Here is a 255,888-nt window from a genome sequence, read left to right on the forward strand (position 1 = left end):
CTTTCTTGAAATCGTGAAATTCTGAATGATTGGCTATACTTGCATTGAGAGTAAGTAACAACCTTCTTCTCTCCTACTAAAATTTCTGTCAATGGCACAAGAAGACACAAGAAGGTTGAACGATACTCTCACTTGGGGACAGTGTAACAGCTGTAAATATGGATACCGTTGATTTTTGCACCTAACAAAACCAACTCTCAGTAATGTCATTGTTGTTGTGTGTAATTTTGATATATTCACACTAGCGCTACATTTATATTTTATTCTCGACTCGTTTGTGAAAGCAGGTCCTGAGCTATCTTGCAGTGAGATTAGATTTTTGTCTGCTATTTGTAATCTAGCCTAAAATTGATAGACAAGGGGTAGCTTCTTCCAAACTACAGTTTTCTATGTAAATATATATTTCGGGAGCAAGTTACCGTCTTCATCAGTACTGGAAAAGCTGGTTGAACTGATCCTAGTAAAAATATACAAAATAATTTTAAATATTAGTATTTACAAGAAAAGATATTGCATAAGTATACTTCATTAAACAGGGGACATTTTTTTCCAACAATAATCTCTAGACTCTAGAAATAAAAAAAAATTAAATGAAAGACATTAATTTCTGGTTCGTCCTCATTTGTAATTTCTCTTCAATCATCCATTTCATGTTTAACCGTAGACCAACAGTGAAAACGAATGAATAAAAAAACAGAAATTGATAAAGTGTTTTATTCATAATATGTTTATGATTCTGACTTAACATGTTTATGATTGTTGAGCAATCATGTTTGACATGACTAAGATCAGGTAAGTCTCGTCTCAAACAACATATGTTTAAACAAATGTTTGCATCTGCAATATTAGTATATTTTAAACATTTATTAGAAAACTTCCCGCAAGTCAATCCTAGAAGTACAATATTTGGTTAAATAAAGAAAAATCCTATCATCAATTACAAATTAGTAGTATAGTAGTAATTGGTTCCTTGAAAACATGTTTTAATTTGAAAATAACGCTAAAGGCAGTGTTAAAAATAGCATTGTAAGTTAAAGCGAAAACAAATGCATGGGTCACAGTTTGGGTAAATGTATGTCTCAAACAGCAGACAGTTTACTATCTTTGCATGTATTAGACGAATGTCTGTACTAGCTATACAAATATTTAGACCAGAAAAATATCTGCGGCTCTCTTAACAACAGAAAGTCAGACAAGCAATTGTATTGTTATGTTTATCACTAGGGCGATTAGATATTATTGCACGGTTATGATTAGAGTTACAAGATTAGAAAGAGATTACAAGTATCACAACCTACGATTACGATTATAATCGTGTTATCATGCCCATTTTTGTATTAGAATCGTAATTATAATCGTTGATTACGATTTCAATCAACTCTAGCCTACAAAAATCACTTCACCATTGGCAACTACAAAATACTATACACAGTTCGAGAAATACGGAAATTGGACTTCCTCGAAAGTTTACAAATCAATCAAGCAACTTACCTGAAAATAAAGAAATCAATAATCATGTTGGGAATGCTTCTTTATGTATTTCCAACTCAATTAACTGATGACAACAATAATTGAACTATCCACTAATAGTTATCGCAGTCACAAATATAAATAGAGGTAATAGGCTTTTTCTAACACGATGTAAATGTACTGTAGAAGAGGATATCTGACTCCTGAAATATGGAATAGAAACGGGTTGTTTCTCCTTGGATTAAAAAACATTCTTTTAATTCCAAAGTCTGCGAAGAAAAAAGTTGGAAAAACTACCTATCAAAAAATAAGATGGAAACTAAGGAGCCACCGGTATTGGGTAGAATTTTAGAAATTACAAAAGTAAAAACTGTTAAATTGTTCTTGTTTAATTGAAATAGTAAAAACTTGTTGTTTCTTTTTCGTTGGTGTGGGTATTTATTCTTGCAAATACCGATATTTCGGGAACCACTTGTTCCCTTCATCAGTGCAAACAAGTTTCAAGAACTTGAACCGATATTTCGGGAACCACTTGTTCCCTTCATCAGTGCAAACAAGTTCTTGAAACTTGTTTGTACTGATGAAGGGAACAAGTGGTTCCCGAAACTTGTCTGTTCTTGTTTGTTGGTTTGTTCTAGTTTAATCTATTGCCAATGATAATTGTGGTAATACGTTTTACTGTAAATTTTTCCTTTTATATATTTATGCATGTGTATATTCGTTTCCTTTTTCTATCCGGTTTGTTGCCATATATGTGGCCATAGAAGGGGAAGGAATGATTTCCAATGCTTGTAAAGTCTTATTAGAACTTAAACACATAGCTTCTCTTTTACTGTAAATTTGTAATTTCGCAAAAAAAGTGCTAATTTGGAGAGCTACTTGCTCCCTTCTTTAGTGCTAAGCTACTAAGTAGCTAAGCACTGAAGGAGGGCGTAAGTAACTCCCGAAATAAGTACTTATTTGCGAAAACAAAAATTTACTGTAAAAGAGAAGCTATGTGTTTAAGTTCTAAAGAGATAACAATTTTTGAATTCCCAATGTTAAGGAAACCTATCCCATGTATCGAATAAGGACACATTCCTGTATACACCTTAGTATTATTGAATTGCCAAAACTGAAATGTGACGGCGTATTCCTTCAGCAATTAAATAATGGATTCTGTGGGTTAGGGTTTGAGAATACACTCAAAATGCCTTAAAAGACAACTGAAAAGGATGAACATTTTTGGTTTGGCTTTATAAAGTGGGCATTTTGGGTTGAAGTGAGATGGTGAACTTTTGAGAGTACTCTTCCTTCTCTTGCGGCAATGTGCGTGCATATGCAAATTCGACTTCTGATAGGATCTTGACTGTAAGGCGCAGGTGAAAGAGTATCAAAATTGTGCAGTGCTGCGCACTAGTGGAAATTGTCGATATAGTGGAAGAGGATGTTTTCTATAAGAAATTATATATAGTTTAGGAAAGAGTTCCCTAAGGTGACATTGTGAACGTGATGGATAATCTGAATGAGAAGGTGGGCTTTGGCAACACCTTCCTCGGACATGCGATTGGAAGGCATGGTCTTGGTAGCCAAAACAACAACGGTGAAAAGTTTGTAGACTTCTACAACTATCACCACCTCGTCATCGGTGGCGCAATGTTCAAAGACTGGGCCTGCCACAAGGTTAGTTCTGATCATCTGATGGTCACTGACCTTCGCTTATGGGTCGGTATTGCATATGCTTTCAGAGGAACAGTCTCTGCGATCCAGCTGTGGTAGAGCAGTATGAAAACCTGCTGCACAAACTTTAAACAACCAGGCCGAGAATATTGATGAGTATTGATTCAGCAAAAGTGCTTTTGTCTTCTGTGAGGATGAAGTTGCCGGTTACGGCTCAAAAGGACGTTACAAAATCTTAGTGAATGCTAAGAGTGGGGGTGAGCATGATGCTTTGGAGGCGCGTCACCATGAAAAAGTATGAAAAGTTCAGAATAATATGCACCATGATAACAGGAATTTCACAATGTGCTGAAGAGGGAAGCAGAATAGTAATATCGTTGGCACAACAATCCATATTGGATCAGGGCCTTGAAGTCTGTTAAAGCACTTCATTCAAGACTGGAAGGGAACCAAAAGCTGACATAAATAACAACAATTTCTCCACCTTATACTGCATCGGGAAAGAGCTCGTAGGTAGTCGTAGGCCTTTTGAAGGTCCTGTCAGGAACGTAGGATGAAGAGGGATGATATGGCAAACCATCCTAATATACAGTTACGGACTGCTCCTCCAAACATAAGAGATCAAAAGGCGATAGTGGCAGTGAATAAGTCAGACATTATGGAAAGTTCGCCAACACCATTACAGGTTATGTCGTGCAATGAAATCCACTATCCCAGGATGACGGACAAATGAGGCGTCGAACAATGGAGGAAGAGTGCAAGCTTCACGGAAAATCATAGGATGAGTTGAAACCAGAAACCGACAACGATAGCGAGGCGACGTGGTTAGCCTGCTATATCCCATCAATAGGTTTATGGCAATCACAAAAATAATGACACAAAAATCTAAATCGTTGTGGAATTTTTTGTTGTGTTGTATATTTCCAGATGGCTTTGTGGTTGGCGCACTAGACTGCCGCAATGGTAGGTCGCGGTTCAAATCTCAATGGTAGCTGAGAGATTTGTGTGGTGACAGGACTGGATAGGACACTAGGTAAGTTTGGCAATTACAATTACAATTACGAGATCCCTAATATGTAACTGGCTTAGTGCTGCTAGACAACTTGACTAAACGGGAATTAATCGGTTGGATTATGAATAACGTTTTGAATTATGTTCTATTCGATTTATTAGGTATGTAGACTGCAATACAGTATTTCAGAGAAGCAAGCGACTTAGAACATAATACACCCATACCTCGGTGTACGGCCACTCTTTATACGGCATTCAATGGTTTTTCCTATGGCACTTTTTCGGATTACGGATTACGGCCTAAAATGTTTCACTATACCGCCAGTAGCTCGGTTGGATTTTGTCTTTTTGTATTATTCGTAATTGAGCAATACACAAAGCATATTACGAAAGAGGAAATTTTCGTAAATGTTTATAAAGTGGGGAGTCCCGAAATTGCGTTTTGGTGAAAAAAGTAAAAGCAAACAAGACAGCACGCATTTGATGGAAATTCTAATCTAGTGGCGAGCATACATAGTGATTAATTGATGAATTAAAAACGCAGTTGGTACGTTTTATGACTAGTTCAATAATTCTTTTAAATATATTTTTTCCCCTTTTGACCCCGAAACGTTAATTGAATATGGATATTGGTGCTGCAAATGATAAAAAGAGAAAGCGAGAATCTGTCACGCTAGCTACAAAATTAGAAGCTCTACGTCGTATTGAAGCTGATGAGAAAATTGTTTATATTTATAATGCAGCGGGATTAACGAAGTCTGCCATTAAAACTATTCGTAAAAGAAAATAAGAAATTAAAACTTCAACTACAACTTCAAATGTTTCGCCAAAGGAGCGGCGTTATAGAAAAATAGAAAAATTATTAGTTATGTGGATTGAACGATCAATGCCAATAGACCAGATGACTATCCAAAAAAGCTGAAAGTATTTTCGGAAATTCAAAAGGGGATGAATCTGTGAAAGATGAAAAATTCTAGGTTGGTTTGAAAAATAAAAAAAAAAAATTCTCACAATTCGCATAACCTGAAAAAGGAAAATGCAAAAAATAGTTCTGTTGATAACGCAGTAAAAGAATATCCCAAAACTTTGAAAAAAATATATAAAATGAGGGGGATATAAACTAGAACAAGTTTTTAATGTAGATGAAACAGGGCTCTATTAAACAGGAATGCCTGGAAGAACATTTACTTCAAAATCTGCATCTGGATATGAGGTCTTGGTCATGCAATTTTAATGTGGTCTTTCTCTCTCTTGAAGCAGTTTTTCACTATCACTTTTTTTTAAGATATTTTTGAAAAACGGTTTCTTTTTTTGGAAAAATAAAAATTGCTTATTCTTTCGAAACTACGCAGTCTATATCCACCAAATTTTTGGAATAGGGTTAAATACAGTAGATTCTTAAGGGACTCGACTTACTTTCAATTTATATGAGAAAACTAGGTTAATTTTTTATTGATTTTGATATCAAAAATTCAGGTAATTACATTATTTTCATCATAGCTCTGTTATTATTTATCCCACTGACTTCTATCATATCTTATTTCCTTTTCAAAAACTTTAAAAACGCTTCAGATCAATTTCCACGAAAAGTGAACGATTTTGCGTTATTTACCCTTGAAAGCATTAATTTTTTTTAAAGAATTACGACTTTACGTTTGACGAGCTATAATTCTGTGCATATTGTACCTAAACAAAATAATTCTTTTTGTTATTTAATATGCTTTGTTTTTGCTTAATTTCATTTCTAGTTACCACAAAATATTGCAAAAGGATGCAGATAAGAAGACAAAGTAGAAAAAAATGTCGACGATTGTGTACACAATTTGAGTAAATCAACAACAGCGAAAATTGGCGAAAGCTGGATTTTATCCGATTAAAATAGTTTATATCAGTCGGGGATGTACCGGGAAGAGCTGGAAAAATCCTTCCACCTATTGTGAATTTTCCACAACCCGCATGAGCACATCTCGCTTAGTATATGAATCCAGCAACCAACTGACATGAGAAAGAGAAATGGCGTTAAACGTCAAGTGAAGTGAAGTAGTGTTGTATGTTAGCTGCTCTCTTCCAAACAGTTGCAGGCATTTTACTAGTTTTATTTGTGATTCACTACATTTATTATATAATAAGAGCCTTAACAAAAGACAATATGCAAACAGACGACGCCAAGTATATCAAGAAGTAATATCACCTATTTGTCATTCCGTAGTGGGTGCAATAATTTCTGAAAATGTTTGCATTTGCAGGAGGTGGAAGGGTGGAACCATTGAGCCCCATCCGACAGACAAGGCTCTTATTGTTAACTATCAACTAGAAGCTGCAGTATTTGGCGAGCCAGAGAATCCAATGCTCGAAGAAAAAAAGGTATTCATTGTCGAAAAACTCGGAATGGGTCAACTCCTTGGAATCATTTTATCGATTTTTCGCCAGTTGTTTTCTTGTGAGTCATCTGTAGTCAATGACTTTTAAACCACTATTGCAACCTTGATTCCAAGCATATGCCCACAGTTGATTGTCAACTCAAAATTTATGCATAAACAAAGTATGTAAGCAGTTTTAGTCGATTGAACTTGTTTGTAAAGTTCAGGGAAGGGTACCTTTGGATATTTCTGTGTTAGGGGTTTTGCCTAATTATACTGCCAACTGTAAATGGACGAGAGACGTAGTAAGCTATAATAATAATTGAAGTCTTAAATATTTTAATTTTTGAGCTCATTTCATGATTAAGAGGTAATTCGAGATGTCGGTGACGTCGAAGGTTCGTTGAGTATCCACTGTTTGTCGTCATAGGCGACCAAGCGGAAAAATCGTTGGCCAGTGATTTAAAATGTTGCAATGGTATTACGATCGAAGGGGAACCATATTTGGGGTGGATGCCGTTAAAATTTTGATTATTAGATTTCGACAAATCTTGGAATTTTGGATATTTACATTAAGCTGCAAAATGCTTAACTTTCTCATTATGATAAATATTTTTGACGCATACATCTTTATACTTTAGTGCCGAACAAGGCGCTGGTAGTATGTAAGAAGCGAATGGAAGGTGCCACAGATGGAAGTAATTGATATACATCAGGCTTGGAAATTAGGTGGCCCAATTAGGAAAGGAAAGAAATGCTCCATGTCCCCGTTTTTATTAGGTATGATTTTGACATTTTTTTCTTAAAAGAAAACAAAGTTATCTTGAAATGAACGGCTGCGGTGTGCTACAGAAATTGCCCACTTTTCTCCCAAATATTTTATTTCGAAACGTACGAAGTGTTGTGGAAATTCGTACACCATCGATTGGAAATTGTTGCAATTTAAATCTTTTAGCTCTTCTTGACAATATTGGTCTTGTGATGCATTGCCCTTGCGTGAAAGCACTCTCTTCCGCCTTTGGGTTAAGGTTTTTACCGCCGCATAGTATAAATAATTCGTTGATTCGGGGGGTTCACTGTTTCATAATTCCCCATAAAACTCTAGAACAAAATAGGTTTTTATCCATCATCGGTTAAGGATTTTGTGGAATTGGTGCTTGGCATATACGATCATATATATGGCTAATATACAACACTTCCGGGAGAGTCCAATCTGCTATATATACACAATACAAAAGCACTCGACTTCATCTTTCGCTGATTCGTCCGATGCCGTGTGGTACCGGCCTAATTATATAGACACGTCTGCTCCAACAGAGACCACTCTCCCCCCGGCAAAGGTAATGAAAAAAATCATCAACAAAACGATGAAAATAGGGAATGGTTATGATATTCCGGTTGAACAAACTAAGAAATACTTAACATCCACGCTTATATAAGAAACCCTGGCCCTAGACTTGCCCATAAAACTAAGATCATATAACATCATGCAGATGCATCATACCCATAGCAAAAGCCGAGAGAAGCTAACAACAACGAGATAAATAACTGAATGATATAACACCAAGTCGAAAGAAAGCTGATAATAAACTCGCAATCATTTTCCGTAGGTTTTGTTATACCAATGCGTTTAGAAAACTATTACGTTTCAAAAAAGTCAAGCGATGACGGTTTTACGGTTTCTTACCAGGGCAGAGGCAAATCGTCAGACGCTGCCTCACCTCTGCCCTGCGAGCAGCGTGACCGTAGCGGCTCGCAGATGTTGAGTGCTCCTTTATATAATTCGTAGAACATGACATATAAAATATAAAGTACGCATATTTCAGTGCACAGGTGATTTCCTCGGCTCGGAAAAGTCAAGAGAGTTATTTGAAAATCATCAAAGAGCTCAGTCGACATTTTTTGAGAACAAGTATAATTCTAGGAAAGTGAAACAACATAAATTCTGCCAAAGGACGAATTGATATTTTTAGACTATCCGTCAAGGATGCGTAAAATACTCGATGATTATTACTTCTACACAAACTATCATTACGTCGTATATATGCTTGATTTGACTGATTTATTTCAGTCAAATTAACCATGATACAGTCATGTTTTGGGAGTTTAAGTCCATCACACGTGCACACTCGATCCCACTATTCCTACCTATCCACCTACTGATTAAACTCCAATCAGCCACTATTTTAACGTGTACATTGACGACCTAAGCACTTTACTTGCCATTCAGCTCTATGGTTCATGCCGTCTTGTGTCAAAATGAATCTACCGGGGGCGCCGTATCACTTGCAAAAGTTAGGTAACGATTTGATTTAGAGCTGGACAGCATGGCCGCAAGCCGTAGCCAGGTGTTGTTTGCTCCTTTTTGAGATGCTGTGGGAAACAAAGCTACTAAGATTTGTTAATTGTTTGTCTGCTCGTTATACGCGCTTTTCTCAGAAACGGTTACACCTATTGACAATTTTGGTGACAAGGTTGGGAAACTGTGGACCTCCCCCTTCCCATATGCAGTGAATTACTACGTCCTATGTTGAGTTTAACGGAACATTCGTAAAAGAGGGGCATAAATTGTTTTCGGAGATCAAGAGGTCAATGCTGCTGATCTTGGCCAAACTTATGTCTGCTTTTCACTAAGAAATTCAAACTAAACCTATTGGCATATATAAAGAAATGATTCATTTGTTAAAACATTTCAGGAATGTCAACGAATAATTCGCCTTAAATCATTGAACTCGAAAACTGATCCAGCGGAACTAGCGAAGGAAGTTGTCGAAAAATGCGACCTAATACACAGATCTCAATTATCTGAAGTCGAACAGATAATTTACTATCTAAAAAATCGAAAGGACAATTATGGCAGTGGTAATCCAACCTTTGGAAATTCTCCTTTGGTTACTTAAATCAAATAAATATTATTATTTTCTACGTTAGATATTGCAGATAACAATAGTCAAAGATCTGCTTCTCGAACATCAGGAAAGTCAAATGCTAGCACACCAGATGCATCCATTCGTAATATAGATGAATACGTTGAGCTGTTATATGAAGATTTACCGGAACGCATAAGAGGTTCTTCTTTAATTTTGAAAGTAGCAAGAAACCCAGATAATTTAGAGGAACTTGAGAAAAATGGTAATGCATGCTCAAACATAGAAATACTTAACAAAATAACTTTTACTGAATCCGTTCAACAGAGGCTGTTTTGAGTGCTCTCTCTAGGGTTCTGAGAGAAGACTGGAGAAAGAATTTAGATTTGTCTACCAACATTATTTATACATTTTTCTGTTTCTCCACATATACACGATTTCACCCAGTGATTGTACAGTACAAAGTAAGTAAGAAGCTAACTTGTTGAATGTGGCGCTAATGAGATTCATATCGCAGATTGGATCACTTTGTATGGATATAATTGACTTTGAATTGCGGCGCTATGACAACATGAAAAATGAGTTGGAAGTCCGGAAAAACCCGGAAAGTAGCAAAGAAAAACTAAATAAAAGTTCTGATGATTTCCTCGATGCAATAATGAATGAAGAGAAACCGAAAGAGGTAAATTTCGAAGTTTATTTTTAATTACTATGGTGAGCTTGGAATGATATTATGGTTTAGATGGAACCACCACGTCGAAGGATACCCGAGTTAAAACAACGGCCGAAATCTGGCAATTGGACTAACTATCATGGAAGCATGACTTCGTCTCTGATCAAAAGTCAAACGCTCAACAATAGCTACCACGAACAATTGTCGCAAGAGGCATTAGACGGCAAATCGAATAGTTCAGAATCAATCAATCGCGCTGATCCGAAAGTGAAGAAGGAGGAATACGACCGATTAAATAAACAATTAAAAATGTTCGCTAAGAAGCAAGAGCAACTTTTGCGGGTTGCTTTTTATTTACTACTAAACGTGGCAGAAAATGTGAAGCTGGAGGAAAAAATGCGCAAAAAGAATATTGTAAAAATGTTGATAAAGGCCTTGGAACGACAAAATATAGAATTGCTTGTGTTGGTAGTGACTTTCCTAAAGAAACTTTCAATCGTTAGAGATAACAAAGATGAGATGTATGTTCTGAATGTGATCGAGAAGCTGCCGCGCCTCCTGCAGAGCGGCCATCCAGACTTGATACAAGTTACGCTCAAATTTATCTTTAATCTTTCATTTGATGCTGGATTGAGGTCGAAAATGATTCGTTTCGGATTTATGCCGAAGCTAGTAACGTTCTTGAGTGATGAGAAGCATCATGGCATTGTTGTAAAAATTTTGTATCATATGAGTTTGGATGACAAGGTTCGCCCAGAAAATTAATTCCGATCTTTATGAACCTATTAATATTTTTAATCTACAGGTGAAATCAATGTTTACCTATACGGAGTGTATTCCCTTAGTGACAGATTGCTTGATATTGAATTTGAACAAAAAAGTCGATTTAGACCTAATCGCGCTTTGTATAAATTTGGCGTTGAATAAACGCAACGCTCAAATCATGGTTGAACGCAATCGATTGCACAATCTTATGGAACGTGCGTTCAGATATCAAGATGCACATTTAATGAAAATGATTCGAAATATTTCACAGCATGAGAACCTACGAAGTCACTTTATAGATTTTGTGGGCGATTTGTCAAAGATTATCACAATGTGTGACGACGAAGATTTCGTAGTGGAATGCCTTGGAATTTTGGGAAATTTATCATTACCTGATCTCGATTATTCACAAATATTGCAAAAGTTTGATTTGATCCCTTGGATTCGAAACGTTCTGGTACCTGGGAAGCGGCGCGATGATTTAGTGTTGGATGCTGTTGTGTTTCTTGGAACTTGTGCGTGCGACGAGTCATGTGCAATGGTGTTATGCAAAGCAGATGTAATATTATCGTTGATCGAATTGCTAAAGGCTAAACAGGAGGATGATGAAATCGTTCTGCAAATTATATTTGTATTTCAACAAATTTTGAGAAATGAAAGCACACGGAATTATATGATTAGGGAGACAGGTAAAGTTTGCATAATTTACTATTTGAAATGGTTGCAATTTCATGAACTTTATATTTGATATATTTCAGAATCCCCTGCCTATTTAATAGATTTGATGCATGATAAAAATCCAGAGATTCGAAAGGTGTGTGACTATTGCTTGGATATAATTGCAATCACTGATTCGGATTGGGCCTCTCGCATAAAGGTAAGATTCGTTTGCATTCGTAGTTCAACCAGAATTTTTCGTATGGATGGAGGTGGAGATATGTATCAAAATACGCTATTACTCCACCCTCATGTTGTCTATATTTTCCCGGAGGCACGCTGAAGTTTTGCTTTGCATGGAGGGCTTCGTCACCATTGTACCGTTTATGGCAATCCTATTCTTCTCAAACTTCAGCATATTTTCTAGGACTGTATGACACCTAATGCCCACCCCAACACATCTATATTTCTTCTATTATGTTAAAATAATGTGACATAATATTATTTCGGTCCTCGAGTGTAGTCGTGAGTACAGGATGTTTGGAAGACTTATTTTGTCGGAAACAGAATAATATTTTGAATAACCACTGCTTCCCATGAGAAATTATATCAGTTAGTGATTTATTTACTTGCGATCTCACTCAATTGATTTGATAATGGTTTAAGTGCAAGTACGCAACTTGCAGTCTTTTAGGAAAGGTAACTATCTGCGGTTGTTTCTTCACACAAATTAAGGTACCAGTACACATTAGAAGGCCAAAATTCTAATTTATATACTTTTTTTCTCAGCTTTTTTAAACATGCAACTTTTTCTTACCAATGAAGAGAACAAAAAAATATTTTTTTACTTCTCATTGCTTAGCGCCAAAGTCGACACCCTAAAAAGTATCTTATCGCATGGCCAACAATTAACCGCAAAATTGGCAAGCTTGACACAAAAAATGCTTTTCGTGTATAAAGACCTTTTCCTGCAATTCACCACCGTATTAAAATTTGATAAAAACATGGTGGAACTTTGAACGAAAAGTTTGAAAAATTGAGTTTGTTTCAGTCGTTTTTTGCATACTTATTTTTTTTTTGTGAATTGTCATGCAGAATATGTTAACAAATGAAACGCAGTAGGATTTATTAAAATCGGTTGAGTAGCTCCCGAGCTTAACTAGCGGCTAGTTGAGAAGGTGTCATTTCGCATTTAAAGCTTTTTACCTTTTATTTGTTGAATATCTTAGCATCGATTTATATCACTTACAATTAATTAGTCTGCTGTACCTGACCAATGAATAGAAAAAAATCGTATTTGAGAAAGAGGGATACACAGCCGAAAACGTTTTACATAACTTTAACGTACGAATTTCTCCAAAATATTTTAAGAGTAATTTCTGCAGGTGTGAAGTTTGACAAATGCAAATGTGCGCTAGTGCCTTAAATCTACACTGTCCATACCCAAGTAGAAATGCACACGTGAACATATTACGAATTAACAATATGTGATTTTTCATTCCACATCATAACAGATATATTTCTTCAACATTGAAACATTGTTATTTATCTCCTAGCTCGAGAAATTCCGAAATCACAACGCGCAGTGGTTGAATATGGTTGAATCTCAGCAAGATCAAGATGATGGACAAGACTATGGAACATTAGATGATGACGATGGAGAATTGCCACCCTATTTGACTTCAGACTATCTAGATCAATGCGATTTATACAATTGTGCAGAAGAAGCAGAGAACATTACCAGGGGGAGTCCAGCATCATCAACTTATAGTCGTCCTGTGAGCAGGTAACTAAATTCAGACTGATTTTATATGATATATTGAAGGTGATGTACGTTTTACTTATGGTTTCCATCGATATTTTTTATAGCTATCGACATAGTCAGGATCTTGATGATTTGGATGCGATGACTTCGAGTTCCAAATCCCAACAGTCTAGTCAAGGAGAAAATTGTTTATTTAAACTGAACAAATCACTTGACACCGAGAAACTCTCAGATGATTTATTGATCACCTGAAAAAGTTTGCAAATATGCCTGTAATTTTTCTTACTTTGATGACAGACTTGGGTGGTGCTTCCTTCAAAATTGTAGTTGAAAGGTTTTTCATAATTTGAACACATTTTGATATTATATAACTTCGCTAGCCTACACTTTCATAAATATGCAAAAATCTCTAAATAGTTTAACAAATGTGGCGTCTCTTATTGTCCTATACTTTGGATATTATATTAAGTAATGAATTAGCTTAGTCTGCTTTGAAGATAAGTATGTGTGTGTCAAATTAGAATTCAATATAAGAAGCGCCACCCTAATTGATATATTTAATCTTAATAATTCGTTGCTCCGAATAATTCAATTGATTATTTATACATGTTTAGGGGGAAAATAACACAAAGTGCACATGTTGAATGTTTTCGTTCTAGTCTACTTTCTTGTGATATTTTTTTTTTGTAAAGATAATAAAACAGCTTGTTTTGAAGAATATAGTATATCTTTTCCAATATCATTTATATTAGAGTTAAGCGGATTATATTGTGTTGAACATTTTCATAGTTTTCATTTACTTAAAAAATATATAAAACAATTTATATTATAATACGTAATAGACGCTAATAATGATTTATTTGATAGAGCGACTCATTCAGCGACCATATTTACCATATATTATTTTTTTCTTATTTTGGGAATTAAAATATAAAGAAAAATGAATGCAATGAAACACGATTGATTTATTTCATTTTTCTGCTGAATATGTTTTTAATGTAAAATTAGTCTTTTTGGGCCTTGTTTATAGCCCAACAGTGAAATTAAATTGGATAATTTAAAACTAAGGTATTCTAAAATGGCCCCGACAGAGGTAAAGCATAACTACTGGGAGCTACTAGATACAACTCGGTAGACAAGCTGAATGGGCGAGTAAGGGAGGGGTCTGGAATAAAATTTCTGTCTCCATTTCTTAGCAATTTCATTTACGTTTTGGCAAAGTCCTGCTAGAATTGGCAGCAGATATTGTTCTGGTCTTTTATTCACTGAAGGCCACTGTTTCGAAGGTTTCATGCGATCATAAATGATACATTTCTAATCGTCCGTTTGCACCCTGATAAGGTAACATGAAAGTGAAAATTGCTAGACATTCGTCTATATTGAAGTCAAATCATCTTCGAATCGGTGGAACCGCAATTTTGTAGGCAATTTCTTTATGATTAGCTCCGAGAGTAGCAATCGAGAAACAATACATGAAATGAATAGGTTCATGGCATGTCATCATTTACATCAGCAAGTTCTCTAAACCGGTCAGACAAATGCTCTTCATGTATCGAACATTTTCCTCGTGATTTCTGTATGTGTTTAAAGCAACCTTTAACTCCATATATACTCCCTCCGTGGTACAAATTTCGCCATGTAGCCAAAAATAAGTGAATCCATAATATATCTACTCACATTTTTTCCGCTACCTGCTTTACTTACACTTTTATTTTTAAGTAAAATAATAATTCCTATCTTTCTTTTTTAGGAATAGAATAATTGCATAATTTGGAATTTTTCACCAGATTCATAAGGTGTTATTATTTTTCAGCCCGATACGGTCACTCTTTATTGAAATTCACGGTAATATTTCCACTAATTTTCAAAACAGTATTTTTTTGGTTGTCACATCTGTAGGTATTATGAACTAGGATTATTAAAAACTCTCGAATGGTAAAATGTTGATATATTTTTAAAAAATCCAATGTGAATTGTTAAAACTGCATTAAATTGAGTTTTGTTGTAAAGTGAAACCAAATCGGATCTGTATGAGCCATTAGACACACAAATAGTCAAAGACAAGTTATGATACGAACTAAACGGGTTAATGCACAAATATTGCGATTTTTATGAGGCTTAAAAGCTTCTATTTGTTAGAGCTAATATTAGCACTCGTTAATCTAGTAAATTTAATTCATATCCTCCGACTGGGCTTTAACTTCCCCAAGAGTCGTCACGAATCAATGGTCCTCTATTTTCTGTTTCCAGTTGGCCATTCTATTTTTCGTTTGCATTTCAACGTAACCTTTGCATAACTCCATAACGTTCCATAAGCCGCTCTACATCTATTCCTCAGTATTCAGGCGTCCATGTTGTCCAGCTTGTCTACCTTAATTGCTGTGCCTTGATAAACCGAATTGGATCTTCTCCTTTGATAAGCATTGGTAGCTCCTCGATTGATCGATCATCTGTAGCCGTCGTTGATCATTTTTGGTGTCATGGAGTCGTACGGTAATTCTGTCTTAAAGTATTTGATCAGTGTAAAATACTTTTTTTTTACAGCTTATATCCTTCCGTGTATTGCTATTTGTATTGAATTATAGTTACATACCTTTATGACAAGGCATGTCTTCACTTCCCCAAAAACATAACTGTCCCACTGCATTTTGCGAACGTTAGCTTACTGCCAACTCCAAACTCCATGTGCTTGGTTTTACTGTTGTATATCCTTAGGCCTACTTCTAAAATTGCTTTTTCGATAGCGTATAAAACGTCGTTCACAAAACGAAAGAGAATAGTTCCTCTATTTAGCGGTGACCACCTGTGGGCAAGTGGACAATTTGACTTACTCCAGGGTAGAAAGTTAATCTGGAGATCTTATAATTAATCGTTATAATTTTTTCTAACGCCGTCAATATCGCTGCTTTTTGCAAACAATCAAATGCGTAAAGTTATAATAAATAGTATATTAAAATCGATGTTATACTCGAAGCGCGTCTTCTTGATAGTATTAATCTTCAATGGCGAAATCCAGTTTGGGATTCAAAGAGCACACTGCCTTGTTTCCTACTGATTCTCTTGTTTATAGCTTCCCATTGTTAAGCAGTTGCCAAAAATACTCGACCCACTTATTATCTATGCCACGGCCATGCTTAAAAATCCGTCTGCAGGGAGAGGAAGGGCTGAAATTCATTTTATATAAGATGACAATTTTATTCATATTTTTTGTTATTTACGAGGGCCGACTGAGTTAGAGCCAAAGATCCTTAATGAGTGAAAAGTATTGTTTTATATTTTAATCTAATTCCCTTTAAGCGAAATATACTTTTCACATCGTGTATATTGCCTTTATGCCTCTGAAAAAAATATTATTTATTTAAAGAAAAGTCACTGGGAGCCAGATCGGGATTACACGAGGGGTCGATTTCGGTGAATGGCATAGCTTTTAAGGCGTCCTTCGCAAACCAACCAGTGTGGACGTAGGTGTCGTCTTGCAAGAAAAGCATTATATCCACCGAATTTTCACGTTTTTTTCTATACAACTACTTCAGGTGCATGGAGGTATGATGTACGTACGATGGTAGCCATAACATTCTACGCCGACTTTGTCACTATACATTTTTTAGTTACCTTTCTACCCTCTTTATTCAGCAGGTGAATTTTGTTTGGGCTCTGAATCATAGTGAAGAATCCAGCTTTCATCAACGGTTGCAATTTCGTCCAGATTACTCTGACAGAAGACCCAATATGAAATATCTTAACAACTCTTCAGTGGTCGCTGTCCTACTAGTTGTCCTACTATCTGCCACAATGTTTTGTTGAAAAGAAAACTTGTTAGCACTGATGAAGGGAACAAGTGGTTCCCGAAATATCGGAATTTGCAAGAATAAATATCCACACCAACGAAAAAGAAACAACAAGCTTTTATTATTTCAATTAATTAATCGTTGGAAACACCGCATAATTTCACTCAGATAGTCCTACTAGTTGTCCTACTATTTGCCACAATGTTTTGTTGAAAAGAAATCCTTATTAAAATCAATTTAATGTCTGTCCCTCCGTCTGTCTGTCTGTCACGTACTTCCTCACAACCGGTCACTTTTATTCAAAAAAAAATTTGGTGGAAAAGTGGGAACCATGAATCCCCTTGAATGCAATGTTCTCACTCGCTCTACATTGAGTTTAAGGAGGGGAGGGGCTGGTCACCGTACATGCATACGACATCGAATTGAATATCGAGTATATTCCACGTATTTACACTCTGAGCTATATATAAGTGGAACCATCGTGTAGCCAAATATTTTCACATAAATCAACAAAACCTTTCATACCGGAAGCGTCCAGCTTCCGGTCTCCCGACCGATCCTAAATGAATTTTCAAGAGCCTATGGTATTTTATCAAAAATTAGTATGTCTTATTTTCTTTTATAACAAGCAAGTTAATCAAAAGGTAGTGCTCTAAATTAGCCCTACTAGCTAGTTTCGGCTGACATTGTGTTTTTGCTTGTTCCAAGGATAATTGTTAATGAACCAAATAAAAAAGGGGGCGATTATTCCAGCTAATAACTAGTGAGGTAGTTAGTGATTAGGTACCGAGAGGATTAGACTCCGCTGAGAACCTTAGGCTGCGTATTTACTACCCGCCCCTCATAAAATTTTATTGAAATCATCATACAACAGGGCCTAGGAAGTTTGGACCCTAAAATCCTCCACTCCTTTCCTTCAGAAGGTTTGCAATATACTGCCATAATCCGGAATTGCCTTTTCTGAGAGTAACCTCCTTTGTTCAAATGCTACGTATTTCTCATGGTTCAACAATAGTTGCCTGGCTTCGCTTTTATCGTTAAAAGTTCTTCTATATTCCTCATTTTCAGTCCCCTTTTTGCTGCGATGCATTTTCTGCCCTTATTTATGGCATTTTCTCCATATTTTATAATCCATGTTCATTCAAACTCTGTTTTTATCTCGTTGTGGAACTGCACTATTAAGGCTGGATTTCATAAGGCTGTCTTTCGATTTAACTCTCCTAGAGACTCTAACATGTGCTATTTTTACATTGATGTCACCTATTGTTAGTTTTGTATATTATCGAGTGTTGTAAAATTCCTTTTTCGCTGCTGTTATTAAATGTTTTTTTGACTCTTAGCATTAACAACTTACATTAATTAGGACGAACTCAAAAGTTTCGCAGTAGTGAATTGCCAACCCAACTCCAGCTTGGGAGTTCTGAGTATTATTTTTGTTGTTTTGAGAGAAAATATGTTATTGCGTTCAAATGTCAATAGACCACCAGAACAAGTAGGCCACACAAACTTCATGAACATACATAATTACTTCTTGTAGCTTGATTGTTAGTTTACTAATAAATGTACGGTACGGTGGGTCTGGCAATGTGCGCGCCCATATTGCCTAAGAATCCCAAAAATGATCACTTAATCTCATACAAATTTTTCAATTGTATAAACTGAGATTTATAGTTTTTAGCCGGTAGGTGAATTTGTCATAGTGTGTCCTATCCAGAGATTTCAGCTATGTACGCACCCGATTCGAAGAGAGGAACTTATTTCCAAATACCCCAATGCAGTATTAAAGATGGTGCAGGCTTGGTTTGAGGAGCATAAGAATAGTGATATTGGTATTATTAAAAACTTTAATATAAATAAATAAATGTTTTTTTATTAAATTAAATAAGGTTTAAAAACTTACAATCAGTAGAAATTTAAATAAAATAAAACATAATACTTCTAAATATTAAATTACTTTTATACATTTCTTGTAAACAGAAATTCCCGAGTAAAATATCAAGGCAAGTCCATGCGTTTCCGATATAAAAACATACACACCATATGACTTTAACACTATCACTCAATGGCACTTTTTCGTGGTTCGATCTTCCGGCAGAACTTCCATATCCTCCCTGCATCGAGGAACATAAAGCGTCACGCATGTACATTCCCAGTTATGTTGTGGATATCGATCCAGTCGCGTCCATTTCTTATTTTTAATATCGTAACCCTCTACAATTGACGACGCGCGATCTAGCATAGAATCTGAATGTAATCCTCCTGTGATGTAAATGACTCCATTAAGGACGACAATGCCAGCGTGATATCTTGGAGTTGGTATGGTTGTTTCAATCGACCAGGTATTTTTTGTAATATCGTATACATCTATAGTTGAAGCCAGACATCGATTAGCTGTTGCAGGATCCTCATACCAGCCTCCACAGATGTAAATCTTATCATCAGATTGAATCATAACGTGGTCGGTTCGCGGTACGAGCATAGGTGCTAATTCTTCCCAAAATTGATTGTTGGTATCATAACGCCACATAGAGGATAGAACAATATTTTTATCTAGCCCGCCTGGAAACAAAAAAAAATAATAATAATTCACTACTCCAAAAGTTTCGATAACTAAACCTACATAAAAGGATGAAAATTCTTTACCTGAAATATAAATATGGGAACCATGCACAGTGCCAGCATGTTGAGATCGATTTTCTGGTAAGCCGGGAATATACTCCCACAAGTCCGTTTTTACGTTATATCTCTCGCAGTTCGAGAGCGGTACATCTGGATGCCATGAGTCTTCCGTATCGCTGAGTTCACTAGCACCACATATTGCATATAAATAATTGCCAACGGAATTCAACGAAAATCTGCAGCGATCTTGTTGCATTGGTGCGATAGTATTCCATTTATTCTTAGTTGCACAGTAACGAAATCCGAAAGGGTGAATGTACTCGCGTAAGCAAACATCATAACATCCACCTACAATATACAAGTCGTTGCCTAATACTGTTGTTCCATAATTGCACTGCTCCACGTGAGGTATAACGGTCAAATTATACCATTTCTTCCTACTGGGTAAATAGTATGTGATTTTATTTGTAATGCCATTAGCACCAAATCCGCCTATTTTGATTATGGCTTTTTCCATGCCGCGTGAATTTACAAGAATTTTATCGCGAGCAGCTAAAAATGGCCTTTTGTTTATGTCATCTTCTGTGTATCTTTTTTCTACTGGAGCCGCTCGTATCAATGAATGGTAATACTTAGATTGATCTTCATGAGTTTCGTTGATGATTCGCTCCAAATCCTCCGGTGGTATCTCTATAAAGCGAATCTGATCAAATAGTTTTCGAGCTATCTGCAAACTAAGGTTTTGTGTAGAAATCCATTTTAGGACGATTTGCAAGACTTTGCCTTCACTACAGTCTACTGGATAATCACAGTTTAGGATGTATTCAAATTGTTCCCACGTCAGTCGGTTTACTTCACTCGTGCGTGAGAATTCTTCTAAATGTGAACAGATGAACTTATAAGTCTTCTTTTTTAGCGCTTCTAAAGAATATAGTTCCGCTATGGTAGCTATGTCTACACAGTTTTCCAAGTCAATCTGTGTTTCTAGGTAGTTAGCGCAGGCACTTACGATTGATTCAACTTGCACGTAACTTGCCGCCGATAATATGTCCTGCACATTTTCGCGGTTAAGTTCCAATTTACACGTATATGCGTAGATTATAAATAGCTCCAGACCCTGCGCAGTGACACCATTCAAATGAATTTCACTCTGATTGGCCTCTTTCATTGGTTCAGTGAACATTGCTCTAAAATATTCGCTACATGCCGCCAGAACAGCCCGATGTGCCTGCAAATACAGAAAATAACGTTTCATTAGAATGGAAATAAGAGAATCACCAGGAAAATCACTGTCCAAATGAATTTGAGCTCAGTAACTAGAGAGCATTGTTATGGTAATCGTGAACTTTACCACAGAAATATTAATGTAGATAATCAGAGGAATTCTCTTTTTCGGAGACAAGTTTTTTTCGAAATATGTGTATTTTGATATGGCTTAGTTGACTAGGGAGCAGGGACGCCTTTACACGGGCCAGAACTCTTCTGTGGAATCGGAAACGATTTCATGCCTATACTGGGCGGGATTAGCAGGGATGGAGCAGTCCAGGGTGCTTATTGAGGGATACGAACCGAAATAAGCAACCAACTATAAACAACCAATCCATACATAAATACAATAGGAAATTGATAAAGTGTCATTGCAATATTATTCGGATCGCCGCCTTCAACAATTGGTTTTGGCATCAAGCTGGAAAACTTCTATATCAAACTCGGTCAGATGCACTAACACCATCATGCAAATGGGAATCGATGTCAATTATGATGTGCAGAATGCAGCTGCGATCCTGACTGAAAAGCCCCGCCCATTGGGCGCTATATTTTTGTCCCGCAAAACTTGTAAGCTTGTCTAGGCAGTTTCATCTCCTGTGTATAGTCTTCTTAGTCTCAGGATTATTTGAGACGTATATTTTGAGAATCGTATGTCGCAAGTTTTGAAAAATGATACTTAGAATTTAACAGTAAATGTTCTCTGTAATGCGGAGGGGTTAACGCTTCCAGGAAAACAATGAATTCAACAGATGAAGGAACTACTTCTATGGAATTACTAAACAAGTCGGGAAACCGGAAGCTTGACGCTTCAGGTATAAAAGGTTTTGTATTTCCCTATGTGAGGAGCATAACGTAGTTCTCCATTGGCTTATAGCATTGACTCGAGACATTGAAATCGAAGGGCAGGTTACTGCCATTGCCAGAACTCAGCGATTTAAATATCTCGAGTTAATGCTATCTGCCAATGAAGAACTGCGTAATGAAATTGTTTCACGCTTTAATGCAACCTGGATGAAGTGCCATTCCCCAACTGGTGCTCTTTGTGATCGCCGCATCAGCGCACGTCCCAAAGCTAAAATTTACTGCAATGTCGTCCGTCTGCTGCTCTCTATAGTTCTGAGTGTTGGCCGACTATAAAGGACAATGAACGGCGTCTTGCGGTAATGGGGACGAAGATGTTGCATAGCACTGGTGGCGTGACACGTTTTAATTACGTCTGAAATGAGAATATTCGCGATCGATATGGGTTTGCACCTATCGTGGAAAAACTGCAGTAGAGGCGTTTTCGATGGTGTGGTCACGTAATTCACGCTAACGAGAATTCAACAACCAGTATTGGTCAGAACATCGAAAGCAATGGTAAGCAACCAAAAAGCCGGCCAAAACAATGGTGGCTTGATATGCTGGATGGGTATTTAAAGGTCTCGAGATTACATCCCGATCAGGCATTTGATAAAATAAAATGACGAAACCGATCACCACGAGCCGACCGAAAAAGATGTGAGGAGCGACGAGTGCACGACAGCTAAAAATTCCATTGATCATTTGATGGGAAGCCCTGTGTTGATAATGGTCAACCTCATACGCTTCACACACTGAGTTTAATATTATTAGCAAATGCCAACAATTTAACCAACATCAAATATAAACAAGACGGGAAGCCGGAAGCTAGACGCTTCAGATATGAAAGGTTTTGCGTATTTCTTTTATAACAAGATTTGCATGTGCATTTATCCCATTAGTATGTAGCACGTAATATATGCATATATTATGTGAAAATATCCACTTTGTGATATTGACATTCATAGTCTTGAATTTGCAAAGGAGCGGCAGTTTTGACCTAGTATAACTTTGTTAGTAATAGTGCGATTTTTACTAAATTTGGCAGGATCATGCTCTATACTATAGCTTATACTGCTTGTGTGATTCTAGGGTGAACTTAAGGGGGGTTTTCCTTTCAATTACTAAAAATTATAGTAATGTACTATTATTAACTTTATCTGAACAGGTGTCGATATGTAGAGTATTTCGGAGCCTAGGCACCATATAGTGGCAGCCCCCTGATTTTTTTCAGATTTTTCGGTTAGGTAGTTTCAGAGAATGGGTTCGTTGAAAAAATGGTCACTTTCAACCCCCCGCACTCCGCACATTTTCAATAAATGTCAAAACTAAGACCAGCTTCGAAAAGTACTAACCGAGAGCTTTAATTTAATGCCCCACATGACTATATTTGATAAAAAAAAAAATTACACCCCCCTTAAATTCGACGTAAAAGGATGTAACTCACTATATGCGTGAGCGTTCACAGTTCCCACCTTTCTACCAAATTTGGTGTGAAGTGCTACAACCGGAGACGGAGAAAAATGCGTGTGACGGACAGACCGACAGACAGTAAACCGATTTTAATAAAGCCAAAAAACGAAAACCAAAATGTCCCCATGGACCCCACCGTTCACATAAGTTTACTTTATATGATGACGACATCATACATGTCTTAAGGTGGAATAAATTTACCTGAAATCCGAAATTTTGACTTTCTATAACTTTGTTAATAATAATTGGATTGCGTTCAAACTTTGCAGAATTATTTCCTATATCATCGCCTACGCTGATGCCAAATTGTACTTTTGGTATGAACTTAAGGAGGGTTTTCCGGTAAATTTCTAAAACATGGTAATATACTATTATTAACTTTCCTGCCTTTACTAGCCATTACACAACGTGTGATTATCACCATGGAAAATAGTTAAGTTCAGATTTTAATATTAAGAAAATGTATAATTTCTATCTTGAAAATGTAAAAATGAGAAACAACAAACAACAAAAATGAGAGCAACAAATCTTCAAAGTTGATATTAATTTGCAATTTCATCAACGTACAAAATTGTACATGTCAAAAATGCGAGCTTCTTAAATGAAAGATGCAAGCATGTGAGAATGAATGTGCGATTGAAGTTTGAACATGATTTACATTTGAAATTGGTAGAGGACCAGAAAAGGCAGCATAAAATCTAGGCGAATATTTTGCCTTTTCATTTGATTTTCAAAAAGTTTTGCCTCTTTCCAAACATGACTTCTATATCGTATTAAATCGTATTAATGTTGACGTATATCTTTGAGATGAAACCGTTGCATCAAGAGGTTCTCAGGAAGTTTCTTCTTCCATTGTCTTCCCTATCAAATGTTTTATAAACTCACTCTAACTCACGACTAATTTCTGACTTTGGAGTTGGTACTAAAAAAGAGGAAGACTCAGATATTTTTCCCAAATAAAAATTGATTCTTTGATTTTCCTCCTTTCGTCTTTTATACAGAATACATGATGCAAATTACTGTTATTATATCTGTAGTTTACTCATCAATTTTCTTAAATCACTTCTTTCGAAAAATCACCTCAGGGAAATATCTCGGACAAAATTAATGTAATCAGTAATTTTTTTGTTGTTAACTATTTATTTCGAAAGAGGCATAGCCATTTTATGAAATGCAAAGGTGACGAATTTTTAATTACTATACAAAATTGTTTATACTGAGAAATATAAGTCCCCTGGGATAATAAATCCAAGTAAATCTTTTCGAAAGTTGGTGTTAATATTTTTAAATATATAAAAACGCAAACCCCTAAATTTCTCAATTTAAGGGGATCATCCCATGTGAACACCGTTTTTGGCATTTTTGAGAAATTTTTGTGAAGAACTGAATAAAGATACAAATGCGAATTTTTCACCATATATTTATTGGTATGTTGAACATGGGTAATCAGTTTTTAAGCCCGATATCATAGTTCATTATTGAAGTATAGAGCAACTTATACACTCGCCTTCAAAAAAGCGTTTTTTGGGTGTCATGCTTGAGGGCACTGTGCTCATCTTAAAAAAAAATAAACGGCATTTTAACGTAGACTTTGGTTGCCTTGTTAAACTTTTTTTTGTAAATTTTGGTTGTTTTTTGACGACTTCTTTGATGTGTAAAATAACGGCCCAATGAACCGCAATTATCCTAGTTTGCGAACCGTAAAAATATGTTCTGAATAAGTCATGTAAATTTCAACGGATGTTGCGCTATGGTGGCACCCGACTTTCAACATGCAAACACAACTCTTAACTGACCATTAATGTGCTATACCTAGTCCATAACTCTTCGGTTTCTTCAAAAAGCGCATGTAAAGCCTTGGCTACATTCTCGCTCTTTTAGTGAAGTCATTTGAACGTCGTTTGGAACGGCAAATTCGCGCTTAACTACGGCGATTGACATAAAACTGACATATGGCACTTTACCTGTTTAACAGTGTCATTTTCGAACGTCTCGGAATATCGAAAAATCATTTTGCCCAAATATTCTACAGTATATCTAAACACAATTGATGCAAAAAAAATCGATTCCAATCTGGCGCACGGGTTGACCCCCCTTAAAAACAAATAAATAAACGGCTTGTTTTACCTATTATCTTTGTGACGGGTGGAAGTACACATATACCTCTAACCTCTGGGGGAAATTTAAAGGTTGCACTGCCTGGACTATCACCAAAGCCATATCTCCAAAATACCAGCGGTCTATAAGAACACCATGAAAAAACCTGGAGGATAACTGATAACAATAGACTTCTGTTTTAAAAAAATAAGCATTTATTTCATGATATGTTGTATCCGCTCTATTGACGTATTCAGTGAAAAATTTCTTTGAAGCCCTCAATTATTTACTATTAAGTTTGAATTCTGACAAGGCGAGTTGTTCGCCCCGGAGTTTAATTAAAATGAATAATGACGTCGTTAGGCTAACGTTTTTACTCTAAGCTGTGTAATATTATCTCAAGTTAAATACGGGTAAATCTGTATCATATTTGCATATGAATTAGTTTGCAGATCCACTCGTAAAAACTATGGGGATGTTGTAGTAGAAGGAGTGCAATTTATGCAAGTTAGCAGTAAGCCGTCGGTTTGTTGAGGCCTGCCGGTGTAGCATTAAATAACTTTGGCATGCTTTTCAGCACGTTCAAATCTGAATCAAATTTGTAATGCTTAAAATTTTAAAAACAATTATTTATTAAACGCTGTTATTATAAGATTTGTTAGATAGCTCTCCAGAAATGAAGAGTTTACTGCCGGAGTCAAGGCGGAAAGTCTTTTTCGGAGCAACGTCTAGGGGGTCTATGAGAAGTAGAGTTTCATGCTGTGCGATTAACAATCGTGGTGGATTATTTCTTCCACTGCTTCAACTGTTCATAATCGTAGATGAAAAGCCTGCTGTTAATGTAACCCACAGGAGCATCGGATTATTATCACCTGGAAGCTTTTTCGTGATGCGGTATACGGCAACGAAATCGCTATTACTTGCGGTAACTTCTGCTTTCTTCTTCTTCTTACGCTATTCTCACCCACGCCAGAAATAGAGGCATCTTTCATTGCGCTTCGGTGTTCATCAATTTTACCGATGGGATTGTTCAGAGGCTGTATCGTATTGAATTTGGTGGCCAAAATTTCACCATGCAAGTGGAGGTCTTTTTTGAAGCCTCTTTAATTACGCACATTAGGAAGACAACTCCTAAATCTAGATTTTCATTTTCGTTCAGTTAAAATCCAACTGACCTTATGGGGGACCTCATAGACAGCAGTATGTCGCCAATGACGAGGCGGCGAAAGTTACAGAAATCTACAAACCTTTCAGAGTAATCATTAGGATCATCAAGTCCATGCCTTTCCACTTTCGTATTCAGACCACCAACCACGATCATAATCTCACCTTTAGCGAGCTTCTCCTTGCGTGAACTGTTTCATAGAAAACATCATTCTGCTTTGTATTGTAAATCTCCGCTGGAATCTTGCTGTTAAGGTCCTGTCAGAAACCGATTTCCAGGAAAGTACCCCTTGCGATAGCAATCACCAATAGTCCGAAACTGGATTTTTTATGCTACCACTAGGTTTTCAAGAATCCAAGAGCTTGACGTCAAACCGGGGAGAGAATACTCTCACCACTCCCACCATATGAATTCGCTTAGGCCCAGAAAATACATTGGCGGAATTTTGCATAAGATGGAGAAAACGAACAATCTAGGGCCATGATGTCATTGTCGATTAACCGCAAAATTACTCTAATCAGACTATTCTGATGCAACTCAACAACTGTTAACTAACTTCTAATTATCTAATTCGTAATCGATATAACAATAACCGATTTCCACATCAATTTGGTTCTAGGCCTTGAAGCCCACTAGCGTACTTCATTTCAAAATCGTATCGGTACACTAAGAGACAATGTGGTTAGCATTACGCTCTCCCGCGATTATTCACCCGATTCGACTAAGGTACAGCTAAACCCACTGGTATTTGGCAAGCAGCCACAATGCAAATCTCCCTGCCGCCTTCCGTTCCGAGAGGTTATTGCCCTAATAATGAAGCCTTCCAAAGTACTTTTTGGTAACCTTTTCTTCTTGTTACCATCAAGTAGATATCAATGGGTCGTGAACCAAACGGCTTGGGAATAATAAGAAAGGATATGAACAGATCTTACTCTCGCAACTGCCGAATATCAGGAGCATCGAGAAAAAAATGCAATCAAGTGGACAAGTTATGATATAACGGCCTAAACAATTATCGCAGTCATCAGGACAAAGGCCGAAAAAGAAGAAAAAGCTGGGGATGATTGCCTATTATTAAGTGGGAATAGCATTCAATCTCATCTTGGAAGACATCGTGAGGATATTCTCATTCAACAGGTTTCCGCCTAAATTTTGACTAATAATTTCATGCAGCAGTTTATAAACGATTGTATAGGGATGTGGGAATAACACTAAAAAAAACCAATGAGATATTCCTATACATCGTAAGAGTGGTAAACCAATGAAGTATAAACCAGAGCGAAATAATCTGTGTGAAACATCAATTGAATGTTTATAAGATTAGAACTTCATGGACTGGCTTATAAATCATTTGTTTGATAAATGCTTATCAATTATCTGCAATCTCGACGCCTAATTGAAGATAAAGTTTGAGATTCAAATCTCAGATATAAAATCTTATTAATCGCTCATACACAATAGGAATTGCAGAGATTTAAAAGGGTACTGATAAAAACGAACAGTAAAGGTCTGCGAATTCTACATACATTTCGAAATGCAGCTCACGAGTGGCACAATATTGGAATACTAACACGCGTTGCCAAACACTTTGACCTTCCACCGGAATAATAAGTCGATAGCCATTGTAAACCCATATGGGTATAAGAGCAGAGTACCTCCTTACCGCAATCGCTCCCGTTCGATGCATATTTATCACAATCTGCAAGCTGGCTTGGCATTTCTCAGTGCGAATCGCGATCTGTCTTCATTCCATAATCAATTTGGAGGTCACTCGATACATTTCGAAACGTGCATTGAGAAAAAGTGTGAAAAGCATGTGGGCAGCAAGTTATCAGTCCAGCAATTGCTTAGAATCACCTGATATCGTAGTACGTATGGACGGGGGGAAGGGGACCATTAATGACTATCGGCCCGCAAATATCTGCGCTTACTATCTCTTATTGGGGCTGGAAATCTGATTGAAAGTGCTCTGTGCACTTGTCACTTACCTTAAACGACTCGCCCTGCGCCACGAGAGTTATGTCCACTAATTTCTCCTCCTGCCTTAATTCGTTCAGGCCACTGAGTATGGCTTTCGAGTGCGCCAGTGATTCGAAATGAGTGTTCGAGTGGTTCAAAGTTATTGTCCACTCAAGGCTATTGCCCGTCATCGCGGTTTCGCGGTTTTATAAAATGCTAAAATTAAATTTTCTCCGAAATTATCGTCACTTTTAATTATAAACTAACGGTCACTGTTTGGACGCGAACCATTTGGAACTGGCCCAATAAATTCTAATGAAAATTTGATTGCAACCAATTCCACTTTCTACTGGTTTGCTTTGCTTGATTGGTGTCCCAGACAATGTTTCACTTAAATTGCACAAAAATAAGAACACGCGCACCACGCCGACACTAAATCGAACTCATTGTTCATTGCACATACGTCGCGATGTAAATAATTCGGCTACAAGAATCCAATTTGATTATGAATTTCTTTCTCTACGAAATCAAAGAATCGTCCATGTCTCAATCATGTACCTCTTCTACCTGTCTGTCTGCGATCAACTACCCGAGCAAGCCTGAACGGGTTCAGGTGACGTTCGATATGTTAAGTGGAAAAGCCAGGTGAGTACACGGAGTGCAGGGGCACGCAAGTTGTCTTCGCGGATTTCTATTTTTGTTTCTTTTCGGGTGAGCGACTGAGATTTAATCACGGCGGCTCAGTTGAAAACGTAAACAAACCTGCATTACCGTTGTTGTGATATCTTTGCATATTCCGCCTTTAGTGTTTAATTGGAAAAAAATATTTATATTAAATATCTGAAGAGACGTGTGAAACTTCTGAACTGAAAACTGTTGGAAAACATCAAGAGTTTCAATCTGGCTGTTCTCAGAAGCACAAAATCTCCGAACTACGGAACAGCTGATTCTTGAATGGCAGCATTCACATTGTGAATTGATGCGGTGCATAGCTGTCAGAAATTGGTGTCAACTGTAAAGAATCGAATTTGAATTGGCGCCGGAAAATGGAGTCTCCGCGAGGTTGTACTGACTTTCCTACTCCTGAAAGTCCAATAGTTACTGAAAATGGAAGGCTTTGCTCTGTCCCAGTGCGGGAAGTCACGGGAAATGCCTATATAGTAAGTATATGAAATTACATATCGCCAATAGATTCGAAACACATTGCTTTTGAAAATTATCCACTTTGAGACCTCAGTCCTTCATTATTTTATTCGGAAGTAGCGAAAAGTAACCGGAAGATCATTTGCAATTACAGCTGGAGTTCTACCCGGAAATTAACATTAGTCGCGAAATGTTTCATGGTTCATCGTTGAAATCTATGGATGACAGGCGAAGTCTCATGATTCCTGTGAATGAGCCTCTTATCAAGCGCATTACTCGAACTTTTTTCGAAGAAGGATTAATGGAAGCACTCGAAGAGGCAGCTTCCCCCCAAAGCTCCAGTATAAGCCCAGTCACCAGCTCGGTAGCAAAATACGCCTTGCGTTTGCTTGTACTTTTAAGAAAACTAAGGAGGACCGTTCACCCACACTTGAGGGAAGAGGGAATCGAATCTATTGCTAAATATTCGGAAACAAGGTGAGGTAATTTATTTTAGTCCAGTGTTTAGCACTCGTGGAATACTCTACTTTCAGGGATTGGCAGAAAAGTTACATCCGATGCATTAGATGGCATCCCAACTGCTTCAAAATAGCCGTCGCTTCCTGTGATGACAGCATAAGAGTATACACTGATGAGCCGACAGTTGTGCCTATTTTGAAGGTCAGTCAAAACATTTGAAATCTGATTCATCTTGACTGCAATTAATATGATTTTAAAGAGTGGAACTCAGAAATGCATAACATCGATGGCCTGGCGCCCCTACAGCGCCGCCGAGCTAGCGGTAGGCTGTCAAGTTGGAGTTCTGCTGTGGTCAATGGATCCAAATTTACATATAACTCGACCACTTTCTCAAGCGAATCTTCTGAAACAGTAGGTGGCATGAATAGAATATCCTAAACACTAAAACGAACGCTACTTTTATCCCAGTCCGAACTTCAATCCAGTGACAAGTGTGGAATGGAGCCCGGATGGTTGCCTTCTAGCAACATCGAGCATCAACGACACAGACATTTTAATTTGGGATGTAGATCGGTGCAGGAATGTTCCCCTGAAAAGAGTGGGACTACCATGCTCATTTCTGAAATGGTCGCCCGATGGTGTCCGCATGTTCTCATCAACAGTTGGAAACGTTTTTCGCGTTTGGGCAACGGATAAATGGGTTCCGGAACGGTGGACCATAGCAAAAGGCTCAATACAGTCGGCGGCTTGGTCCCCTTGCGGCTCTTTCCTGCTTTTCGTGACAACGGAGGAACCGATCTTGTATCGACTGCAATTTGTTGAAGAGCAAATATTCACATGTAAGTACCCCTGGGCAGAATTGAAGGTTGGAAACGGGGACAGAGCAACTGAATGCACAATGACCAACCTGTTTGTATTAAAGTAAGACTTACGGTATCTCATGTGTGCTAGATCAAATAGAAATTGCGAGGGGCAACTACAGGTGAGACTACCATAAAGTCCTGGTAGATCTTGTATAATGTTGCCTACATTGAGTTATCCGCGAATTTCGTTTCTTCCACTAATCCGACATGATTTTTCAGCTTCTAGTCTTTCAAAGCAGGCGCTGCCAATTGCCGATTTGTCGAAAATAGAAGTTGGCGTACGAACAGTGGGTGGCATGCCGCAATCAATCGCGTGGGATCCGAATGGCCAGTATTTGGCAATAATATTCAAGGATAGTCCCAATGTCGTTGTTTTCGCAACATCTATCCACAAACATCAATTCAGCATTTCGCCTTCATGTTTCATAACGGGCATTGGAGTGGAGTTCCCTTCTTATATATGCTTCCAGAGCAAAAATCGGAAGAATTCAGATAGTGTCCTAACAATCGGCTGGTCAAGTGGACGTGCTCAATATTTTCCGTTTGCTAATATGTGAACACAATATTTCATGATTTTATATTGTTATATGAACGTAATAAATAATTTATATTTTCCACATTGTTTGTTTGATGCTACATGTTGATTTTGTAAGTTTAGCAGGTCGATAAACCGATAGTTGGACGGTTGAAGCATGAAAGTCTTTGTTTTCTTACTTGAGGACTTCGGCAGCACAGCACTTTCTTTTATCATACATTATTTTTCAAGACCCTCTTACACAACTTATTCGTTCTGGAGTGAACTGAAACAATAAACTGCGTTAGTATCTGGCTTCGTAGTGATAGATTATCATTACTCAGCAAGGATGCAGAAGTTCACTTAAAACAGATCCAAAAAAGAATGAGGACAAGCGGCTATTTCATATACGGGTCTTTAGTATTTCTATAGGTCAACAAGAAAATTGATAGTTTTTGACCTACTCTAACTCTGTCAAGGGGCTGCATACTGTTGCAGTGGGTGGAATGGCATTTCGTTCGTTTCGACAGATAGTAAATGTTTATTAAAAAACGTGAGCAACTTCAATTGATGCATATTAAGGGGTACTTTAAATTTTTTTTCGAAGAATATTTAAAAATTGCAGATTATCGCTGTTTCCCGCGCTTTTTTGAGGAATAATTTACCGTGGCTACGATAACGATTAATCTAAATCAGAATTTTAAACAATTTTCGTTAGTATATTGTATTGTCTAGACAATGATCGAAGGGTTTGTCAAGACACTTACTTTTAGAGATATGGCGACAGTTTTAGCGAAATTTTTATTTTTTTTTTCTATTGTACTTAAAAAATAAAAGAATTAGAAATCTTTCTTTTGGTAATCGGCAATTATCATAACAAATGTGTGGTATAAATTTGTAGATGATTGAATTGGTAGTTTTTTAGTCCAGCGGCTCCAGCCAAGCCTTGGTCTGAAATATGGCCGGGTTTACATTCAACATAGTTTGCACTCACATTGTGTTGTCCGAATTGCAGGGCAGAGGTGAAGCAGCGTCTGATGAGGTGCTTCTGCCTGGTAGGATACCATAAGCCGTTTTTGCTTTCTAATTTTTGGCAACTTGCAGTGCATGAAAGTTCGAAAGTCTATACATAATGTAACAGCGCCAGAGTAGCGAAATTGTGGGCTATAAATAGCTATAACTCCGAACCTATTCTTGAGATAATGTACTTAAAGACTATGCAATATTTTTTTTCCGACTATCATAATTATACATAACCCTTTCATAATGGCAGGATTTTAATCATATTATTATGTGATATGCTATTCTTTCTGTTGCTACATATTTTCGTACTTCGATCAATGAAAAGGAATGAGCAGATATACATATTTTTTTTTTAATTTTTGAGTTGATCGTGAGTCCTGCCTGTGTTTAAGTTAAGCTAAGGCGTAAAAATACGTCGTAGCCCCCTATTTTGTAGGGATTTTCAGAAAAGTACTATGCGATTAGCTATGAGGTTTCATACTTCATACTAAAAAATATGGTGAAAAAATGTATGCTCCCCTTTTCCATACATGAAGTCTGTTTATATTGAAAACGAATAAATTTCCATTTTTTTAATTGTTATTTGGACAGTGATAGAATCCTCCATTTAGGGCTGTTTCAAAAAATCGGTTTGTGTGCGTTTATTTGAAGAAGCACCATATCTATTTTGTTCCATAATATACTAAAGCCTTCATAATTGTGACTGGACGCCACGAATTTCATTCATCGTAAGTCAATTAAAATGAAAATATCCAGAAAAAAACATAATTGTATGTTGCAGTATTGCAGATGATCAGCTCTTCCCAGAACACCAAGTCTTTGTCACCACTATAACTTTATTTTAGACTATGCCCTGTGAGTTAGGACTAAAGAATGCACTCAAGGTCTCGACTAAAAGGAAAATTTGTGCTACCGAAACGTCAACAACACCTCGGCTATCGACAGTGGACTATGATTGGTTTAAATCTGCGTATACTTCTCCACAACGGTTCAGAGGGTCCCTAGAATGCTTGTTTGCTTCAACTCGAGCGAGCATTCTAACGATATAAGTTGAAAATTTTGGGCCTAGCGAAGTAAGATAGTGGGGCTCTGGACAGTACTCCTTCCTCTTGACACACTAATGGCAACGCGAATCCCATGTCGTGTTGCATCTGGCGGCCACCACAAAGCGCGTTATCTTGACTTGGGAGTCGGTTTCTGACAGGCTTCTAACTGCAAGATTCCGGTCCAGATTAAGGAGTGTCACAATTGTAAAATGCTACACACCAACGATGGTCCTGTGAAGGACATTAACGATCGACTGCTCACCAAGGTTCTTAACGGGCCATCAATGCGCTTCTTCTTTTTCTTTAGCCTTTATCGGCGGTGTTGTCTCGTCGTGATAGCTTGCGTTACTTTATTTTATTATATCTTAGGCTTGATCTGGATGTAGTCGTTAGGCCTTCAAATCACCATCCAGCGTATCAAACCATCGTTGTTTTGGCCGCTTAGACAATAGCTGAAATTATCTTGGAACGCATTAAAGAAAATCTAGAAAGTTTGATTGATAGAGAGCAGGCTGGTTTCCGCTCTGGATCCCCCAATATCTTGAAGCAGTGCGCGGAGTTTAGGTCTTCGTTTCACCTGCTCTCGATCGATTATGTATCCGGCGTGCTCTATGTAGGAGGGCCATTCTGGAGAAACTAATAGTTATTGCTAGAGGGACATGTGGTTGCGCAAAATATCACGCACTGCGCCAACGTAAAATCTCAGAGGAATTTGAGGTTCAAAGCGGAATACGACAGGGTTGCGTGTTGTTACCAATATTATTTCTTCTTGTTATCGGTGACATTCTTTATGCTGTCTTGTCCGGAGGACGTGGATGAGTTCAATGGACCATTACATCTTCCTTGAAACATCTCGACTTCACTGATGACATCGGTTCGCTCTCCCACTGGCTCACAGACCTAGGGCAAATAGCACTGGATTTGAAAAGATAGGCAAGTAAAGTTATACTAAAGATAAACACTAACAAAACCAAGGTTTTTAGTCTGACGGTTCATCATACTTTCCCTATATGCATTAATGGGCAGAACATCGAAGGTGTCGATCAATTTGTACATCCAGGAAGTGTGAATTCTGTTAGTTGGCAGGCAGGAGTGCCTACGCCCTAGGAGCATTTGCCGCAGAACAGTATAGGAGGAGCACGGATGTATCGGGAAGTCCTGGGGTGAGTTGAAACGCATTTTAGCGGACCGGGTACAATGGTGGGTAGGTGTAATCGACGCGCTATATCCCACTAAGAGGTGAATAGCAAACTGTATGTGGGCATTTTAATTTCATTTAAAAGGTCCTCCTATAACTTGTGTTTATCATCCAAGCAATGTACGGCGTCCTGACCGTACTCATGCTTTTTCATAATATATCTAATTTCTTTCTTTTGTTATAATCCTAATGCTCTGCGGCGTTCAATGTTGCTGAGTTTTAAATCATTCTCATGACTTTGACTTTGAAACTCTATTGTGCCAACAACATTTAATCCTTTTACCAATTCTACTTGAGTATAACTTATCTTCAAATATTTTTCGCCTATTATTGCCTCGCCATAGGTTAAGACCGAGTGTGCTCACCATAAGATGGCATACAGGCGCATTTAAGATCGCATAGCCCAGGTTTTCGTTAGATAGCAGAAGGAACATAACATAAGACGATGTGTAGTAGTGATTTTCGTGTATCATTTACGATTGTTGTAATAGAACGCTGTGCTCGTGCTCAGTTGCAGCGGGAGAACAAGCGCAGTTTGGAATTAATTCCATTCCAATGCATGACACGCAATATAGAAAGATAATTTCAATCTTAGATTAGAACCTTACGATGTTGTTTTTTACAAATAAAACGGTGTAAATGCTCTTATGTGCATTAAAAGCACAGTTATTTGCATTTGAATCAGTTATCAATAGTATGTAGTTCAAAGACCCTTCAAATACATGCATTATCGCATCACATGCAACTTTTATAGTATATCTTAAGATATTTTTGAAATATATCTTTACAGTTTCACGAATGAATATTTGAGGGAAAAACATGTTTGACCTTTGGAAAATATCTTTATCACAATACATTACATTAAGGAATTCACCATAAAAACACATGACATGATAATACAATACAGCAGCCCAAAATTGAGGCATATATAACATAATAACGGGCTAAATATTTATATTTGCAAAAAATCTTTATCTTAAATATCACCAAAGAAGTAACCAATAGCAGTTGCAGCCTTCAATCTTACGATTGTCGATTCGTCTCTCAATAAAAGCGCCAATTTATGACCAACAGCTTCATCACGCTGACTGGCTGATTCAAGGAAATTGTGTAATATTCCTACATAAGACATTATTAGCTACACTTTCAAAGTATAATCTGTTCGTTTCTATTTACCAATAATGATAGCAGCATTGCCTCGAATTTCAGTCCAATGACTTTTAAGAAAAGGTATACAAGATTCAATTAAATCCCCAACATGCTCCTTCAGTTCATTGCCCTAAAAATATATATTTTTTTTCCGTTATCAATATAGCAAGTCGTTTGTGAACTTACGATTAGTTTAACGAAGTCGATAATGAAGAAATCATAATTTAATTGCCCATGGTCGATGAGATGCTTTTGAGCCATTTCATTTACTTTCGGTGCGTTGATTAGGGTACACACTTTCCTAAGTGTAATTTTAGATGCCTATTAAGCAACAAGAATTTATATTTATGAACAAACTAAGTAGATCTCAGAAACCTACCCGAATGATATTACGATCAGATTCGCTCAAATGTAACATCAATGAGATAAGATTAGCGAATAATTGTTCTTTGAGTGCTTCCAGTGAACCTGTTGGCGAAACGTCTCCACTCGTCATATTGGCTACGCGTGACTCGCATAAATCACCAAAAAGTAGAATAGCTGATTCACGGATCTCCAATGATGAATTCTCGAAAAATGGACGTATACGGATCGATAAAGAAATGTGGAATGATTCCACACGATGGATAGGTAACGTCTGTAGAGTGCGGGATAATCCTCTCATACTTTCCAGAGGTATATTGATGAGGCATTCGCTAAAAACAACATATTATGAATAGTTTCAAGGAGTTCGCTCAACACTTCGCCTACCTATTATAGTCGTCGATTCCTTTTAATAAAGATGTAATAGCAAGTTCGGCATATTCATCTATATCTGATTCGGTTAAACTTCCAACAAACGATAATCCTTTGATTGACAATCCTCTAACGATCGGGTTTGGATCGCTTAACGCTGCGCTTAAGTGAAGCATAATAACTGATGATATTTCACCACATGGTTTCAAGGGAACTAACTAAGAGCAAGAATTTATTCCTATTCTGTTTGAAAAAATGTCAAAAAACAACCTGAGAAAAGAAACCAACTGCAGCGATCCGTTGCCCATCGTAAGGACTTGAAACATATTTGGTTAATGATGTGACAATTTGTTTCATTGCACTGGAATTGATTGAAAATTGATCTGATAGACTAATTGCGACCGGCGTCAACATTTCAATGAAGTTAGACAAATCTGAACTGTTTGCTAATTGTGGACATTGAGCTAAAGCTGTTACAACTTGTTCCATTTCGAGATTATTGAGGAAAGCACGGAATGCTTCTAAAACAATTAGGCATGGGTTTAATTTGACAGCATCTTTATTCGGTACGAAACCGAATTTTGACTTTGCACTCCCATTCGTGCCCTTCGCACTATTCATTGCTTTCGCCGAAAGCATTGGTGGGGCAAGGTTCGTATACGTAGCTATCGTAGTCAACATCATGGTAAATATTTCCGGGAATTTATACTTTAATTCCTAAAAGCGAAAATATAACTTTTTTTGCTAATTACGGGCAAAAGCATTACTTACGGTTTGCACTTCTCTGCAAGCAAATATTTCTTTTAAGGCGCAGAATATTGCAAACGGCTGTACTGTTGCAATTCTCTGTGTATCATCTTTAGCCTCATCCGGTTCGTACAGGCATGATGTTGATAACATAGCAAGGAAATTATCAAGAATAGTGCCCACCAATTCAAGGTCACAACAAATCAGTTGCCAATATTCAATCAAATTCCTGAAAATTATGTTTTGATTACTGCTTTGAAATCTACTCGGACACCCAACCTTACTCATCATATGGTAGCGGCTGTGCGAGGATCTCACTGCATACAAGCTTAGGATGATGCTTGGTGAGCGCGACTAATGCTTTCAGAACTCCTGACTTCGCTCGAGCAATTTCACAGTGTCGAATAGCCTTAGGGGAAATTATGGGTTTTTATTGAAAAAAAATATTAAATGACGTACTTACAAATAAGCTTTCCTTGATGAAATCGGCTACAGCATGAAACATTTCCGATCCTTTTTGCTGGACGAAAAATTTCAATACAACAGACGCGCCAATGGCGGAGCTTTGTTCAGGATCATTCAAACAGCTTAAGGTTGTCTTGCTGAGAATTAAATACTTTTTAGATTTTATAGTATGACATAAACGTGTGTGGTTTGGGGGTCTAATTCTTGGGGAAGAAGCAATATCATGTAACTGAATTTGGAAAAATAATCGTTTCAGATTCAAGTCGATTGTCGATTACGATTCGGCCACAAGTTTAGTCGTTTTTTATATGTACGGCGAACAATATAACATGCGGTCTTAATTGAATAAGGTCAAATGGGTAGTAATTTTACATGAATCCTATAAATCGCCTTGTCCACATGGAACCTATCCTCCTAAAGTAAAGGATTTTACTAATGAAACAGCAGTTAGTAAAAATATAAAATGGTTAGATTAGTGTGGTCTTCTTAACAAAGTCAGGGCGAGACCAGATTCAAACTAAAGCTTAAAGAGCTATTAACCTGCCCCGCTTCCCTTTCAAAACTCTTAAATTTTGGTTGAATACTACATGAGAGAAAGGCTGATATCTTACCAATATCTTAGCTTATATAAGAAGGAGAAAGCTTGACGAATTCGAACTTCTACCTCTTTTTGAAATGATGCTGAATATCTGGAGCATAAGAAAGACAGGCAAGCGGACACTCTTTGCCATGAGCAGATAATATGATAACCAAAGGTAGAACAGAGGAAAGCTGCAAAAAACATCTTAAATCTTGATTGCCTCCGCAATATGGGTACTATGAAGAATAAGCCTACCTTTGCCCCGAGACACTGCTGCGATGGTCACCTTTAGAGCCCGCCCACACAAAGCATAGTCAGGCGTTCCCATTTCTGCGATCAGATTTCTACGTTCTTTGCAATATAGACCGCCGCTGTCTGACCGCACTCTGTATACGCCTGGTCTTAGACCTTTCAGCAGAGAAAAATCAATGACTTGAATATAAACTACAACTATATGGCATGGTACCTGTGGCATTCGAACTTAGTAACGTTGTCCGCGAAATTAAATATCTGGTAAATCAGATGTTATGGTAAACAAATGGACACAACGAAGAAGATGAAACAGAAATGGATACATGGAGTGAAATTGAAACACAGCGTATGGGATCTCTTAGGGCAACAAACCACAATTTAAGGCAGAAATGTACGCGATGAAATTAGCAAATCAATAGCTGCAAAAACCATAAGGGACTGGAGACTGAATAACTAGTCCATTGATAGGCAACCCGAAAACAGTTAATAAAATCAGCCAAATTGTGGAATTAAATCAATTCAAAATGACGGGCATTGACTAGTCTAATTATCATCGCATGATATAACCCCTGATGGGAGTTTTCGACCTTTTTGAGTATGTGAATTATCCATCGCTAGTTTCAAGTACACGGATATCGTGGACGAAGTTCTTCATTTGATATTGTCTGAGCTTTAGAGCTTTCGATACAGATAGATATTTTAAGATGTTTTCTACTTCTCCGTGGGATGAACATTTTCTGGACTGATTAAGCAATGGCAATAAGTCTGATTTTTTACCGGTGTTCTATAAATCTATCCCTGACTAGCGTGTATACCAACTATCATGTCGATTGCTTTATTAGTATACATTTGGGAGCTTAGAAGAAGACTCGGTTGTGTACGTGAAGGGAGAAAACAGAGAAACGTGCTACCGTCAAATCCTTATATTTAAAAGACAAACACCACTAAATTTTTGCGAATATTCATGATTGTGGATAACACTTAGGTTGACTGTTGCACTCCTTAAACTAAAAAATGGATTGAAGGGGTGAACCAACGTGAAATAAGTTACAAGGATTTTTTCCCGCTTACATAGGTTATGGCGACTGTCTTTTGGATTGCTAAAGGATTTAACTCCATTGATTACTTTCAAAGGGATAAGACAATAACTGCTAAATACTACGCAAGATTATTGCAACATTTGAAGGATGAAGTGCAAAAAAATGAACGGAACACATTTGCTGAAGAAAAAACCTGATTTCTCGATGACAACGCATCCGTCCATATGTTGATCATTACAAAGGCTAAAATCAACGAGCTGAAGTTCGAGTTGTTCTTCCACCCAGCATATTCACTAAATTTATTTCCCAGCTATTATCATTTGTTTCCTGACCTCAAAAAATGACATGAAAGTACAAAATTTGGGGACAACTAGGAAGTTATCAATAATCAATGCGTGTGAATATGAGCCCATTATAAAAAATAAAATGAAAGAATAATAAAACACAAAAAGTTTTTTTTTAACAGGCCAGATGCTTTTTAGCCCGCCCTCGTAAGGGTTTTATTCTTGCGTCTGGTAATAGATATTCTCCCAGGTGTATTACCCTACTTTGAACAAGTTTTGGACATTATTCCAAAATATGTATGGTTTTATCGGCCTCCCTACTGAATTTGCAGGCCATAGCCGCAGAAGTCATCAGTTTCCTCAGATAGTAGGTCAAGCTGTAGTCAAGCTCGAACACCCACGTACTCGAGGAGGGCGATCAGACCCGAGTCTGCAAGGGACTCATCTGAAGTGGCTCGGCCACGAAGCCTCACCGGAGGTTATCTGGTACCATGGGAACCGGGATGGCCCTCTGAGAGCATATGCTTCAGGAGAATTCCTGGAGGATGTGTTCTCGGCCCGGTTATTTGCGGTTGGCCCCCTAGTGGGAGTTTCATGGTGGTTGTGGTTATGCCTACATCGCGGGCAGAGCTCCTCGGAGCTCGAGTGTGGAGCTGCGCTGTACAACTCGGGTGCCGTACCCCTTAGTTAGATAGGCCTCGCATCCACTGGTATGAATGCTGAGCCTGCACTCAGTATAGACCAGGACCGCTGTGCTTGCATGACGGGGCTCTGATTGTGGTCCCAAAATCAATCCGTGTCCGAAGAGGACCATGGGATTATGCCTTCACGGCAGGTACTCACGTTAAACCCCCAGGACTTTCATGTATGGCTCGAACAATCATGCAGAGCTTAGGTTCATATTTCTCCATGAGAAGCCTTGCATCTTTCTTTCCTGGTGAATTCCTCCAGTATAGTTCCCCCCAACCGTTTTTCTTCATTGCCATGGTCACAAACCCCCTCCCAATTCGGAAAAGGATTCCCTCTCAGACCTGCCCACCCGTTGCTTCATTATCTTCTACCTCAATGTGATTTGGAACTCAGAATATCTAAATCGTATGGAAACAAATTACGGGTATTTAAATCACCAAGGCTTCCCCATGCCAGTCTAGAGTTCACCTGGTTGTACCTGAGTGCCTTGATAACCACCTGGATGTTAGGGTAGCTATGCTCTGCTTCCTACACTTCCTTTGGAGGTTAAAGTAGGCATATTTATCTATGGTCTATATTCCCGCCGTTAGAGGTGTTGGTAAGAAGGGGGAGTGGCAGTGGGTAAAAGTGGAGTACATGATATAGCCAGAATCCATTATCCCACAGTGGCCAATGAGTGGTTTAGCTCAGAAACATGTGGCGCGAAAGACAATGTTTCCTAGTTATACAAATGAATGAACGTCCTCGATATTTAGCTACTTGATTCAAACAAGATGATTGCGATGAAGTGCCAGACTAAGAGCATTGATTTTCTTGGTATACAGCTTCAGTCTGGTTCTGATCCTTAACTTAACTCAGTGAGGGAGCAAGCAAATGTTATCAGCGTGCTCGGAATGTTTGAAGAATAATGATATAGTCCATTGAACTCCTCTACATCTACTAGCTATTCCATTCCTACTTGAGCAATCAGCTCTTTACGTTCGTGATTCGCCTTCATTTTTCCACAAACAACCATATTTTGTGGCGACCTTTTGGGACATGGTCGACAACTTCACTCGTATCAGAGATAAAGACAATTTTGATAAAAACGCAGTGATTGTCAATATTCTCAGGCAGATTGCTCAAAGTTTTCATCGTTCGCGCAGCAGGAGAGTTTTTCAACTGCTGGATGAGTTGGATCGCGCAAGCAACCTGAATTGAATTTGTTAAGCTTTCGCCCTGTCCTTCTGAGAGATACAGCTGTGACACGCGAATGAAGGTAAACGACTAGCATATGATGGTCTCCTGCTAGGCTAATGTCAACACCCCTTTCGGTTACGCACTTTCAGTTTCCACACTTCCTGAATTTACTGTTGTAACCGATGTAGTTGATCTGATCAGATGTCTGTTGCTGGTTAATCGAAACCCAGTGGATCTCCTTAACCGCTCGCAAATAAACAGAACGCGCCTCCCGTTAACATCATCAGTCCGCCACCATATTCGCAACTGTTATCACTAGGTCTACGAGAGCACAACGCCACAAGTAGAAGAGATTTACTCTTCAGAGTCCCATTATCTCACTTCGCTAAGGCCCAGAATTGTCATTATCATCAACGACGCAACAATCGGCCGGTATACGGTCTAGGGTTGTCTTAATAACGAACTCCAGACATCCCGGATTTATGGCGAGGTCCCCCAATTCGATATCCCTAAAAGCTGTCTGTTCCATCTCAGGTAGGGACTGCCTCGTCTTCTTTTTCTACCATAGATATTGCCTTTATAGACTATCCTCTTCCATACGGATTAAGTGACCCGTCCACTGTAATCTATTGAGCTGGATTTTATCCACAACCGTCATCGTATCGCTCATAGATTCCGTCGTTATGTAGGCTACGGAATTGTCCATCTTCATGTAGGGGGTCAACGATTCTTCGGAGGATTCTTTTCTCGAACGCGGCCAAGAGTTCGCAATTTTTCTTGCTAAGAACCCAAATCTCCGAGGCATACATGAGGACTGGCAAGATCATTGTCTTGTACAGCAACATCTTTGACCCTATGATGGAACGTTGCGAGTGGAACAGTTTTTGTAAGCTGAAATAGGCTCTGTTGGCTGACAACAACCGTCCGCGGATTTCATCGTGGTAGCTGTTATCGGTTGTGATTTTCGACCCTAGATAGGAGAAATTATCAACGGTCTCAAAGTTGTAGTCTCCTATCTTTATTCTCCCCGTTTGACCAGTGCGGTTTGATGTTGCTGGTTGGTTGGTTTTCGGTACTGACGTTGCCATCATGTATTTTGTCTTGCCTTCATTGATGAGCAGCCCAAGATCTCGCGCCGCCTGTTCGATCTGAATGAAGGCAGTTTGTACGTCTCGGGTCGTTCTTCCCATGATGTCGATATCGTCAGCATAGGCCAGTAGTTGGCCCAGAATGGCTAGCCCATATCGTCAGAATCAAGTTGGAGAAAGCGACCACTCACCGCCCTCAATACCATTCAAAAATTTGCTGCTTCCTAATTCATAATTTCTATCCCATTAGACGTCTTTAACGACACACAAGGAATGCATCAGAATTGTTTAAAAACAAAAAGGGTGTAACGTAAACGGATAGGCAAGCAGGAAATACTGGAGTATATTTTTAAGCCCCAGCCCAATGGACTAAATATAGTTGTTAGTATTAACAATTATGATTTGTTTGCCTGCCATGCTAAAAATTCGAACAAATTGAGTTGTGTGTCCTATGTGGAGTGAATCAATCAACAAGATAAAGTTCAAAATACAAGATAAATCTCTCTTGAACCTGATTTCAAATGTGAGATATTACACGACGAGCTATTTGCGGCTATTATGCTCTTCTAACAGTTTAAATTCTTCTTATTATAATAATAATAATCGTTGGCACAACAATCCATATTGGATCAGGGCCTTGAAGTGTATTAGAGCACTTCAGTCCGTAACGGTACACAACAGTACACTGTAGGAGGCAATGTGGTCAGCATTGTGCTCGCCCGAGACTATTACCCTGATTTGACTCAGGTACTCATTCACAGCTGAGACGACTGGTATCCGGCGTCAAATCACGATACAAATCCCAATGCCGCCAGCGAGATTTGAACCGTGACCTTCCGTACGACAGCCTTGTGCTCTAACCACTCAGCTATTCGGACAACAATTCTTCTTAGTTTGGCGATAAGTTGACTCTCCTCAAATCTGGTAAACTCCAGATTGTTGAGAATTTGGCAGAAATAATGGTATTGAATATAAATCAATCTTAATCTGTAAAATGTGAACAATTCGAATATATCCTCCTAATTTATAGAGAAATTCATCTCCATCACATCGAAACTGACTTACCAAAATTGTAAATGTTGAAAACTTGAAATGCGAATAGCGATGATTCTTGCAATTTCTCCAGCTAATTGATAGATTTCCTTAGGATCGTCCGTTATGATTTTATCGTAAACCTTATCCAAATCGTTTAACCATGCAGACGAACTATCAGGAATTGTTAAAGTCTCGTATATGTGGGATATTTCGAGAATTTTACGTAAAATATCAACAGACGTTTGTCGGACAGTTGCATTGGAATCAATACATCTATAAAAACGGAAAAAGTGTTATGTAAAAATTGCGTATTCTTTGTCAAATGACTAATGCGTACCTGGGAACAATTTTGCCTAGCATTTGCCCTGTCTGATTGAATTTCGACGGAGCCTCACAGCCAATTTTCATGCTTTTAATGTAAACTTCCAACGAACTATTCATAACATGTCCAGTGCAAATCCGCACTTCACTATTCTTGTCTCGCATCCAATATTCTAGGGCACTTATCACGTCATCCAAACACGCTGGACTTGGATTGCTCTCAATAATTGCTTTAACAAATGTGTTCAGTTCTGGTAACGAAAGATTTAAATATTGTGCTAGAAAACTGTTCAATTCGTCGTCTTCTTGTGAGTCGAATTTCGTTTTTAGATTCTGCGCACAGCTAAAGAAGTTTTTACATGATATTTCCAGGTATGTATTTACATCGATCTTTTCTTCGCTTTCGATCTTTAGAAGTGTCGTGGCCAGTTTTAAAATTATAGGAAATAATGGTAAATTGTCGAATGGACTGTCGATCGAAATACCCAGAATTTGACGTAGAATCTCATTGCGAAGTCTGAGTTCATAACCGAGATCTTTTGCTCGGGCAAATTGATTACAAATACTTAAAAGGGTCTTCAGAATCACCTTCTTCATGGTGTGGTCTTTCGTTTCAGCGAGTTGCTGTAGGAGGAAATTAACCATCGTGTCGTCTACGTCCTTCAGTGATTCCATGGGGCTTGCGTTTTCTATTATGTGCCCATAAGTTTCAAACACCAGTAAATTGTTTTTGTAGTTCTCGCTCTCTTTACTTGTGTCGCGGATGAAGTTCAGTGTGGAAAAGAATCCGGCCGACGACTTCCTACCGCTTGTATTGACTAGTGCTGATAATTTTCGTAGCACCACAGGGAGATGCGTTCTAGAAATATAGCCAAGCGCTTTTGAAGCATCAATCAATTTGTGTTCATAGTCTGAGTTTGGAGCATGTTTATCCAATTTCTCCTGCTTAGCAGAGCCAATAATAAGATCTATTTTTGCTTCAACGCTTTGCACCTCCTGGACGTAACATAGGCAAACCCCTATGCATTTTAACAACATACCGCGTTCGCAAGACAGGGAAGGTATAACATATTCACATTGCGGTTTTTGTATCGGATATATGATTAATTGGTCAGCCATTTTGTTGACAAATTTCTCCGCAAAATTCGTATCCTCTTTCAAATACTCTATAGTTTGGGTGATAAACATCATTAAATGATCATTGAATAGATTTTCTCTACCATTGCACAAAAGCAACTCAGGTATCTTGTGGTCCCAGAGTTCTGATAGATTTGGACTAACATTTGGTGTGTAGGCTTTCAAAAATGTCAGGATATTGCTGATTCTTTGTATTTCCCTGAAGTTACCCATTAATGATAAACATCGCGAGAAAACAGATTCCGGACTAGGTATTTGCACTTTGCTTTTGCCTTCGCCCTCATTGTCGCTTTCCAACTCTAACTCAATTAGTGGATTCTTTGTGAATAAACTGCTTAAACACTTTGCAATATTACTACAAACATCTGTGTAATCAAGGAGAACGAAGTAACTCAACAGCTCGCGCTTTAACAACTCATCCATAGTTCCTACTGTTGACGCCAGCATGTATATTGAATTTTGGCAAGCAACTGCAAACGTTTCATACTCTTCAAGAGATCCATGTTCAGTATTCGGTTTATTATAACGGCAACTATATCTGATCATAAACCAAACAAACTCTTTATCTTTGATGAATGATTTTTGAGCTAAAGCAACGATCGTTTTCAATAGGGTCATTTTCATCTTAATCGAGCGTTCGGATAATATCAGTTGTTTCAGGATGTCGATAAAGGCAGGAATCTTGTTCTCGATAGATTCACTTGATGAATTTGTTAAGTGTGTTAGTACAAGCAATGCTTTGATACGTTCCCTCTCATTGTTACTACGCAACTGTACCAGCAGCATTTCCATGATTTTGGAACCGTAGATAGGAGCCAGCAAATGATAGCAGCGAAGCACTTCGTAGTGTCCCTTCACCGTCTGTGGCTTCTCGTAGTCGGGGTACACGCAAACAAAATCAAAGAGGCTCGATATCAAGACTTCACTCATTGTATCCAAGGAGTGGTAACTACTATTGATGTTCACTTTCAGCACGCAAGCAAGAAACTGCGTCACCGAGTTTCTGTCGATGGAGCGTCGCAACCAGCTCAATAATGTAGAAACAAGTTTTCCAGCATTATCATGCATTTTTTCCTGAGGCAGTAGTGGATACATGCTTGAAAGGGCTTGAAGAATATCTGCACAGACTTTCGGTTCACGATTGTGCATCCACTGATTCATGAACACATCATACGCGACTGAAATTTCAGTCGAGCACATATCTTGAGTTTTTTCTGCTTCGCTCTCACTCGAAACATCACCTGCTGCGGATTTTTCAATTAATGCTTCGCTAAATCTGCCAATAGCTAAAGAATAATAATAATATCAGTTATGAAACACTTCACTTGCTATAGATATATTTACCAAATGCATACGCTTGCTTTACATGATCCAGCTTAATCGAGCCTAGATTAGGTAATGCTATACCTAAAACAGTTTTTATAAATGGAGTTATTCCGTCGACATTGGCGGTTGCCAACGTGCCCATACAGTACATTATCATGAAATGAGCTACATGCCCCTCTTTGGTGTGGTTGATTAGTTCATTCATGACCTGGTTGTATTGATATGTACTTTAAAAATGAGAACTAAAATTATTAAATGAAAACTTACCTTTTCGCAGTGATTGCGACCCACACCTACTAAGATCTCAAGCGCTGGTTTCTGAATCGCTGGGGATTGCTCATTTGATTTAGTTAATTCGTTTATTGTTAGCGTGATGATTTTCGACAAAGTTTCATCTTTATATTTCGCGGTGTTTGACGTGGTGAGGTATTCAATAACTCTACGAAATTGGGACATAGAACAAGGCAACCCAAGAAAAAAAATTAACGATTGCTGAACTATTCATTACCTGAGAATGATGGCAGTTGCTTGGTCACTGAGCTTAGGATGCTTACTTTTATATTCTGTTAGAATTGAAATTGATTCATCAGGATGTTTCTCAACTACTTTGCAGAGGGAAGATTCCACAGATTGTCGCACCGCTTCATCTTTATCCACCAGGCAGTCCAGTAAGCTACTTAATGCGCCTGAAAACAATTAAGGTGATACATTGAATAAACAAGTCGGAATACCGCAAGCTGCTTCGGGTATAAAGGTTTTGTGGTCATCTTATGTGAAAAACTTTCTACGCACATTTTTCCATTCGTATATGTATATATACACCCAAGATATTCCTTCATAACTTCTTCAAACTACAAGATATACATACATACTACAGAGGTAGTTATTATGGTCACCCTAAATAAACAAACAAACATTACCAAATATTATACTTATCCATGCCCAAATATAAATTGATCGTACACTTATTATTTCCGAAACTGTACATATACAGTGCGCTGATTTAATGTACAAATATATCTACCTGAATTAGGCACTACCCGAAAGCTTCATTAGCATATACATATAAATACATATATATATCTGGCTCGAGTAAATGATATTGATATATAAATGATTAAAAAAAACTAACACGAAATGTTTCCCTGCGACCCCCCATTCATATCAGCTCACTTTGTTGTAGCATTGACGAATTGATGTTATAATGACGTCATACACGTTTTAGAATACATAAAATGTAAAAGTTTCACCTTCTATAATGTTATTAATAGTTGGATTTCCTTCCCAAAGTTATGCCTTATGTTATCCTTTATGCTTCTGCCAAATTTCTGGCTAAATTTCTAAAATATGTTAATATATAATTATTAACTTTATTTGTGCGAATTTCGGAACGGGTTGGAGGGCCTAGAATTCGTTTAGATATATCACTGTGATTTTTTTCAGATTTTACGGTTGGATAGGTTCTGAGAACGATACCTTTCACACTTTTTGGGGGTCATATTTTGAGCTCTCACTCCCCCCAGTTTTAAAATGTATTAATTGAGCCCTTTGATCTGACACCCCACCATCATAAACATGACCATACTCTGCGAAAAATATGTTGCACCCCCTTTCGCATCTATGGGGAGCCCCCTCTTAAATTCAACACAAAATGGCGCCAATTGCTATATGTAAAAGCATTCGTAAACCTTAAAAACAATCAATACCCAAAGCAATTTGTGGCATGAATATATCTAAACGCATAGTGAACAGTTTCCGAGAAAGGCAACCACTTGATAGAAGAAATGAAAATAGTAGTTTTTTTCGTCAAAATAGTCGAGAGTATTATAAGGAAGCGAAGGTTCTGAGAAGCAGTGGCATTGCGCTTAGAGGATACCAAGATTTGATAACCACTAACAGGGCGAGAAATGTGGATCTCGCATGTGAATTGCTTCCTTCATCTAGGTGTCGTTCACAGTAGTCGGGAAACTTTCTTATTGCGTAGAATGTTGTGTCATGATAAAAAGGAATTTACTATTTTGCTGGTCAAAGAAACGAAAGCAGCTGCAAATAAGGGTGATTTCATAAACTACGTCACTGCAAAATCACAGTCCTGACATCGACTTTCATGACCTTGTGGAGTATATTATCGACTGCAAAAAAAATTGAGAAATGCTTCGTGCTGTGTCCGAGTGCTCAGCTCTACTAGTGAAGTCCTCATCCTCGTACTTATTCATTATAGTTGGGAGGGCGAATGCAAGTGTTTGGCAGCGCGTCAAATTAAATGTATGGTTAACTTCCGGTCAACTAACTCGTTAAAGAGCCACAATGCGCTGACTGCAGAGGAAGGAATCCGGAAGAAAAAGGATGTGCGCATTTTCTCATGGAAAGTGTATAAGAGCTAGCCGATACTCCGTCCTGTCCATATATACTACTAACATTGCTGCGTTGCACGTAATATGATGGGAAAGGATTGACATTTTGAAGAAGAGCGATATTTATTACAGATGCCATCTGAAACGACAAAAGCTCTTGGAACAGTTGGGTTTTTAGATTGCTCTTTCTCTCGGTTTTAAAATAATAAATTAAGCCGGAGTGAAATTATGCGGTGTTTCCAACGATTAATTAATTGAAATAATAAAACTTGTTGTTTCTTTTTCGTTGGTGTGGGTATTTATTCTTGCAAATACCGATATTTCGGGAACCACTTGTTCCCTTCATCAGTGCAAACAAGTTGTTTGCACTGATGAAGGAAACAAGTGGTTCCCGAAATATCGCAAACAAGTTGTTTGCACTGATGAAGGGAACAAGTGGTTCCCGAAATATCGGTATTTGCAAGAATAAATACCCACACCAACGAAAAAGAAACAACAAGTTTTATTATTTCAATAAATTAAGGTATGGTCACGCAATTCGTGCAAACGAGAATTCACTTGCAAAGATTGGTCTGAACATCGAAGTCGATGGTAAACGACCAAAAGGCAGACCTAAGCAACGGTGGCTTGATACGCTGGACGGGGATTTGAAAGCCTCGAGATTGCACCCAGATCAGGCATTCGATAGAGCCAAATGGCGAAGCCGATCACGACGAGCCGACCCCGCTTGTGAACGGGACAAAGGCTGAAGAAAAAGAAGAAGAATCTGCGAGAGCAAATATCATCATATTAGCCTTATCAAAGTTCATACCGCAATGCCATGTTGATGCCTACAGCCTGCCTAAAATGATCAATGGCAACAGATGCGAAATTATTGCTGAAAAAATAATTGGATATCTCCAAACGGGGTCACTTCCAGTCAGATTGACTATGTGATAATCAGCCAACTTTTCAACTCTTTAAACGTAAGGACGGTAAGGTTTCGATATTAATTTGGATCATCATATTGTGTCCCCATCAAAACTCTCAAGAGGGGAGTACAGTAATGGCGTACTAGGTATCACATTTATAATCTTTCTGGTATGAAATTTTAAGACAAGTTTCGTAGCTTCAAGAAGTTAAGTACCATAATGCGTTAGGATTAAGTTTGCTAAGGATACACGTATAATAACGATAAGAACAAATATGAAAATGCTCACAAATGAAGCAAATTCAACCAGAACTGAAGGTACAATAAACGCAGTCTGCAAACGCCTCAAGAACTCTTATCATTGGTGAAGCTGGGAAAACCTTTTGCACAAGCCAGAAAAGCGATTGGAATGGTTGGTTTGAAACCGAATAAAATAATCTTGTCTATTGAGCCATTAAAAAACGAAGCTCACACTACGGCATTATCGGAACTTCGAAGAGCTGCAAAACGATTTCACAGCCAGAGGAGAGGATACCCTGGATACCGAAAAATGCAGGGAGCAGCCGCACCAGATGTAATATTTTACCATGCCGTATACAGGTGCGGCAGTTTACATTATTCTCCCCGTCTGATCTTGATAAGGAACGAAATCTGATCTTCGGTAATATTAGTATTAGTATGTTACATCGATAGGTAGAATACTTTGATGTTTTTTTAATAATTACACTGCTAACTTGGAAATCCTAGCCATTGGAGACGATTAAATACCAATACTGCCACCAACCATCAAAGAAACCATTCATCTAATGCATAAATTGAGAAGTCGCAAGCTGTCTGAATCCAATGGTGTATCAGGAAAGCTAATAAAATATGGAGCCGGGAATTTCATCAAGCAGTTCATTAACTAGTGTTGAAAAGAAGGCACAGTCTCGTTGACGGACAACCTGAAACCGGTCAGATATGCTCGGTAGAATTGGGAAATATTACTCTGGGAATTGAGGAATGCGCTTCTCAAGTTGATGCTGTAAATTACAACGAAATACTTCTTTTTATTCGAGCAGAGATAGGAATGTGTTAACTTATAGATAAACCCAGCGCGTTCAGACTTGTGTATATTTATTCAAAGAATAAATCTATTGTTTTCCAAGACTTCTTTCTAATTTCGGAATGTTAAATACCACCAGGTCGTGTGATGATGATCCAATATGGATTGTTGCGCCAACGATTATTATTATTATTAAATACCAGGAAATAGAAATCAAATCTGTTTATTCTATTAATTTATACGTATTTTATCGTTTTAAACTGATTTTTAAGTTTTCGACGAGAAATTTTCCTTATAGTGCTATATGCGAAGTGTAAGTAATGCTGATTCTTTGGAGGCACTCTTTTGAGTCGACTTAGCTAAGTGAATTAGACGAAATAAGCCACCACTACCCCTAAGCCGGGAGGGCTAAGTAAGTAAAGCATCAAACGATTTCAGTCAATTTCTCTGATGACGGGAAGGTGTTTACTTGGTAGCCCGACGCTGCGCAGTTACGGGAGTGCAACACATTCACCTACCCTTCCCTACCCTACTCACAAGGAAACCGCCCCGGAGAAAAAGAAAATTCTGTCTTTATTCTGGTTGAAAATGTGCAGTAGAGGTGGTATTTTCGTATCATTAATAAAATGATTGGCAAGGCAAATATATCTAAGTGCAATGCGGTGTTCCTAACGATTAAATTATTTGAAATAAGACTTGCTTTTGGTTTTGGCTAGTATTGTTTATTAACCTTACAAATACCGATATTTCGGAAATCACTTGTTGTCATCATCAGTGCTACAAGCCTCAAGTTAGACACACTGATAAAGGGGACGGGTGGTTCCCGAAATATGAGTAACCAAGTACTCCGAAAAATTCCGCCCTTCAATGAGAAAAATGGGTGAATTTTAATACCCAGTCCACAATTATCTGCCCTTAAACAAACGAATTTTCTGTTCAGAGAAGCGAGGCAACGATCAAGGGACTCAACTAGTGTCTTTGCCGACAAAAAGGCCGTTTTTGGGATTTAAAGAAAAAAAAAAATAATGGATCAAATGTTTTGTAAGTTTAAGGGTATATTTTTGGATAAATAACATGTACATGGTAAAATTTTGGAAACAATATTCGACTCCCCGCGAGCTATCCGCGATCTCTGGAGCTTCCAAAAAAAGTTTCCCCCACTGCTGTAGTAAACGTTTCACAATGTGCGAAATAAAAAAATAAAAAACTTCATTAAACTAGAAGGTACTGTCTATACCATGACGCAAAAAAAAATTAAATTTAAAAAATTAAATTAAACCCGAGCAATAAGTTAGGGAAGATCTCTCAGGTAGAGCACATTTATAACCGAAAAGCGCCTAAAAACGGGACAAATTGCACCAACTGGTACTCCAGGTTGGGGGTTGAGTAGGACTGACAATCCTACATGGAAAGCAACTTGTTACGAAGCCACGAAAAGAGCCTAGGACAATGGATTTTATAACGTCGAATCCGGTAACGAAAACGGGACAACGATTTGTGCATTTTCTCATGGAACATGCGTTCCCTGCACAGACCGAATGCCATCCAATAAACCATGTGCTTCCTAGTCATGAAAACATAAGCGAAAGACTATGTACTCTGCGTTTGCGAGGCAAATTAAGAAATCTAACCTTTCTTAACGTTCACGGCGCTACAGAGGAAACTGCAAAGTCGGAGAAGATTACCTTCTACGAGGCAATTGAGCGGACCATCAAAGTTTGAAGCAGGTATGATATCAAAATCATACTTGGGGATTTTAACAGTCAAGTAGGAACCGAGCCTGTATTCAGGCGAGCTCCCACAGCTGACATAAGGATACCAATGATAACGAACTGCCAATTATTCAGTTAGCAGTATCGCACGAAATGGTTGTTGGAAATACCTGGTTTGCGCGGAAAGCGGTCCACAAACATACGTGGACCTCTCCAGATGGAACTACTTTCAACCAAATTGACCACGTGTTGATTGAACGCCATCAGTTGCACCATCTTTTCATCGACTTAAAGCATAGCCAGGGTAAAACTGTACACGGCCTTTGGAGAATTCGATTTTCGAACGAAATTAATAAGACTGACTGGGCTAACCGTGACCAATGTTCGCGGCTAGGTAAAAGCAGCAGGATCACTCTAAAAACCATTCAACAGCAACAATGGTCTAAGACAAAGGGATACCTTCAAGTTTGCTCCAACTACTGGCCTTCGTTGACGATACTGACAAAATGGGAAAAACCCGAGATGTACAGTTTACTTTCATTCAGATCGAGCAGGCGGTGCGAGATCCCGGGCTGCACATTGAGACAAGACGAAATACATGGTGGCAACGTCTGCGACAAAGAACCAACAATATCGAATCGCACTGGTCAAACGAAAACAATGAAGATATGAGACTACAACTATGAGACCGCTGAAAAGTTCTCCTATCTAAGGTCGAAAATCACAACCGAAAACAGATATGACGATGAAATCAACAGAACCTATTTCACCTTACAAAAATTGTTTCACTTGAAGCTTCTCATCATAGGGTCAAAGCTCTTATTGTACAAGACTATGATCTTGTCAGTCCGTATGTATTCCTCGGAGACCTGGGTTCTTAGCAAGATAAATTGCGAACTCGGTCGCTTTCAAAAGAAAAATCCTCCATGTGGCAAGCAATGGAAAAACTTTTGGAATCTGGACATCAGTTGCACCATCTTTTCATCGACTTTAAGGCCGCCTATGATAGCATAGCCAGGGTAAAACTGTACACAGCCGTGAGAGAATTCGGTATCCCGACGAAATTGATAAGACTGACCAAGTTGACCCTCACCAATATATGAGGCCAGATAAAAGGAATAGGATCATTCTCGAGACCATTCGACATCAACAACGACAAGGGCATGCCCTATCATGCGCCCTCTTTAGCCTGCCCCTGGAAAAAGTAATCCGTGAAGCTGAGCTAAATGCGAGGGGTACGATCCTCTTCAGGTCCACCCAACTACTGGCATATGCTGACGATATCGACATCATGGGAAGAACAACCCGAGACGTACAAACTGCCTTCATCCAGATGAATCAGGCGGGGCGAGATCTTGGGCTGCACATCAATGAAGGCAAGGCAAAATATATGCTGGCAAAGTCAGGACCAAAAACCAACCCACAACATCAAACCGCACTGATCCAACGAGAAGAATAAAGATAGGAGGCTACAAATTTAAGACCGTTGAAAATTTCTCCTATCTAAGGCCTAAAATCACAACCGATAACAGATGTGATGATGAAATCAACAGAACCTATTTCGCCTTACAAAAACTGCTTTGCTTGAAGCGTCTTACCATAGGGTCAATGCTCTTACTGTACAAGACTATGATCTTGCTAGTCCTTATGTATTCCTCGAAGACCTGGGTTCTTAGCAAGAAAAATTGCGAACTATTGGCCGCGTTCGCGAGAAGAATCCTTCGAAGAATTTTCGGCCCCCTACATGAGGATGGACGATTCCGTAGCCTACATAACGACGAAATCTATGAGCGATACGATGACCGTCAGGTTGTGGATAAAATCCAGCTCATTAGCTTACAGTGCGCGGGTCACTTAATCAGTATGGATGAGGAAGATTCAGCCCGGAAAGTCTATAGGGGCCATATCTATGGTAAAAACAAGTCGGGAAACCGGAAGCTCGACGCTTCAGTTATGAAAGGTTTTATGTATTTTTTTTATAAAAACATTTGAGTGTGAATTTGTCCAATTAGTACGTAACACGTAATATACGCATCCATTATGTGAGAATATACACTTTCGAGTGATATTGACATTAAAAATTTGAATTTCCAAAGAAGTGACAACATTGACCTATTATAACTTTGTTAGTAATGGTGTGGTTTCCACCAAACTTGGAAAGACCATTCTCTATATTATAGCCTACATTGCTGCGTGGTGCTAGAATGAACCCAATGGGGGTTTCGCAGCCAATTACTGAAAATTATAGTAATATACTATTGATTAACTTTATTTGAAAGGATATCGGTATGGAAGGTATTTCGGAGCCTAGCCACCTTATAGTGGCATCCTCTTGATTTTTTTTAGATTTTCCTGTTGGGCAGTTTCTGAGAATGGCCCCCTTAAATAAATTATGTCTTTCGACCCCCCAACTTTCTGTTTCTCCAACAAATGTCAAAACTAAAACCAGTTTCGGAAAGTACTAATCGAGACCTTTCATTTGATACTCCACATGACTATATTCGGTGGAAAAAATTACACCCCCCTTTTGCATATATGGGGTCCTCCCCTTAAATTCGACATAACAGGATGTAACTCACTGTATGCGTGAGCGTTCACAGTTTCCACCGAATTTGGTGTCAATCGCTGCTACAGTCTCTCTCAGAAAAAGGCGTGTGATGGACAGACAAGCAGATTTTAATAAGGTCTTGTTTTACACAAAAGCTTAAAGGGACGGCGAAAAAGACGCTGCCTGGAATGGAGAGATAGCGTAGGTAAGGACGCCAGATAGCTTTTAGGGGTATCGAATCGGCGCAAGCAAAACCAGCTGTTTGGAGTTCCTTACCAAGGCAGGCCTAGACCGGATACCGGTTGTTGCGCCGTTGATGATGATGAGCAGCTTCTCTTAGAAAATTTTAGCTCAAAAACTATTTGAGACACAATCTTGAAAATTTTAGGTTAATATTAAAGGTATAAACTATAAAAAAAAATGCAAAAGAAGAAATGGACTTTATGATAATTTCACACTAGTTGTGCTCTTAAGAACTCCGCCTAAATTACCGGCGAAACATTTCTGTGGAAATCGTGTGAAGCATTAAATCCTTTCCATTAACTACATCATGAAATTAATTAATAAGAAACAGTATTGCCCTTAATCATTTCTAATTGTTGATGAACATTGATGGGCAAACTGCTTGCAAAAAGCTAACAACAACAAAAAATCTGATGAATCAAAATATTTCGCAACTACATACGACGACATCGTTCCAAAACCGTCGGAGAATGTTAAAATATTCTCATGGTTCACTCCCGGCGTCGTAATTCGTAATTGAATAAAGGCCGAAAAGTGTATGGGGCAGGACCGGGAAGGGGCTGCATGACAAATTAAGAGCAATTGAGTGGTATGAGCGAATACAATCTGGAATCAAATTGGAAAGTTAGAAAGGGAATTAATGACGCGGAATATCTCTTGTGGGCCCGAAACGTAACCCAAGTCCAGGGGAGGAGAAGGCATTCGTCAACATTGGAAGACTGACTAAAAGTTAAGTGTAATCTCCAGATAAAGATGCCCCGAGAAACTCATAGTACACGTCCACACACTCGTTATCATAAATTCAAATATCTTCTTGGCTGTTTGCAGTTCAGCATAATTTATGGCTGCAGCCCAAGTGAAACATAACACCAGCCTGCCCCGTAAAGAAAAACCAATAATTGACCGCATTTCCCTAGTTTCCTACATATTTGTATGGCGGATGTCTTACTGGTTGGAAAGTCGAACTGTAATTTCATCCATTAGCAGGAATGCAGGGCAGACAGGGATTTCAGGGAAAGCCGAGGGGCGCAGTCCAAAGGAAAACAATACGCCTACCTTCCATTATGGTTTGTTTTTCTCCGCTCGGTTCCATTTTGTCGGTTTTCTGATTCACTGAGCTCTTCGTGTGTACATAGCAGACGACGTAATTCACAGCAGGAGATCCTGATAACTATGCACTCTTGATTAGATTACTTTGATTATATCGAGAAGGCGGCGATTGAAACCGATCGACTCGAAGATAATCCCGTTCACTGCAACAATTCACTCCGTATTACGCGTTGTCACTTGCACTGCTTATGAAAACACAAAGCGATTTGAGTTTAGATTTGCTATTGGAGCCAATCAGCTGTGGCTTGACAACATGTCAAGAACGGTGTACAGTGCCATCTGTTTGTGAGATTTTCGTGACAGTAAGTTAAGACAACTCTCTAAAACAAAATCGGGTTGGCGCGCCAATTCCTAGTAAAGACACTAACTCCGCTGGTAGCTGAAAGAGACTTATCCAAGCCACGAACTACCCTCCAGAAACAAGACAAATCCAATTCAAAGGAATATCAAAACAACTTTATTGAAGACTTATTTTACAGGAAAATATATTCTAATGAAATTTGTTAACATCTAGGCTTGTTTACTTAATGTACTTCTCCATGAATTTCTTGTGAAACTCCGAGCGTAACGAATCATTGATGAAATGTGACTTTTTCTCGGGCTCTGTACGAGCGCAATTCTTGAATACGACATCGTCATCCCAACGTTTTTTTACTTTCAAATCGCCCTTCGAACCGGTGCTATAATTCAGCAAGGGATTTCCGGACAGGATGTTTTCCATTCGGATGCGTTCCTCCTCCTGTTTTCTATCGGCCTCTTTCCTTGCACTTTCTTGAGCACGTTCCTGCTTGATTTTGTTTAATTCGGCGAGGAGAGCTGCGGTGTCATCGTCGTCATCGGAGTCCTCTTCCTCGGATGAATCGTGGGCAATGGGATCATCGGCATCCAAACTGGTAGGAGGCGCCTGCGAAATGAATTTAACTCAATTGAGATACAAGAACACCCTGGCAGCTGTAGTTTTTCAATATTTTCAATTCACTTTTCTGTGCAGTTATCTGATACTCCTCATTTCTGTTTAAATTAAAAAAACAATTACCTGATCTAATTTTGGTCGCTTGTTGCTGCTGCTGTTTGCCTCGATGGCCTTGCGTACAATTGGAGGTAGATTTTTGTTTGGTCGTGATTCGCGTTCACGCTCCTCAAGCTCCTTGCGGAAATCTCTGCTTCGCAGCTCTTCGGAGGTTCCTTGTCCCTGTTCACTGTAAAATAAACTGTTATTATAGCCACCAAATCTATTAATGTCGCTTTGCTTACCGATATTTGAGTTTTGTATGTCCGGGCAAATCCCGACTAGAGTATTGCTTGGAGAGAGCACTCAAATCTTTTTCACCCCGACCACTTCCACCTCGGGCTGGATCAAATGTGGGTCGAGCTGCGGTCGTCATGTTTGTAAAACTACTCTAAATATTGAAATCGTGTGGAAACTACCCCCGTAAACCAGAAATGCGAACAACGTTTGACACTGGCAGAAATTGACAGTGACGTTCGAAGATCTATATTGCCAGATGATGATAAAATACCCTTTAGCGTGAACTCTTCTTCTTTATGTTGAAGAAAACCTAGTTATTACAGACGTTTTTGTTTTGAATAATATTTTCACTGTGTAGAGTGAGCAATGGATTCAAGTTCAGAAATAAAAACTCGCAATTTCACGTAACAGGGGACTTTAGTTCGAGGAAAATAAGAGCGGTTGAATAACAAAAGTTATCAATTATGCTTTATTTTCGTTAAAACCTTTCTACACCACGAAGTCTTTACGTAGGTGCATCCACTCACCCTCTAAACTGAGATTAATTTCAGACCACTTTTAAATGCAACTTTTTATCAATATTCCTCTAAAAGTTGAATCCCAAAAAACTGAGGTAATTAATGTAAAACTGGTTTTGAGATAACACCACTGTTAACGAGTAAAATGGAGCCTGTAATAGTCAACAAAAAAACTACTATTTTTATTCACACGTATGCTATAGAGCCCTTTACTCCCTCTCTCTCTCTCTTACCTGTTTTAGTAGCTATAGTTGTTTCGAGTTTCAAAACATATATAATAAACACTTCTCAGAACAAATATCCGCGCATCAAAGAGTATACAAAGCATCTCGTAAACGATCGCAGAAAATTTAATGGCGGATAGCATCACTCGTTTGAGGAAAATTGTTTCCAGGAATGGCCACTCTATCTTTGACCTTTGTGGAGTTATAATAAAATATAAGTTTTTCGTGAATAGTGTTAATCACAATTCCACTGCCACAATCATTTAATCTCAGATTTGATACCATTTTCGGAAACTAAATAAAATTTCGTATAAATGGATATTTTTTAATTGCAAAAGTCATCGTCGCTTCCAAGATATAACTGTTCAAACTTTAGGGAAATTTCAAAATCGATTTTGAAGGGATTCAAAATTTTTTTCACCGGATATAGTCGTGTAGAGTATCAAATGAAAGGTCTCGATTTGTACTTTCCGAAGCTGACATAAGTTTCGGCGTGAATTGCAAAGTGGGTGAATAAGGAGTCAAAACGTACGCACTTAAAGTGAGAAAGGAATCATTTTCGGAAACTACCCAACCTAAAAATCCGAAAAAAATCAGTGTGCGCTTAGATGAAATCTAGGCCTCAAAGTATGTCCCATTCCGATATCTGCTCAAATTAACTTACGAATAGCATATTACTAACTTTTAGAAATTTACTGAAAACCCCCCTTAAATTCATCCTAGGAGTTCTGAATATTGTACCAGCATAGAGGACAATATTTCGTATATACGTGCTAAATTTCATGGAAATCTGGCTATTTACGCTGAAGTAATAGCAGTTCAAACTTATCAATTTCGCGCGAATTTACTGCATCTGAACCATGCAAATAAGATGCCATTCGAGTCAAATACACAAATACAAATACGCAAACTTCTTTTATTATTATTATTAAAATCGATTCACTGTCTGTCTGTCCGTCTGTCTGTCTGTCACACGCACTTTTCTCAGAAGCGGTTATACCGATTGACATGAAAGTGATAATTTCTTTAACGGACCCATTCTCAGAAACTACCCACCCGAAAAATCTCAAAAAAATTATGAAGCTGCCTCTATATAATGCCCAGGCCTCAAAATACTCTCCATATTGACATCTGTTCAAATTAAGTTAATAATAATATATTACTATATTTTTTGGGGAAATTGAGTAAACCCTCTTAAGTTTATCCCAGAGTTATAAAGGTTGGTAGTAGTATAAAATATAATATGAAGCATATTATCCCCAAGTTTGATCAAAATCATACTTTCAGTAACAAAGTTCCAGTAGCTCAAAGTTGACTTTACCGTGTAAATTTACTGCAACTGAATATCAATATCACACTAAAGTGAGTAGTCTGACATGCTAAACGAATATACATAACGGGCTACGTACAAATGGGATAGTTCTGCACTTAAATATGCTCACAGGAGAAGCAAACAAAACCAAGCGCCCAGCTTCCGGTTCCACGACTTGTTTAACTAAATTTCAAAATGCAATATTGTAGTGGCACTTTAAACTTACAGACCTGCAAAGTTGACATTGTGTTAACTTTCGACTAACATGTTAAAATGGTAGGGTTAATCGTGGGGAATTAATGAATATTAGAGAAAACGTGGTCTTGATGTCGAGCAAATTGATTTAGATATGGGAGTTCTATTTGCGACCAACGAAAAATGCGCCAAAAAACTTAAGACGTTTGATTTCTTTCACATCAATGCCCCGCTTTCTTCCATTCGAGTAATTTTCCATCACTTGTACATGTTATTCGAAAGCTAACATAGCTTAAAGTACAGTTTCAATATTGCATATGGAAATTTAGATATAAAATTGGTTTTAAAATTTCTTCAAAATTGAAACTGATATAAATCTTCGAAGTGATGATGATCTTTACTATTGAAAAATATTCATTTATAAGCAATTTGATGTAGTTTCCGAAAATGGTATCAGATCTAGGATTAAATAAGTGATTTTGTTGGGAAGGTCACAGAGAATTCACTAAAAACGCTATAAATCCGTAACGGTAAAATATAGAGCAGCCATTTCTTGGAACATTTTCCATCAAACGAGTGGTACATAAATCATCAAAATTTCTGCCATCATCAACAAAATACCCTGTATAGTTTGCACTTTAACATAAATAAGATGTTGATTTAAGGGGGTCATCCCGTGTGAAGGCCGCTTTTTCGCTTTTTTCGGAAATTTTTTGTGAAGAACTGGATAAAGATACAAATACGAATGTTTTACCATATATGGTATTTATTAATATCTTGAGCATGCGTAATAAATTTTCTAGCACGATAGCATAGTTCATTATTGAAATACACCCATCTAAGGAAAAGGTATTTTTCTGCTGCCATGCTAGAGGGCGCTCCGATTATCTTAAAGAAAAAAGTAAACGGCATTTTAACGTGCGGATTTAACTACAGTCCGCAATCTAGGATTATTAAAAAATATTAAAAGCTAAATTTTTGGTGCCGTGTTAAACTTTTTTTTGTGTGAATGTTGGTGTTTTTTTATGGCTTCCTAAATGAATAAAAAAAAACTACTAAATGAATGGCAATTATCCTAGTTTGCGGACTATGTTCTGAATAAGTCGTGTAAATTTCAAAGAATTTCGTTGGATAGATTTTGGGCTATGGTGACAGCAGATTTTCAATATGCAGTTTCGAGAAAAACTGTCAGATTTTTCGGTTGGATAGTTTCTGAGAATGGGCCCGTTAAAGAAATGATCAATTTTGACCCCCCGCACTCTCTACCTTTCCAACAAATAACAAAGCTAAGACCGGCTTCGAAAAGTGCTAACCGAGATTGAGAAATTTACACCTCTTTGTGCATGTATTAAATTTGACGTAAAAGGATGTAACTCACTATATGTATGAGCGTTCACAGTTCCCACCTGTCCAGCATATTTGGTGTCAATCGTTTGGTTTTACACAAAACCTTAAAAAAAGATCCCTGCGGGTACTCTCTATATGTATTTTCCACATATCAATGAAGCATATTATAGAAATGATAGTCACACGTAAAAATTAAGTTGGTTGTGTTCTAACATCCACAGGAAAGCGATAGTCGTCCCATTTATCTAAGGGGGCAGGGGGCGAACGATAAGGTTGGGGTGGGCCGCCGCAGGGCCACTACATAATCTGGCTCTCATGAAGAGGAAAGGAAGACGGAGACACTCGTTACTTAGATGTCAGAATCCGCTCAGAGCTGATCCTTCCTGGTGCATCTCGCGCGCCATAGGTTTTTTGATATACTTTCCTCCTTTATTAGGTCGTTTGGCAATTTAGCTCCTTTGGGATTTAGGATCTTCGATGTTATCGATCCACCTCGACACTTCACTTCTCTATTGGGTGGGTTTAGTTTTGTTGACTCCTGAGTCAATGCACGTGACAAAATCTCTGTGTTTTGACAGGGAAAAAATATTGGAGAACCAAGGACTTCGGCCCTTATCTCACCGAACTGCTAACATTCGGGTTAGGTCCGACACGTGCCGTCCGGTTCCATATATTATCTAGTGCATTTGGTGTTCACGACTGGCAAACCTGTTAGGGAAGTTTGGTTGGTTGACAGCCTTAGTGACTGTGTTGGTTTCGTGCTGGACTCTCACCGTATGCTAGTAACATACAAATTTGGGAATTCTGTTGCTACTGTTGACAGAGACAAAGATTTTCAATGGAATGGGAACGGATATTTTTTATTAGCAATTACAGTAGACCACCAAAAAATAAGAATAACCGGAAAATTTCCATGTTTTCAAAAGAGGAATAGCCTAGCCCAGAATGTTCAAGTAAAAAAAAAATTAAAATTGGTTACAGTTATAAAGTTGTTGACACTTATATTTCATAAATGAATATCGAATCGTTTGTTTGAATCTCTCCGGACGCAGCATCTTTCATCTCAACTATTTTTTTCTGCTGAATTTCAAAATTATTATATATCAAATTTCCAACGAAATTTTGTATTTTTTGTGAATGTTTACAATTTTTTTAATAAAATTTGTGTGTGATGTTGGGTAAGTAAAATAATATTAAGATTTTGGAAAATTTTATTTCATATTCTCCTGTTTTCTTCCTTATATTCCCCTGCTTCATGTCTGCCCTGAGAACAGCCGGGCCGAAGTGGTTATTAGATGTTTTTGCTCCCTTTATGTATAATTCATAACACGCCATATCAATTACATCCATGACAAAAATCGCTTAGTAAGTTCTGATCTAAATTTTGCTTAAGGATTTGAGGGGGTCTTGAGTCCACCATTCACTTTATGGCGGACCGAACTAACTGGAAAGAAACATTCTTCTTCTATTTCTGACCCACCGATAGGTCTGGTTTGCCATCAAGTAGATGGTGGACTCAGGACTCCCTCAAACCCTTAAACAAAAAGTGATGAATGCCCCCTGTGTTAATGATATGGAGCTCCATATTTTGTCAATCAAATAATGAAGAGTGACCAATACACGAAAGTTGTGAAAGATGTTTTGCTGTCGAACATATTAAAGCACCCATCATCGTCTTATACATTTATATATGGCGGCGCACCATGCCATGTGTCCAAAAAAAAGCCAGAAATGCCTGCAAGACGATTCCAGATCAATTCTTCCGTAGCTTGGAAATTTCCCGCATATGATCTAATAATATCTAAAACATAAAGCGATTGAACGCTAAAATAATACAAATATTATAAAGAAAAATATTGAGGATATTTGGGAAAATAACAGTAGAATGCAAGAATCCAACCGTCTCAAATCTCTTATTTCAAATAAAGGAAAAATTACAAAATATTCGGTAACCTTGCACCAAGTATTGATTTTATATACAGGGTGCATTATGAAGGTAATGCGCGTTGTTTTATTTGACGCAACTATACATCAAATGCGCCTTGTCTCAGTTTGCTCTGAGCAGTAGGAGCGTTAAGGCGTGTTATTGTGCGAAGTCTGTTTTTCGATTGTGTTACTACGTAATGGAGCGCTCACTGAAACAACGGTATGCGATCAAGTTTTGTGTGCGGCTTGGGAAGAATGCAACGAAGACGTATCAAATGCTTCAAGAGGCCTTTAAGGAGCAATACATTTGGAGGTGGCACAATCCCTCCCAAACCTAAAAAGCACGCATGAGCAAGTCTCGCATCAAAACAACGCCGATTGCCTTCTTCTACGTCAGATGAATCGTCGATTTTGAGTTTATACCAGATGGACAAACTGTCAACGCAGCCCGGAAATTCTGGAGGTGCTCAAGAGACTGAAACAACGGGTCGCCCGCGTCAGGCCTGACATCAAAAACGTTTTCCGGCTCCACCCAGCCACACGCCTTCATCGTTACCAACTTCCTGACTCAGAACAAGACCTCCGTGGTGCTTTTTTGTTCCCCCGACTGAAAAAAGAACTGAAGGGAATGCACAGAAAGTCGGTGGAGAACATTCAAGCGCAAGTTACAAGGTCCCTGGGAAGCACTTCAGTCGAGGAGTTTCAGGGTGCTTTCCAAGCGTGACAGAATCGCCTCCGCAAGGTGTATCAATGGAGGAGGAGACTATTTTGAAGAACTTGAACCGTCTATACCAATCGGATGAATAAATCTATTTTTCCTGGTAAATGCGCATTACTTTTATAATGTACCCTGTACATACTCACTAGCTGAACCCGGCAGACCTTGTTCTGCCTGTGTACTATATAAGTGAACCAATCTGATGATACGTTTTTCTTTTCACTTTGAACGTAGGTGGGAAATAACCATATTTGTTGCTCTGAACGATGCAATTTGAAAGCAAGAATTGTATTTCCGAATATATTGTAAAAAGTGTTTGGATTCTGAGGTAGGTCCAGCAATATGAGTCAGAAGCAGCTCTGACGGCTCAGTCAATACATACCAGGTATTTGTTACTGAAACTTCAAAGCACGACAATGTAAGCACAATATACCCATTACATCAATGAGGACATTTTAATGCATTTTGTAATCGTAATCTTCATTGTTATTGAATGCTGCTTTATTGGGAACGATTTGCAATTTTGTTGGAGCCTGTCGTGAGTGTTCAGCTTGACGTCGTGTATCTTACTCTTAGAGAATTACAGTAGTTATGAAAGTAGACACTTTTGCTCAAAGATTTGTGATTCATACAGCATATTGTTAAGATGTTTCGGCAGCCCTTGAAGTGGAAGCTCAAACTAGAAGATTGGCAAATTGTGCATCTCTCTTTTCTGATGGTTCGGCAGCCTTTGAAATAGAAGTTCTTTTCCGGTCATATTTTTGGCGTCGGTCTTATTCTCTTCTCATATTTCAGTAGCTTTTGAAATAGGAGCTCTGATTCGTTCTGTTTCCAGTTACGAGTCTCGTCCTTCAGATATTTCAGCAGTTCTACTGTTAGTTACCGTGTATGCCTGGTTGATTTTTCAATTTTCGATTTTTTGGGTGGCATTTTCAATAATTTTCAGAATTTAATATCTCATCAATCACAGTCATTATGCATTATGACGACTGGTTGAAAGTTATATATATTGATCCATTGCAGCATCGTCTAATGGATAGTACCAAAATATTTTCCATTAGAAATCACGTATATATACACATTTTCATAAGGATCAGATGAACGGTCTAGAAATCTATCTTTTGCGGCGTCATCTAGGGGCAAAGTGATCTGAATGTCAACGTGGGCCCTAACATCATGTTACTCGGGCATGTGATGGAGAAGCATTGTCCGTAAAAATGACGATAAAAAGTTTGTAGACTTCTGAAACTTTTGCCAATTCATCATCGTCGGCACATTGTTCAAACACAGGACTTTCCGCAAGGTCAATTAGACTTCGATTGGTCGGTCACGAATATCAAATCTGGTTATATCGGAATGAGTAGTAAGTTAAGAAGTAGTCTTCTGAATATGCGTAAAAGGAGTACTGGCATTGGCCTCGAGAAGGAGGATTATCTGATGGTCGGCTTACTTTCACTTGCGGGTTGCTGCTGCATCTGCTCAATTCAATATAAGCCGTCTGCGCGATTCCCCGGTGAAAACTTTCTTGCTGCGCAAATGACGCAAATTTACATAACGCACCCCTGAATATTAACGAACAGTGGTCTGCTATCAAAAGTGCCTTTGTCTCTTGTGTTACAAAACCTGGCTGGCTGAAACTTGCAGAAGAATCCATAGCTGTAAGAAGCTGGGAGTTCTGTTGATGGCTGTGAGCGGGAGTAGGCGGGAAGCTGCCACAAATAACGGCGATTTCGCTACCGTATACCGCACCACTTTTCATCCACGATAATAAGGAGTTGAAAGAGTGGAAGCAGCACTTCGTTACAATTCTAAATAATATAAAATCTGGTGAAGTTCTACCCCTTGTGGATGGAAACTCTGAGGTGGCGCCGAGGAAGAAGAGCAACCCTGTCGAGCAAACCAAAACCAAGTGGCCTAGGAGAACCTCCATAAGGTGACATCCGGGAGACGCTATACGCCTTTATCTAAAGTGGCTTCGACCACGAAACTTTACCAGCGCTATACTGGTATCATGTATCAGGAGAATTCTTGGATCATGTACTTTCAGCTCGGTTGTAATGGTTGGCATCCTAGTGGTTGTGGTTACGTCCAAGTAGACAAAGAGACCTTCGGGTCTCAAACGTGGAGTTGCGTTTCAACTCTTTTTCCATGTTCCTAAGTTTGGTAGAGATTTAGGTATGCCCTGCATTCACCAGTATGAATGCTTCAGTCATGCACTCATTATAGGCGGGTGCCGTTGTTGCTTGTCACAGCGAGGCTCTGATTGTGTTCACAAAATCAATCCGTGTTTTAAGCATACCGTGGGGTTAAGTTTACGCGACAGTAACTCAAGTAAAACCATCAAGGACGCAACCCCTTCTGGATGATATGGCTAGACATCGTAATATGAGCATATGGACTGCTCCTCCAAACGGGGGCAGAAAGTTTGGCAGAGGCAGGTGACCACATTACATCCTTTGGATCATTGTGAAACAGTGTACGGAGTTGACCGCTCCACCTGCTCTTCATCAATTTTGAGAAAGCTTTCGACAGTGTGAACAGGAAGTGTATCTGGAATGTTCAATGCAGAAGGGACATTCTGGGGAAACTAATCGTATCGACATATGGTGGCTCAAAATGTGACATTCTGCATCGAGGTAAATCTCAGAGGAATTGAATTCCAAAGCGGAGTCCAGAGTGCACTGATTATTTTTCTTCTCATTATCAGTGACATGCTGCCTTGGATTGAGGACGTGAAGGGGTTTAATGAATGATGTCATCTTTCCTCAAACATATCGCCGATTGCTGGTCCTTGGCACAAATGACTCTGGATTTGAAAAAAGAGGCAAAACAGCAAAGATGGACTAAAGTAAAACGTTAAAAAAGCAAAGTTCTTAGTCTAAAGGTTCATAAATAGTCAATTTTAAGCAGAAAATTTTGAGTAAACATTTTTCGTACAAGTAGTATTTTGGAGTTATTCATGTTCAAACATGTCGTTTTTCATCGAAAAAATGCATGTTTTTCAACGGCTTTTCGTAAATAACTCGTAAACGGTACATTTCATGTAGAAATGATATTAAGCAGATATAAAGTATATTAAAAAACAAAAAGAATTAATCTTTCTATTTTTTGTAGGTGGTTGTTGCTGGTAATCGCACTAACAGAGTTATAATAGATCACAGTGAAAATTTGTTGCATTCTGCTTTGAATGTCAATATCATACTAAAATGAATGGTCTGACAAGCTCAATGCATAAACATTACGAACTAGGTACAAATGGGACAAATGTCCACTCAAATATGCTTATATAAGCAATACACAAAACCTCATACCTGAAGCGTTTAGCTTCCGGTTTTCCGACTTGTTTTTTTTTTTTAATTAATTAATTTTTAATTTAATTTCGAAAATATGGTCCGATCAGTTCAGATTATTTCGATTGGTGAGTCGGGCCCACTTGAAAAATATATTTTTGAGCTTTTAAAATTTTCCTACGTTTCTGACTAAGAAATCCTTTGAGTATATCATTCGTTAGATGTTAGGGCTCTCAGCAGAAAAAAAGATAGTTTTTAAATTTTTATAGTGGACTAGCTTTTTAATCAGCCGATTATGAGAAAGTAGGGATTAGAAGCGAAAAATAACATAAAATTAAGATACATTATTTTTTGGGGTTGTTTGCCTCTCTGAAGTCATACCTGCTACCACAAGCACTATCGTATCTGATGGGGTTTTAATACTCTCTATAGAAGTCACTATATTTTGATTGCATTATAATAGGTAAAATTATTGTTGCATCAAAGGTTAGTGTGGCTTCCTGCCTTTTTATGTGGCACCATTATAAATATATTTATATAATGAAGGATTAAGAATGAGACTCCAAAGGCTCAGAGCCATAAAACGGTAAACTCACTTGCTTTTATCTCTGGGAGATTACAAGTGCTTACGCCTATACAAATGATTTGTATAATAGTATGGAACACACCACTCCAGCCATATCTGAGCAATCTTTGATCATGCTTCTGCTACTAAATAGTTGAGGGGTTGAATGCCTTAATATCTTAATTTTCGAAAGCTAATGTATAGGACGCGGTCGAAATGGAAAAAGCTGGAATGGGGCTGAGCGCTGGAGTACGACACTTGGGATATATGAGTTTGTGCGTATTTGGTAGCCCGCAGCCATAACAGAATCCAATCACTCAAATAATTTTCATGAGAAAGTCTAATTCTAGCAAACCTCCTCTTCAAACTCAATAGAAAATTGTGTGGCTGATTCCAATGTTTGATTGAGGCGGGTCTGTAGATCTTCGTCCTGTTCCATTAACTTATGGAGCTCGCAAACTATACTTGCCCAAAAGTAGAGAAATTCTCTCTGCACACCGGTTACTACCTTCGAAGCAGTATGATAATTCAACTAACCTTTCTTCAGTTAAGGAGTCCTCTAGTCGACCAGCCAACTGACGCATAGCTTCATGGTAGCTGAGAGAGAGTTAACTGCAGTATGATTTTTACCAGTTTGCCAGTGTTATCATCATCAATAACGGTACAACAGCCGGTGTCTGGCTTAAGTTTGTTTTGCTAATAAATTCGAAACGTCTGGGTTTGCGCTGAACCAGCTCCACCAGGCACCTGGCATCCTGGCTTACTCTATCACTCCATCAGAAGAAGAGTCTACCACACCTCCTACCATAGATATTAAGCCTACAGACTTCCTGGGATCATACTCCTTCTGTTAGAGCTCAAAAATTCTTCGCAGGATTGCTCTTTGGAACGCGTACAAAAGCTCGCAATTTCATTTGCAAAGAGATCAAGGCAGACGCTGTTCCAAATGAGATGGTGGCGCAAGATGACTGTATACAGGTGATTCAACTTCCAGTGCACTGTTGGACATTTTATGATAGGAAAAAATCATTGCACATGTTCGACTATTGACGGTAAATGCGCGAGAAAAATTCAGCACATAAGGTCTGGAGTTAGTACCGTATATGTGATGCAGTGCATTCTTACAGCTTGTTGAATGGGATGGGGGAGCACACACAAGAAAACCATCGACGCGCCATCGACACACCAACACACCAATACATTATCCACATTCCCGAGAGATATAAAATGGCATTCGGTACTCTTTTAGAATTGGATTTGTTTCTCCTGTATACAGTCTTGGGGTGACGCTTCCAATAAAGTAGTTTATTTAAGCCGAAACAAGGTTCACTGGTTGCTGGGCGTGATGTCATCACTATAGTTACTACCGGTTGGAGGATATCGAAGGACCATTCGACAACACATCACACACAGCCATACAAGATATCCTGCGCTGCAAGGGAGTGCTAAACACTCTAATTTTCTGGACGAGCAAAATGCTAGAAAGTAAGCAAATAGAAGTAGCGACAAGTACAAATTTTATTGTCATGAATACTACTCAAGGTTGTCCACATGGCGGGGCACCATCGCTGCTTATGTCGAGTATGGTAGTGGACGAACTCCTGAAAGTGCTAACAAATACTGGATACAGGTCCAAGGTTACCCCGACGACATTGCTTTAATCTGTAGGGGCAAACATGAGGATATCCTAGGTGATAGAATCCAAACTGGACTAAGGGTTGCTAGTGTCTGGTGCAGGAAGGTGGGACTGCGTATCAATCCAGCCAAAACCACCATAGTACCATTCACTAGGAAATGTAAACTTCATCACTTGAGAGCCATAGGGTTACATGACATGGAGGTAAAACGAGAAACGGAGGTCAAATATTTGGGAATTACGCTAGACCAAAAATTACTCTGGAAGACGCATGCCGGAAGCACTTTTCGAAGAGGGCTCTGATGACTTGTAGGTCCATAGCAGGAGAAAATTGGGTTGCAGCCCGAAGATACTATTTTGGATATACAATGTTATAGTCAGGCCAATGATTACCTTTAGGGCAGTAATCTGAGATTAAAATTGATATACCAGTAGCTTATTCCAAACTACAATTTTTATTTTACAGTGTAGATATATATTTCGGGAGCAACTTACCCCCTTCATCAGTATCTCTCTTTTGCATATGCATATCAATTTTAGGCTTGACTCTAAATAGAAGACAATATCTAACCTCTTAGAAATATGAGATTAACCCGTCTCCATCTGTACATACATATACAGGCAAGAAGAGCAATATTGAGGATGGCCGGGAGTATCGGTCAGGCGGGGAACTACCTAAATCGAAGGAGATTGATATTCTTTCTAGGTGGTATCCCAAATTATTGATACCAAGGGATAACATAACACCGAGGTTTCACTTCGATAAGAAGTTTGAAACACGTTGGAGTAACATAACAAACTGGGAGAGCGTGGCTGCGACATACGGCTTAAACCAGCAACTGATTACATGGTACACTGACGGATCCCTCACAGCAGAGGGAGCGGGTGCCGGTGTCATTGGTCCAAGGAAAATGTACTTGAAGCCATTGGGTAAGCACACTAGCATATTCCAGGCGGAAATATACGTCATAGACAGATGTGCCTCCTTTAATCTTCAAAGGAACTGCAGGGTGTAGAATATTGTTATTCTCACCGACAGCCAAGCAGGGATCAAGGCACTTAGGATCAACCAGCTGAACTCTAAACTGGTATGGGAATGCCTTAAGGGGCTGAATATGCTCGGCTCGTTCAACAAGGTCTGGATACTCTGGGTTCCAGCTATGTTGGGCTGGAAGGCAACGAGACAGCGGACGAACTAGCTAAGAAGGGAGCAGAGACGTCTTTAAGTGAACTGAAACCCTTCTGTAGAATCAGGAACAAATTCATAGCTATGACATTGAAAAATGAGGAGAAACGGTTGAGGGAATTATACTGGGTGGAGCTACCAGGAATAGAGGTGCCTTTTAAGGGATAGGAATCCATGCGTACAAAGGATTGCTTAAACCTCACCAAAAAGAACCTCCGAATCATAGTGGGAATTATCACTGGTTACTGTCAGCTAAACTATCACCTAGGGATATCTAGGGAGACTACCTGTAGGTTCTGCGCCGGCTGTGATGAAACCTGTATACACGTTCTCGGACAGTGTCCATAGGTCGTGGCATCTGGGAGAACACTTAATACTAGATGCAAAGTTGAAAGATCCGGAAGTAGGGAATATACTAAAATTCCTAACGGTTATAGACTTTCTTGAGATACTATGATTAATAGGCACACTATAACCAGCAAAAGGGGCACAATAGTTCTTTAAGCACGCGATGCGACTTCCCCTTCACAGAATAGTAATAATAATGTCGGTTGGGATTTTCGATCTTAGAAAAAAATGTTCAACGATTTCATTGTTTTTAATTTGCTTGTGCTGCTGGCTGTTGTTGTTTTTGTCTTTGGTGCTGACGGTACAACCAAGTAGTTCGTTTTGCCGTCATTACTGTGCAGCTCAAGATCTCATGTCGTCTGCTCGATCTTGTTCAAGGGTCACATCAAGAAGGATACATCGTAGATTATCCTCTTGTCTTAGACTTGTTTCTACTACTTATATCTGATTTCGGACTTTGATCAGGGTCAGCGTGATCGTCGTCGGGATGTCGAACTTTCTTGAAGCCGTGTAAAGTTTTATCCTGGCTATGCTAGACAACATTAAGCTCGATGAAATGATGGTGAAATACTATGGATGATCATTTACCAATAGTTATTTTTTCGCTTGTTCCATAGTAAAAATCTGATTCGGGTAGAATGAAGCCTCTTTGGTGTGGGCTGACAATGTTCTGGGCGTTTAATGCTATCTGGCCTAGCAAGATAACGGAGAATATCATTGAAGAGCAAAGTGATATCTCCGTAATTGTTGCATGGAGTGATATTTCTTATCATTTGTATAGAACAGATGGTGCCTTGCTGTCAATCATCAGACATCAGACGCTGTCCCAAATGATGATGGATTTTATAGTGTAGTTTGTAGTTCAGAGAGATACGGAACACCATGCCAATGAGAGAGTCATCTAAGCCTATATTGACCTCCTTATACGGTCTGACACTCATCAGAGCTGATTATTCGATTATTTCGTAGTCAAATTGATTGAATCGGGTCTTGCCTAAAGGATCCACGTTTTTTATCCTTTGCTGATAGTTCTAGGTTTTCCACTAAAGTATCCTGCCCTATATTATTATGTATGTACATCTGCATAATTTTGTTCATTCAGGGTAATCCTTGTCTTTTCTTGTAAAATTCACAAATACGGTAATGTAGTAGCTTTCATTAAGTAGATGTTGGTATGGGATGCCTTTGAAGCCTCATTGGATAATTCTGGGGATGGGATCTGGTACAACTTATAATACGAGCATTTTGAGCCCTGAGTTCCTTATTTTTCGAAGTATATTGAAAATTAGGTCTGCTCCGAGGTCATTTGATGTTTCTTCTGCATGGCCATATTCTGAAAAGAAGATGAAATGGATGTAAAAAAGTTGTTGTGAGAGTTTAAAAAAGTTTCGCATATATTGAATCTTGTCCTTAAACTAAGCCCAAAAGGGTCCCGCTCACTACATGTAAAATGCTGCACGGTTGTCATACTGTTACCAAATTTCATGACAATAGGTTTACTCATTCTTGAATAAATTGGGTGTGGCACAAAAACAGACACTGGACGGATTTTATTGGGGTTTTGTCTCACACAATCGGGTTTTGGTTTCTTTATCAAACAACGAGGTGGCATTCAGCTATTGCAAGGTGCACTTAACTCCTGAGGGAATTACTATTAACAGTTTAAAGTTACACGTATCCAATCCGAAATCTTCGTAAAGAAACATGAAATTCTTTCTGATATCTCTCCTTTGCATATGTGCTTCTGGATCGCAGTTTCACTGCTAAGAGCTGAGCTAACTGTATTTGAGCAACCACATTTTTGCAATGTGGCGCGGAATGACACAAATACCATTCATTTGATACTTCGATGTTTGCTGCGAGGGGAGGCTGTGGAGCTGCTCCTCAGCTTCGTTGCTGTTTCCAGATTTATGGCTTAGTGCAAGCCGCTCCCCATGCGTAGCGCTCGACTCCTTGAAGGTGCTGTAACCACCATTTGCGCAGTAATTGAATCCCATAAACGAGTTATATCTCCTCCCCTTTGGCGCGGTCTGCTTACCATCCACACTGCACAGTTTGTTGTAAAGATCGGAAAAGTGCGGTTTTCGCTGTGCCTAAGCGTTGTGTGGATCTGTTATCTGACTCCTAATAAAACGCGAAAAATATCGCGAATTGTGGTTAGGCATTTTTGTGTTTGAGCCCCAACGACAAACGATTTTATTGGTCGGTTGGGCCGCGGTCCTCTAAAGGCTTTGACATGCGTCTGAATTTAGAGCAGAAACTATTAAAATCCCAGCCTGTCGTTGGGGAGGAATTCAACTCGCTCAACTCAGTTATTTTCAGTCCGGCAGAACTGAGGCATGGATGGATGGATACTCGACGCAGTGACGTAACGACAGATTTACGACACGCTATACTGGCGAAGTGTGTATTTGCAAAGACATGAAGATATCGAGCCCATAAAGCTTTGGGCTCCATTGCAGTTTTCAAACGCGAGCCCACTTGCAATTCACTCTTGTGCGGTTTTGGAGATCGATCTGTGTCTGATGTCGTATATTTTCTTATGATTTTTGCAGTCTTATTTGAATGCGGTAATTAACTTGAATGGGGCACAACGGTCGTAAAACCAGAGCCGAGTTACTGCAAAATACAACAATGTGCACTCAAAGCTGCGAAGGTGAGGAGCGGATTTACCTGCACAGCATAGATGCCTTGAAAACATTCTCAACGAGACGGTGTTTGCATGTGACGATAAATTTTCGTAATAGAAAAACTTCCAATTGTTTGAAATTTTCCCTATATTAACTCCATTACAAAGTGAAGGGCCAGCAGCTTCCGAGCGTAATTCTTTATGGAATTTCCAGGGACTTCTTAATAAAAGCTAGAAAGGATGTCGAGAACAAAGAGATTAAAATGCAACATGCAGAACCATGTTGTTATAACTAGTATTCACTGTAACTTCTAGTGCTGCAGCTACAGAACACTCTGCCTCTCTCAGTTTCTACGGTCATAATGTCGACTGTTTGCTATTAATTAATTTTCGCGTATCCATAGTTCCAACGACTACACTGAGCATTGACACTTTCAACGCGAGACACGCATTTATCTTTGAAAGAACCCGAAATCGATACACTCTCCAATCAATGACTACATGCATTCTACAGCGAAGGAGTCGTGGGTTATGTGATGATATATTTCATCTTTGGTTAGCACTCCATTCGACCAAGGAGGATCCCAATCGTAAAACCAAACCCATTCAATGACCTGACCTCAACCACATTATGAGTTAAGCCGCAGACATATTTGCGGCTACATCAGATACACTACAATATTTTCGCGTTCTCCCAACTGTCTATCGGGTAAGCTTAATCTGTATAGCATCCATGAAAAGATGCTCTATGTATTCCGCTTCCTTGGCCTTAGCATTTGAATTTCTAATTCAGTTGTTAAATTGATTCAATTTGGGGTCGAAAGTTTAGCATCAATATAGTAGGCTTCCAAAAGATATATCGTTTTACATAGAAAAAGTTCTTCAACATGGAGTCCTCTCTCGGGAATGGGACTTTCAGGTGATTAGAAGTTTTGATGTAATATGGCACCGAGGTCGAACTGGTTTGGGGTTTATTTACAGAATTTCTTTCACGCCATGCGAGGCTAAGTGGAAAACATGTTGGATATCTAAAGGACCTTTTGAAATCGGGTTAACTTTCGATACTGATTGAAATGTAGGAGAGTTAAGGCTGAAAATGTACACCCCACAAAATGTAATACGTCTCGTCCTCAGAATGCACAAATGGAACCATTGCGGACCCAAATATTCCTATATACTTACTCTTATAAACGACTTGTTGCTTATCTTTAGTGAACTGAAAAACAGATCCACCATCATCATTAACGGCGCAACCACCGGTATCCGGTCTAGGTCTGCCTTAGTAAGGAACTACAGACATCCCGGCTTTGCACCGAGGTCCATCAATTCGATATCCCTAAAAGCTGCCTAACGTCCTGGCCTAGACCATGGTTCCATATGAGGCAGCGTCTGCCGCATTTTCTTTTTTAAGGTTTTGTGCAAAACGAAACGTGGGGGTGTAAATTTTTTTTTCACCAAATATAGTCATGCGGAGTATCAAATGAAAGGCCTTCGTTAGTACTTTCCAAAGCCGGTCTTAGTTTTGACATTTGTTGAAAAGATGGCGAGTGGGGGGAGTCGAACGAGATCATTTTTTTAGCGACCCATTCTCAGAAACTACCCAACCACAAAATCTGAAGACATCAAGAAGCTGCCACCATATGGTGCCTAAGCTCCAAAGTGCCCTTCATATTGATATTTGTTCAAATAATAGTATATTACTATAATTTTTAGTAACTGACTGAATCATAAACTTGCACCAATATTGGCTATAACATAGAACATGATTCTACCAAGTTTGGTGAAAATCGCACCATTACTAACAAAGTGATAATAGGTCAAAGCTGTCGTTCCATTGCAAATTCTACGACTTAGGATGTCAGTATCACGCGAAATTCTCTATCCTAACCTATTGAACCGGATTTTGCCCGCAACCAGATGGTCGTAGTATCCTTCAGAAATTTCGTCGTTATATATAGGAATCATTCACCTTCTGTAGGGGCCCAAATTCTTTAGAGGATTCCTCTTCCGACCTCGACTATGAGTTCGCGCCCCGCCTCGAAGGAATAGTACATAAAGACCGATAAGATCATTGTTATTTGGTGCGAACATTGGAATTATGAACACCCACGCATGCAATGAATAATATCAGTCTAGTTTGAATTCAAGGGGTTAAGGGGGTCCCCGTAAATGCAAAAGGAGGTTCAATTTTTTTTTCACCTAATATGATCAGGTCAATACCATACCAAGTACTCTATTAGTACTTTCTGAAGCTGGGATACGTTTTGACATTAGTTATAAAGGAGGGAGGGGTCAAGTAGAGGACTGAAGGCCAGACTGATGCAGAATCCTGCCTTCTGCTATGTGACCCTCAAGGAGCCAAACCTCTCGCGTACCAAAACCATTAGTGGATGGCGATAACCACACCCTATACGGATCTAGACTCCCTCCTCAACCCAGGATGTTTTGCGAACTGTGCCCATTCGATAAACCTGCCTTTAGCTATGCTAATATGGTAAAGAGTATTTGACTGGCAACACTGGCGAAAGTATTTCCAGAGCGGGAAATAATTGAGGAGCTCATCGTCATGGAGATGATTGACATAGGACTATAGTCCTGAATTGCCAGGATGGGAGGGAAAGGAACTGTTGACATGTGGCAGGGGCACACTAATTCCTGGAGGCAATTAAATGCCCTAGGAGAGCTGACAAACACTGGAATGCGTTACGCTTATGATATTGTTTTAATATGTAGGGATAAATATGAGGATACTCTATGTGACAGAATCCCAACCGGACTAACTATAACTGGTATAGGAAAGCAGCGCTGTGGTTAAAACCTGCCAAGGCTAATATAATACCATTCACTAGGCAGCGCGAATTTGGTTACCTGAGAGCCATTAGATTACATGACAAGGAGGTGAAATGAGTAACAGACGTCAAACATTAGACCAAAAAAATTATAAGTTGAAAAAGGAAGGTGGGACTGCGTATCATTCCAGCCAAAACCACCATAGTACCATTCACTAGGAAACGTAAGCTTGATCACCTGAGAGCCATGCAGGTGAAACGAGAAACAGAGGTCAAGTATTTGGGAATTACGCTACACCAAAAATTACTCTGGAAGACGCATGTTGAGAACATATGTCGGAAATCCAAAAAGGCTCTGATGACTTGCAGGTTCATAGCAGGGAAAAAGTGGGGATGCACCTCGAAAATGCTGCGCTGGATTTACACTGTAATAGTAACCTCAATACAACAGGGAGTTACACAAACTTCAATCATTGACGCGTATATATCAGTGGGGCAATGTGAATTTCCTCAACAGCTCCTCTAAAGGTTCGTATTTATTTCCGTCTTCTGTTCTGCGAGTGGTTAACCAGTATTCTCGAATCAGGGCTTAATCTCATAAATTGCTTCGTTCGAGAAAATTTCGATCCATTCGAGGGAGCGTGAATCCACTGTTAGCCCAATATTATCCAATATTTGTCACGCCAATAGAAAGGCAGCCCTATCTTGTCTATGCTAGTATACCTTCTGCGTTACTATATGATTGTACTCGACAGCTCCAAACCCTGGTAAATACCTGTCTGTGACGTATCGTGGGAGTACGCTAACCTGATTCTATTTTAAATGAAGAATTTGGTCAGTGCTGCGTTATGCAATGGAACCCGATGGCCGAAGAGTGGGTCCCCTCAAGAACACTTGGCGCAGAACAGTAGAGCAACAGTGCGTCTCGGGAAGTCCTGGGTCAAGTTGAAAAAAAATTTCAGCAAACCGCGAACGATGGCAAATAGGTGCGGTTGACTCACTATACCCCACAAGTGGTGAATAGCAACCATATATATACAGTGACTCACAAAATTGAAAAAATTCGCTGTAAATGGGATCTGTTACTAAAAACTCAAAATTGTTTTGATATTTTCTTAAAATATTGACTCAAACTATAAATTAGAAAGCAACAAGAGCGGGAAAGTAACTTAGATAATTTTTTTCAATACAATAAAATAGCTAATGTGTTGATTCAACGTGATCAATTTTCTGACTTAACATGACTATGTGAAAAAGTAAAGCTAATATTTTGTATACGCTGCTCTGATATCTAGTACGTCCTGGATCCTTATAGTCATATTACAAACTAGGTTTTCATAAATTTGCACGAATTCTGCACATTTGGCCACGATTAGGTTAGTATCCTCAATTCCCATGTGACCGACCATCTTAAAACAGTCCATGGGTGTTGATTAGGGTTAGATGTGAATTTTGGAGAGGCCAGTCTAATTTTTTTCTTCCGCCCGCCTAGAGTCATTTGGTGGTCGATTTTACTGTGGGCTGCGGATAAATGCCCTGTTCAAAGACAATGTCAAAAGCATTAAACCTCAACTTTTCCATGATGCCAAACAAATTATCCTGTAGAACCTCAATATAAGAACCCGTTGTCATTTTTCCTTTCATCTTCTCCAAATTCGCGGCCCCTTTTCTTGACATATAGTTCCAAACCATAATTGAGCCTCAGGCAAAATTCAGTGTTGGCTCTACGTGATATGGTTGTATTTTCCCTCCACAATTCCTCTACACCCATTCCATTTCGGCCGTCCAACCCAAAACACTTTATTTTGGTCTCATCTGATCATATAACGTTCGCCCCGTCATCTTGAGCCCAGGTTTTATATTATTCTTCGAACGTCAATCGCAATTTCTGGTGCTCCTCTTTTAGCAGGGATTCCTTAACTTTCGTGCGCCTTCTAAGATCAGTATTTCGCAGTGTTCGCCGAACAGTTTCTTAGAATATTTCCAGTTTGCCAGGTGATTTTTCTACTGCATTTCGGTATTTATTGACTCTTATGTCCCTTACAAGTTCTTGCTTCAGCCTTATTTTGATAGGCAAATCGGTGTTTTTGCGGATTTGGCCTACTACGCTAACAGGGATTCCAACCTCCATTGAAACCTGCCAATGCGTTTCACCACTACGCAGCATGTCCTCAGTTTCCTTGCGAATGTTGTGAGTTAAGGTTTTATATCTGGGCTTCTGCCTTACGAAATAGCCATGGGATACTACCATGTTCATCCGGGCACCATATTTTCGCCTATTTTCTTCGCAGCTGCAAGGACATTTTCCTCAGTTACCATTGGAATTTCGACGTGGTCTACCTGGACAGTAGGAAGATTAAGGGAGAAGATTCGTGACAATTTGGTGCTCAATTATCGACATCACTGCTTTTTATGTGTTACTTAGAGGTCCGGGTCAGCTTTCTTTCATAGCGACTTAAAATTTCTCTTTCGCTTTTCAGAATAGCTGCATCTATTTTTTCCACGCCTCTTTGTAATGCTTATATAGCAGCTCGTATTCAAATTGGTTTCTGTTTCGCAAGCTGTGTCTTCTAACCTTGAGGCAAGATTTGCGTGCATTCCTCAAATTCAGAGTTTTACTAACAGTTTGTACACACCACTGGGAGCAGTACTGTTTTCTCCCCAGGAGAAGTTAAACAACAATACGTACAATATATTTCGGAGCCTATAGTTTAACTAGGTTCTCGATGATTTTCAGCCATTTTCTAGTGTTAAACGCATTTTTAGGGGTTTGTGTGAAACAACCCCAAAATCTGATCAAATGATCAGATCAAGATCCTGCGGATTGTCAACATTGAGAAAGCTTTTGACAGCATATCTGGAGTGCTCTATGCGGGAGAAGCATTTGGAAAAACTAATAGCTATTAAAAGAACAGCATATGACGGTGTCACGTGATACTTAAAAGTAAAATCTCGAATAAATTTGAAGTTCTTCTCGATATCGGTGAGGTCTTCATGCCGCCTTTGTCAGAGGACGTGGAAGGCTGCAATGAACCTAGTCATTTTTTCTCAACAAATACCTCGGCTAATCTGTGAACATCTGGTTGCATTCGAAGTCAAATAGAATTGGACTAAGGATAAATACCATCATTCTGATCGCATCCTTTATATCTGCATCAATCGACGGATCGTTGAAGACTTCGTTTAATTTGTCTACCTTAGTAGCGTTGCTTCTGCTGATGGTAGGATCGAAATCAATGTTATTCGACGCATCAATAGCGCTAGATCCGCATCCGCTGTTTTGTCTAAAATCTGGAAGTGTAAATAATTCAACACAAACATGAAGTTGAGATTCTTGGTGCCAATGTTTTTTAAGGTTTTTTGTAAAACAAAACCTTATTAAAATCGGTTTACTGTCTGTTTGTCTGTCCGTCACACGGATTTTTCTCGGAGACTGTTGCAGGGATTGATGCCAAATTTGGTGGAAAGGTGGGAACTGTGAACGTCCACGCATACAATAAGTTACATTCTTTTACGTCGAATTTAAGGGGAGGTCCCCATACGTGCAAAAGGGGGGGGGGGTGTACATTTTTTTCCATCAAATATAGTCATGTGGGGAATCAAATGAAAGGTCTCTAGTGCTTTCCGAACGCGGTGTTAGTTTTGACATTTGTTGGAAAAATGGGGAGTGCGGGGAGTCGAAAGAGATCATTTCTTTAACGGACCCATTGGCAGAAACTACCCAACCGAAAAATCTGGAAAAAATCAGGAGGCTGCCACCATATGTTGCTTTCCGAAATACCTTCCATGCCGATATTTTTTCAAATAAAGTTAATAACAGTATATAACTATAATTTTTAGTAATTGATTGCAAAACCCCCCTTAGGTTAATTTTAGAACCACGAAATTTAGCAGTGATGTAGGCGATAACATCATGATTGGTGGAATTCGCACTATTACTAACAAAGTTATGTCAAAGTTGTCAATTCTGCGCAAATTCTAGACTATGAATGTTAATATCCACCGAAAGTGGATGCTCCCACATAATGTATGCATATATTACGTGCTAGGTACTGATGGGACAAATGTACACTCAAATGTCTTTATATAAGAAATACACAAAACCTTTCATACCGGAAGCGTCCAGCTTCCGGCTTCCCAACTTGTTTTGAACTGCTCTAAGATGTGAGAATTAATTCTACCATAACTAGTAGTTCATTGGAAAATACTTTGGTAACACGTCTGTGCGAAAGTGTTTTTGACAGATTTTGAACGGCGGGATTTGACATTGGTCTGATGTGTATAAAAGCATTACTTTTATGTTATAATTTAAAGAAGCTTAGGGTGTACATGCTCCAGACGATAGTACGTGCAGAAGATGGATTAGACAATTCAAAGAAGGTGTTTATGACTTTGAAAACGCAGAACGTTCGGGAGCACCAAAAAAGTATAAAGATAAAGAATTGGAATCATTACTTGGTGAAGATACATGCCAAAATTGGCTTCTGCATTAAATATTATATTAATCCATCAACTGTTGTCAAACATTTAAAAGCAATAGGAATGATTCAGAAAGCCAGTTATTGGATCCCACATGAATTCAAAAATCGAGAGACACCGAACGTCGAAAAACCATTTGTAAAATGCTTTTTCAACGACAACAAAGGAAGGGTTTTCTGTAATGGATCCTAAACGCAAAAGGCATGGGTAGAGCCAGTGGACCCAGGTTCATCGCAGCCAAAGCGAGATATTCATTGGCGTTATGTTGTGTATTTGGTGCGATCACAAGGGTGTGGTGTATTATGAGTTCCCGAAAATGCTATTGGTGACAACTAATACGCTGGCAACTCCTACCCCACCCGCCCTATTCACCAGACGTAGCTCCTTCAGATTACCACTTATTTCGAATGATGTAGTTGGCCTTCGCAGATCAACAGTTCAGTTCCCCTGAAGATATTGAAAATTGGCTTGCTCAATGGATCGTCTTAAAAAAAGTGAACTTCTTCAGACAGAGAATCCGTGAATTGCCTGAAAGATGGGCCTTGTAGCTCTAGATGGAGTATACTTTGCATAATATTCCTATGTAACACGTAATTTTTAAAATAGCATTTGATTTTTATAAAGAAATGGGGAGAGTTAATTTACGCGACCCATATGAGAGCATTAGATGGAGAATAACCGTTAGTGTTACTCGAAAACTCGTCATAGGGCGATTCTAGCCTGAAACAATCTACCTTAGTAGCGTTATTTCTGCTTGTGGGGACACAGAGCCTGATGCAACTGCGATGTATTTCGTGATTTGGGCGCGTATTAGCCTCTTAATTTGAAGTTTTGTTTTTCGTCGTCGATAAATTTACCTTTTTTAGATCTGAAATGATGTTTTGGGAGTGACACTTTGTACTTGTATTCCTCGTTTCTATGTTACATGTTGTTCTTTTTATTGAGCGTGTAGCACATTTTATTTTTATTTGGCTTTGCTGTTGTCTTCAAAAAGTAGTATTCTTCCTAGCTCCTGTATTCTTTTAGCGGAGTTGGTCTATATATTATGACCTTAAATGCCGTCATTTCGAGTGTTTGTCGGCTTCTTGAAGATTGTTCAAATTCTGCGCCGTTCCTTATTACTTTTAGGTGCATGAATGATGTTTTTTCATATCTCAGAATAATTGTACATTTCTGTATGCATATGTTTCGAATACCTTTCCCATTTCTACTTTTTTTCGCGTTCGCCCAAATACGTCTTCTAGAAGCGTGTCCACGAAAACTTCGCTTGTAATTTAGTGTTGGATAAGGGGAATAAGTGGTTCCCAAAATACTATATTTTCATAATAAACAACTTACAAGCGAAAAGAAAAAAATATCTTCTGAGTGACCCATCGGTGATTTCCAATTTACTTTAAACCAGAAATCCAACTCTACAATGAAAACATTTGTTTATACAAATGGCAGAAATAAAATTTATTCCAGTGTTTAACTAAATCATATAAATTACTCATTTTTTCTATATACATTTTAAATTGCATTTAAATCTAAAAATGTACAGCAACTTCCTTATATTCTAAATGTAAAATTTATTACTTAAATATGATATCAGAAAATATGACTAAAAGTCTAGAGGCGGGAAAAAGATCTCGAGTTACATATTTTAGTCTGTTTTACATTTTTAAATCGGTTTTATATCATACATGTGTATGTAGGGAAGTGAAAACGGATTATTTCTCTAGGTATTATAAAACTATAGTAGTAGTAAAGTATCATTGAGGGTGGTAATTACCCGGAGTAAGAAGGCTAAGAAAAGTCATTTGCTATTTTCGGTTAAAATCTGGAGTTGTTTAGGAATTTAACTGTCTATAGCCGATCAGAGTGAAATTATGCGGTGTTTCCAACGATTAATTAATTAAAGTAATAAAAACTTGTTGTTTCTTTTTCGTTGGTGTGGGTATTTATTCTTGCAAAAACCGATATTTCGGGAACCACTTGTTCCCTTCATCAGTGCAAACAAGTTGTTTGCAAGAATAAATACCCACACCAACGAAAAAGAAACAACAAGTTTTTATTACTTTAATTGTCTATAGCCAGTTTGTAACTCCGACAGTTTATATACTTTATAAGTATTAACCATATTATCCGACTATTATGAAATTATCCGTGAGGTGGATTCAAAGTTTGACTTTCGCTTAAAATAACGAATCCCTGCTAAAATAGACCGCATCGTTGTGGAGGACAACGTGAAATAACGAATAAAATCTTTTCTGTTTTCATGGAGGCTACACAGAAGGCTCCTGAAAGGGGATAGAAATGAAGACGAATACCTCGAATCAGTTCTTGAATGGCCGATGAACATAAAAAAATACTATTTTCAAAGGAAACTAGGGTACATACTACCACTGCTGCTCTTTAAGTCTGATTTAAAGCCTCTTTTTGATTTTCCTTCTCGTCCTATTGCTACACACGATGTTTCCTCTATACTAAATCCTTCCAAGATAAAGTATATTAGTTCCACATAGGTCAATAAGGCCGCCACACACTACTCGGGTCGCCGACAACATCACCTTCTCGATGCTCATGGGCCTCCACTTCGTCTGGATGGGTGTTGTGCTCGCTTTCCGCTGCCAAAAGACCAACATCGTGATCTGAAGTTCCGATTCCTATTTCGATTCCTGATCTGCTTCCCGGGATAGAACTAATTGTTAACGAACTTTCTGGACCTAAATACTGTTCTAGTTTATCTGTTCCATGCAAATGCAAATGAATTTGATTCTGGTTCACAGTGGAATAGAGTTGTGGATAAAGGACCATTGTGGGGGCAGTGTGTCCTGGGTACTGAGGCTGTGCAGGACAACTGCCATATTGGTAATTATTGTAGCCATTCGACCAATTGTTGTAGGACGAATAGGCACTAGGTTCAATATCAGTCTTAGTTGTGGCATAGGTTGGACTGCAAACGGGTGGTTGAGGTGAAACAATGGCTGCCGCCGATACTGGAGCACCCGTGGGAGGAAGTCCTGTGTGATGGTAGGGATCTGTTGGCGAGCAGAATGGCTGGATATCGGGCAGAACTGTTGGCAGATGGAAGTTGGAATGATGATCGACAACTGTACTTGGTGTTTCATACGCATACGCTGCATTTGATTGTAACGATGGATAGGATGGATATGATGAAGATGTAGTGCTGGGAGTGTACCCTGTCCATTCAGCAGCACCCATTAAGTTGTTTTCTGTAAATGGATAAATAAGCGAATTATTCAGTGAATTTAGAGAAAATAAGATCAAATATAAGAAATTGAGTAACAATACGAATGTAAATTTTATTTTTGTGTTTGCCACATTTTATATTTTAAAATCTGCCTCATTTTATTGGATAAACAACCAGCCAAGGTGACATAACTGTCCCGAAATGTTTTTCACTTCTTTTCGGAATATAGTTGTGTGGAATATGAATTGAAGGATTACTTTCTGAAACAGGTTTCAATTTTCACATTGATTACAAAATTGTGGAGTAAGGGATCGAAAAGTACAAACTTAAAATGAGACAGCACGCAAGTTATGTATATATTATCAGATGACAACGTAACTATGATAAAATACTTAGCCAGATAAAGTCCCCCTAAATAATAGAAATAATATCTAGAAATTCCAAAACAACAAAATTCATTTGCAAACTAGAAATTGGACACCTGTCTAAAGTCTAGACACAATGTCAGCATTTTCGATTTCATCAAATTTCAAAAATGCAAGTGTACACCTGTAAGTTGCATCAGCATAATTAGAATATATAAAGCACGTAAACGTAACACTCGCCCCATTGAAGTCGTACTCTCATTAGCTGAAACTCTGTCCGAGCATTTTTTTGAATAAAGTATATTTAGTCCAAAAATTGCTTAGTTCTTTTTTTTGTTCAGTGCACCCGCGCGCTACGAAACTCGCATTCTCAGAAACTCCTTTCTCTTCTTCAATGGCTTGACAGACCAACTCCTTGGCCTCTAAATAAACTTGCTTCTAATCTTTTCTGTTTAATGACTATGTCGTAGCCGTAGAAGCTGTCTACTATTCATATTAATTGAGCCTTCCCATCTTTTGCACGATGGTTGGGTTGGTTGAGCGGCTGGTCGTCATGGATGTTTGTTGTCGCCTTTGTGTTCTCATTTATCACGTGCACAGCATTAAACTGAAGAACAGTCTCATTGAAAGCAAAGTGGGAGAAAAAAAGTAATCAGAAAAAAGAGACTGTGTGGATACCCTATTTTCCCCAAAGCAGTGAAACCTTTGCACTCTACTATGTAGGTTGGGAATTCGGCATTGGTCCATGAGTTGCAGGTGCTTAAGGTTCCCAATGTCAATCGCATTTGCGATTTACGTAAGAAGTCGCACAATTATTTTTTATATGCCGATCTTGTACTTTCTGTGTATAGTTCTTCTTTGGAAGACTGAGCCGTATATTTTGTGTCCTTGTCCATTGTCTTCATTACTAAGGTTTGTTCTCGTAGTTGAAGCGATCACACATTTGTTAGGTTATAATTTTCTAGAGTGAAGTTGTCTGAGTGGCCTATCGGCTCGGATTTGGGTTAGGATTTTTGTTTTCTGAAATTTACTGTTAAATCTTGGGGTACAAAATGTTGCGATACAAATCGTAATATAGGACATCAAGGGAAGCCGTGAGGAATTTAGGTACAATACCTGTAGCTGACAATATTCTGGGAACTACAACCACCCGCTCGAGATGCGAAATTTTTATGATTTTCCGAGCCAACGGCTCATAGTTCACCTTCTTCTCCACATATTTATGCTCAATGTTTTTATGGGGACGGATCGCTCCGCGTATATTATTGATGTTGCTATAATAATATACGCGGAGCGATCCGTCTTGTCAACTAACAGTACGTCAGGCTTGTTATGTGCTTATTATTATTTGCAATCGCGAATTAAGATCCCTTTCCACAGTCAGATCTTTTTTTGCACTTTTTTTGTTTGCTAATTCAACAGAATATAGTTTCAAGAATCATCGCAGTAGTGTTTTCTGTGATATGTTTTTTTCTGAATACAAATCAGGTTTTACATTTTGAATGATCAGAAATATCTTCTGAAATTTCGAAAGCTATTATCTTCGAACCGTGTATTCAAATCTTCTCCCCATTTTCTCAGAAACTACTGAGCGGATTGTGATTTTTTTTAAATAATCGTAATAATCCTCATTATCGCCTGAGCTAGGATTTCCGAGGTTCGTTGAAAATCAGTCCCTTTTTTCGATGTTTTAGGTAAAAAAAATGAGGGTGAATTTGAAGGGTACTTTCGAGCCCATCCGATTAAAAAATTCAAAAAAGTGACTTACTGTTTCGTGCCTTGGGAGCTGCATGACCGAAAGTGTGGTACCTTTATGTATAATCGTAAACACGACATTAGTGAGAATTACATATATCCAGGTGAAATCCGCCTTATATATTCAGACTCAAACTAGGCCGAAGCGAGTCTTCTGTTTGAAGATTGAGGGAGTCCTAAGTGCGCATTTAGTTGATGTTGGACCGGACCAATTGGGAAGAAGCTTTCTTCCACATTGATGAGGCAGCGGTTGATGAGTTGCCTCTGCCTTACACCAAACCGTCAGTCATAATTTGGAATTTTTGGGTATTTAGCTAAAAGAGAGGTCACTGAACTGCAAATGTGGAAGAAAGTTTCTACCCAATTGGTCCGGACCGACATTAACTGGATGCGGACTTAGGACTCCCTCAATCCTCAAATAAAAATGAAAATCCCATTAATTCTACATCGAACCATATGTTCTAAGCACTTTTCACACTTTTTCCGGGCTCACCGTTTAGTCAAAAGCGCAAAAGAAGTTTGATCAAATCTCAAAAAAGGGCAATTTCAACATCAAATACAGCCCTGTTGACAACAATAACAACAATCGAATGCATTTTTTATGTTTATTCCATTCTTTATCTTTCAGACAGAAAAACCTGAATTTAATGTTTTTTCCTTCCCGACAAATGACTCCAAAGTCAGCGAAACCCATATTGCTGCTTTGCTGAATAGCTAATTATACATCACCCTCTCTAGCATCTTTGCTATGGTATCTAAAAGGCAGATAGGGTGATATAAGGAAGTTAAACAAGTGGTTTTTGGGCTCGTAGTAAGAACACCAGTTCCTTTTCCACTAGGCGGGGAAAATACCCATATATAAGTCATGGGCATTTTCCCCCCTTGTGAAAACAACTTTGTAAACCGTGCCCAAAAAGCTCGCGTTTGCCCCAAGTTGTAGTTTCACTTACTCTTCCCGATCATGGTCCTTTCGAAAATTAATGTATTCTTGATCCAATTCCTAGTGATTTGGCCTCTTTTGATCTTTGTCAAAGTCTTTTCCTCAGCGGCTGGACGACTTCAAAGTCCCAATTTTTTTTATTTCACCAATAGTGCGGTTTCGTATTGGAGAGCAAAATCCGTTTTCAGAATGTGACCGTTGCACGTCTGGGTTATCTTCAACACCACCGTTTACTCCAGTTTATCCATTGCTCCGAAAACCACTAGAACATTTTAACACGACTTCTAAAATTACCATGTTACCATTACAAGTGATGTGGAAAATGGAGGTATATGTACTCATTTTCATTTGCAAAAAGAAAAAAAAAAAATGTAAATTTCGACGATTACGTATACCAGTTATTAATGATCTATCATTAATAACTACTCTCTATAGACGAATGAGTGTCTGTTCTCAATACTTTCAAAGGTATTTGCAAATTTTTCACTGATAGGATATCGTCATATATGTGCAGCTGAAAAAAAACATCATCCTCACCATCAGTTTGGATTACGTGAAAGAAAATTCCTTCAGAAATAATGCAAATCAATTATTAAAATAGTCTATCCGTAAAAACTACAATACGTATCGTAAAATTCAGATAGTTTTAATCGAAACGCTGTTCAACAGAAAATACTGGTGGAGTAAGATAAATTGTTGCAGAGGAACCGAATTTGTCCGTTTTCCAACGTTCTCAAACACTGAACCCGTCAACAATGTCCACATAGCGAATTTTGCGGAAGGATTTGAATCTAAATCCTTATAACGTACAATTGGTACAGAAATTAGAACCGGCAGATTATTTTCAACGTCGTTGATTTGTTGATCAATGGCCAGGGTACTGATTTTTTAAAAAAAGTTGACATCTTTTCAAAAGAAGCTCATTTGTAAGCTTTTGTGTAAAACAGAACCTTATTAAAATCGCATTTTTCTCGGAAGCGGCTATAGCGATTGACACCAAATTTGGTGAAAAGGTGGAACTTCGATCGTGATTTAGGTCGAACTTAAGGAGGACAGAAACGGGGTGTAGATTTTTTTTTAACAAATATCGTCATGATACCCCACATGACGATATTTGTTAAAAAAATAAATGGTCTCGGTTAATACTATCCGATGCCGTTCTTGGTTTTGACATCTGTTGGCAACGTTGGCGAGTTGGAAAGTGATGATTTCTTTCATTCTCAGAAAAAAATCAGGAGGCTACCACTACATGGTGCCTAGGCTCTGAAATACCCTCCATACCGATATCTGTCCAAATAAAGTTAATAATAGTATATTACTATAATTTTCAGTAATTGATTGTAAACCAAGCCTTAAGTTTATCCTGCAATCATGACATTTTGCAGCAATGTAGGCTATAATATAGATCCTACTAAGTTTGGTGGAAATCGCATTTTTACTAACAAAGTTATAATAAGTCAAAGTTGTCGCTTCTGCGCAAATTCAAGACTTTGAATGTCAGTATCACGCAAAAGTGGGTATTCTCACATCAAATATGCATAGGTTCTAATGGAACCAATGCCCACTCAAATAAACAAACAAAACCTTTCATACCTGAAGCGTCCAGCTTCCGGTTTCCCCTTCTTAAAAGGCTGATGAAAATCCAGCAGCAGCTCCAAGCACCCAGATTTCATGTATTAAGCCCATTGTACTATCCATACAAGGGGCCTATTCAACAAGAGAACCCAATGGTTGAAGGGCAAAGTGCCATCTCTCAATCTCGATGCCCTGAGCGGCAGCGTTTGTTTCCTGACCAACGCAATAGTAAACCTTGTTTTGTTACGGGGCACACTATGAATCCCTTCCTGAAATTTCTCATGGTATCGAAACTCAAGCGCATCCCATACGCCACCATCAGACTATGTATCAAAATGGGTTTTATTATGGATATGCACACTCAAAGAACCTCCTGTTGAGCCAGTCCGCGGGTCTGTAGAGTTTCGGATATTCTTCCCGGATTACCGTGTTAATTTGGAGTCGAAGTGCGCTACTAAATACTTGACTATTTGTACCAGCGAACCTAGCATCTAGTGAATATGACTATAGTCCAGTCTTCTTAGCGCTTACAATGAGTCGATTTCGCCAGCCCTAACTGTGGATTATCTACAGACTAGATCGTTCGAAAATATTTGTGTAAAGGGCGGGTCAACCGAGAAGGAAGGAAGTTCGCGCGCCGGCGTTGTGCTAGGCCGCCAGCCGTGGCGGCGGCAGTACAGTGCGCCGGCTGAGGTGAATTCACCACGGCAATGTAGTCGTAGTTCATGCCTTCGATATGCCGCCACACCTTTCTGCTAGGCATGCTGCCTACACTGAAGCAGCTACCTGAGAATATATATGTATACTGTTTACGAGCCGGTCTAGCATTTTCATTCCTTTTAGTAGAGAAAAAGTTAGAGTAATCAGTCCGAAGGTTTTTGCGTCCGCGACGATGGGTTTCTCTTAGCTATGATTTTGGATACAGTCTGGGAAGTACACTTCAAACAGATGGATTGCCGTTTCCTCAACGTTTTCTATGTACCTCCCCCTATGTAAAATTAGGTTATTCAGCTGTCGCTACAGTCTTTGACAAAGATCGGTTTCAACTTTAAGCGAATTAGTTTCTATGCAAAAGCGTCTCCATGATCATTGCTTAGTCGACTCTATCCTCTTCTTCAACGCTTTCTGCGCCTCTTTCTACCGCTTCCAATTTACAGATGAATCAGACTTGAAAACCCCTTTGAGAGGAGTCTTGCCGTTCTTCTTTGTTTTGTTAATCGCAGTCCATCATGATATTTTACCCTGTAGTGAGTAGAAACTAGTTGTAAACCTGTGAGTTGTTTTTTCAATTCCGGTAGTAGATTTGATATGCCCCACAGGCATCGTGACTCGAGCGCTTAGTATAATAATAGCTTGTATGTCGTCCAGTTTGTCTTCTGAGGATTGCGAGATGGTGCGGCTGAATGATGCGTATTATGAAATAAATGCGTCTGTGAACTAACAACATCATATCTCCAATTTCCGACAAGAACAGTTATTAAAGGAAATCCACGCCATGTGGCTTATGCACACCAAAATACTTTTTAACAGATGACTGCAAGGTCAGTAAGATGTCCCGTGTAAAAGTGGCAAAGTAGTTTTCTAGCAAAGTATTCGCGTATCTTTTTGGAATGCTCCATCAAATGGCCGGAAGCCTTTTTGCGGTAAAAATGGCGAAGTTGCACGAAAGCTGAAAGTAATACCAAGGACGAAAATAAAAGACATCATTTTGGAGCATCACAAAAATGCAGGCGATGAGTACGCGAGCATTGTCAAACCGAGCACCAGTTCTACTGGACTGGACGGCAACGGTCGGTTAGAGGCTGGATAATTTAGTGTAAACAATGTATATCTAAAAGTAGCGAAGATGCAGAAGCATGAGGATGTACTGAAGCGCGATGTTGAAACTCTTTTGGAACAGCATATCATGATTGAAGCACGCCGTCGTCAAAGAACAGCAGGCGGAGATTGTAGCCATTAAGGAATAACAAAAACTCAAAATTTGAATTGGGAATCATTTCTAGTATCTTTCAGCGATTCATAACCGGATAGAGAAAAATTACTGAAACCGCAATCACAATTAGAGCGACGGTGTTGCGAAATCAGGAAATCTAATGATGCCATTAACATGTTATATCTGAGCGGCGTTGAAAGTCTCTCTCAGACGCTGGCAGTATACACCCAGCGAAATAATTATATGTGCAAACAATTATTTTGAAATTGATAACAAAAGTGGTTTTATTTGATTTTGTTTATATTTTTATTGAAACAGGTTTAATATAAGAATACAAAAAATAGATTGCCCTTTTTATTCTGTTGGCTCTTTTAGTCAATATAAAGTGAAAAAATTAAGCTCCGAAGGAAATATTTATATGTGCAAAAGTAAATTAGATTATAAAAAAAATAAGAAAGATAAGCTATAAAAACAAGAATTGATATTTTAGTATTTAGTATGGTCTCCATTATTATAAACCACTTGACTTAATCTAAATGGCATAGAATTAATTAAGGAATGGAGCGTAGAATCGTCGATTTTGGCCCATTCTTCCTTGATAGCTTCTTTGAGGTCCTTGAGGGTGTCAAATTGGCGGCCATTTTTATAGACTTGCTGAGAAAGAATACTCCACAAATTCTCCACTGGATTTAAGTCTGGACTGACAGCAGGCCACTCCAATAAAGGGACATTTTTGGAAGCAAAGAATTGCTTTGTAAACTTAGCAGAATGTATTGAAGCGTTGTCCTGCTGAAAAGTCCAGGACTCACCATAAATATCTTCAGCAAAGTCTAACAATACATCGTTAAGGAGTTCCACGTACATCTGCGCGTTGACTTTATGCGAAATAAAGCAAATTGGTGTCTTTCCATGGTACCCGAAACCTGCCCATACCATCAGAGATCCGCCGCTGAAATTGCGAGAGTAGCGCGTCTGTCGTGGTTGTCTGGAATCTCGCCAATACTTTTGGGAACCATCTGGTCCATCCAGATTAAACTTTTTCTCATCGCTGAAGATGACATTTCCCCACTCTTCTCGCCAAAATTTATATTTTTCAGCGAACTGGAGACGTGCCTTCTTATGGTGAGGGAAGAGTCTGGGTTTGGCACTGCGGTTTTCATATCGAATGTTACTGTTTTCATGTAAAATTTGTTGAATACGACGCCTAGTCACTTCCAGATCCAGTTCTGCTTTAATTTGTCCAGCACTCATGTTTTTGAACACAGCTAGGCGACCGATTTCCCGTTTGGTCCTATCACAAACCATGGGTTTTCTTCCACTTCGCTTTATTTTGGCATAATTTTCAGAGTCGTCCAGAAAGTTTCTAATCGTATTCCGATGGCGATTAACTCTTGCAGCAATTTCCGCAATTTTCATACCACATTCATGAAGACCAATTACGATCCCACGCTCATTTTCCGTCAGAGTGGTTCCACGTGGCATAGTGCTTTAAAAAAAATTTTTCTGTTCGAAAAATAACTATTTTAATCTATAAATATAAATTTACCTTCTTCTTGAATTTCCTTACTGATTAAAATACTCACAAAACGTAATTACTTTCACACTGCGCGCTTCAAAACACTATCGCTATTGAAATGCACATATAAATATTTCCTTCAACAGACAGACGCCGCCGCAGGTTTTTGTTAAATAACGGTACCGCAACAGAGCGAAAATGAAAAAAAACCGATTGTGTTAAGAAACTACACACATACACGAAGTTATCTGCGTACTCAATGAATAATAACAATTATTATAAAAAGAAATCATACCAAATATATTTTTGCACATATAATTCTTTCGCTGGGTGTATGCTACGGCGCATTCCTACGCATTTTGTGGATAAAGAAAGATTGTTTCACAGTAGACATCTGTGTTTTTGCCCTTACGTGGAACGGAGTTCATTTGACTTTTCTTTACTAAAAAAACGTAATCATGTAATAAATATTTGATAATGCATTTACACCAACTTAAAATGAAGCCGTCGAAAAGAAGGTTTACACATCCCCACCCGCAGTCAACGCGTTGAAAAAATAGAACAAAGTGATCGGAAACGAATGAGAAGGAAGTAAGAGCACCTGAAGAAAGGGCACCAATCAGAGCATTGGGTAGATAGCAGCGATCCTTGCTCGAGACAAACAGGTTTAGGCGTTGGCAGTACAACTTTGGTCCGCTCTCCATAAGTTTCGTCCCTCACCGTATCTTTCAATTTTTCGAAAAGTCCAGCAGACTTTTTATCATTGATATTTTGTTTATACCCATGCTCATAGTGATGAACCCAAAGTTAATCTCCAGTAACAATGTGGTCCAAAATGTCTTTTTTGTTTTCGCTTTTCTGGCAAATAACATCTCTTCTTCTCTTCTAGAATGGTTTCAGGAATTGTTCCTGCCTTAGCAAGGTACTTGATTATAGCGCAAAACTCGATTTTCTATATGGTGGTGGGTTGATTTGCACACGAACTGGTATAAATCCTTAATATGTCTATTCCACGAATTTATTGACCCCTCCTTGTAGACGTAGTGTAAACTAGTATGTACTGTTCTATTTTTAAAAACTTTGAATTCAGACTACACGATTATATTATTATTATATTTTCCAAAACTATGCAAGCCGTATCATTCAATAGTATAAAGGGAAATCTGCCCGCTTTCTCCAGTTTCTTTAGTCACTTATTCGAACTCGGGTTCCCAGTAGAAAGTTTTTCTCTACTTCTTGATCAATTTGTACGAGCTATCTTTTTTTGCAGTTAGTGATTCAAATAAGGTTGGATTTATGGAATAAAAACAAGGTGCCTCCCGCAGCAGCATTACAGTAGTAAGTAATAATGTTATTATAATTGCATTTGGTACTTGAATATAAACTAAAGCTTCAAAGTTTTGAAAGAAATCGTTTCCATCTAGAGTTTGTATGTTAGTTATGAACCAGGTGACGACAACCCCCGGAGCTTCCACTCGCAGAGAGCAACTGTGTTAAGCGTTAAACGTATTGGTTGGTGTCATAACATCCGCCGTTTAACACAGCCTTCAAGATACAGATCAGCATAGTCAACAAAAAACAAAGCTTGCTGCTGGCGAGGTGGATGGGGATTCGTTGGGACTCAATTATAAACTCGAAAAATCAAAGCTATGCGGGAACCCGCTTCCTTTAACGCTGAACACCTTGAGTTGTGCGGACGCTATTCCCTATCAAAAGTGTGGAAAGCACTAAGGATTACCTACGTTTCACTATGGAAGAACTGGAAAAGGCAGTCCTCTTTATGAAAAATAAGGAGGAGGTAGTCCTCTCTATGAAAAATAAGGAGGATTCTCACCAAAACCTGACGGTTTCCTGGTAGAGGTATATAAACTGATGTTTCACCTATTTCTTCTGTTATGTATATCGTTTTTTCGGTTTATTTTTATAGTGGAGCGAAAAAAAAAACCAAAAAGAAAAGGACTAAATTTGTTTTGTTTGCCGAATAAAAAGTTTTTATTCCTCATATACCGTTATTTCGAAGACCAGTTGTCCAATGAGTTTTAGTCAGGTTGCCGCCCGGCGCATTCAATGTTTGCCTGAAGACGAGCACTTTTACTTGCCAGTGGAAAGTGACGAGGCTCGTGAAAATATTCGAAAAGATCATGAGGAGTAGACTCGTCGAAACGATACGTAGTGCAGAGAACTTATCCCCAAGTCAATTCGATTTTAGAGCAGAGAGAACCACAATTGATGCTAGAGGTCAGTGGATACTGTTCATCGCGCTTAGGCATTCACTGTTAAGATATGCTAGGTACACTATAAAATTAACACCAAGTACTTGGCTACCTATTGCAGATATTAAGGAATTACCTGAGAGACCGCTTCCGGGTTCTAGGAGACGTTGGAGGGCCAGAGGAAGATTACATCGTCACAGGGCCGGGCTTCTGAAATTTTCGCCTTGCGAACGAAAAAACCGAACGATCCTGTAAACTGTGTCAATCGCCAAGTTGATTATAGAATCAAAACCAACGAGTTTTTTCGAGCAAATCAAAGCCGCAGCTAGAGTATCAGCCTTAAGTCAGCTCATGGCAAACGTTACGGGTCCCACTTCTAGCATAAAACATTTTATCATAAGTGTATCGCAATCTGTTTTGCTCTCTGCCGCTGACATTTGGCTTGATGCTCCTGGCGAAGAAGTATATCATAAGCCCCTCGCGCAGGTACAGAGGTGGGGAGCTGCGCGTAATCTCAGAACCAGCTGTAATAGTTATCGCAGGAGTGATCCCTGTCGTCCTCTTTGCTAAGGAACGCAAGACCATCCAAACGTCCAAGGGAAAGAACTCTCTTGCTCGTAAAGGACATTAAGTGAATGGTAACTCACTTAAGCTATGGGAAAAGGAATCAATTGGCAGATGGACTACCCAGCGCAGTGGTCCCTGGCAGATCTAAAAGTATGGTGGGATTTTTCCCTTACTCATGGTGTTTTTCAATGTTACCTGCACAAGATTTAGAAAACACAACTGCCTGACTGTGTGTTCCGCAATGGAGTCGAACGACGCCGATTACACTTTTTTTTTTGTAGAAGGTGGGATAGAATTCGCCAGTACTTTTTTATAGATACAAATAAATTTTCTCCGAATAACATTGGTAGAGAGATGGGGCACTGGCAAATTGAGCCGTTTTGCACATATTGCTCGGGCTCTTATTCTCGCCAAGGAGATGGACTACAGCCAGCAAAGGGACCGGATGGCAAGGGTTTCTGTGAACTAGCAATTCCCTATCTCCTCTCCCCCTCTTTAATGAACGAAATTGCCTGACTTCATTGGGAAAGCTAATCCTAAGTATTGTGTCAAACAGTTAGTTCTCTAATGAATGGGAGGTGTAAGTTGGTAGTCCGAGGGCTTATGGATACGGGAGTCCAATTTAATGACACATTCTCATATCTTACCCAAAAAAAAAAAAAAAACGCGAATATGACCACATATAAACATGAAGTAAATAAAAGATAAAGAAATACTTTGTAAACAGAAAACAAATTTCTAAGCTACGAAATTAGAATGACTTAATCCAATTTCAGAGCAGCACATGTAAATAAATCGTTTGCTCTAATTTACAAGCTTTTCTAATTCTAATTCTACTGTATTATAATTCGTTCTGTGATTTTGGGGAGATATCTTAAACAATCATATGTACCTGCAAAAAAATTTTCTGTATGTCAAACATGTCTTATTTATTACCTTTGTGTTACTTACTAAAAAAAAATACAATATTCTGAATTTGTCCCAATTACTATGGAAGAGTTCGCTGGTTTGTGAGATTAACATCAAAGCCTTATCAAGATTTTTATTAGGTTGTGTATATGACCCTTCTAATCAAGTGACACAGTTTACCCTTTACCCTATAATAATGAATAATATCTGAAGGCAATCTAACCCCCCTAAATGACTAATTTATGAAAATACTTGAATTCATTAACTCATATCAGTCAATTTGAGTTCTTCTTGTAGCGACATATGTTGTAGACGCTGTTCCTTCAGCTCGCACAATACAATTTCAAATTCACACGAATTTCCTTCAAGCTTCCTACGCATTCTGAGTCTCCAGGAAAATTCATTTTGGATGGGGCAATGGCACACCCGAAGGTAATTAATAACAAAATATGTCAAGTGCAGCTATGAAAGGCATATCAAAGATATGTCCATTATTTTCGTATCTTAAATGAGAATATGTCGAACAATCACAATTTATTAAAATTTATAATGACAAAAGCATGATTTTCGGAGTGTTATGCCTTGGGCGTGTGTGCGTTTGATATAAGGATACTAGCAATTCCGTTACTGCCTTTTCTCTTGGTGTGGAGCTCAGCAAATAGAAAGGATCCCTGAACGATACTTTACGAGGTTCAATTTTGACAAAAAATTGCTTTTGAACTTTCCACGTGTGCGATTTTTCTCTCTAATGAGGATTCACTGGAATAAAGTAAAATGTAGCTTCTAGTTTGGAGCAAAGTTGTTGTAGAGAGCACGGCAAACTAGGGAACTGATGGAAGGGAACCATCATATCCGAAGTATCGTGCACAGTAACAATTACATGGCCCTATCGCAGCTATTCAGTTATAGCATGTCGTGATGTCACCTCCTTCGATTGCTAAAACATTATGAAAGGTAATATTGTTCAGGCTACGCCTCGATTTCCTCACTTGCGCACATACTTACGTTGAATTCTGTTGTCAAAGTTTGTCTCATCATTATTCGCATATTTAGATTAATTATTATTGTAGAGGGAATTCTCTTGTTATCCTAGAAGACTTTATGAAATTTTCATCTTATCCTTTGCAGAGAACTAATTAGGAATAATCGCGGAAATATGATGCTATTCAGGCAAAGTGAAGCGGATAGTAGCAAGGGTCATAAGATATAACTATAGAGTAACTAATGCCCGGCGCTAATTTGTTGCAATTTCGTTTGATGATTCAGGAGAGAATATCAACGTTTCTCCATAGCAAGGTTACTAAATACTTCATGTCAGTTTAAAGTAAGGAACCATTCTGGCTTTGCTGATAAGCTCCTTTGTAAAGGTTTTCTGAGCTGATAATGGGTGAATCTCTGCCGTTATTCAATCATGGAACATTATATCCAGGAAACCATACACAGATAAAAGTTTCGCTTTGTATTCATACAACTGATTAATGAAGTTAATATGAACTGGTCAATGCCAGAAACCGTCTCTATCAGGGTCTGTATCAATTTACAAAGCCTTAGAATAGTCCAAGTGTGAAGTCGATTTAATTAAGAAAGATGTCTGTGAAGCCCAATCCAAGTGTGCTTACCTACCGCATACAGCGCGTGTTGGTAAATTGCAATGTGTTGCTTCAAACTGTCACAGTTTTTAGTTTCATCTTTTACCATTTCTACTGCTCAGGTCAGTAAGAAAGACTATCCGCTAAAGGTAGAAAATGAACTAGACTAGACATCTTGTGTTGCTAGGCAAGGAAAAGATGTATCTACCACACACAGTCAATGATTATTGAATGTCACGGTAACATTATCGCTGCTCCCTGTTCGCAGAATGCATGCATGGCCCAACATAAAGTATTATTAGCGTTTACAGCAGCCCAAGTGCACACTTCATTTTGTAACGAGAGATCTGTTCGCAATGCATCCATTAAATGGATCTGGATGTGCTGAAATGTAACGTTAAAACATCTAGCATTAAGCGAAACCTTATTAGTCAACTGGAAGATACATTTCGAATGGTTATACGATTCTTGATATGTTATGTAATATGTAGGTTTGGTGCTTTCGTACCATTTCACGACAATTGAGAAAAATCTAGTCTTATCTTTTTATGCGCTACATGCTTGCGTTGATTAATGCATACAGGGGGCGACCTCGTTAAACACCTAATTTACTACCCTTTGAATGTTTGAAGTACATTTCATATCTATTCAATGGACGAATTATTCAGACGAAGCGCTTATAAATCGAATTCAAAGTAGTCTTCCATCTAACAAAAAGTTCAAAGCGGCGTCCGTCAGGACTGTATTCTTGCCATAGCGTTCGTCAGGACTGTATTCCTGTTATATTATAGATACTATTTCTTGTATGCTGCCATAACCAGACATGAATAGTGGGGACCATGAGCAAAAATATACTATATCCCCTCAAACACATCAACTACTTGCAGGGGCTCTAGAATCCGTGGAGGAGGTAAAGGGTATTGTAACTATTAGTATTATAACTACCAACGAAACCAAGATTTTCAGGCTGTTGAGTCTCCCACTGTTCTTCTTTCTATGGGAAATGAAAAGTATTTTTACTTAAAAAAAAAGTTTCATCATTAAGTGATAGCCTGTCTTGAAGTGGAAATATCAATAATTGTTGGTAACAGCATAATTTTAAATATATGATATTATTCTTTTCCATTTTGTACTTTTGTGTTTCGTTTTTAAAGTTTTTGTTTGCAAAACAAACCCTTATTAAAATCGGTTCAATGTCTGTCTGTCACAAGCACTTTTCTCAGAAACTGCTATAGCGATTGACACGAAATTTGGTGAGAAGGTGGGAATTGTGGACCCCCATACATCCAGTGAGTGATATCCTTCTAGGTTGAATTTAGGGGATCCCCATACATGTAAAAGGGGGGTGTAAAAATTTTTTCACCGAATGTAGTCATGTGGGGTATCAAATGAAAAGCCTCGATTAGTACTTTTCGAAGCCGGTCTTAGTTTTGAGATTTGTTAGAAAAGCGGGGAGTGGTGGAAATTAATGATTTCTTTAACGGACCCATTCTCAGAAACTACCCAACCGAAAAATCTGAAAAAATCAGGGGGCTGCCTCTATATGGTGCCCAGGCCTCAAAATACTCTCCATATCGATATTTGTTCAAATTAAGTTAATAATAGTGTATTACCGTATTTTTGGGCAAAATTGAATAAAACCCCCCATTAGGTTTATCCCAGAGTTATAGAACTTAGTAATAGTATAAAATATAATATGAAGCATATTATCCCCAATCAAATTCATACTATTAGTAACAAAGTTACAGTAGCTCAAAGTTGTCTTCACCGTGTAAACTTACAACCGGAAGTACTAATTCTGACATGCTAAATGCATATACATAACGGACTACGTACAAATGGATAGATACTCGTATACTCACAGAAGAAGCAAATATAACCTTTCATACCTGAAGCGCCCAGCTTCCGGTTTCCCGACTTGTTTATTTTAAAAACTTAGTATTTCTATTTTTACTCTAATACATGCTTTCCTTCGATGTCTATAACATACTGCCGACCGCCTGGTGAAAACAAAATCCCTTTTTTATAAAATTCAGATGAGTTGCATGAGAAGAAATCTGTAAGTCCAATTTTTAGAGCGTCTTCGCTAAAAATTCCTTTCTTTTAAAATAATTATCCCAGGGCGGAGCAAATAAAAAGGATCAACTTCTGTCATTCTGACTCCACAATTTTCCTCTGAGTGAATCAAGCAAATAGGATGATCTCGCAACAGCCCTTCGTAAAAGGCACATCGGTATTTGGCAAATGCTGCAACAAAGAACGCGAATGCGATAAAAACGGCTATAAACTTCTTTATTTTGATAGCCTACACACTCACTGTTGGCATTTATCAGCTTATCGTTCGATTCACTTTTTCGCCGCATAGGTCGACCTGTTTCCGAGATAATTTTGGCAAATTCTCGACACAATGAGCTACTGGCCTGCTGATGACTATATCGACATTGCGGACGATCTTAATGGTCGTGTGGGTGAAAATACAGACGGCAACACATGCCACAGGGGAAAACGTTTCGAGCACGCAATTAGCGGATACCAGATTTTGTGGATACTCACGACCTCATACTTTCCAACATAGAGTTTGTTAAACGATTGTCTCATCTTCCTACATTTTATAGTGAGAACAGTAAACCGCAAATCAATAATATTCTCATCAGATGAAGGTGGGTTATAACCGTGACTGGTTGCAAATCCATTCTCTATAAAACTATTGCACCTCAATATCGACCGCTAATTCCAGTCTTCTCTCAAGCTACTGATAAAATAGCGTGAGGAACTTCATTGGCCCGGAAATAAATCGTGGAACCAACGATCCACGCGGTCTATGCAACCTTCGAGATCACCAAGCCTGATAAGCGGTTCATCAACAGAGACATTTGGCTTTGGAATGACGATGTCAAAATGAAATTCCGCGAAAAAAAACGCCTCTTCCATAAATTTCTCAACGATAAAATGCTGGCCAATTAGCGATTTTACAAGAATGTTATCCGGGAAGCAAAGAAAGGGATTGCTCTTACTGGAGCAGTTCATTACAAGGATCTTTACGGTAAACCGGACACTCAGGATGGCAAAAAAGATTTGTATCGAATTGTTGAAGCCGGCAGCAACACACACAAGATATTGAATACTTCTGTTGCTTCAATGACAAGAACGCTATTTTGCTTACCGATCAAGGAGCCGCGACGAATCGATGGCAAACATTTTACGAGATTTTCTAATGAAAGAATTTGCTCATTGTCCACTTCCACAATCATTGCCGACATTTGGACCGATTCCACCTGTCAACGCGACTGAAGTTGAGGAAGCAATCTAAAGAGTGAAATATGGGACGATATCGAATCTGAGCTCTGGAAAACGAAGAGGGGGATCCAACACTGATGCTCAGTGATTTCTTTAACCGGGTCTGCGGCAACACCTTGTACCAGAAGAACTGGTGCTACTATGATCCGAAAAGTAAAGTTCGAAGTGTGGCGGGTATATCGAAACCGCTTCGTGTCTTCGTAGATGTTCATCAGCGTTCAAGCGTCCTCTCACCACTCCTGTTGTTACTATTATGGACACTGTCATGCGGGTTATCCAATGTCCAGCGCCCCCTATACACTGCTTTATGCAGATGTTTTCCTAGCGTCTCATAGTAAAGCTGATCTCGAGCAACTTGTTCAAGAATGGAATAATCGCCGATTTCAGACTGAATCGAAATAACACAGAGTTGAATGAAAGTTTAATTACCCCCGCGATACCTGGGAGAGCATAAATAAAACGATTCTGGATTTCTTTCTTCATTCATCCCCAAGCACTGAGGAAGGCGCCGAAATATGCATATTTGCAAAAAAAAAGTAAACGGAAACGGTTTTAATTGTTATTTATAGTTACAAAACTTTAATTAAACCTAGGTTTTTGTTAATGTTTATATCTAATTCTGGATGAATCTACAAAGTAAATTTATCCATAAGATCGCTGCAGAAAAGAAAGATTTTGCAGTCATAGCATATTCCTTCATACTCCTCTCGTTTCCAGGTTTCCATGCCTATTTAAACTAAACTGCTTTCTACTAAAGAAACCGACATTATATAACTAGTTAGTATTGCATTATCGTCAGCAACGTAGAGGCAGCTAACTGTTTATTTGTGTTTAATTTTGTCGAATATAAAAGGCATTCAATAAACTCTCTTGGGGCACGACTGACCTCATGACAACATTGCATTTGGTGTATATTTTGTAATTAGCAACGGACGTTTTACTTGTCAAAAAGGACTCTAGAGAATTATGACTATTTCAGAGAAACGTTATTTAATTCTATGATCAATCATGATCTTCATGATGGCCACTATTCCAACAAACTTTGTCGAATGTCTAGGCATCGTTTAGAAAGACAACAACTGAACAATATTATTGAGTACCTGAGCGACGAGTCAACGAACTTTCTCAACGATTCTAGGTTTCACCTTGACTCGAAATTGTTTTGTTGACGCGGCAGGACGGGTCCCAGTCATGTCGTGAAATGGGCAAGAGTTTTTGACGCATGGACGGCGTCAGGACGTAAGTTAGTGTGAGCAAAACAAATGCGTGTCTGTAAGCTAAAAATTAGCATCCTGACTTGAAAAACCGAGGAATTCGCAAGAACCCATCGGAAAAAGCGTATTGATATCTGCGCTCTACAAGAAAACCCGATGGTATGGGGCCAAAAGCTGATGCCATTAAAGAAGTCGAACGATTTGTTCACCGGCTGATCAAGCTCACCATTATATTAGATGATCGCACTACTCACTTTTTCGCCAAGTATGCACCACAGACTGATGCCGAGAAAGATGCTTTTTGGCAACTTCTCGATGCAAAGGCCTGCAATGTGCCTGCTGATGACTATATCATCATTGCAGGCCACCTTAATGATCATTTGGGTAAAAAGGTAGACGGTAACCGGTGCCATGGCGAAAGGGGTTTGGAGCGCGCAATGAATGTGACGATCGTATAGTCCATTTGGTGCTCAACCATGAGCTTGTATTTATGCATACATGGTTCATCAAATGAATGTCCCATCTTTCTACATTTTATAGTGGGAATAGTAAAACCCAAATCGACTGATTCATAAGTCGCCGACATTTTACCAATAATTACAAAGCCGTTCCCTATGAAACCATCGCATCTCAACATCGGACGTTGCCGTCTTGTGAATCAAACCATCGATAAAACAGCGTGAAGAACGCGCTGGCCCGCCGCGCATTAAATGGTGGCGATTTCGTGAGAAGAAAGACGAAGTGTTGTCACTTCACGAATGTGGAAGAATCGATCGACGATGTTCAAATGAAGACTTGTGAGAAGAAATGTCTCTACCACAAAACTCTCGACAATAAAACGCTCGTCTATTGGTAAATTTATAAGAATCCCAGCGGGAAGCAAAGAAAGCGATCGCTGTCACCCGGGCGGTCTATTATGAAGACCTTTTCGATAAACTGAATACTCGGGATAGCAAGAGAGATCTGTACTTGCCAAAAGTCGACACAAAAGCGAACACTTTGCTTACCGATCGTCGAGCCGCGGCGGACAGATGGCGAGAATACTTCGAGTAGATTTCAACTGAAGAATTTGTTCATTCTCCATTTCTACAAGTATTGCTGACATTTGGAGCAATTCTACCTGTAAGCGCAACTGAAGTCGCGGAGGCAACAAAAGGAATGAAATCGAGAAAAGCAACAGGACCTGACGACAACGCATCTGAGCTCTGGAGAGCGAAGAGCTAGAACGCAAAACAGTGGCTCAGTGAATTTTTCAATCGGGTTATTGAGGAAGTTCGGGCACCATCTGACTGACAAGAAAGTACCACAGTTCCAATATGGAACTGTGCCACACGAACTCATCTGGTATGTTCTGTGCAACACCTAGTACCAGAAGAACTCTTGCACTAGATTAAATTTCTCACGAACCGAAAAGTAAAATATGTAGTGTGACAGGCATATCAAAACTCATTCGCTTCGTGTCTCTGTCGGTGTTCCTCAAGGAAGCGTCTTCTCACCACTCCACTTTGTGCTTGTTATGGGCATTGTCACGCGAGACATCCACTGTCCAGCGCCCTATACATTGCTTTATGGAGATGATGTTTTTCGAGCATCCCAATACAAAGATCTCGAGCAACTTCTTAAAAAATGGCATGACCCCCTCATGCAACACAGTCTCAAATTGAATCTGAATAAAACAGAATTTATGACTTCCGATCCTCATGAAACAGGCACTGGTGACCTGTCTAGAACTGAGCGATTTAAACATCTCCGATCAATACTATCGGTTAATGGTGAATGTTATTATGAAATTTTTTCACGAATTAGCACAACCTGGATAAAATGTCATTTTTTGTGACCGACGTATCAACGAACGTTTCAAATCGAAAGTTTACCGCCGTGTCGGTGGTTCTGAGTGTTAAAAAATAATGAACGACACCTCGCGGTAACGGAGGGAGAGATGTTGCGTTGGACGAGTGTCGTAACACGACATGATCACATCCGAAAAGAGGATATCTACGATCGATATGGGTTTGCGCCCATCGTGGAGTTTGAATGGATGGCAATTTACTTGCCAATATTAGTTGGAACATCGCAGTTGATGGGAAACAAACAAAAGGCCGGAAGAAACAACGATGGCTTAGTAGTAAGCTTCGTGGTGATTTGAAAGCCTTGCGACTCCATCCAGATCAGGCCCCAATGGGGATCTTGCGTGTAGTGATCAATTCCACGCACGGAATGTCATTGCGTATACGAGCGTTAGCTACGAGGTGCTTAACTGGTGCATGTATCGATGACGCCTAGATGATTTCCTTGTGTATGTTTCCCCATCTTATGCGTCACATACACGATACCAACAGCATAAAAAACGCGGAATTCTTCACGCGCAAGTAATTGAAGAACTTCGAATACGTGCAGCGCTTTTCTTCCATCGTACAAATTCAAGTAACGCGTCGGATGATGAATTTCCTGTACGTACTAGTAAGCGGTAATGGGAAATATTTGTTTGTTTAGGATAATCATAGATATGTATCTCTTGGAGTTTGGAAATATATGAAGGAATATTTTGAATTTTGAGCAATATTCGAATGACTAAACGTACATTGAGAATTCCTCATATAACAAAAACACAAAACCTGCTCTAGCTGAAGTGTTCAGCTTCTGGTTTCCCGACTTGTTTCTTCCTACAAAGCTATTTATTTCATGCATGTATTATACTTGCTCTACTAAGCTGCATACTCCTTTTTCAGTGCTTTAGCTACTTAGCTTAAATTTAATGAATATCTGAACTTCAACCAGTTATATAAGTGGAAAAAATAAAACTATCGTGTCAACGTAATTCAAATCGTGACAATTTTCAATGTTGTTTTGCTTTCGTGTTCTCCTCGCATAATTTATGAATGCAGCAAATGCAAGAGAGCAGAAGCGAACCCCTTTTGTAACATAATCATTGATGAAAAACCTGGCGGATTGGAGCCCTGGTGATCGGCGTAAAAAATATGCAATGTGTTCAGCAGATATTAATTTCATCGGCATCACATTATGCATCAGTCAAATCGCTCAAGCGAAAAATAATTTCTTTTTTACTCTTCAATAATTTACTCTGCATTCGCAGCTTGAAGATGAAGTAAACGTGACGCTCGAGTGTATCTAATTTTGCAGGAAAACTCAGGCTAACTGCACCACGAAAGGTACGCACAATAATAAATAAAATGACGGAATTTTTCAGTTTCACAAATTTGTATCCATTGCAAGTGGGTACTTGATGGGGTATTTGATTACAAACTATGATTTGATCTCAACATGAACAGGGACCCTCTCATTGTAGGCAAAAATGTAAAGTGAAACGATAGGAGCTGCGAATTCCCATCGAGTGCACAACAGTTTTGGGAATTTCCACTTTGAACGGATGTTGGTGGTTTCTTTAGAATAGGGATCTGACGTTCAATATCAGATGCTCAGTGAAATTTGAATTATGCATGGATTCAATGTGATTTTGTTAGTCCGGCCGGATATTTCCTTGAATATTCATAAGCTCAAGATCCGTTGTGTGTTGTTCAACGCTGAACACATAGTTGTAACAGATTGATCCACTTGAAAATGTAGATAGATGCACTCACACGTTTAAGTAACAGATAGAAGAGATAGAACCAATTCACATATTTATTGAGAAATTACGCGGGCGTGTTTTACCGCGTAAAGAAAAAAATACAAACAACTTTTCCATATGTTTACTATACAGAAGTCGTAAACTGAAGAAGCTTAGTGGAAGTGATTGGACGGTTTTTCTTTTTCGCTAATACTTTATTTTAATGTGAATTTTTTTATACCGATATTTCGGGAATTTGTTGCTTTTTTCAGTACTATAGGTCTTACGAGACGTATAGGACTGCAGAGGAAATAAGTGGTTCCCGAAATATCGGAATAGAAAAGTGCGCATTGAAATAAAATACTAGCAAAACAAAGAAGAACCGTCCAACCACTGGGGGCTTCAGATATGAAAGGTTTTGTGTTTAATTAAGTGGGGAACCTTGAGTGCACGTCTTTCATTCATTTCATTCAATTGTACCTCTAAGTGTGGAAATGATTGAACGTGTTTTTTTCTTCACTAGTGCGCATATACGGATATTTCCGGAACCAAGTTTTCCCTCGTTGCATTGCCTTTTTGCCTGACGCAAATTTACGCCACTCACTGTATACCTGGAATTTCGTAGTTTCCAAATGTCCAGCACATTTTGAAGAAAAGTTCGTGCAACAGACAGACACGGTCTTCAATGGCAGATGAGCGGGTAATATACGTACAGTGACTATAAAGCTACCATTTTCCAGGTGAAGCTTAGACTGAGAGCAAAACATACCTAGACAAATAAGCAAATATTCGGAGAAAGACTATTGCAGAACACGCTGCTGACGGAAACGCAGAAGAAAAGATGACGCAGGTTGTTAGAAAGATACAGAAAGTATCTGACGCTTTTATGCTACGCCGCATTGTAGTCAAGAAACGAATGCCCAACTACTGGTGGAATTTCGAAATTTAAGAATTTCGCAGTCTACCTTAAAGCCTCAGTCCAAATAGCAGGAACCGATCTTACTCTGAAGAGTTGCACAATCGATATAGAAAGTTGAAAAACGAACTGCAAGCAGCCATCTTGAGAAGGAAAACTGGACACTACACTGGTTACAGAACAAAACGGACATCGACTCATAGGAAGGCGTGTATAAGGGGGTCATGTCATGAATCGAACTTACCCACAGTTGGCTGCCTAAAAAATAAAACTCGAGGCTTAGATGACACCCCGAATAAGGCGCTGTTTGTTGCAGTTAAGACAGTTCCAAAGTGACTTCAACATTACAGCGTGCTTTAAAGAACGGATTTTCCCAGAAATGTGGAAACTAGTGTTAATTCCGAAGCCAAATAAGCTTTTGGGCGATCTTTCATCTTTTAGGCGTATGTGCCTATTACATGGCCTTAGTAAATTTTTCGAACGGGTAATCTACAGCATGCTTATGCCCATCACAGAAAGAGAGGGTGGACTTTCAGATAGGCAATATAGTGATCAGTACAGTGACGAAAATAGCGGAGTCATCAATAGAGGCCAATAAATCTTGCGCGGTAATTATTCTCGTCTTCAATTCTGCAAGTTGGAGCAAAAACATAGAGGCTTCGGGTAAATTAAGCACTCTCCCCTACCTGGTGCGTATAGTCATAGGATTCCTCCGGGAGAAGCAATTGCGTTACGTTTCGGGCGATGTGTCTAGGACACATCAGAAAAACAGCGAGATTCCGCAAGGATCAGTCCCCGACTCTCCCCTGTGGATAACAATGTACGACAAAATTTTTAGGTTACAGCTCCCAAAAGGGGCGCTATCGATTTCGCAGATGAAAGGGTGACTATCGTGGTATAAAATGTTAAGTAGATCGAGATTTTGACAAACGAAGCCATTTGGGAAATTAGATATTGGCTAAAAGGCGCTGGTCTCGCGCACGCAGAGGATAAAAGCAAGCGAATTTTGATCACTAAACGATGTTTGCGATAAACATTAGGATTGGCGAATACAGCATACATTCGCAAGCAGCGCTCAAATACATACGAGTCATTAGTGGTCACATCTTGAAAGTTTAGCGATAAAGACATCCAGAATTACTACATTTTTGGCGAAAATGTTATCGAATATAGGCGACCCAAGGTAAAGCTCCTTATCTAGAGTGTTGCTTTATTCAGTTCGTGTCTGGGCATTGAAACATAAAGATAATAGGAAAAAAATTCAGGCCCATACCGATTAGGAGTATTGCGGACACCGTGCGCCTACCGTACAACATCGGACGAAGCAGCATGAACAATAGCAGGCATGGTTCCCATCGAAATCTTAGAGAAGGATAGACACCTCTATGAGCCAGATCTCTCAAAGTCCATCTTCCAACACCAAAAAAAAAGACAGATTGATAGTAAATCGATTTTAATGGGGCTTTGTTCTACACAAAATTTTAATAAATATTCAAATCTATGCGTGGAAAATGTTTGTTAGGAGACCCTTCCTATTTATTTTTTTTCGAAAGTTATTTGTTAAACTTCTATAAACTCAGATTGGATTGGAAGCACTTCATGCCTCTCATGTATAATCAGAGTAGATCGTGGAATACTTTCAAATGCTCTCTCCAGACCTCATTTCGCGCTTAAACACTCTGAACAAGAATGAGAATCATACGACCTTGTTATTTACATAAGTATATACATACATTCAATCATATCTACATTATCATGAGTATTTATCCATCCGCACATCTAAAGAATATTAAGGTAGTTGATCACACCAATTTGTAGAAGGTAATTTCGCGGGAAGCGCCACTTGTTGGTTATCATCAACCACAACGTTAACTGGCTTGGTCAGCAGCATCTTAATCTCACCATCAATTTGCGTGTGGGAAGATACCGGAGAAGATCACCTGTAATCATGATTAGTTCCGACAATGTTTACCCCCGGCCTCTTAACGAAAGCGAAACTGGTGTGTGGTCACTAACCGGTCCCGCCGAGTCACATCTTCCGCTGTGTTTTTATCACCTGTAAACGAGGTACCAAATCACAGTATCTTCCCAAAGCATTTCCGGAGGCAACCTATCGCTTACAGTATCTCCGCTATACCTGCTGCTAAATAGGCAAAATATTTAGAAAAGATTAGTGACTCCAAGGCGCGGACAAATGGCGCGATGAAAATGTATAATGAGAAACCGGCAATGCTCCAAGTATCTTTACAGCAGGTGAAGAAGTTTAAATTACAATTTGTTATAAAGAAGCTTTTCTAGTGGACCAAATTAGTGGCATTTCTAAGAGTTTACACCAATGAAATGTTAATTTAATACATCCAGTATAAAGGTAATCTACGTAGTACATACATGAAGTTAGTCACCGAAGGATTCTGTGTCGGATTCGAGCTTTTTATCAAACACGATTACTATATCCATAGCTAAGTGAACAACTACTTCAGACGCAAAGTGTATATTGTATACAAATTGTGAGTCATTTTGAAATCAAAATTTGGAGGTTACTTTGCGACCAATTCGCAGAAATTATGACGATCGAAATCTGATGGCCAAATAAAAGATTTGCGCCAATTGTTTGAATTTGGTTGTCAGCATACCAAAGGAATAAAAGATCACTGGAACTATATCTGAAGCTTTTATTGTTTGTTAATTGCATATTTTTATGTTTTGTTCATTTATGTGCAAGCATTGCCCAGTTCTTATACTGACCGGTACACCACTCACCCGGGTATGATCAATGAAAATAACAAGCCATCACTGTTATTCCCTACGAGGTTTGCATTTTAATTAAATGTAGATGAGAGTGTAAAACGTGCAGATGACTGCGTCAAAGCAATTTACTCGATAAAAATACATTGGGAGTAATAAGAAATGATTGTATTTTCTTCCCGGGCCTAACTATCCATATAATGTTACGCACAAGACACCGAGCAACTGTGCATGGGGTTTTCCCAAAATTCGTGTGAATTTCAATTGATTTGAAGGTTTTATAGTGTGGCGGCGACCTTCAGCAGAAATTATTTAGATTGTATGGTTACCAAGAATTGTGGGTATGTGACATTAGCCGATAGTCAGGTTCATGGTCTTTTTGGCATAGGAACATATGAAAGGATACAAATCTATCTCATAGAATAGAATAAAATTATTCTAATTTTAGCCTTTCTTGATTAAAAAGAAACAAAACTTGGAATTGCTTCGCACAGTGGAAAACCTTCAAGGAAGATCAAATAGTCCGAAAAAGTAACTCCACATGGTGGTACCGTGAAACATTAGCCCTTGCCACTGAGGCACTAATAGACTAAATTTTAAAACACGACCCACTATACAAGGTATCCCGTTTATGATGATAAAAATTTTAATAGTGGATAGTACCTTTTGTTTAAGGAAAATTGATCCGTGGAATGGGCACTTTATCTCCATCACTTCAAAGATTGAAGAGTCGACAAAAGCTTGCTATAGCAGCGCAGAGAGGACTTTTGACGCGGAATTACCCTAACTTGATGATGTTGAAGTATTTATATTTCCAGATTTTAGACAAAACAGCGAAAGTGGGACTAACTAGTTCGGTGCCGCCATCAGTAGTAACAATGCTACCAAGCTATTAAATCAATCTCCTCTAGCCATTAATGTTAATTAAAAATGAGAACCCCCTCACAATGCATTAGATTGGAACGAAAGCTTTGCTGAAGAAATGTTATACTGGAACAATCTTTTCTTTCAATAAACTATTTATTTGTAAGCAATGAACGGTCATTACGTACATATATATTATTGTCAGCCGTTTTTAATGGTTTGTTGGAACAAAACCTTATTATGTTAGCCGATCAATTCCGAAGGCTCTATGTGGACCCTTTTATTATTGCTTTTTTGGTATCATCATCATCATCAACGGCGCAACAACCGGTATCCGGTCTAGGCCTGCCTTAATAAGGAACTCAAGACATCCCGGTTTTGCGCGGGGGTCCACCAATTCGATATCCCTAAAAGCTGTCTGGTGTCTACGCCATCGCTCCATCTTAAGCAGGGTCTGCTTCGTCTTCTTTTTCTACCATAGATATTGCCCTTATAGACTTTCCGGGTGGGATCATTCTCATCCATACGGATTAAGTGACCCGCCCACCGTAACCTATTGAGCCGGATTTTATCCACAACCGGACGGTCATTGTATCGCTCATAGACTTCGTCATTGTGCAAGGGGCCAAAAATTCTTCGGAGGATTCTTCTCTCGAACGCGACCAAGAGTTCGCAATTTTCTTGCTAACAACCCAAGTTTCCGAGGAATATATGAGGACTGGCAAGATCATAGTCTTGTACAGTAAGAGCTTTGCCCCTATGGTGAGACGTTTCGACCGGAACAGTTTTTGTAAGCTGAAATAGGTTCTGTTGGCTGACAACAACCGTGTGCGAATTTCATCATCGTAGCTGTTATTGGTTGTGATTTTCGACCCTAGATAGGAGAAATTGTCAACGGTCTCAAAGTTGTATTCTCCTATCCTTATTTTTCTTCGTGTTTGACCAGTGCGGTTTGATGTTGTTGGTTGATTCGTCTTTGGTGCTGACGTTGCCACCATATATTTTGTCTTGCCTTCATTGATGTGCAGCCCAAGATCTCGCGCCGCCTGCTCGATCTGGATGAAGGCAGTTTGTACGTCTCGGGCGGTTCTTCCCATGATGTCGATATCGTCAGCATAGGCCAGTAGTTTAGTGGACTTGAAGAGGATCGTACCTCTTGCATTTACCTCAACATCAGGGATCACTTTCTCGAGGGCCAGGATAAAAAGGACGCGTGATAGGGCATCCCCTTGTCGTAGGCCGTTGTTGATGTCGAAAGGTCTTGAGAGTGATCCTGCTGCTTTTATCTGGCCTCGCACATTGGTCAGGGTCAGCCTAGTCAGTCTTATTAATTTCGTCGGGATACCGAATTCTCTCATGGCCGTGTACAGTTTTACGCTGGCTATGCTATCATAGGCGGCTTTAAAGTCGATGAACAGATGGTTTCCATCGCTGGCCGCAGAGAGAAAAACCGGTTTTTTTTGCTGATTTGCCTGGAGTGAAGCCTCCTTGGTATGGGCCAATGATGTTCTGGGCGTATGGGGCTATCCGGCCTAGCAAGATAGAGGAAAATATCTTAAAGATTGTACTCAGCAAGGCTTCATCCTGCTGACTTGTTGGTAAAATTTCCGCGCCTGGTGCGGTTGCTCCCTGTACTTTTCTAGTTCATAGACTTGTTGGTTCTGCCAGGCTTCCTTTTTCCATCTGTGAAGTCGCTTCTCCGCTCGACGAAGTTCGTGATAAGTCTCTGCGCGTGCCCGCGTTCTTTGAGAATGCAACATTATGCGGCGTTCTTCCATTCCGTTGCTAGCTTACATTCATCGTCAAACCAGTCGTTCCGACTCCTTTTGCGACTGGGGTCAAGTATGTTTGTGGCCGTATCCATGATAACTTTCTTCAGGTGGTTGTGAAGATCATTTGTTGATGCTTCATCTCCACGTCCTCTGTTGACTGCTGTTATTGCGGCGTAGGTGTCGCGGAGGGTTATGTTGTGGATGGCTTCAGTGTTCACTCTCACCTGATTGTCAGAAGGGATTCTAGGTGGTATTGTTATTCGAGCTCGGAGCACCATGCCAACTAGATAGTGATCCAAGTCTATATTGGCCACCCTATATGTTCTGACATTCATCAAGGCTGAGAGGTGGCGGCGTTCGATCAACACGTGGTCAATTTGGTTGAAAGTGGTCTCGTCTGGAGAGGCCCATGTATGTTTGTGGACCGCTTTCCGCGCAAACCAGGTACGTCCAACAACCATTTCGTGTAACCCTGCTAATTGAATAATCCGCAGTTCGTTATCATTTGTTTTTTCGTGTAAGCTATGGGAGCCAACGTATCGCCTGAATAAGGGCTCCTTCCCTACTTGGCTGTTAAAATCCCCAAGTATGATTTTAATATCATATCTGGGACAGGCTTCGAGGGTTCGTTCTACTGCCTTGTAGAAGGTATCCTTCTCCGACTCTGCAGTCTCCTCTGTAGGGGCGTGAACGTTAATGAGGTTTATATTTCTAAACTTGCCTCGCAAGCGCAGAGTGCATAGCCGTTCGCTTATGTTTTCAAAGCCGATAACAGCAGGTTTCATTTTTTGGCTGACTAAGAAACCTACTCCGAGAACATGGTTTACTGAGCATCGAAGGCATCTATCAATTTATTTACCTAGGAGTGTGGTTTCTGCTGACTATGGCAACGAACTGGATGCTGCTCGAGGCATTAACAGCGCTTGATCCGCTTTCGCTGAAGTGTCTAAAATCTAGAAATGCAGTTATCTCAACACTAAGATTAAGTTGAGACTGCTCTGTTCTTTCTGTATTGCTATATGGAAATAGCACATGGAAAGTGACCCCCACTGTCACTCAAAAGTTACAAGCCTTCTTTCAACACCTGTCTGCATCGTATCCTCTGAGTACGCTGGCCTGAGCCCATTTCAAACAAAGAACTCGTTCGGTGCAGGCCTAGCGCACGTATGTACTGCGATCTGATTCCGGAAGTTGAAGCGGATAGGTCAAACATTAAAGAGGAGCGACAAATGCATTGCTGACTACGCCATGCAGTGAAATGCGCTCTCCCAAGATGGCCGACCAGTGAGTCGTCCGAAGGGCACTTGGCGCAGAGCAGAAGAGGAGTACAGGTTTCTCAGGAATCGGTCATGAAAGCTGAAATGTATTTCAGGTAATCGCGGACGATGGTGCATAGGTATGCTGATCTTCATTATATTGCTGTATCGTCACCGAGTCATGGCAGGATCAAAGCCGCTTTATGTTTTCAAGAAAACGGCCTCTCGCCACACCTCTTTGTTCTTGTCAAGGACACTGTTGCACGGCACATTCAACGTCCAACACTCTTTTCCTTGCGTCTCAAAACAAACAAGACTAAAATAAAAGAGAGGTTATAAATATCAACATTATTACATCATCATCATCATTACATGGTATCCCAAAATTTACGCAAATTTTGAATTAAATAGAAAAGCCAGTTTTAAGTATAACATGGGATCGGATGGCTCAAGTGGTTAGAGCGCTGGACTGCCATAGCAGAAGGTCGCGGTTCAAATCTCGCGGGTGGCAGAGGGATTTGTTATTCTGACTGGATGTCGGATACCAGTAGACTCAGCTGCCAATGAGTACCAGAGTCAAATCGGGGTAATAATCCCAGGCATGCACAAAGATGACCACATTGCTTTCGTACTGTAGGGTACCGTTGCGGTCTTGAATCAAGTGCTTTAACACACTTCAACTAATCCAATATGGATTATTATAATGGGAATCCAAAGTAGTGTGTAATTGTTTGCAATTCTTGTCCACGACGCCGAAGTGATGTTCGCGGATTTTCAACAACAACACTGCTTTGATTTTGGCATTTGAACGGCTTTTTTGGACGACCAGTGTATTTAGTGTCTCCAACTAATTCAGTCTTCTTGAATTTTTCAATTAATCTCTTCACGATTGATGAAATCAAAAGACTATCCCGACCATACTTTATTTGAAATTTTCTAACTGGACCCGCCAAACTTTAATTATTTTTGAGATTATATTTACTAATCCTAAACTGTCAATTGCAAACTGTTTCTTTTTAGGATTGATTGCACTTTACTGAACAAATGGAGGTAATTCAAATCTTGCATTAATTCTGGGACACCTCATATATTATTCGGATAACATATCAGGTAAACTCAGAGACATTTTATAATCTCTTAAAAATTTTTTTAAGCTTCAAGGATTTTTCTGTTTTAACATCAAGGGTTAACTTTACGAATATTTTATATTCAACAGCTCGAGAGCAATAAGCATGGATACCATAGGCCACAAATTTATTATAAAGATGAAAAAAATCCCCGCACTCCATCAGATACTCATTTTAAATATGCATCCAATATATGTATGTATTTATGCTCAAATGCATACTTGCACATGCTTCTGTAAAAAAGTGCATATTCACATACTATTAGGCACTGTCCACTCAGGATGCCAGAGAAGGGTAAAACACCATGGTGGAACTCGGATTTGGCAAAAACAGAGGAGAACGACAAGGATGCTCCTTAATCGTGCTCTGAAGGGCGAATCAAGCACTAGCTGGAATCGCTATAAAGAGGCACAGAAGGCTCTAAAGAAGAGCATAAGATCGGCCAAACGGTCATCTTGGAGACGCTTTTGCGAAGAGACTAACTCTCTTGAGGCAACCTCAAAGCTGAAGCGGATTCTGGTCAAAGAACGTAGCCAGAAACTGGGTTACTTACGTTTACAGAATGGGAAGTACACAGAAAGCGATGAAGAAACGGCAAATCATTTGCTTGAAGTACACTTCCTAGGCAGCATCCAAAATCTAATCTCGGGGCCAACAGGTGCATACAGCCCTCAACCGAGAGATTGGAATCTGGCATGCAAAGTAGTATCACTGGAGCGAGTGAAATGGGCATTTAACTCGTTCCACAGATATAAGTCTGCAGGTCCGGATGGCATCATTCCTGCGCTAGTAATAGAAGGAATGGATGCCCTGGGTCGACACATTCGGAATATATATCGGGCATGCCTAGCACACGCCTATATTCCAATTAGATGGCGGGATGTGAAGGTGTTGTTCATTCCCAAACCAGGAAAACCCACCTACACAGACGCAAAAAGCTTTCGACCGATCAGCCTAACGTCCTTTCTGCTAAAAGGACTAGAAAGATTAGTTGATCGGTTCATAAGGGATACATACATTCCTAAATGGCCACTTCACCATAGGCAACACGCCTACCAGAAAGACAAATCAACGGAGACAGCACTCCATGAACTTACGGCAAAAATTGAAAAGGCGATGTCCGATAAAGAATACGCTTTAGGCGCATTCATGGACATCGAAGGTGCCTTCAATTATGCCTCATTTGCGGCAATTTGTGATGCGGCAAGACAGCATGGAATCGAACCGCTGCTAATCAGTTGGATCCTTCACATGCTAGAGTGGAGAAAAATCCACATATCGGTCGGCCAGAAGTCTATTGAAGCAGGATGTCTCAGGGGCTGCCCACAGGGAGGGGTTCTCTCTCCACTGTTATGGCTCTTGGTGATGGATACCCTGCTGTGGCTCCTGGAGGACAAAAAAGTCTTCGCGCAAGCATTTGCGGATGACCTAGCCGTAATAATCACCGGCAAGTTTGCGGACACAGTATGTGACCGCTTGAGTGCAACTCTGCATGTAATCCACAGCTGGTGCCTCCGCAATGGACTCACAGTGAACGCTAGAAAGACTGGACTAGTTATGTTCACTAAGAACGTCAGGTGGGGCAGCTATACGCTACCCACCTTAGCAGGGGCGGAAATCCAGCTGGCACAAACAGTCAAGTACTTAGGAGTACATTTCGACTCCAAGTTAACGTGGAAGCATCATATCCAGGAACAATACCAGAAATCCTGCAGATTGCTCTGGTGCTGTAGGAATGCGATAGGTAAGACCTGGGGACTTTCACCTAAACGGATATATTGGATGTATACATCCATAATAAAACCCATTTTGATGTATGCATGCATCGTCTGGTGGCCAAGACTGAACTTTGCTAACAGCAGGAAGCTGCTAACGCAGATTCAGAGACTTGGTTGCCTAAGTATTATTGGAGCAATGAGTACTACCCCGACTGCGGCACTTGAAGCCATCCTAAATTTACTCCCCATCCACTTGGAGGTGAAACGGAAAGCAGCCAACGACGCATATAGGCTCGATACCATTGGGGCGTGGAAAGGCGGCCAATCCAACGGGCATGCGTCTATATGGAAATTCCTTGAAAAACATCCGGTAGCCCTGATGCCGACCGATCATATGGTTTCCAGATTCGTCTTTGAAAAGACATACACTGTCGTAATCACCGAAAGAGAAGAATGGTCGACAAGTGGCCATGAGTCTTTTCAGATTACAGACCTAATAATCTTCACCGACGGGTCAGTCACGGAGGATGGATCGGGTGCAGGCGTGTTCTCGGAGAATCCGATTATAGAACTGGCCCGACCCCTCGGAAAAATGACGACCATATTCCAGGCGGAGATATATGCCATTTCATTGGCAGCAGAAGAATGTCTGCGACAAAAATGGACGGGTCGCACCATTCGAATCTGTTCCGACAGTCGGGCGGCATTATCGGCACTGGATGGCAACAACATATCAAGCCAGTTGGTGTGGAGTTGTCATCAGGTGCTGCTGAAACTTGGCCGACTGAACGAAACATTCCTAATGTGGGTGCCGGGGCACTCTAACATCGCCGGTAATGAGGGGGCTGATAGACTGGCTCGCCGAGGGTCTGGATCCACAATGGTGGGCCCAGAACCAGCTCTTGGAATCCGACCATCTACTGTCAAGTCTACTCTGAAAGGTAAAATTGCAAGGATTCACGCAACCGAGTGGAGAAATTTGGACTCTTGCCGGCAAGCGAAAATCCTTGTGAAGGAGCCTAGGGCCACTAGAGCGGCATTTTTGTTGTCCCTTAAGAAGTGGGACATGAAAACCCTAGTAGGGCTTTTGACGGGACACTGCCCCTTAAACTACCATATGGAAAAGATTGGGGTAGTGGTTTCGGCTGTGTGCAGCCAATGTGAGGAGGAAACTGCCCTGCACTTTTTATGCAGCTGCCCGGCATCCTCAGATCTCAGACGAAGACACCTTGGCAAGGTTTTCTTCAATGAAGAATCTGCACACTCTCTGCCTCTTGAGAATGTTCTCAGATTCGCTAAAGCCTGCGAACACCGTAGGCGGGAAGCCATTGAATAGGCAACTTACGGGGATAGTACAATGGGCCTAATAATGGCCTGAGTGCTCGGAGCTGCGGCTCCCCCCATTTAACTAAACTAACTAACTAACTACTATTAGGCATGCGTTTAGTCTATTCTTCGGACTGAAAATGACAGTATGTAGGAGTGTGAGTTTTCCTTAATTAACGAAATATTTGAAATGACTGGACGGTCTTTTACTTTCTTTCTTTCTCCATTTTATTTTAATTTTCCAATTTGTTAAAATATTTCGGGAACCACTTGTTTCCTTCTTCAGTGCTATACGTCGTGAAGGAAACAATTCATCAACACTCACCAGCGACGAAACAACCGGAATCCGGCCTAGGCCTGCCTTAGTAAGGAACTCCAGACATCCCCGATGTGCGCGGAGGTACCAAAGGAACAAGTAGTTCTCGAAATATCGGTTTATGTGTATTTAAATAAAATACTAGCGAAATAGAAAAAAAACCATTCAATCATTTTGACTAATTTAATAGCTAGAAACCCCACAAAAACACTCATAATAAAATATGAGCCAAGCAGTGAAATCTAACTATCGTTTTCACTACACCCAAAGATATGAGGGCTTCATACTCTTCGGTGATTAGTTCTTAGCACAGAATTCATTAGAAACTATTGGCAGGTTTATGATATTCAACTCTATGAAATGGAAAGTTATATTAAAGTTTTTTAGTTGGTATTACTGAACATAAGGCCCTGGATATTTAAAATCTAGTACCAAAATGATGCATTTAATGGGAGGGTTCTTAGTGCTAATATTAGAATCTTACAAATTATGTAATTCCGTAATGTAACAAGAGTTGAGACGGATTCGTCACTGTGAAAGCCAGATAGATTGCGAGGAAATAGTGTTCTAGTATTTTCATATAGATACAGTTGTATGATACATGATAGACATGATGTAACATATTCAGATTTAAGGCAAGAACTAGACTGACGCGTATGTAAATTCCAAAAACCTCAAACCCAGCTTGATTGAATTTGCAATGATTAAAGCGATTACAGTGAAAATTGAGAAAAGACCCTTCTCCTACATTTCGCGACAATTGTAGCTTTTCCGGTGAATCATCTTGTTATTACTAACACCAGATACTCACATAGATGATGCCTTGAAAATCTATCGTAACTGTAATTTTATTTCCGGTCAATTTCTGGAATGTTAATTTATAGCTTTATCATTCGCTATCCCATTTAGTGAACGATTTTATGTTGTCTCGTATATTAGTATTATGTAAATTCAGAAACGGCAGTTAATTATAAGATACAAAGCCGAAATCTGATTCATCATAATTCCTGGGAAAGATTGGACGTATCTGCGCTAGAGAGGACTAACCTTGGTTGTAACATGGTAAATTGAATAGCGAGATTTCCACTTTTAGTTTCAATGCGATCAGGGTGAGTTGTTTGATATACGTAGGTATGTGAAAAAAGAGATATTCGAAGTGTGGATTAAAGTATTTCAAAGTCACTGAGCGGAAATTACTGATTTTTCATAAGCATGTCTACGAATAATTTTCAATTTTCATTTATTACAAAAGAAATAAGAGAAAGTGCTGAAAGTTATAAACCTTAAATATTGAATGCCACTCCGGGTCGCCTCTTTGTTGGGTAGTTCGGTAGAAGCTGTTCTCCAAGTAAACTTTATAATTATATGGCTACCACTTCAAACACATTTCCACCGGGGCTGAAGGCAGGAAGATTGGCTGGACGGGTTACAAAGCATAATATTATGTTTCAATTTTCCAATCGAAATGCGAATGGGATACTCACGCATCCTTTATTAGTGGGTTGAAGCGCAAAAACTTCTGCATTGATTTTCCGCCAGCGTTCGTTGGAACTAACTTGCTTGAACTGAACACATACTCGTATCTCACTACACCTTGCGGTTACCACTGCATATAATTATTTACTATTTGACCATAAACGACTAGTTAAACATTCATTAGTCAATTACATTTATTTCAAGCGTTTCTTGACGATGAGGGATTGACTTTCAAATTAAAGTTTCTTCAAAACAAAGGGTTGGTTTTCCGAGGACTGTTTTCTAAAACAATGCATTTGTGAGTGTAGGAAATCTTTTGTAAATTTATACAACTGAAGGAAATGGGGGCTCCTGGAGGAAGTTTTGTTCTAGTTTTGCTGCGTAGATTATTCCTGTCGCAAAAGTGTTGAGTCCAGTAGTAGTTTAGCAGTGCATCGTTCGTTATTGCTTCATTGTACTCATACAGTTTGTATTCACTGTCGAGATGATTGAAAAGGACTTTTAAATTCGTATTTGGACATAGATTCGTTTGTACTCAGCTCGTGTATGTAAATTTTCAGAATTTTGAGAAATATATTTTTCCATCACTTGGAAAAAAATGTCTGAACACGCTTCGCACTTGCTCATACACCACCGAGACTACTTCGGCCGGCGTGGCTTGCAATTGTTGATGCTATAAAGGTTAATGACTTTCTTTCTTTACGGTGGTACTAAGTAACGCCTGTCATTCTTGGAATGACGACAAGCATCAAACTCCGCCATGTTAATTACATAGCATGCTGGTTCCGAGCCCAGGTAAAGGACGACGGTTTGAGGCAGCTTTGTACTATCTTCAGTAAAACAAAAATATTCTTTATTTATCTCTTTCCTTGATCTCAGCATTAGATCAAGGAAAGAGATAAATAAAGAATGGTTGGAGTTATTACACTATGCTAAATCCTACTTGATCTCTATTTGTAACAAGTCCCACGACAGGCCGACTAAGAAAATTCATCCAATGTCATTAAAAACCAAATGCTTGCGTTGAGTTCTAAGCCTCGGTGAAATTCGAGGACGTTCATTTCAGTCGACGCGGCAGGACAGGCAAGGATTCTTAACGCATGGACGGCATCACAACGTAAGTAAGTTATTCTGAGCAAAACAAATACGTGTCTGCATAAAAATTATTGGCACTCTCACTGGAAAGACCAAAAAACTAGCAAGCACTTCTGATAAGGGCCGTTGATATTGATTGTAGAGGGCAACAAGAAACCCAAAAGTCTGGTGCCAAAAGCGACATAGAACACGAACGCGGTGAAAAATGGCTATACACTTCTCTACTTTGGTAGCATATATACTCAATACGGTGTTGGCATTGCCATTTCAGACGGTTTCTGGCAACGTCTCGATGTAACCTGCTGATGCCTATATCATCATTGCAGGCAATCTTAGTCCTCACGTGAGTAAAAAGGCAGACGGCTACAGGTACCATGAGGGAAAAAAGTTTGGAGCAGACCGTGAGGGTGGCACCCATGACCTTTTACTTATGAATACGTGGTTCATCAAATGATTATCTCAATTTCTTACGACTATATTCCCATAAGACGTCCACGTTTTACCACCTTCATTGGCTACCAAACCGTTCCTGCGAATCAAGTCACCGGTAAAACAGAGTGAGAAATCCACTGGTCCGGCGTGTATTAAATGGTGGCAATTTCGTGAGAAAAAAGAAGAAATGATTTCAATTAAGCGATTATCAACCATTACGAATGTCGAGGAATCGTGGAACCAAGTTAAGGACACGATCCACAAAGCATGCAACCCTCGGGGTCACCAAACCAGGTAAACGGTTCATCAACCGAAATACTTCGCTTTGGAAAGCGGATGTCCAAATGAAGGTACGTGAAAAAAACACTAGCCAATTGGCAAAATTACAAGAATGCCAACCGGGGGCAAATAAAGTCATCGCTGTCACCCGAGCGGTCCATTACAAAGATTTTTACGATAAACTGGACACTCGCGGGAGAGATCAATATCGACTTGTCAAAAGCCGACACCAACGTACACAGAACGTTAATGACACTAACGGTACTTTGCTTACAGACCGACGAGCCGCGACAGATAGATGGCGAAAATATTTCGAGCAGATTTCAACAATTTGTTCATCCTCAATTTCCACAAGCATTGCCGACATTTGGAGCAATTCCGCCCGTCGCCACTGAAGTCGAGGAACCAATAAAACGAATGAAATCAAAGAAAGCAGCAGGACCTGACGACATCGCATCTGAGCTCTGGAAAGCGAAGAGCTGGGACCCAACACCATACCTCAATGAATTCCTTAATCGATTTATTGAGGAAGGTAGAACATCTGAATGCCAAGAGAGAAAGAAAGATAGTTCCGCAGAATGTTTAAATTTCTATCCGATCCGACTACTGTCCCATACCATGAAGATTTTGAACGCATTCTTGACAACCGTATTCGCGAAATCGTTCAAATAACCGTCAATCAAGCCGGGTTTGTTAAGAACTGTGGAAGAAATATCATGAGAAGCAACACCCTCTGCTGCATTTCTGGGTCTGAAGAAAGCGTTTGACTGTGTGCCACACCAACTCGTCTGGTATACTCTACGACAACACCTAGTACCAGAAAAATTTGTGCGCTAAGCTAAATTGCTCCACCACGATCCGAAAAGTAAAGCCCGACGTGGGGGAGGTGTATCAAAAACGCTTTGTGTCTCTGTAGATATTCATCCACTACTTTTCTATGATAGTATAGCAGCTCTCGCCTTTTCATTGGTAACAACCGCTCTCACAGTGTCCCAATTCCCCTTGCAACACCCTCATGTTGAAGGGTTTTCAGAGACCGTCAATTCACATCTTTCCACTTCTGAGACCTGCTCTCCCGGGTGATGTACTTGCAGGAAGTGAAAGTACCATCCGGTTTTTTAAAAAGAGTCCAACTTGGCCGACTCATCCGTATTAAGGACTCTGCACAACCTGGATGCCTCCCTTTCACCTTCCAGTTCCTCAAAGTATGATCTAAAAGAGTCGCGTTTCGAACGTTTTACGAGCCTCTTATATTCACGCTCTGAGTTCCGGAAGTTTAGCCAATCTTCATCTTTATTGCTTTTGCATGCACGATTTAGAAGTCGTCTGGTTGATTTCCTGAGTCTCTGCAGTTCTCGGTTCCACCATGGAACCGTTTTACCACGTTGACCTTGGGAAATAGGACAAGCCTCTTCAAAGCACTCTAAAAATGTGCGATTCAGAGTTTTCAATTGATCTTCTATCGCCAGACGAGTCCTAAGTCCCCTAGGGAGCTCAACTTTGTCGCTAAGAAGTTCATTGAATTTCGACCAATCCGTTTTCCTAGGATTTCGTCCTTGTATTACAGGCTGTTCACCTGCAATAGTTAGACTAAATTTTAAGTAACGGTGATCTGAGAATGAGTTTGAAGTACAGATTGGTAGGTGAATTACTTCACTTCTTCTTGGCCCCACGAACGTAGTGGCGCAGGTTACGTTCGCGGTCATCAGACCAGCTGAAGTGATGAAATCAAACAACCTTTCTCTAGGGTTGCATTTGCTACTGCCCCAACAAATATGCTAAGCGTTCGCATCATCACCTATTAAAAGTTCAAGGCCACTTGATTCTGCATGCACTATCAGATCCCTCAGTTCTTGCGTTGCGTTGGAAGGTAAGTAAGCGGAGGCAACTATGGCGTTTCTTCTCTTACCATTAACCTGGTATTGTAAGTTGACCACAACAAGGTCGTGGGAACAGAATTGTCTCAGCATGGTTGCCTTCTAGAATTTTGAAATCAGAACGCAGACTTTTGGGGAAGAAGATCCTAGTCCCTTTGACTGATCCAATATTGCAGATTCTATTAAAACGAACGCATGGCTTTTAAACCAGAAACATATAAGGACAGTCCTGCAACCTTGCCAGCTTTACCGCCAGTAAATAGGAAGAAATTTTGGTACGCTGCAGGTTGATTTGATTAACTCTAATGTTTGTAGCCATAAGTGCAGTCTAATATGAAAACCGCTCCTAACTGAAAAGTCTGCTGCGTTCAGTGTGGATATCACCTTCGTACCACTATGTCTAGGTCATCAGCGAGTGCTATTGCTTAGACTTGAATAGAGAAATGCCACCGGTACTAACATTTCCCAATTAACATGCTCAAATGCTATGTTGAAGAGCATGGGAGTAAGTGCATCCCCTGACCCAACGCGTGAGTTAGTTGAGAAATTACTAGTTACATTGAATAAAATTTTGACCTGCTTTTTGATCCTGTTTTCTTCATAGTCATTTTTGTCATTTGTGTGAATTTTTTGGGAATCTCAAAACTATTAGCATTAGGATTATTTTACATATCAGAAATACAAAAAATTACCGCGGCCATGCGATGTCCCGGTGCTTCAGCGCAGCACATTTCGAAGACGAAATCCTGGTAGAATTCGGAAATTAAGGATTTTTGGAGAAACTTTCTCGAAGCTAGAAGATGCTCTCAGTGCATAAAAAACTTTCCTGAATTCGAGGAGCTACACATGCCATACGAACACGCTAGGAAAAGTTTGTAATTAGCTATCAAGAAGAGCAAATCCGATCATTTCAATCGGATTTGTTCCGAAGCTGACGATCCATGGAGTAGTGCATACAGGTCGGTGATGTCATCAGTAAAAGGCAAACGCTCTCCACCGATTATCTGTCCTAAGTTGTTGCACAATATATTATAATAAACACCCACTTCCCAGAAGATGTGAACTATGCAAGTCTTCCTGCAGTGCATGTAAACCCTGGCGAAGTTGCTGTAGTGGTAAATGAGGGCGTTCTAGATCCAGAACCGGATCATATCCCAAATTTTGTCCTGAAAGTGTCAGCCAGCACAACACCAGGTTTACGGCATGACTTAGAAAAGGAGAATTCCGCGAACAATGAACGCTACAAAAGCTCATACTCATTCCGAAGTCAGGTAAACCATTAGGCGACCTCTCCTCATATAGACACATATGTTTGGTCAATGCTATTGAAAAACTATTTGAACGACTAATATATATAGGAAAAGGAAGAATGCCTTCCTGACATGCAATTCAGATTTCGTAAGGCGAGCCCAGACTCCAATATAAAGTGGCAAATGCTGCGTAATGGTAGCTCTCGACTGAAATAATGCGCTCAACACTACAAAATGACAGAAAATTATTGACGCTAGTCAAACTATAAACACTGAAATTTATTGTACGAATTATTGTTGAATTTTTCTTTGGGAGAAAATCGTAGTGCGTCTTGGACGATGGGCTGAAAATATTCCCGACAACTTGCGGGGTGCCACAGGGTCCTGTTCTAGGTACCTTACTCTGTTTATTTATGTATGATGGAGTGCTATCAGGATAATATCGGGAAAACAATAGTGGCAAAGCGCCTAGACGAAATTTAGATTTAGGCAAATGAAGCCATATGAATTTCCGGCCTATAACTTGCTGAACATAAAACAGAAGTAGTTCTAATCAACAAGAGAAGGAGGAAGGTAGAAAGAAAGGAAGAAAAAGTTAATATTGAAGTTGATGGGCAAACTGGCCGTAGGAGATACCGCATCATTCCGGACATTCGAAGATGGATTAAACAACGAACTAACGCAGTTCTTGAGTGGACATAGAAGTTATGGTGCTTACCTACATCGATTTTGTCACGACGAGTCACCATGCTCAAAATGCGGTAATGTGGCTGCGAATGTGGAATATGTTGTATTTAATTGGAGGCGGTCGCACATAGGTGCTGAAGACCCGAAAATGTTGTGGAGTTCATGTTGGAGTCAAGCTGTAAAGAGTTGAAAACTATCCACCAATAGCTTAGGCAGGAAGAAAATAAGAAAAGGAGAGCCCCGGAACACAATACTTTATAACGGTTCCGTGGGGAGAGTGGAAGGAGGGATTTTTAGGGAGTAATAGTCTCACAAAATGCATGGTAGGTGCCTGTAGTAGGTTTTGAACCATCCAATCATGAAAAAGGAATAATGAACAAAAAAAAAACTTAAAAGCCCTCAAGAGGAGATATCACCGTTTTTCTAAGTATTCAGTGGGGCGACTGGTTTTATAATTCCGGCTGGCTGAATTTTGAAGTTTGCACCACAAAGTACCCAATTGTATCATAATAACATGAATCCCTACTGAAAAATCCGAATAACTCGATCAAATACTTGCAAGTGTTAAACCGCAAAGAACTGCTGGTAGTCAGATAATATAACGAAGTATTTCCAATACATCCCATTCTTTTTCCTCGCTTTTCAATATTCAAAACTAATATAACACTATCCGGAGGGCAGCCGTAGAATATTGAATCTTCTTTGCCTACTTGAAACCAGTTGGAGGTTCCTCGGCTATATCAATGTTCGCATGCCTAAGACATTCAATCATGATTTGCTCAGGTTAATTTGCATCAAGCCAAGAAGTTAATAATGACCGGTAAATTGAAAACGAGATCGGGAAATGTAAATAAATGGGAAGCGATCAGCCGCCATGATAAGTATATTGTGTGCTGACTTCACTGCCCACCTTTCGTCAATGCCTCTTGCTTGCCATGCATGCTCGTCGTTGAGATCTTTGGTCCCAGGATATCTCTGAACCCGCGCGTCTTTATGAAGAACGTGATGGCTCTTTCGGTTGATCTTCGCCGTGCTGATGATCTTTTAAGGCTTCTGAAGAAGATAATCTTCAAGAGACCAAGAGACTGGTGCAAAATTTAATACCAACAACCAATGCATCGTGTGTAAGCATATGTGCCCGTCTCAGGGGGCACGCATAATGTCTTCAGGAGTAATCAATGATTACCATCGTTGCGTTCACGAAGATCATGGTTTTTCACCTTTTTAGTACTTATCATTTGAAATTGGAAGGCTAATTGTTATTAGCGTGGAAAGCAACTGTATTGATTTACGTAGGTTTGAAGCTACAATTGGACTAAGGCCGTCGTTGTTTAACCGGCTCATGGTGTTAGCAAAAAGTAAGAAGGAAATACCCTTTCCGAAGGTTTCTTTTCATCTTTTTTCGTTGTAATTTCAAACCAAAATACCATCACCCAGTCACTGCGAAACCTATTGAAATCTGTTCTATGGATGGTTCTGTGAATAAACATTTTTATGTGCTTTCCTGATGTAACCATTTGAAAGAGGAATTGAAACCAAGCAATAATTACTCAATCTCCTAATGTACAAATAACCAGGCGAGGACCGATTGAAATCAATGAAAATTACAAAATTTCAATTGATGAATTAATCAACCACCAAAACAGGAAACGAGCCACTGACTACCGTGTTCAATTTGTAATCATAACTTCATTATGTGTCAGTCCTTTCTCGTAATTGCCCATTTTATGAAGGCTTCGCCTGGTCGGCCTGTTGCAACTGGCAGCACTACGTAGAGAACAACGTCGGTAGAAACAACAATAGCAACAGCATGAACTTATGATGCACTTGGCCTGCAGTTCATTACACACTCGTTGTGCACGATGATGATGATGATGAAGCCCATGATGGAGTTATTCGGCCCGCAATTAGCTGCCCCAGATTGCATTTTATTAATTAATGTCGCGCATTGATTGATTATTGTCTCCTATATGCCCCTGCTATTGTTTCAAGTTGCAATGGGCAATGTGGATGTAGGAACGTTATGCGGAAGCTTTAATGTCAAGGTAAAGAAAAGTGACCAAGCAAGAAAATGGGCAGAATTCGAAAAAAACACACATATACAGGCCTTCATTCATCGGTAATTGAAAAGTTGGCGTTGAATAGTATATTTCTTTGGGTACTTTTTGCAGCACGCAAGCAACGTCTAATCAAGAGTGCTTAGAAAATGATGAGCATATCAGACGCGGGTAGACATCATACCGCCCGAAGCGTATGTATGTATGCCAACGATCCGATCCAGTGTCGTTTTTTTGGACAAATTAAGAGGAATTTACTTCCCTGTTCAGAAAACTCTAACCAGCTTGCAAACATATAGATGGCGATTTTTGGTCCGCCAAATATATGTAGAGATTTGGAACACAGTATTTCTAATAGGTAATATTCACACTAAATGGTAAGGACTTGTGAATATATTGGGGAAGTTTATCCATACACGGCATAGACCTTAAACACCTAGCAGTATCTATCTGTGGTTTAGAGCGAATCAACCAGCCACAGGGAAACTGATCCCGGGAAAATTATGGCCGAACTCACTTCAAAGCGCCCACTTTTGAAAGTTCGCTTGGTTGTAAATTTTGTGACCAGACAAGATAAGGCCCTCCACGGGGAGAATATCTCGCTCCGTATCAAATCTCAATCTGGTATTCCTATAGCCAACTTTGAGCACTCCTAAGAGCTAATTGAAGTGTTCAAAGTGAAGTACATCCTTCATCAAAAGACTACCTTCGAAAAAGTAAAACCAATAGAGGAAATACAGTATCACAACTGTCAAAAATTTGGGCATATCGACAAAATTGCTCGATTATGTGCACCAGAAACTACCCGCATGGGGAATGCGCAAGACCTACGATCGAATTTTCGCATTGCTACAACTCCGGCCAAACTGAGCATCCTTCAAGCTATTATGGATACCCACCTTATATAGAAATGCTACCCAGAGGGGAAGCTGCCGAAACTTGGAAGGCAACTAAGAAATCTTCGGTCAAGCAAACAGTAACTCATCTTTCACCGAGTTTGAATGTAACTCTAAAACTGATGAACTAGACCATGACTTGGAAGTCTTGGAAAATCTGCAATTAAAGTCAAAATACCCTTCTGCTCGGTGGCATTTTCAACTCGAAGCACACCTCCGGGGGCGACAAGGCAGTTTATATAAGTGAGGAAACCCTGCTAAAATAAATCTAAGACCCTTTTTCATCATCATCATCATCAACGGCGCAACAACCGGTATCCGGTCTAGGCCTGCCTTAATAAGGAACTCCAGACATCCCGGTTTTGCGCCGAGGTCCACCAATTCGATATCCCTAAAAGCTGTCTGGCGTCCTGACCCACGCCATCGCTCCATCTTAGGCAGGGTCTGCCTCGTCTTCTTTTTTCACTCATCAATATTGAGATGGTTTCGCCAGATACACCGACCAAGTAGTCAGTCTATGCTCGACTACTTTCTACTGGCTAATGGAACCAAACAAAGTTTTCAAGTGAAATCCTGTAAAACATCACCAGATTTACATAGCATCCTGATCCCAAGCACAGGTAAAAGAGGAGGATTTGAGGCAACGTATTTTGCACTATCCTCAGTAAAACAAAAATAAAGTGCTGAGATTAGGGAAAGGGATAAATAAAGTATAGTTAGTTATTCCGCTATGCTAAATCGTACCTGATCTCCCTTGGTGCCAGGTCTTGCGACAAGCTGACTAACTTTTTTCGTCTTCTCAACTGCAAAAGCGAGTCTTAACGACTATCAGAACCTTCGCTCACAGACACTGGGTCAAATTCAAGTCAGACTTAGCGCCTAATCTGAACTTTAAAAACTCGTTATAACTCTAAACTTGACAGATAAAGAAATCGACGAAGTAATAATTGTGGCAACCAATGCCATCAACGCGATCAGACCTTAGCTCCGATTGTTGAAGCGACAATTAGAAAATTCCTCTCCGAACATTCCAAGAACTTAGTGACCTTTTCAGCTATGAACACCGCAGTCAGACCAGTGAATTCGCAACATTGTCGGAGTCTTCCACAACTCAGCATCTTCACCCACAATCTAGAAAGTGAAAAATCAGCCGGACCTGACTAAATTACCAATCTCGACAATAAATGTTGTTACCCATCGTCTCCTTAAAAATTTTCTAGCAGTTAACGGCATCAATAAAGGCTATTTTTCATCAACTAGTACTAGCAAAAATCTTGGCAATCCAAAAGAAAGGAATCTCCTCCGAGCCATACAATTGCAGACCTATTTCCCTGCTTTTCAACCTGAGAAAACTTTTTGAGAGAGTTCGGACAACTGAACTTATCCAGCATCGTAATCTCATAAATTTCATTCCCAATCATCAGTTGGAATTCCGCCATAAAGACGGAACCCAACATAAACTACTTTCACGACACTGTCGGCCCTAGACTTAACGCCAATAATAAACCAACCATAGTCTGCGCATTGGATCTAAAAAAGGCCTTTCACTCAGTATGGATAAACAGACTCATATACAAATCAAAAACAACTTCCCTATTCTGATTATCAGGATTGCCAACAGCTTCTTCGAAGATAGGCTGTTCTAGGTCAACGTGGAAAACGAATTTTCCAATCTTTTGACAGTAACATCAGAAATACTGCAAGGATCCAATTCTGGCCCTATTCTATTTAACGTTTTCACGCGACAAAGCAACAGAAAGATACTTGGTACTTTTCCGCAAATACTTACGCTATTGGGGCGTTACACTAAATAAGAGCAAAACGCAATTGTCTACTTCAGGAGACCATCTAGATACGTAGGTTCTAGAAGTATCCATAAAAACGCTAAACGCTTAAAAATTAAAATCGGAAATACAAAAGTGAGCAATTCACAGACGATCAATCAATTGGAAGTTAAGTTTCATGAACTCTTCAAGTTTAATCTGCACCTGAAGCTTACCATCTGTAAGTAGTAAGATCTATTATTTTCTTCGCAAGAAAATAGGTCTTAATAAAAATAACAATAACTATTTTATAGGTCTTAATGCCAATGCCAAACTGATGGATACTGCCATGACTAAATGTGAAACATTTGAATTTCGAATACTAAGATATTGCATCGGCCTATATTAAATTCTAGAAAGGCCAGAAAAAACGCCACAGTATATCGGCGAGCAAAAGTTGAACCACTTCGCGAATATGTTCTCAATATGATCGATGAAAATGTTTTTCAAGAAAACGGAAGACTATCCAAATCCGCTAATTCGGCAGCTCTACCAACAGGGTAACACAACTCCTTAGGCCATCTTTTTTAGGTCCTGCCAAATTGTGAGTAATAACCCAAAACCCTCCATCCTTTCGTTCTTTGACAAGTCACTATAATGTGCGACGGTATACAGGGTGTCTCAAACCCTTGTTGAATGGTCTCTAGAGTGATTCTGTTACTTTTATCTAGTCTCGCATATTGGTCAGAGTCAGCCTAGTCTTATGAATTTAATCGGGATGCTGAATTCTCTCATGACCGCGTACAGTTCTATCCTAGCTATGCTACCAAAAGCAGCCTTGAAATCGATGAAAAGGTGAAGTGAATCCTCTTTAGAATGACCGATGATGTTCTGAGCGTACGGGGCTATCCGATCTAGCAGGAGTTTATAGAATAGCTTATAGATGGTATTCAGTAAAGTGATATCTTTATAATTGCTGCACCGCGTGACATCCTTCTTTTTATGTATAGGACAGACAATTTCAGGTTGCCAGGCACCAGGCATTGATTCGCTGTGGTCCCACCATCAATTGATGAATCGTTTAGTTTATTTGGTCACTTCTATATTTAACTAGCTCAGTCAGCTGTATTTCCATCGGCTCCTGGCAACTTATGATTTTTAGTCCGATGAATTGCACGGATTGTCTTTTTCGTGGTTGGTGGTGGCAGTATTCATCTGTCGTCTTCAGTTGGCGGAGCCTCTAACTCGCCGATATTTTGACTGTTGACTAGTTCCATCAAAGTTCTGAACCCATCGATCTAATATGCCCACACGATCGGAAACCAGATTTCCCTCTTTGTCTCCCCGGGATGAACATCAAGGTATATAAGACTTGATCGTCCTGACTTAAACTTCCCTGTATTTCGCGAGTTCATAGACCTATTGGTTCTACTAGGTTTCTCTTTTCTCTTTGTAAAGTCACTTCTCAACTCAACGGGATGCGTGACCGATCTACACGTGTTCGCGTTCTTAAAGAATGCAACATTCTTCCATTCTTATATTAATCGTATGGGATCAAGTATGTTTGTGGTCGTACCAATCCAGGACCTCTGTTAGCAGCAACTATGCCCATCTATGTTGGTCTTAGAGGTGTTACGGAAAACCCTGTTATGGATGGCTTCAATATTCACTCTCACCTGATTGTCAGAGGGGATTCGAGGTAGTGTTGTTATTCGAGCTCGGAGCGCCATGCTAATGAAGTAATGATCCGAGGTCGCGATCCGAGTCTGATTTGTCCCAGTGTATTTTCTGATATTCATCAAGACTTAGAGGTGGTGCGTTCAATTGTCACGAAGTTTCGTGAGAAAGTGTGGTCTATGAATCCCTTTACATATAGCAAGTGGCGCCATTTTACGCTGATTTTGAAGGTGTGTTCTCCATACATGCGAAAGGGGAGTGTACATTTTTTTACTGAGCATAGGTAATGGGTAAGTATACCAGTATATTCCAGGCGGGAATATACTCTATAGATGCCTCCTTTAACCTCGAAAGGAACTACAAGGGGCAGAACATTGCTATTCTAACCGAGAGCCAGGCGGCTATTAAGACACTTACATCCTACCAAGTAAATGCCAAACTGGTATGGCAACGCTATAACAACTGAACATGTTCGGATCGCTCCAAAAAGGTCTGAATACTCTTGGTTTCGAGTCAGTTTGGTTGAACAGGTAATGAGACAGCGGACGAGCTAGCCAGGAAAGTAGCAGTGACGCCACTATCCGGGCCAGAGTCGGAAATGGGTTCATGGCTACTAAGCTAAAAAACGTATAAGAACAACTGAGGATACTGGACGAACTTGCCAGGAATGCAACAGTCTAAGGTGCTCATGGGAGGATACGAACCCGAGCGCTTGAAAGATTGTTTAAACCTCACCAAGAAGATCCTCCGGATTATAGTGGGAATATTCAATGGTCACTGCCGACTAGACTGACACCCAGAGAAGCTAAGGAAATCTGCGGACAATGTCTGCAGATTCTATGAGGGGAGCGATGAAATTTCCATACATGTTTTGGGACAGGGCTCGGCAGTTGTGCAATTGTGTAAAGTAGGCGCTTAATATCAGATGCCAAGTTGAAACACTTGAAAGTAGCGAATAAATAAAGTTACTGCCGGGGGTAGGTTTAAACGACATATTATTGATTAAAAGTATACAATAATCGGTAAAGGGCTCAATAGTTCCTTTAGGACGCAGTAGGACGTTCGTTGACATGTTATTATTTATTATTGAATATCTTCGATAGTTCCCTTCAATTCCTCTTAGTTTTCTGTAAGACTCAACTGTTTTATGGTCGAGAGATATTGAAGTAGAGTCATCTATATCTAAAGTAAAGAGAGCATTGAATGAGAATGTGATCATTAATGGATCCTTCCTTGTCATTCCCAGCTCCAAACGCGCGATCGAATCTGTTTTTTTAAGGTTTTGTGTGAAACAAAACCTTATTAGAATCGATTCGATGTGTCTGTCCGTCTGTCTGTCACAGCCGATTTATTCGGAAACGCCTGGGCCGATTGTCATGAAAATTAGTAAGTGTGTGTGATCTGTTGTTCCCTTTACATGCAGCATGTGGCGCCACTTTGTGTTAAGTTTAAGGGGAGGCGGGTGGAGGGTGCAACATTTTTTTTCATAAAATGTGGGCATGTGGGGTATCAAATTAAAGGGCTCAATTAGTACTTTTCGAAACTGGTTCCATATTTGATATTAGGTGAAACATAGGGGAGTGAGGGTTCAAAATGTGACCCCAAAGAGTGAAACAGGTGTCGTTCTCAGAACCTATCCAACCAAAAAATCTGAAAAAAATCACAGTGGTGGATCTCTACGTTGTCTAGGCCTCAAAATACATCCCGTTCCGATATCTGCACAAATATAGTTAATAACAGTATATTTCCACATTTTAGAAATTTACTCGGCAACCCCCTTATGTTCATCCCAGAATTATAAAATTTGGCATGGGCATAATGAAGGCCATAATGCACAAGTTGGTCAAGTTTGAAGAAAATCAAAATCAAATCAAAATCAATCAAAAATCAACTATTATTAACAAAGTTGTAGGGTGTGAAACTTTGCCATTTTTTGTGAATTTCGTGCACTCTACAACCTGTATGACATCATCATTACATATCAATTCATCTTATGAATGGGGTCGCAAAGAATTATTTTGTTTTAGTTTTTTAGTCACAATTACTGCAGAGATGTAAGTATATAGGTATATAGTATATGCGTGCTAATGAAGTTTGCGGGTAAACCAGCTGTATTTAATATACGTACTATATATGTACATATGAACGTTTTTGTGCACAAAGTAAATCGGAAATATGGGTACGATCAATTTATATGCGTGCCTATATGTGTACAGTATTCGGAAATAGGCAGTTTGTTTGTTTAGGGTGAGCGTAATACCCACAAGGAAAAGTGGCAAGGAATTACATTGGTAACTAGTGCTAGAATTAATTCCATTGCTAAGCGCTAGTAATTACTTCCATTTTGCATTGAAATTACATTAAATGTAATGCAGTGGGTAATGAGTTCGATGTTAGAATATGCTGCATGCGCTTCCTGCACGCGCATTGTTATGAAATGTGTTATGAAATTATTTTCCGTTAGAAACATTTCTGATGCAATAATTACATTTCACGCGTTATTATTTTTCAGAGCTTTGCAAGTTAACAATCGAACGTCGTCTTTAAAAACATATTTGAAGTTCTGACAAGTGCAGGAAAGAAAGTTTGTTAAGTGAAAGAAAAGTGATTTGAATATAAAATTATTATCTATTGAACGTAAGAAGGTACCAATTTAATACAAAATTAATAATTAGCTAAAATATAGTAAGATAGTAATTAACAGCAATGAATCGATCTGGTCGAAGTAAAAGAACTATGTCCCGTTTGATTAAGGAAGAAAGGGAAAGACTGCAACAAAAATTAGTGAATGAGGAAGCAAGTGATTTTTCACATTTTAGTGAAAATGACATTGAAATTCGGGAAAGAGTAAGGGTTGTAGAGGTTGTAAGGTTGTAGTTCCAAAGGAATTTTCCAGAAAACCAAGAAGTATCCTTTCTGAGCTTAAAAGATTCAAAGCAACAGAGTTCAGACAGTTCGGTTTATACACTGGAATTGTGGTTTTAAAGGACAATGTGCATGTCGATTTATATTATAATTTTTTATTACTTTACTGTTTTTACCGACTTTTACTATGTCCAAAGAATTATCGGCTAAATATCGCAAATATTCAGGAGATGATTAATTATTTCGTACAAAACTTTCCTGTGGTATACGGACAAAACAGTGTTACATACAATGTTCATAGTTTGCTCCATTTACCAGATAGCGTTAGAGAACATGGAATCGTTTCGGATTATTCGGCATACAATTTTGAAAATTATCTGCAGATTTTAAAGAAGTACATCAAAAAATCATCCGGAATATTGCAGCAAATAAACAATAAACAGAGACATGAAATTCCTATTCTACATCCAACAACCTCGAATTTTAAAAGTAAAAATTATAAACTATAGTTGTAGCTTATATTATTTAAGCTTACATGAACCCAACTGCTATTGCGCTATAAATCCTTATATACCCATAAAACTAACGGGTTTCATAAAAGAAAATGGAATGATGATGCTTACTGGAAAACGCTTCAAAAACCTGAGTGATTTTTTTACGGAACCAGTATCATCGAAAAATATCTTGGGTGTCTGTCTTGCAGATAAAGAATTAAGTAATGATGAAGAGAAATTTGAAATAAAAGATATAAATTGCAAGCTAATTATCCTACCATGGCATGAAGAAAATTGGTTAATCATGCCGTTGTTACACAGTTGCGATCAATAACTACACCACTATCTACGTTATTAATTGTTTCAGAAGATGAGTAAAGCAAAGGAAAATTGTCCACCATCTCCAGGTAAAGTCAGAAGATGCAATACAGCTTTTGGAGAAGAACTTTTTTCGCAATGTAGGTGGGAATATCTGTTATGGAATTTTACAAATTAATGGTTTTATGTTTTCAGATAACCAAAATACCTGCGAATGCATTAATTTAAAAATGCAGTTAAAAAAATTAGAAGGTAAGATTTCCCTATATTTGCAGGTCTTTATTGGATAACAAGACCTATCTTGTTTCAGAAAAAATCGTAAAACAAAATCAGGCAATTATGGACGTCTTGGCATCACATTCAGTATTGCTAAATAAAATCTATAAAAATGAAACGATGCCCACCGAAGTGTCAACTGTTTTCCCGATAAAAACGGTGGAAGAATTAGAGAAACTGAATAACGGTATATCTGAGGAGGATATTCCTTTTTATGTAAGAGTATTTTCTAGTTTCTATAGAAATCCTTATAATTATAATCTTATATTACTAGGTTGCAACTGTTGAAAGATAAAAGCTGGCGGTTTAATTAAAAATTTCAGCAAACTGATTTCCGAAGACATTTGTCTGAAGTACAATTATAATGGAACACACGGCAAATTGCCATTTTGCCAGTATTTAAAAATTAACGGCATTTTTGAAGGCATATGATGCGATAAATACAATACTGGATTATTCTATAAAAAGTGTTATTTCCTTTCAGGGGCAGTTGGTGATGAAAATTATACTTCACTGATCAAACAAGCATTTAAAAGGGCAAAAAATAACTTTTTTAAAAAAGAATGCCTAAAAAGAAAATAAATTTCGTTTTATTATATATATTCGTTCAAATTCATATTTCTTTATTTATTTATATATATATATATAATCACGAATTTGTTACTCCGATAACTCCCGAAGGAGGGGGCGGAAAGGGGTGAAATTGAAAACACAGATACCAGTTTACGAGGAATAGAGCTGATTAAAATTTGAGCTCAATCGGTTCACTAGTTCCCGAGATATAGAGGTCCAAAGTTAGCATTTTTTTGCTATATGGCCCCCCTTTTTTTTACACCAAATATAGGGAAAAACACGTTCTATGTAGCATATACTTTTTATGATGCCAATCGATTAGGCTTGATAATATACGAAAAAAATTATACTACGACCCCCCTCTATTCAGCCTCCTTTCCCCTCCAGGGGCGGCCAAAGTTTGCTGCACATGCGTTTAATATGCGAAAAACGCCGTTAAATGTAACATATATATTTTATGAGTGAGAGAGAGTGATGAGATAAGAAAAAAGTTCGACTACAAACATACTCAATTACCCCCCCCCCCCCCCCCCCCCCACCCCCAGTGTCGCAAAAACTTTATCACACTTCAAAAAATACTATCTTCTGACGGACTTTCGCTGCGCCAGAGTTTTTTCAGCTTGCATTTTCGTGGAGTTAAATAGAATTTTCATTTCTTTACCTTTGATGAAGTTTCAAGAGATTTTTTTTCTCATTAAGGATGGTTGAAGATAATAAAAGTTAAAAAACCGATCTAAAATACTCGAATCACAGAAGTCTAGTGCAATTGTATCCAACTGTAATGAATTGAAGAATTAATTTCCGAACTAGTTACATTATTTAATAAGAAATCGATGATAAACTAGATTCGTAGTAACCGATTACGGAATGGCTTCTTGGTAATCGAGGCTGGATCAATTGGTTAACGCCTATGACACGCAATGCTAAATGTAATGCGCAAAACGCATTTAAGTAAGCCAAATTAGAACTGCTTTTTGGTTCCAGAGAATCGATTCCGCAATTGATTATGAACTACTTCCATTTCCTAGTGGGTATCTACGGCTGTAATATGTAAGTATGTCTCGTAGTTTGGAAAAATATGAAGGATTATGTTGGATTTGTAGCTATATACGGATAGAAAAATGTGCGTTGAAATTTCTTACATAAGATGAACACAGAACCTTTATACCCGAAGCGCGAGCTTCCGGTATTCCAATTTGTTTCCATTTTCATTTTAACTCCGGGTCCTTTTCCTTTGCAATGTACACGTATTGGATAATGCTCGTACATACATGTATGGTGATAGTAAAATATATTTCGTCCGCTTGCAATTATTATAATGCAGCAATAATAACAGGACTAAGGACATTTAAAATTACTTCCAAATGAAAAGTGTGAAATCGGAACCAACGCCTAATCGTATTGATGAAGAACATGCAACCTATTATCCTCTCGATAAGCTACTTTCATTCTTAAACAAAAAACTACTGTCAGCAATTTTCTCATTTCCTCAAAAATCGAAACAAGTGGTGGTTTCTTCCTTTTGTTCGGTTGGGTGATTGAAAAATTATGTTGCCACCAATATAAGATTTCCAGGCACACCTTCTTAAGGTACACGCAATTCACCGACACTCTCTAAGTGGAAGGATAGTACTGAGTGCCACGCACATCGAGTGTCGTCCTGTATCTAATTTCTCTTCGCCACTTAACTTCTGCGATCAATTTCACAAAACCTGGGCCAGAAAAGGCAACAGGAAAGCCGATTACCAGGTCGATTTTCCTTTTGGAACCATTAAACTATTGGAAGCAAATTATCAATCGACATCCTTCATGCACAATATCTAATTAAATATGTGGTACAATGCCGTCAAAATATTTTCGGTAGGTAGTCATCGGAACTTTAGTAGTTTATAATAAATTCAGGAGATGCAAGTGTGCAGCACAACAGCAGTTTGTCCATCTGATGGATGGATGGGCAGCTGTCGAACCAGACATGCGAAAGTATGCACTGAAAACGTAAGCACGGAACACATATAAAACTGCAATAGTTGCAACAATGTAACCTGCAGAAGTGGTCTTGTGAGCAAATCATCAAGAATTGTCAGGCACCATTTTCTGGTCGCAGGATCTTTGAGAATATTTTTGAACGATTTAAGGGTTGTGCATTTTCTGTGGTGACCACGAAGAGAATTTGACCTATAGAAAAGTCTTCTTCGATTTTCCCACAAAAAACTCACCGTTTTGCTGCGATACCATAGTACAAACCGTTTAAGCCACGTGGGGAAACCGCAATATCATCTAAATCATAGTAAACAGAATAGCACAACCAGGAAAACCACATATTTATATCCATAAGGTAACTGCTCCGAGCAGCATCCATGCTGAGACGAATACTCTCCTAATGTACTTCATAATTGTGGTCAAAATTGTACGCGGACATGTCACGAATGAAAAACGAAATTACCGCAAATATTTGGTAAAAACTTCATTGGAAGACTACTTTCATATGACGAGCAAAGTCACGCGTATAGACGCGACTGAGGTGAGTACCAATAGCAAATCGGTGTCGGGAAACTGCTTGAATTGGGCACCGCTACGCTGGACATCAATTAGCCATTTTAACGAGGAGCAAGGACAATAGCCTTACAATCGGCTGCGTTCGAAGCAACCAATTAGTGCAGCTAATATAAAGTGTCCTCTATTAGATGCTCGTAGTAGACTTTGTGGCCACCGGTTGAATAATTATTTTCAGATTTTGTGGTTCTGATTAGTGATACTAGATTTCGCGGTGTTGGTGACATCGGTGGCGCAAAAACCGCTAATTAAATTCCAATTGAGATTTGAACTGCATGAAATAGTAGCACATTAGGTAGGTCCGGATTGATTGTATGGGAAATGGGTCAGAACGACTCTTCTAATAATGTTATTGATGATCGAAGTAAATTAAAAGTAAATATCGTTAATCGACTTGCATATACCTTTTTGTTTGCGGAAGGAAAAAATTTATAAAAAAAGCAAATCATGTACTCACCTTGAATTTGAGGTGCATTCGGCTTATAACCCTGACAGTCGGAATTTATTGTACTATTTGATGATGAATGATTACTTCCTAATGGTGCTAATGACGGTACCGGCGCTTTACGTCTAAATGATTCTAATTCACGAAAATGACTTGAGAACGGTGCATCCAAAAAAGGACGTTGTCCTAACCCTAATGCTCGAAATTGATGACCACCCGTAGGACCTGCAATTATGTAGAAAATAATATTTTGTTATCTATTATAAAAATAAATATGTATGCAGTTTGTATTATACACGAAATTATAATAAGTTTCGTGAAGAATAATGGATTTCGAGATCACCGAATTTGTATAGTGGATTCTACATATGTAGGGCAAAAGCTGGACCGTAGAGACAAAATTGCGGGTGCTTTTATTATTTCTTCAACCTTGGCTCTTTCATTGTGTGTTTCTATGCAGGACCACGAGAAAATTCTATATCCGTGAAAAATCTTTCCCTCTCTTCTCCTCAAGCCTCGGTAGCATTAAAAATATACTGCATACCCCCCCCCCCCCCCCCCCCCTTCTCTGCTCGGAATCATCATCGTCTGTTTTGTAGAGGGTATACTGCAGAGTCACTAAAAATTTAAGGTTGACGATGCGGTTCCCAAAACTAACGGAAACATAATTTCTCGCCCAGCGTTTGGCTTTATATGAATACAATCCTCAAGATATCTTGTAACTATAACCAATGCCATCTTTGACGTCCACTACGACGTTTCGCTTAAAGTGGGCTACACTGTTGTGCATAATATTCCACACTAACAGGCAAAGTGCAGACCCTTTTATTGGATATTCGTGGAGAAAATATACTCTTTGGGTCTATCATTAGTGTTTCCTCCGGGTAGTTGTTGACAAAATCAACGACGTGATTGCAAATATCCTCATAGCGCTTAAAATCGACGCTTTAGGCACCAAGATAAGCTTCTACAACTTTGCTAGTGGAAGGGAGCTTCCTCTGCACTCTTTTCTCCGTATAACTTGACAAATGTGTCAAAGCGAAGTTGAAAGCCGTATTACAGTAGCCTTCGGGGGCCGAAGATATGTTTTCCCATTTGATACTTTAAATGCCCAGTAGCTCTTCTCTCTTATGGCAGTTCTACTCATCCCTTGTTGAAAGAATAACCCCTAAATGATGATAGAATGAATGCATATGGTTTTTGAGTGAGCCGATGCCAACCCTCTACAGACTCACCACACACTTATCTACATACTATCGCCTCATTTTTCATAGGCTCGTTGATTCTTAGGCAGTCTTAGCAATCTTCCTTTGGTCAACTGTTCAGTTCTATCGTGACCCGAGCAAGAGTACTTCTTTCAAAATCATAACGGTGTCCTAGAAGACAATGGGGCTGATTTGAATGATGTATCCATTCGCAGTTAAGTCGACTGACATCCGGTATTCCGTCACAATGCAAACCTCTCTGCCACCAGTAGTGAAATTTGTACCGTGACCTTCCCATTCAAAAGCCGTACAACAATTCGAAATAACAAATCACCGGCTGTCAACAGGAAACCAATAAAAATATTTAAATCATTGAAGCTTCATGAAATCTTAAACAAAATGAAGACTGACGAATCTTCGTTAGAAGTTTAGCATAAAAGTCTGATATATTTATAAGAAGGGCGACAGACTAAGCTGTGAAAATTATGAAAGGATATCCTTGCTGCGTACGGGTTACAAGCTGCTTTCAAAAATTATCGAAAAGAGGTTGGAACCTTTCACAAGAAATGTGGTTGACAAATAATAGGGAACATTTCAGCAAGAAGATGAATGATTGACCAAATTTTGTCAATATAGCGAAACTGTATTTCAAAGGTGATGTCACTACAACATTTGCCCGTATTAAATACTTGTCCAGTTCACAGCAACATACGAACCATACCACCTTCAGCTACCTACCCTACCCCCTTCTGAATCATATGTAACAACTGAGACCAGTTTTACAAAATTGACTATATTCGGTGAAAAAAATGCCCACCCCTTTTGCATGTATAGAGACCTCCCCTTAAGTTTGACACAGAAAAATGTAGCTCACTGCATGCGTGGATGTGCACAATTTCCATCTTCCTATGAAATCTAGTGTCAATCGGTATAACAATTTCTGAGGAAAATGGGTGTGGCAGACAGACACACAGGCTGTGAGGAGCTGCCCGATTTCTCATCAGGCGCGACCTCAGGTGGTGGATAGGAGCATACCGATTGATGTTTAAATTCATGTACTTTTCTGACTGTGCATGTTTGCTCATCTCTGGTGCGTGGATCAAAATGGCCATGGGAAGGATATCCAGAAACTAAAACCAACTTGGAAGAAGTCACAAGAATTAAGGTTACGCTGCGTGGGCTCGGAACCCCAGTAATGGCGGCTTTGTGACCAAGCGAGCTATCGACCGCAGTGGTAGTGGGCAACTTGGCCGCCGTGACATCAAATGCTATAAATTATTAGATTTGGAGAAAGAGGTATTCAACCGAAGTAAAACCTTGCCAAGAACACCAATAACGAAAGCGAAAGATGATGGTCTGAAAGAAGATTGCTGGCTCACGAAGGCGATTTCGACACCCACCGCATCTGTACAAGCAGGACGACGGCAGTAGATACTCCAAGATCAATAGATTGACGCATTCGGGAGGAATTCTTCAATTCTCCGATTACTGCCAATGCCAAAGGTAAAAACTGTGGAAATCCATTAAATGGTAACAGTGATGGAGTATTGATCCGGTCAGAACTCATAGAGAGCAGAACCCTGACATGGAGAAACTGCCCTTCATGCAGCTTGGAGACAAATAAATGAGCTGTCCGAGTTCATCAAGGTCAAGTACAACGTACACTAAATTACTAAAAACATCGTGAGAGCCATAGAGATATAAGACTCTGCCCTCATTCCCAAGAAACTTCGCCTTCTTTCCCATTCCGTTGTCGTCGGTTGAGAGCCATCTCAGTGGCCATAGAAGGAAAAAAGAAGATTCGAGCAGGGAGGATTTAGCCTGTGTTTTCCTCTCCTTTGCGGCTAATGTTTTCTTTTGCCCGACCTTCCTCTCTTGCTTTCTCGAAGGATTAGGCAACAATGCCCCGACAGACCGCCCGTACTCAAGTTTTCAGTTCTTTTCATTATAGGACACTATAGGCTGTACTCATTTTCTATCTAACGGCGCCGTAGGCACTGAGTGCACACTTTCCACTGAAATGGAGAACATAACTTTCACAGATTTCTCCGTGGGGGAACGTGAATGATGGGGCCTCCACAATCCGTGCGTCGGCCGAGGCTTGATAGTCAAAGTCGCTGGTGGATTCGGAATCTATAACTCCTTACCACTTGGAGAGTTAAATCTACTTGCTTCCTTCTTCATGTATCTCAGACAGTCTTAGTGTAGTAATGAACCACTAAAGGGTGTCCCAGCACGCAGGGAAGTACATATGATTTTTGCGATACATTACATAGTTCTTTTATAAATAATTTTCGGATGATTTTTCTCCAAAATTTTTAACACGTTTTATACTTAGGGTAACACAAGATAGACAACAAAAATTTTACACAATTAGGGACTGCACGTACCTAAAATGGGGCAAATTATGAGTCTTATAAATTTGAGAGTACTTTGTAATTAAACGCAGTTCAGGGAAGTCATCCTAAAGTTGATAATGTGATCGTCACAGGTCATCGGCCATGTCCCGAAGAGGCGTCATGAAATCTGACTAACCGCGGAATTGTGGAAGCGGATCGATGAACGGAAGGGGTTGAAGGCTCTATTGACCGCTGCGAGTCAATATATACCACACTACGAAAAAGCTTGCATGTGGTCGCAAGTCTTTCGATCGTCCTCTGAAGGACGCCTACGGTCGGCTTCTCATTCACTATAACGAGCAACTAAAGAGATGGAAAGAAAACTTCACCATAGTTTCTCACCGTATCACATCCGGTGAGGTCCCTCCTCTTGTGAATGACATGGCTAGTCACCGCAACATTCGGATACGGGCTGTTCCTCCAAGCAGAAGATCAGATCGTATAGAAATCTTGGGAATTCGAGACTTTTCCTAGAGATTAGAAGAAACTGATGATTGTCAAGATCCCAAAGAATGGTACCCGTTTTGAGTTTGATAATTGAAGGGGTATGTGCATCCTCCCTGTCGTCGTGAAGATAACAGCTAAAATTATTCTGGAACGTATCAAACAACATCTCGAAAGCTTGATCGACAGAGAGCGGGCTGGTTTCCGCTCCAGGTTCTTCTGGATACGGATCATTTCGGAACAATACGCGGAGTTTAGATCTTCGCTGCACCTGTTCTTCATCGATTTCGAGAAACATTTCGATAACGTGAACAGGGAGTGTATCTGAAGTGCTCTACGCAGGAGGGCATTCCGGAGAAACTAATAGCTATTATCAGAGGTGCAAAGCAGAATACGCCAGGGTTGCATCCTATCACCGATATTTTTTCTTCTTGTTATCGGTGACGTTGTTCATGCTGCCTTGCCTGGAGGACATGACGAAATTCAATGGTGTATGATATCTTTCCTCAAACACCTCGACTACGATGGCTCTGGATTTGAACAAAATGAAGCAAGTAGAGTTGGACTGAAGATAAACACCAACAAAACCAAAGTCTACATTAATCGAAGGCGTCGATCAATTTATACTCGTATATCTAGCAAACGTGCTTTCTGCTGAAGGTGGCATCGAACTTGATGTTGCACGGCGCATTAACTGCGTTAGATCTGCTTTCACTGCCCTGTCTAAAATCTGGAAATGCATTTATCTTAACACCAAGATCAAGTTGATACTGTTCGGTGCTAGTGTGCTTTCTATGTCGCTATATAGAATAAGTCGTCAATACATGTAAGTTGGTTGGCGTACAGGCCTGGCACTCGTACGCATTGTGATTGGGAGATGGAAGTGATAGTGGATAAGGAAAGCCAAAAATTGCATTGCATTCCACTCTGCCAAAATGTCGACGGGTGGGTCACCCTAATGAAACTTGGCGCAGACAGTAGAGAAGGAATGCAAGCGCCTTGGGAAGTTGTGGAAGAGCTGAAGCGCATTTCGTGTAGCCGCGAACGAGGGCGCGTAGTTGTAGTTGACGCGCTATACCCTACTAAGGGGGTGAATAGCAACCATATATATGTATATAATAACGCTTCATAAAGGCTTATTGGGTGTCGATGCGATAAACAAACAAGATTTGCTCTTAGTCAATCAAGCTTGTGATGCAATTAAAAATAAAAACGACAATCAATAGTCAAATAAAAATAAGATCAGCTTTCAAAAATTTCAGAAAGTCCACATAGGTTCAGAGAGTTCTGTGCGGGAAATCAGCGTAAAGCTTAAATGTTATCCTCTTCTTCCAATTCCTAGAAAATTCCTGAGTTAGAGTGAAACAGCGTCCAACTCCTATAATGATAATTTCAAATTCTGTATATTATTATGTATACTATATAATAATCTATAGAATTCAATATACCCACTTCTCGGAAAAACAGTCATATTTTCTAAAAAATACATAAATCATTCAACAAATAATTGCGAAATTTCAACTCAATAGCATTTTATATGTATTATTAATGTGATTTACATTATCAATAAAAGAGCAGCAAACACTAGCTGAAATTCAACCACATAATTCACCTGAATTTTGACCCCCAACCAACCGAGCCCCTGCAACCATTGAACGACAACATCCGCTTTCAAAACCAAATGCAAAGGACGAGTACTTCCATCCTAATTGACTACAGATCGGGTGAAATGAGGATGAGTAAAAATAATGGCATGGCAGGACGCAAGCAGATGCGTAAAATAGCGTCCGAGCGTCGTCTACATATTCAACATTTTCCTCATACAACGAAACTGAAACATTTTATCCGTTTTGCAAATGCTTCATGTTGCACATTTCCGGCAAACAAGGATATAAAGTCACCTAGCACGGGCTACTGTACGAGTAACATCTGTTAATGATTTGGCCTAATTAATCGCGAGTTTGACTATACAACGTAGAGTGCGTAGCTACATACTTGAAGCGTCTGTAATTCTAGGCCCGCTCTGCGTGTCCGGATGCAAAGGCACAAGGACAAACTGACCCACAATTGTGAAATAACGTTGCTTCCTGAGCGGAAACGATGTACGGGCTTCTTTTGACTCATCCTGGGGCACATATCCTTAAAAGTACGTGTACTTCCGAGTGTGTTTCGTTCTTACGTCTGCCAGTTACTGTCTGAACTCAGTGACAATTTAAATCTTAAACAAATTACCAACGATTCTAGTCATTTTCGCAATATCCGAGGCCAGTCTCTGAATGCAGGACGAAGCAAACAGGTACGTATGTGCACATGAAGCGTTGCATTGTACATGCATACATCCATGCACCACTCCACAATTATGGAGGCCACGGACCGATTTGGTCTGTTGAGTCATTGAGGACGAAGAACAATGATATGCAAATGAAAACAGCTTTATTATAGAAAAATTTGAATTTAGCAGGACGTTGAATGAACCACGTAATGAGAACTGTTTTGCTTAATATCCATCTTTTCTTCTAATGTTCTTTGGAACCTTTTAAAACCGTAAGCAACGTCTTCAATCAATTTCAACGTCGCTTTTCAGAACTGCATGAAAAAAGTGTAGTGAAAATTTCTATATAATTTTGAACACATATCAGCCACATGGCATCTAAATTACGCTGGGGCCGATAAAAACCTTTGACTAGGTAGCACTCGAAGATAATGCTCGACACATATGTGTTACATGACCATCTCCTGTAAAGTGCAAAGATAGGGGAATTGGGGTTAACTTATAGCTATCATTCTTAGAGTGTATCCTATCCATTCACGGACACAGGAATTAAATTGTTATCATTATCGAGAGATTATTACTGTCATTTCTGAGTAACATTCGCTCCTCTTCCCAAAATTCTTTACTTTTGCATATATCATCCCACTGTCCATTAACAAATAGAGTCTTTCTTCTTCATTTTCCCCTACTTTTGCATCTTGTGTTGCATTGCGTGCAAGACCTTTGCCGAATGATAATCATAGTTTTAGGGACATATAAAGCGAGCGTCCTGGTGGATATTCCATTCAAGTGTTCGGACGAGATATTTAAAGGCAATCTAGAGTCTATAGGCCTTTGGGGTAAGAACTGAGAAACCTTTTATGCCAATGTAATCGATCAGCCATTTGATGAGTACATATTGTGTTGTTTTCTAAAGGAGCACAATATGTTATCAATTGCACATTGTTCAACGTGTAGGTAATGATAGTGAAAATTGTTGCATGCGTTTCAATTGAAAACAGGAAAATTAATGGCACGATTTGATAATAAAATGAGGCGAAGATTCATCAATGCTTCCCAATTACTTTTGCATAACAATTTTAAAGAGTAACTTTTTTACAACTTTTTATCTTTTCGAATAGATAGGAGATGCAAATTGTACAATAAAATGGAGGAATGTATATGTTTTGAGTTGCGGGAAGTCGTAGGCGCTATTCGTACTAACCCCTTAAGTGGCACCGTTTTATAGTAATCGTCTTATCTTGGTAGACAATTGAAAGACCAAGTCCTGCTATTGTTTTCTCGGCTTTCCCTTTTTTATCCTTCTTAGAAACTTCCAGGTTGACATATATATTGTGTAACTTTCTGCTGTATGTAACTCATTCGTCATCCGTCTGGGCCCTGATCTTCATTTTTCGTTTATTGATCCGTAATCCAACCACCTTCGCTTCATCGTCATCTGCCTTACGGGATTCGAAGGTTTTTTTGGCACTGACGAGGGGCGCAATCATGTTGGTATAAACCGGAACTGCCTGCCCCTTGCTTGAGGACGTTCCGTGATCAAAATGTGTCAATCAGATTATTTTGAATTCGCGCCAGCGAAGTTGAGCTTATCATGGCTGCTTTTGTGAGATGAACCAGCTTTGCTGGAATGCCAAACTAAAGCATAACTTCGCCCAGTATATTTCGATCGATACTGTCGTATGTTCGTTTGAAGTCGAAGAACATTTGGTAGACGTCGACGTTGAACTCCAAGCACTTTTCGAGCGCTTATTTTACAATGAACAACTGATCTATTGTTGGTCGTACCCCTCTGAAGCCGCCCTGGTATTTTCCGAAGATTTTTTCCAAACAACTAATTTTTTGAGGCTTTGGTAAATACTTTGTAGGTCGAACAAAGCAATGATGTGTCAGCGGGGTTGAGACGAATTTTAAAGTATGACGCCCATCTCTCATTCACCTTTTCTGTACCTCATAAATTTCTTTTTCCTCAGTATCCTATTGGCTATTCTCCGAAGGCCTTCAGGCCCACCATCTAGGTACTGGATTTGTGGATAAGCTTTCTGTTAAGCACTCATAGTGTGAGCTCTTTAAGCTTCCCGCACTCTGAAGAAGTTGTGGGTAACAATTGAGCAGATAAGATAGAACCAGTTTCTTTTTATTTGAGGCATCTCCGAAGCTGTATTTTCTAGCCACATGTTCGTTCTTAATACTCTATTCAATCTAATAGATCAAAATGTGTTCTGGATTCTCCAGTGTGGCATTGTCTTTTAGGAAATTCAGGAAGTCATTAGTTTCAGATCGGTGCAGATTCCCGCTTCAATAAATTCTGCCTAAGGCACTACCAAATTTGGTTAATGTACGTCCTCTGACTTCTGATGGGTTTGTCTTACAGGCGTGATGACAACCAGGACCAAATAATCTGTAAATCCAACAATCGGAACCTCGTTAAGAGCGGAAAGTAGGAGAATCTCGATATAAATCGGATTTCGCTGTAGAAGACATAGTACTAAGCCTTGTGGCATCCTGATTGCGATTATGTATTCTCTAGGTGAGTCCTTCATCCGAACCGGAAAATCATTCTCAGCCGTTGCCGATTGGCACAGTCACCAGTCCATCTGCAGAGTTGGGGCGCAGAGTCCCATACCGTCGCTCTGACGGACCACTGCAGCCAAGGAAGACTAACAATCTATTGTATATGACGCTTGTTAATAACTTCTGTACTTTATCCAAAAGTCAAAAATGGTGGTATGACTGATTGTGTTTAATTAGCTTTTTATCTTTACGATAAATTGGACACGCGGGATAGCGAGAGAAATCTGTATCGACTTGCTAAAAGCCGCTACGAACGTACACAGGATATCGAACATTTCTGTTGCGTTAATGACAAGAACGGTACTTTGCTTACCAGCCGTCGAGCTGCAACGGATAGGTGGCGAGAATACTTCCAGCAGATTTCAACTGAAGAATTTGCTTATCCTCCACTTCCACAATGATTGCCGACATTTGGACCAGTTCCACCTGTCAGCGCAACTGGGTGCTCAGAAGTGGCGGTGAGGAAGACGGGGCGGCAACCCTGTCGGTCAAACCAAAACCAAGTGGCCGAGGAGAACCTCCATAGTGGTGGCACCGGGAGACGCTGTACTCACTTTGGTTTACCGGCCTTGATGCAGTAGGCGAATAATTAGGGCGATCAGACCCGAGTCTGCACGGGGAATCATCTGAAGTTGAAATTGGACACGAAACCTTACCAGGGGTATACTGGTACCATGAGAACCGGGATAACCCCTGGACTTTCATACTTCGGGTGAACTCCCGTTGTATGTGAGTACAGCTCGGTTGTTTGCGGTTGGCCTCCCTAGTGGGAGTTTCATGGTGGTTGTGGTTGTGCTCAAGCGAGAAGAGACCTTCGGGCCTCGGCGTGGTGTTGCGTTTCAACACGGGTGCCGTATTCCCTAGTTCGGTAGAGATTTAGGTAATTCTTGCATCCACCAGTATGAATGCTAAGCCCTGCATTTGGTATAGACTGGTACCGTTGTTACTTGTCTCAGCGGGGCTCTGATTGTGGTCACAAAATCAATCCGTGTCTGAAGAGGACCGTAGGATTAAGTCTCCACGACAGGTACCTACGTAAAATACTCATAGGCTCAACTCTCAGCGCAACTGAAGTCGAGGAGGCAATAAAACGAATGAAATCGGGGAAAGCCACAGAACCTGACGACATCGCATCTGAACTCTGGAAAGCAAAGAGCTGGGACCCAACACTGTGACTCAGTGAATTCCTTAATCGGATTATTCAGGAAGGAAGAACACCATCTCACTGGCAAGAAAGTGCCACTGTTCCAATATGGAAAAAGAAAGGTAGTCCCGCAGAATGCTCAAATTACCGTCCGATCCGATTACTTTTCCATACCATGAAGGATCCGAAAAGTAAAGTTCGAAGTATGGCGGGGGTATCAAAACCTGTCTCTGTTGGTGTTCATCAAGGAAGCGCCCTCTCACCACTCCTCTTTGTTCTTGTTATGGACACCGTCACACGGGATATCCAACGTCCAGCACCCTACACACTGCTTTATGCAGATTATGTTTTCCTAGCATCTGATAGCAAAAATGATCTCGAGCAACTTGTCCAAAAATGGAATGATCGCCTCATGCAACACGGTCTCAGATTGAATCTAAACAAAATTGAATTTTTGACGACCGATCCCCATGAAACAGGCACAATCACTGTCAGCGGCAGTGACGTGCCCAGAACTGAGCGATTTAAATACCTCGGGTCAAAGCTATCAGCCGATGAAGAACTGCGTTATGAAATTGCTTCACGCATTAACGCAACCTGGATGAAGTGACGTTTCACAACTGGTGTTCTTTGTGATCGACGTATCAACGAACGTCCCAAATCGAAAATTTACCGCAATGTTGTCCGTCCTGTCTCTCTCTATGGTTCTGAGTGTTGGCCGACTATAAAAGGCAATGAACGGCGTCTTGCTTACCGGAGACGAAGATGTTACGTTGGACTAGTGGCGTGACACGTTTTGATCACATTCGAAGTGAGGATATCCGCGATCGTTATGGGGTTGCACCGATCGTGGAAAAGTTGCGAGAGAGGCACCTTCGATGTTATGGTCATGCAATTAGGGCTGATGAGAATTCACTTGCCAAGATTGGTCTGAACATCGAAGTCGATGGTAAACGACCAAGACGGAGGCCTAAACAACGGTGGTTTGATACGCTAGATGGGGATTTAAGAGCCTGAAGATTGCACCCAGATCAGGCATTCGATAGAGCCAAATGGCGAAACCGATCACGACGAGCCGACCCGCTTGTGAACAGGACAAAGGCTGAAGAAAAAGAAAGAAGAGGTTTTGACTGAGCTTCAACCCTGAATAGGCAGAGTACCATGTGGCCTTCAGTGTTTGTATATTCTACTACCGCTGCAAAATAGTTTTTTTTCCTATTAATGATCTTCTCTTTATTGGTTCCATTTCATATGAGTCAAATGAAATTCTAGAGGTGATAAAGTTTTTGTTTACAGAAGCTAGAAACTGATAATGGTGAACACCGTAGGGTATTTTTATCCAGAATCTAAAATTTTCCATTAGTAGTAGTTCTTTGTGGCAAAACAACGTTTAAAGTTTTATACTCGATAATAACCTGTGTAAAATATGCTCCCCATGCTTGCTCCAAAATTTTTTTCTCCTTTCGGCGTTTGCTTTGCAGATTGTGGCTTAAAATATATTAAAGCTTATATTTCAAATTATGGCGGGATGCGTTCAAATATTATTCAGTATGGGTGAGATTCCAATATATGCCTTATCAACATTATGACTCCCATGATAAAGTTAACCTTTTCCTAGGAATTGTTTACACAGATAAGAAATTTTTCTGAGACTACTCCATATCGCCCGTATATTCACATATCATGGATGAAAACTATACTCTATACTTTCAGCGAGAAGAATTTTTCTTCAAACTTTTCCATAAAAATCACACCGAATATCGAGTGCCATAAAGAATATATATTTGCTAGATAATTTCATCAGCTCTTAGGATCCAAATTAATCGAACTGCGGGAATGCTTGCGAGAAAGTTTTTCTTATCCAGGATCACCAACAGGTCAATCGATTCCAGCCTGACACGCTTTCGTAAATTCAATGGATTTTTTTAGGAAGTGCCCACCTGGACTTCTGGATTGCAGAACAACAGATTGGTGGATGCATTCAGCGATATTTATTGGCAAGGTTTTCATAAGGTTCTCACGGAGCGTATTGATGCCAATACCAATTCGCGACCTTATGTTCAAAAACATTTGAGCGTCTTAGCTTACTGGGCCTCTAGAGTGGTACGACCACGCGCTGCTACGATTAAGGTTCGGAGCTACGCAATGAAACTGACCGCCCAACTTATCGAACGCAGCTTGTAACCTTGAAAAAGGAGTCGTTCCATGTGAGAACTTGTTCAGCGAATGGAGAGGATCTCTGCGATGAAAGCCAACCTTTCCGTGAACATGAGCAACAAAAGTGCAGAGGCATCCATTGTAACCTGATGTAAAGACGCTACCTAGGCTTAAAATTATTTGCACTCTTCACGCAAAGAAGTCTGCTGTTGTGTTTGGGCCTAAAGGCTTATTTTAGCCGCTTAAAAAATCTGACGCTACGAAACTCGACTTTTATTCTGCGAGGAACATAGCTTGGTTAATCTTAAATATTGAAACAAAATGTCCAATGGATGATGCAACATGTTTGCATACATTAGTTTGACCTTAGTAGTATAGTATAGTAGTATAGTAGATTTAAGCCTAAAGTATGAGAATGGGTAATATTCCTTCAAAAAAAAATCCAATGTTGCGTGCTCTATTTTGAAGTTAGCTCACGCTGTAATGGAAAGGACTGAGAATGCACGGTAAATATTCGCAAAAATTGTACGTTGTTTTTCACAACGGCGTGGAAGGTATCTTGCAACATTTTTTTAAGGCAATGTTCTATAAAATTAAATTGTAACCTGATGTTACTCCGTTCATTCCATATTTGATGTAATGATGCAATGATATTTTTAAAAATACTTACTAGTTTTCGATCTGGGTTCCCTTGGTCCATCAACTGTTACTTTTATTGCTTTACTATAGGTTGTTACTTGAGGCGGGCTTGTTGATACAGTTATCGTCAGTGTAAAACTTTTACCTAGAAATGCAAATTGAAAAAATAAGATAAGATATGAGATATAACACTAGGCAATAATTCGCGCATCATATAACTCAACATCTTACTAGAATAACAAACTTAATTTCATGGATTGTTAGATTGCAGGTACCTAAAACTGGTGATCTGGTAGAACAAATTAACTCGAGATTGGCAAAAAACTTATCAGTTGGCAAAGGGCGCATAAAAATTAGGTTCAAGAAAAATTAACTCCGTTGAACACAAAAAAGTTATGCAAAAATTATTGGTGGTCAAATGGTAGTATAGGTCCCAGGGAGAAACGTGGAGTGGTATCCACGATGGATCATAAAACCTGGGAAACGCCTGGTGAATCAACACCAACAGCTCTACTACCAAACCCTATCTCCACCTCCACGTGGTGACCGCTGGGAGCTCTTTCTTAACGAAAAGCTGCAAAAGGAGAAGGATGAAGGCGAGTCTCCCGCGCCTAAAAACGGGACAAATTGTACCAACTGGTCCTCCAGGTTGGGGGTTGGGTAGGGCTGACAACCCTACACGGAAAACAACTTGTTACGAAGCCACAACAGGAGCCTCGGACTAGATGCATTACACAACGACGAACCCGGCAACAACAAAGGAATAACCATTTGCACATTTTCTCACGGAACGTGCGCTCCCTGTACAGAGCTGCTGAGCAGCTAGCCGATACCCTATCCCAATATAGGGCTGATGTAGGAGCGTTACAGGAGATGCGTTGGACAGGGGCCGGTTTCCTGGAGAAGAGCCGCTACACCATATATTATAGTAACCATCCAGTAAACCATGTGCTCGGAATAGGTTTCTTAGTCAGTCAAAAAATGAAAATACAAATGATAACGGACTGGGGATTATTCAATTAGCAGTGTCACACGAAATGATTGTTGGAAGTGCCTGGTTTGGACGGAAAGCGTTCCCCAAACATACATGGGCTTCTCCAGACGGGACCACTTTCAACCAAATTGACCATGTGTTGATTGAATGCTGCCACCTCTCAGCCTTGATGAATGTCAGAACATATAGGGGATCCAATATAGAGTCGGATCACAATCTCGTTGGCATGGTGCTCCAAGCTCGAATAACAATACCACCTAAAATCCCCTCTGACAGTCAGGTGAGAGACACTGAAGCCATCCACAACACAGCCCTTCGCGACACCTATAAGAGGGAAATGGATGCCGCAATAACCGCAGCCAACAGAGGTCCGGATAGCTGAGTGGTTAGAGCGCAAGGCTGTCGTACGGAAGGTCGCGGTTCAAATCTCACTGGTGGCAGTGGAATTTGTATCGTGATTTGACGTCGGATACCAGTCGACTCAGCTGTGAATGAGTACCTGAGTCAAATCAGGGTAATAATCTCGGGCGAGCGCAATGCTGACCACATTGCCTCCTAGTGTACCGTTACGGTCTTGAATGAAGTGCTCTAACACACTTCAAGGCCCTGATCCAACATGGATTGTTGCGCCAACGATTATTATTATTATAACAGAGGTCCTGGAGATGAAGCATCAACAAATAATCTTCACAACCATCTGAGGAACGTTATAATTGATATGGCCACCAACATACTTGGCCCTAGCCGCAAAAGGAGTCGGAACGGCTGGTTTGACGATGAATGTAAGCTAGCAACGGAACGGAAGATTGCCGCATATCGAGTAATGTTGCATTCTCAAAGAACGCGGGCACGCGCAGAGACTCACCACGAACTCCGTCAAGCGGAGAAGCGACTTCACAGACGGAAAAAGGAAGCCTGGGAGAACCAACAAGTCTGTGAACTAGAAAAGTACAGGGAGCAACCGCACCAGGCGCGCAAGTTTTACCAACAAGTCAGCAGGATGAAGCCTTATACACCTCGATGCTCATCCTGCCGAGATAAAGAAGGAAATCTGATTTCCGACAGAGTGGGCATATTGGAGCGATGGGTTGAGTACTTTGATGAGCTACTGAACAACCAGAACATCGGCGAGTTGGAGGTCCCGCCAACTGAAGACGACGGACAAATACTGTCACTAACAAGTATAGGAGAAACAGTCTGTGCAATCCATCAGCTTAAAAATCATAAGTCGCCAGGAGTCGATGGAATTACAACCGAATTGGTTTAATATGGAGGCGACCAGTTACACCAAGTGGTTCATCAACTTGTGCTCAAGGTATGGGGCAGGGAATTAATGCTGACGAGTGGCAACGAGACATTTTCTGTCTCATACATAAAAATGGAGATATCACACAGTGCAGCAATTATAGAGATATCCATTTGCTGAGTACTATCTATAAGATATTCTCCTCTATCTTGTTAAGCCGGATAGCCCCATATGCCCAGAACATCATTGGCCATACCAAAGAGGCTACACTCCAGGCAAATCAGCAACACATCAGATTTTCTCTCTACGGCCAGTGATGGAAAAACTGTTGGAATATGGACAACAGTTGCACCATCTCTTCATCGACTTTAAAGTCGCCTGATGATAGCGGTCATGAGAGAATTCGATATCCCAACAAAATTAATTAGACTGACCAGGCTGACCCTAAACAATGTGAGAGGCCAGATAAAAGCAGCAGGGTCACTCTCTCGATATCAACAACGGTCTACGACAAGGGGATGCCCTATCATGTGTCCTCTTTAACCTGGCCCTCGAAAAAGTGATCCATGATGCTGAGGTAAATGCAAGTGGTACAATCCTCTTTAAGTCCATCTAACTACTGGCCTATGCTGACGATATCGACATCATGGGAAGAACCACCCGAGACGTACAAACTGCCTTCATCCAGATCAAGCAGGCGGCGATTAGCGCGAGATCTTGGGCTGCACATCAATGAAGGCAAGACAAAATGTATGGTGGCAACGTCAGCACCGAAGACGAATCAGCCAACAACATCAAACCGCACTGGTCAAACGGGAAAAATAAAGATAGGAGACTACAACTTGGAGACCGTTGATAATTTCTCCTATCTAGGGTCAAAAATCACAACCAATAACAGCTACGATGATGAAATCTGCGCACGGTTGTTGGCAGCCAACAGAACCTATTTCAGCTTATAAAAACTGTTCCGCTCGAAACGTCTCACCATAGGGTCAAAGCTCTTACTGTACAAGACAATGATCTTGCCAGTCCTCATGTATCCCTCGGAGACTTGGGTTCTTAGCAAGAGGAATTGCGAACTCTTGGCCGCGTTCGAGAGAAGAATCCTCCGAAGAATTTTTGGCCCCCTACATGGGGATGGACGATTCCGTAGCCTACACAACGACGAAATCTATGAGCGATACGATGACCGTCAGGTTGTGGATAAAATCTCAATGGCTCAATAGGTTACGGTGGGCGGGTCACTTAATCCCTATGGATGAGGATGATCTAGTCCGGAAAGTCTATAAGGGCAATATCTATGGTAGAAAAAGAAGGTGAGGCAGACTCTGCCTGAGATGGAGCGATGGCGTAGATCAGGACGCCAGATAGTTTTAGGGATATCGCGTTGGTGGACCTCGGCGCAAAACCAACATGTCTTGAGTTCCTTGTTAAGGCAGGTCTAAACCGGATAGGGGTTGTTGCGCCGTTGATGATAATGATGATGACAGTTGTTACGTCAGCACTGCTTCGACTATTAGATCAAGGTGTCATTACGACTTTTAAAGAACATTCTCATAACTATATTTTAGCCTTGCACACTTAAGACAATGCGAGTTCAAATTGCCTAAGCGTAACAGGAGCACTCCGTAAACAATCGGTGTTCATCCGTTAGACTGTCTAGTATGTTCGCTAACTGATTGATTTCACTTGGTGTACGGACTCAATATATTATAAAAGCAAATATTTCGCAAGCAGATATGTCATTGGCGACTAGCAACGGGGAATTCTTCTAGGCAACCCCAGAATTACTTTTTGAAGTCTGTCTGCAAATCTACCTCCCGGACTTTTTCACTAACTTATTTTGTTGCTACTACTTAGATATGCATTTACTAACAGAGAATTATTATATAATTATGCTGTCTTCAAATTTCACATAGCACCAGTTTCCAACAGAAAACGGAGAACTTAATAAGAAAAGAAGTGTCAATAATCACATTGATGAGAAATTTTCCTAACAACAATATTAACTCCAGAGATGCCAATAATGAAATTCACTAATAAGGAGAGCAGAAGTGACACTTTGTATCCTTACCAATGGGAAGCTATTCAACGAATCATCCGTAATGTCCACATTCCTATTCATTCCTCCTACTGAGGTTCGACTCATAAAGACGAATATGTAGATAACATAATGTATTGATGGCCCAGGATTTCATTTCATTCGCTCGGCAAGAAGATGCATGCGCCATTGCTCAAAACAATTGAAAGTCAGAGGAAACAACGTGTGTACAATATAGCAGGGGAGTTAGGACTTCCCAAACATGTTTCGGCGCCTTTCATAACATATTTTCAACCTACGAAATTACTTTATTATGATTCTCATGTGATTGTTCTTTCAATTCTTGGTTCAAATACATTAATTTTGGTCTGCGCCGATTGTCTGCAATAGCTTATAATATCCTACACCAAACACTTTTCATGATTTTATACGCTTTATATTCTCCATTCGTCGCCATTCAACATATCTTAGTTTGAATTTCTACGGCACCAATTACTACTTACTTCTGATGCGTTCGAAAGATTTTGAAATGGATTGTTAGCTCGCGTCCAACATCCTTGCCAATTTTCCTCCCTTTAGATTTGAGCTTTAATCAAGAAACACCTCCAATTCTACATCTTCGAAAACCTTCTCCCTTACGATACAGTTATCAACGAAAACAGTTATCAAACCAAGTCGAGATTCCGGAAGCTAGGCGCTTCGGGTATAAAGGTTTTTATTCATCTTAAGTGAGAAATTCTCTTGGCATTTTCACTTTATTCCACGCAGAAAAGCATATATGTAAATTAAAAGCCGCTGGTATATTAGTTACTATTCGCAAGCTTTATTACACATACATATATATACAAATGTCTCCATCGAGTAATGGACACTAATAGACAAATTACTAAAAAGGCAAAAAAGGAAACTAAAACGTCCCCATGGACCCCGCCGCTCATATATGTACGTTCACTTTATATGATGATGACATCATACACGTCTTAGGGTGCAATAAATTTACCTGAAATGCGGAAATTCGATCTTCTATAACTTTGTTAATGATAGTTGGATTATTATCGCCTATGCTGATAACAAATTTTGTACTTCTGAGGTGAACTTTCCAGTAAATTTCTAAAACATAGTAATATACTATTATTTACTTTATTTGTGCAGATATCACAACCGAATGTATTTTGAGGATTAAATTTCATATGGATGATTTTTTTCAAATTGTTCGGTTGGATAGGTTCTGAAAACGAGACCTATTTCATTTTTTGGGGCACACATATTGAGCCCCATCTCCCCTATGTTTCCCGTAATATCAGAAATAAGATCAGTTTCGAAAATTACAATTTGAACCATTTCATTGTATACCCCACATGACCATACTCTGTGTAAAAAAATGTACACCCCCTTTTGCATGTATGGGGAGCCCCCCTTAAAACTTAACACAAAATGGCGCCACTCGCTGAATGTTCTTACCAAATTTCCTGACAATGGGTTCAGCCGTTTCCGGGTAAATCGGGTGTGACAGACGGACAGATAGAAATTGATTCGATTTTAATAAGGTTTTACTTCAAACAAAACCTTAAAAATAACAGCAAACCATCTTGCCTTTCCCAAAAAAAAATTAGAATATCATAGTTATCGTCCCTAACGCTTGCAGTCTTCACCAATAATAAAAATACGCAATTGTCGCCCATACATCCCCTCTTCAATAGTTTTAGCTAAAGAACTGGAAGGAAGTAAATAGAAAGTAATACGTAATTCAAATAACACATTTCTGATCAACTCAAATCAATTCTAGTATCAAAAAGAAAGATGAAGTTGCTACAAATAAACATGGCCCACGGACACAATCTTTGAGTGGTACAGAACTAAGTTAATCTTTTAAACTCCCGAATATCTTCATCTTGAATTTAATAATGTTAGAAATGCGCTTTTAATGTAAATATTTTTTGACTAAACTTTCTCACCTGGAAATGAATTTAATGAAACGCCGATAAAACCCTGCTCAATCGACGAAGAATACGAAACGCAAAGCAAAACAAGTCGGAATACCGGAAGCTCGTGCTTCGGGTATAAAGGTTTTGTGTTCATCTTATGTGAGAAACTTCAAAGCACATTTTTCTGTCCGTATATAGCTACAAATCCAACATAACCCTTCATATTTTTCCAAACTACGAGACATACGTACATATTACAGCCATAGATATCACGCACACCCTAAACAAACAAACTGCCTATTACCGAATACTGTACACATATATGCACGTATATTAATTGATCCTACCCATATTTCCGATTTACTTCTTATATCTATTTGAATTAGGCACTACCCGCAAAGTTCATTAGCACGCATCTATTATATACCTACATACACACATGTCTGGCTGACAAATAACTAAAAAACTAAAACAAAATAATTCTCTGCGACCCAATTCATAAGAACTCATTTCGTTGTGGTATTGACGAATTGATATGTGATGATGACGTCATGCAGGTTGTAGAGTGCACGAAATTCACAAAAAATTGTAAAGTTTCACCCCCTATAACTTTGTTAATAATGGTTGGATTTTCTTCAAACTTGATCAAACTGTGCATTATGTTCTTCATTACACGCATGCCAAATTTTGTACTTCTGGGATGAACATAAGGGGGGGTGCCGGGTAAATTTCTGAAATGTGGAAATATACTATTATTAACTTTATTTGTGCAGACATCGGAACCGGATATATTTTGAGGCCTAGATTTCGTAGAGATGCATCAGTGTGATTTTTTTCAGATTTTTCGGTTGGATAGGTTCTGAGAACGAGACCTGTTACACTTTTTGGGGGCCATATTTTGAACCCTCACTCCCCTATGTTTAATCTAATATCAAATATTGAACCAGATTCGAAAAGTACTAATTGAGACCTTTCATTTGATACCCTACATGGCTACATTCTGTGAAAAAAAAATTTGCACCCTCCATTCTCATGTATGGGGAGCCCCCCCTTAAACTTAACACAAGATGGCGCCACTTACTGCATGTAAAGGGATCACCAGATTACATACTCTCACCAATTTTCGTGACAATCGGTCTAGCCGTTTCCGAATAAATCGGGTGTGACAGACAGACAGACAGACAGACAGACAGACAGACAGACAGACAGACAGACAGACGGACAGACGGACAGACAGACACCGTCTCGATTCTAATAAGGTTTTGTTTCACACAAAACCTTAAAAAGCGTTACTCGAGCAGCTCACTACAAAATGCTTCTACTGCGATGAAAAGAACAACAGTTTGTTAAAAGACTGACAGGCCACGATGGATGAAGTGGAAATACTTCGAACGGGTATCATCGGAAGAATTTCCTCATGCACAACTTCCACAAGGATTGCTGACTTTTGGGGCAATCCCGCCTATTCCCAATATGTCGCACCATGAAGATTTTGAAGTGCATCTTTGATAATTGCATTCATGATGGCGTCACCGTCGAAAATATCACCTTCTCCACATTGCCTTTCTCAATTTTTCACATTTTCCTGGAGTTGAAATAGCCGCCTTATGCAATGTTTTCGATGGCTAGATTTGAAGAAAACAGAGTTTCTGTCAACCTGTTCACAATTGAATGATTTAAGGGATAACACCACTGTAGAATTTTAAAGAAATCGATTTTTTTATTGACTTAAAAATACTTTGAACTCTGAAGAATATGAATAAGTGAAATTTGGAAAGACAGTTTTCCGGCCGGATTTTTAGTTGCTCCTATAACATCGTGCTCATGTCAATAAGACGTGTCTTTTCTCGTAACATGATTACTCCAGAAATTTTCAATATTTTTATTTGAAAATTTAACCATATCTTCACGACGGAATTTCAAAGAACATGTCGTATGGAATTTTTGACATATTCATTGCAATTATTTCTAATGGCCGGCCAAAACCATTTTTTGGTGAAAATTCAGAGGCATAGCTCGCTGTGATTGCATCCAAAAGGACATCCGGGATCGGTGCAGCGTTGTATCTATTGTACAGAAATTAGGAAAAGAGCGTCTTCGATAACGGTCAAGTGAAAATTCGCTAAGGTAAGTTTTGACATCCAAATCAATAGGAAACATCCCGAGGGCCGACCCAAACAGGGATAGCTTGATATACTATAGAGCGGATCCTTCAATTCCATCGGAACCAATCCGACGACTAAGAGTGACAAACCAAACCGAGAGAACCAACCCAGCCAGTACATGGCAGGATTTCGAAGAAGCATTGAAAGCATCCAGAATAATCTAACATAATATTAATAATAACCTTTCCTTACCTTATTATAAAGATCTACAAATTAATTTTCCATGTTTGAATAGTAATATGTTAATATATATAAAATTGGAATATATCAATATGTATGCTTTCCGCTGACTTCTAAGTAGAATGTTATTGATTTCAACATTGACGCCTCCATCCTGAAGTCTAACAATTTTTTCGGTAAGTTCCAGTTCCTCCAAGAATTCCGCGCTGCGCTAAAGATCACTAATATGTATCAATTTACGTCACATATAGAAGGATGTTCCAATGATTGAGTGGACTATTAAATTTGAGTTAATTGGTTTTAATCTTCCACTTTTCGATCGCTTAGACTATGGGCAAGGTGTGATAAAAATAATCCCATGTGATTTTATGAGGGTCCTTAAGGCGGCGGCATTCAACAGTGTATAATTCATTATAAGATCTACACTTCCAAATGTCTGGGAAGACCTGGGAGTCGGAATGATTGATTTACGGCGTGAACAGCAAAGAATGGCAAATTGATTTCAAGACTGCAAGAAAATGTAGAATACAAACTATGAATATGGGGAACGCAGAAGGACCAACCGAAAGGCGCACATCAGTAGCGGTTGTGCTTTCACGGCTCGTCCAACATTGTTTAATGTCATCGAACTCCAGAATGAAGATATTTTCACTATTTTCATGATTTTGGACCAAAAAAAGTAGCGTTTTTACGGCAACTCCACTATTTCCCAAATTTTTCCACTGAATTGTTCCGTTTTGATTGCTCAATTGGTTCTTTGTTCATTCCGAAATGCTCGAGCCAACACAACCGCATTCTATCAAGCAATCAAAGGAGCCAATTGCAAGAAAACGGAACGAAATCCAAGCTAATATGAGCACCGATTCAACACCAGAAGTAAGCCATATACTATTTCCCACATATTGTCTTCTCCTCGTACATTGTGTTACATTGGATGCTCTCAAAGCAAAAACCTCTTGACGCTGAAAAAGTGGTCAAATTATCATCAAATGATTCTAATAATCATTTTATAGTTTAATCAATCCTCGCTACGTGTGTGTGTGTTGGATCAGAGAAAAACAACAAATTGCAGCGCTCATAGATGCGAGATAGATTTCTTTTTGAAATTTCCAAAAGCCGAAGGAAAATATAGAAGCGATAAAGATCAAACAACGAGAACGCTCCTCCGACAAGGCTGCGAGTACGTACAGTAATTAATATGTTACCTGGTCTTATAAAACGATATGAAAGGAGTACGTACTTCAATGAGACTAATAACCCTTTTTTGTGAACGAGGGAACAAAAGCCAGATGAACTTATTTATGGCGCGTGTCAGGCAAATTCTTTCATTGGACTGATTAGTATCATTTATCTTTTGCAGCCTTCTCTATTATGATGGTCATTAGGAGGAAGATTCCCACTGTTGGGGAACGGCTAAGAGCGCAGATATTATTGGGCAAGCACTCCCAAATCCAGAGATGATTTGTAATGTGTACGGCCGTGAAGCGGCCTTTGAGGAACCTTCAAAAAAGACAAAAGCGTATTAAATATCTTGCTCTTGCGGAGTCTTCTAGCCATGGCAATTTACCTTTTTGATGATGATTTGAAGAGTCCAATAGAGAACGGTTAAGTCCGATCTAAAGAATCCACAAATGAGTTGTTAAACCGTTGAAATTATTATTAGAGAGATAGTTCAAGAATACGAAGCTTTTGGATGTGAAGTTTAATGACCCAATTTGTATTCGCGATAAACTGCAAATGGAATTGAAGTGTTTTTGAAGTTGTACTTCTGATCCTCAAGTAGCCACGCTATGGGGTGAATCATAAAGTTGGAATACAAAGCGAAAGTTTTGAAGTCGTTTGGGAAAAGGAAGGGCTCCATGCATGAATAGCTTTGCGACTCTCCATTATTCAAATTTATGGGAGAATATATCTTAGGCATGTGCTTAGTCAAACTGCTGGTTTATTGTATCATTACGCCCATGTTGACGCCATTCGATCATGTGACGTCGTTTTGAAGTGAAACTATGTATTCTTCGCTGAAAACTAAGCCCTTTAGTTCGATGTGGAGATTGGCCCGTTCCGCGCAATTATCTGCAGCAAAAGTTACACCAAAATCACTTCTGATCTAACCAACTGGAGATAAATTAAGATATGACTGGCTAAATCAGAAGACCTTGGTTATTTGGCTAACTTGATTAAGCTGGAACAATTTAGTTTAGAGGTCTATAGAGCCCAATATTGAGTTATCTTAGATTGAAGATGATTTACGTCGAAATGCAAGTCCTTTCTTCGATTAAAAAGAAATTCACTGTATTTCCGTCACGGTAAAATCTAAGAATCATACACCCAAGGACAAAAAAGCACCATCGCTCCAAGATGCCCATTCTGTCGGAAATCAGATTTCCCTTTTTGACTCGGCAGGATGAGCATCGTGGTGTATAAGGCTTCATCCTGCTGACTTGTTGGTAAAACTTCCGCGCCTGGTGCGATTGCTTCCTGTACTTTTCTACTTCACAGACATTTTAGTTCTGCCAGCCTTCCTTTTTCGTCTGTGAAGTTGCTTCTCCACTTGACGGAGTTCGTGATAAGTCTCTGCGCGTGCCCCAGTTCTTTGAGAATGCAACATTACTGGGTATGCGGCATTCTTCCGTTCCGTTGCTAGCTTACAGTCATCGTCAAATCAGCCTTTCCGACTTTTTTTGCGGCTGGGGCCAAGTATGTTTGTGGCCGTTTCAATGATAACATTCTTCAGGTGGTTGTGAAGATCATTTGTTGATGCTTCATCTCCAGGACCTCTGTTGGCTACGGTTATTGCGGTATCCATTTCCCTCTTATAGGTGTCGCGGAGGACCACAACACAGTCCTCCGCGACATCTATGGTGGCTTCAGTGTTAACTTTCACCTGATTGTCAAAGGGGATTCTGGGTGGTGTTGTTATTCGAGCTTGGAGCACCATGCCAACGAGATAGTGATCCGAGTATATATTGGCCCCCCTATATGTTCTGACATTCATCAAGGCAGAGAGGTGATGGTGTTCGATCAACACGTGGTCAATTTGGTTGAAAGTAGTCCCGTCTGGAGAGGCTCATGTATGTTTGTGCTTTCCGAGCGAACCAGGTACTACCAACAACCATTTGACAGTGCTAATTGAATAATCCGCAGTCCGTTATCATTTGTATTTTCGTGTAAGCTATGGGAGCCAACGTATCGCCTGAATACGGGCTCCTTCCATACTTGGCTGTTAAAATCCCCAAGTATAATTTTGATATCATATCTGGGACAGACTTCGAGGGTTCGTTCTACCGCCTCGTAGAAAGTATCCTTCTCCGACTTTGCAGTCTCCTCTGTAGGGGCGTAAACGTTAATGAGGCTTATATTTCTAAATTTGCCTCGCAAGCGAAGAGTGCATAGCCTTTCGCTTATGTTTTCAAAACCGATAACAGGTTTCATTTTTTGGCTGACTAAGAAACCTACTCCGAGCACATGGTTTACTGGATGGCCACTATAATATATGGTGTAGCGGCTCTTCTCTAAGAAACCGGTCCCTGTCCAACGCATCTCCTGTAACGTTCCTACATCAGCCCTATATTGGGACAGGGTATCGGCTAGCTGCTCAGCAGCTCTGTACAGGGAGCGCACGTTCCATGAGAAAATGCGCAAATGGTTATTCCTTTGTTGTTGCCGGGTTCGTCGTTGTGCTGTCTGTCCAGTCCGAGGCTCCTGTTGTGGCTTCGTAACAAGTTGTTTTCCGTGTAGGGTTGTCAGCCATACCCAACCCCCAAACCTGGAGGCCCTGGCCTCTTCTTAGGGCCCCAAAATTCTCAAAAAAATATTTTCAGCTCTGGCCAAGTTTTGGTCAATAGAATTGGCGGATTTGCGCTCAATATAATTCGTAGTCATGTTGCGTTCTGCGATTATATAAAGGAGCACTTGATATCTGCAGCCGCTTCGATCCCGCTGCTCCCAGGGCAGAGGTGAGGCAGCATCTGACGATTTGCCTCTGCCCTGCTAATAAACCGTAAAGCCGTCATCGCCTGACATTAATTCTTCCCACTAAATGCATTTCAAAACGTAATGAAAATAAACCTTCACTCGCTGCATGTAAAGAGTTTCAAAAATTAAACATTCTTAGCAAGTTTCGGGATGAAGTTTTAATATTTTGTTTTACAAAATACCTTAAAACCAAATTAGTGACTTCTTTTTGGAAAAATAGTTCGAATTTCACGAATGGTGGTCCTGGTTGAATGACTGGGCTTTGTAGAGTGATTCTTAAGAATGATGACAATCATTGTACACAACTAACTCACAAACTATGTTGTTAATTTTACATATAGCTTAGAGCTTTAAAATACACAATAACTTTGGCATAATGAATAATATAATCATTAATTAAGCAAGTATTGCGAGTATTAATGACACACCCTAAACCGGTAAAGCAGATTATTTAAACGAAAACATTAAAAACTTCACTACAAAGTAAATGAACAGTAAATCTCTATAAATCTTCTTTCAATTCACAATACCTACACTGCACGCAGCCAAATAACAACTTTCCTACAAACCAACCTCAAAAATCAACCGCAAAACCTCACAGAGAAAGAGCACAATCCCAACAAAAGGACAAAATCTCCACCAACTTTTGTCTCCGTGCCGAACCCAAATATACTCTCATTTACTAGCCACAATGTGAACTTGGTAGTGTCCTGGTTGTCCCATTTGCACGTGTACTACTCACGACTCATCAATTCCCTGAGTACATGAGCCATCAGTGGACGTTGAGTATCACTCGCCAAAACGATAGAGTGGAAAAATAGGAAAAAACATGTCCTGTTTTTGCGAGCAGGCGATTTTTTTCTAGCAATGCTGTTGTTTCATTCAGAGCGACCATACCGGAAAAATGAAATTAAATTCATCTGCCACTTACAGGCACATGAAGCTAATTAAAAAATGAAATCGCAGGTCATTTAGCAGCACCACAGGACTTTCTATGACGCTGCAATGGTTGCGACATTTGGACGCAATCTTTAAGAGGAATGGGGCTGGGATATCGATAACCGAACATGGCTATCAACAAATTTTAGACGGAATAGGTGGGGGGATGGACCAGCAGGACATCTCAATTGTTATGTATTTGATTGTTAAGGTCGTCAGAATGATATGCACGCTATTTGCAGGGATATGTATGTCCAAGCTCTCAAAGGATTTAGATTCCCTAATCAACAAATACGTGTGGATAAACCAGGACTATGTATGTAGGCACATATGTATCTATCGATATATTTTTTCCACTAAAACTTATACAACCAAAAGGCAGAAATGAGAATTTTACCTATTATTAATATAGGTTAGTTCTTAGAACTTTCACTGAACTGTTCTTCCTCCATTTACACTTTCACTTTAATTAAGCTTTCCCTTATGAAAAATGCATTCTCACCCAGAATTGTCTTTCCTTAAAATTTTCTTAATATTCTACCCATTATGTTCTTTGACTTTAAGCTTCCGTAGTGCAATTAATTAATTTTTTGTGCAGAAAATAGACAGAATACACTAGATCCTAGTTCCGCCGACAGTATCTTAGACCTGGATACGTTGGCTCCCATTTGTAGATAGACACTCCACATGGACGGTATTTTTATCTATCCCCAAAAAGTACAGCTGCAGCCAGAAACCGTCTTTTGCAATTTAAGTAAGCTCAAAAGCGATTATTGTGCGACAAGATTGGTCAGAGGCTTGTCGGCTTATCATCAGGTGTTTGAAGCGTATGAAGCGAAGTGTGCCCTGCTCGAACCATTCGAGTCCACCGCGGTGGAAACGATAATTAGCATTGCATGTTCACTGCATTCCTACCTGCCAATTCGTGTCTACTCAAATGCAACAAATGTGAATTGATAAAATGAGAACGCGTGTTTAGCCGCAGGGCCGCACGCAGATCGGCTTATGGGAGTCTACCCGTTTTTTCTAAGGAATAGATACTATAACTGCACAGTGCATGAAGTGGTGCACGCGTCGATTGGCCATACTAAAGAGCCTTCGTCAACATTGTATAAATATACCATATGTAAACTACCGCAATTTTAAAATCTGACTTTTAATGAATGAGCAGCAGCTAACGAAAATTCATCCCAACACATTAAGATACATTCACATACACACTTTTGAACAGCAAACAGATATTAGAAGACACTTTTCCATCCTAGACTCAGCGGCGGCATTTCCACAGCAATATCCTCTATTATCGCAACTTGTTTCGAAATTATATTTGGACCCACACAAAAATTAATGCCGAGCTTTGTTAGGTTACTGCCGTATATCGACGTTGTTGATTAGGAGATTGGTGCGAACTTTACCATTTCATGCAGACTGAATGGTGCTCAGCAAACTTATCTACTTTAGAGCACTACACTAACATGTTAATGACCTGGCTTTTCATCAATGCATAAGTTTTCTAATGAACATAGTTGGATAGGATGATCAGAACGAACAACCTAAGTGGCCGACAACGACCTAGAGGGCAGAGTTGTCCCACAAACCTAGCAAAAATTGGCGAAATTGACCGTGAAAGTCAAGTCAGCCCGCAAAGATTGAAGCTCCATCAAAGTGCTCGGTCGACACTTTCTTGCACACCTCTGTGCTAGCCATGCTCCTTTGAGCGCTTTGATCCCTCACGCTTCATGATTACAAAATTAACGTGTCTACTCCGATGTGTCTATTGTCAAAATAGACAATGCAAAGGAATTCGCGACGGCTTAACGAATAACGATCAGAACGCGAGCTGGGGTTCCCACCCTTCCTTCCTGTGTTTGATGATGAACGAGAATCCTTGAAGCTTCAATGCCCATCTGGCCAGTCTGCCGTGAAGGTCGGACTGGTTCATCAGCCATTTGAGCGAAGCGTGCTCAGTTACCACTACAAATCTGGTGCCTTTAATATACGCTCGGAATTCGCGCACTGCCTTCACCGCTGCCAGACATTCCTGCTCAGTAACAGTGTAATTTCACTGAGGCTGAGTAAGCTTCTTCGACATATACGCTATAGGAACTTCATGTCCCTCCTCTGTCTTCTGCATCAGCACCACTCCTATACCATGTTGACTTGCGTCACAGTGTATGGCGAAAGGCTTGGAGAAGTCGGGGCTATGCAGAACTGGAGCCGAAGAGAGACTCGTTTTCAGAGCGTCGAAGGCCGAGATGGCTTCCTCAGACCAGCAAAACTGACGCTTCTCTGAAGCATGTCTGTCAACGGTGCAGTCAGTGAAGCATCCCAAGAAGCCGCCGTAGTTGCTTGATGGTTTTCGGCTGCGGAAAATCTTTGATGGTGTGTACCTTGTCGGGATCGGTACAAATCGTCCCGTTACCGATGATGTGCCCCAAGTATCAAACTTCCATCATAACAAACTTGCTCTTCCGGATGTTCAACGCCAAGCGAGCGCGTCTCATACAAAGAACCACTTCGCTTAAGAGCAGCAGGTGCTGGTCGAAGGTCTCTGTAATGAATGGCAAGTCATGCAAATATACAAAGACTTGATGACGTAAATGGGCAGTGGTGACCTTGTCCATCAGTCGCTGCATGGTTTGAGGTGCATTGCAGAGCCCAAACGGCATGGTCACGAACTGATAGAGCGGCCGACCTGGGACGATGAAGGCAGTCTTATCCTTGGACGCCTCATCCAGAGGAATTTGCTAGAACGCATCCTTCAGATCGAGACTCGTAATGAATTTAGCCTTCGAGAGACGACTGAAAATCCCCTCGATGAGAGGTAAAGGATAAGCGTGCTTCACTGTTCACTTTACGTGCATCAAGGCAAAGTCGCACTTTACCAGGTTTCACCACAAGGGTGACTGGCGAAGACCCGGCGCTCTGCGATTCTTCGATGACTCCCAAAGCCAGCATCCTGTCAATCTCTTCGTAGAGGAGCTTTTCGATGGCGGGGGTTAAATTTGTATTTCCTAAGCCCTCCAACTCGAAGGACAGAAAACTGCCAATGACAGCCTCGAGCCTGGCTAGCACAGAGGCGTGCAAGAACGTGTCGACCGAGCACTTTAATGGAGCTTCAATCTTTGCAGGAGGACCTTCACGGCCAATTTGGCCAATTTTTTAGGTTTGTGGGATAGCTCTGCGCTCTAGATCATTGTCGGCCACTCAGGATGTTCGTTCTGATCATCCTACCCAACTATGTTCATTACAGTTTACTTAAATTTGCGCATTCTACAGCGATTACCAATTGCATCAATCCTCGCATCACACGATGCAAGACAATTGTGTACCTCAACCAAGATTCATGGGTTGTTAGTAACGAAATAAGGACCTAGACTTAGATGTGTGATGGCGCCAAATTAACTATAAAGACGGAGGTAAGGGAGATAAAAAGTTTTTATTGAATTCTACTTAAGCCGGAACTATAATGGGCATATCATGGTGTCAAAATTTTAACGAACGTTAATTAGAAATCTGCCAAAACTCGTTCTCCCCACAATGGCATTGACTTCCTTGAATACTTGCCATTTCGAGATGACGTTTCAAATATCTCACTTCTTATTTACTTACACCAGTTCGCAAAAACAAATTTCGAATAACATTTTCGATGCTGAATTCGGTTGTTACCGAATTTTCTGGGCTTAACGGAAGTTTAACGAATCTATCGGATGGAAACATTTCACGACGTACGTGCAATATAGGCAGTCACATTCAATTTTCATTGGGGGCTTTGAAGTACGTCGCTGTATATGCTTATTACATATAGTTCCCGCTTAAGACGAACAGGAACCTTCTACTGGAACCGGCCCAAGGCGTAGCAGTGATAAGAGGCTACTATGCTAAAGTTCCAAGCAGAACATTGGAATAGTGCTGACTCAAGAACCCTGGGTGTACCGGGGCAGATTCGCGGTCTGCAAGCAGGTAATTTGGGACTCCTCTTGTGAAAAACCAAGAGCTTGCATAATTCTTAAACGTAATTTAAAATGCATATGTCTTTCAGAGTTCCTTGGATTTTGTAGCTATCTAAGTCTCATTGGAAGCCGGGAGGAGCACTCGAGAGGCAGTCGTGGAATCGGGATACTTCCCAGGAGACGAAATCCGGGCTCCACCGGAACAAGTCGCAAAACTGGTAAAGTATTGTGAGAAGAGGGCGTTACCATTTCTCCTCGACTGCGATGCCAGTGCCCACCACGAAGTCTGGGGAAGCAACGACATCAATCGTAGAGGTGAGTACCTGCTTGAATTTATTCTTAGCAATAAGTTAGAAATATATGACTTAGCGAACAGTCCAACATTTGTGACCAGGACTAGACAGGAGGTACTAGACATAGCTCTAGGAAATAATGAATAATGAAAATGACTGGAACGGTTAGGAATCGGAGGGTGTCGGATGAATCCTCTACGTCTGATCATAGGATAATCAGATTCGACATTGAGGGTAACTCCGAAATAAAAAGAATAATAAGGAATCCCAGGAGAACGGATTGGGAATCCTATGCAACGCACTTTAGCAACAACATTGCCCACCTTCAGGCGCGAACTGGAACTAGAAACAGTAGTGGAAAACCTCAACGTAGTCGCCATTGACGGAGCTGTTCGGCTAAGACAATTAAGTCATGGTGAAACAGCAACCTGGCCAGAATGAGAACAGAGGCACGAAAACTCTTCAATCGGGCAAAACCAACCGGGGACTGGCAGAGGTACAAAAATGCACGATCAGGGAAGCAAAACGGAACAGCTTCAGGGAATTCTGTGAAGGGATCGAACAGATCACAGAAGCGACTAGGCTTTACAAGGCTGTAGCCAAAGACGGGGGAATATCCTCTGTCGGTTTGAAGAAGGAAGATGAGACATTTACCGAGAATGAGGAGTACAAGGTACACCTGCTTCTCAGAACTCATTTTCCGGGGTTCTACCCCACGGTGGCAGGCGACAACATTCTGCCTGACACCCCAACAACGAATAAAAGGAGAAGAAAGGAGAACTGGAATCTAGCAAAAGACGTATGCTCAGAAGCTAGGCTGTGAGCAGTGGGAACTTTTAAACCACTGAAATCTCCCGGAGTATATGGCATTTTCCCAGCACAAATTCAGAGAGGCCTAGGAATTATCTTAGAGTCTCTTCTTAGGATGGTAAGGGGGAGCATAGCACTGGGATATATACCAAGGGCATAGAGACGGGGAAAAGCGGGTAAAAAGAATCCTTTTCATCCTAAAACTTTCAGACCAATTCGCCTAACATCAGTCATACTCAAAACGGTTTAGAAGGTCATAGACAGCTATATTAGAACTAACGTTCTAAAGCGTAATCACTGTCAATACGCTTACCGGACAGGACGGTCGGGTGGGGGGTACTATCGCCGCTGATGTGGAGTATGGTAGTGGACGAACTCCTGGACGTGCTAACAAATGCTGGAATACAAGTCCACGGTTACGCAGACGACATTGTTTTAATCTGTAGCGGCAAATATGAAGATACCCTGTGTGATGAATTCAAACTGGACTGGAAAATCGATATGCGCTCCGTGAAGCTTTCTTGAAAAATTTGCTCAAAGACAACATACAGATAATCAAGTTTCTAATAAAAGTGCATTCAGAAATACTATTTGCTTCATTTCCGGATTAGGAACTCCATAGATGAAAGACTTAGGTTACATCACTCAATACCTCTTTGTAATCGAAATTTGCCAGTCTTTCCGTTTCAAACTTTAACTCCATTCGGAAGATTTGCTTTCTATGTCTTCATTGCAACACCGCTGTTACCGCAGTGTAATTTTTTCGTTGCTCATTGATTCTGCTGCCGTGCCATCCTGTCCTACTAACAAGGGAGTATCAAAATCACCATCAGATCAATTATTTTGTGCAGCAGCTTGACTACCAGCAGTTACTTCTAATATACCCAATGATCGGGTGCTACACTTATTTCTATTTCTGAAAATTTAGTGTTCAGGTCTTCAACTTTCAAATGATATTTCCTGATAACGTCTTCAAAATTGACCTCAGTACCATTCGTAGAATCGGCCAAATGTTGACTTATATTTTACTGAAATGACCTTAGTGTCTATTTTTCACGATTCATGCTGCTCTATTCCGAGCGTATTGCTATTTCCACTCTCCTCTCTCTACTTGTCCCTTTGCAGGTTCGCTCTGTTCTCCTGCTTCTTTCCTTGTTATCATTTCGCATCCTTCCTTTCATCCTCTTATAATTGTCCAACCTCTTTCTGCCGATATGGCGTTTCTTCCCGTAGTTGAACCAGTCCTAGCAAGTATATTATTCATTCATGGCAAACGAAAGTTCCAGGTGTTTCCACAATAGCCTCGATAACCAATCTAGAATCATTCTGGAAGTCGTACAGTAAATATGTACTACATATCGAATTTGAATCGTACCATCATCAATTATTGGAATAACATTTGTCGTTTCCAAGCATCCCCCATTCATGCCCACAAGCCTTTCGACATTTCGAACTAGAAGGTGCCGGTAGCAGTTGGTGACAGCTAGACTGCTTAAAGTTACTTGCGTGTTACGCTTAAAAGTTCTCTTATCGATGCAAATCCAATTGTTGGATTCTAATTAAAGGTACAAAATTTACAACGTAGCCTTCAATTCAATTTTTCTCTCAAATCTGTTTTTCTCAAAATGATGTTTTTCACATTTGCGGGAATTCTAATTCAAAAAGTAATAAACCGATCATTACGAAATTTGGGAGTATGATTCTTTATAAAAATGCCAAGAACACAAACCAACATATATGATGGTATAATTTTTTAAGAGTCCCTTTTTGCGTTATTTGTAAAAAAACTGCTGAAAACTGAAATCTTTTTCAACAGCTACAAAATTTTTGATTTTGATTATATTCAGATATTATTTGGTTTCAGATGCAAATTGGAATCGCTACACGTCCCGCAGTTGGATAACTCTAGTTATGACCTTCAGCGGAATAATGGAATGTGACTTTTTTATTCCTAACTGAAATTTTTCAGAAAAGATTCAAAAGTTGCTCAAAATATGACTAATATAATTTTCAAATTTTATTGAATATATGAGCAAAAATATGTTTTCCCTCCTTAAAAGGTTATATCTTTCTAGATGAAGCTTCTAGATGAAGATCAAAAGAAGTTCTAGTACTCCCCACGGAGCACTTCCAAGAAATCTTGTTTTGTTTATACGGTCCTACAGTCACCATTTTGTAAACATTTTGTGAATAATAATTTTCATTTACTCTTCAAGAGTTGCTTAATCGATTGGTATATGGTGGTTGTGGACTATAATTTAAAAACATGCTCACAGAAAAATCTCGGCAAACCCTTTTTGGGAAGGCTCCAAACAGAAATAACCCCTTAAGATTCGGAATAGACATCAGATAAATTCCTATGAATGTATGTACATCATGTTCCTTTTTCCTTTTATGACAGACAATGTGGTTTCGGAAGTGCATTCAATGCAGTACTTAAAACCTATCAATATATCCTTTATACTCTTAAATGATTCTGCTTCAACTTACAATTGTTAATGATGGAAAAACAATGAACATCCACTTGCATTTGACATATCAATTTCTGGATGATATGATACTGTTAGGGAGCAAGGGCACACTTTGAAGTTATCTGCGTAAATCCTTCAAATACTCTTCAGTCCCCCAACGTATTAAAACATTAAAATCATTAAACGGTTGTTATTGAAACGATACGATTAGCTCCACATTACTACAGGGTGTGAAATCGACTTAAATAATCCTCTTTCTCGTGGCTGATTGAATTTCACACTTTAAAGGCGATTCATAGTCCATACAATGTGTTTGTGGAAAGGTGTGCAAGCGATGATTCTTCAAAGTAGACTTTAATGGTTTTAAGTTATTGGCCTAACTGAATACCTGTTGAATGAACCGGACTTGATGCTGATGGTTTATGTTTGCTGTGAACAGAATTTGTTTTGGAAGTGGAGCCTGTACTTGGCGATGAGCGAGATCATGTATCAATTAGGAAAAAAAATGTTTTTATATAGAAAGGATCGTGAATTACTTATAACTGCTAAAAATTGATAATAATCAAGGCATTCTATGTTATTGGTAACTGATTTTCAGTTCGAAATTAACTGTTTTAATGAGAGTAGAAAAACCTGTACCTGTCCTTCTACGTGTTAACCTCTCTGATACACGCAATTCACTTTAAAGTAGTTAGCTCTCTTCTAGCAAAATTTGTCAATACTATGTCAATTACTATTGGCAAAATTAGCTAGTTAATCAAATCCAAATTCAATCCAAAGACTCCTACTCCTAATATAAAAGAAAACAAGCTTTTCGTGGAAATATTCTGGGTAGGAAATAAACTAAAAGCCACAGCGAATTCTTTCTAAAACTATTCATTTTTGACATTAGAAGCCTACTATGGAGTTGCACCGATCGTGGAAAAATTGCGAGAGAAGCGTCTTCGATGGTATTGTCACGCAATTCGTGCTAACGAGAATTCACTTGTCAAGATTGGCCTGAACATCGAACGCAGGCCAAAACAACGATGACTTGATACGCGGTGGGGATTTAAAAGCCTCGAGATTGCACCCAAGTCAGGCATTCGATAGAGCCAAATGACGAAACCGATCACGATGAGCCGACCCCGCTTGTGAACGGGACAAAGGCTGAAGAAGAAGTCTGCTACTCCCTCGTTGAAAAATAGGAAAGTGAGCAGCTAATATGTAAAACTCACCCACGGGATCAGATAAAGGACCACCCGAGCACTTCCCAAAATCTTAGACGACCAAGGTCAATCACTCAAATCTGAGAATTACACGCACTAATAAACCGTTTCATGAGTCAAAAAAGATACCGCCACATTGTTTCAAATAAAATTTAAGGAAAGATATACATAACAGATTCACATCTATTTTCACTCTGGCTCAGGCATACAGTTCTTATGTGACCTAGAAATATGAAGTTTCAATTCGTCAATAATGTGCCAATTGTTAGGTATCTTCAATTTAAGAATACTGACGGTGCAGTGTAAGAGAGTTTAGGAAGGAGAAGGTTTAACATAGAATTTGATCAGGAAATAGATCGAGACTGTAAAATGATGGAGATGATAAAGGAGGAGGAGGTTTACATCTTTTTCTCCAGCCATTTCGGATATCAAATGATTAGTGCTTTACGAAACAAGTGAAAGATCTGACATTAGTTTCAAACAGACCAAACGAAAAATGTGCACCATGTAAAGTCTTACATCTCTACTCCAATACAGTAGATTACTACATTTTTTAAGTTTACTGGAAATCCCTCATTAAATTAAATCTAAGATTTAGATTTAACATAATCCCACTAGTAGTAACAAGATTATAATAGTTCAAAATTAACCCGCCATGTTATTTACATAGCATGTTGCTCCCAACCCCAGGTAAAAGAGGGAGGTTTGAGGCAATATACTTTCCACTAAAATAAAAATAAAATGCTGAGATCAGGGAAAGAGATAAATATAGTTGGAACTATTCCACTATGCTAAATCGATGGCAGTTTCCTCGACAGGCAGACAACGTCGTTAGAAACCTTCAATGGAAAGCGGAAAAGACGCATTAATATCTGCGCTCTACATCAAACCCCATGGTCTGGTGCCAAAAGCTGTGACATAGAACGCGAGTGCGGTAAAAACAATTATAAGCCTCTATTTTAGTAGCCCACACACTCAATACGCTGTTGGCATTACTATGTCACAGTTTCCGTGATGTCATTAAAGAAGCCGAACGATTTGACGACTGACTGATGAAGCTCAACTGATGCTGAGAAAAATGCCTTCTGGCAACTTATCTATGCGAAGACTTGTAGCGTGTCTGATGATTACTATATCATCATTGCAGGCGATCTTAATGGTCATGTGGGCGAAGACGCTAACAGGTGGCATTGGGAAAAAGGATTTGGAGCACAAAATAAGGGTGGCTAGCGTTTAGTCACTTTTGCAAACACCCATAACCTTGTACTTGTGGATACATGGTTCATCAAATGATTATCTCATCATCATACATTTTATAGCAGGAACAGTAAAACCCAAATCAACTGTATTCTCATAAGACGTCGACTTTACCACTGTCACTGACTGCAAAACCGTTCCTTATGAGACCATCGCACTTCAACATCGGCCGTTGATTGCCGTCCTGCAAATCAAACCACCGATAAAACAGCGTGACGATACGATAAACTGGACACTCGGGATAGCAAGAGAAATTTGTATCGACTTTTCAAAAGCCGACACTAACGCACATAGAATATAGAACGTACTTTACCGACCGACGAGCCGCGACTGATAGATGGCAAGAATATTTCGAGCAAATTTCAACAGAAGAATTTATTCATCCGCATTCACAAGCATTGCCGATATTTGGAGCAATTCTATCTGCCGCCACTGAAATCGAGGAAGCAATAAAACGAATGAAATCGTGGAAAGCAACAGGACCTGATAACATCGCATCTGCACTCTGGAAAGCAAGGAGCTGGGACCCAACACTGTGGCTCAGTAAATTCTTCAATCTGGTTATTCAGTAAAATAGAACAACATCGGATTGTCAAGAAAGTACCATAGTTCCAATTTGGAAAAAGAAACGTAAAACATAATGTTCAAATTACCGTCCGATCCGGTTGGGGATTTTTGAACGCATTCTTGACAACCGTATTCGCGAAATCGTACAAATAATCGTGAATCAAGTCGAGTTTGTCGAGAACGGCGGACATAATAAACGCTGCTGGCCTCTTAACATTGCATTTCTAGATCTGGAGAAAGCGTTTGACCGTGTACCACACGAACTCATCTGGTATGCTCTACGACAACACTTAGTGCCAGAAGAACTCGTAGGCTAGGTTCAATTGCTCTACCAGATCCGAAAAGTAAGGTTCGAAGTATGGTGGGTATATCAAAACCACTTTGTGTCTCTATCAGTGTTCACCAAGAAAACGACCTCTTACCACTCCTCTTCGTTCTAATTATAGGCACTGGCACACGAAATATCCAGGTTCCAGTGCCCTATACACTGCTTTATGCAGATAATGTTTTCTTAGCGTCTGATAGCAAACATGATCTCGAACAACTTGTGCAAAAATGGAATGATCGCCTCATACAGCACGATGAATGAATCTGAATAAAACTCAATTTTGACGACCGATCTCCATGAAACAGGGACTGGCAGAGACCAGTTCAGAACTGAGCGATTTAAATATTCCAGCATGAGCGCAACCTGGTTGAAGTGGGATTCCACAACGTCTCAAATCTAAAATTTACCGCAATGTCGTCCGCCCTGTCGCCCTCTCTGATTCTGAGTGTTGGCCGACTATAAAAAACAATGAACGATAACTGACGATACTGGAGGCGAAGATGTTACGTTGGACTAATGGCGTAAGTGTACCGTTACGATCTTGAATAAAGTGCTCTAACACACTTCAAGGTCCCGATCCAATTGGATTGTTGGGCCAACAATTATTATTATTATTAACGGCATAGCATGCCTTGATCACATCCGAAATGGGGATCCATATGACGTTGCAACGATCGTGGAAAAATTGCTAGAAAGGGGTTTTCGATGGTATGATCACGTAATTCGCATTAACGAGAATTCACTCGCTAAAATTGGTCTCAACATCGCAGTCGAAATAATAATCGTTGACGGATCCAATTGGATCAGAGCCTTGATTCAAGACCTTAACGCTACGCTACAGGATTACAGTACTCTATAGCAGGCAATATGAGCAGCTTTGAGCGCGACCTAGATTAAAGTCGACAGTAAACGGAAAAACACCGCCCGAAGCAACCATGACTTGATACGCTGGATGGTGATTTGAAAGCCTCCACACCAGGCTTTGATAGAGCAACATGCCGCAACCGATCACGGCGAGACGACTCCACTTGTGAACGGGACGAAAGCTAAAGCAAAAGAAGTTATAATAGTTCAAAATTGCCATTTTCATTTAACAAATATTCTCCCGGTCCGTGAGATGATTGAAGGAGTTCGCCGCTTTACAATTGACGCAGCCACTTGCCGCTCGCAACGCGCAATCCGCCCCTAAGAGCATTCCACTACAAGCCCGCGATTAGCCCCGAATGACATCCATAATGTCAGTTGGTGAATCGTCGTGGTTATTATTGTCAATTGATAATCCTTTTGTCAACTGATAAAAATTTTAAAAGAAAATTCAGCTCTGAAGAGGCGAAACCGTAGAAGTGATTGTAATTCCAACGAATCTCAGCTGGCATTAAATTCATACCACTTGACGTGTCGATAAAAACGGTCACAACCAAGTGGAACATAAATCGCCATGATCGCCAGCGTAAACGTTGCGAACTACAGGTGGATCGAACAAAGCGGTTGATTTTAATTTACTGAAACGGGCTGGACATTCCATAGCGTAAATTAAATGAGTCAAGTTTCAGAAGCTGTAGTGCCATCATTTTGATTTTTTTTCTTACAAAAATATTTCTGTGGCTATATTTGAGCGTCCATGTCAATATATAATTTCATTCAATGTAATAAATACTCTCAGTTTTAAGCAAAAAAATATTGAAAAACCTGTTGCCAGGGGGTCCTTCGCCCTCAAAGTACAATTAGAAACACAACATCGTCGGTAATATGACTCAACTACCTCCCAGTTATGATGACGATACGAACTGCGGGCAATGTGTTCGCATACGAGAGGTAAATTGAAGATAAATCCATTTATTTTTAATTTTATAAAAATTTATTTGATGGGATAAATTAAGATAATATATACAACAAGATATTTAATAGAAACTAATAATAATTCACCTACCACAGGCATATAACTTTTATTTTAATTGACATCGATTTCACATTATAGTTTGGAACTTTTCAGTCTCTTTTTTTGCATGGGTTAATGGAAAAAAATTACAAAACCGTAAGTAATGTCATATTGCACGATACGACACTTGCTCCTCACTGAAACGTAAAAAAAAGTAGCCCCCGATTAACACACGGTAACGTTGAATAATTTTTTTTTCTCTAGCTCCGACCAAGCTTTGTTCCGAACCATAGGCCGATTTACGATGTATATAATTCGTGTCCTTCTTGTGCTTTATAAATTATAAAAGGGAGCGTACATCACCTGCGAGCCGCTTCGGTCAAGCTGCTCCCAGGTCAGAGGTGAGACAGCGTCTGATAAGTTGTCTCTGCCCTGGTACGAGACCGTAGCTGTCTTCGTCCTTCTTTTCAACGTGCAATAATTTGCGTATTGCGATCACCTAATATGATTTGCACATCTCTTATGTAAACTAAAATAACAACAATCAAGTAAGATGGAAATGACAATAAAACTGATTGCCTGACCAAGAACCCTCTCCCTAGAAATCGTCACATTTTGAGCAGAGAATATATATTCTTTTATATATGTGAACTATCCAGAGGAACGTTCAAGTAGCAAAACAAAATGATCTTAGAACTTCAGAATGGTTATTAATCGTTTAATAAATCAAATTCACTTTGGCTGCTTGGCAGCCGAAATTATGTCGGCTATTTCATGGTCTTTTAAATGATCTTTAAGGCATATTATATGGTAGTCCTGACGTGATCGTTTGTATCTACCGCATATCGCATTGAAGTTGTTTGAAAAAGAATTTAAAGTTGACTACTTTTTGGCAAATTGTAATAAATATGAGTAGTGTCTATATGACAACGAAATAACGTATGTTCACAAATATCAAAATGTAAAAAGGAAAGGTACTAGTCCCTTACATAATTCCGATTCACCAAATTTTTTACACTTTTGCCCATAAGTCTCCTAAATGACTATCGATTTACTGTCTGTCTATCTGTCTTAAACAAGTTACCTGTCATAAGTACGCAGTAACAGGATATTCAGAGAAATAAAATTAGATGTGGAAAGTTTCATTTCCTTTTTCACTTACTATACGAAATTTTATTTTACAACAGAACATGAAATTAAAGTTTAAAAGAGGAAATAATTCTTCCTCCAAGAAACTATTAAGAGAAAAACTTGAAAATCCAAAAGGATGCTCCTATATAAAAAATTAATCTAAAAAATATAAATATAATGAAAATAGCAATCTTTTCCATATATGTTCAAATGAAGATAATAATATCTCCACGTGTTTCGCAAATTAGCAAAGGTAAAAAATCTAAAATCTGATACGACAAAGACACAGGCTACTCTCTGTGAAAAGCTGCGAAAAATCTAAAAAGACCCAAATAGCAAATCCCATCTATTAAACACGAAAACGGGAAAAGGGCTCGGTTTGAACAGGATAAAGCCGATCTCTTCGCGAAGCATCTAGAAAGTACCTTCCAACCTTTAGATACATAAGCGTCTACATGCTTAACCCCAGTCAAAAAAATGGATCATTACTCAATACGCCAAATTAAAACAAATCTGCTTCCTAATAGCTCCGGGCTATAAAATAATTACAGGGAGAATACTGAAAGAATTGCTAGAAAATAATAATAATAATAATCGTTGGCACAACAATCCATATTGGATCAGGGCCTTGAAGTGTGTTAGAGCACTTCATTCAAGACCGTAACGGTACACTACAGTAGACTGCAGGAGGCAATGTGGTCAGCATTGCGCTCGCCCGAGATTATTACCCTGATTTGACTCAGGTACTCATTCACAGCTGAGTCGACTGGTATCCGACATCAAATCACGATACAAATCCCACTGCCGCCAGCAAGATTTGAACCGCGACCTTCCGTACGACAGCCTTGTGCTCTAACCACTCAGCTATCCGGACACTAGAAAAGGGTATCATCAAATTATTACAAATAACTAATGCAGCTTTCAGATTAAAATACGCACCTCGACAATGGAAAGTGACCGAAGTTATAATAGTCCCAGGGAAGGAGCCAAGTAGAGTCGAATCGTATCCACCAATATCGATACTCCCTACTACAGCCAAGCTATTTGAAATGGTTCTCCTTAAACCTACTATCACCTTGCCAATTCGGTTTCCGCGAAAAGCATTCCGCAATCCAACAGGTGCACTGGATCACGAATCCGATAGAAAATGAAATGGACAATAGAAAAAAGCAGGTGTGCTCAGGCATTTGTCTCGTTGCGGCCCAGGCGTTTGATAAGGTGTGTATAAATTACACAGGTACCTCACAGAAGAATTTTTTGATATCTTAAAATCATATGCATCAGAGCGCCTATTCAGAATGAAATACGAACGAACTGAACTCTGAACTGAAAAAAAAGGCAGCTGATATTCTGCAGGACAGTGCCTTGGGCCCAACACTGTTTCTTTTGTATACCAATGATATCATCATCATCATCATCATCATCATCAACGGCGCAACAACCGGTATCCGGTCTAGGCCTGCCTTAATAAGGAACTCCAGACATCCGGGTTTTGCGCCGAGGTCCACCAATTCGATATCCCTAAAAGCTGTCTGGCGTCCTGGCCCACGCCATCTCTCCATCTTAGGCAGGGTCTGCCTCGTCTTCTTTTCCTACCATAGATATTGCCCTTATAGACTTTCCGGGTGGGATCATCTTCATCCATACGGATTAAGTGACCCGCCCACCGTAACCTATTGAGCCGGATTTTATCCACAACCGGACGGTCATGGTATCGCTCATAGATTTCGTCATTGTGTAGGCTACGGAATCGTCCATCCTCATGTAGGGGGCCAAAAATTCTTCGGAGGATTCTTCTCTCGAACGCGGCCAAGAGTTCGCAATTTTTCTTGCTAAGAACCCAATGATATACCTTGCTATAAAGAAGCCATAATAGCGACATTTGCGGACAACACCGCTATCCTTACCACGGGTAAAACTACGGAAGAAGAAAAAAATAAAGCTACAAACAGCTATTGGGAACATTGTAGAATGGACCAGAAAATTGAACTTCACAAACAAAAAAGAGAATGTAACTAAAGTAATCATAAACGGATAAGATTTGCCACAGGCGAGTTAGAACAAATATTTATGATAGGTATGACACTCGATGCTAAGCTCAACTGGAAAAAATACATCCTAAGAAAGAAGGACGAGCTAAATGCCAAATACAGAAAAATGCACTGGCTGTTGTGGAGAATCCTCAGCTAACCATCGACAACAAGTCTCCATTATATAAGCAGATCCTAAGGCCCATATAGACGTACGGCATCCGGCTCCGGGGATGTTACAAAGAATCAAAACTGAAAGTCACATAAACGTTTCAAAATAAAGTGTTTAGAAGCATAGTAGGCGATCCCTGGTTCATTCGTAATGAGGGTCTGCATAGGGACCTGAAAGTACGGTTGGTTAGTGAAGTCATCGAAGACCAAGCAATTAAGCATAAAATTACGAAAATTGGCTGATATTTCTAATACAATAAGACGAACGAAAAGAATAAAGCCAAATGATGCCTAAAGTTATAAGCTCCTGAGAAAAAGCCTGTTTCCCAGCGAAGCGAACCAAAGTGCTGGGGTAGCTTGGCGAGAGGTGGTTTTAGTGGGTAAAAATTGAACACTCTAAGAGATCATGATCCCTGGGGTTACTCTTTTGAGGATTTTCACCTCTTAATCCGTTGTTGTAGGGTAGAATCTCTGAGTAAAGTCTTTTTCCGATAGTCAGTGTCGTTCGGCAACTACAGCGTTAAATAGACAAAGTGTTGCAGTGCCGGTCGTTCAACTCGATTTCTTTTAAATGCGTTTTTCTCACAACTGTAAACTATCCAACGAATTCTTTTGAAAAACGTTGTGAAAAAACACCAAAATTCACGGTTTACCGTATCATTTTAGTCGAGACACCACAATAAAAGTGCAAGCAAAAATACAAGAAGGTTATCAATAATTGCAAGCGAAATTCAAAGTGGGCTTCTAGGAAAATTACTGCCAAACTCATCAAACAACGCAAATACTACGTTGGAAAATTCCTTCCAAATTCTCACTCTGTTGGAATTAAAATGGGATTTGAAGTCAAATTGGCGCTTAACATTATTAGCCGAAATAAAAAATGTAAAGCGAAAAAAAATATCCCGATTTTGCGTCGAGGTCCACGAATTCGATATCCCTAAAAGCTGTCTGGCGTCCTGACCTACGCCATCGCTCCATCTCAAGCAGGTTCTGCCTCCTCTCCTTTTTCTACCATAGATATTGCCCTTATAGACTTTTCGGGTGGGATCATCCTCATCCATATGGATTAAGTGACCCGCTCACCGTAACCTATTGAGCCGGATTTTATCCACAACCGGACGGTTATGGTAACGCTCATAGATTTCGTCGTTATGTAGGCTACGGAATCGTCCATTCTTATGTAGGGGGCCAACAAATTTTCAGAGGATTCTTCTCTCGAACGCGGCCAAGAGTTCGCAGTTTTTCTTGCTAAGAACCCAAGTTTCCGAGGAATACATGAGGACTGGCAAGATCATTGTCTTGTACAGTAAGCACTTTGACCATATGGTGAGACGTTTCGAGCGGAATAGCTGAAATAGACTCTGTTGGCTGACAACAACTGTGCTGTTATTGGTTGTGATTTTCGACCCTAGATAGGAGAAATCATCAACGGTCTCACAGGTGTATTCTCCTATCTTTATTCTTCTTCGTGTTTGACCAGTGCAGTTTGATGTTGTTGGTTGGTTGCTTTTCGGTGCTGACGTTGCCACCATATTGTTTGTCTCGCCTTCATTGATGTGCAGCCCAAGATCTCGCGCTAATCGCCGCCTGCTCGATCTGGATGAAGGCAGTTTGTACATCTCGGGTGGTTTTTCCCATGATATCGATATCGTCAGCATAGGCCAGTAGTTGGATGGACTTAAAGAGGACCATACCCCTTGCATTTACTTCAGCATCACGGATCACTTTCTCGACGGCCAGGTTAAAGAGGACGCATGATAGGGCGTCCCCTTGTTTTAGACCGTTGTTGATGTCGAATGGTCTTGAGAGTGACTCTGCTGCTTTTATCTGGCCTCGCACTTTGGCCAGGGTCAGCCTAGTCAATCTTATCAATTTCTTATGGATACCGAATTCTCCCATAGCCGTGTACAGTTTTACCCTGGCTATGCTATCATAGGCGGGGTTAAAGTCGATGAATAAATAGTGAAACTGGTGTCCATATTCGAACAGTTTTTCCATCGCTTGCCGCAGAGAGAAAATCTGACCTGTTGCTGATTTGCCTGGAGTGAAGCCTCTTTAGTATGGGCCAATGATGTTCTGGGCGTATGGAGCTATCCGGCCTAGCAAGATAGAGCAGAATATCTTATAGATCGTACTCAGCAACGTGAAACCTCTATAATTGCTGCACTGTGCGATATCTCCCTTTATGTATGAGACAGATAATGCCTCTTTGCCAATCGTCAGGAATTGATTCGCTGTCCCATAACTTGAGCACAAGTTGATGAACTACTTGGTGTAACTGGTCGCCTCCATATTTAACCAATTCGGTTGTAATTTCATCGGCTCCTAGCGTCTTATGATTTTTAAGCCGATGAATTGCACGGACTGTTTGTTATAATCGCTTATAGCAGGGAAAGAGAGAATGAGCCTCATATGGGGCATCAATATGAAAAGCTCCAAGGCCTTAAACCGTTATTGTCATCCACCGAACCATCGAAAGATTTGCAATATACGGTACGAAATCACTATTATTTCCCCTGGATCAGAGGAATAATTAATTCCCTTTTGTCACAGCGGCGCGCTGTTCAAAATGTTTCGTTTATGCGGGCGCAATACACAAGTGAAAGCAAGCGATCATCAAATGAAAATCAGGCTCAGAGCCTATGTGAGTGCCTTTTGTTACACACATCCTAAGGACAGACCCCAAATCTACTACTAACTGCAATTGGGTTGATCTTAACATTCCCGGTCAATTGAAACTCAACCAACTTCATGGCAAACTCCACGCTCGAATACTGTGCTGCCAATGACGAGGCGGTGGAAGCTGCAGTAAGTCATAAACATATCACCAAGACCACGTTTCCCTCTTAGATATCCGAGCGAAGAATGATCAGAACTAATTTACGATTCGCCCATCACAATTGCAGTACCTCCTCTGCACCGTATTGAGTTACTCATACAAAGTTGCCCTCTCCACTCTATCGAAGATTTCCGTTGATTCATAACAGTCTCTCACTCTGGTCCAAAATCTGGCAGTCAATATTCCGTCTGTTCCCAGGATATGAGGTCGCGTCTTACGGATGGAATAAGCATTAATCCAACAACGGATTCGAGGCTATTTCCTGCAGACTTGCCAGAAGGCAATAACACAACGCCGGAAAAAGAAGAAGGCTTCCCAGAATCCGATCAGTGCCTTGCCCACCTTTATTTCTGGAATCGCCGCGAAAGTTGAAGAAAATGAGCATTCTGGGGAGCTTTGGTACTTTCGTCGACGAGCATTAGAAAATGCAAGAATCTTATCATAAACACAAAATGTGATGATCAATCCACCTCCGAGACATGGTAGCCGAAGCATAAAGAGGATTCAAGTGTCTAGCCCACAAATCTCTACAGCCTTTAGCTGGCAAGCAGAGAATACTCTCAATTTCTAGTTCACAGGGCAATCACTACCTCAACGGGACATCAAGTTTCTGGTCTAATAGTAAAAACTATTCACCCAGGTGAGGTTTGCCCACCTTAAACCCTAAGACGCCTAGGCGTTACATTCCCATTCAGACTATAGTGACTTTTCTTTCCTCCTGTCTCAAACACACTTGGGACCCTCGCGACGGTGGTTCAGTTAATTACTCCGGCTCTGGCACAGTTTCGAATGAAAAGCTATAAAGACGTACGAATCAGATACCTGTGGACATGTCGATTTAAAGTCAGCCTTGATGATGAAAAACCACACATAGAATTGTTCGTTGATTTTGCCTCGTTAGAAAAGTATATAACAAGACTTGTGGGTAGAAGGGAATAGTTGCCTCAAATCAGTAGCAGTGGTATATATTTAATAGTGGTTGACGCTGGATTCACTTAGAACTGGACACCAACTATCCTAAAAATCAAAGCTCAAAGATACCATGTCAAATATAAGTTGAGAACGTCCAACAGATAACGTTTGAAACCAATTCAAGATGAAGTAATATATAAAAGTTGTATCCGCCCTGCATTTTTCAAAGTTCATTCATTGAATTTATTTAAAGACTTTCCCTTCAAGGTAACGTTTCCCTCGAAAAAAAACTGTAACTAAATATCCCCGGCCATGTTTAAATAAATTTAACCACCGTAACAAATAAACAACTGGCGTACGCTACCAGGTGCCTATAAAATCTTTACTTCATTGTATTCCCATGTCGAATACTGCATGCACCGCGGGAGTACCGTAGCGCGGAATAAAAATATATTGCAACCATATTGTATCAACCGAACCACATATTTTGTATTAAATATGGTGCGGGCGCAAGAGTACTACGATACTCGCACGGCCACTTGTCGCTAGTGTTTTTGGCACATTTCAGAAAATTTAGTCAGTCCACGCGTGGGCTGCATAGGCCTGGCGACGACACGAGGAGGATTGGAATTTTTGCTAAACAACTTCGAAGCATAAAATGTGAAAATCAGGACAGCAACCGACGAATTCGCTAACATGCCGAGATTTCGGAGCAAATTTTCACATCCGCACACCTACTCTATGGGAATGAATTTATTACAAAACGTAGTATATTTCGCATGGGCTGATGTTGTGTGAAAAGTTACCGCCATTCCGGGGTAGGTTACATGTGTTTGCAGAGCGGAAAGCACATGTGAAACATACCGATATCCACTTGTTTGTGGGAAATCAAATAGTCGTTTATATTATGTGCGGGAAATTCATTGGACATTCTGGCATGCTAAATGGCTCGTACCGGTGCGAAATTATTTTCGTCTGCAGAAGGACTTAAATATACTCATTAAACGGAGCTGGATTGAATTATGTACAAATGTGGCGAAGCAATGCTCAATAATATTGCTCTACCCAGGGAAGGTTGTCATTTTCAATTTACATATCTAAACTGGGGTATGAAGTTGTACTCACCTCTCCCGCTTCGTCCTACGAATCTGAGATCATTGAATTTCGCCACTTGGTTCTTCATCACGGCCGTACTGTTCCGGAGCTCCGCACAGTAGTTCTCATCATTACCCGCTCGTATGGTTACGATAGTTCCATCACCCACGTCTACCAACGATACCACTTTGAACGCGACCGGAAGAGTCTTATTCGACCGCCAATGCGTAGGTAACGCCGAGCATAAGAAATACGGACTTCCTGTTCGAACTGAAATCAGAGAAGACAAAATCATCACTAGAAAATTTGAGGCACCAAAGAATGAAATCAGGAATTAAGAAGTTGCTTAACGAACAAGAACGTTTTTTATGCCCACGAATGTGCCACGTTCACGTTGGAGTGATCTCAGCAAGTGGGCAATGCAGCCAGAACGCGTGTGAACGACGCTGCAAAAACCTTGACTTTGTTAGGATCCTTTTTCACTCCAATTGTTCCAAGACTGAAGTATGTCGCTGGCGACGACAACCCCCTGCCAATATCAAATGACATCAGTTTTTTCGGGTAGGTATCATTAACAGGTTGGTTCACTGAATTTCACGCGAATTATCTACTAAGGTGGATAATTTTCATTGCATTTCTGTTTGTTTTTGGAGACACGCTCGTTTCAGGGCCGGAATTCACGTTATTTTTTATTTTGCAATGCAGAGATTCAGGTTGGAACGACACGACGATCCTCCGGAGGTATTGATAACATTGCATGAGGACTGAAGCCATATAAATGTAAAATTGGTCATTATGACAAGCAGATTTCATTCACTTCAAACTTGGAAATTGAAACTAAAATGGAAAGCATTTGGGACAATTAAACTCTAATAAGTTAACATATCTTCGCTTCTGACAGTAGCCATCTTTCCATGCAAACTAAAGTTTTAATTTTCAGTCAAGTCAAGTCAACTCAAGGCCCAACTTTTGCTATGGCTACAGAGTTTAGAAGTACATAAGCGATTAAAATATAAATCAGAAATATAATTCTTATCATCATCATCATCAACGGCGCAACAACCGGTATCCGGTCTAGGCCTGCCTTAATAAGGAACTCCAGACATCGCGGTTTTGCGCCGAGGTCCACCAATTCGATATCCCTAAAAGCTCTCTGGCATCCTGGCCTACGCCATCGCTCTATCTTAGACAGGGTCTGCCTCGTCTTCTTTTTCTACCATAGATATTGCCCTTATAGACTTTCCGGGTGAAATCATCCTCATCCATACGGATTAAGTGATCCGCCCACCGTAACCTGAGTCGGATTTTATCCACAACCGGACGGTCATGGTATCGCTCATAGATTTCGCCATTGTGTAGGCTACGGAATCGTCCATCCACATGTAGGGGATCAAAAATTCTTCGGAGGATTCTTCTCTCGAACGCGACCAAGAGTTCGCAATTTTTCTTGCTAAGAACCCAAGTTTCCGAGGAATACATGAGGACTGGCAAGATCGTAGTCCTGTACAGTAAGAGCTTTGATCCTATGGTGAGACATTTCGAGCGGAACAGTTTTTGTAAGCTGAAATAGGCTCTGTTGGCTGACAACAACTGTGCGCGGATTTCATCATCGTAGCTGTTATCGGTTGTGATTTTCGACCCTAGATAGGAGAAATTGTCAACGGTCTCAAAGTTGTATTCTCCTATCCTTATTTTTCCCGTTTGACCAATGCGGTTTGATGTTGTTGGTTCGTCTTCGGTGCTGACGTTGCCACCATATATTTTGTCTCGCCTTCATTGATGTGCAGCCCAAGACCTCGCGCCGCCTGCTCGATCTGGATGAAGGCAGTTTGTACGTCTCGGGTCGTTCTTCCCATGATGTCAATATCGTCAGCATAGGCCAGTAGTTGGGTGGACTTAAAGAAGATCGTACCTCTTACATTTACCTCAGCATCACGGATCACTTTCTCGAGGGCCAGGTTAAAGAGGACGCATGATACGGCATCCCCTGGCGACTTATGATTTTTTAGCCGATGAATTGCACGGACTGTTTCTCCTAAACTTGGTGGTGGCAGTATTTGTCCGTCGTCTTCAGTTGGCGGGACCTCCAACTCGCCGATGTTCTGGTTGTTCAGTAGCTCATCAAAGTACTCAACCCATCGCTCTAATATGCCCATTCTGTCGGAAATCAGATTTCCTTCTTTGTCTCGGCAGGATGAGCATCGAGGTGTATAAGGCTTCATCCTGTTGACTTGTTGGTAAAACTTGCGCGTCTGGTGTGGTTGCTCCCTATACTTTTCTAGTTCACAGACTTGTTGGTTCTCCAAGGCTTCCTTTTTCCGTCTCTGAAGTCGCTTCTCCGCTCGATGGAGTTCATGATAAACTAATAGCTTATTCAAAATTGCTCACTTATTCATATTTTTTGCCTGGATAATCCAAGAACCCCTTCCGCTATATGAATATACTCGTATTTTGGTGAAGTCGGTGTGAATATTGGATAAAAGACTACCAACAGCTTTCCCGCTGCATTTATTCCGCATCTAATGACAATGATGAAAGTACTGATAAGCTTGCTATTAGCATCAGTATCTTGAAATAAAGAAGACTGATAACTGAGATACTAACACGAAATAATCAACAATCAAGGAAAGACAGAACGAAGAAAGAGAGCTATACATCTGAAAAAAAAATGCTGATAGACGGGAGGATGACGGTTTCGTCCAGGGTAAAGGAACTTAGACGAAGTAATGTTTTAATTTAAGGATTAAGGGTGAATCCACCTCTGATAATTGCCTCTTGAACGAAACTGCCCTTTTGTAAAAACTTGGGTGTATAGTCTAAAAAGAAGGATTCGTTGACCAAAAAGAGTGGGAGAAAGTTTCTCTCCCATTGGTCCGGTCCGGCATCGAGTGGATGCGGACTCAAGACTCCCTTAATCCTTAAGTTGATAAACGGGCTTAAATATGATTGAAGCAAATATCATATAAGAGTTAATAAAAGTCGAAAAATATCTAACTAAGGATTTATTTCCTGGACTTTATTGTCCAAATTTAACGAAAGGCTTTAAAAGGGATAATAAATCTACTAACATCATAATTGCATCCAAACCCCCCCCCCCCCCCCCCCCCAGTTTTTCCGTTACCTCACCTTATCTAACTTATACAAGGTACCCACATGACGAAATCAAGTCCCTATCTAAAATCGTTATAGTTTAATTACTTATTTGAGGTTTTGAGCAGCCTCTATGCTGGCTTAAATGAACTCCACCCAACCTTTTGGGTTATCTCATCTGAATCAATTCTGCAACAAAACTTTCTGCTTGAAAATGCAGAAGGTTGTCTCTTATCTCATTCGAGGAAGTTTTAATATTGACTTGAGAATGTCAAAATTCTTCCAGATTTCCCTAATTAATAATTGTCTAGTTTTCTAAGTGTAATCTCGCGATGTTTCTAGCGATTAAACCATTTCAAATAATTGAGACTTGCCTTTTCTTTTCGCTGGTAATATTTATTAAGACTTGCAGTACTAATAAGGGAACCAGTGATCCCCGAAGTATCGGTATTTGCAAGATCAATAAATATTACCAGCGAAAAGAAAAGGCAAGTCTTAATTATTGTCCATCTTTGTTCGACTCCAGAATATTCTCGAAATATTCCACTACTTTATAAGGCAGAGGACTCCACCGGACAAATTGTTGTAAGTTGACATTGCCTCAGAATCGATGAGTGAAAATAGGTTACCACAGAAATTTCTGCTTTACGCGTGCTATACAAAATAACTGATGTCAATAGAGGCAGAGCAATTCATCGGGTTGGTGGAGGGTTTAAGAAGAGTATTCACATCGAGTATAGTATAATTTTTGGGAAGACAGATTAAAAGATCGGAGATGGGTAAAAATTACCCAAAGGAGAAACTCTTAAGGGGGTCATCCCGTTTTAAGGCCGCTTTTTTTTAATTTTTTGTGAAAAACTTGATAAAGATACAAACACGAATTTTTCACCATAGATTTATTAATATCTTTAGCGTGCATAGTAATTTCTGCAACCCGATCACATAGTTATTGAAATACAGAGCAATTTATACATCCACCTCCAATAAAAGGTGTTGTTCTGTTGTCACGCTAGAGGGCGCTACGATTATCTTAAAGAAACAAAGTAAACGGCATTTTAACGTCAAGACTTAACTGCAGTCCGCAAACTAGGATTATTAAAAAATATTAAAAGCTAAATTTTTGGTGCCGTGTTAAACTTTTTTTTGAGGATTTTGGTGCTTTTTAATGAATAAAAAAAAACTACTGAATACATGGCAATTATCCTACTTTACGGACAATAAAAATATATTCTGGATAAGTTGTGAACATTTCAAAGAATTTGGTTGGATAGATTTTGGGCTATGGTGGCAGTCGGTTTTCAATATGCAGTTTCGAGAAAAACGCATTTAAAAAGTAGAATGCGATTTTTAGCCTTCAAATCTTAACTGATCATTAATTTGCTATACATAGTCCATAAACCTTAGGTTTTTTGAAGAACATACGCCCTTGACTCCAATTCTTCTCCTTTTAGTGAAATCATTCAAACAAAGTTACCGAAACGGGACCAGATTTCGAAGCAATATTCGAGGAAGGGTATTGGACAGAGTCAAACCTAGAAAAAAAACGAATATAGAACTAAAGGTTCTTTAAGCACGGTTGATAACATTAAGATATTGGTTGTCAATGCGGAGCTTATTATCGAAGGTTACATCGATGTCTCGAATCGAACTCAGATATGATAAAGGATTCCAGCTAAAAGATTAGAAAAACAAAGGGAAAAGGATTAGTAGAGAGTGACATTTACTGACATTTAAGGGGTTAGGGGTAGTCAGAATTTTCAAAAAATTGATTTTTTTTTTGCATTTTCTTAAAGTATAATATTTTAAAAATATTTTGTGAAAATTTACAGTGAATCCGACAAATTCTTTTCGAGTTATTCAACAATTAACAAAGGGCGCTTGGGCGCTACGGAGCGTTCGAGAGCCGGTAGCTAGCAGCAGCTGCAGTCGATAGTCGATAGTTTTGTGTTAAAATAAATTATTTTTCAAGTGATTTACCATGGGACGTGATTGTAGAAAGGTTTCAAGACAACTTCGAAGTTCTGAAAATATATATGGCCCAGGAATAGATGACTCAGTGTAAGTAAATAAATAATTTGTATAACTCTACATAAATCAATAGCAAAACTTTAAATGCGTTTTTCTCAAAACTATGTTTTTTGAACTGGTGATCACTGTAACTTAAAAACCGCTCGGTAGATTTCAATAAAATTTATTCTGCTTATGGAAAACATAAAAAACTCGTGCCTGATCGAAGGATTTTTTTTTCTTTCATAAATTTCGATTTTTTTTTAACAATTAACTGTCGGTTTTTTTCTCGAAAATCTGAAAAAAATTTCCTGAGGCCGCCATTTTGTTAATTTTGAAAACAAAAAAAAAAGCTTCGATCAGGCACAAGATTATCTATTAATAAAACGAATTTCTCTTATCCGATTGATTTCAGATGAATCTCCAAGGACTTGTGATGATCACCGCAAGGGACTTCTGGAGGAACGGGCTCCACACAAACAGCGATAACTTTTCAAATTATTAATTTTTTTTTTTTAAATTTTGGTGAAGTCAAGTCGAAACATGATGCATTAAAGCTATGTTTTTATTTTTGTAAAATAAAGCAATGAACTAGAAAAAAAAATTCTTGAAAATCATCATTTTTTCGGGCCTCTGACTACCCCTAACCCCTTAATATCAACTCATTAACAGAGTGAACCAAAATGTCTAAGTTCCACTGCAGAAACACACAGTCTATCATCGGCCTGCAAGCCACAGCAAGTGAAGAAAGAGGGAAGACCGTTCATGAAGAACAAGAATACTAGAGGACTCAAGATTGATTCTTCTGCTACACCAGAAAACAGAAGAAAAGAATGGGATATGGTATATATCAACAGAAACGATGCAAGTTCGATTAGAAAAATAGAAAACAAGTCATAAAATGATAGACAGAAGAATGTTAAGTGGGGCAAGTTTGGACAGAAATATTGTGTGATTAGCTGAGTCAAAAGCCTTGGAAATATCCGTGTAGGTAATATGCAGATGAAAATTTTTACATTTGGCCTAGAAGTTAATGAAATATAGTAGGTTGGGAGTAGTACTAGATCGTAAGGTGCCCAAATTATGAGGCCAACTCGTCTGCCAACTTGATGAAAATTTTCGCATGCCAATGCGGCCTCGACACTGGCCAGATATTTTTCTTTGGATTCGTTATTAATGATTTTACTAAAGTTCACTGAGAGAGTTCCCTTTCTGGGAGCTTCAGTCAGTGGCTAACCAAAATGGATAAGAGCGCCGGGATTTGGAATAAGAAATGACGTGCCAAGAAAGCAAATTAGATAGAATGGTATGACTCTACGGAAATATGTCGCGCGAGGAGAAATCCGAGGAAGGCGCGATGCTGCCGCAGTCGCGGTTAGGGTGCCTCCCTTTTGGCGGCGCAATCCGACATAGTTCCCCATGCAAGGACAAATGCGCTGGCGGGCTTCATAGCGGACGCCACGAGATTCAAACACTTACTTATCGGTCTCGACGAGAAGACCATTGGACTCGTCACGGATGTGCTGGAGGAGTGCTCGTACGTAGCGCTTGAAGGAGCGGCTGATTCGGTGCCTTTCAGTGAGTGAGGAAGCAAAGCTTAATCACTTGCTGAATGAACTGGCGCTAGGCGACCATACCCCCAGCCAATTACTACGAGAAATGAAGCAGCTGGGGATAAGGTCGGTCTCTCTCGCTGCAACGACTCCCGGAGAGCACCCGCGTCATCTTGGCCTGCGCGGACTCCGGATCTCTGGAGATGTTGTTCGTCACGGCCGACAAAGTGCACGAGGTGTACGCGCGCCCCGTGGTCTTGGGAGTTTCCCCGACACAACTCGGGAAGTCGCCAAGCTTAAGTCGATGGTGACAACACTGGTCGACGAGGTCATAAAGCTCGCCGCGACGGTTGGTACTTTACGTTCAGGAGGTAGATCTCGATCGCTATCACGGTCGAGATCTGCTTCCCGAAATGGGCATTTGGGTAGTCACACGTCGGGACCCTCATTGACTTCGACGATTTGCTGGTACCATCGTAAATACGAAGCTTCAGCGACTAAATGTACTACCGGCTGTACATTTAACGCAACAAAAAACTAGACTCGCTGAGTGCCTCGGCGACAGCTACCCGAAGGGCAGTACCACGTCGCCGTACAATGTTCGACCCCCTAAGTAGACGTTGCTTTCTGGTCGATACGGACGCTGACGTGTCGGTTCTCCCCGTACCCCATCCGAATACCCTAATTCCGCAAAATCTACGACTAGCGGCAGCGAACTCTTCTCGATTTTCGACCCCCTAAGCAGACATTGCTTCCTGGCCGATACGGACGCTGAGGTGTCGGTTCTCCCTGAAACCCCATCCGAACACCCTAATTCTGCAAAACTTACGACTAGCGACCACGAACTCTTCTCCCATCCGCACCTAGGGCTATAGGCGGTTTCGACACTGGCCAGATATTTTTCTTTGGATTAGTTATGAATGATTTTACTAAAGTTTGCTAAGAGGTTTTTCCCTTGCTGCGAACTTCAGACGAAGCTTTTTATAGGCAATAGCGAACGAAAGTGAATAGGAGCGCCGGGACTTGGAGGAAGTAGTGATGTAACAAATAGCATGTTAACTTAGTAGCATGTTAAGGAAGTCAACATAATAGATGGGATGAGGTTCGTTGTAGATACTCGCCCGAGTTGAATTCAAACCTTTGAAATTCGCCTCTCAAAAAATGAACTTAGCAGCCTTATCCACAACGTGGTATTCAAGACGAGCGATTTGCGCATTGAACTCGAGTGTAGGACGAGATATAAAGTGTTATAAAGAAAGTTACCTGGGGATTGGGAAAATTATCATATAAACGGATTAGAGAGGACAAGGTGAAGAGAAGGCGGCACACGCGTTCATAAAGGTGCATCAAAAAGTGTGGAAGTTTTTGAAAAGGGAGGGAGATCCGAGATCGTTAAGTCAGATGAGTATTCGTAGATTAAAGTTACTATAAACAGGGAAGAGAAAATTGGAAAGCTAGTTAGAATTTCCGATAATCTGTCGAAGAATTCCTGCAGGTGAACGAGGCTAAGACAAAGCAAATATACACAGAGAATAATAAATAAATGGACTTGCGTTAGACGGTGAAATACATAATGTGCACAGCCGTAAGAAGAAAAGGAATAAGAGCAGATGGGTTCAGAATGGAAGTGGGCTTCACAGCGATCAGGATGCCTCCACCAATTGTACCGTGTGCGATCGCTGGACAAAGTAGCCATCGATAATGTGGTTCTCCCTCTTAACACGACTAGGAGTGCGTCTTTAATTTAATTTAATAATAATAAAAATTATTCTGTAACCAAAAACGTCTTAGCTCAAAGCATTTTCCTTAATTGGAGTGACGGCGCGATGGTTGAGGGGTACAGCGTCAGCCTCTCAATCTCGCTGCTCTGGGTTCGAATCCCAGTCATCGTGGGTGTCTGTGTTCGTCTCACTTCACTTGTACAGCGTTATCGGTGATCATAATGAAACTGAAGCACAATCTGACTGTGTGGATGCCCTATACTCCACCAAGGACTGAACAGGAAACACTAAGTTAAACTGATGTCCTATGTCGAAGTATGCCTCTTCTAAGCGCAACACTCTGTAAATTATTACATACTTTTATAATAGGGTTACAAAACACTAGATCGAAACCTTTCTCCGCATTCTCTTTGAACCTATAGATTTTCTGTCTTTATCCTGAATAATGTTCCTTTGATCTGTCTCTCTTTCTATACTAGCTTCTACCTTCGGTTCTTTTATTTAGAGATAACACATGTGGTCGTCCCCTTAGCAGTTACACGTTATTGTTCTTCATAAAAAATTATTGTTAAGTGTGAACTGCACAGAAAAAAATAAAAAGGACTTTAAATTCACTTATCTCTTAGTACTTGTCTTCGCATAATCTGATATCATCATAATTACAAAGTCGAATGAATCATATATTCGATCAATGAAACCTATGAAACAATAGTCACATGACTCATCATTCTACTTATGCTTCATAACTTCGTTCCCTATAACTTCTGCTTTCGAAATATTCAAAATACAAACTAAGTAAAAAAGTGTTTTTCCTTCTTTTTCTTTTAGAAAAAGAGTTAAAACTCATCAATTTTCCCTTCTCATCAAACGTTGGATTTTGCGACCACAATATAAATGATCTCAACATTTACGAATAGTAGCTCTACGCAGTGCATTCCAATGCACGATTTCACACTTTTCTTCTTTACAGAATTCTAAAACAACATTTGTACTTTTGGCCTGTGTCAAAACTCTTAAGTTAGATTTTAAAGGACGTCTCATTACAAAGTGCTTATGATTTAAGAAAAGATATAAAGGACCCCTTGAAGTATTTCAAAATTTCACTACTATTTTCAGATTTAAATCCATACGTATATTTCTTGCTTGGAAGGGGCGAAGCCCTGAATCCTCCATCCACTTGATAGCTTGCCGAACCAACTGAAGAGAAACTGCCTCTCACTTTTCTGGTCCATGGGAGCCTCATTTTGGTCAAAGTTGAATTTTTTTCTTTTGAAAAGACGACTACGGTTTCGTTCAGAGCAGAGGCAACTCGTCGGGTGCTGCCTCTGCTCTGGGAGCAGTGTGCCCAAAGTGGTTGCCAGATGTAATTCGCTCGCTTTCTAATTGGCCCGGCCCGCCATCGAGTGGATAGCGGATTTAGGGCCTCCTTCATTCCAAACAAGAAATATTTCAGCTTTGGCCAGAAATACTAGGCCGTTTTCCCCTGAATTGGCAGCTATGACGTGTTTTCGAATTAATAAAAGGGAGCGAACTACATCTGGTAACCACTTCGATCACGCTGCTCCCAGGGCAGAGGCAGGGTCTGATGAGTTGCCTCTGTTCTGGATGAAACCGTAGTTGTTTTTTGAAAAGGAAAAATACGTATACGATTATTTGTTCTGGTCATCAATACAGCACTTCTTTCGAAATTAGGCACGTAAGCCACAGTCAATGACAAAACTTTTGACCGTCGTTCAGTATTTCACTTTCGGTTTTATAAAAATTAATGACTTCCCTTTTAAAACGCATGAATCGATTAAATACAAATTGTTAAACCATCCTTCAATGACTGTTACCAGCAACTTTATTTATATCTGATTCACGCGTCACACAAGTAAAACATATCACGTATCCAATGATAGCCTTCTTTTACAACGCAACAACTTTTTATATTCCATCTGTTAATTCATTCATTCCGTTTGCAGAAAATCGCTCTATTTTAACGATGCTGTATTCCACTGCGCTCGCTTAATCCTTTCAATAGCTACTTTTTCCAGCCGAAGTAATTTTAATTTGGGAATTATTTCAGCATCGGAGTTCAATTATCTAGTTAATCAGAAAGCCGATAAGTATTAAAGAATCCTCAGGAAATCTAAATATGGGAACGCCCCGGCGAGAGTTGAAGCGTACGACCAAGAACCGAACCAAGGATTTTCAAAACTTTGACGATGCTATAACAAATCATACTCAATAAAGTACAATCCCTGCTAATATTTCACCTATAAAGAATCAAATGTCAACTGCAGAACTAGGTATTGAAATTCAGGCTCATTCTGAAAGCTTTTTATATACTCCATGACTCATCGAAATACTTCGGGCGTATAATTGTACATATGTCTATTGTTGACTAGTATGGGACCACCACACGGTCCCCTTTTTTATCGTTATTTTGTTTATATAAATTTTCAATGAGTGTGAACGTGCTTCAGTATTATTATCATCATACTAAATGCTGTACAAAAGATAAGTTTGGAGTCGTGGGATAGCATAACGAAACACACAAACTGCTGTAACAGCGCGAATTTGAACTCGGAATACAAGAGGTAAACAATATTTTTTCGATCAAGCCTTTTCCGACCACTCGGGCTAAAACTGAAAACCAAATCCTGGATTCAAGGCTGCCACCTTTATTTACCTCGGATAAAATCATAGCTTCATCAAACTTGCCTCTTACCAACACCAACAAACATGTTGACTCGCTCGCGTCAATTGTCCCCTCTCCCATAATCTTTGATTGGCAACTATCAGACAGAATTAACCAGCCTTCACCCCCAGAGGGCAAAAATTAAACGAGCTGTCAGCTTATGGGCTATGCAGACGGACCTTTGCCTCGACCTGTGGACTTAGACGTATTAGCTTTGTACTGATGAAGAGAGTAAGTTGCTCCCGAAATATATATACATAATAAAAATAAAATTGTAGTTGGGCTTAAGCTAATGGTCTATTAATTTTAGACTTAACTACAAACAGAAGGCGATATCTAACAATTTTACGTATGATCACCTCAAAAATTGTCGAACGTATAACTCATATGGGCTCCATATATAGATTCAATACGGTGACTGGTTACTATTGTGTAGAAGAAAATGATAAAGGTAAACATATTGCAAAATTTATCCTGCCAAAAACCAGGTAGATGTGCAGAAGTATTGTAGACACTCTGACTGGCCATAATTGACTGGTTATACAGTGGTGGAAATTGACATAAACTCATAACTTATTAACGCAATTTTCACTGGAAACATATCGCTAAAAACCTTCCATTGTAACATCGCGTATTCACTGGAACATTTAGTGTGTTGCAAAAATGCTGTGCCAGGTGGAAATAATTATAAAACTGTAATATATGTCATCATAGGAAAACTTGCTATTCGTGCATGGAACGCAGACTTTTTTATATAAGAAAAATTGCAAAAAGATCCACGCAACCAGGGTAGGCAAATCAGCGTTGCTAATATTTACTAAAGCATCCAAGAATAAACTTCTTTCTATCCAAATCGTATCAAAACTAAAACTTCCAGTCACAAGCCGTCGAGTGAAATAAATTTCGCATGAAAATGAGAATCTGATGTCAATAAAAGGGCAAGGAGTTACCTTCTAATTGATCTCTTAAGGATGCACAACTGAATCTGGCTAAAGGTATCAATTGTTGAACAAAAGATGGCATAAAGTACTTTTCAGACATGAGAAGAAATCCAAATTAGGTGAGTGTAACCGCCGTTGGGGAGTGTCTTCCCATCTGAAGTGGCTCTTGCCACGAAATCTGACCGCAGGTTATCTCGTACCATTGGAACCGAAATACCCCTCTGAGAGCATATGTTCCAGAGCATTTCCCGGAGGATGTTCTCCAGGCCCCCCCCCTGCGGTTTGCCCCCTAGTGAGAGTTTCATGGTGGTTGTGCCCATATCGGAGGGAGAGCTCCTCATGGGCTCAAGCGTGGAATTCATCACCATCATCAACGGCGCAACAACCGGTATCCGGTCTAGCCCTGCCTTAATAAGGAACTCCAGACATTCCGGTTTTGCGCCGAGGTCCACCAATTTGATATCCCTAAAAGCTGTTTGGAATTGCACTGTACAACTCGCGCGCCGTACCTTTATTTTCGGCAGAGGTGTTAGGCCTTGCATCCCCTGGTATAGATATTGAGCCTGCACTCAGTACGAACCAGTACCGCTGTGCAAGTCGGCTTTGATTGTGGCCTCCAAATCAATCTGTGTCCGAAGAAGACCCTAGGATTATGGCTACATAGCAGGAGCTCACCTTATCCCCCCTCAAGTTTTCGACACAAATGGAAGACAATTCAACAATGCCCTGTCTGTTAAAGTAGGGGCTCAACAAAATATCGAATTACTCGAATTGTTTTATTAATGGGGACATTCATTTTCTAAATCGAGAAAGAGTCATTTTTTTATTCTATAAATGTGTTCCTTAACATCACAGAAATATACTCACTAACCCGTTTTGAGAAATCCCATATATAAAAGAAGTTATAGGAACAATTGTAGCCGCATCTTAGAACTGCTTTTATAAGAAGATCAAAAAATGCCTCACCGTTTAAAACGTTACTTTAGCCATGAGCCCCCCAACCTCCCGATATGAAGAGTTGAAAATCTTAAGAAATTTTGTTATGTTCCTCAACACATGTACCATAATACCCAAAAGAAATTTATCATCATCAACGGCGTAACAACCAGTATCCGGGCTAGGCCTGCGTAGGAGGGGGATTTGCGCCGAGGTCCACGAATTCGATATCCCTAAAAGCTGCCTGACGTCCTGATCTACGTCATCGTTTCATCTCAGGCAGGGTTTGCCTCATCTTCATTTCCTATCATAAATATTGCCCTTATAGACTTTCCGGACTGGATCGTCCTCATCCATATGGATTAGGTGACCTGCCCACCGCAACCTGTTCAGTCGGATTTTATCCACAACCAGACGGTCATGGTATCGCTAATAAATTTCGTTGTTATGTAGGCTATAATCCATCCTCCCTTGCATGAGGATGACCAAAAATTCTGCGGAAGATTCTTCTCTCAAACGCGACCAAGAGTTCACAATTTTTCGTGCTAAGAACCCAGGTCTCCGAGGAATACGTAAGGACTGACAAGATCATAGTTTTGTACAGTAAGAGCTTTGACCCTATGGTGAGACTTTTCGAGCGAAACAGTTTGTGTAAGATGAAATATGCTATTATTGGTTGTGATTTTCGACTCTAGGTAGGAGAAATTTTCAACAATCTCAAAGTTGTAGTCTCTCTATTTATTGTTTTCGTTTGACCAGTGCGAGCCGATAAAGGCAGACTGTACATCTTGGGTTGTTCTTCGCATAATCCCAATATCGTCAGCATAGGCCAGTAGTCGGGTAGACTTGGAGAGGATGATGCCCTTGCATTGACATCTGCATTGCGAATCACTTTCTTCAGGGCCAGGTTAAAGAGGACGCATGGTAGAGCACCCCCTTGCCTTAGACCGTTGCTGATGTTGAATGGTTTCGAGAGTGATCACATTAGTCAGGGTCAGCCTAGTCTTACAAATTTCGTCGGGATACCGAATTCTCTCATGACAGGGTACAGTTTTACCCTTCAATAAATACACATCTTTTCAATTTAGAAAACAAATGGAATCTTTACTTATTGTTAATGAATTTATGTGAATATTTTAACCTTTAAAAATCAAAACGATTCCCTTACTGAATGGGACAAAGGCTGAAGAAGAAGAATCACGATATACAGCTGTGGCGGAGGGATACCGGGCGCACTGAGGCGCACAAGGCCGATTAGAGGGAGAAGAACTACTTCATACAGAGTAATCATGTTAAGTAGGCCTTGCCGGTTCATTTTGACATATGAGAATATTTTTAGAATATAATTGGAAGATTCGTGGATTGAAGAACTCCTTCTGATGGATTTTTTTTTCAAGTTTTTAATTGAATTGATCCAAAACAAAAGTCGAATTAATCAAAGGGCCTTTAATAAAAATAAAATTGTAAATAAATTAATAAAATCCCCCCGACGCTGCAGTGAATCACTACAGAAGTGCTCTTCTTGTTATTGTTCTCTTGTTAAGTAAAACACTTTAGGCCGCAAGATTCGGCACTACCTGTTTCTTTCCATGTTAAAAAGGTGGTCTAGATTTTCTTGTCTGCTTTCCTTCAAGTTCTTCTAGTGTTGCTCCGCTGATAATGTCACGCGATAGGAAGCATCTCGAAGGGCCTTCTGCCGCCCTGACCGCCGTTCCGGTTAGGATGCCACCGTGGTGAAACCCGGAGGAGCAGCTCCTCCAATTACAGATACAATTCGGGCTGGCGGATGCTACTTCACAGTGTTTATAAAAAAGGACACAGCACCGAAATTGGATTCCCGAAAAATTTCATGCAGCAGGGAAAAATCGTTGGGCCTAATGTTTCCATCTCCGCAAATAGAAATAGCAGAGGTTGTACAGGGACCTGTCCTACAACCTACACCGCGAAGAAGTCAAATACGCACTAAAAGCGCTGAGAAACATCGACAACAACCGCAGAATGCGGACGGAATACCTTCTAAAGGTGAGAGGCGAGGTTGCATCCAAACTTCGTGAGCTCATAAAAACTCTATTTTTATTTTGTTTGATATAATTATGTTAGAAAATTAACGCAAAAGTGTCAGTTGCCCTATTTATAAGAAGGAAGGATATCGTAATGTGTACATGTTACAAAGTGCCGCCGAAAATAATCGAATGTCAGGGAGGATTTCAATGTGGAAAGTCATCGATTAATCAGATATGTTATTCTCAGTGAAGCAGATACTGGCTAAGTTATGGAAATATACACATTCAAACAAGCATATCACTTATCGGGGGGCCGGTACTTTACAAAATACTGAATACAAAATCTGAATTTGAAGTTCCAGAGAAACTAATTTAGACTCATAAGAATGGCAATGAGTCAGTCTAACGTTGAAGTAAAGATACGAAACCAACTAACAAGATTTTTCGACACACACTCCGGATTAAAACAAGACGATGGACTGACCTCAACACTATTTAATATTGCTCTGGGTAACGCAATCCGACAATTGCCAGTCGATTCAATATTAAGATTCGGAAGCTCCAGTGAGCAGGCCATATAAAGTGCATCGACGACAAAGAATTCCCAGGTGCCTACTTAAACGTAAGGCAAAGTGGAAAGGAAACGACCACCAAAAAAATCCGGAAGCAGATGGGAGGACTCAGTGGACAACGCAAGTTATACATTGTTAGGTTCCCGAAATTGTAAGACGCGGTCGCTCGAACGATTTGGATTATGTTGGATCTAATTATCTTTATTAAACATATGCAGTATTTTGGAAATCAGTTTTTCCCTTCCTCAGTGTTTTGTTCCTTCTTCAGAAGGAAAGGAAAAAATTGATTACCGAAACACAAAGGAAACCTCTCTTTCCTTTTTTTCACATAAAAGACTGGCTAAAAATCTAACTCCAAAAATTGCTAATTTTATTCTCTATTCTATTCACAGAGAGGAACAGGGAACCGAACAAGTGAATCGCAATCACACGCGAGTCAAGGGCCTTATAGGGTTATTCGAGTCTTAATAGCGTAAAACAGAGTATCATTTCCAAACTATTATAAAGAAGAAATTATAGAAACTATCGACTCTAAATTTCACTTCCTTAAAATTAACTCCATGATAGCAAAAAATAAGAAACAAAATAGTGGCCGAAGAATCCAGATACTGCAACGTGAGAATGCAAAGACAGTAAATCACGTGCCCAGGCGCTCTAAATGACCTATAACCAATTCAACAAAATATTTCTTTAGTTTTGACGTAAATCTACTGCATCTAAAGTGCTTCCAAATTTGTCTAATTTATGTGCGTAAAGTCATAAGTATGAAAAAAAATTAGAAAAAGCAGTTGAAAAAGGCTCTTGTTATTGATTTCTGCTAAATGGGAACCCATCAACGAATGCTTGGAAATATGTTCATTTATATCAACGGCGTTGGGAGGTGCGTTGGGGCTAAAGAATACACTCAAAGCCTTCCCTGCTTGTCGTAATAGGCGACTTAAAGGGGTAGAAATTTATAGGCTAACAACCTGCAAATTTTGCAACTTTATTGCTAACGTCAACAACACCTCGAATGGCGGGCTGACCTCACGCACCTTTGACTTTCGAAAACGGACTACGGCTTCTGACTGCAAGATTCTGGTACAGGTTAAAAAGCATCATAGTTGTACGAAGCTACGCACCAATGGAGACATCCGATATGGTGGAGAAGGATGATCTGAATGCTAAGGTGGGCTCTTACAACAACTTGCTCCAACATGTGATAGGGAAATATGGTTTTCGCGACCGTAAAGATAATGGTGGGAGGTTTGGAGATTTTTGCAGCCTCCACCGTCTCGTATTGGTGACACATTGTTTGAGTACAGAGCCTGCCATAAGGTCGTTTGGGTTTCAACTGGCGGACATCGTACGACCAATCAGATAGACCACTTTGCGATAAGTAGTACAGTCCGTCACTTCTCGTAGGATTGGAGTTCACTAAATTCAATATCAACCGCTTGTATGGTCTAGCTGTCGCTCGACAATGGGAAAGTTAACTTGCTGATGGGACGGTAGATATACTGAATAACCCACCTGGGAATATCGATGAGCATTGGGCGGCCATCAAAAATGCTCTTTCCTCGGGAGCCACATTCCGAAGGACGTGATAAGATCTAGTTGACTGCGGCATCGTGGAAGCGGACCGATGAACAGAAAGGGTTCAATGCTCGATTGACCGCTGCCAGTCATGAAGGACGTGACGCGTTCGAACCCCGATACCGAGCAAAATCCCGACAAGTTCAGCGTAGTTGCTCCCTGACAAGAGAGAATGATTTTAGAAGTGTTTACCGCATCAAGAAAGAGTTTGCATGTGGTCCCAAATCTTTCGATGGTCCTATGAAGAACGTCAACGGCCGTCTTCTCATTCACGATGGCGAGCAACTGAAAAGTGGAGAGAACACTTCGTCATGGTTCTTAATCGTATCACATCAGGTGCGGTTCCGCCTCTTGTAGATGAAATAATTAGTCTCCGTAACATGCGGATACGGACTGTTCCTCCAAACAGAAAAGAAATCATTTCGACCATCAATGCAGTTAAATGGAGTAAAGTCGCTGGACTTGATGGTCTCCCCACAGAGCTATTTATCGCCGCACATGTAGTTACTGCAGATGTGCTTCTTACACGAATTTTAGACTTTTCCCAGAGAGTGAAAAAAGGAAATAATCATTAAGATCTTAAAGGAGATCCGTTATGAATGAATTGGAGGGGTTTCTGAAAAAATTCACGTGCTACACCGAGGTAAAATCTCGGAAGCTTTTAAGGTCCAAAGCGGAGTTCGTCAAGGTTGCATCTTGTTACCGATGTTATTGTATTTTTCCTTGTTATTGGTGACGTTTTGCCTTGTCCAGAGGATGGGGGAATTCAATGGATGATGACATCTTTCCTTAAACACCTCAATACGCTGATGACATTTGCTTGCTCTCACCGGGTCATGGACCTAGGCCAAATGGTTCTGGATTTGGATAGAAAGGCAAGTAGAGTTGGACTGAATATAAACACCAACAAAACCAAAGTTGTCATTCTGGCAGGTCCCTTTCCTGTATTAATGGGCAGACCATCGAAGGCGTCGATCAATTTGTATATCTATGTGTGCGTATGAAGTGGAGAGAGGTAAAGTCACTCAGCACTCAGACCCCAGTGGTCCATTATACTGTCCAACGGAATACCCCGGATTCATTTATGTATCGCAAGATTTCCGTTAGTGGATGTGATACTACCCGCTGCAGTTGGCGCATAGCTGCACCAAAAATCTGATGTCTGCTGCGTCCATAGGCGGGGCATTAACATATAAAATGTTCTGTGCATCCCGCTTTCTCAATACAGGATGAACACGGATTATCTTAGAGAATTCCTATTCTGAGCTGGTGAATTATGGATTGTCAGAATACTCACAATACTTATGCAAGTCTTCCTGCTTTTCGACATTAGAAACTTTGCCGTAGTATTAAGGCTCTGCCACCTGCTACAATGAGAAGCTTGTTCTTAGTTTTTGATACCAGCATTAGTCAATGCCACTAACAACCCGATTGCTGGTTCCGATCCAGGTTCAATCGATGCGTCTGTCGTTCAACCGCTCGTCAATCATCCATTTTGTCGTCCTGAGGATCGCATGCATTCCATTCTGAAAGACCATTGCATATGGTCCCAAAGGAAAAACTCACTTCTCACGTTTTTATTCGAGAGGTAGACTCTTGCTTCAGAATCCTGTTCTGTTTTTTAGCCATCGGTATAGAAGACGTCAGTATATCCTCACTTGTATGTATGTATATCTAGGAAACGTGATTTCTACCGACGGTGGCACCGAACCAGGTGCTGCCCGACGCATTCACAGCGCTAGATCTGCTTTCTCTGCCTTGTCTAAAATCTCAAATTGCAGTTATCTCAGCACCCAGACCAAGTTGAGACTGTTTTGTGATAGTGTTCTTTATGTGGAGTAACACTTAGTAAATAAACTCCACTGTTACACAAAAGCTACAAGCTTTCGTCAACACCTCTCTGCGTCCTATCATCGGAGTACGCTGGCCTGGTACTACTACCAACGAAGAACTTGATCAGCGTCCAGGTCTGGGACTTGTACGCACTGTAATCGGCAGAAACGGCAGTGGATAGGTCACACATTAAGGAGGAACATTACTGGCTGTGCCGTGCCGTGAGGTCCAGTCTCCTAGGAGGAGAGCCGACGATTGAGTCGCCCCAAAGGCACTTGGCACAGAACAGTAGAGAAGAGGTACAGGCATCTCAGGAAATCATGGGGGATGCTAAAGCCCATTTCAGGTAACCGCGAACGATGGCGCATAGGTGACGCGCTATACCCTACCAATGGGTAAACGACAACCACATATTAACTATCAAAATATGTAAACAGGAAAAAATCGAAAAAAACACAATTCTTAATACTAATGCACATTGCGGAAACGTGAGTTACAGTGTACAAGCACCAGCAAACTTGTTGACGAAACTCTGATAAAGTGGATCTAGGCTATGCTAATGCAGAGATCGTTGTGTGCTGAAATGGGTGTTGATCGCTACCTAACAACGGAAGCGACGACAGGCTGCCCTCAAGGAGGTGGCTTCTGTCGAGTATGCTGATCAACTCACTACTATGCGAACTGCCAAATCTGCCAATACACGTTCAAGCTTATGCGGATGACGTGGCTGTGCTGGCTGTTTGTCGAGATCTCGGGATGGTGTGTAGAAATACACAATGTGCCGTTGGTTTAATTGACAGTTGGGGTCTCAGGCATGGACTTCCAATAAATCCAAATAAAACCACAATGGTATTATTTACAAAAAGGAAAAAACTGAATGGTCTTTGCCTTCCAGAGTTGAGGAGTAGAACCCTTCAACTTTTCGAAGAAGTGAAATATCTGGGAGTTATTCTAGACAAGAAGGTTCTTTGGAACAAACATGTAGAGATAAAGATGAAACGAGTTCTCACAGCTTATGGGCTGTGTAGGCGGACCTTTGCCTCAACGTGAGGATTTAGGCCTCAGGTAGTAATGTGGATATATGTTACTATCATTAGGCCGATATTCGCTTATGCATCCGTAATGTTGCGGGTTAAGGTGAAACAACAGAGTTTTCAGTGTATACTAGCCACACTGCAAAGAACTGTGTGTCTGGGTATCACCGGTGCCATGAGCAGGACATCCGGCGCAGCTCTGAATGCATTACTCTATTTGCAGCCCCTGGATTTGTTTATCCAGAGCCCTGCAATGATTGCAGCTCATAGACTAATTCGATTAGATCTATGGGAAAACAACGGACGTGGGGCGCCCAGAGCATTGGAAGAGTGATTGGGAGAACTGAATCTAGTTTTCGCAATGCATTCCGATTCTCAGATCCCCATACATCTGCTTGGTAGATGTTATCTTGAAATGGAGAGAAAACTGGAACGAACTAGAAGAAGGCGTGTCAGGATATACTGACGTCTTCTACACCGATGGCTCAAAGACAGAAAATGGTTCTGGAGCAGGAGTCTTCCTCTCGAATAAAAACGAGAAATGGGCTTCTCCTTTGGGACAATATACAACGATCCTTCCGGCTGAAGTGTATGTGATCCAAAAGCAGCAACCTGGATGATTGACGAGCGGTTGAAGGGCAGCCGTATCACAATCTGTAGTGATAATCAAGCTGCATTCAGGGCGTTGAGTAGTACTTTGATCACTTCAAAAATCGTTCAGGAATGTAGAAACCGATTGAATTCTGTTTCTAGATTCAATGCGGTCGATTTACTCTGGATACCTGGTTATTGTGGTGTAGAGGGAAATGAATTCTCGGATGCCTTAGCACAAGAGGCTTCAATTTTCCCCATGCCCTGACCGGAACCAGCAATTGGAGTGTCGGTAGCATTGGTTGATGGTGCTATCAAAAACTGATAGCAAGCTTCCCATAATGACAGGTGGCGAAGCCTTAATGCTGCTAGACCGACCAAACTCTTCCTGTCAAAACCAAACAAACATACTGCAAAGTTTATCCTGTCGAAAAGCAGGAAGACATGCAGAAGTATTGTGGGCATTCTGACTGGCGATAATTCATTAGCTGGGCATATGTTCAGAATAGGAATTATCCAAAATACTTGTCCATCCTGTAATGAGGAAGCGGAATCCACGAACACTTTCTATGTGAGTGCCCCGCTTACGGGGGTATCAGACATCACATTTTTGGTGCTGATGTTCCCCAACTGCAGCGGGTAGCATTACATTCACTAACGGAAATCCTGCGATCATCATCATCAATGGCCCAATAACTGGTATCCGGTCTAGGCTTGCCTTAATAAGGAACTCCAGACATCCTGGTTTTGCGTCGAGGTCCACCAATTCGATATCTCTAAAAGTGTCTGGCGTCCTGACCTACGCCATCGCTCCATCTCAGGCAGGGTTTGCCTCGTCTTCTTTTTCTACCATAGATATTGCCCTTATAGACTTTCCGGGCTGGATCATCCTCATCCATACGGATTAACTTACCCCTGAAAAAAGTAAATGTTCGAAATATTTTACATGGAATGAGAATGGGATGCTATCCACTTAGGAGAAGTGAGGATGATCAAAGAAATTAACAACACCAGAACGCTTAACACATACAGACATGTACAAGAAACCTCATCGCTAAAAAACTCCTGAAAAGAACACCAACCTAAGGAACAGCTTCTCATTAATTAAAGCATGAATTAGAAGAAGGCAATAAACACTGAGAAACGAAACAATTGATTCTCGAAATACGGTGTTGTTTTACTTAAGTTAAATCTTCATTGTTAAGATATATTTGTTAGTTTTAAAAAAATCAGATCATACAAATCAATGCGTATTCAGTAAATATTGGGTGTCTGCATTAAGTTTTTTCCCCAAGTTACCACGGTCACCTCTCCATCCTTTACTATCTGATAGACCCGTCCTTTAGCAAAAGCTCTATTCAAGGAGGTCGCTAACGTAGAGATAATTGACTGCTAGTTTCAGTCTTGAATGAACCGCGACACCTTTAACATGGAAGTCAATAAAATTCATCTAAAGCATTATTTACTGTATTAATTCGATCTCGGATACAGATCAGGGAATGCTTGGCGAAATTTGTTTGCAATTTACGGAAATCAGCCAAAAAACCAATGTCTAAAGAACATAAAATCAGTTGTAGACGTGGATCCGGAGATAGATTGTGTGAGGGTAAATCATAAAGTTTGGATAATTTTTAGTAATTAACGCTCGAAAGCAGGAAAAGTGCATTCCAACATTACCTAGTTCGCCAGGATACTCCTGCTGCGCTTCGAGAACCAACCGCTCGGTCCACCACAAGTCCTGTTGGGATCGTTGTGGTGAACTACTGCCACTGCCATTGGGGGGCGGCTCCAGCATGCCCCCCTTGTAGGTGGCAGCGGAACCGGAACTCCAGTCCGCACTAATGTTGCCAACGGACGAGCTGCTGTAGACTGCCGTTGTGCTCGCACTCGGCAGATGCATTCGCGGCAGCGGTTGTGTTGACGAATGTTTTGGAGCTATTTTGGCGGTTTTCGGGAAAACTCGAAACTGTTTCCTTGCCAGCGGCTCAACCGATTCACCTAGACCTCCAGCGTCACAATTTCACTCGCTCGAAACAGATTTTTACCACTTGCACGTAAACACAACACAAGAAACTCGCGTGGGGCAAACAACCTTCGAGTACTCCACGCCTGATTAGTAATCTAAAAGTAAATAAGTAAAAAGCGGAGATAACACTTTTTTGCAGAGGGCTTTCCCCACGATGACTAGTGGCGCACGTCAGCGCTGGCAGAAGCTCGACAGCATGACGGCGGCGGCGGGTTAGTCATTAATCAGCGCGCACGGTCACTCGGTTCGCATGCAGCCGGGATTTTTACTTTCCAATTAGTACGGACGTTGCGGACAGATGAGTTGATTTATCTGGAATCGTTACGCACTTCCTCAAGGTTGCAAATGTTTCCAAAACCGATTGTCACTTCAGCTAATGACGTCACGTCGCTTCCGAGAATTCTCAAGCGGGAAACTCACCACGCACAGTGGACATAAACAAAGACCAGCGGCGACCGCGTTTCGAAACAAACTGTGCCGTGAGCGAGTGGCCGTTGGCAAAAAGCTTTGCGGTTTTCAGATTGGTTTGGCCTTTGCTACCCCCTCTCACCTTCTGCACTCACGCACTATTTCGACCCAATCAACTTCGCGGCTCGAGATCCCATTCAACGGACAACGGACTCAAGTGCTCACGCTTCGTAATCACGGTCACTACTGACCGAGAAACGTTCAGATGCTGCTTGCTGGACCACAGCGGGTCTCGCATCCCCCCAAGCGGTTTCGTTGGGGATCCGCGGAGCCTATAGACAGTGCGTGTGCATGGAAGTTTGAAGGGGACCGTAGGCTGGGACTGGGCCGCCTTCCGTCTTGTCCTACCCGAATGGCACTCGACTGTTGCGTGCAATGTGTTGGAAGCGTATTATCCGCGGTGAATGTTCATTGGGAGGATGTGCCGAGCGCGTGAAAGCAAGTGTGTGTGCACCGAAGCGTATTTGCGCACTCGCTTGCTTTCCGTGTTTACTTTTTGGATTCGAGGAAAACTGACAATGGGCGGGACTAAACAGGGCATTCTTTCTGTAGGAGAATTGCCAGATACGTTTATTGTCCATATAATTTACAGTTTGGATGTGAATTATTATGAGTCATCCGAAATTGAATTTAATTCAACATAAATTCCGCTTGAAAGATGTGCGCCATGAATGTTTTAATACGCAACCTTTTTGTCGGAAATTCTAAGTTTATAAAAACATATTTGTTCGGAAACCTTAGAATTGAAATACAGTAGACTCACGAAATAATGAAGCCCCAATTAGCGACCAGTTCGAATGTCAACGCCAGTTTTGCCACATTAAATTCTATAAATAGTCAACAACAAGTCGCTCGAAATAGCAAACACAATTTTCAGGGGTTTCAGTATAAACAGTCGCTCCAAAATTAGAAAAAATGTGTTTTGGTTCATTCGTTTTCAGTAATGTAAAAAAAAAGACCGCGACTACATTTGAAAAGAATTTTATTCAGTGGATGGGTTGCGAGTTCTGGAAGACTTTCCAGCGAACGACCACCAATACATCGCGTTCGAAGTTGTTGGCGACCAACCTGGCACACTCCCTGTGCGAAGCTCCAAGAACAGCCAGAGTCGCACTGAAAAGAATGTCATTAGCTGCGCTGATCATCAGAAAGATCAAGGCTCTGCCAAAACCCTGCTCATTTTACGCCAGTGTCAGTGTCATTGCCAGGAATGCTGCCACCCAAAAACTTCTCGTAAAGTGCCAAACGTTTCCATGAAAAAAAAGGATGATGCAAGCGTAAAGCAAGTTTAGCAACTGTGGTGGACCACATGCTGCAACTATCGACACAGCCCAATATACGCAAAAGTGAAACAAAAAAGCAATTTACCACGAGGTAGCATATCCTCCCATAACGAACATAGGTGAACTCCGTGTTAAAATATCCGAAAAACAACTTCAAACCCCAACTAAATACGCAACCGCATTGAAAGCAAATGTTAAGGGGGAACATTACGATAATAAACAGCAGCAAAACCTTAAGGGATTGGTTATTTCACTCGCGTAATCTTTCAACCAATTTATAAACTCCATGCAAGCAATAATGCAGGAACTAATTGGCAACCTCAGTAAATGAGCACCCTTAAAATATGCCGTTGAAATCCAAACGGTATAAACTAACATAAATTCGAATTGAAATTTTTCCTCGATAACAACGAAATAGATATCATGCTTATCACTGAAACACACCTAACGGATAAATATGATTTCAGCATCGAAGAATTCACATAAAAACACGTCTCAAGCATTAGGTCCTTGAAAACTGTTGTACCAATTACCTACAAGCGACATCTATTTAAGGAACAGAGATGTCCATTGAAATAACTATATCATTAATCTGCTGTTGTTCAAAATTCAAAATTAGCTCCAAATAATTTTAATACTATGTTTCGACTCTGGGCAATAGGTTCATAGTTGCGGCGGATTACAAAGCGAAACATACTCCACACTAGTCAATGTTCCCTTACCATACCAAAGCTCCACTCAGACCTCGGAATTTTTCTCGATAATAAGCTTCGTTTCGATAGTCATTGCCTCAAAGTCACCAATCGAGCATCAAAATTGTTAAGCTTCGTTCCGCTTCCGATTTTGACTCGTGAAGGGTACCCACGACTATTGCTTCATGATCTTGTGACCTTTCCGTAACTGTGATTGTCTTGCCTTTGAAAATGTGCGACGTAAAATCACCCGCGCCCTCTTCTTTAAGAAAAACTTCCCTCGTGTGAACTACCCCTCCCGCTCCCGCTTTCTGAAAAGTGTACCTATCTGGATACAAAAGTGTAGAACCTATCTGGACCTGTGCACATCTTTAAACTTTGAACCTGCCCTTCGCGGAGCTCAAAGTCTATTTCCATTCTCCGATTGCTAGACTTTGTCGAAACTATAACGTACAACAGTTTGGTCCTTTAAGTAGTTTTAAGCATAGGTTTAGATTATTGTTTTCTCCTACTCCTGAGATCAGGTTTTTATTGTCGGTTAAAATGAGTCCAAAAATTAAAGAGCTTTGGAATGTTGTGGCACAAAAGAATAAAATTTCATTTCATCTGGGCACCCAACTTACTGGTAAACCGACCGCCGCGAAACAGCTAATCGCATCAATTTCCGAGTTACGAAAAAGATTCGTCGGGAAACAATTTCAGCTGAACTATGTTGCTAACTCTCATCCGATCATTCTCCTGTCATCATTCACATGTTCGAACAGCGTTCCAGAGGAAGCGAACCGACAGCTCTAACAAACAAATCTATAAACTGATTGAAATATCGAAACCAAATAAATTCTCACTAACCCATGAAGTGCCTCCGATTACGAAGCGTGACATTGACCTAGCCATTGACAGTTTCACCAACACCCTGTATCTGGCTGTACAACTATCCACAAAATCAAACCAAAGAGTTGCTAATTGATACAAGCCCTCAGCGCGTATCCTAGAGATGATCCACAAAAAACAAGACCTGAGATGTGCATGACAAACACATTGTTCTCCAAAGTTAAGAACCGGTCAAGTAGAACAAAAGTCCTACGCAGGCCTGACGAAATAGAGGTGGAAAAAGGAGTTTCTCTACTCGACTATTCCTTTTGAAAGCTTGCAGAAATCTTAAAAACCGAAACAACATCTACCACCCTTGGGCTTTCATTTGACAAAAGGAACCACTACCTCAGAGTATAAAATATAGCTCGCATCATCATAGAACTCAATCTTGAAAAAGTATGTGGCGATGACAAAATTATAGGGAAAATGGTCAATAACTCTCTCCCCATGCTATCAAGCATCTGATTGAGATCTTCAACGTGATGACACATATTGATCACTTTCCGAACATGTGGATAACTTCTGTCATAATTAAAAACCGGGATAAGATCCGACCAATCATACCGCCCGATAAGCTTGCTTCCTACCTTATCAAAAGTATTTGAAAAATCGTGTCATTCCTAACAAGTCGAAATATAATCCCCGAACATCAATTCGACTTCCGAGAAAAGCATGCAAGCAGAACAAGTTTACCGTAACGTTTTGGCAATAAGACAAGCTTTCAACAAAAAAATATGATATATTGTTTCGCCGTCAAAGGGCTATCAGAAAATTTGTACTGGCATGATATTATAGCTTCAGGTTCTATATATGCCAGTTGACGATAATCTGATTATATCTTCTTTCGTGGGCGACACGGCGATTCTTAGCTCTCAAAAAGTCCCCAAGGATGCCTCCTAGGGAGGAGTTATGTTTTGTGGTCAATAAGATTCGACTACATATTATTGGAAATTTGAAGACAAGATCGTGGAAGGGGCCCAGGATTACGCCCTTTTAACCATGAAAGACCTGGAAGAGGCTGACACCAGGAACCAAGGGTATCTCGACAAAGGCATAAAATCTGTTAATCCACCATCGAACGGGCCTACTCCACGGCGCATTCAACGTTTACCTGGAGGAGCAAATTTTCCTTGCCGCTGGAAAGAGTCAAGGCTCTCGCAGATCAGCTAAGGTAAAGGGGACTCCGAGTTTAGCATGACTTCGATCATTTTCAAATCCACACTGGATGTTGTTACGGATATGATTCATTAACCTGAGGCGCAGAGCCGTTGATGAAACTGTTGAAGTCGGAAATGCCTTCAATTCCGTAAGACTGCAAATATGTAAGGCAACTCATTCAACATGCCGGACGCACAAGGTAGCGCACTTTGAAGGGTTATTTAAGAGTCCGCTTCCTGCCCTACGAGACGCTAAGGGGAAGAGGAGGGTGAAAATCAGGTCAGAGATAGCACAGGGACCTATCTTAACCTCTCGAACACTTCTTACGATAGTATTGAAAAGGCATGAAAGAGAGTTGGATTATTGATGCGGTGGGTAAACGAATGGATAACTGCTCATGGTTTCAGCCTTCCTTCCACTAAAAACTTAACTGAAAAGAAAATTTCGACTCTGTGTCCTGTATAGATCGGCGATATTATTAAATAGCCAAAACCAACAATTCAGTAACTTGATAGCTTTTAAGTAAATCAAAACAGCAGCGAACACAGTCACAGTTGGAGTTTCGGCCTTAAATTGACTCACAACAAATGTTGGGCCCTACTTTTAGCAGGAGACGTCTTTTCATAAATGCAGCGCAGTCCGTTTTGTGCTATGGCGCGTAGGTTTGTGCTGATGCTTTTGGCAAGAAGCTATATCACAATTATCTTGTGCAAGTACAGAGACGAGGAGGTTTGGGGGTGGTGTCTGCCTACCGAGGTGTCTCAGAATTGCATCATCAACCAAACTCCCCTAATAGGCTCGCCAGTCGTGAATACCGACAATAATGTGTGGAGCCAAACGGTACATGCAGGAGCTAACCCGAATTGGTTCACAAATATTATCTCCCTGTTAGGACATAAAGATTTTACTCACGTGCCTAGACTAAACAATTAAAAGAAAACTAAACCCACCCGGGGAAACTACTTTAGTAGAGACGTTGGTGCGGACAGCATACCATTTTTTTCCCAAAGGAGTTAAACTGCGTTGCATTGTTCTTCATGGAGGTCCGATGACATAGTGGCCCTGCTCTAGTCCTCCCTCGGGAAGCGTCAGTCCTTCCATGTATCTAGGGTTAGTTCAATTGTATTTGAAGCTGCAGGAGGCAAACATTTAGGTTGGGGTTAGCAGCCGTAGGGCCACTATGTTATCGGGCCCTCCATAGAGAAGAAAGAATGATGGGAGCCACATTCGAAATAACGAACAAGCTCTGTTTTATTTTGGTTGATATTTCGAATTGGTGGATCTCGGCGCAAAACCGTGATGTCTCGATTACCTTATTAAGGCAGGCCTAGACCAGATACCGGTTGTTGCGTCGTTGATGATGATAATGATTTCGAGAGGCTACTGTATAGACCATGACTATCTTTAAAGCGCTTTGCGATAATGCTAATTAACAGAAACGCTGTTTTCTCAGCAGCGATTTCATGGCAACTTGAATTTTAGTGTATTATAAATGTAAAAGAAATACTTCCCTCACAACTTTTCGTGTAACAAGCAGCTAGACACTGTAATATGCGGATACGGGCTGCTCCTCCAAGTCAAAGTAAAATCATCTTGACCATTAACGCGTCCAAGCAGAGTAAAGCCCCCGGACTTAACGGTATTTTCGCGGAACTCTTCTTGGCAACGCTGCAGTTACTGCTAGGCCGCTACTTCCACTCATAGGAAAATTCTGAGAAGCCACCAGGACTGTCTGTCACCGATATTATATCTTATTATTACCCACACTGCTTTGGCCAAAGGACGCTTCAATCGACTATAATGTTTTTCCTCAAGTACCACGGTTACGCTGATGACATCATTTCGAAAGTGGGCGCCAAGATCACCTAAACCCTTTTACATCAATTTAACTGACATCCTTCCTGGATAAATACATACACTAGAACGTTCAAACGCGTCATCCTTTACATCTATGCTGACATGCTTACTGAGCATTATGATCAACCGAAACTGGAAATACAGAATGCTCTTATCTACAAGAGCATCAAGTACACTGTAACCTGGACAGAAAAAAATGCTAGAAAGCAGACTAGTGGAGGTATTAAATCTATAATCATGAATAAATGGTAAGGGACTATCACCGCTTTTAGAAGAGCGAACAAACAATGAAATAAAGGAGTAAATACGAGTACATATTATGTGGTAGAATCCAATTGGGACTACTTAGGAATGACTAGTAACTGGTCACGGTTGAGCAGAAGGCATAAATTTGGCTATTGAGGAGCTAAAAGACTACATAGCATGGAAACTTAATAGGGAAGTTACTTTAGAAATATATGTAACAAAATTATAAGAGCTTTGATGATTCACAGGTCCATAGCATGGAAAGGATGGGTCTGCACCACAATAACGTGGCTAATGATTACCTATGGACTAGTTATCTGGGCAGACAAAATCAAAGTTGGCACAACAGTCAAGGAGTTATAAACTTCAAAGACTGTTTTGTGTAAGAAGAAGAGGGCGATTTTCACAATATGTGCGAGTACCAACGAAGTGGAGAGCTACCTAAACCGAAGGATGATTACATATTTCCTAAGCTACGTCCAGAATTACTAATACAAAGGTATAGCATGATAATGGAGTTTTATTTCGACAGGAAAATTGGAACACGACTGAGACTACCGCGAGCGAGCGCATTGTCATGACACTCAAGAAAGAATAGATAGGGCTGAGAGAACTACTCCATATATATACTACAGATGTACTTACGGGAACAAATGAACCAGTGTTCACAGCATCCTTTGAACCTCACCAAGAAGGGACTGAGGATCATAATGAGAACTGCACGCTGTTACTCTTAAGCGTCAAGTCTTCGTGGACACTTCTCTTCGTTATTTCATCGGTGTATTCTGACCCGACAAAATATCAAATGGAGAAGTACGACGGTGGTTGCACCAGATATCCAATATGGCTAGGTGGTGGCCACGCTAAAGCTGAATGACGTAGAATAGTGGACGAGGAGTGGAAACTTTCCAACGAATCCTGGAGGGAACTGAAACTCATTTCGACGAACCGGCAACGATGGTACGTACATATGTCTGACTGGTAATAACAACCGCCTATATAATCTTCGAATTATAAACAATTTCAGCAAACCGTTAACGATGGGACATAAACGTGGTTAACGCGCTATGCCCCATTCAGTGGTAAATGTGCGCCTCTAAAAAAAAATAAAATAAATAAAAGTCCAGTTCCACTTATACATAGTTGAAAATTCAATTGCGTACTATTTCTCGAAAGTTATTTACATAGTTAACTAAAACAATGGGATTAGCGTCCAAAACTGCATTAAATGTACAAAAAACCAGCCCCACCAAACCAATGGTCTATTCTCTTTTTACAAAATCTCACACATGAGATCAGCATTAGCGTTTATAGGTTATGCGTTCAGCTATAACATGAAACGAATTTTCGTCGGGTATTTTTGGGCTCCTATTCGTTTCTGGTAGGCTAAAATGGACTAAAGAAGCTGGTTCGCTTCTAAACGTGCCTATTAGTAGATGGAAGGTTCAAAGAGCTTTGAAAAACAATATATTGAAAGCTTTTGTAAAGAAGAAAAAGCTAACAGTTTATCCGAAAAATTTGATAAATTATTTTATTATTATCCTAAACAGAATTTGTATATTGGCTTTTAGATAATTTGATCCGATAGAACCAAAATAAATCGGTTTCAATCAGATGGGCGAGCATGGCATTGGGCAAATGTGACTGGATCCTTCGAGCCGATTTCATGTGCAATCTACATGGCTTGAGGGTGTGTTACTCAAACGAAGTCAAACTACTTATTAAAATAGATACGATAATTCGTAATTAGTATTATTTACACATTCTTGTGGATAATCTTCTCACTGCAGTTGAAACGCGGTTAGAAAAATTGGTTTAAATTTTATAAATTTTGGCATGCACATAAATCCATAGGATTTACTGTATTAAATCAATACAATTTCAATTTGTTGATTAGTATTATCCATGGCATTTATAAAGTTTGTAGAAAATGTGTAGGAACTCTTTCAATATGCTAACATAATAAACATTATCGGATTAGAGTATGGATTGTATTCACCTGAATGTATTATTAACACTATACACTGAAATTTAAACTTCATTGGTATAAACTTAATAAATTATTTTATTAATTTATATCCGACAAAACTGTAGGAAATTGTATATGACCGCATAGATAATTTATACAGAATATTTATAAAAGTTGTACCCAGGATCCAAGATTAGGCTTATTATATTATGTGATATATATATAATAAGTACATGGTATAATGCGAAAAGAAAAAAACTCGCCATAATTATAATTTTTAAAGCATAATTTCTTCCAGATATGACTGCAGACTAAATATCGGCATGTTTTTGATTATTTTATATATGTACATGAAACTTTATGCATTTTTAATTTATATACGTGACCTTCTTTGTTTATCGATAGCAAATTCGTTATAATTATTCACAATCGAATCTAATAATTTATGAATTAATTGCAAATGTTGAACAATTTTTGGCATTATTGTTGTTTTTGCTCCACATACAAAAGAAAATTTAATTTCTAAAAGTGTTATTTATATGATGATTGTTTCTGACTGACTATAGATAGAGGTATATTTTGTGTGGACCATTTTGGAAATGTTATAAACGAAATGTTGCATGCAATAGCAAAGAGGTTTCAAATTATGATTATATGATTGATTAAAGATGAAATTCAGTTAAAAGGAGAGACTCTCTAAGAATGAGAAATTATTACTAAAATTTAATCAACTGTCAATCCACAACAGCATAGTATTCTTCAATAATCGACTTTCTCAAACCTACTGCTATAATAGTGATAGATTTCTTCTCGAAACCTTCCAAAAGTTAGTCATACCGGGCTGAACATATAAATGGTACTTTGATCTTTCTTTTTTAGAAACGACAAATTTTCTTTTTTCAGTGGAGTGATTTGATCTACAGCTTCTTCATCTCTCACTTTGCTATTTTTCTTATTTCCATCGGGTTGCGAAAATTAATTGATAATATTGACACATATCAATCTATTACTGACAATGATATGTTTCTCCTATGTTAATGTTACCGAAAATATTCTGCTTATACCAAAACTCTAAATCAAATGTTATATACTTTATCAATCAAAATCAAATAATACTTTACCAATGAAAGAGTTGCTCCAAACAGCAAGTCAAAGTCGTAATCGGTCTAAATCAAGAAAATAGACAATTGCAAGTCAACACGTAATAACTAGTGTTCCTTACTAATGGCTTACCCATTCCGGAACGTTTTGGATCCAAACCTGAGCACTGATGAAGGCGACAAGTAGTCGAAATATGCATATTTGGAAATTAATAAAATTTTTTCAGTAAAGTTAAAAGAAACTGTTTCGGATTTTCTATTTATATTAACATAACTTTACTCAAACGGTTGTTAGAATGGCTATTGCAAGGTTTGAGGATTTACTATTGAAACAAATTGTAATACTTACCTGTCTCTACGGAAAACTAAAATGTCCCTATAGACCGCGCCGTTCATATGAGTTCACTTTATATAATGATGGCGTCATACACTGCATACAATAAATTTTTGCGTGAAATGCAAAGTTTTGGCCTTCTATAACTTTGTTAATAATATTTGGATACGTTATACTGGTGTCAATTGTGTACTTCTAAAATAAACCTCAGGGGGTTTCGGGTAAATTTTTAAAATATGGTAACATAACTTTATTAGCTTTATTTGAGCAGATATCGGTACAGGATACGCCATTGTGGTTTTTTTTTTCAGATTTTTTCGGTTGAATAGATTCTTAGAATGAGAATGTTTCACTTCTTGAGGCTCACATTTTGAACAATCACTCCTCTATATTTCACCCAGTATCAGAATCAGTTTCGGAAAGTACTAATCGAGCCCTTTCGTTTGATACCCTACATGACCATATTCTGTGAAAAAAATACATCTCCCTTGCACATGCATGGGGATCCCCCTACCCCCCTTCAACTCAACAGGAAATGATGTCACCTGCTATTTGTAAAGGGATTCGCAGACGACACATTCTCTCCAAATTTCGTGACCATAGGATCGGCCGTTTTCGAGTAAATCTGGTGTGATAGGTAGACAGATATTGAATCCTTAAAAATGGGGAAGTATTGTAACGGGGTCATATTTCAACATGATAATAACCATAAGCATGCGGCAAAATGCGTAAAGGAATGTATTAGTAACCAAGAATTTGAAATAATAAAGTGGCTAGCACTGAGTCCGGATTTGAATTCGGTTCAAAATTGTTGGCGTTACCTTAGGTACCGGCCCGCCATGAATGCTGAACATCCTTATGGGTATAAGGGTAGTCTCGCGGTGTCTCTGTTATTATTATAATTAATAATTATTTAAAATAATCAGGACTTACTTTCGTTATTTGCTAGTATCATTTTATTAACCTTGCAAATACCGATATTTCGGTAGCATAAACCATGGGACACGCCTGTTGAACAAACAGCTCTATTACCAAATCCTAACTCCACCTCCACGTGGTGAACGAGCCAGTTGTACGGACCAACGAAGCCTGCTCTAAGTATAATATCAAAATCATACTTAGAGATTTTAACAGTCAAGTAGGGTCGGTTGCTAAAGCTTGCATAAAACTACCAATGGCAAAAGACTTCGAATCACCCAACTAGCAGTACTGCACGAAATGGTTGTTAGAAGTACCTTGTACCACAAATAAACGTGGACCTCTTCTGACGGGACCACTTTTAAACAAATTGTTGATATGCTAAGCGGACGCCGCCATCTCGTTGACATGGTGTTTCGGAATCAAATAACAACACCGCCTAGAATTCCCTTTGACAATCAAGTGAGAAGGAATACTGAAGGCATTCATGACAAAGCTCCCGTATCACCTATAAGGGGGTAATGAACCCCGTAATAACCAGTTAACAGAGATAATGGAGACAAAGTTTTGGCAATGCTGCCGTCTGAAAGAACGCAGGTACACGAAAAGAGCTATCACAAACTTTGTCGAGCGGAGAAAAAGGAACTCTGGAAGAATCAATCGGTCTGTGAATTGGAAAATTGCACGGAGCAACCAAGTGCGGAAGTTTTACCAATAAGTCAGCAGTATGAAGCCATATTCACCTTGATACTCATCTTGTCAAGATAGTTGGAGGTCTCGTTAACTGAGGACGATGAACAAATGCTGCCACCACCAAGCATCAAAGAAAAAACAACAACAAAACAAAAAAAACTGTTGGAATATGACCATTAGTTACACCATTTTTTCATCGACTTCAATGCCACTTATAATAGCATAAAACTGTATGCGGCCATGACAGAATTCGGTATCCCGACTTAACCGATAAGACTGTCTAGGCTGACCTTGACCACTATGCAACTCTAGATTAGAGCAGCAGGTTCACTCCGGAGGCGATTCACTGTCAACAACGCCCTAAGAAAAGCAAATCCCCTATAAAACATTATTTTTAACCTGACCTTGGAAAAAGTGATGCGTGATGCTGATTTAAACGCAATAGCCACTATCCTCCTCAAGTCCACCCAATAGAACAACCAGAGATGCACAAACTGTCTTCATCCAAATCAAGAACACGGCGCTAAATTTTGGGTTGTACATTAATGAAGGCCAGGCGAAATATATGCATGCCTGGCGAGAGGGGGTGGAAAGGGGAACTTTCCAGTGCCTGAAGTTTTCTCGGGGACCCCGAATAAAAATTTGAATGAAGAAAGGGATAATAGGGAACAGGCATAATTTTCCCTTTTTTCTAGATCCGTATAATTACCACCCCAAGCCCTGTTTTTCCGCATACTTTCATGTTATAAAATTAGCTCGTATATCAGTGTAACCTGGATAAAGGCGTGTCGAGAAATTGGGGTAAGGTTAAGCATATAGCAGATCATAACATCCACTGTTCACTACAACCTGGTATCTATTACCCTCCCGCACTGCTCACTCTCCTTGGGATCATCTATACAAAGGCATAAAAGAGACACTTATTGACTTAAGTAAGTTGCTACGCTTTGTTGAGGATAGACGAGTATTTGAAATTGGAAAATAATGAAGATGACACTGGTTTCTTCCTCAGAAAACTCAGTTTAAGGAGACAGACTTAGCTTCTTTCATATGGTAAACACTATACAATAGTCTTATAAAATTCGGTCGCCTATACTTAACATTCCTGATAATATTCAAATATGCCCTAGTTGCGAATACTAGCATTCCTCAAGCTACTATTATTCCGAACTAGCTATGTTTAAATAACAAAGTAGTTATTTGAAGTCTTGTGGTACAGGGATTACAGGGAAGATCTTATTCAAACGGATTTCTACCATAGGACAAATGTCGGGTATCAATCGACTCAGTTGTGAAATTATGTCAAATTGAAATAATAATCCCGAGCAAGCGTAGTACAGACCACATTGATTCCATTTACCGTGACCTCGTTATGAAGGCAATTAGATAATTCAAGAATTTCTGTTTGTAGGATAATACCTTAAAAGGCTTACCAAGCAACTATAGTTGATGACACTTTCCTGACAATCCTGACAAGAGCATGTGCTTCGGAAAATATTAAGTCAAACCTTCCTCTAACACGGTTAATGTTTTCAGCCAGTTAAGGCCTACAGGCTCTAATAAGGATTCTAAGCCACCCTGTTTTGCTAGTTGGCAAACATAATTTACAACTTTCGCGCTTCAAAAAGAAGTTACATGTTTTTCTGTTTAGTCCTTTCTGAAGCGTAGGCAGGCCTACATGAGAGGGGAAAGTGTTGATTCTCCCTGGGCCTGGAGATTTCTCAAAGATTTGGAAAGGGATAATAAGGTCTTCCAGTTCGTAGTAAAGACAAGGTTGGATCCGTTTGATAAGTTGGCCCAAACTGAAGAGAACACCTTTCCTGCACTATGGGAGTGGATGCCACTTAGGTACTCACACTTTGTAAACCTCCAGACGAGCATTATCTTACTGAGTCACATATATATAATGACAGTTCTGGGTTGCGGATGGCCTAGAAGCTTTTGAGATTGACAATTTGGTCTCCATAAATCGCTTTGACTTTCGTAATCATAAAATTGGTTATCGGGTTGGTTGAAACTATGTGGATTTGGGGAATACATCAAATTCGGTCAACTACATAGAATCAAATTATGTGTTCCTTAACGACAGTTAATATTGCCATCTCTCGTTGGTTTCTCGACAGTAAACACAGGCAAAGAGCATTACCTTCACCGGTATCACACTATTGTGCAACGTCATGTACTATGATATACTTAACGAGCAACAAAGTAGCATTAGTTGCGGTGACAAAATATCTTAAGGATGTCAAATCGCGCTTAAGTGAATACCGATGCGCAATACACTTGCAAGTAGATTTCCTAGGCCTGATGAAAGGGGAGAAAAGAAGGCGATTACCCTCTGGCCGGGAATAGAGACGCATAAAGAAATAACTAACGCTAAAGGGATAATACAGGACCCCGAATAATTTTCACCAAGGGCTCGAACTTTCTCTCCACGGCCCTGAAACGATGGTAGTCATGTCAGCATCAGCAAGTCGGGAGACTGGAAGCTGGACGCTTCACGTATGAAAGGTTTTGTGTATAATAAATATAAATAAATATTTATAATAATAAATCATTTCAGTGTGCATTTTCCCCAGTAGTACATAGCACCTAATATATGCATATATTATGTGAGAATATCCACATTCAGTCTTGAATTTGCAAAGAAGCGACAGTTTCGATTTATTATAACTTTGTTACTAATAATACGATTTCCACCAAACTTGGTAGAATCATGCTCTATATTATACTTTAGATTGCATAATTTCGTGGTCCTAGAATGATCTTAAGAGGGATTTTGCAACCAATTACTAAAAACTATAGTAAAATACTATTATTAACTTTATTTGAACAGATATCATAATGGGGAGTATTTCAAAACCTAGGCAGTGGCAACCTCATGAATTTTTTCAGATTTGTCGGTTGAGCAGTTTCTGAGAATGGGTCCGTTAAAGAAATGATCACTTTCAGCCCCCGCACTCCCCACATTTCCAACAAATATCAAAACTAAGACCGGCTTCGGAAAGTACTAACCGAGACCTTTCATTTGATACCCCACATTATTATGTTTGATGAAAAAAATGACACTTCCCGTGTATGTATGTATGGGAACCCCCTCTTAATTAGATGTACAATTATGTAACTCACTGTATGCGTGAGCGTTCATAGTTCCCACCTTTCAGCCAAATTTGGTGTCAAACACTACAACCGTTTCCGAGAAAAATGCGTGTGACGGACAGACAGACAGACAGAGGGTTGCCAGATCTCCCATCAGTTGGCGGATAGGGGCATACCTATTGATGTGTAAATATGTGTTCATGCACTTTCTTTTCTGACTGTGCATGGGTTATTGTCTGCTCATCTCTGGTGCGTGAGCAAAAATAGCTATGGGAGGGATACTCAGCACATAAAACCACCATGGAAGACAAGAGGAGGAAGATGTCCTACGTAGAGATACTCAGAAAGGTCAAAGCTGATCCCGACCTAAAAAATCTGAGCGGCAATGTGAATAAAATCTGAAGAACCCACAAAGGGAATCTCTTGTTCGAGCTGAAAAGATCCAGCGTAGGCAAAACTGATGACTTTCGCACTCAATTCAAAAACTCACTTGGGGAGAATGCCGCAGTGCGTGCTCAAAAAAGTGAGATCTACATACAATGTAAGGACCTCGATGAAGCGACATCGACAGCAGAAATTTCTATTGCTCTGAAGGAGTGAATTGCTCCTTGGAATAGCTTACCGAGGAGTCTGTTGTGGGTTTGCGGCTGTACTCAAACGGCCACAATACGTGTACCAGCGGAGGCTGCGCCGATGTTTTTGGAGACCGGAAAAGTTCAAATTGGGTGGGTTGTCTGCCGTTTAAAAGAATAAACTTCACTAAAGAGGTGCTTCAAATGCTTCATATTTGGGTACTTCGTGAAGGTATGTACCAGCAGCATTGACCGATCGATGCAGAAGGTGTGGGGAGAAAGGCCATATTGCCAGGGAGGGACTCCAAATGCCTATTGTGTGAAGCAAAAGAAGGACAGGACAACCGGCATATTGCCGGAAGTGGTAAATGTCCGGAATTTAGGAAGGCGTTCACTACAATGAGAAAATGAAGTTTATTCAAATAAACCTCAATCATTGCAGGGTCGCTCAGGATTTACTTGAGCAGACCATGTTCGAATCTGAGATGGAAATTGCCATCATAAGTGAACCGTATAGAAACCGTCACGGTGTCATATGGGTCACAGATTCGACTGATGGAGCGGCGATAAGGGCTTGCGGTCGACAGGCCATACAATGTGCTGCAAGTCAGGCAGCCAGTGGCCTTGTGTGAGCAAAAATAAGTGGTGTATACAGCTGCTACTCCCCACCAAGTTTGACACTGTCTGATTCCAGGAAAGGCTTGATAATCTTGTTCTCGACGCAAGGAGACGAAGTCCGAAAGTGATTGCTGGTGATTTCAACGCTTGGGCCCTTGAGTGGGGTAGCAGAGTTTCAATTCCAGGGGGGTGCAGTTTATTAGAAGCGTTTGCGCATATGAACATAGTGTTGGCTAACAAAGGTGCTGTAAAGACTCTTCAGAAAAGGGGATCAGGTTAGGTTGTAGACCTGACCATTGTCAGCCTTGCTCTGGCGCGTGGTATGCCTGGGTAAACTCTAAACCCACAGCGATCACTAGACAACAATCTTCTTTGAGACATGTGTCCAGGCATGAAAGGTTTGGATGAGCAGACCTTCGCAGAGCTGGGGTTATATCAACCTGATAAAGCACGGGCGTACTTGTCCTGTTCTTGGATATTCGATGAATTTTCAAAGCAACCATCAAAGGACCAGTTTTTATAACCCACCATAAATTGACTGACCGACCGAAGACGAATCAACCAACAACATCAAACTGCACTAGTCAAACACGAAGAAGAATAATGATAGGAGAATGCAACTTTGAGACCGTTGACAATTTCTCCTATCTAGGGTCGAAAATCACAATGAAATCCGCGCACGGTTGTTGTCTGCCAACAGAGCCTATTTCAGGTACAAAAACTGTTCCGCTCGAAACGTCTTACCATAGAGTCAAAGCTCTTACTGTACAAGACTATGATCTTGCCAGTCCTCATGTATTCCTCGGAAACTTGGGTTCTTAGCAAGAAAAATTGCGAACTCTTGGCCGCGTTCGAGAGAAGAATCCTCCGAAGAACGTTTGGCCCCCTACATGAGGATGGACGATTCCGTAGCCTACACAATGACGAAATCTATGAGCGATACCATGACCGTCCGGTTGTGGATAAAATCCGGCTCAATAGGTTACGGTGGGCGGGTCACTTAATCCGTATGGATGAGGATGATCCCACCCGGAAAGTCTATAAGAGCAATATCTATGGTAGAAAAAGAAGACGAGGCGGACCCTGCCTAAGATGGAGCGATGGCGTAGGTCAAGACGCCAGACAGCTTTTAGGGATATCGAATTGGTGGACCTCGGCGCAAAACCGGGATGTCTGGAGTTCCTTATTAAGGCAAGCCTAGACCGGATACCGGTTGTTGCGCCGTCGATGATGATGATAAATTGACTGAAAACATTTTAGAATTTATTGGTGTACTCCAGCTGAAGTTACCGTCGATTGATTTGTATACACTATATCACAAATTCGCAAGTGTCTTCATTTAAATGTTGATATTCTTCATGACTTATATGCACTGAAGTGTTATCATATATTCGACTTAAATTTTATTGATTCATTTGGTAATTGTTTGGAAAAATGTTTCAATGGCGAGGATACTAAGATTTAGGTCTTCTTCTTGTTTTTGCAAATAATACATAGTAAAGTATCTATAAAGCCAGATGAAATTTCCAGTGAGTCATTGCCTTTTAATGTTTGCTTGTAAAAACGACCGTTACGGACTCACACGCTTTTGATTTGTTATAGTACGTGGTGTGACTGCTTCAAACGCCCAGATTAGTCACATTAACACCAAAACAAGGAGTTTATTTTCGAAACAAAACCAGTCATTCTTGAGCGGTATGCATTGCCCCTTTTGTTGACCACTACTAACCACATATGAGGGAAAGACTGCCTATGGAATGTGTTTGAAAATATACGTATGAGTCTTCGAATCGATAGCAAATTTGGAAATTATTACCACATCGTTGTAATCATAATTAAATCATTGACGAAACCGACGATTTATTTAGTCACCACATGATTGACCTCCATTGCCCTATTTCATCTTTAATGTTAGATTCCTTCCACACTTCATAAATGTAATTGGAATCTTTGTACAACATCCACATTCCGACACATACATGCACACATGTCAGAACGCACTTCTATCTTCCCAAAGAATCGAATGCCTTTCCCACTTTTCCAGTTATTCGACTCTTTGTTGATCTTATCCCACAGGAATTTTTTTTCAACTCAGGGGGCGTTACAGTGCAATCGCCATGCACCCGCCACGCCCATCGAGTACCTGCGATGAGCATCGGTGGCAGATAAGCATTGCAACAATGGCGATGGAGTCGACTTTATTTCGCGCATATTTTTAGTCGAGATACAACTGCGTTGCTAGTTCATTAGCAATAAATTGACCATTACATCTAGGGAAATGTTAATACAGCGATTTGGTTCCTATCATCGGAACTTTCAAGGATATTTTTTCATTTGCATGACGATAACATTACCGGGTCCGCTATAGTTTTTTATGCACATACTCCTATCATATGGATTTCTAATTGGCCGTGACCGCAACACCGCACCATACGCTCTCTGCTATCACACCGCCAACAACTAGACCGGCTTTGGTGGATTGACCGTATCAACTGATAACGCCGGCGTAATTTCCCTGGATAGCACTTAATGTGGGAAATCATTCCTTGGCAATTAATTAGTTTCCGTTAAGATTGTTTTCTAGTGGCAAGTCTTCGTGTGAAACTGACCAATCTAGGGCTGACCGCTTAATTTGCGGTCCTACAACCGACCGGAGACACTCTGCGTGCGACCACCTTCTTATCAACAAGTTCCCACTGCACCGGCGCACGATTATGTGATTATCTAGAAATATTCGGAAAGTAAGCAAATCTGTTTCGATAAAAAATCATGCACTGTGGTCGCCGTCGCTCAATGCGGTTCACACGTTCATATCACACACTTGAGATACGGCGAGTTAGGGAATTTTCTCGTGTTTTCTTTTAATTTAGCTTAAGGAACTATTGGTGATAAGACTTGATGTGAGATTCGGATTTAGATTCGGATTTATTACTACAAAAGTTGAAAAATTTCTGGGAATCTGTTAGACATTTTTTTAGGGAAGGTTGTTCTGCGAGCAGGCTGCACTCTCTTTACGTTAGACGTGATTATGATTACGAATTTCATGTTTGTGTGATTGTAATCATAATCAAGCCCTAGCGATTATAATTGTAATCACGTAATCATGCAATCATAATCCTGCATTTTCAGATGGGATTGCTTTATCTCGTTGTTTAATAAAGTGTATATTTAGATGACTTGCAGCTGAGATGAGTTTGAAGAAATAATATTCAGGATGCTTTCTGATGCTTGGAGATGGCTTGTTTGAGTAGTGTGGAGAAAACGATATTTCTTGTCGGTCATAAGGTATCTCTAGAGGGAATAGTATATGTAACCATATAAGAGGGTTTTTTATGGGTGTAGGTGGAAAGTGAAGTATTACTTCGCGAGGAGGGCTCTGGTTTAAACCAGCCCAACTAAATCGCGCGTCCGTCGCGCTTTCCGAGCTCGTTCCAATTCCTTGAGCTTCTCCTGTATCGCAGTTATTGTTCCACTTAGCGCACTCCAGTTAGCTGCTCATCTCAGCATCTTCTCCGCGAAATTATAGAGTCCGAAACTTGATGGCATCGTCTAACCTCCTTCTTTAATTTGCGAATCCTTGGACAGTGGAACCTAACGTGGTACGGGTCCTCGGGTGTAGCCGCACATTCGGGACAGTCTGGAGACTCATCCAATCCGAAGCGATGCAAATACTTCCTGTATCCACCGTGCCCCGTAAGGAACTGCGTTAGGTGGTAATTTAATTCTCCATGCTTGCACTGGAACCACCTCTCAATACACGGGATCAGTGTATGGGTCCAGCGGGCCTTTTCGGAATTATCCCACCGTTGCTGCCACCTCCTGTACAGCTCCTTCCTAGTGGCTTTTAAGAAGCCCGCAGTCACTCCTCATTCGTCAGAAGATCCAAGGGAATCATTTCCGCGATGACACACACTGCCTCGCATAATACCGTTCTATATGCACTGCACACCCTCAGCACGATTACTTGGTATGCCGAACTTACCCTTCGCTGGATAGGAGCCGCGTATAGCAGGATGGATTTCACCACCCCCGCGATAAGCAGCCGGCGATTAGATTTTGGACCTCCAATATTTGGCATTATCCTTGCTAGAGTTGAACTAGGCTTTGTTGCCTTTTCGCGAGCATAGTCCAGGCGTCCTTTGAAGCTCAGCTTGTCATCGATCATTACCCCCAGGTATCTAATGATCCATTTTGAAACGACTTCGTGATTACCAACCCGAATTTTGACAGTGTTGTTTTCCTGCGATTGGTAATAAGGACTGCCTCCGTCTTATCTTCCACCAGGTCCAATTTCACCATTTGAAGTCATACTTTGATAGCATGAATGGTTTCACTTGCATACAGTTTCACGCCCTGGTGGTTTTTCGCAACTACTAAAACTGCCAGGTCGTCTGCAAAACCAATCCATGTTACCTCCTTTGACACGCGAAGGCCGAACACTCCGTCATACATTATGTTCCACAGCAGGGGCTCCAATACGGAGACTTGGGGAATACCTGCTGTCACAAAATATTTCTTCAGTACGTCATCCGTCTCGTACCAAAGAAGTCTCTTCGAAAAGTAATTCTCGATTATCCCAGCTAAGTCACCAGGGACACCCAGTTTAGCCAGGGTGACCTTAATCCAACTCCAGTTGGTTGAGTTAAAGGCATTCCTGACATCTAGCGTTACCACTGCACAGCACTTACCAGCGTCCGATGCCTCCCGGGCCAGTTCCACGACCGTTGCAATGGCATCAACCGTGAACCGCGCTTTGTATATCACCTTCCCCATTGTGTCTAACAGACAGATAGGACGATATGAAGAGGGTGCGCCAGATGGTTTTTTGGGTATTCGTTATAGAACCAACCTCTGCCTCTTCCACTTAGCGGGAAACACTCCTTCAACCATGCATGATTCAAATGTACTTATGAACCATGCGGGCCTGATTTTGGCAGCCAACTTCATGGCTTTGTTCGGAATCCCGTCCAATCCCGGAACCTTATTGTCTCCAATTCGTCCACAGATCTCCCGTAGTTCCTCCTCGGTCACCTCGGGGAATGTAAAGACGTCCTGTTGAACTATTGGATAAAGTCCACTTTTTTCTTGTTGTGGGAAAAGGAATGCGATTAGTTTAGGGTGATTTTTGTCCACGAATTTTGTTCATTACAACCTTGTAAGCAGTTCCCCATGGGTTCGTATTTGGTTCAAAGCACAACTGCTTGTAGCAATTCCTCTTACTTTCCCATATAGCCTTCTTAAAACTACTCCGAAGATCGCGGTATTCTTCCTCCGCCTGCGGATGTTCTGGCTTCCTTCTGGACCTTTGGCAAAACCTTCTCGCTCGCAGACATGATGTACTCAACAGCGCTATTTCTTGGTTCCACCAGTAGTTAAGCTTCCTGCTGTGATAGAACTTGCGTCGCGGCATTATAAAGTTGCAGGCATCAGTTATCCGTTGTCATAACTGGCTTACTTTTTCCAGCCCCGTCCTCTTCGGGTCGTACGCTCCTTCTAAAGCCGCCAGGAATGTCTCTTCCTCGAAATCTTCAGTGGACCACCCAGCTATCCTGTTTTTTTTTCACTTTTGATGCTCACTCGACTCCTGATGTTGAGAAAGATGGCCTGATAATCACTGTGGGTATAGTGCTCACTCACACGCCAGACCAACCCTCTCGTCAACGAGGTATTAAGGTAGGTTAAATCGATGATTGAGACTAGTCCTCTGCGTCGGAAGGTGGGCACGCATCCAACCTTGGTGAGTACGATTTCCAGCTCCGCGAAGGTTTCAAGTAAGATTTGGCCCCTGATGCTCGTCACTCGACTTCCCCAGTCTAAAGTCAACGCGTTCAAATCGCGGCAAGGATTTTGGGGCTATGGTCTCTAGCATCCAACAACAAGCCGTCTAGCATCTCCACATATTGCGCTAATGCCTTCCACGATCGCATTTTACAGCATCGATAGTTATGTCAGTCCGGGGACTCTCCAAGTTCCTTTCTGAGTCTCTCGACGAATCTCGACTGCCGAACTGCGATAAAGTTGCCTTCAATGGTGAATGGATTTTCGAAAAGGATCCAGTATAGATCTCATTTTCACTCCACTAAGATCTCTTGTAGCATTATATGCCAAAGTAGCGAAGTTTCCCACTACTGAGGCACTGCAGCTGCTAGATATCGACGCCGGGAGCCCTCTTGTCCATTCCCACAAACCGGCGGTACTGGTTTTTCAAAACCCTGTAACGTAGTAACGTAAAAGAACTTGCTTTCTCGTTCTCAATATTTGGTTTGATTTGTGGGTGTCCTTCCCATAGCCAATTTTTATCCACAGGTGGGCGTTTACTTCCAGAAATCAAAGGGGGAAAATCTGCAGTTCGTTAAACCGAGCAATGGACAAAGGTGGGCAACAAAAAGTGGTAGAAGGAGAAAAAGAAGCATCGTCCGAAAGTAATCATTATTTCTAATAAAGGAGATATGTCCTACCCATGTTGAAGATGTGGCAGTTAAACAAATCCAGCGAGAAGATAGCAGCCAGGTGGAGAAGGTGGAAGGGAAAAGGGCAAGAAACAGATATCTGAAATGCTTGCGGATGGTATTATATGTCCACTCAAGAGTCCGTACTAGTCGCCAATTTGGATAGTACCCAAGAAGCCAGACACCTTGTTGCGTACGCAACGACTGTGGTCTCACGTTGGGCGCCAACTCTGTTACGGTCAACGTCTAGCGTGGCATCACCTTGGCACCAACACAGTCACCAAACCTGTCAACCAACCAAACTCCCTTAACAGGTTTGCCAGTCGTGAAAACAGACTACGTGAAATAATATGAGGAACCAGACAACACGCGCTGGAGCTACCCCGAATGCTAGCAGCACCTCCCTGTCAGGTCACAGAGGCTCACGTGCCTTGACTCAATAGTCAAGGAAATTAAGCCCACCGGGGGTAAATTTCTCTAATTGAGGCGTTAAATCTCGAGGTCGATTGATACCCCCGAAGATTTCAATCCTTAAGGAACTAACATCCTAATAGGGGAGGGGACTTAATCACAAAAACCTAACGCGCGTGGAATGAACGGGAAAGGATCAGCTCTGAGCCGATTCTGCATCTGCGCGACGAGTGGCCCCCGTCATCCTTTCCTATTCATAGAGGATCAGATGATATGGTGGCCCTGTGGCGGCCCACCCCAACCTAAACTTTCGCCCCCCGACGCTTCCAATATAATGGGTGGACCCTAGAAACGGGAGGACTGACGCTTTCCTGGAGAGGTTAGCGCAAAATCAACTCAATTAATTTATAATTAATTTTATAATCTTAAATTACTTTAGAAGAAGATATAAATGCACTTAGTTGTGTACTTTCAAATTGCAATTTTATTGAAAACTTAGTTGTTACCATATTCGGGCATACTTGCATTATCTTTCCTTAGATATATTAAAGGCAGTATTGCTGTATTTCTCTTATCATTAAATGCTTTCTAGGTGTCCGTAATTGAATATTCTTCGTGCACAACAAATTAAGATATCGTCCGAAGGATACAAAAGTTCAATGTTGGACAGTAAATTTGTTTTCTTGCGTATCCTCTTAGAAGTTAATCGATCCGCTTGTTCAAATAAATTATGGACTAGCATTGTATAGTTTAATCTTAGCGTTCCATTTGTAAATGAGATTCATTGTAAATCTGGGTATTGAACATGAAAAATAGAGAGAATTTTTTTTCTTATGTTCATTAGATGTGTTTTCTTTTCTTAAATCTATTATCCTTTTTTATTCATATGAAATAATCCTAAAAATAATTCATAACTATTTTTTTTTGTTGTCGAACAATTAACATATAAACGTAGTTTTTCAACAATAACCAAAATTAAAATTATCAAGTTCTAAAATGATTTCGTTCATCTATTAACTAAGAGAGAACATGTGAATGCAATAAGATACAAATTAGTTCTAGTAGAGATTTGGCCTTTAGGCAAGCACATATTTTTCAGATATTCCATTCGGCATTTCTTCTTAATTATTACTTTTCCAGTTTACATTCAGCATTTCTCATTGATTACAATCGTGTCAACGTAGGTTTGTTAAATATAAAAGGCATGAAAGCCTACTTGGTTGTACAAGGAACCGCTTTTCAGGAGCTAAATTTTTTTTTTTATTATTATTGTTCGCACTCGAGCTAAGAGGAAACCACCCAACTTTTCTCTCTTCAAACGTAAGTTGAAAAATCTGTTGCAACATTTCTCATTCTGTAAGCTTCACCTTTTTATGTGGAAGCATTTCGAACTCCTCAACATTTTTTTAACTGCCGGAATAGGAGATAGGGTTGGGCGAATAGGTGGGGTATGCACGCGAAGAAGTTGCCTAAATATAAGTTTAATAGCTTTCCCTTTTCACTTTCATAATACTTACGATACCAGAGTATCCGTTCCAACGGCTTGCTTAATTTTATCAGACCCCAATGGAAATTCGATCGGGCCGTTTTCTATCAAAATTAGGGCGAGTTTTACTTGTTCGTTGTTTGTGTTACCAATGGATCGCGCACTTTTATCCACAACCAGACGGTCATGGTATCGCTCATAGATTTCGTCATTGTGTAGGCCACGGAATCGTCCATCCTCATGTAGGGGCCAAAAATTCTTCGGAGGATTCTTCTCTTGAACGCGACCAAGAGTTCGCAATTTTTCTTGTTAAGAACCCAAGTTTCCGAGGAATACATGAGGACTGGCAAGATCATTGTCTTGTACAGTAAGAGCTTTGACCCTATGGTGAGACGTTTGGAGCGGAACAGTTTTTGTAAGCTGAAATCTCTCAAAGTGGTATTCTCCTATCTTTATTCTTCCTGTTTGACCAGTGTGGTTTGATGTCGTTGGTTGGTTGGTGCTGACGTTGCACCATATATTATTTTGATGTGCAGCCCAAGATCTCGCGCGAATCGCCGCCTGCTCGATCTAGATGAAGGCAGTTTGTACGTCTCGGGTGGTTCTTCCCATGATGTCGATATCGTCAGCATAGGCCAGTAGTTGGGTGGACTTGAAGAGGATCGTACCTCTTGCATTTACCTCAGCATCACGGATCACTTTTTCGAGGGCCAGGTTAAAGAGGACGCATGATAGGGCATACCCTTGTCGTAGATCGTTGTTGATGTCGAATGGTCTTGAGAGTGAGTGCTGCTTTTATCTGGCCTCGCACGTTGGTCAGGGTGAGCCTAGTCAATCTTATTAATTTCGTCGGGATACCGAATTCTCTCATGGCCGTGTACAGTTTTACAGTGGCTATGCTATCATAGGCATAGTCGATGAATAGATGGTGCAACTGTTGTCATATTCCAACAGTTTTTCCATCCCTTGCCGTAGAGAGAAAATCTGATCTGTTGCTGATTTGCCTGGAGTGAAGCCTCTTTGGAATAGGCCACTGACATTCTGGGCATATGGGGCTATCCGGCCTAGCAAGATAGAGGAGAATATTTTATAGATGGTACTCAGCAACGTGATCTCCTTTTTTATGTATGAGACAGATAATGCCTCGTTGCCAATCGTGAGGCATTGATTCGCTGTTCCATACCTTGAGCACAAGTTGATGAACCACTTGGTGTAACTGGTCGCCTCCATATTTAATCAATTCGGCTGTAATTCTATCGGCTCCTGGCGACTTATGATTTTTTAGCCGATGAATTGCACGGACTGTTTCTCCTAAACTTGGTGGTGGCAGTATTTGTCCGTCGTCTTCAGTTGGCGGGACCTCCAACTCGCCGATGTTCTGGTTGTTCAGCAGCTCATCAAAGTACTCAACCCATCGCTCCAATATGCGCATTCTGTCGGAAATCAAATTTCCCTCTTTGTCTCGGCAGGATGAGCATCGAGGTGTATAAGGCTTCATCCTGCTGACTTGTTGATAAAACTTCCGCGCCTGGTGGGGTTGCTCTCTGCACTTTTCTAGTTCACAGACTTGTTGGTTCTCCCAGGCTTCCTTTTTCCGTCTGTGAAGTTGCTTCTCTGCTAGACGGAGTTCGTGATAAGTCTCTGCGCGTGCCCGCCTTCTTTGAGAATGCAACATTACTCGATACGCGGCATTCTTCCGTTCCGTTGCTAGCTTACATTTATCGTCAAACCAGCCGTTCCGACTGCTTTTGCGGCTGGGGCCAAGTATGTTTGTGACCGTGTCAATGATAACGTTCTCCAGGTGGTTGTGAAGATCATTTGTTGATGCTTCATCTCCAGGACCTCTGTTGACTGCGGTTATTGCGACATCCATTTCCTTCTTATAAGTGTCGAGCTCGGAGCACCATGCCAACGAGATAGTGATCCGAGTCTATATTGGCCCCCCTATATGTTCTGACATTCATCAATGCTGAAAGGTGGCGGCGTTCGAGCAACACGTGGTCAATTTGGTTGAAAATGGTCCCGTCTGGAGAGGCCCATATATGTTTGTGGACCGCTTTCCGCGCAAACCAGGTACTTTCAACAACCATTTCGTATGACCCTGCTGATTGAATAATCCGCAGTCCGTTATAATTTGTATTTTCGTGTAAGCTATGGGAGCCAACGCATCGCCTGAATACGGGCTCCTTCCCTACTTGGCTGTTAAAATCCCCAAGTATGATTTTCATATCATATCTGGGACAGGCTTCGAAGATTCCTTCTACTGCCTCGTGGAAGGCATCCTTCTCCGACTCTGCAGTCTCCTCTTTAGGGGCGTGAACGTTAATGAGGCTTATATTTCTAAACTTGCCTCGCAAGTGCAGAGTACATAGCCGTTCGCTTATGTTTTCAAAACCGATAACAGGTTTCATTTTTTGGCTGACTAAGAAACCTACTCCGAGCACATGGTTTACTGGATGGCCGCTATAATATATGGTGTAGTGGCTCTTCTCCAGGAAACCGGTCCCTGTCCATCGCATCTCTTGCAACGCTGTTACATCAGCCCTATATTGGGACAGGGTATCGGCTAGCTGCTCATCAGCTTCATCTCTGTACAGGGAGCGCACGTTCTATGAGAAAATGTGCAAATCGTTATTCCATTGTCGTTGCCGGGTTCGTTGTTGTTATCCGTTATCCGTCCAGTCCGAGGCCCCTGTCGTGGCTTCGTAACAAGTTGTTTTCCGTGTAGGTTTGTCAGCCCTACCCAACCCCCCAACCTGGAGGATCAGTTGGTACAATTTGTCCCGTTTTTAGGCGCGGGAGACTCGCCTTCATCCTTTTCCGTCTCAGCTTTTCATTAAGAAAGGTCTCCCAGTGGTTACCACGTGAAGGTGGAGATAGGGTTTGGTAGTGTAGCTGTTGGTGTTGGTTCAGCAGGCGTTTCCCAGGTTTTATGCTCCATCGTGGGTACCAATTCACGTTTCGCCCTGGGACCTATACTACCCTTTGACCATCTGGAAATATTGGAGCTAAACAAAACCAGCGAGAAAATAGCGGCTAGGTGGAAAAATTGTTAGGTGAGTAATCAGAAGTGAAAGCTGGAAAGCAAGAGATAGTACTGATAGTGCTAGCACATAGACGAGTTTTGAATTAGAAGGTAATTTGTTAGCCGAAGTTTTCAAATGAAAGATTACCTTTGAAGCTATTTTTCCTTTTTATTGGTGAAAAGTATTTGGTAATACATACAAATACGTAGTTCGCGGACCAAAGGAAACTTTCAGAAGATAAAACACTGAAGGAAGGGACACTTGGTCCGCAAAATACGTATTTGCATGTATTACCAAATACTTTTAGCCAATAAAAAGGGAAAATATCTTCAAAGGTAATCTTTCAACTTAGACGAGGTTACATATCTGTGTTACGCTAAGGGAACAATTCAACTTTAGGGAAATAGATGAAAGTGTAATAAAGACGTCTTCACAATCCCCGGGGTGACCAAGGAGGAGCTACAAGGGATTTGTGGACGAATTGAGGATAATAAGGCTTCGGTATTGAATGGGATTCCGAACAAAGCCCTGAAGTTGGCTGCTAAAATGAAGCCCGCATGATTCGTAAGCAAATTTGAATCGTCCATGGCGGAAGGAGTTTTTCCCGTCCAGTGGAAATGGCACAGGTTGGCTCTGTTACCGAAGTCCCAAAAACCACGAAAGTATGGGTTTCGCAGAGCACGGTCCACTGTCGATGCAATAGCAACCCTAGTGGACCTGGCCCGGGAGACATTGACTGAATGTCAGGAATGCCTTTAACTCAGTTAATGGGGGTTGGATTAAGGGCACCTGGCTAAACTGGGTTTCCCTGGTTACATAGCTCGGATAATCAAGAGTTACCTTCCGGAGCGACTTCTTTGGTACGAGACGGACGACAGACCGACGGAATATGTCATGACAGCAGGCGTTCCCCAAGGCTCCGTACTGGGTCACCTGTTGTGGAAGATAATGTATGACGGAGAGCTCGGTCTTCGTGTGCTAAAGGATTTGTTTTGCAGATGACCTGGCAGTGGTAGTAGTTGGCAAACATCCCCAGGACGTGGAATTATATGGAAATGAAACCATTCAAAGCATTGCTCCAAAAAGTGAAAGTGGACCTAGCGGAAGATAAGATGGAGGCGATCCTTATTACCAATCGCACAATAAAACAATACTGTCAAAATCCGGGTTGGTAATCACGAGGTCGTTTCAAAATCGATCATTATATACCTGGGGGTAATGATCGATGCCAAGCTGAGCTTCAAGGTTCACCTGGATTTTGTGCAAAAAGGCAGCAACGGCTAGTTCATCTCTAGCAAGGATAACGCCTAATATTGTAGGGCCAGAATCTTGTCGCCGGCTGTTTATCGCTATATGCGCTCATGCGCACTGGATAACATAGTCAACCAACGAAAGGTAAGTTCGGCATACCGGCCAATTACAGTGCATATAGGATAGTATCCGGTGAGGCGGTGTGTGTCATCACGGGGATGATTCCCTTGTATCTTCTAGAGAATCAGGCACACTGTCTTCACCGGAGAAGAATGGCGAATCCAGCCGAAGTGACTGCGGGCTTCCGGAAAGCCACTAGAAAGGAGCTGTACAGGAGATGGCAGTGACGGTGGGATAATTCCGAAAAAGGCCGCTGGTCTTATACATTGATCCTCTGTACTAAGGGGTGGGTCGAATGGAAGCATGGAGAGCTGAATTACCACCTAACGCAGTTCCTTAAGGGACACAGTCGATACAGGAAGTACTTACATCGGTTCGGATTGGATGAGGCCCCAGACCGTTCCGAGTGCGCCGTTACATCTGAGGACCTGGAACATGTTATGTTTCATTGTCCCAGATTCGCGAATGAAAGAGGAGGGTTAAACGATACCCTCAATGCAGTTATCGGACCCCACAATTTCTTGGAGGAGATGTTGAAATCTGAAGGAAATTGCAGTGCGATAAACGCAGCAGTAACTGCAATATAAGAAAAGCTGCAGAAGTAATAGTTCACGGTTGTCCCGCGGGGATATGGACGGAGAATTGGGGGTGATTTTAGTGGGTGAGAATCCCACAAACTGCTGCAACCTGGCGCAGCAGTGTCTTTTTAAGATTTCCACCTCCACTCATAAAAACAAAAAAAAAAAAAAATAAGATTACAAGCAGAGACAGGATTTTTGCCTCAAGCCATTCCGCTGTCTCTTTTCTATCGGATTTGGTCGGAAATATACCCCGCCGCAAACAAGATTGGCACTTCATTCTTTACACATCTGAGGGAGGACAACGGTTTTGATAGTTTTCTGTTTCTCATAAGTGAGTATTAGCTACAGAAATGATTTGGGTAGAATGACTAATCGGATATCTTTCACCGGGCTAGCATAGCTAACGCTGGATCTTCGGGTTCCCACCATGGCCCTTAACATTTTGGAGGTTATCCCTTTCTTTTTTTGGGGACATTCCATCTCATGTATGCTTACCTCTGTTGCTCTGCTCTTATTCAATTCTGCCTTTGGTAGCGTTTGTTGGTTGTGATCATCGCAGTACGGCAATGTTGCGGTTGGTCTCGTCGCTTGATTGCCCAGCTTGTCCTTTTTTGAAGTTATAACCTGGTTATCAATATTATGAAGATGTGTCTCCACTTCATGCACCAGTGGACGTGCTAAGGGGGGGGGGGGGGGGTAATATCGCCACGCACTAACGTTCTTTGTAGACGAGAAACTTGGCTCCTGATGACCTATGTACGAAGTCTTGGAGAACGACATTAAGTTGGATTCTACCCTAATCTATTCTGCAACCACTGCTTGACCCGTTATAGTTTGGTATTTATATTTATTTCTCAAGTAAATTGCAGTGGAGGTATCATATGCGCCTAGTTTTTCAAGAATGGCAAACTATTGCGAATCTTTCACATGAATCAATTCTTACTTTTGTGTAAAAGATTTCTGACTCTAGATTTCGCTTTAAATTTATCAACATACTTGGGGGTCTATTCTGGGTCCTTTGCTATTTTTATTTTTTATTAATGACCTTCCTCCCCTCCTTACTTATCCCTGTTTGCTCTATGCAGACGACCTTAAGCTGTTTTCCGCTATATCGTCGCCTATGGACTGTTTCCCTTCAGTCTAACGTGGACACTCTGGTTCGTTGGTGCTCGACTAATGGTTTAGCGCTAAACGTCAGAAAATGTCACTCTATGTGCTACTCCATAAAATCCTCACCCACTTCTTTCTCCTACTCTCTTAACGGAAATTCCTTATCCTGCTTAAATTCCACTCAAGACCTCGGAGTCACTTTCGATAATAAGCTCCGCTTTGACACCCATTGCCTGGATGTCATCAATCGAGCAGCAAAATTGTCAGGTTTTATATTTCGCTCCTCCTCTGATTTTGGCTCCATCCAACCCTCCTTAGCTCCCTTCAATTCCCTCGTGAGGAATACCCTCGAGTATTGCTCCGCGATCTGGTCACCCTCCCGTAACTGTGATTGTCTTGCCCTTGAAAATGTGCAATGTGAATTCACCCGTTCCCTCTTCTTTAAGAAGCTTCACTCGTGTGGATTGTCCCTCCCGCCTCCGCTTTCTGAATCTTCCCTTCCTACAACAGTGTAGATCCTATCTGGATCTATGCACATTTTTTAAACTTTCCTCGGGTCTGATGGACTGCTCCGCCGCTGACGAGATCACCCGCCGTCCTGCGTCTTATAACACACGCAGCGGAGACATTTTCAACGTGCCCTTCGCCCCTCCTCCTGAGGACAATAATTAATCGGAATTTTCTCTGTTTGTTGTCCGTCAATTAAATAAAATAAATAAATAAACATACGTCCATCTCAGCTGATTAATTTATTCGAATATTTATTCAGAGACGGAAGTCAATGTGGTGAGTCGAAATTTGCCAAATCAGTTTCATTGCACATATTTCGGTTTAACTAGGGAATTCCCCAACTTTCCACCATACTAGGATGGAACTTTCCGAGACGTTGAGAAAGATATTACCTGATCAGCCACTTTATTTCCAATTCACCACAGCAGCTGATTCTGACAGCATCAGTTGTTTGTTGTTTCCAATCAGCTGTTCGCGACTTGTGACGTATGTTTGATAAACATTGGCGACTGGCACATGGGATATCAATCGGAATTGCGGTGACGTCAGATACGCGCTCGGCCGAGCGGCTGCGACTAATCAAGTAGAGATTTAGTTCTTGTCGGTGGTGTTTCTATTTGTTGTGTGCCCATGTGTCCACTTAGGAGTTAAGAATTGATTGAGTGAAAATGTGGCTGACGAGAGGTGCAAGTGTCTTCCGTGGTATGCAAGTTACTCATCGCAATTGGATTAAAAGGAAAACAGCATGCAATTATGGAACGACAACGGGCGAAGGCCGTATAACCATTGATGATGTAACGAAAGAGCTCAAGACTCCCAAGAATCCGGAGCTAGTACCGCAGAAATATGGTAGGTTCTGCTGCATTTCGTGAATTTATTTGCAGTAACCTTTGCTCTGTTAGTGAGTGTTGACGAAACGGGCGCCTACGCGCTATCCCAGACGGCTCTACACCACCTTCGATGGATGATGCAGAAGGATAACCTTAAACAAGATATGTTCCTCCTGGGCCAGCCAGGACCCCTTCGGAGAACGCTCGCAATGCAGTACTTGCAATTGACTCAGCGCGAATTGGAGTACATCGCCCTGAGCCGCGACACAACCGAGAGTGACTTGAAGCAGAGGCGCGAGATTAAGGACAAAGCCGCTGTGTACTTTGATCAGGTGAGTGTGGAAGAAGCAGCGCCGTTGTCTGCGGTATTAGATAAGTGAAAAGTTCAAAGTCCACATTGGGCTCTGGTTGATGCGTTTTGTGATATCGAATCGAATATTTTCTGATAATCCGAGTTGTGTTCATCTGGCGCTCTAGGCCAAAGACCGATACGATTTGTTTATGAACATGCATTGTATTTGTGTGCAGAGCATTGTCAATCCATTGAAGTTAAAGTTTTCATTAAGCACCACAATTTACTTCTCAATTTATAGTGTGCGGTGCGGGCAGCTGTGAACGGACGTATTCTGATCTTGGATGGAGTCGAACATGCAGAACGGAACGTCCTTCCAATTTTAAACAATCTTCTCGAGAATCGAGAGATGCACTTGGAAAATGGGAAGTTCCTAATGTCACCCGAGAGATATGACAAATTGTTACAAACATACAGCAAGGAAGAACTGGACAAATGGGGATTGCTTCGAGTATCGGAGGATTTTCGAGTTATCGCCCTGGGGCTGCCCACCCAAAAGTATAAGGGTACTCCTCTGGACCCCCCATTGCGCTCTCGGTTTCAGTCAAGGAATGTCTCACATTATTCTTACAGCGTAAGTGATCCTTATATATACCATGTACGTGCAAGACTTATCAATATTCCAACAGGAGGTGTTTCGAGAATTGCATGATGTGGCGCCGAACTTGGAGGCTAGTGAGTTACAAAAGTTGGTATCGTTTGGTATGGCGGTGTTGGCTTCTGATTCAACATCGAGTTTGCCAGACTTCCCTATTGACAATTTGCGTAGTGTTGCTCAAATGATGGTAAGTCTCTTAGTCTTGCTTTACGACTGTGTGATAACCAGTCCTTTTCCAATAGGATTCGAATCCTGCTATAACCGTACATGAGGCGTTACTTCATCTGTATCCCTTCAAGACACTGCTACCGAGAGAAAGCCAGGACCAAATAACGACTCTATTTGATTCTCTGAAAATACCAATCACGCCTAATAGGCCAATCAAATCAATCGAAGTTACAAAAACCGATTCTGATTTGGTGGACTTTCAAATTGACGGCCACACAATAGCTGTAAACGGCGGCCCGAAAAAAATTCGGAAAACTGAAGGTTTCATTGATATTGACTACCAACGAAGCCTCTTGTCCTCTATGATTCAAATGTACGCCGTGGGAGACATTTGCCTGATAGGTATCGAATTACATCTTTTGTGGAAAATATTGATGGTAATAGCATACTTTTGCTGTCTCGTTTCTTAGGACCCAAAGGCGTGGGCAAGTCCACCCTTTCACTTCAACTGGTGAATTGGCTCGGTCAATCGATTGAGCCCATGGTTTTGTATGAAGATATGACGTCGAGGGATTTGATTCAACAACGGGTTACCACACCTGACGGCGATACAATTTGGAGAGATTCTCCTTTGGTGCGAGCAGCGAAGACTGGTAGCGTGGCTATATTAGATGGTATCGACAGATTACATAAAAGCACGATAACGGTGCTTCAAAGGTATGTAAATTTTGAATTTATTGGGTAGTTAGCGAGATTTTAAGCATTTAGCCCATCGATGACAGACAGTGGTGGGCTATTCTGAAACCAATAAAGTATATGCACTTATAGGTAAGAAAACTGGTCACTGCCCTCTCTCCCGGTGTAAACATACCAATTTTGGAATAGCAAATTTGGAAGAACGACTCGATCAGTCCAACAATCTTAAACTTTGAATGTGCCAATATCGTTCTTTTCTATGAGTAAGCGTGTATCGCGTGATGAGTTTCTCATTTCTTGACAAACCCGTGTTTGTGTGAGTATGGTGGGGAAGAAGCTATAGCTTCGGAGCACTCAGGCCGTGTTGGCCCATTGTACTCGCCACCCCATCTAACGGAATATTCCGGATTCGTTAACGTATCGCAGGATTGCCGTTAGTGGATGTGATGCTACCCGTCGCAACTGGAGCATATCGGCACCAAAGATCTGATGCCTGATGTGTCTATAGGCATTCACATAGGAAATACTCCGTGGATTTCGCTTCCTCATTACAGGAGGGACACGTATCATCTTGAGTAATTCCTATTCTGAACATATGCCCAGCTAGTGACTTCCCACCATCAGTGAAATCCCACTTGTCATTGTGGGAAGCTTGTTCCCAGTTTTTGAAGACAGACTTATCCAATACTCCAATTACTGGTTCCGGTCGCAGGATAGGGGAGATTGACGCCTCTTTTGCTAAAGCATCCGAGATTTCATTTCCCTTTACGCCATAGTTACCAGGTACCCAGAGTAGTTCCACCGTATTGAATCTAGAGATAGAGTACAAACGGTTTCTGCATTCCTGAACGATTTTCGAGGTGGTCAAAGGACTACCCAACGCCCTCAATGCAGCTTGGCTATAACTGCAGATTGCAATGCGCCTGCCCTTCAACCGCTCGTTAATTACCTAGTTTGTCACCCCTAGGATCGCATAAACTTCGGCTTGAAAAACCGTTGAATATTGTCCCAAAGCCCACTTCTCGTTTTTATTCGAGAGGTAGACTCCGGCCCCGAACCGTGTTCGGTTTTTGAGCCATCCACAAACCCGTTATTTGGACGATGTTGCGAATATGTTTGTCAATTATGCTTTAAGAAGTCTTTATAGCATTGGAAAGCAACCAGATCGGACGGTAATTTGAACATTCTGCTGGACTACGTTTCCTTTTTCATATTGGAATGGTTGTGCTTTCTTGCCAGTCAGATGGTGTTCTGCCATCCCCAATAACCTGATTGAAGAACTTACTGAGCCACAGTATTAAGTCCCAGTTGTTTGTTTTCCAGAGCTCAGATGCGATGTCGGCAGGTCCTGTTGCTTTCTCGGTTTCATTCTTTTGATTGCTTCCTTGACATCAGTGGGTGGCAGGTGAAATTACTCCAAATGGCGGCAGTGTTTGTGGAGGCGAAGGATGAATCAAATCTGCTCAAAACATCCCTGCCATCTATCTGTCGCGGTGCGTCGATCGATAAGCAAAGTATCGTTCTTGTCATTAGCGAAACAGAAGTGTTCGATATCATTTGTGTATTGATCTCTTACATCAGTCCCCTCTAAAATAGGTATCGGAGAAAACATTTCTGGGCAGGACAAATACGAAATCCCTATCCCTGAAAGATCACGTCCATAATACAATCATAAAGGCAAAACAGGCTTCGAGAACTTTGTATCTCATGAGGATTAAAACCTGAAAGAACTGCAAAACTGTTTAGGACCATTGTGAGACCAGTGCTTGATTATGTTGTTGCCTAACTAAGTCTTCATCGTATCATGTGGCTCATGTTCTGGCGGGCGAACTCCCCCATAAGTTCAAAAGGCCGCTATTGGCCTCTAAGGAGCTGATAAGGCTCAAAAGATTTGTTGCCTCCTCCTATATTTTAGTCATAGACAATCCCAGGGCTAAAAATGGTTCATCGCTAACTTATAAGAATTTCCAGTAAGCCTTTAATAATTTCAAGATTTATGAAGAGCAAAGAATAGTGGGAAACCTGCTGATCTGGGATGGGACAGGGCAGGGAAGGAACGGGAACAGAAACGGTTGAGAAGCTAAAATCCAAAATGAAATAATCGCCCTATATGCAACTGATGCAGCAACATCGACTGTGGTCTCCAGCTGTGCGGTGGTCTCTGACCGCTCTCGTTTCCAAGCTGGCTGCAGGAAGCAAGCTATGACGATCCGCTTTGCTGAACTGAATGCAATAAAGGTGGCCACGCAAATGGCAAAGAAAAGATAAAAAAAAAGATAGTAATAATCACATACTCCCAAAAAGTCTGCACTCTTTTGGAGAAGCAAGACATGTCTGATGTCAATTTCTGATAAATGATTGACGCAATAGCGAATTTTTACTTTGATATGATAAGAATACTGTGGTGTCTACCTAAAAGTGAAATTATGTTAAACAAGATGGCACACTCAGCAGCAAAGGCAGCCCCAATCAGTGGAAGCATCATAGTTTCATCCTTTGCAGCTGAGGATATACTATGGCTGGTGCAGAATAAAATCAAGAAGGACTGGGGACCTACCAGGCAACGTCGAGATTGAAAGGTAAAAATTTCGCAGCAATCTTTCCCGAACTGCCCATTCAAATATCAGGGAAATTTTGTTGCTATGCGGTTCCAATCATTTCATAAGGGCATAAGACCCCTTTCGGTTGGTGACGATCGATTCTCTACGCGAACTGCTCGCACAGCTGCTTCGACAAATCGAACTGCTTGTACTCAATTACCAAAGTGGACGTCTAGAAGAATTCACCCTTTGTTAATTATTTAGGATAAGTGATGGATCCTAAGTCCACAACCACTTGTTGTTGGACCGGACCAAATGGCGTGTTTTTCCAAATATATAAAGGAGCGTTTTCCATCTGATGCCACTCACGGTCACGCTGCTCCCATGGCAGAGGTGAGGCAGCGTCTGACGAGTTGTCTCTGCCCTGGACGAAACCGTTTGTAATCAAATTTTTTCACCCTTTATGTTTTCCTGAAGAGTTTTTTCGCGCCTTTATCAGCAGCCAGTATCCCCTCGCAGTACTTTTACATTCTCTTCGTCGTCGTTCCTGTTCCAGATGCCTTTCGCCGGAACGCTAATGGAACTAGTTAATTCCGGGGGGCTCTCATGGCCGTTGGTGCTGTTTTCTGTTTGGGTGGGAAAAGGTTGTCGGTGTATTCGCCGGGCGCACTCCTTGCTTGATCGCCGTCATGAGGTACGATGGCTGAGGGGAAGGGGATAGAACGTTAGTTTCTCGATCCCGTTCCGGGTTCGAATCCTGGTCGTTATTGATGTGTTATTCATGTATTTTGTTTGTGTTTGTCTCTGGTGCTGTAAACTTACAACTTGCACAGCAGTGAGTGTGGTGATAGCGAAACTGAGGCAGTCTCATTGAAAATAGAAGCACGGGGGAAAAAAAACATCCACGAATAGACTGTGTGGATGTTCTAAATTCTACAAAGGAATGAACATAATTCACTAGCTGGGAAAATGTTCAGAATAGGGGTTCATCCTGTAATGAGGGGGCCATAAAATTCCCGAAATTTACCATAAGTTAAAAGTTGTGATAACCTCGAATCCAACTCCAATATTTAGTTCAAAATTTACAGCTTCACTAAACGATACCCGATACTTTCTCTTTCTTGCCCATACAGCAGAGTTAATTATTTACCAATGTTAGTGCAAAAAAAAATACGGGAGTGATTTCTTGTTCTTATGTTCATCCTTAAATGTCTTGTGATCCATTAAGAAAAGTATATTTAGTGGAATGGAAATGGAGATATTTACTAAGTAAATTTTTGATGTTTTTCCTCTCCAGATTGATTCATGATCGTGAACTCCAACTTTGCGATGGAAACATTCTCGTCCGACGCGATCGCTATGAGGAGCTCCTGAAGACTTTCTCCGCTAGGGAGCTGTTCGACAAAGGTATTCTACCCATTCACAAGTCATTCAAAATCATTGCTCTGGCAGATCCACCCAATGTGAGCTCTTCAAACAACTGGCTTACATCCGAAATACTTAGCTTGTTCCTATTCCTCGAGATACGACCTTTACATGCAACCGAGGAAATGAAAATCATCAACAAGCTCTACAGCAATCTCGATGAGAATATTCAAAAAGTCGTAAAACTATCGCATATTCTGCGTGAATCGAAGGATCCAATGATGCAAAGTCTTTCGACGACATTGTCAACTCGTCAGCTTATCAAGATTGCTCATCGAATGTCCGTCTATCCACCGGCAAAGGAAGGAGAAAGTTCATTGAATTCGGTTTACGAAATAGTTCAAAACGCTTTCCTTGCAAAATTTTTGCCTGCACTACCGAGAGCAGCGTTGGAAAGTGCAATGGAACGGGCAGGAATTCACAAGCCGTCAGCAAAGATGGCCAAACAAAAGTCAATTGAAGTGGAAGGGGATGTGCTTCGCATAGGAAATACGTCATATACAGTTGTGAAAACAGAGGCTGAAAGTAAAGTTCCTAGTACACTGTTTTATGATGTACCTCAGCACGTGGAAATCTTAGAAAGACTCCTTCAGGTAAAATTTGTTTTTATTTCTCTTAACAAGTGCTCCATATGAACTTGTGCTTGTTGTCGCTAAATTTAATATTAAATTATTATTATCTTCCAGGATTTCATGATCGGAGAACATCTTTTGCTGGTTGGTAATCAGGGCGTGGGCAAGAATAAGCTAGTCGATAAATTGCTCTCGCTTATGCATAGGCCGCGGGAGTATCTACAACTTCATCGCGATACAACTGTACACAGTCTCACTGTACAATCAAGTTTACGTGATGGGATGGTGGTTTTCGAGGATAGTCCCCTTGTGAAGGCTGTGAAATCGGGACATGTTCTGGTTATAGATGAAGCGGATAAGGCACCTGTGAATGTGACCTGTATTTTAAGAACTCTAGTGGAAAATGGTGAAATGACGCTGTCAGATGGTAGAAAAATTGTCCCGTATGGGATGGAAGTAAACACCAAAGATGCAGATAAAGTTATCCAGACTCATCGTGATTTTCGTGTGATAGTTTTAGCCAATCGTCCCGGATTCCCTTTTCTGGGAAACGATTTCTTTGCATCTTTGGGGGACGTTTTCAGTTGCATTGCTATCGACAATCCATCACCAAGCTCAGAAATATTCCTCCTTCAACAATATGGTCCTTCTGTCCCGAAAACTACTCTTTCAACTTTAGTGAACGCATTTGGAGAGCTACGTACCATGGCTGATGAAGGGTTGCTTAATTATCCCTATTCAACGCGTGAAGTAGTCAATATAGTAAAGCATTTAGAGAAATTCCCTAATGAATCGATGTCGGAGTTAGTTGGGAACGTTTTAGATTTCGATAAATATTCCCCAGAAGTGTTAGATCAAGTAACTCAGGTGCTGTTGAAACATGGATTAGCCATTGAAACGTACGCGAAAAATGAGCTGGCAAAAGAAAGAAAGAAGCGAGAAATCCAAATGACTGTTGAACGCAAAAGTGGATTAGATGTTTCACAACCTAAACACGGCAAGGTAGATCCCAAGAACGAACCGCACGTGGGTGGAAATACATGGGCCGGAGGTACTGGGGGTCGCGATACAGCCGGTCTTGGTGGGAAAGGTGGACCATATCGCCTAGATGCCGGTCATACCGTTCATCAACTATCTGACGCAGAGAAGGATGACATACCTGAAGAAGTGAAACTGGCTGCAAGAGAAATGAATCGAAAAGCTTTCGCGGATAAACTCAAAGAGATTCAAATGACGGCGTATGACCACAGTGTATATGAGCAGTTCAGTGCGCCAATAAGAAGACAAGTCCAGCAGCTGAAAGCAATTTTAAGTGCGTTGCAAACAAAGAGTAAAGAACGTCTTTGGCAGAAATATCAAACTGCGGGCGAACTAGATGATACAAGGCTGATAGAGGGAATCACGGGAGAGAAGAATATTTACAGGCGGAGGGCGGATGTCAACCCTTTTGCGGACCAAGTTCAAGAGAAACCAAAGCGTTTAAGATTGATTGTCGATGTGTCTGGCTCGATGTATAGGTGAGAATATAAATTCTTAAAGCAACACTAATTTAGCGGGTAAATGTATTTCAAGTGATTTACAAAATTCTTTTTCGTCAATAGATTCAATGGTTACGATGGACGTCTGGATCGTGAACTTGAAGCTGTTGTTATGGTCATGGAAGCATTCGAAGGATTCGAATCGAAAATTGTGTACGACATTATAGGGCACAGCGGCGAATCGCCTAACATACCATTTGTACAAGTGGACAAAACACCAAAAACCGACAAAGATCGATTAGAAACAATCAAAATGATGCACGCTCATTCACAATACTGCTGGTCGGGTGATCACACATTGGCCGCCACTCACCACTCCATCGATAGCCTTTCCAAGGAAGACCACGATGATTCCATTGTGATAGTTCTCAGTGACGCGAATTTAAGAAGATATAATATAAATCCTAAGAAGTTGTCGGAGATTCTGAAGATGGGTGAACCCAAGGTTCAAGCGTATGTTATTTTCATTGGAAGCTTGAGTGAAGAAGCTGAAATGTAAGTTTATCACATTGTCTCGATATTCTACCATTTAAATATAATGTGTTTTACTTTTACAGTATTAATTCCAAAATGCCTGCAGGTCATGGCTTTGTGTGTATGGATTTGACAAAGTTACCACAAATTTTGAAACAGATTTTTACTTCATCAATTGTGTGAGTGCAAAGTGTGTATTAGTGACATATTTAAAAAGGAAATATAGTAATAAATTTTTTTAGAAATTTGAGTATCTCTTTTGAAACTATATTCCGGAGTTCAGTAAAACGAAATAGATGAACTCAGGTTCTTTTTAAAAATTCCCCTGCTCGGAGAACTGTGACAGTTGGGAGGCGGTCCTTAATATCACCCTAATAACCGACAATGGGATTCTTAGGGTGGAGGACTGGAGAGTGTCTGACCAGAGATCCTTCTTTGATCACAATTGGATACTTTTCAGTCTAGATCTCGCCGCAGAGGTCTCCAAACCCTTTAGAGACACCAGGAGGGTCGACTGGAGAAAGTTTGGTCAGACAATTAAGAACAAACTCTCCGGTGCGCAAATTGGTGAGATAGGCACGACAGACGAATTGTAGTCAAAGGTCGGGGTTCTGCAAAAGGCATTCGACACCGCCTCTAAAGTTTCGTACCCTACTAAGTACAGCAAAAAGACCCAGCCACCGTGGTGTAATGAAGATCTCTCTAGTCTCAGGCAGCTAACCAAAGAAATCTGCTACAGGCAAAAATACTGGCAGCCATACAAAGATTGCCTGAAGAAGTACAAGTCGGCCATCACGACCACCAAGAGGCGGTCTTGGTTGACTATTGTCAGAACTTTTGAAAGCACCAGTGAATCCACGAGGCTCAGTAAGATTCTGTCCAAGGAACATAAGAGCCCATCCTTTCTTAAAAAGTCGGAAGGCTCCTGGACGGAGTCTTCTAGGGAAAACCTGGAGCTGCTGGTTCAAGCGTACTTTCCCGCCAGCGAGGAGGACTGTGAGTCAGAACCTCGCTTGGAGGGTTTGCGGCAACCCCAGCTGTGCGAGACTATCAAATCGGTAATTACCGAGAACCGCATACAAATCTCCAGGCCCAGATGGCATAATGCCAGTCATGCTACAGAAGCAGCAGGAAAGGGTTGTGCCGTGGCTTGTTGAGATTTACCGGAGCTGCATCTCTTTAGGATACTTACCGCAGTCCTGGAGGCACGCACGAGTGGTTTTCATACTGAAAGCGAGCAGTCGTGGTCCGCGAAGAACTTTCGACCAACCAGCCTGACCTCTTTCGTGCTGAAGACTCTAGAACGCGTCCTGGACATTTACTTAAGGACAATTATGGAGAAAAGTCCCAGCATGCCTACATCAAAGAAAAATCCACTGAAACTGCGCTCCACGAGGTAATTGGCACGGTTGAGCGGTCGCTGCAGTACAAGCAGTATATCCTTTGCTGCCTTCTTGGATGTAGAGGGAGCTATTAACAACGTACCAACGCCATCAAGGAAGCCCTGACCGGTATTGGATTGGAGAGGTATCCCACGCGTTGGATTATATCCATACTAAGTACCAGGATAATCCAGTCGAATCTGGGAGACAACCACTTGACCAGAGCTGTGAACAGAGGCACGCCCCAGGGTGTCGCCATCTCACCGGTGCTCTGGTTAATAGTAATGGACAAAATTTGATGTACATTGGACAACAGCGGGGTGAAGGTGGTGGCGTATGCCGACGACTTGTGTTATATTAGTATCAGGGATGTTTCTGTCCATTATGAGCGACATCATGGAAGGAGCGTTGTGAAAGGTGTGCCTGTGGGCCGCAAGATGCGGATTCAGCATAAACCCAACCAAATCGCAACTAATGCTATTCACCACCAAGACAAGGGTACCTGAATTCCATTTACAACGGCTGAATGAACAAAGACTGGTTCTTTCCTTTAATGTAAAGTATCTGGGTGTAATCGTGGATCCAAAGCTAAGTTGGAGATTGAACATAGAACTGAGGGTTAAGAATGCCTGTATAGCCTTCTATGCCTGCAAGAGAACCTTTGCAAAGAAATGGAGTCTCCGGCCGAAGATGGTTCTCTGGATGTACACCGCTGTAGTGCGTCCGATCCTAACGTACGGCTCTATTGTATAGTGGCAGGCTTTGAAGAAAAAATACAATAGGATGAAGCTTAATATGATTCAAAAAACCGTGTGTGCAGGTGCTAATGGGGCTCTGCAATCCTGCCCGGCAGATGCTCTCAATGTACTCCTGCATCTCCTCCCCCTAGACCTCCATATTAAATATGTTCAGCATGCAGTGCCGTTAGACTACGTGAGTCCTGATGCTGGGCAGCGAAGTCCTAGGGCCACAGCAGCATCCTAGATGAAATATCTCAGGAAATCTGGGCAACCCCCACGGATTATGCCACACACAGGCTGAACTTCAAGAGAAACTTTGCTGTCGACCTTCCAACCAGGGCAAAGTGGAAGACCGGCGGCGTGTTGCTAGATTATGACACAGTATGCTTTACGGACAGATCAAAGATGGCCTGTGGAGGCGGCGCGGGGGTTTTCTCGAATACACACAGTGTATCCAAGTCGTATGGTCTCTCAGGTTTCGCCAGTGTATGTCAGGCGGAAATACTGGCGATATAGGAAGTCTGTCGATGGCTGGAGCGAGATTCGAGCCCCAAGCGTAATATAGCCATTCTGACCAACGGCCAAGCGCCCATCAAAGCCTCGTACTCAGCGACGACATCTTCCAGGCTGGTGGGGCAGTAAAGAGACGCGCTGAGCCGGCTTGGGCGGCACGCTCAAGGTCACTCTCCTCTGGGTTCCCGGGCATAGGAACATAGAGGGGAATGAGCGGGCTGACGGATTGGCGAGGCAAGGCTCTGCTCTTGGCGGTCCCTCGGCGAATACAGTCGGTGTTCGGCTGGCGGCTGTCGGGGCCGAGTCTACTCGCACTACCTAGTAGCCGCGGGCCTAAGATGGCGAAGGCTTACGAGTTGTGCCAAGTCAAAGAGAATTTGGCCCGCTTATAACATACCCCGATCACGAGAGCTCCTGTTCCAGACGCGTGCAAATGCATTCAAGATTACGGCGGTCTGCACGGGGCACTGGCCCATAGGGGACCATGCCGCTAGGCGCGGCATACCCTACAATTCTCATTGCCGAAGCAGCGGAGAAGGAAGGGAAACACTCTGCACTTTCTCTGCGAATGCCCAGCTCCAGCTAGAGTCAGGCTGCGGACACTGGGTTAACTATTTTTTTGGGTACCTCAGAGAGATTTCTGGCTGCAGGGTGGGAGAGCTGCTTTCTTTCGTGAATGCTACGGGCTGGCTCTGAAGATCTGAGCAGGCTGGATTCTACCTTCCTGCTTCCATAACAACAGTCACGGTTGGCAGGAGTTTGTGGCATCAAAACGGCGCACCAAAGCGCTAATTGGACTCCTCGGAGCGGCCACTGATACCTACCTACCACCCCATAGTCCGATTTTCACGAAAGTTTACAGTGCAAAGTTCTGTTCTTAAGGGTCATCTTAAGAGGCGTTTTGCGGTAAATTTTTCAAATGTGGTAATTTACTATTATTGACTGTATTTAAAAAAAATGGTGCGGGATATATTTTTAGGTCCATATTTTACATAGGCTCATCGCCGTATTTTCAGATTTTTTGGTTGAGTAATTTCTGAGAACAATTTCTGTCTCACCTTAAGCCCATACATTTTGTCTCCTTTTCTCCAATTCGCATTATATTCAGAGAAAAAATGTACTCCGCCTATTCCTTGCATGTATGGGAAGTCCGCTCTAAAGTCAACATAACATTACGTCATTCAGTTTTTATAATAATAATAATAATAATCGTTGGCGCAACAATCCATATTGGATCAGGGCCTTGAAGTGTGTTAGAGCACTTCATTCAAGACCGTAACGGTACACTAGGAGGCAATGTGGTCAGCATTGCGCTCTTTTTATAGGTCAACAAAATTTCATGTCCATAGGTGCAAACATTTGTAAAAAAAATACGTATGAGAGACAGTAAACGAATTTTACTAAGGTTTTATTTTACAGATAATCCAAACACGCTCGTTTTGTTTTTTTATTATATCATTTTTCGTTAAAGAAAGTTAAACGCGTTTTTCTGAAAACTACATTTTCGAAGGTTGTGTTGTAATTTTTTTCGAAGCTAGCTTGAAATTGTACCTAAATATTTTATAAATGTGTGGCTATCGATGAGAAAAGTGAGCTCACAACGAACAATACCTTTGGTGTGGCTTTTCTAATAGCTCAGGAAATTTACAGTACATGTACACGACTAAAAAGTTACTGGGCATGTTAAACGGAAGCTCTCAGTCATAAAAAGCATGACTTTGATCTACTATTATCATCAACAACCTCGCAACAACCAGTGTCCGGTCTAAGACTGCCACAATAAGGAGCTCGGAACGGTTTTACACCAAGATCCACCAATTCGATAGCCCTAAAACTGCCTTGCGTCCTGATTTACGCCATCGCTTCACCTGCAGTATAGTCTGACACGTGTAGTTTTTCTACCATATATATTACTTATTGCAGATTTTCTAGACTGGATCATCCTTATCTGTACGGATTAGATTGGACTCTTCCTTGCATGTTCCACGTACGGGTTCCCTATGTTGTATGACTTTGCGATGACGGCACAGGGCAACTACTCTATGCTTGTCAGCGAGTGGCGTTGTTAGTGTGTCTCCTGTATGTCGTACGGTCTCGACTGACGCCATGTTGGGGTTTGCTCCTCTTGATCTGGAGGTAGTCCGGCTTGCCACCGCCTACAGGATCAGGAGGGGCGCACCTTTGCTGTAAACAGACTTAGTAAGTGTGGATCAGGTGGAGGGTTTAGGACCGCTTGCGGGCCTCGGTGTGCTTTTGCGTTCTAACACGGGTGCCGTACTTCTTAGTTCCGTAGTGATTTAGGTATGTCTTGCATCCACCAGTATGAATGCTAAGCAATGCACTTGGTATAGACTGGTACCGTTGTTGCTTGTTTCAGCGGGGCTCTGATTGTAGTCACAAAATCAATCCGTGTCTTACGAAGACCGTGAGATTAAGTCGCAAGACAGGTGCTCACGTTAAACCCTCAAGGGCTTAACTGTACCTAGAGCAGTAGTTGACTGGTGTAAAAGTTTCGTTGCGGTTCTCCCCTTCGCGCTAATTCCAGTCAACCTGGATTTAGGTATTTAAGGACAAGCTGGATCATAAGCAGTTCAGACAAACTCACTAAGGAAGAGGACAACTGGTCCTGGAAATACCAGTATATGAGGAATAAAAAACTCTCTTTTCGGCATTAAAAAAATTATTTTTTTCTTCATTAGTTCGTGGTATCGCCCATAAATTTTATTAGTTTATAGGTTTATGTGAGTGGCCAAATACTCTTCTGAGGATTTTTCTCTCGAACGCGACTAAGAAGTTGCAATTTTCCTTACTAAGAATCCAAGTCTCCGTTACGTTTCAAGTGGAATAGTTTTTCTAAACTGATATAGGCTCTGCTGTTTGATTTTCAACTCTAGATAAGAAACTTACTCTAACTTTGTTAATTATAGTAAGATTTCTAAGAAACTTGTCAGTGCAAAATTTTGTTGCCTGGAAGTTACCCTAGTTTCAGCGGTTCATAATAGGCATGAACATGTTAACAAGGACAAGGAAACATGGCATAGGAGACAATTTTATTCCGATTAAATTTGTTTATCCAGAATAAAGAGGTAAAAGCCATTTATTTTACTTTTATTCCGTATTATGAATATGAGGTAAATATGAGAAGTTCCTGACCAAACTGTTGGGATGTGTAGAAAGCTTAATAGAATATGTCCCTTCAGCTGATAATTTTTTCTTTTATTGTCAAGTTATTATGTCATGAATTTGATTCTCCAACCTCTTCAGTTGATTCTGAAGCTCTCGAGATGCAACACTGGAATGAATCCGTGCTGATAGTCGCCATATCGTCAAGAAATGTATAGGTGAATAGGCATTTATTTTTGTGTTCTGCCTGCACTATATATTAAGGTACATCGCCTTTGAGATTGGATTCTCATTAGGTGAAGTTTTGTAATGACTAAATATGATTGAAGATAGTCAAAAAACCATCCTGAGTGGCTGGAGACGACGTAGAGAGAAGAGCTATTACAAATACCTAAAAAATTGGCTAAATTGACCGTGAAGGCCCGCACGCAAATTCTGAAGCTTCATTGAATTGTTCCTTCGGCAGATGCTTGCACGCCTCTGTGCTAGCCGTGCTCGGGAAAGGGGGGGGGGTATTTGAACAAGTTCCCCAGTGCCTTAAAAGAAGTAAAAACGAATAAGCCATGTTGGTCGAGGGTGTGGTCCAGAACCCAACTTGCGTCAACGAACATCTCAACTAAGTGACTATCCTTAAGGTGAATGAATTCAATATTAAGGCTACTGTAAATTAACCAACTTAGCTCACCAAAGTTAGTTTATATTATAAAAATATATTAGCTGAATCCGCTTTGAATTTGATATTTATATTCTTACAAATTACCAATTAAAATGTTAGGTTTAAGGAATAGTGTTGTTAAGTGTGTTAAACTGTGCAAAATAAAGATAAGTAGTTTTATCATTTTGTGCTTAATAAAAATTGTTCCGAAAAACTGTGTTCGTGATTTAAGATCATACCATGAAGTGATTGTATTTGAATTGGTTTATTTTCTCGATTTTTGTGCTGATGATTATTACATGGGGAAAATTTTTTTTTAACTATTGACTCGAAGGCGGTCTAAGGTCTTTCGGGGAAGATAATGTGTCGGAAATTTTTAAGTCTATCCATTTCCATGGCTAATCCCAATAATATCAGGCCAGCTCGGTTAGGGGCCAATATACCTATATCAGTTGTTAGCTGCTTTTCGTTTCACCCCCAAATGGATTAGGGGCAAATTTAGAACAACTTCGAGTGCCGCGGCGTTCTACTCATTGCTACAGTAATACTTCGGCATTTGAGTCTCTGAATCTTCATCAACAACTTCCTGCTGTTAGCAAAGTTCAGTCTCGGCCGCCAGACGTGCATACGTCAAAATGGGTTTTATTATGGATGTATACATCCAATGAATCCGTTTTCGTGAAAGTCCCCAGGTCTTACCTATCGCAGTGCTGCAGCACTAGAGTAATCTACAGGATTTCTGGTATTGTTCCTAGATGTTCGTTCACGTTAACTTGGAGTCGAGATGTACTCCTAAAAATATGACTAGATTTCCGCTTCTGTTAAGGTGGATAGCGTGTAGCTATCCCACCTGCCTTTCCTTGTGAACATAACTGGTCCAGTCTTTCTAGCTTTCACCGTGAGTCCAGTATGGAGGTGC

The 255,888-nt window shown here is 40.4% G+C and overlaps 7 protein-coding genes and 1 long non-coding RNA gene across 10 annotated transcripts; 4 read left to right on the plus strand and 4 right to left on the minus strand.

The window, feature by feature from the left end:
• Positions 1-6,154: 6,154 nt before the first annotated feature.
• Positions 6,155-14,182, plus strand: LOC119657235 (kinesin-associated protein 3). Of its 2 annotated transcripts, none has more exons than XM_038064049.1 (11): positions 6,155-6,321; positions 6,387-6,504; positions 9,197-9,362; positions 9,432-9,632; positions 9,695-9,831; positions 9,885-10,049; positions 10,110-10,787; positions 10,846-11,494; positions 11,564-11,682; positions 13,019-13,248; positions 13,332-14,182. In XM_038064049.1, exons 1-11 carry the CDS (start codon positions 6,191-6,193, stop codon positions 13,477-13,479), a joined length of 2,742 nt encoding a protein of 913 aa, XP_037919977.1. In that variant the 5' UTR covers positions 6,155-6,190; the 3' UTR covers positions 13,480-14,182. The 2 variants fall into 2 exon arrangements, with proteins under 2 accessions (XP_037919977.1, XP_037919978.1); XM_038064050.1 differs by having other exon boundaries at positions 9,197-9,359.
• A 4,683-nt stretch (positions 14,183-18,865) lies between these two features.
• LOC119657288 (kelch-like protein 9) lies at positions 18,866-29,114 on the minus strand. The gene is made up of 3 exons (XM_038064135.1): positions 28,467-29,114; positions 19,659-20,862; positions 18,866-19,574 (listed from the first exon to the last, which is right to left on the minus strand). The coding sequence occupies exons 1-3, from the start codon at positions 28,626-28,628 to the stop codon at positions 19,075-19,077; spliced, it is 1,866 nt and encodes a 621-aa protein (XP_037920063.1). The 5' UTR covers positions 28,629-29,114; the 3' UTR covers positions 18,866-19,074.
• A 281-nt stretch (positions 29,115-29,395) lies between these two features.
• On the plus strand, positions 29,396-31,517 carry LOC119657289 (aladin). Its single transcript, XM_038064136.1, has 6 exons — positions 29,396-29,597; positions 29,735-30,057; positions 30,114-30,240; positions 30,299-30,450; positions 30,508-30,878; positions 31,122-31,517. Exons 1-6 carry the CDS (start codon positions 29,484-29,486, stop codon positions 31,457-31,459), a joined length of 1,425 nt encoding a protein of 474 aa, XP_037920064.1. The 5' UTR covers positions 29,396-29,483; the 3' UTR covers positions 31,460-31,517.
• Positions 31,518-35,505: 3,988 nt separating this feature from the next.
• Positions 35,506-56,867, minus strand: LOC119656835 (maestro heat-like repeat-containing protein family member 1). The gene is made up of 15 exons (XM_038063485.1): positions 56,580-56,867; positions 47,220-47,397; positions 46,979-47,150; positions 46,730-46,919; positions 44,265-46,671; positions 43,958-44,200; positions 37,778-37,916; positions 37,599-37,723; positions 37,339-37,543; positions 36,838-37,284; positions 36,583-36,785; positions 36,212-36,527; positions 36,019-36,153; positions 35,860-35,962; positions 35,506-35,802 (listed from the first exon to the last, which is right to left on the minus strand). The coding sequence occupies exons 1-15, from the start codon at positions 56,614-56,616 to the stop codon at positions 35,660-35,662; spliced, it is 5,043 nt and encodes a 1,680-aa protein (XP_037919413.1). The 5' UTR covers positions 56,617-56,867; the 3' UTR covers positions 35,506-35,659.
• A 200-nt stretch (positions 56,868-57,067) lies between these two features.
• Positions 57,068-58,397, minus strand: LOC119657163 (protein CWC15 homolog). The gene is made up of 3 exons (XM_038063946.1): positions 57,888-58,397; positions 57,670-57,832; positions 57,068-57,537 (listed from the first exon to the last, which is right to left on the minus strand). The coding sequence occupies exons 1-3, from the start codon at positions 58,016-58,018 to the stop codon at positions 57,154-57,156; spliced, it is 678 nt and encodes a 225-aa protein (XP_037919874.1). The 5' UTR covers positions 58,019-58,397; the 3' UTR covers positions 57,068-57,153.
• A 24,725-nt stretch (positions 58,398-83,122) lies between these two features.
• LOC119658283 (protein lozenge) lies at positions 83,123-209,362 on the minus strand. Of its 2 annotated transcripts, XM_038065573.1 has the most exons (5): positions 208,191-209,360; positions 186,005-186,244; positions 151,597-151,710; positions 138,744-138,956; positions 83,123-84,259 (listed from the first exon to the last, which is right to left on the minus strand). In XM_038065573.1, the coding sequence occupies exons 1-5, from the start codon at positions 208,411-208,413 to the stop codon at positions 83,550-83,552; spliced, it is 1,500 nt and encodes a 499-aa protein (XP_037921501.1). In that variant the 5' UTR covers positions 208,414-209,360; the 3' UTR covers positions 83,123-83,549. The 2 variants fall into 2 exon arrangements, with proteins under 2 accessions (XP_037921501.1, XP_037921502.1); XM_038065574.1 differs by lacking the exon at positions 186,005-186,244 and having other exon boundaries at positions 208,191-209,362.
• LOC119658284 lies at positions 105,007-114,616 on the plus strand. Its single transcript, XR_005250210.1, has 3 exons — positions 105,007-105,280; positions 114,252-114,341; positions 114,448-114,616. It is a non-coding gene; the product is annotated as an uncharacterized LOC119658284 (long non-coding RNA).
• Positions 209,363-239,913: 30,551 nt separating the features above from the next.
• On the plus strand, positions 239,914-248,795 carry LOC119657113 (von Willebrand factor A domain-containing protein 8). Its single transcript, XM_038063873.1, has 10 exons — positions 239,914-240,212; positions 240,266-240,525; positions 240,787-241,119; positions 241,175-241,330; positions 241,386-241,713; positions 241,782-242,028; positions 245,845-246,565; positions 246,659-248,061; positions 248,146-248,577; positions 248,640-248,795. Exons 1-10 carry the CDS (start codon positions 240,032-240,034, stop codon positions 248,737-248,739), a joined length of 4,161 nt encoding a protein of 1,386 aa, XP_037919801.1. The 5' UTR covers positions 239,914-240,031; the 3' UTR covers positions 248,740-248,795.
• Positions 248,796-255,888: the final 7,093 nt, after the last annotated feature.

Source organism: Hermetia illucens, chromosome 5, assembly GCF_905115235.1.
Source record: "Hermetia illucens chromosome 5, iHerIll2.2.curated.20191125, whole genome shotgun sequence".
Taxonomy (NCBI): domain Eukaryota; kingdom Metazoa; phylum Arthropoda; class Insecta; order Diptera; family Stratiomyidae; genus Hermetia; species Hermetia illucens.

Excerpts from the sequence above, each read along its gene's own strand:
- LOC119657235 (XM_038064049.1), top strand. The coding sequence starts at position 6,191 with ATGTTAGCTGCTCTCTTCCAAACAGTTGCAGGCATTTTACTAGTTTTA. Across the intron at positions 9,363-9,431 it reads AAAGGACAATTATGGCAGTG|ATATTGCAGATAACAATAGT; the intron begins GTAATCCAACCT and ends TTTCTACGTTAG. Across the intron at positions 10,050-10,109 it reads ATGAAGAGAAACCGAAAGAG|ATGGAACCACCACGTCGAAG; the intron begins GTAAATTTCGAA and ends ATTATGGTTTAG.
- LOC119657288 (XM_038064135.1), bottom strand. The coding sequence starts at position 28,628 with ATGACGGGCAATAGCCTTGAGTGGACAATAACTTTGAACCACTCGAAC. Across the intron at positions 20,863-28,466 it reads CGCAGGGCGAGTCGTTTAAG|GCACATCGGGCTGTTCTGGC; the intron begins GTAAGTGACAAG and ends CTGTATTTGCAG. Across the intron at positions 19,575-19,658 it reads TTCCCATATTTATATTTCAG|GCGGGCTAGATAAAAATATT; the intron begins GTAAAGAATTTT and ends TTTTGTTTCCAG.
- LOC119657289 (XM_038064136.1), top strand. The coding sequence starts at position 29,484 with ATGGAGTCTCCGCGAGGTTGTACTGACTTTCCTACTCCTGAAAGTCCA. Across the intron at positions 29,598-29,734 it reads TCACGGGAAATGCCTATATA|CTGGAGTTCTACCCGGAAAT; the intron begins GTAAGTATATGA and ends TTGCAATTACAG. Across the intron at positions 30,879-31,121 it reads TGAAGAGCAAATATTCACAT|CTTCTAGTCTTTCAAAGCAG; the intron begins GTAAGTACCCCT and ends ATGATTTTTCAG.
- LOC119656835 (XM_038063485.1), bottom strand. The coding sequence starts at position 56,616 with ATGGAACCGAGCGGAGAAAAACAAACCATAATGGAAG. Across the intron at positions 37,544-37,598 it reads CAGCCGCTACCATATGATGA|GAATTTGATTGAATATTGGC; the intron begins GTAAGGTTGGGT and ends CATAATTTTCAG. Across the intron at positions 36,786-36,837 it reads CAGTTGGTTTCTTTTCTCAG|TTAGTTCCCTTGAAACCATG; the intron begins GTTGTTTTTTGA and ends TCTTGCTCTTAG.
- LOC119657163 (XM_038063946.1), bottom strand. The coding sequence starts at position 58,018 with ATGACGACCGCAGCTCGACCCACATTTGATCCAGCCCGAGGTGGAAGT. Across the intron at positions 57,833-57,887 it reads CATACAAAACTCAAATATCG|TGAACAGGGACAAGGAACCT; the intron begins GTAAGCAAAGCG and ends TTTATTTTACAG. Across the intron at positions 57,538-57,669 it reads AGCGACCAAAATTAGATCAG|GCGCCTCCTACCAGTTTGGA; the intron begins GTAATTGTTTTT and ends TTCATTTCGCAG.
- LOC119658283 (XM_038065573.1), bottom strand. The coding sequence starts at position 208,413 with ATGCATCTGCCGAGTGCGAGCACAACGGCAGTCTACAGCAGCTCGTCC. Across the intron at positions 138,957-151,596 it reads GGAACCCAGATCGAAAACTA|GTCCTACGGGTGGTCATCAA; the intron begins GTAAGTATTTTT and ends ACATAATTGCAG. Across the intron at positions 84,260-138,743 it reads GAATGCACCTCAAATTCAAG|AAAACAACTTAATGGGTGCT; the intron begins GTGAGTACATGA and ends ATCCATTTACAG.
- LOC119657113 (XM_038063873.1), top strand. The coding sequence starts at position 240,032 with ATGTGGCTGACGAGAGGTGCAAGTGTCTTCCGTGGTATGCAAGTTACT. Across the intron at positions 240,526-240,786 it reads CCGCTGTGTACTTTGATCAG|TGTGCGGTGCGGGCAGCTGT; the intron begins GTGAGTGTGGAA and ends CTCAATTTATAG. Across the intron at positions 248,578-248,639 it reads TTGAGTGAAGAAGCTGAAAT|TATTAATTCCAAAATGCCTG; the intron begins GTAAGTTTATCA and ends TTACTTTTACAG.